Raw genomic sequence first — 288,358 nt, 5'->3', positions numbered from 1 at the left:
TCCTTAACCCACAACACACACACATGGTAAATGTTACTTCAATTATTTCTGGAACTGTTAAAATCCCGAATGCACAGGTTGGTTAAAGTGATTCCAATCCAGAGGTGGAATGTGTTTCAGATTTATAACCTCAGTCACACAGGGACTCTAACATTCCCACACAAAAATGCACAATCACAAGCATAACTCACACACACACTCACACAGAGAGACACACAGAGCAACACACAGAGAGGCACAATCAGACACACAAACATATAGACACATAATCATACACATACACGCATCTGTGCATCCTACACACATCCCTCCAGACACATACACACAGACACAAACTGACACCCCCACACTCATTCACACACTGACAAACTCGCACACATGCTCAAGGGCACAGAGATACACACTCTCACAAACACACACATACAAACCCATACACTTCCACATTCTTACCCACGGACTGACACACACAGAGACTGACAGAGAGAGAAACACAGAGTCTCTCTTAAATACACACAACATGCAGCCATACACCCAGAGAAACACACAGCACAAACCACAAACCCATGCATTACAGCGGTTAATGAATTCTCAGCACCCTGTCGCCAAATGAAATTTAAGTTGGACAAAAGTGATAACATTTCCTCTGAAACCGACATCCCTCGAACGAAAGCAAAAAAGGAACACTGGTGCTGCATTGGACAGGATCGGAGCCTCGGAAATGCAGTTTGCACTTTCCTTGTTCTTGATATCTCACTGAGCAGATGCAGAGCTGCAGCATAGAAAGCTATAATTCACTATTTCATTGTGTCCCTGCGCACTCACCTCAGCTTTATTTAATTTCTGAATGTATGACTTATTTTGGATTATCCCAAAGACCTCAGGAGAGATGCATGATGTCAGATATTACCATTATTTAACAAACTGTTTATTTTACTCTGACAGATATTACCTGGTGTTTGTCAGATTGTTCCTTTTCATCCATCTACAGTTGCAGATGTCGGCGCTGAAAAGTGGGTAGATATTCTATACCATTAAAAGCATGACATTGAATCGGGGAAATTCTTCAAAGACTATGAATTAATCACTTCCAAATTAGTATTATTTCTTCAGAACAAACTATTCATAACATCCATTATTGCAATTTAAACTAACTTTATTGTGTTGTCTGGTCTGTGCTAGTTTTAACTGAATACTGCTCAGTATGTGACATGATCTATGTCATTCGGTCTTGGAAGAGAAAGGGTTAATGCTGCTGCTCTGTAATTGTAATGGATATTCCTAATTTTATCATCTGTATAACTGTAGTCATTTAAAATCAAATGCTATTTGGTTAATTCGTCAAATTTTAATTGGGAGCCATTGAAGTGCTGAAACTAAAGCGTACACAAGCTAATAAAGAGCGGGGGACTAGTGTAAATACTGTAGGTAACAGTGAGCGTGAAACTGAAAAGACCATAAGATACAGGAGCAGAATTCAGCTATTCTGCTCATCGAGCCTACTCCACCATTTATTCACGGCTGATGAATTTCCAACCCCATTCTCCTGTCTTTTCCCCATAACGGTTGATCCCCTTACCAAACAAGAACGTATCTATCTCTGTCTTAAATACACTCAATGAACTGGCCATGCACAGCCTTCTATGGCAATGAATTCCACAGATTCACGAACCTCTGGCTGAAGAAAGTCCTCCTCATCTCGGTGCAAAACGGTTGTCCTTTTATTCTGACGCTGTGCCCTCGGATCATAGTCTCTCCTACAAATCGAAGCATATTCCTCACGTCCACTCTCTCCAGGCCTTTCAGTATTCTGTAAGTTTCATTGAGGACCCCCTCACCTTTCTAAACTCCGAGAACAGACCCAGAGACCTCAAACGCTCCTCCAACGTCCAGCTTTTCATTCCCAGGATCATTCTTGTGAACATCTTCTGGACCAGCACATTCTTTCCTTAATACAGGCCCAAATTTGCTCTCAATACTCCAAAGGTAGTCTGACCAGAGCCTTATAAAGCTTCAGCAGTACATCTCTCATTTTGGTGGCAGAAATTATTATAATTTCTAAATATGGCAAAGACCTGGAGGTTAACACATAAAACTCAGCTGACAAAGTCATTTATTACATGTCAATGTCTCAGATTGGTCTGTCATGGTTGACCGAACAACAGGAGATTCAGATGCAGCTTCCAGTCGCTTTCTCATCTGCTGGGATTTTAATTGATGATATCTTTTGATTTGATTTATTACTGTCACATTGGTTAACATAGAGTGCAAAGTATTGTTTCTTGCACGCAAGACAGGCAGAGCATGACATTCATAGAGAAGGAAAGGAGAGAGTGCAAAATGTAGTGTTACAGTGATAGAGCGGGTGTAGCAATGCACGAGGATGTACTAATGCAAGATTGGGCCATTAAAAAGTCTGACGGCAGCTGGGAAGAAGCTGTTCTTGAGTCTGTTGGAACGTAACCTCAGACGTAGAGCAGGAGCCATAAACTAAGACAGCCAGAAAATGCTTTCAATGGTGCATTTGTAAAAGTTGCTGAGAGTCGTAGTGGGCATGCCAAATTTTCTTTGTCTCTGATCACCTTGGACAAATATTAAATTGGAGAGATGATAATGTTTGAATTGTAATATCTAATGGTTTAAAGTATGTGGGAGCTGAGTGGATTTGATAAAGGCTGGAAGACAGACTGGCGGAATAAGCGGGAAGATGTTGTGCTGAATGAATGGTTCTTGTTGTAGGAGAGGGATGGATGGAGAGAGGGAAGGAGGGTGAGATGGATAGAGGGAGGGTGAGATGGATGCAGGGAGGGTGAGATGGATGCAGGGAGGGTGAGATAGATGCAGGGTGGGTGAGATGGATGCAGGGAGGGTGAGATGGATGGATGGAGAATTTGAGAAGCTGCAGTTTACATTTGAAGAGGTTCCCAGTGCCTCTGAGCAGCTGAACTGGGGAAGCCTTTGGGCAGAGATGGTGCTGTTGCTGTTCCCCTTCCTGGCCGCCAGGGGTCGCTGTAACACTCCCGGCTGCTGCTGCTGCTCCTCCCAGTGTCACCTCCTGCCATCTCCGGCCGAGCCGCTGCTCGTTTGCGGAACACCCGGGGCCTGTGGAGGGGCGGGACCGCCGCCATGTTGGCCCGACGTCACGGCGAGCCCCTCCCCCGCTGCCGTTTGTTTTTAAATAAAAAGGAAAAAAGTGAGTTTTGACTCTTTTTAGGTCAAACCAAATAAACAAACTCAAATTAAATGAGGACAAAGTAAAAAGGGGCGGCTCCCCAAAAGGAGGGGGAACAGTTCGAACAAAACTCAGAGTACAAAGGAAACTTAATCACATTTTAATTTGATGTTTTCATCAGGGTCAATAACGCACCCCAACCCCTGCGGTACCCAACGGGCACGGAAGGCGTCAACCGCGCCCGTGGACACCGCATGCTCCCTCTCCAGGGACACCTGGCCTTGAACATAGCCGCGCGAGAGGGGCAGTCGGTCAGGATGGACGGCCCCCTCGATCACCCGCTGCCTGGACCGGTAAATGGCGCGTTTCGCCAGGCCCAGGAGCAGGTTCACGAGGAGGTCGCCATCCTGACCCTCCCCTCTCCGCACCGACTGTCCGTAGGTCAGGAGCGTGGGATTGAAGTGCAAACAAAACATCAATAAAAGGTTCTTTAGGAAAACAAAAATGGAGTGCAGCCTAAGACACAAGGCCACAGAAGGGGCAGTCTTCGGAGCCCGTGAATCAGTGAATCCTACGGTTGTGCGGCACTGCTGCATGCTTCACCCTCCACCCCAGGTCCCCGATGTAACTGGGGGAGATCCCTCTGTAGAAGGACCTCCAGCGGGGACCTCCGCTGCCCGGCGGCAACAAGGCCCGCCAAGCGGTATCCAGGCGACAGGCGAGGAGGCGATAGTGGAAGGTGTGCAGCAGCAGCCCGCACAGGAAACGCCTCCACGCGGTAGAAAAAGGCACGGAGAACGTTTCTGCGAGGTGGCTCAGGCTGTGGGGCACCTCACCCGAGGAGGGGGGTTGAGGTTTTGGGCCAATGTGGAATTCCGTCCGAACAGGGGAACGTTTGGGCGGGATCCCACCGCACACCTGCGCCGCTTCGAGTTTGCGTGCAGTTTCGGGACTGAGCACGACCGTCCTAAGGTCCAGGATGGCTTTGGCTGCACGCCGGATGGTCGTCCCCGTGCGCTCAGCCAGCACGCGGGGACTCATCCAGCCTCCCCTTCCACCATCGAGCACGTCCCCGATTCTGGTCACCCCGGCGTCCACGGCGTCCACAGCCCTCCTCTCCGCCAGCCACCTGAAGTCAGACGGCTGGAGGAGCGGATTCCTGAGCAGGGGCACTCGCACGGGAGCCGCTACTCCTGACAGGGGGGTGGGGGGGGGCGGGGGGGGGGGGGGCGGGGGAGCTGCATCGCGAGGCGACCATGTTCCAGACAGTGAGGAGGCCTTGGTAAAAGACGGGCAACTCCTGCAGGGAGATCGAAACGCGTCCCAGATTGATATGCAGGTGCTGCACGTCATAATTGAGGCCGTGCCACTGGCAGAAGAAATACGTCGCCATGGCACACCATCGTGGAGGGGGCTCAACGTAAAGGTACCTCTGCAGGGCCTGGAGGCAGAAGGTCGCTATCTGAGTGCGAAGGCACACCAGACCTTGTCCGCCCTCCTCAAGCGGGAGATGCAGAACCGCAGCATGGACCCAGTGCAGTCGATTGTCCCAGAAGAACGGCAGGAGGGTTCTCTGGATATCGGCGACCAAGCCAGGGGGAGGGGTCAAAGGGACCAGCTGGTACCACAGCATGGAGGTGACCAGCTGGATTATGACACAAACTCACGCCCCATAGGACAGCACTCGGAGCAGTCCTGTCCAGCGATTCAGGCGGGCTGAGACTTTGACCTCCAGCTCCCGCCAGTTTGCCAGCCAGAACTCTTCGGCTGGGTAGAGTTGGGCCCCCAAAAAGAGGAGGTTGGTCCTGCTCCAGGCAAAAGGCCTGAGCTCCTCTGGAAGGGGGTCCATCTCCCAAGGACTGACAAGGAGTCCGGAGCACTTGGTCCAGTTGATCCTGGCGGAGGACGCGGTGGTGTACACCACCTGGCATTCTCGCATCCTCCGCAGGCCAGCCGGAACCGTGAACATGAGGAGCATGTCGTCGGCGTAAGCTGACAGGACCACCCCGATGTCCAGTCCGCGTAGGGCCAAACCTGACAACCTCCTCGGCAAGAGGCGCAGGAATGGCTCCACCCATATGTAATGCAGTTGGCCGGACAAGGGGCAGCCCTGCCGTACTCCTCTCCCGAAGCGAAGGGGCGCCGTCAGGGACACGTTAACCTTAATTTGACACTCTGCGGCAGAGTACAGTAATCGGATCCGGGCGACAAAATGCATCCCAAACCCGAATGCCCGCAGAGTCTCAAGTAAATACTTGTGCTCCACCCTGTCGAACGCCTTCTCCTGATCCAATGACAAGAAGGCGTTCGACAGACCAGCCCTCTGGGAATGATGGATTAGGTCCCGGACGAGGTGGAGATTATCATGTATACAACGGCCCGGGTCCGTGTAGGACTGGTCAGGGTGGATCATGTGGTCCAGCATGGATCCAAGGCGTGAAGCCTTGGCAAAGATTTTATAATCCGTACTGAGGGGGGAGACAGGGCGCCAGTTCTTTCGGAGGTGTACCTCCCCCTTCTTGGGCAGCAGGGCAATGATGGCCCTGCGCCACGAAAGGGGCATCTCCCCGGTAGCAATGCTCTCCCCCAGGACCCCCGCGTTTTCATTCCCCAGGACGTCCAAGATCGCCCTCAAGAACTCTAATGTCAGCCTGTCCAGCCTCGGGGCCTTGCCCCGACTGAGGCCATTGAGTGCACCGGTCAGCTTGGCCATGGTGGTGGGGGCGTCAAGCCTGCCGACGCCCGCCGGGCTGACCTGCGGCAGGTCCTCCCACAGACGTCTGCGGGCATCCTCGCTGGGCGTATCCGGAGAGAAGAGGAAGGAGGAATAATCCCAGGCAAAGGCCCGGATGCCCTCCTGATCCATGGGAACCGTCGTCAGCCAGCAGCGTAAGGAGCTGCTGACGGTTAGCCTGCCCTTTTTCCAGCGAGTAGAAGAAGGGGGAGCCACGACCTCACATACGCTTCGAGACCTGGCAAGGTGCAGGTCTCGCAGTGCGCCCTTCTTCTCCCTGTACTCCGACCGCAGGGTCGTGTCCGCGTCGGGCTGACTGAGATGTGCCTCCAGGTTGAGCACTCCCTTCTCCAACTTCTCGAGCCTGGATTTCCGCCTCTTTGTCGACCCCCTCGCATACTCCTGACAGAAGGTACGGACGTGAGTCTTGCCCACATCCCACCAGAGCCTCAATGAGGGCAAGCCTCCCCGCTTCCTTCTCCAGCCGGCCCAGAATCGACGGAACGAGTCCAGGAAGGGCTCGTCCTCCAGCAGCGTGTTGTTAAAGTGCCAGTAGGTGGACCCCCACCAGACACAAGACGGCACAAACTCCGCCGACACCAGGCTGTGGTCCGTGCACGACACCAGCCACATGGAGGCCGAAGGCACGCCGGACACGTTCGCCCTCAAAATGTAAAGGCGGTCGATTCTGGACGCTCCGGCTCCAGGCTTCACGTAAGTTAAAGCTCTGGAGCCAGGATGGAGATGTCTCCAGACGTCCACCAAGTCGTGGGTCCCGAGCAGGTCCCGCAACTTCAGCATCGCCGAGGTACGCTGCCAGAGGCCGGTGCGGTCTCGTGCCTCAAGGGTACAGTTGAAATCCCCCCCCCCCCCCCCCGAGGATAATGTATTCGCCCCCCGCGATGGTGTCAAGATGAGCGGACACTTTCTAATAGAAAGTTGTTTGCTGCGGTCCGACGTTTGGGGCGTAGACGTTCAGCAAGTGAATGACCACGCCCCCCTCATGGACCGTCAAGTGCAGCAACCGGCCTGGCACCGGCTCCTTCATCCCCAAGATCTCCGGCTGCTAATGCGGGGCCAACAAGATAGCCATCCCGCTAGAAGCGAGTGTGAGGTGGCTCATGTAGACCCCCTTCGCCACTCCAGGAGCCATTGGGCTTCATCTCCCGGAACGGTGTGGTTTTCCTGCAGGAAACACACCGCATACTTCCCATCACGGAGGACCGAGAAGTTCTGGAACCTGCGGTGTGGCTCACTGCTGCCGTTGATGTTGAGGCTGGCTGTAGTCACCTTCATGTCAGCAGCTTTGTGCCACCGTCACCACTTATCTCAATGTTTGGGGGAGAGCTGGCGCAATACACGCCAGTCCGCTCCCCCCCCCCCCCCGCCTTTGAGCCCGTGGTGGAACTGCAGTACCCAACGCCACTCTGTTCTCACCAGGCCCAACGCGGCATGGGAGAATGCCCGCATGGATCGCATGAGCAGCGCTATGTCCGGCCAGCGGCCGAGGGCTCGCCGGATGATGTCAGGGCGACCGGAATGTCTTTTGAGAAAGGCCTTGAGTTCCCTGGAGAAATGAGGGACGACTCGCTGGGGGGCACGAGGGAGTCCCCCGTCTCGCTCTGGGCAGACTCCGAAAGTGCCTCCGTGCCCAACACCGAGCCGCTAACCTCCTCAGGGGAGTCGCCCCTCGACTCCGAATCCCCCACCGCAGGACGTACGGCGGGCGGCACGGAGCCGCCAACTAGCCCCAACTCCTCCCCGATCCCACCACCAGGATCGGCGGAGAACGGGTTCCCCCGGGCTCAACTTCCCCGGTTTGTAGGTCCCCGTGCGACGGCGACTCACCCACCCCCCTCCCGCCCCGCCCCCTCTGCCCCAGACGCCTGGACACCAAGTCCGGCAAAACCTCCTGATCAAGGTTGGGGACGCCAGCATCCAAGGCCGGGACGGAGAGGACGAGTGGACCATTTGCTCGCCACCGCCGCACGGGGACACGAACATTGGGGTGCTGCCCCAGTCCTCCGGCATAGCAAAAAAGAACTCTGGGTTGAAATTGGCCGGGTGGAACAGAGCCACCGGGGCCCCGCTGCCACCCGGCCTCGGGGAGTCCTTGCCGGAGGACTGAGGCAGCACTTCTTTTCGCTTACACAGCGCCTTGCCCCCCTTCTGGGGTCAAGGCACAAAGACGGGTCAGGGCACGGCAGGAGATGACTCACAAGGGGGGAGAGGCACGCAGACCACAAACTTCAGGGCACACGAGGGGCCGCGCCTCTTTTGGTTGTCGTGCCCTCGGGCAGGGGAGGCTCCACCCCTTTTCGCCTTGCCACGTCCCCCCTGCCTCCCCGTCACGTCCCCCTGAGGTGTCGGTGTTGCCAGCTGTGCCAGCTCGGGGACGCCAACGCCCCCATGCCCGGACCCGGGATCCCGAGCATCCATGGCACCGGGCCCAGCTCTATGCCCCGGATAGCACACGGGCCCGACAGATGGTGGTGGAGGGGGGTGGGGGGCGGGGTGCGCAGGTGGAATCAGAAGCAATACCCGAGCCAGCTGCCGGGGTGACTAGGGTAGTGGGGGCCGGGGTTCCGGTAACCCCCCTTTTTCTTTTTGAACTGCTCGTACTCAGGGTTGTCTGGTCACGCGGAGGATCCGCTCTCCCCCCGCCGGCAGCTGAGGTGGCAGTTGCTGCCGGCGCGGCCTCCCCTCGCGGGGAGGGGGGGGGGGATAGGTGGTAGTCTGTTTGGGGGAGAGGAGGCTGCGGTGCCAGCTGCGGCCGCCTTGGGTTGGTGGTCGGCGGCTTTGGGAGATGGGGCAGTTCTTCCCAATGTGCCCTGCCTCCTTACAGGCATGGCACCGCACACCGTCTGCGGACCAAAAGACCCGGTACGTGGTCACCTCGGGAGGGATACTAAACCCTACCTCCAGGACCTCTTTCCGCGCCAGGCGGACAAATACCTGGCACCGGAAGGAGTAGATATGGCGGAGGGAGGGGTCCCGAAGGCCGAGCGGGATCGGCTGCAACCTGGACCTGACCTCCCCCAGTTGATGGAGGTGGGGGAGGAAGGGCAAACCGGGTAGGAAAGGCGGGATTTTCGATAACTTGATGACAGAAGGCAGAGGGTGGTTGTAGAGGGTTGTTTTTTTGGTCAAACTGGAGGCGCTCTGCCTCAGGGATCGGTGCTGGGTCCACTGTTATTTGTCATTTATATTAATGATTTGGATGAGAATTTAGGAGGCGCTGTTAGTAAGTTTGCAGATGACAACCAAGATTTGTGGAATAGTGGACAGTGAAGAAGGATATCTAGGGTTGCAATGGGATCTTGATCATTTGGGCCAGTGGGCTGATGAATGGCAGATGGAGTTCAATTTAGATAAATATGAGATGATGCATTTTGGTAGATCGAACCAACACAGGACTTACTCAGTTAATGGTAGGGCGTTGTTGAGAGTTGCAGAACAAAGAGTTCTCGGCGTACAGATTCATAGCTCCTTGAAAGTGGAGTCACTGGTGGATAGAGTGGTGAAGAAGGCATTCCACATGTTTGGTTTCATTGGTCAGAACGTTGAATACAGGAGTTGGGACGTCTTGTTGAAGTTATACAAAACATTGCTAAGATCACATTTGGAATACTCTGTATTGTTCTGGTCACCCTGAAGAAGGGAAAGGGTTAATGTTTTTTGTACTCAATGTATTTTGTCCCAAAAAGGTTGAACTTTGTACCTGGAATTTATCACAAACATAACGTTTCCTTGTGGCGAGTCACCCCTTTGTTTATATTGCTCCTGGTAGTAGCATAAGCCATTTGTTCATGTCTTTCATCTTTTACTTTTAGTTGTATAAGCCATTTGTTCTTGGTTTCATCTTTTACTTTTAGTATAAGCCATTTGTTCATGGTTCCCTCGCTTGTTTATATCATTCTGATAAAACAGACAGTTGAATATAGATGTTAGTCTTTCTTTCCCGGAGGCTTGTCTGTAATTTAAGCAGAGGAAGCAGCGACCAAATGGTAGAGTGCGAGAATGGCCGTTTGAAGGAGGACTCTCACTGGGACAGTTGCACTCAGTCACTTCAAAGGAAATGCTGCGGGAAGAGCAGGGGACCAGAGGTGACACCTTGACTGCAACGACCAGGAGAATTGTGCTTTATGACCCACGGATACCTGATTGTCTCTAACCATGATCCAGAGACTATCAGCAGCTGTTAAAGGAACTATAATTTACGAGCAAAGACTGTTAACTGGACTTTGCTTTATGGCTTGTATTGGGAACCCTGATGTATAAATATCCACGCTTCTTGTGTTCAGAGAGAACTTTGGCTTCCACTTTCAAGGGGTCAAGTTCTCCCATAAGCTTGTGAGAATAAAGCCTGACTGTATTTTGATTCATACCAGCCTATAGAGGTATATTTTCCGTCTTCATTTTGGCGCTGAATCCCGGGAAAAATCCCGGATCTGTTTGCGGGACTCTGTTTGCAGGCCCAGGTTGAATGGCCACAACCTGTGTACTGGAATAGAGTTCTTAACCTAATAGGGTGAGTCAAACTACAGTGGGCTGAGCATATGTGATGAGAGTGTGTGAGTGAGAAAGAAACTGTCTGAGTGATCACCGGAGTAGAAGTAAGCTTCATAGTGTAAACGGTGGTACGGAGGGATTTGATCACCCCTGACAGGTAACACCGGACTCTGATAAGAGCGACCTAGGAGTGGGAGAGCGAGAAGGGAGAATAGAAGGCTCCAAGTGGTGAGTATAAAACTTATCTGTATTATGGTGGGATCACAAGCACAAAGACAGTGGGGACTTCCGGAATCCCTGAAAAATGAGTGTATGACTGAGAGGAACAAATTCATTAAACAGATGAGAAAAGGGGGGTGCGTAGTTAACTGTATAATCTACAACCTAAACCCATACAGACATCGGGAAAATTGTGGACAGAGGTATTGCCCACTATACTGATGAGATTAAGAATTACCACAAACCGGACAACCAGATTAACCCCTTATGAATTAATGACAGAATGGGTGATGATGTAGGTTCACTAATAGATGAATTCAGAAGATATGTTTTGGAACGAAGCACCCAACTTAAAGGGATGCGCAAATTGGAAAAAGACAATTCGGAACAAAGAGACACACAGAGAGAGAGAGCTTGAAATGCTCCCTGACGGGCGGGAAGTTGCGTCCAAGTAAAAGCACTACTTGACAAACCTGGGTTCGCCCCTAAATGGGAGGGCCCCTATAAAGTTAAAATTGTGTAGTGTGCTTAATTCACAGATATGCGAGACGGTTGACCTCCAAGCAAACTGAACGGGTTCGCGGGCAGTGGCGTGCGGGCGGTATAGCCTTTGGACCAATGTATAACGGTTGCGCGGGTTATTAGTTAAGTGATAGGATGTATTTCTTGGTGCTTCTCACGACCTTTGCCCTGCTAGTTACGGAGGGGAAGTATAGATGGAATTGTGTAGACTTGAGGATAGAGCATCGCAAGCATGTAACGATGGCTCTGTCTATTGTAACCTTCCGACACATGGAAAAAGTCCCTGGGAGGTAACCCGTAGGGACCATGTTGCTAGCTCTGTTGGAGGGGCGAGGTGATTGGGATCTCCCATGCATGTAATGTGGTGTAACTGGAATTTTTGGTGTTTAGCTGAGGGACCGGGATGGATCTGTACCCGGCAACAGCAGAGAGCTCGGGAGGATATGTACATCAACACGAGATTTGGTCGATCCAAGCAATCATTGTACCAATCCTCTAAAATCAGGCCCCATCCTGTGAACACTTTCATTTATATGTCTCACTTGTATGTATTGCAGTCAAAATTTTGAGCAAGTGCTGGGTCTGCTGACATATTCCCATGCACGAAGAAAAGGGGGGAAAGTCCTTTACTCCCTGTCCCTTTGTCATCTCCGGGAATAGTAGAGGGGATTTCGAATCAGAATGGAACCCAAGATGGGACAAGGAAAGTGACATTTAAAAACCCCATCAGGCATGTTGTGAAAAACCAACAAGGGGGGAGCTGTCTGCTTGGTAAGAAACGGAACCATACTTATTGGCCGTAGCTACTGTACCCAGCAGGTTAATGTCACCAGTGGTGCCTGGGCTTTGGTGGAACAGATTACAATCCATTGCCCCACTGCTGATGTCCTGGTCAGCCTCTCCTCTACTTATATGAGCAGCATGGCTGCATATAACGGTACCTGTTGTGTCTGTGGAAACAATGCCAACCCATGGCTTCCTTGGGATTGAGTAGGATCGTGTTATTTAGCATATGTGGTACCCGATATTCACCATTACACCGACTTACGGGGCCACCCCGAGATCATAGAAATCATAGAAACCCTACAGTGCGGAAGGAGGCCATTCGGCCCATCGAGTCTGCACCGACCACAATCCCACCCAGGCCCTATCCCCACATATTTACTTGCTAATCCCTCTAACCTACGCATCCCAGGACTCTAAGGGGCAATTTTTTTTTTAATCTGGCCAATCAACCTAACCCGCACATCTTTGGACTGTGGGAGGAAACCGGAGCACCCGGAGGAAACCCACGCAGACACGAGGAGAATGTGCAAACTCCACACAGACAGTGACCCGAGCCGGGAATCGAACCCGGGACCCTGGAGCTGTGAAGCAGCAGTGCTAACCACTGTGCTACCGTGCCGCCCCTGCTTAGGACTAAGCGAGCCATTACTGAGACAGAACGGTTCTTCATGATAGCTTTCCCACTTTACGGGACAGCAAAAGCAGCTGAGGAACTTATACATATGGCCTCGACCTTAGAGAGAGTTGCGAATGAAACTAGAGACGGGTTTGAGGAGCTGAGCACAGCCATCTCTGAAGTATCAGCCGAAGTTGTAGCTATCCGGACTGTGGCTTTATAGAACCGATTAACACTTGATTATGTGTTGGCTTTCCAGGGAGGGACGTGCGCTATAATTGGATCTGAATGCTGCACATATATCACAGATGTTTCGGAAAATATAACTCGTTTGGCAGATCATATCAAACGAGTGGCTATGACAATACAAGGTGAAGGGAGCCAATATCAGAATTATAACACTCCGGGATGGCTGGGGCAATGGTTTGGGTTGTGGGGATCATACTTGATGCATGGGTTAATTGTATTAATTGTCATTCTTATTGCATGTTGCATTTATATGACATTATTGAACAAACAGCCTGAATTATGCCGAGTGCAAGTGTACAGGCAGAAGGGGCAGACTTCCTGATGAAGGAGGTAAGCCCATATGTATTGGTAACATTTGGCTCTGAGTTGGTCATGGGGCCATGTTTGCACTTGGCCTCTGACCAAAAGGGGGGATTGAAGAAGGGAAAGGGTTAATGATTTTTGCACTCAATGTATTTTGTACCAAAAAGGTTGAACTTTGTACCTGGAATTTATCACAAACATAACGTTTCCTTGTGGCGAGTCACCCCTTTGTTTATATTGCTCCTGGTAGTAGCATAAGCCATTTGTTCATGTCTTTCATCTTTTACTTTTAGTTGTATAAGCCATTTGTTCTTGGTTTCATCTTTTACTTTTAGTATAAGCCATTTGTTCATGGTTCCCTCGCTTGATTATATCATTCTGATAAAACAGACAGTTGAATATAGATGTTAGTCTTTCTTTCCCGGAGGCTTGTCTGTGATTTAAGCAGAGGAAGCAGCGACCAAATGGTAGAGTGCGAGAATGGCCGTTTGAAGGAGGACTCCCACTGGGACAGTTGCACTCAGTCACTCAGTCACTTCAAAGGAAACGCTGCGGGAAGAGCAGGGGACCAGAGGTGACACCTTGACTGCAACGACCAGTGGAATTGTGCGTTATGACCCAAGGATACCTGATGGTCTCTAACCATGATCCAGAGACTATCAGAAGCTGTTAAAGGAACTATAATTTACGATCAAGGACTGTTAACTGGACTTTGCTTTATGGCTTGTATTGGGAACCTTGATGTATAAATATCCACGCTTCTTGTGTTCAGAGAGAACTTTGGCTTCCGCTTTCAAGGGGTCAAGTTCTCCCATAAGCTTGTGAGAGTAAAGCCTGACTGTATTTTGACTCATACTAGCCTATAGAGGTATATTTTCCGACTTCAACCCGATTATAGAAAGGATATTATTAAACTAGAAAGTGCGCAGAAAATAATTACTGGGATGCTACAGGGTCTTGATGGTTTGTGTTATAATGAGAGGGTGGATAGTGTGGGACTTTTGTCCCTTGAGTTGGCTTAGGGGTGGTCTTATAGAGGTCTATAAAATAATGAGGGCATGAATTTAGCAGCGTATAGAATCTTAGTTAGGCCGCAGTTAGAATATAGTGTTCAGTTCTGATCGACACACTACCAGAAAGATGTGGAGGCTTTGGAAAAGTTTCAGAATATATTTACCAGGATGTTGCCTGGTATGGAGGGTATTAGCTATGAGGAGAGGTTGGAGAAACATGGTTTGTTCTCACGGGAACGACGGAGGTTAAGTGACGACCTGATAGAAGACTACAAAATTATGAGGGGCATGGACAGAGCGGATAGTCAGAAGCTTTTTCCCAGTGTGGAAGAGTCAATTACTAGGGGGCACAGGTTTGAGGTGCGAGGGGCAAGGTTTAAAGGAGATGTATGAGGCAAGTTTTTTACACAGAGGGTGGTGGGTGCCTGGAACTAACTGCCGGGGGAGGTAGTGGAAGCAGATACGATAGTGAGTTTTATGGAGCGTCTGGACAAATACATGAATAGGATGGGAACAGAGGGAAATGGTCCCCGGAAGGGTAGGCGGTTTTAGTTCAGTCGGGCAGAATGGTCGGTGCACGCTTGGAGGGCCGAAGGGTGTTCCTGTGCTGTAATTTTCTTTGTTCTTTGATATGCTAATCAACATCTTTTCCAAAAGGGAGGGGAGTCTAAAACTAGAGGACATAGACTTAAGGTGAGATGAGAGAGGGTCCAGAGGCAATTCTTTTCACACAGAGGGTGGTGAGGAATTGGAACAAGCTGCCAGAGGTCGTAGTCGTGGCGGGTACAATTTAAACATTTATATTGGTAAGATTTGTATAGAGCGATGTGGGCCAAACGCAGACAATTGGTACTCGCTTAATGGTAAAATCTGGGCATCATGTACAAATTGGGCCAAAGGGCCTGTTTCCATGCTGTAAACCTCTATGACTCTACCCTGCTGAGTACTGTCAGAACTGTCTGAGTTTGAATTAGATCACTTCTCATTCTTCCAAAGTGCACAAAATAAAAGCCCAGTTTATTTAATCTTTCCTCAGGGGACACTCCCTCCATCCCAAGAATTAATGCAGTGAAACGTCATTGAAGTCTCTCGATGAAAATAATATTTTTCGTTATGTCAGAGGATAAAACTGTACAGAACACTCCGTGTGTGGTTTCACCACTAATTCAGCCTCTCCACATCCCCTTGAAAAGTCTACATCCTCCTCACAACTCACACGTCCACCTGCTTTGAAGTCATGTCCAAAATGGGAAATATTGCATTTAATCCCAAACGTCCAAATCAATGATATGGATTGAGAATAGCTGGGCTCCCGCGGACTGATCCTTGTGATAAGCCGCTAGTCACAGCCTGCCACCCTGAAAATGACCCATTTGTACCTAAGCTCTGTTTTCTGTCCGTCAACCATTTCTCAATCCATGCCAGTATATTCCAAAGCTGTGTAGGTTAGGTGGTTTAAGGTAAATGCATGGGGTTACGGGGATAGGGCTGGGGCAAGGGCCTTGGTAAGATACTGTGTCAGAGAGTCAGTGGGACTCGATGGGCCGAATGGTCTCCTTCTGCTCTGCAAGGATTCAGTGACTCTACTATTAAGATCCCCTGGTCATTTCAAGCTTCCAGCTAAAATGCTGACAATGCTGCCTATTTCTGTGCACTTTGGCAAACGTTCTGTCTCATCACCGGACGACACGGTGGCACAGTGTTTAGCACTGCTGACTCACAGCGCCAGGGACCTGGGTTCGATACCCGGCCTTGAGTGATTCTGTGTGGAGCTTGCGTGTTGGCTAAATTGCCCCTTAGTGTCAGGGGGATTCGGGCGTGGGTGGGATTCTTGTCGGGGCAGGCATGTTGGGCTGAATGGCCTCATTCTGCAGTGTAGGAATTCTATGACTCTTGGATCTTAAATGGTTGATAAATAGTGAAACTGAGACACAAACTGGGGCTTTGCAGCAGCAGACAGAATGGGCATCATTGCATCCTGCAGGGATTTTTATTACAGAATCAATTTCAGAAAATTTACAACTCAAAATTCACAACAGCAAAGTGTGGGATTGCAAACTTGGAATGATTAGCCCAGGACGAAAGTTTAAAAGCTACAGATTGACATTCAGAAACAAGAGATGGCCTCACGTCTTCAATTCTGCGATTGTCTGGCATCTCCTGCTCTGAATATTACAACGTCTTTGCCCCCTTCATGCGTCTGGAGACTTTGAAAGTTACTCAGACATTGTTAAAACGTTCCGTTATCTCGGGGCATTTCCTGTGAAATACTCACCTTCTGCAAAGAAACACAATCTAATTGACGCTTTCTGACACAATCTGAATCTCCTTTCAAACAACCTCCCAACCCCACTGTGCAGGATGCAGGAGTGTCACCTTTTGTCACATTCCCCAACACAACTGTTGACACATTTTCGGGACAGGAAAAGTAGATTCAACTGACAGATTCTGTGCCCCAGGTTGAATCTTTAAGATGTAAAAAATGAACTGAAAGCCCAGGTCTCTCTCTGTTCCTGCAACTATTTTAGCATTGACACATTGATTTTAAATTGCTTCTCATGTGTGTAAAATATCATCTATCAACTTCAGGTTTGAACCTTAATATGCGACTGAGCATCAACTGTGAAATATAGAAGGGAGTTCCAATCTAATATCACACCTGATGTGGCCAAATGTTCCTGAATTTCACTCCAAAAAGTCTAAAACCCTAAACATTGTCTAAAATCCAATGTCCCCCAAGTCCTGAGGTCGCCAACCAGCAGGAAAAGTTGTTCTTTATCAGTCCTCTCCATTTCCCTTATTGTAGAATCATAGAATTATCTTGAAATGTTTGTTCAATTCATTCCGTAGCCTAAATTCCAGCGTCTGAGTAAAACTTCAACGGCACTTTTCAAGAAACAATCCCAAACCAAATACAGAATGGGTTCAATATTGAGAAAAGTTCCCTCTGCTGTGTCCAGGGAATTTTAAATTGAAGATTTTCATTTCTGGGAAAACAGAACTCACGTAAAACAGCATCCCAGTGTGGAATTTAAACTCTTGTTAATTTCAGTCATGGGGAGAGAGATGGAGCGAGAGGGAGAGATACAGATAGAGAGGCAGAGAGACACAGAAACAGGATGGGATAGTGCTGTACATGTTTCAGAGCTGACACTGAGACACACACGAGATGTACAGTCACAGACCAGAGTGAATCATTCTCTGTTACCTGCAGTGTCCGGGACATGGACAGAAGATGAGAGGCAAACACATACAACAAAGAAGAAGGGAAAGGGTTAATGTTTGTGTACTCAATGTATTTTGTACCTGGAATGTATCACAAACATATCCCTTCCTTATAGCTAATCTCCCCTTTCTTTATATTGCTCCTGGTAGTAGTATAAGCATTTTTTCATAGTTTCATCTTTAACTTTTAAAAGTATAAGCCGTTTCTTCATGGTTCCCACGCTTGTTTATGTCATTCTGATCAAAACAGACAGTTAAATGTAAATGTTGGGTTGTAAGTCTTACTTTTCCCGTAGGCTTGCGTGTGATTTAAACAAAGGAAGCAGTTACCAAATGGTAGAGTGCGAGAATGGCCGCTTGAAGGAGGACTCCCACTGGGACATCTGTGATCGCACACAGTCACTTCAAAAGAAAAGCCCGAGAAGAGCAGTGGACCGGAGGTTGCATCTTGACTCCAACTACCAGGATAATTGTGCTTTCTGACCCAAGGATACCAGATACACTCTGGTTTATTGTTAGAAACAATCAGAAGCTGTTAAAGGAAGTAAAATGTATGATCAAGGACTGTTAACTGGTCTTTGCTTCACGACTTGTATTGGGAACCCTGATGCATAAATGTCCATGCTTCTTGGGTTCAAGGAGAGCTCTGGCGGTCCGCTTTCAGGAGTCAGATTCTCCCACAAGCTTGTGAGAAAAAAGCCTTGCTGTGTTTTGACTCAAACTAAGTCTCAGAGGTAATTTCTTTTACCTACAACAAATTGGTGCCGAAACCCGGGAAGAGTACCCGGGAGTTGTTTGCAGGCTCAGGTTGATTGGCCACAATTTGGGTAATGTAATAGGATTATGAGTCTGATGGGATGAGTCAAACTACAGTAGGTGATGAGAGTCTGTGATGAGAGTTTGTGATGAGAGTCTGTGAGAGTGAAAGACATGTAAACTGAACACATACGGACAAGGAGGCATCTGTCTCTATACCCTGCCTTAGACTGAATGTTAAGAGGGGAAATCCCCCACGCTGAAGTCAGGATTTTGAAGTGGGTATAGAGACTGGAAAGATGCCTGTGGGGTGATGTTCAGATGTGAGTAAGAGAGAGAGAGGCTGTCTGAGTGATCACCGGAGTAGAAGCCGGCTTAATGGTGTAAGCTTCATAATGTAAGTGGTGGTATGGAGGAATGTGATCACCCCTGACAGGTAACAGCGGACTCTGAGAAGAGCGACCTAGGAGTGGGAGAGCGAGAAGGGGAAATAGAAGGCTCCAGGTGGTGAGTGTAAAAATTATCTGTGTTATGGCGGGATCACAAGGACAGTGGGGACCCCCAGGATCTCTGATGAATGAATATATGACTGAGAGGGATAAACGTATTAAACAGATGATAAAAGTGGGTTGAAACTTATCCTACCCTCTCGGCCAACAGCATAAGTGGTTGGATAAAGAAAAGTGAAACAAGACAAAGAAAATAGGAGTATTGTTAATACGTCAGTTAGCTGGACGAATTGAGCAAGTCGTCACCTCTACTAAGAAGTGGAGTGAGGATAAAGAAAGGATTATGGAGTTAGAATCCAGAGTAAGGGAACTGGAGAAACAAAACCAAGTATTCGGAGAAAAGCAATGCAGAGGGGAAACCGTTCCTCTACCTCCTTATGAGTCCACACAACAGGAACTATACGCTCTTCCAGAGGAGTGGGAAGCGCTAGAACATAACTTAGCGCCCGTAGCCTGAGGGGGAACAGATGCGCAGCAAAAGTAAATCAGAAACCATTCACCCCAGGTGAGAGACTGCAGATAATGGCTTCCCTGGGTAAATGGCAACCTAGAAGCGCAAACACTAAATTCTGGGAAGAATTAGACACAATCTGGGTAGGACACCTATTCCACCTGAGAGACGTACACCAGCTGGTAAGGGCACCTTGTCCAGCGGGTAAGTGGAGACAGGTAGCAGGTGGACCCGCCGCTCCTCCAGCACAGAGAGTGGTCGGGAATGCTCCTATTAACTGGAGCAGAATAACCAGAACGAAACAGCTAAAAGGGGAAGGAGCTTCTGAATATGGGGGATGGTTGTTCCAGGTATATCAGGAGTGCTCCGGACAAGGAAACCCAGGTCGAGGAGATCAATTGTTCAGCCAGGCTTTTAAGGATGAATTCTTTAGCGTTCACCAAAGAATCCTTCAAATGGGAATTCTCAGTACCCCGAACTATGATGAGTTGGTAGAATGGGAGGTGGAGGTGGATAGGAGAAATCTTAGTTTTTGTATTTCAGTGTGTTTGTGTGATCTGGTTGCTAGTCGAATTTAGGTGGTTGTTGTTATATTAGATTGAGTGCAGGAATTGTTGAAGCCTTTGTTTAACATAGAACATAGAACAGTACAGCATAGAACAGGCCCTTCGGCCCACGATGTTGTGCCAAGCTTTGTCTGAAACCCAGATCAAGCTATTTCCTACCAATCATCCTGAAGTGCTCCATGTGCCGATCCAATAGCTTCTTAAATGTTCCGAAAGTTTCTGACTCCACTATCCCTGCAGGCAGTCCATTCCACACCCCAACCACTCTCTGAGTAAAAAACCTACCTCGGAAATCCTTCGTATATCTCCCACCATGAACCCTATAGTTATGCCCCCTAGTTACCACTCCAATCACCCGAGGAAATAGTCTCTGAACGTTCACTCTATCTATCCCCCTCATCATCTTATAAACCTCTATCAAGTCTCCTCTCAACCTCCTCCGCTCCAAAGAGAAAAGCCCAACTTCCCTCAAACTTTCCTCATAAGACCTACTGTTCAAACCAGGCAGCATCCTGGTAAATCTCCTTTGCACTCTTTCCATTGACTCCACATCCTTCTCATAGTGAAGTGACCAGAACCTCACGCAATATTCAAAATGTGGTCTCACCAAGGTCCTATACAATTGCAGCATAACCCCACGGCTCTTAAACTCAAACCCCCGTTAATGAACGCCAACACACTACAGGCCTTCTGCAAGGCTCTATCCACTTGACTGGCAACCTTCAGAGAACTGTGGATATGAACCCCAAGATTTCTCTGTTCCTCCACATTCTTCAGGACCCTACCTTTGACCCTGTAATCCACATTCAAATTTGTCCTATCAAAATGAATCACTTCGCATTCATCAGGGTTCAACTCCATTTGCCATTTTACAGCCCAGCTCTGCATTGTATCTATATCTCTTTGCAGCCTAAAACAACCCTCCATCTCATCCACTACTCCTCTAATTTTGGTGTCCTCAGCAAATGTACTGATCCACGCTTCAGCCCCCTCCTCCATGTCATTTATAGAAATTACAAAGAGAAGAGGACCAAACACTGATCCCTCTGGTACTCCGCTGGTAACCGGTTTCCAGTCTGAAAATTTTCCATCCACCACCACCTTCTGTCGTCTGTTAGATAGCCAGTTATATGCAATCGGACACACTTCCCTCTATCGCACACGTCCTTACTTTCTTCATAAGGCGACCATGGGGGACTTTATCAAACGCCTTACTAAAATCTATGTATATGACATCAACTGCACTGCCTTCATCAACACACTTAGTTACCTCCTCAAAGACTTCTATCAAATTGAGAGGCAAGACTTGCCCTTCACGAATCCGTGCTGACTATCCCGGATTAAGCTGCATCTTTCTAAATGGTCGTAAATCCTATCCCTAAGGACCTTTTCCATCAACTTACCGAACACCGAAGTAAGACTAACCGGCCTATAACTAGCAGGGTCATTTCTATTCCCTTTATGAAACAGAGGAACAACATTCGCCACTCTCCAGTCCTCTGGCACCATCCCCGTGGACAGTGAGGACCCAAAGACCAATGCCAAAGGCTCTGCTATCTCATCCCTTGCCTCCCAAAGAATCCTAGGGTATAATTCATCAGGCACAGGGGACTTATCAACCTACAGTTTATTCAAAATTGCTAGTACATCGTCCCTCTGAACATCTACTTCCTCCAGCCTATAAGCCTGTGACACCCTCTCTTGCTCAAAAACATGACCCCTCTCCTTGGTGAACAACGAAGAAAAGTATTCATTCATCACCTCTCCTGTCTTTTCTGACTCCATGCACAGATACCCACTGCCGTCCTTGACCGGCCCCAACCTCACCCTGGCCATTCTTTTATTCCTCACATAAGAATAAACAGCCTTCGGGTTTTCCTTGATCCGACCCGCCAAGGACTTCTCATGCCCCCTCCTAACTCTCCTAAGCCCCTTTTTCAGCTCATTTCTTGCTAACTTGTAACCCTCCATCGAGCCAACTGAACCTTGTTTTCTCAACCTTACATACGCTTCCTTCTTCCTCTTGACAAGTCATCCAATCTCTTTTGTGAACCATGGTTCCCTCACTTGGCCAATTCCTTCCTGCCTGACAGGGTCATACCTATCAAGGACACGCAGTATTTGTTCCTTGAAAAAGTTCCATTTATCATTAGTGCCTTTCCCTGACAATTTCTGTTACCATCCTATGCTTCCTACTTCCTGTCTAATCGCATCATAATTACCTCTCCCCCAATTGTAAGCTATGCCCCTGTCGGATGGCCCTATCCCTCTCCATTGCAATAATGAAAGAAACCAAATTGTGGTCACTATCTCCAAAGTGCTCTCCCACAACCAAATCCAACACTTGGCCCGAATCATTTCCCATTACCAAATCCAATGTGGCCCCACCTCTTGTCGGAAACCGTCTTGCACAAAGTGCGCAAAAACAGCCCCATCCGAACTATTCGACTTATGAAGGTTCCAATCAATATTCGGAAAGTTAAAGTCCCCCATGACAACTACCTTGTGACCTCCACACCTATCCAAAATCTGCTTCGCAATTTCTTCCTCCACATTTCGATTACTATTTGGAGGCCTATAGTAAACTCCTAACAACGTGACCGCTCCTTTCCTATTCCTAACCTCAGCCCATATTACCTCTGTCGGCAGATCCCCTTCAAAATGCCTTGCTGCAGCCGTTAAACTCTCCTTGATTAACAATGCCACTTCTCCACCTCTTTTACCACCTTCCCTACACTTACTGAAACGTTTATACCCCGGAACTTCCAACAATCATTCCTGTCCTTATTCGACCCATGTCTCCGTAATGGCCACAGCATCATAGTCCCAAGTGCCAATCCACACCCCAAGTTCACCTACCTTATTGCAGATGCTCCTTGCATTGAAGTAGACTCACTTCAACCCACCTTCTTGTCTGCTGGTACCCACCTTTGACCTTGATACCCTTCCCAGTACCTCACTACACCCACTGACCTCCTGACTACAACTCCTTTTCCCATCCCCCTGAGAAATTATTTTAAACCACGCCCTCGCACCCCCCCCCCCCCCCACACACCCGGAGAGCCGGAGCACATTTCCCTTCCAGGATATTGGTGTCCCTGTGGTTCAGGTGCAACCCGTCCTGTTGGTATAGGTCCCACCTTCCCCAGAAAGTGTTCCAATTATCCACATATCTGAAACCCTCCCTCCTACACCATCCCTGCAACCACATGTTTAACTGCACTCTCTCCCTGTTCCTCAACTCGCTATCAAGTGGCACAGGCAACATACCAGAGATGACAACATGGTTTGTCTTGGCTCTCAGCTTCCACCCTAGCTCCCTAAATTCCTGTTTTAAATCCCCGTCTCTTCTCTTGCCTATGTCTTTGGTGCCGATGTGCACCACGACTTGTGACTGTTCACCTTCCCCCTTTAGAATCCTGAAGACACGGTCCGAGATGTCATGGACCCTGCCATCCGGGAGGCAATATACCATCCGTGAGTCTCTCGTGTTGCCACAGAACCTCCTATCTGTCCCTCGAACAAATGAGTCCCCAATAACTGTAGCTCTACCGCTCTCCCCCTTACCCTTCTCAGCCACAGGGACGGACTCAGTGCTGGGGATCTGGTCACTGTGGCTTAACATTGGTAGGTCGTCTCCCTCACCTGTATCCAAAGCAGAATACTTGTTGCTAAGGGAAACGACCACAGGTGATCCCCGCACCAACTGCTTCCTCCCAGCCCCTCTCACTGTCACCCATCTATTTTCATTCCCTGGAGTAACTATATCCCTGAAGCTTGTGTCTATGGCCTTCGCTGCCTCCCTAATGATCCCAACCTCATCCAACTCCAACTCCAGTTCCCTAACTCAGTCTTGGAGGAGCTGCAAATGGGTGCACTTCCCACAGGAGTAATGAGCAGGGACACTGACGGCGTCCCTCCCCTCAAACATTCTGCAGGAGGAACATTGCACTGCCTTCACTTCCATCCCCTCCATACAACATACTGCTACAAAGAAGAAAAATAATTGCTCCAATGGCACACTGAACTTTTTTCCCCCTTCCTCAGAATCCAGTGGGAATGAACTAAGATGTGAAATTGAAGGGTAACAGAATGAATTTAACCTGTCCTGTCTCGCCCGTTTCCGCCTAAGCCCGAGGAGCCAAGACCCTGACAGCTGTCACTCTGTTCCCGCTCACTCCACTGCCCGCTAACGACGCTCCCCGCTGGATACTGCGGCCTGTTTTTTAAACCTCCCGTGCACTTAAAAAAAACTACACGCCTTCCCAGATTGCCCCGCGGGCGGCCTACTTCCGCTTTTCTAAAACGAGCCTAAACTTCTAAAAACCTGAACACTTGAAAACCTGCGAAAAAGTAAGTAAAATATTCACTGTCTTACCCTCTTTAGCTGTACTCGCAAAACGCTCCTCTCTCCCTTGCTCCGGTGGAACAAAGAGTTCGTTTGTTCTTGTGGAGTGTTTATTGCGGGTAATAAATGACCTTAGTTTAGCCTCAGGAGAGCTGGGGAGGTGTGAAGACTATTAAAGAATTAAAGTGATAAGATTTCTTGAATTTACTTCTGTTTTGAGTTTAATTTCTGTTTGGAAGAAAGAAGAATAAAAGTGACTGTCTTAATCCAAGTTCCGTATTCTTTTAAATGTTTTACTTCCATCTCAGTTTAAGATGTTAAGTTTGAATGAGTGTTGGAAGCTTCCATGTGTGTCTATGCGTGTGTTTAACACAGTTGTTTGCTTTGATGTTTTGATGTTCTTCCCTGCTGTGATTTTACAGCAGTGGGTTTGATACAGAGTTTAAATAAGGATTCGAACGTAAATTGAAATTTCAAAATCGAAGTACATAAATTGAAGTTGGAAATAGCCAATTTGAATTTTGATTAAACCTGTGTTTGAATTATGTTAAGAAAGGATTTGAATCTTGGAGGGAACCATGTGCTCTCTCCTTTGTCTTAAATTGAAGATTATGAGAGAGTTAGTTGAGAAATTGGCAGAAGATATTCAGTAATTTTATGGAAAAGTAGATAAGCAAGAACAAAAGAATGAGGTAAATGTACTGTCTATGTGTTAGTTTAAAATATATTAAGTTAGTGAATTTATTTGTAATTCTGCTTATTTCAAGTTCCAGCAGGAGATTAATCAATTAAATCTTAGTTGCCAATGCAAATTGCCCATTTAGGATTCAGTATTAAGATCCGCAGGATATAGTGATTTACGAATGTCTAATAGTTTAAAATTCTGTAACCTGGTTAAAATTATGTACTGCCGTTGGATTTTATGTGCTATCTATTGTTCAAAGTTTGCCAAATATTGAGCACTGTCAAGATTGAAATCTAGCCAGTTAAAATCAAACCAAAATGTCACTGACTAATTAAGTAGTATGTATTGTACCTACTTTGGTTTTGATTTGGCGCCTGTTGTTTTCCTCGAGTACGTGGTTTTTGATCTGAACCTCAGTTTAAAATTGGAAACGGCTAGGATTAAAAGGGTTTGGATATCACAGTCATGATGTATAAAGTGGTATGATATAACTGCCGCTTGATTATTTTTATTATACAGTATAGCACTGCGATATGGACCCGAGAATAAAATCAAATCCTGAAAAGCCTTCACCAATTTTGTATAATACAGTTACATATTATATGTTGTGTATTGATAAAACATAATTCTGTAGGAGCTTCCTGTTTTCCTCGCTATGCAAATGATTAAATTAGATATAGTTTAATAGTACATCATATAAAGATTGGAACTGTATGGCATGTGATTTAATGGGGAATGCGATGTCTTTTGATAAGGTTATATACAAATGAATGGATGTCCCACTGCAGCCAAAAAGCCAGTGAAAAGTATTATTTAATTCACATGAAGCTTTCTATGGAAGGGGTGTGTGTAGTTAACTGTATAATGTACTAGCGAAAGCCATGCAGATATCGGGAAATTGTGGACAGAGATATTGCCCACTATACTGTTGAGGTTAAGAGTTACCACAAGCTGGACAACCGGATTAACCCCCTATGAATTAATGACAGAATGGGCGATGATGTAGGTTCACTAAAAGGTGTATTCAGGAGATACATTTTGGAACTAAGCACCCAACTAAAAGGGATGCGCAAATTGGTAAAAGACATTCCGGAACAAAGAGACACAGAGAGAGAGAGAGAGAGAGCTTGAAATGCTCCCTGATGGGCGGGAAGTTTCGTCCTAGTAAAAGCATTACTTGAAACCTGGGTTTGCCCCTAAATGAAAGGGCCCCTATGAGGTTAAAATTGTGTAGTGTGATTAATTCACAGATATGCGAGATGGTTGACCTCCAAGCAAGCTGTATGGGTTCGCGGGCAGTGGCACGCAGGCGGTATAGCCTTTGGACCATTTTATAACAGTCACGCGGGTTATTAGTGAAGTGATAGGATGATTTTTTTGCTCATTCTCACGACTCTTGCCCTGCTAGTTACGGAGGGGAAATATAGGTGGAATTGTGTAGACTTGGGGGCAGAGCATCGCAAGCATATGTGTAACGATGATTCTGTCTCTTGTAACCTTCCGACACATGGAATAAGTCCCTGGGAGGTAACCCGTAGGGACCGCGGCTTGGGATTCCTTGACCATTCCATGTTGCCAACTCTGTTGGAGGGGCGAGGTGATTGGGGTCTCCCATGCAATATAACGTGGTGAAACTGGAATGTTTGGTGTTTAGCTGAGGAACCGGGATGGACGTGTACCCGGCATCAGCGGAGGGCTCGGGAGGATGTGTACATCAATACGAGATTTGGTCGATCCAATCGCACATTGTCCCAATCCTCTAAAATCCGACCCTATCACATTAACACTTTCGTGTATATGTGTATATTTATTTATTACAGTCAAGTTTTGAGCAGGTGCTGGGTCTGCTTACATATTCCCATGCACAAAGGAAAGGGGGGAAAGTCCTTAATTCCCTGTCCCTTTGTCAACTCCGGGAATGGCAGAGAGGATTTTGAATCAGAATGGAACCCAAGACGGGTCAAGGAAATTGACATTTAAAACCCCGTAAGAAGTTTAACAACACCAGGTTAAAGTCCAACAGGTTTATTTGGTAGCAAAAGCCACACAGGCTTTCGGAGCTTGTTGTCACATAAACCTGTTGGACTTTAACCTGGTGTTGTTAAACTTCTTACTGTGTTTACCCCAGTCCAACACCGGCATCTCCACATCACTTAAAGCTCCATCAGGCATGTTGTGAAAAACTAACAAGGGCGGGATCTATCTGCATCGAAGGAATCGGAACCATACTTGTTGGCTGTAGCTACTGTACCCAGAAGGTTAATGTCACCAGTGGTGCCTGGGCTTTGGTGCAACAGATTACAATCCATTGCCCCACTGCTGATGTCCTGGTCAGCCTCTCCTCTCCTTATTTGAGCAGCATGACTACATATAATGGTACCTGTTTTGTGTGTGGAAACAATGCCTACCCATGGCTTTCTTGGGATTGGGTAGGATTGTGTTATTTGGCACATGTGGTACCCTATATTCACCATTAGTGAGACAGAACGGTTCTTTATGATAGCTTTCCCACTTTACGGGACAGCAAAAGCAGCTGAGGAACTTATACATATGGCCTCGACCTTAGAGAGATTGTAAATTAAAAGAGAGACGGTTCGAAGAGGTGTGCACAGCCTTCTCTGAAGTATCAGCCGAAGTTGTAGCTATCCGGACTGTTGCTTACAGAACGGATTGATACTTGATTATGTGTTGGCTTTCCAGGGAGGAACGTGCGCTATAATTGAATCCGAATGCCGCACTTATATACCAGATGTTTTGGAAAATATAACTCGTTTGACAGATCATATCAAACGAGTGGCTCCCTTCACATTGTATTGTCATCGCCACTCGTTTGACAGATCATATCAAACGAGTGGCGATGACAATACAAGGTGAAGGGAGCCACTATCGCAATTATAACGCTCTGGGATGGCTGGGGCAATGGTTTGGGTCGTGGGGATCATATTTGATGCATGGGTTGATTGTATTAATTGTCATTGTTATTGCTTGTTGACATTATTGAACGAACAGCCCAAATTATGCTGAGTGCAAGTGTACAGGCAGAAGGGGCAGGCTTCCTGACGAAGGAGGTGGGTCCATATATGTTGGTAACCTTTGGTTCTGAATTGGTCATGGGGCCATGCTTGAACTTGTCCCCGACCAAAAGTGGGGATTGAAGAAGGGAAAGGGTTACTGTTTTTTGTACTCAATGTATTTTGTACCTAAAAGGTTAATGTATTTTATAGATAAAAGGTTGAACTTTGTACTTAGAATGTATCACAAGCATAACCCTTCATTATGGCTAATCTCGCCTTTGTTTATATTGCTCCTGGTAGTAGTATAAGCCATTTGTTCATTGTTTCATCTGTAACTTTTAGTCGTATAAGCCATCTGTTCGTGGTTCCCTCACTTGTTTATGTCATTCTGATAAAAGCAGACAGTTAAATGTAAATGTTGGGTTGTAATTCTTACTTTTCCCGTAGGCTTGTGTGTGATTTAAACAAAGGAAGCAGCTGCCAAATGGTAGAGTGCGAGAATGGCCGTTTGAAGGAGGACTCCCACTGGGACAGCTGCGATCGCACACAGTCACTTCAAAGGAAAAGCCGCGGGAAAAGCAGGGGACTGGAGGTTGCATCTTGACTACAACTATCAGGAGAATTATGCTTTATGACCCAAGGATACCAGATACACCCTGGTTTATGGTTAGAGACTATTCAAAGATGTGCGGGTTAGGTTTATTGGCCAGGTGAAAAATTGCCCCTTCGAGTCCTGAGATGCGTAGATTAGCGGGTAAATATGTGGGGGTAGGGCCTGGGTGGGATTATGGTCGGTGCAGACTCGATGGGCCGAATGGCCTCCTTCTGCACTGTAGGGTTTCTCGGATTTCTATGATCAGAAGCTGTTAAAGGAACTATAATTTATGATCAAGGACTGTTAATTGGACTTTGCTTCATGACTTGTATTGGGAACCCTTATGCATAAATGTCCACGCTTCTTGTGTTCAAAGAGAGCTCTGGCGGTCCGCTTTCTGGAGTCAGGTTCTCCCACAAGCTTGTGAGAATAAAGCCTACTCTATTTTGACTCATACCAGCCTCTGAGTTATTTTTTACCTACTACAAGGAGATTATGGTTGGAGAAGATAAAGCCGAGTGTGTGACTTATTAACAGATTGGTCGATGTCAAAACATCTCCTGGGAAATTTGAAGAGTGCATTCGGACGGACACTTGCCTCAAGCAAGGGATATTCAATACAAAGTTGAATAGTCAAACCAAAATATCACAAAACAGCAACGGTACTATATGCAATTCGTCTTAATGTCGAAGAAGACTAAGTATGACTTAAAAAAGGTGTGTTAGAGCCGGTAACACAGTGTCTGTGCAACCTTCATTGCAGCGTCCACGAAACCATTAGTTCAGTTCATATTTGCAGTAACTTTAAAGCATAAACATTTTCACTGTTGTGTGCTGATCAATATCTCTTTCCGTCATTGAAGGTTTGTTTGCTTGGTTATCAGGTGGGAAGGAAATCAACAAGATTGATCTTGATCAAGCATACTTACTGATGAGTGTGGCCACTGAATTTCAACTATTGATTTGCATCATTACTCATCAGTGTCCTTTGCAATATAAATGGTAACCTTTTGGAATAAGTTCCGCAAAATCCCTATTCCAACGAATCATTGTGCCTATTATTCAGGCATTGCATAGTGCACTATGTCACTTGAATCACATTCTAATTACGGGGCCCAGTAAAGAGGGGAATTATAATAATTAAGAACAAATTCGGAAAGTCTTCAAACACATCATCTGCCTATCCAGAAAGACAAATTTAACTTTTCCCTGCCGGCAGTTCTGTACCTGTGTCGTATTATTGATAATAGATCCCTACACAAAACACCTGAAAAGGTGTGTGAAACAGTCATGGCATTGGATAACTGAAAGTGAGATATCGTATAAAGATGTCAAAGATGATTTGCTAAATGCTGACATATTGATTCATCTTTATCCAAAGCTACAATTACTACTTGTTTGCGAGACTTCGACTCGCGCATTAGGGGAGTTGTTTCTGTTCCTGCCCAATTTGGATATATTTCGCCCTCGACGGATTAAGAACTCTCATCTGAGGGCCACTTCTGTCCTAATCTATGGCTACCCGACATCTCATGGAATTATGGTCGTGAAGCACAAAACACTTCCCCACTGAAACACTGATCATCTGGCCTAGCTCATTCTCCAATATTAGGCCACGTATGGCTCCCTCCCTGGTGAGATTGTAAACATACAGTATCAAAAAGCACTCCTGGACACACATAACGAATTGCTCTCTTTCGAGCCCTGGTTCAAAGGGAATGCCGGTGGATATGGGGGAAATTATAGGCATCCACCACAACTATCCTCCTTTTTCACCATTCCATTATATACTACACATCTGCTACCCTGTATTCTGCGGGTTGTTCGAGATTTAACCTTCCTTTTCCTCAGTTCCACACACAACGCCTCACTACAAGATCACTCCAATATGTCCTCCTTTCACAGACATGATGTGCTCCCTCATCAGCATTACAACTTCATCACCCCTTTTGCTTCCCATTCTATCCCGTCCAAAACAACAATATCACAGAATGTTCAGGTGCCAGTCCTGTCACTTGTTTAACCACGTCTCCGTAATGGCAATAACATCATAAATCCATGCAGTAATTCAGACTCTCAGTTGATCTGTTTTGCATGTAAAACTTTGTGCCTTCAAGCAAATGCTCTTCAGAGCTTCAGTCCTGCCATTCCGCGTGATATCCCTCAGCCTGCTCTTATACCATGCCATGTTTATCTCTGTCTCATTATCTTCAACACATTCAACACATTATTGTCCTGCTGTTCCGGTCCCCACCCGTTCCCGCCCAGGTTATTGGTCCCCCCCCCCTCTCCCACAATTCAGGTGCAATCCGTGCTTGTTGTACAGCTCCTACATTCTCCAGAAGACAACCCAGTGACCCATATATCTAAAACCCTCACTCTTACACCAGCTCTTTACTCACGTGTTCAACTCTACTCTCTCTCTGCTCCAAGCCTCACTAGCACGTGGCACGGGGAGCAATCCTGAGATGACTACCCGTGATGTCCTGCTTTTTAGTTCCTTACCTAACTCCCTGAATTATCTTCTCAGAAGCCCTTCGCTCGTCCTGTCTATGTCATTTATGCCATTTCAAAGAACCTTTCTCTGGCTCCTCTTCTATGTGGAAGACGCCAAGAACAATTTCCTTCCTACTGTATACATCTGTGCTGTCAACTCTTCACGGACTGTCCTGTGGTTCTGAAAGCAGGCACGCAGACTTCCATGGAGGGGTTTGGGTCGTCTAACAAATATAGGATTCGCTGAGTAAGATTATTGTTTTACAATCAACATATCAGTTCTCTTGATTTTGGCATTCGAACCCAAATGATACTGGGAAGTGCTTTGCAGCGGAGACCTGCCTTGAATATGCTTTCCAGTGCATAGGTGATTGTCAATTAGCCCCTCTGTTCCGTTTATTTTCTTGCTGCAATGCAGGCGGGGATATGCAGTTAATGGGAGATTTGCGTGGCAAATGCTGAACTGTGACCCACAATATAAAGATTGTGGAATCACAGTGACGTCAGAACATGGGAGGACACAATTTTGCTTTTCGATTGCTCATTCATTCATGTGGTGTGGTCGTCGCCGATTCGGCCAGCGTGAATAGCACATGACCGTTTGTTCCTTTGAGGCCATTTGTAAAATGGGAGGTCTTGATGAGAAAACTGCATAACCGATGCCAGGGAGTGGAGTAGACAGAGAGAGGGAGAGAGTTTGACAGATGCATACAGATTATGAATGGTGGTAGGGATTGAATGAGAATAACTGAAAGGGAAGACACTACAGGAGAATCGGAAGACAGAGATATATTAAAATGGAAAGATGGATCAGAACCAAAGTCGAAAATCAAACAGGCTATGGGAGACACATTTAACGGCAAATAGAGATCGAGTGAGTAAGCATAACTGGATAGAGCACAGACAGATAGAGTGGAGATAAGGAGTGATACGTGCCCGAGAGATTGAGTTAGGAGACCTGGAAGTAACAGCCAAAGAATAAGATTATTTGATTTCATTTGTTTTATTACTTTCAAATGTATTAGTATACGAGTGAAAAGCATTGTTTATTGCGTTTTATACAGGCACAACACACTGTATATAGTGATGGAAAGGGGAGAGTGCAATAGATAAACAGAGAATAGAGAATAGAGCAGTGGATGAAGAGAGTGGTCGGCTGTTGCACTATTTTGGAAATTCCTGCATGCTGTCAGCGCACATTACCATTTGCTAATCATTTGCAAAAATGTTAGCTGTAGATAGCTGTAGATTTCAGAACATGTGTGTTCAATAATATCAAATAAAAACTACATTGTAGCCAAAGAGAAGTCAGCTGACCAGTCGCTTTGAGCCTGCTAGAAAATGGACTCAGTTAAATAGCTTGGGAAAACAGAAGCAGGGATGGCCAGTGATCAGAAAGAAAGACTGGAACAGAGAATCCCAGGAGGTAGATCACTGAAAGGCTTGCGGGCTGGTGGTATGGTAGGGGTGGGGGTGGGGTTGGAGAGACAAAACCTACGCCGAAGCACAACAAACGACTTGGAACATTTTACCATTACCTCCAGAACGCTTCAATTGCAACCTCTATTTGAAAGACAAGTTTGCTTGTCGATTTGAATATTCTTATTTACTTGTCTTTGGAATGATGAAGAAGCGTCGAATTGAAACTCCTTGTTGCCACACCCGGTTTAAAATTGTTACACTCGCTTCATTTTATCAATCCTCTTGTGTCATCACAATTCTATTTTCAATGTACTTTGCATTAAATTACATTTACGTGTACCCAAAATAATTTCATTTATTTCCACTTTTCTTCATAGTGGTATAATTTCCAGAAGCATTAACTTGGGATGCTACAGCGTTCGGCGAATAATTGATACAACACACCCCACAACAGATAAATCAGACAATTGCTTGATTTCGTGCACATGCAAAACCAGGAAAAAATGTTCCAACAACCTCTGCTCTTTCTGCGCTCGTCAATAAAACAAAGTTAAGGGAAAGAAAAGCTGCACAGAGCAAGAAGGAAAGTGGGATTTGTGGATTTTCCTAAGTGCAGAACCAAGGGTCTGATAGGGTATTCCTTCAGAGGGTGTTGACTGACTGTTGCAGGCTGATCAGCCTTCGCAGGCGTGAGAACTTCGACAATATGAAAGGGACTTCGAATTGAATTCGTGTTGCAGAGAAGTGCCGACGTTCCAGTAATTCGCAATTTAGATAAGGCAGAAATTTATTTCTGTTGCGACCGGCTCAATGGTAAGTTTGCAAACAAACACAGGTTGTTTCCTGGAGTTTCTCTTCGCATATCAAACCATGACTGACCATATGCTCCAATCGCTTACCCAATAAATGAATTGACACAGCTCGAGTTTTGTTCATGTGACACACTGGTTTTTGTTGACACATGGTGTCCTGGTTGAACACTACTGTGTCTTGCACCAAATAACTGTTGGCCCATTGCCACCACGCGAATCACAATCATCTGCCTTAGGCCACAGCAGGCTGGGCAGGCAGCGGCCGCTGGAGCTGTACCTTAGTATGGCAAAGTGGTTTGACTCGTCGCAGGAAGGGGCATTGTTGCCATATGAAAAGAAAACTAAAGTTTTTTTTCTGAATGTTCGAAATCAATTCAATATTTCTCCTGCTCTTTAAATAAAGCCTTGTCATTTTTTTAAAGACAAGGATATTAGTTTTATAGTGCCTCAATGTTGTTTGTGTTATACAGCTTCGAGACACACCTCCCCCTTGAAGGAAACGGAGTTAATTTCATTTGATTGTCTTCTTTTAGATAATGGCGTTCTGAAAGGAAGAATACAAAGCATTTTTTTCATTGTTAATTTATTGGATGTGGGCGTCGCTGTCTAGTCCAGCATGAATTGTCCATCCCTGGTTTCCCTTGAGAAAACCGTGGCGGCCTTCTTGAAAATCTATGGGCACAGACAGGTACATACAGTCATGCCACTCCCCGTCAAATCCAACAAATATTCAGGTGAAATTTAACTGAATCTCAGATTGAGTGAAAGATGTTTGAGATTATTAAGGAAACATAAGCTTAGAATCTGTGATCCCTATGTGCAGTTGATCTTAGAATGTAAAAAAAAAACTCCACAGAAGATCTGGAGCTTATTGTTTCTGGGAAAACTGCATTTAACATGAATCATTTTTTTCTCTGATCTGGAGCTCGTGTTAACACCAGAACATGCCTCATGTTTGGTTTGGGTTGTTTTTATTCTGTTCGTAACTACTGCACTTTGGGTCAGATCGTGTTTATTCTGTTTTTGTGAATTGCAGTTCTGTTTGTGTTTTGCTTTTTCTCTTAGTATTTAATAAAGTTTGGTGTGTATTGTGTCAATTTTACGTTTATTATCATGTTTTTTAAATTGTTTTGATAAAATTGTGTAAGGTTTGCTGTTTGCTTAGCACTGCCTAACCTGAAAAAAACATTGCATTCTTCCCTCTAAACCCCTTCTCTCTTTTTGATCACTGGCTTTCCCGTGTAATAATTTCATCTCAGGAATTAGAACCTTGTAATGTGGCACAAACACGTTATCAGATCGTGAGGGACTAGGGTATTGGCGAACAGTGGCAACTGCCAGAGGAAACTAAATTCATATGGAGAAGTTCTCCAGTACTGTAAATAGTATGAATGCTGGGAAATTCAATTATTATAACTGAGGACTATTTCAGCGATATTAAAGAACTAAATTATTTAAAATATTTTGCCAGTTTAAAATGGAATCATCCGCAGTTGTTTTGATGGATACGTCTGATGGATACTTGAAGAAATACTAGTTGCTGAAAATTCACGTGATTAAATATATGATATGATACGGAAACGTTCTGCTGGAAGATTTAACTGAACCTGTGTTTTTTTTTTCTCTGTGACTGTAATTAATTTGAATCCCCATGGAATGGAATAACATCATTGGAGGATTATCCTCCTCTATTAATAAGGATCTTACATTGGTGTGTTAGCACAGAGCGTGAGCGGCATTAACAATGATCACCACCTTGAGAAAGTGGGACCCAGTGGACGAGTGGAGCATACACAATTTCCTCACTAGAGTAGAAAAGATTTACTATCCCCTCCTTGCTCTTGTTGCTGTTCCTGGTAAGCCTGTTTTTTGGTCATTATCATCAAGTTATTACTTGTGCAAATTCTATTTCGCAGGATTACGGTTTGCTGTTATCTACATTGGTCAAACTATTACTTTTATCATTGAGTTACGTCGCTCTGGGTGTCACCTTATTTTGATTTTTTTTATTTGATTAATGTACAGTGTTCAAATAATTGTTCTGAATTAAACAATGTTTTGCAATTTGTTTTCCAAATCTCAATTGCTTTTTAAGTAACTTTGTAATCTTACACTTATGCTGATCTGCAAATCTTTTTCTTTTACACTCCCTCCAGTTAACACAGTGACGATTATTATCCTTTATCGCGGAAAGTGTGGACTTTCTAAATGTGTTTCCCGTTACCTGGTGGCAATGGCAGCAGCTGATCTACTGGTAATTACCTTTGACCTGATATTCCGGCAGATTCCAATTGTATATCGCGTACATTTTCGTTTCCTGCGCAATTTGCTCCCTATCTGTAATATCCACGCGGTGCTGCTTTATGCAGCCACTGACTGCTCCGTCTGGTTTACCGTCTCTTTCACATTTGATCGATTTGTGGCTATTTCTTGCCAGAAGTTGAAATTTAAATATTGCACTGAGAAAATTTCAGCCGTGGTTCTGGGAACAGTCACTGCGCTAAGCTGTCTGAAGAACATTTTTTGGTATTTCATGTTCACGGGGAAGTATTGGCTCGTGAACGACCCTTGGTTTTGTTCTGTGAAAATGGATGTTATGATGTCGCGGGTCTGGTTAACAATCGAATTTCTTCACTACGTTCTAACACCAGGAATCCCATTCATCCTGATTCTTCTGCTCAATGTGCTAACTATCAGACACATTTTAGTGACTAGCAGAGCTCGCCGGCGACTAAGGGCTAACAGCAGTGGCGAGAGTCTTAGAGACCCAGAGATCGAAAGTCGAAGGAAATCCGTTATTTTATTGTTTGTAATCTCGTGGAATTTCATACTGTTATGGACATTGATTATGGTATTTATTATATGGTTACGAATGTACTGGTTTGGGTTTAGGTCTATATATATCCCCGTTTTTATGGTGGAATTGGGATACATGCTGCAACTCCTGAGTTGTTGTACAAACACCTGCATTTATGCCGTTACCCAGACTAAGTTCAGAGAGCAGTTTAAAAATGCATTCAAATATCCTTTTACTCTACTTGCCAAAAGGAGGAAATAGGAGCATATAACAATTGAAAGGTCTTGGCACAAAAATAGACTTTCAGCCCATGACGTTTATGTTGGCAGAAATATAACAAATAAATAAATGAATTAACATATAACCCTGAAAACAAACACATACATGATTGAATGAATGAATGATTCAATCAATCAATCAATAATTAAATAAATGTCCATGTGTCCATGCAAATCCCATCTTCCAGAAACGTCCGCAGACTCACAGAATTCAGCACTTAATGTGCTGATCCAGCTAGTTTGTTAATGAGTTGATAGTTTTTGTCTACACCACCAATCCAGTCAGCGAATTTAAATACCAAACATCCGCTGGGTGAAGCATAATTTCTTTACATCTCCTATATCCTTCTACCAATCACTTCAAATATGCACTCTCTGGCACATGGGCTCTCAGCTGGGGAAATATGCGTTTCTTGCCTCCTCTACTTTGGCTTCTCAGCATATTGTACCACGTTGTATTGAATTAAACCACTTCAGTCTCCTCTGCTCCTAGGAGGATCACCCTTAACCTACCAACCTTTCTCACAGCTGCAGTTTCTAAACTTCGGCATCTTTTAAAAAAGTGCATTTTTTACTTTTAAAAAACAAGTGATTCCATGTCTCCTGTAACTTCAGAAGCATTCCAGATGCTTCTCCTTACCACCGCTTTGCAGTTCCATCATTGCATGATTTAATTTGGAAAGAAACAACCCTCTCCCACGAAATAAAAGCATTCCATACAGTTACGCTTCCATTACATCTAAATATGGCAGCCATAACACAGCTGAAATGTTGCTTATATTGTGGGAAACGCAACGTCCAAGTGAGGTGAAGAAAAATGTGTCCAAAGATTAAAAAAGAGGGGAAAATGCCAAAAGAACGAAAGCTGTTTTAGGAGACACAGTTCATGTGACGACAAATATAATATTCTCTGTGAAGAGATAACCGTGATATAAACAATGTAACCTCCAGGCACTCGCCGGAAAGCGTTCGCCTTTTTCAGAATGCAAAGTTCAATAACTAGCCTTAGCTTTTAATTTGCGAATGGGAGAGGGATGACCTGGAGAAAACCTTTCCTGCCGCAACAGGAGATGTCGTGTGATCTGATTTCATATAAATTAAACGTATATAGAAAGTGTTTCATAAAAGTAGGATTTATTTGTGTGTTTCATTTGTAGATAACTTTTGATAAATGTTTGCAAAACTTTTCTTTAAATGTGCAAATATAATTATTATTTTGTGCATTTGTTTAATTTTCCTTTTCAAAGTAAAGTTTCAATTGATACATTAAAATCGCTATGAGTGATACTGGAAAACAAAAGTGGACTTTAGTACACGTAACTGCTGGTAATAAAATATAAGTTGCAAACTTGTGCAGGATTTATTTTCGGACTAATGGTCAGGCGAGTCCTTGTGCAATATACTCTTGTGATTTCTTCCGATAGCAAAGATGTCATCATTCAGACAGTGGTAGCACACTTCAGCACAAGGCATTTTGCAGGTCACAAATACTTCACCGATTTTTCTCCCCCCAGGAAGAGTTCAAAACATGATCCATTTGGAATGCATCACATTCATATCATCGTGCTGAAAACGTCACTATTAGCGATCCTCATCATACTGCAAAAAAGCAACACAGTGATTCATTCACAACCTGCCGCCCTCACATAGGTTCCAGTTACAAAAAATGTCGACATCGCTGCTCAGTTCTACCTTTATTGTCTATCACTATTTGCCGTTCAGAAATGATGGGGAGCCACCATTTTTTTATTCTGACGCTCGTCTAGTTAAAAATTCCTATAAACTTATATCCTGTTGAAGAAAAAAATAATTATTTGGCTGGCCCACTTCAGTTTCCAGTCAATGGCAAACCCAAGCTTTTAAAAATGTGGGATTTACTGACGGGAAAGTCATTTAATTTCAAAGGATGTGGATGATACGTTCCTTCTTGTTGGACATGCTCGTTGGCAAGCACTTGTTGCCAAAGATGTTCCTTGTACTTAATCAACTTAAACCCGAATGCTGTCAATGTCCTTCTGCACTAACGGACTGTTTAACTGTCTGAGGATTTGCGAATGATGCTGTACATTGCACATTCATCGCCATGTCTGACATTATGATGGAAGGAATGCGATTGATTGAATAGGATATTGAGGTTGATCAAAGCACAAAATCCAGGGAACATCCTGCAGAGATGTATTGGGACTGCAATTGACCTCCAACAGCAACAAGCAACTTCCAATTATGCTGGTATAACTCCAGCCTCTCGAGGTATCACCGCCCGGCACCCTCCAATCCCCCATCACCTTTAAGTTGCCATATGTGCCATTGACGCACTTAATGTAAAGCACTCCGAACTCTATGCTGATACCTCCATATGCCTCTTTTGGAGATGTGAACAACTTTTGCAGTTCTGCAGCTCTTTGTCGCCACACAACTGCCTAAAGGAAATTGTACGTTATAAGTAATGTCACTGCAGTTTTTATTTTGTATTCGCTCAAGACATTTCGACGCATTTAAACCGATGCTACTGCCATGACTACCTTATGTAACAATAGCAGTTCCGACATCTCCTCCTTATCTTTATTTTTCTTATGTTGCTAAGGACACAAACGATGAACGTTTATCTTGAATATAGTTGCATTGTACTTTGAATGTAGACGACAGAAACATCCAGTGCTCACCTCAATAGCTTGCATGACAGACAGGATCACTGCCACTGATCACCCTCCTCATGCAACACTGAAGTGGAGTGTGATGTTTGTTCTTTTTATTGTGACGATACTTTTCCTTTAAGGAATGCATTTTGATCATGCGCCTTTGCTGGATCTTGTCAACGCTATGTGTCTTTTGCAGATGTCTTATGATTGTTATTTTTCCTGAAACACTCTCTCCAAGTGGAAATTTGGAGAAAGGTGTATATCTGTGGGAAGTTGCTAACGTGGGACCACATAGATAGCTAACTATTACGAATTAATCCGTGTTGTGCTTAATTCTTCTAATTGGTAAACGCCATGCTAATTCTTTATGTCATATTTTAACTGTGCTCTTAAACAAAATTCCCTTATAGACCAGTTGAATCATACCTGGAGTAATACATCTTTTCCTCAACTATACCAAATTCAAAGTGTGTTTCCCTTAGCGTCCAGGCTATCTTCAAAAAAACTCCTCAGAGTTGCTGGCCTGGTCTTGACATTATGTTATCAATCTTCAAAGAAGCTTCTGACGCAAACGCAATTTGCCAGCCTGCTGAGTGTGGACCTCCAGGTATGCCAAGGAACAGTTCACCACTGTAAACTTTAATGCTTTGTTTTAGAATGTGGCTCAATTTCAACATTTTTTTAAGCTTTATACGTTCCGAGAACTCTTCAAATATTTCTATGGGTTTGATTCAAAAGTGAAATCATTTTGAAATATCATAGAAATGTGTCCTCGGTAGTCATCATTATTTATATTTGCAGATTTTTATTTCTTCGTGAGCTGGAGTTTCCTTATTTTTCTATCACCAATGTTAAACCTACCAACTGATTCTGAGTCCCTGGACATCTTATTTCCCTCATCGAATGTACAGTTTAATTGTGAGCTGTGCTTCCTTATTCTGAAACGGCATCTATCAGTGTTTCCCATAACTGCTCATATTAGCAGCTCTTCTTCCCTGCGCACTTCAAAACGTGCTTCATCTCATTCAGATTCCTTTTCCTTCAGGTTTATAGTTTTCTTGCTCCCATTGTGTCACGTGTGCTTTTATATTCTACGCTCATTTTAAAATCTGACTTTTTCAATTAATGACATGCCATCTTTCGTCTCAAGTAACCAAATTTGAAAATATCCCCATTTCTTATCTGCATCACTGTTTGCCCTTGATATTAATTATTTTGTGAAATTGTTATGCACATTCACAGAAATTCTCCTCATCCACAGCTTTTCTGTGTGAGTGTGCATGCATGAGCGAGAAAGAGATCTTGAGAGTTTGCGGGATATGACTGTGTGAGCATGGGATTGTTTCCTCTTGTCACATAAGTTTGTGAGTTTGTGTGTGTATGTGTGCGTGTATATTTGTGTGTTTGTGAGTGAGTTTTTTTGTGAGTGTGCGCACGCGCGTGCATGCGCCCAAGTATGTGTGTGAGAAAGAGAAAACGAGTGAGAGAGTGGAGAATAGGTGAGAGAAGAACTAGAGAGAGAAGTAGATGGAGCGACTGAGGAAAAGAGAGGGATAGCTAGAGATTCAAATATATTTCAAAGCAATTGTGGGTGAGAGACTATGAGTGAAAAGAGGGAGAAAGGAACATGAGAATGACCTGTTGAGGGTCAGGGAAAGAAAGAGATTTTGTCGGTGATAACGAGGGATCAAATAATAGGAGGGAGGAAAGAGTGAGTAAAACTTGAGAAAAACAGAAAGACAGAGAAAAAGAGTTGGGAATTACAAAGAATGTTAAATTGAACCCTTGCTTCCTGATACAGTTGAATACGTCCTGTTGTCTAATCAGTGCCTGTGACGTTTATTCTCACTCGCATTTAATCAAAAAAGCCCAAGTTTCAGACACAAGTTGACATTTCATTCTCTAAACATTGATTACTCCGCCCAACCCAATTAAACCCTTCCACTTACGACAATGCAGGTCCCCACCCACGTATATTGATCCCAGTCCCTGATCCCGCTCCCACAGAAACACTTCCCCACTTCCAACCTCGCTCCCCACCCATTGAAACTCATCGTAGCCCTTCATCCCACCCCCACTGACACATACTGATCATACCTCCTGATCCCATTTCCACTGAAACACTTCCCTGATCCCTATACATTTATACTGATCCCCTGTCCAACAATCTCTTCTGAATGATAACCTCTCATTCCCCCGATACTCCACTACCTAATGGACCATTTCCTGAACCCAGTTCCCCTCTAATTTAACTTCCGCTCCCTCTGATACTCTTCCCATCCATGAACCGTTCCCCAAAATCTCCGGCATCTCCATCTCCTCATCCTCTACCCTACTCCCTAATTATCTCTATGTACTCGACTATTGGTTCGATAACTTGGCCCAGCGGATGATCAGAGTGCTGGAACTTTGACATTCCTTTATTATCCCATTCCTTTTCTCAATCGTTCAGTCTGAAACTTCGGAAATTTCCTGCATTCGTGTCCTGTTCCCATTCTTTGCAAACTCCACATCATCTCCCCAGCTGCAGTCTCTCCCGAGCAACTTTTCCCGGAATACACATTGTTCCTGAAGAGAAACAATACACAAATATCATGTTGCGATCAATGCAGTAAGGTCATTGCTGACTGCAGCCCATGATTCAGAAAGAGATTGAATGAATTTGGCGGCACGGTAGCACAGTGGTTAGCACTGCTGCTTCACAGCTCCAGTGTCCCGGGTTCGATTCCCGGCTCGGATCACTGTCTGTGTGGAGTTTGCACATTCTCCTCGTGTCTGCGTGGGTTTCCTCCGGGTGCTCCGGTTTCCTCCCACAGTCTAAAGATGTGCAGGTTAGGTTGATTGGCCAGGTTTAAAAATGCGCCTTAGAGTCCTGGGATGCGTAGGTTAGAGGGATTATGGGTAAAATATGTGGGGATAGGGCCTGGGTGGGATTGTGGTCGGTGCAGACTCGATGGGCCGAATGGCCTCCTTCTGCAGTGCAGGATTTCTATGAATTGGGAATTTTCTCCTCGGAAGGACGGAGGCTGAGGGGCGACCTGATAAAAAAAAAATAATTATAAGGGGTATGAATAGGGTGAACATTTGGAACTTTTTTCCCAGCGCAAAAATGACAAATGCAAGAGCGTGCAGGTTCAAGAAAAAGGGGTAGGAGAGTTCAGTAGAGATGCCAGATTCTTGGCGCTCCATTCTTGTCAATGAATTACTCCCTGCTGCTCCAACCCTCCGTGCAGACCCAGCGTAGAATTAACTCCTCCCTCTCCTTGTTCCTATGTTCCTTGGCATAACTAGCTCCTGCTGCTCCGGCCTCTCAACTGTCTGGCTCCCAGCTCTCCAGGATCATCCCTGTCTGGTTGCACGCTGCTGTGGGCCAGAAATAACAGGCAACCCACTCTTCAGTCCCGATACTGTTTGGCTGAATGCTGTTCCAGCATTCCGTTCTCTTCTCTCGCCCACCAGCCTTCAGCACACAAGTCGTTTCTCCACGAATCAGAGATAGTTTCCCTCCCTCGTTTGTTGTTGGCAGGATGACGTGTCAGTCTTCCACGCGCAGTGGTGAGAAAGCAACCTGTGATTGTCGGATTTTTCATTGAAATTGAAGTTGCTGGCAAGAATTTTGGAAAAGTCTGCGGCGGGACTGTATAGAGGAGTTTGGGAGGCGCATCCCAACCACAGACCAAATCTTGAACAAGGCTGGGACAAACCATTAGAAAATGTAAGTCCATGCAACTGATTTATGCTCGGTCACTCAGTCCTTCATAGCATCACACCAGCCCAGAAAACAAGATGGTTGGTTTGAAAGAGATAAACACAAATTTGTTAATTAAAAGTCTGTAAACTGGCCAGTGAGCGATTGGGAAAACATGCTGATGTTTACCAGCTTGACTTTAAGTAGGAATCGGGCCAGGAGCGCGTGTTGGGGGTGAGTGGGGGGGGTGTGGAGGGGAGGTTGGTGTCAGTATCAGTATTGCAATTAGCAAGAACATGCCTTTCATTATCTTCTGTGTAGGTTTTTAGATTCAGGTAGAAGGTGCGGCCGTCAAAATGTTCTGTATCTATTCCAGAAGTATTTGCTTGTTTAATAACCACCAGGGGACTGACCAGCTGACTGCAACCGGTTACATATTCGGAATAAATGCTGCCTCCACCTTTCGATTGGTTTAACCTTCTGGCACGAGCAACAAAACTGCTAGTTTGCTTAAACCCTGGCCATCAGCTTTTTCTTAGCGTATGTCCCAGTCAGCCTAAATGTTCTAATTGTATACATGGCAAGGAAGATATTTGGTCTGTCGAATGTGCAGTGACTCTCCAAAGGAACTTCTTACAACCACCCTCCACCTCGCCCACTGTAACTATCACAGTTCATAATGTTACACAATGTAAATACACCAGTATAATTTGACGCACTGTAAATACTACAGCCCATAATATAAAACAGTGCAAATAACCCAATACATTCGGTAACACTGTTAAGTCCTCAGTACATCCTGCAACACAATGCAAATAACCGAGTGCATTCTGTAACACACAGATAATAACAGTACGTTATGTAGCGTTATTTAAATAGTCCAGTACATTCAGTATGACACTGGAAATTCTCTAGTACATACGGTAATACACTGTAACTACCCAGTAGTTTATGTAATCCACTGTAAGTACCACTTTACATTATGTAACAAATTGTGAAAATATGTATTGTAATAGAATATAAATGACACAGTGCATGTTGTAACATATTGTGAGTACCGTAGTGCATCATGTAACACACAGGAAATGCAACTATACATTCTGTAATGCAATGCAAATACCCCGTTTGTCATGTTACAGACTAAAAATAGCGCAGTGCATCCTGTTACACACATTGAATAGCACTTAGAGTACAGTGGTGCACAGACATCACTCCTTGGGAAAGATGTTTTGGCCATGTGTGCAGTTCAACACAGATTCACGAAAAGTTTGCCTGGAATTTCAGGATGAGATTACAAGCAGAGATTCGACAAATAAGGACTCTATTCTGTCGAATGCAGAAGGTTGAGGAATGACCTGATAGAAATCCACAAAATATTTACAGGGAAGGACGGTGGGGGCGGGGGGGGGGGGGGGGGGGCGGGGGCGGTTGAAAATCAACTGTTTTCACCAGATGAGAGCTCTGAAACCAGGGACTGTAATTTACAAATTAGGACCAAAACATGCGGGGAACACTTGTACACACAGAGAGCGTTGAAGGTTTGTAACTTTCTTCATCAAATGGTGGTCTGAGCGAATCCTGCGTGTGTTCAAGTGTGCGTGCATGTGTGCTTGCGTGTCTGTGCGTGTGCTGTGTGTGCGCGTGCCTGTGATGTGTTTGTGTGTGTGTGTGTGTGTGTGTGTGTGAGTGTGTGTGTGTATGTGTGCTAATTAACAACATGATACTCTGTGCGATTATGTAACGTGAATCCTTGTTCCACTCATCTCATTGTGACTTTGAGAAGCACATTGGAGACAGAGCAAAACACTGCCTTGGCTGATCGACTTTATAGTACTGGCGCAGCCAATCACTAGCGAGGGAGGTGTGCAGGCGGGGATTGTACTTAAAAGGGAGGTAATTTTTCATTAAATGATATACAGAAACATCAACTTAAACAAGGAAAGATCATTTGCTCGCTGAAATCTGTGTTGTCATTCGTTTTGATCATGGGTTCAATTGTCTTAACTGTGTTCCCCATTTTGCTTCTGTTACCCTTTTGGACCTTTCCTCCAATGTTTGAAACTTGTTGTTGTTAATTTCGTCTGATGTGGCATTCCAAAGCACCGTAATAGTTCCTCCCTCTGTCAATTTTCCATGTTCTTGCCTTACTTCGCTTATCACATCCAGCCCAAAAAGGAATCAAGATGTCTCTGCTCCTCCGTATCTGGCCTCCTGCGCAATCCCAGGTTTGAAATGATGTGGAATTTGCAGCTGCGGCTCTATTTCTCACAGTCCCATGCTGTGGATCCCCCTTCACAATGTTTTCTCCTTTCTCTCGCTTCGCCGTCAGGACAATCTTTTATGGGAAACTGATTCAGATTGGTCACCTGCGGTGAGGATCACTTTATGTCGCACAGTGCCTTTTTGCATCAGATCATGCTCCTCCCTTCAAAGAACAGTACCAGTTCCATCATTGTCACGGTAAACATTTCTTGTGCACGTCAGGCGTTGCTGGGCCACAATTGGAAAGTATGAAAAATGTGTCTTTAATGATGTAACTTGTTGAGAACTGACTGAAATTATATTAAATATTTCGAGATATGGTATTCTGAAGTTAGTCTGCATTGGACGGTTAATCAGATTTCACATACCTGGCTTAGAATAGACATTAAAAAACGCGAAACATTTAAGCTATCGACACGACTCGGTTCGGTCACACTAAGTGCATTGTGCACTGCTCCATTCTTCACATTCTCACACGAAGCAGACCTGGTCCTTCGAAGATACTGAATGGTGGCAGCGATGAGTTATCTCTTGTTCTATTCTTTCCAGGAGGTGACAAGGAAGTTAGAACCGATATACAGACGATGAAGCCGAGATACCTGAAAAATGCTGCAATGTTAAATGAGAAATGCAAATAAAACGTATCCCCTGCAGAACCCATCTGAGAATGAGACTGAATCTGTCCGTCGTCTGTGCAGCTCAAGCTCAGCTATGTTGTATAAGTCCAATGTCACCGGACCGAATGCTTTCTGACTCAGAAAATAAAACTCACTGCTTTGAACATTTTTTTTTCTGTGTTACATTTTTGCATCACATCCCTGTATCACCATTTTGTCACGGATGGAAGGGTGGTTAGAAAGTGTCAGCCTCACTTACATGGTGCAGCACCAGCATATCCACCACAATAAATTTACAGCCAATATCACAGGTTCTCCGAGCACAATTCTTGGGATTATCCTGTGAGACTGGCAGCGCATATCCACAACCAGGTAGTGAACAGTGACATTTCACCGTGCGGGACTGGCACTGGGTCTCCTCCACTTTGACTCCAGACTCTATGATCGTTCAAGGCATCAGGTCAAACGCAAGAAAGGAAAATGCTTACTTGGGGCTCGCTATTATCATTCCAGCTGATTCACATATACCACTTGCATGTTATGTTGAGGTGACTTGGAAGAGATATTGAAAGTAGCAGTACACTAAGCTGATTGCTGCAGTGAGAACGCTTTGCCCATGGAGAAACCCATAAGGCCGCAAAACGTAGCAGTAGATATTATTCATTCTGTCCTTCGAGTTTGTTCCGCTAGTCAATGAGATGGTGATTAATATGATTTGATGAACATTAAAGACACTATCCCACCTTTTCCACGTTTAGTTCGCTTGCTAGTTAAAAAAAATGCCCATCCCATGCTTGAAAATTCTAAGCGATATTGCGAGCAGTGCATTCACTGCGCAGCTTCCACATTTAATATCCCAGGATGCAAAACGTAATGCCAGGGAATTTATTGGCCTGTACTCCATTGTCTCTTTTTCCGAGTACATTTTTTTCACCAGTTATCATTATTGTACTAAATTCCTGCCACATATTTTCTCCTTGAATATTTAATATTTTTGGAATGATATTCCTGCTTTCTTCCGTGACGCCACAGGAAATGTACTTATTTTGGTTCCCTGCAATTTCCTGGTGCCCCGTTATTATTTAACCAGTGTCATTCTCTGTCTGGCCTCTGTTCACCTGGGTAACCACATCCTTTTTGGGGTAAGGTGCGGGAATTTCAGAGGGAATTTGAGGAAACCCTTTTTTAACTCAGAATGTGTTGTGAATGTTGATTGAACTGCCTGGGAAGGTAGGGGAGTCCGGATACATTGCTATCTCCAAAACATATTTGAATGAGCAGATGAAATATAACGTTCAAAAATACGCTACAAGTTCAGGAAAATGACATTAGTGCATATTCAATGGTAGTTATTGTCAGTGCAGACTCAATGAGCTGAAGGGCATTTTTTTGTACTATACGTCTCTATTTCTATATTTCTACATGACAGCCTTCTCTACAGAGGGATTCGTACAGACGGAATAGTCAATAATTCCTCTTACCATTGCCAGGCAACCATTACACGCTTCAATCTCTCCACGAATTAATTTAAGACTTTGATTCCAGTGTCTGTTCTTCTCTGTAAACGGCACATTTAATGTTTACACATAACGGACCATGATACAGAAAGTCGCCTCTGTAGGTGAAATGATTAACGTAGAAAATATGTGCGAAAATTTGAAGAGCCTCTTATTGACAATCATTTCACTGCGACTCTGAACAGATGAGCAAAGAATGAAACAAAGTTCTTCTTTTGCTACTTGGGATGATGTTGCTGATGCCGATGGAGTTGAGCGTGCAAGGTTTTTATTCGTGGGTCATTACCGTTCTCAGTACACAAGCCACAGAAACATGCATTGGAATTGGTGAAGGACGTTCATCCCTTTAATGCCGTTATTCAATCGCATCGTGATATGTGCGTCTGTTAACACACTCATCATGTTTCAGTAACGTTTTGAATGTTTCTGAATGATAAGTTCACAATCTCAGTTTCCAAACTTTCTTTAAAGCATTGCAGATTTTATGCATGTTGCCTCAAACTCCGCCCCAAGTTATAAATTGTTAAAATCTTGTAACATGATTTCAAGATGAATGGCGAAATCATTTTCCAATTTATGTATCCGATCATAGACAAGAACCCACACGTGGCCTTTCGCTCATTCCCGTCCTTCTCCCACATTTCACTTATTTGGAGGATATCAAATGTTGTCCCCTTGTTCAAGAAGGGGAGTAGGGACAACCCTGGTAATTGTAGACCGGTGAGCCTTACTTCTGTTGTGGGCAAAGTATTGGAAAGGATTATAAGAGATAGGATTTATAATCACCGAGAAAGGAATAATTGCATTAGGGATAGTCAGCACTGTTTTGTGAAGGGTAGGTAGTGCCCCACAAACCTTATTGAGTTCTTTGAGAAGGTGACCAAAGAGGTGGATGAGGGTAAAGTGGTTGATGTGGTGTATATGGATTTCAGCAAACCCTTTGATAAGGTTCCCCATGGTAAGCTTTTGCAGAAAATACGGACACATGGGATTGAGGGTAATTTAGTGGTTTGGATCAGGAATTAGCTAGCTGTAAGAAAACAAAGGGTGGTGGTTGATGGGAAATATTCATCCTGGAGTTCAGTTACCGCAAATTGTGATGTACCGCAAGGATCTGTTTAAGGGCCACGGCTGTTTGTCATTTTTATTAATGACCTGGTTGAGGGTGTGGAAGGATGGATTAGTAAATTTGCGGATGACACTAAAGTCGGTGGAGTTGAAGACAGTGCGGAGGGAGGTGGCAGGTTACAGAGCGACATAGATAAACTGCAGAACTGGGCTGAGAGGTGGCAAATGGAGTTTAATGCGGAAAAGTGTGAGGTGATTCACTTTGGAAGGAGTAACAGGAATACAGAGTACTGGGCTAATGGTAAGATACTTGGTAGTGTGGATGAACAGAGGGATCTGGGTGTCCATGTGCATAGATCCCTGAAAGTTGGCACCCAGGTTGATAGGGTTGTTAAGAAGGCGTACGGTGTGTTAGCTTTTATTGGTAGAGGGATTGAGTTTCGGAGCCAGGAGGTCATGCTGCAACTGTACAAAATTCTGGTGCGGCCGCATTTGGAGTACTGCGTACAGTTCTGGTCGCCGTAATATAAGAAAGATGTGGAAGTGTTGGAAAGGGTGCAGAGGAGATTTACCAAAATGTTGCCTGGTCTGGTGGGAAAATCGTATGAGGAAAGGCTGAGGGGCTTGAGGTTGTTTTCGTTAGAGAGAAGAAGGTTAAGGGGCGGCACGGTAGCACAGTGGAGCACTGCTGCTTCACAGCTCCAGGGTCCCAGGTTCGATTCCCGGCTCGGGTCACTGTCTGTGTGGAGTTTGCACATTCTCCTCGTGTCTGCGTGGGTTTCCTCCGGGTGCTCCGGTTTCCTCCCACAGTCCAAAGATGTGCGGGTTAGGTTGATTGGCCAGGTTAAAAATTGCCCCTTAGAGTCCTGAGATGCGTGGATTAGCGGGTAAATATGTGGGGGTAGGGCCTGGGTGGGATTGTGGTCGGTGCAGACTCGATGGGCCGAATGGCCTCCTTCTGCACTGTAGGGTTTCTATGATTTCTATGATTTCTATGAAGAGGTGACTTAATAGAGGCATGCAAGATGATCAGAGGATTAGGTAGGGTGGATAGTGAAAGCCTTTTTCCTCGGATGGTGTCGGCTAGCAGGAGGGGACATAGCTTTAAATTGAGGGGTGAGAGGTATAGGACAGATGTTAGAGGTAGGTTCTTTACTCAGAGAGTAGTAAGGGCGTGGAATGCCCTGCCTGTAACAGTAGTGGACTCGTCAACATTAATAGCGTTCAATTGGTTATTGGATAAACATATGGATGATATTGGAATAGTGTAGATTAGAGGGGCTTTAGATTGGTTCCACTGGTCGGCGCAACATCGAGGGCCGAAGGGCCTGTACTGTGCTGTAATGTTCTATGTTCTATGTTGTATGTTTCCTGGAGGTTTGCAAGGCCACAATAACGTTTTTAAAAGGCGCCAGTCGTTATTTCAGCCAACTGATTTGAAATGTTCGGGAATTTTGCTCAACATGTTTCGATCCATAGTTATGGCATCGTTTGTCATGTTTTAATTTAATGAAAACACAATAATTTGGAGAGGGGGCGAAGAAATTTAGAAGAATGTTGTCAGTGACCAGTAGTTTGGCAAACGAGTTGGGTTTATTCACCCTCATTGGAAAGGGTGAAAGTCACACAAGTTCAGAAAGGTGATTTCTGACTTTTGGCACTCAGCAGCTGATGACACGACCATGGATATTAGTGAGATGAAACAGAGGAACTGGAACAGGCCAGTGACAATGCATTCACCCTATCACATTCAAGTAAATTACGGCCTACCATCCACGCAACTGAGGTAATGCAAGTTGTTGTAGGTAAAAAAAAACCTCTGACACTATTAGTGGTTCAAAATGCAGTGTTTATTTTCACAATTGTGGGAGAAGTGAGGTTCCTAACAGTGGACCCCCAGCCTTCTCATCGAACACAAGTAAGAACAGAGTTTATAGATGTCCCGGGCCCCGCCATCATTACATTGCAATTCTCTAAGATGTCTGTCATTGTTCATGGTGAGATTCTTGTTGTATTAGCAGTATCTTCCTCTGCGTAGTTCGTTCGATCTCCAAGGCCACGATAGTTCGTCATTTATATCCTTGAAACAACATCACAGGTTTTGCACAAACAAGTTAACTAATATACATACAAGTTTGTATCATACTTTATATCAGGATAAGATGAATAACGTATGATGAATATGTATATATAAACCTATGGTTATACAAAGACAGAAGGCACACATGTCAACTCCATCGTGTTAAACAAAGGTACATGAAAATGGAGACTGTTTAGCTTATTTCAAGCTGGGTTAATCGCATTTCTGAATATCAGTGGAGACAGCAAAAAATAGCTGTTCCTCTTATCTGGTATGGACATGAAAAACACCGAACTCTGACGAAAACATGAAATCTGCAGTGTTCTCAACAAAATCACCGAGTTCGGGTCTTAATGCTTAAGTGTGACAAAGTTCATTAACCCATTCCCGACTTCAGAAGTCTTCAGATGTACATATAGAATCTGGGAAAGATCATTTGTATAGTCCAGACAGTGGACATTATATAATTTCTTATGCTGGGGAAGATGGGTCCTGTAAAAGCGGGACTGTCTACGTCTGAACCAGAGCAGGACTAACATCATTGCTGGTGGATTTTGCTCGTGCTGTTAGGAAAAGTTTAAACTAGTTTAGCAGGGCGAGGGGACCCAGACTGTTAGTAGGATAGGGACACAGTTTAACATAGAAAACTCATAAGGTTAGAAGAAGTAAAGCAGTAATAATCTTCAAGGGAATAAGTCAAGTCTGGAGGGCCTCTACTTTAATGCCAGGAGTATTAAACTAAAAACAGATGAGTTAATGGCGAGGGTCGACACATGTAGTTATGATATAATAGCCATTACAGAGACGTGGTAGAGAGAGTGACAGAATTGGCAAATCAATGTCTTGGGATCTAGAATCTTCAGGCGAGACAGAGGAGGGGTAAAAGAAGAGGAGACATTGCATTAATAGTTAAGCAGGTAGTTACTGCTGTAATAAGAGATAATTTCTTGGCGGGGGCATCAAATGAAGCATTGTGGGTAGAGATGAGCAATATAAAAGGGGCACATACGTTGCTAGGTTTTTATTAAAGACTCCCAGATAGTCAGTGGGAAACTGAGAGCAAATATATGAGCAATTCACAGAGGGGCGCAAAAATAATGAGCGTAATTAATAGGCGATTTCAACTTTCCCAATATTGATTCGGATAACCATAATATTAAGGGCTTAGATGCAGTGGAGTTCATAAAATGCATCAAAGAAAAATTATTCGGTCAATATGCAGACGATACAACAAGGGATGGCGCACTCCTGGGCCTACTTCTGGGGAATGAAGCCAGACAGGTGGTTGATATGTTTGTGGGGGAGCATTTTGGTGATAGCGACCACAACATGGTTCAATTCAAATCTGTTATGGGCAAAGAAGTTGACATGTTGCAAACAAAAAATGTATTGCGTGGGGAGGGGGCGGGGGGGGGGGGTGGGGGTGGCGGTGGTGGGGGAGAGGAGGGGAGGGGGGATTAAATTTTAGCAAAATTAGGCGTGATCTGGCCAAGGTAGACTGAAATGAGTTATTTCTAGGGAAATTTGCAGAAGAGCAGTGGGGTCGTTGAAAGATGAAATAGGGTGGGTACAGGCCAAACATGTTCCCTCTCGTTGGAACAAAACAAGAGAACTATCGATTACCAGAAATATTCAGGATACAATGAGAAGGATAAAAAGAGGCTTTTCACAATTATAAGGGAACTAAGACTGGGGAGGCATTAGTGGAGTACAGTAAGTGCAGGATGATGCTTAAGAAATCAATTAGGAGAGCGATGAGGGGCTATGAGAAAGCTCTGGTTGGGAACAGTATGGGAAAATCAGAAGATATTCTTCAAGCATATCAATGGGAAGAGGATAACCATGGAAAGAGAAGGGCCCATTAGGGACCAGGAGGGGAAATTTGTGGGTGGAGACAATGGTCATTGGTAGGGTGTTCAACGAATATTTCGCATCTGTCTTCACCGCTGAGAATAAGGAAATAGTCATGGAACTCGGGAAGAGAGACTGTGAGGCTCTAGAAAAAAATCATAGGGAGTGACAAGGTACTGGAGGTTTTGGCGGTCTTAAAAGTGGACAAATCTGCAGGTGCAGATGAATGGTATTCCATGCAGTTATGGGAGGCAAGGAGGAAATTGCAGGGGCTGTGACCCAAATTTCTAATTCCGTGTCAGGGACTGGAGAACAGCTAATGTGGTCCCACTATTTGAGAAAGTTTGTTGAGACAAGCAAGGGACCACGTCTGTGGTTGGGAAACTACTGCAAAAGACATATGGATGATATTGGAATAGTGTAGATTAGAGGGGCTTTAGATTGGTTCCACTGGTCGGCGCAACATCGAGGGCCGAAGGGCCTGTACTGCGCTGTAATGTTCTATGTTCTATGTTGTATGTTTCCTGGAGATTCTGAAAGATAAAATCTATCTCTATTTGGAGAGGCAAAGTTTGAGCAGGGATAGACAGCATGGTTTTGTCAGAGGGAGGTGATTCTTAACAAATTTGATTGGTCTTTTAGTGTGTGGATGAGGGTAGTGTGGTTGATGTGGTTTTCATGGATTTCAGCAAAGCCTTTGACAAAATCCTACATGGAAGACTTATTAAGGAGTCAAATGCACATGGGATACAGGGTGATCTGGGATGGCGGTAGGAGACAGAGGGTGGTGACAGACGGCTGCTTTAGTGACTGGAGGACAGTGACCAATAGCGCGCCATAGGGATCCATGCTGGGCCCCTCTTGTTCGTCATTTATATAAGTGACATAGATGACTATGTCGGGGGTAGGATCATCAAACTTGCCAATTACACAAAGATTGGCCGGTAGTTAATAGTGAAGTTGAGTGTCTTGTGTTACCGGAAGATTTAGACGAGATGGTAAAATGGGCGGATAAGTGGCCGATGGAACTTTACCCTGAAAAGTCTGAGGTGATGCACTTTGGAAGGAATAATTTAGCTAGGGAGTGTGCTATGAAGTGTCTGACACTCGGAAGTTCCGAAGAACAAAGCGACCTTGCGTGTTTGTTCATAGAACTCTGAAGGTGGGAAGGCAGTTTAGTAGGGTTGTGAAAATGTCATATGGCAACTCGCCTTTATCAATCAGGGTACAGATTTCAAAAGCAGTGAGGTTATGCTGGAGCTGCATGGAACTTTGTTGAGACCACAGTTGGAGTACTCTGCGCAGTTCGGGTCGCCACATTATAGGAAGAACGTGCAGTGTGCAATTTAGTGTTACAGAATTGAGAGGAAGGAATTATATTCTCAATTTACGAGGGAAATTTTGTAAATTAATTGGCAAAATGACAAAATTGATTCGAGAAAATCTGAGGTTCCACTGATATTTGAGTAGGTTTTCTTTGGATTTCAATGTGTTTGTGTGGTCTGGTTGCGTTTTAAATGTCGGTGCTGGTTGTTGCATTAGATTGAGAGCAGGAGTTCTTGTAGAGTATTTATTGCGGACAATAAGTGCAATGGTTTACACTTTGCTTTAACTTCAAAGGGGCAGAGGAAGTATGAAAACTATTAAAATTTCAGGTTAAGATTTCTTGAATTTACATTTGCTTTTCAGTTTGATAACAGTTTGGAAGAAAGAAGAAGGAAGTCCACTTCCTGAAACTATTTTCTTTGTATTTCTTTCAATGTTTTATTTTCATCCCAGTTTAAAATGTTGAGTTTGAATGAAAAGGAAAACGCTGTGGAATGAATGTTGGAAGCTTCCATGTGTGTCTGTGTAATAAGGTATTTGCGTGGATGTTTTTTTTAATGTTGTTTCCTTTAATGTTTTCATGTTCGTCCCCTAATTGCAACCTTACAATAATTGGTTTGACACATAGTTTAAAATCAAATGGGATCGGATTTCATTAAATTGAGTAAGATTTTTGTTTAGATTCTTGAACCTTAAGTATAATCAATGGCCATGATATGTCGGATAAATATGATATAAGATATAAATACGTTTATCAAATATACGTGGGAGGTTACTTTGAACTCATTTTTTGGAAAGTAAATTGAAATTTTAAAATCAAAATAAATTAAATGGAGTTTGAAACAACGAATTTGAATTTTGAATAATCCTGGGTTCAAACTGTGATAAGAAAGGATTTAAAGCTTGGGGGGAATGGTCACACTGGAGAATACCCCAGAACTTTTGCTCGCGTAATAAACGGTCGGACATCAATATTTCCCTCATACTGTCATTGTTGCGCCTTTCTCACTGAATATGCAGATCCAAAATGAGAGAGCGAGAGAGAAAGAAATCCACATTCAGCTCATCGATAAACTGCATTCGAAATGCTTCCTGCACATTCCTCTCAATCCCTCAATTCGCTGCAGTAGCAAGAACTGTCAACGATATCAGAGAAGAGAGACTGAAAATGCGACTTTCAGTTGTCTGGGTAGCTAACAGTGTGATGGATTCTCTTGGGCTACATGAAGACATAGACGGAATGGTCAAATGGTCAGATTTAATTTAGCCCTGCAAAGTGTGAGGTGATATACTGTAGGAGGATTAATTTCACAAGGACCTATTCCATGAACGGCATGACACCAGAAGGATGAGTAGAACAAAGGGAACTTGACATCTTTGTAATGTTGGAGTTGTTCATTACTTTTTTGAGGCCACAGCGAGAGTACTGAGTGCAGTTCTGGCCCTATCATTACAGGAATGATGTGATTGCACTGGAGGTGGTGCAATGGAGAATTACTGGGATGCAACCTGGGATGGAACATTTTAGTTATGAAAAGAGGTTGAAAGGCTTGTGTCGTTTCTGTTGGAGCAGAGAAGACTGAGGGGAGACCAGTTCGAGGTGTACAAGATTATGAGGGACATGGCAGCGTGGATAAGGAGCAGCTGATACCCTTTGTTGAAGGGCCAGTCACGAGGGGACAGGAATTGAAGTTGAGGAGCAGGAGGTTGAAGGGGAATGTGAGGAAAAACTGTATTACCATGGTAACAGTCTGGAAGACGTTGCCTTGGAGGGTTGTAGAGGGCGGTTCTGTCACATATTTTAAAAGTTATCTGGAAGGGTATTGGTATATCCTAAGATTCAGGGCTATGGGCCGCGTCCTGGTAAATGGGACTAAGCACATGCCGGTGCAGACTCGCTAGGCCAAAGAGCCCCGTCTGCACTGTATGAGTCTATGACTCGAGAAGCTAATGTAAGAATCATCCAGTGGCCCTGAGATGAGGCTTTGAATTCACGCCTAGTCACAGAGGCTTCGTTTATACTTAGGGGAAAATAAGTCGTTTATCCACATACCAAAGAAATATATTTCCATCACCGAAAAGTCCCAGTCAGCGCTGAAAGAAGCGAGAGGGAAACGGGAGCCACTGTTCCGCACCCGCTATCTCTTCAAACCTCTCCTCTCACCTCAACTCACTCCTTAAAAAAAAACAAATCACATTGCGAATGACTCTAACATTTATTAGAAAATGCAACATATAATGATTTGTTATATTTATTAGAAAATGCAACACATGTTTTCCGGATTCTGAAGGGGGCGGGGAAACAGTCACAAGTCGTGTTACACATTGGTACCAATGACATAGGTAAGAGAAGGGACGGGGATTTAAAGCAGGGATTTCTGGAGCTGGGCTGGAAGCTGAGAGCCAAGACAAAACATGTGGTCATCTCTGGTGCGTTGCCGGTGCCACGTGATAGCGAGTTGAGGAACAGGGAGAGAGTGCAGTTAAACATGTGGTTGCAGGGATGGTGGAGGAGGGAGGGTTTCAGATACATGGATAATTGGAACACATTCTGGGGAAGGTGGGACCTGTACAAGCAGGACGGGGTGCACCTGAACCAGAGGGGCACCAATATCCTCGGAGGGAAATTTGTTACGGCTCTTCAGGGGGGTTTAAACTAATTTGTCAGGTGAGTGGGAAAAGGAGTTGTAGTCCAGAAGTCAGTGAGGATGGTGAGGTATTGGGGAAGGTATCAGGGTCAAGGCTGGGTACTGGTAGACAGGAAGGTGGGTTGAAGTGTGTCTGCTTCAATGCAAGGAGCATCCGGAACAAGGGAGATGAACGTGGGGCGTGGATTGGTACTTGGGACTACGATGTTGTGGCCATTACGGAGACGTGGGTAGAACAAGGACAGGAATGGTTGTTGGACGTTCCGGGGTATAGATGTTTCACTAAGTGTAGGGAAGCTGGTAAAAGAGGTGGAGGAGTGGCATTGTTAATCAAGGATAGTTTAACGGCTGCGGAAAGGCACTTCGATGGGGATCTGCACACTGAGGTAATATGGGCTGAGGTGAGAAATAGGAAAGGAGCGGTCATGTTGTTAGGAGTTTACTATAGGCCCCCAAATAGTAATAGAGATGTGGAGGAAGAAATTGCTAAGCAGATTATGGATATGTGTGGGGGTCACAGGGTAGTTGTCACGGGGGACTTTAACTTTCCAAATATTGATTGGAACCTTTGTAGGTCAAATAGTTCGGATGGGGCAGTTTTTGTGCAGTGTGTGCAGGAGGGTTTCCTGACATAATATGTGAATAGGCCGACATGAGGTGAGGCCACATTGGATTTGGTACTGGGAAATGAACCGGGCCAAGTGTTAGATTTGGTCGTGGGAGCGCACTTTGGAGATAGTGACCACAATTCGGTGTCTTTTGTTATTGCAATGGAGAGGGATAGGGCCGTACGGCAGGGCAAGGTTTACAATTGCGGGAGAGGTAATTATGATGCGATTAGGCAAGAATTAGGGGGCATAAGTTGGGAACAGAAACTGTCAGAGAAAGGAACTAATGAAAAGTGGAACTTTTTCAAGCAACAAATACTGGATGTCCTTGATAGGTCTGTTCCTGTCAGGCAGGGAGGAAATGGCCGAGTGAGGGAACCATGGTTCACGAAAGAGGTGGACTGTCTTGTGAAAAGGAAGAGGGAAGCTTATGTAGGGATGAGGAAACAAGGTTCAGATGGCTCGATTGAGGGTTACAAGTTAGCAAGGAATGAGCTGAAAAAGGGGCTTCGGAGAGCTAGGAGGGGACACGAGAAGTCCTTGGCGGGTCGGATCAAGGAAAACCCCAAGGCTTTTTATTCTGATGTGAGGAATAAAAGAATGACCAGGGTGAGGTTAGGGCCGGTCAAGAACAGTAGTGGGAACTTCTGTATGGAGTCAGGAGAGATAGGCGAGGTGATGAATGAATACTTTTCTTCAGTGTTCACCAAGGAGAGGGGCCATGTTTTTGAGGAAGAGAAGGTGTTACAGGCTAATAGGCTGGAGGAGATAGATGTTCGGAGGGAGGATGTGCTGGCAGTTTTGAATAAACTGAAGGTCGATAAGTCCCCTGGGCCTGATGAAATGTATCCTAGGATTCTTTGGGAGGCAAGTGATGAGATTGCAGAGCCTTTGGCTTTGATCTTTGGGTCCTCGCTGTCCACGGGGAGGGTGCCAGAGGACTGCAGAATGGCGAATGTTGTTCCTCTGTTTAAGAAAGGGAATTGAAATGACCCTGGTAATTATAGACCGGTTAGTCTTACTTCGGTGGTTGGTAAATTGATGGAAAAGTTCCTTAGAGATGGGATTTACGACCATTTAGAAAGATGCGGATTAATCCGGGATAGTCAGCACGGATTCGTGAAGGGCAAGTCGTGCCTCACAAATTTGATAGAATATTACTGGATCAGTAAATTTCCTGATGACACCAAGATTGGTGAAGTAGTGGATGAGGTGGAGGGCTGTTGTAGGCTGCAAAGAGACATAGATAGGATGCAAAGTTGGGCTGAAAAATGGCAAATGGAGTTTAACCCTGATAAATGTGAGGTGATTCCTTTTGGTAGGCCTAATTTAAATGTGGATTACAGGGTCAAAGGCAGGGTTCTGAAGACTGTGGAGGAACAGAGAGATCTTGGGGTTCATATCCACAGATCTCTGAAGGTTGCCACTCAAGTGGATAGAGCTGTGAAGAAGGCCTATAGTGTGTTAGCTTCTATTAACAGGGGGTTGGAGTTTAAGAGCCATGGGGTTTTGCTGCAACTGTACAGGACCTTGGTGAGACCACATTTGGAATATTGTGTGCAGTTCTGGTCACCTCACTATAAGAAGGATGGGGAAGCGCTGGAAAGAGTGCAGAGGAGATTTACCAGGATGCTGCCTGGTTTGGAGTGTAGGTCTTATGAGGAAAGGTTGAGGGAGCTAGGGCTGTTCTTTCTGGAGCGGAGGAGGCTGAGGGGAGACTTAATAGAGGTTTATAAAATGATGAAGGGGATAGATAGAGTGAACGTTCAAAGACTATTTCCTCGTGTGGATGGAGCTATTACAAGGGGGCATGGCTATAGGGTTTGTGGTGGGAGATACAGGAAGGATATCAGAGTTAGGTTATTTACGCAGAGAGTGGTTGGGATGTGGAATGGACTGCCTGCAGTGATAGTGGAGTCAGACACTTTAGGAACATTTAAGCGGTTATTGGATAGGCACATGGAGCACACCAGGATGATAGGGAGTTGGATAGCTTGATCTTGGTTTCAGATAAAGCTCGGCACAACATCGTGGGCCGAAGGGCCTGTTCTGTGCTGTACTGTTCTATGTTCTATGTTCTATAAACAATGGATGGAGAGACAAAAAGCTGGAGTGACAGAAGTCGGGACAGTGAATCCCTCTGCCCAGCCCAGAAATGTTCGAAATCACACCGCCCTGTGTAAAAACACAAACGGGCCTCTGGGTTTGAGAACAAGGCTACACCAAGGCCAGGAACTTTTCATTTTATCCCTCCCCCTTCCCTCCCAATTGATGTACAATCGTTGAGATAGTTTGATTTTTAAGTTGTGTGGTTACAAGTTGCAGTTGGGGAAAGGTTACTGGCCATTGATGCACAGCAGGATACCATGGACAGCAATGTGACCATGTACGGAGTGGACACTGGGGATTCTTCCTTTGGAAGAGTTTTGAAATCAGTCTGCCAGTATCCATTCGTTCATTCAATTCTGTGATTCAGATGAGTCGAGCGCCATATCCTATTCTTATGAGGGCATCTTTCAGCGTCTGGAGGTATCTCTTGCGATCCTCCTCATCCGAGCAGATCCTTTGTATACGCAGGGCTTGTCCGTAGTGGATGGCTTCTTTGACGTGTTTAGGGTGGAAGCTGGAGAAGTGGAGCATTGTGAGATTATCCGTGGGCTTGCGGTACAGTGAGGTGCTGAAGTGACCGTCCTTAATGGAGATGCATGTTTCCAAGAATGCAACCGATTCCGGAGAGTTGTCCATGGTGAGTCTGATGGTGGGATGGAACTTGTTGATGTCATCATATAGTTGTTTCAGTGATTGTTTACCATGAGTACAAAGGAAGAAAATGTCATCGATGTATATAGTGTATAGCATCGGTTGAAGGTCCTGTGTGGTGAAGAAGTCTTGTTCGAACCTGTGCATAAACATGGTGGCATATTGATGTGCGAATTTGGTGCCCACATTCATCCAGACACATGCTGTTCCATGTGTCTGGATGAAAAACTGGTTGTTGAAGGTGAAGACATTGTTTTCCAGTGTGAAGCGAATGAGTTTTCAAATTGCAATTATACTCCACACAAAAAACACAGTTATTCATTCGCAACCTGCCGGCCTCACATAGATTCCAGTTACTGTGAATGTTGATATCGCTGGCTTTTTCTGCCTAAATTGCCCATCACTCCTTGAGAAGGTGATGGGAGCCGCCATTTTTTAAATTCTGCTGTTGCTCGGGTGTTCTGAATTCCAGCCAACTGAAGTGTTACTGATGACCAAGTCATTCTTTGGTTGGCCCTTTTGAGTTGCCAGCCAATGGCAACCCCAAGATTTGGAAAATACGGCACTCACTGATGGGAAAACTATTTAATTTCAAGGGGGCAGTTCGTGCTGCTTTTTCTTTTATTGGATATGCTCACTGTCTGGCACTTGTGTATCACCAATATTCCCTGTGCTCGATCAACCCAAACATGTGTGCTGCCAATGTCCTCCTGCATTAACGGACTGCTTAAGTCGCGAATGAGTCTGAACAGTGCACATTCATCACATTCATCTTTGTGATGGAAGGCTGAGCAGTTTATCGTGGTTGATTTGAGTAGACAATCCTGAAAACATCCTGCAGAGATGTATTAGGACTAAAATTGGCCTGCAACAGCAACATAAAACTTCCTATTTGCTGGTATAACTCCAGTCAATGGAGGTATTACCGCCCCCCGCGCCTCCAACCCCCCCCCCCCCACCCCCTCCCCCTCCATCCTCCCCCCACCCCGCCATTACTATTGAGTTGTCATTTATACCATTCACATAATTCAAGAATAGCCACAAATCTCTACGCAGGTTCCTGCATACGTGCTGCTTTTTTGAAGATGACTGCACATTTTCTAATTCTGGAGTCCTTCTGCGCCACACCAGTGCCTAGGAAAACTGGACGATTATAATTAATGCCATTGCAGTTTTCACTTTCTATTCCCTCAGTACATTTCGACGCACCTCCACTGATGCTGGTGCCACAACTATCCCGTTTAACGATAGCATTTCTGATATCTAATCTTCCTCATTTCTAAACTCTTCAAGTCACCAGTTACCTTATTTCTCACCTCGACCTGAGTTGCATCCTTTTACTGTGTCATATGAATATGCATACTCTTGCAGCTATTAGCGTTCAATTATGATGCATTTACTTGGCTCCATATGACTGTAATTAATAAATGAAGGAATTAATACAACACATTTCATGATGAGCAGAAGTCGCAACTCATGTCAACACCATGCAATACATTTGATGTGGTCATGTTGCACAGCAGACAATTTGGTCACAGCAAGCTTCCTCATGAAATCGTTTCAATGAGGAAATTCTATGTTTATTTTTCTTATGTAGTGAGGCCACGATGAATCGTACACCTTCAAGATAGTTGCATTGTACTTTGCATGTCCATATCAGAAAACATCCAGTATTCAACGAAATAGCACGTCGGACATGAGAAACGCTGCCAGCGATGACACTCCCCATGCAACACTGAGGTGGAGTGTAACGCATCGGCTTTTCATTATGATGACATTGTGCCTTTTGGAAATGTGTTTAATCATGTGATTTTGCAGGATTTATTTGGCACCACGTTGTCCACAACCGGTTTCCACTAATTGTTATTGTTTCTGAAGTATTATAATGGATATCATGCTGATTTTAATCTGGCCGAATGCAGTTTTCTGGGGTTTGATGGTCCTTTGAAGATTGCTGAGTGGAAGTTTGATTATGGATGAATGACAGGTGAGGTGATATGCCTGGGAGCAGCTATTCTTTGGAGAAAATTCCAATTTTCAGTTTTGTTTATCTGTTGCTACCAGACGTTGGTGGAAGAAGGCAATGTCGCAGCCTTTCTCTCTCTTTGCCTCCCCAGATGCGTTTTGGAAAGTCCCAGGTTTGGGAACCCTCAGAGAATTGACTTAAATTTCCAATTCATAACAGGTGTTAAACAGCTGCAAATCCAGCATCACGTGAGCATACTTGATGCTGTGTCAGTCCTCAAGAAGGGTGTGTGTCAGTGGCATGGTGTTTAACTTGGAACAACTGAGGTAGTTAGCTGTTAGGAATTATAGTGTTTTCTGCTTAGCTCGTGTAATTTGTAACAGTTATGCTAATTAGTTCTGTTATATTTTAACTCTGAGAACAAAGAACAAAGAAAATTAGAGCACAGTAACAGGCCCATCAGCCCTCCAAGCCTGCACCGACCATGCTGCCCGACAGAACTAAACCCCCCTACCATTCCGGGGACCATATCCCTCTATTCCCATCCTATTCATGCATTTGTCCAGACGCTCCTTAGAACTCACTATCGTATCTGCTTCCTCTACCTTCTCTGGCAGTGAGTTCCAGGCACCCACCACCCTCAGTGTAAAAAACGTGCCTCGCACATCTTTAAACGCTGCCCCTCGCACCTTCAAACTATGCGCCCTAGCAGTCGACACTTCCACGCTTGGAGAAAGTTTCTGACTATCCACTCTGTCCATGCCACTTATAATCGTGTAGACTTCTATCAGGTCGCCCCTCAACCTTCGGCGTTCCAGTGAGAACAAACCACGTTTCTGCAATCTCTCGTCATAGCTAATGCCCACCATACCAGGCAACATTCTGGTAAATCTTTTCCAGCTGTGCTTAAATAAACGTTGTTCCATTAATGCTTCCCAGTGGGTCACTTGAATCATGCATTGATTGAAGCACCTTATGCTCACCCATGCCAAAATCAAATGCAAGACTTGGCATCTAGGCTAACTTCGTAAAACACTTTGGACTTTCTGGCCTGGGTCTTAACATTTTGTTCACTAGTCTTCAAAGAATCTTCTGACACAGTGGCAATTGGCCTACCTGCTGAGCCTGGGCCGCCAGGTATGCAAAGGACCTGTTCACTCTTGTCGTCTGATAATCTCGATTTTAGAATGTAGCACGTTTACAACTTTGTTTTTTACCTTTATATTTTCCAATAATTCTTCAAAGAATTTAATGGGTTTGATTAAAAGGGGAAACCATTTTCAAATATGTCCTTGTTAATTGTTATCACATATATTTGCAGATCTTTTTCAATCTGTGCTGGAATTTTCTAATTTCTCTATCACCAATGTTAAGCGAACAACTGATTCTGAGTCCCTGCACAATTTATGTCTCTCATCAAATGCATGGTTTCATTGTAAGCTGCCCATCCTTATTCTGACATTGTATTCTTCGCTGTGGAAATAATAACCATCCGTAAATATGCGTCCGTATCTTTTTCAGTACGTGAAAAAACACCATTCTGACCGGGACTGCATCACCTGAGTTTGATTGCTTCAGAAAAAAATGTTTTTTCTGAAATGTCCTTCAATAAGTCTGGATCTGAACTACGAAAGTCATGCCAACCAAGTTTTATCTCATTTAAAAATTGAGGGAATGTATACATTCTATATTTATTTCATTTATTAGTGTCACATATAGGCTTGTATCAACACAACAATGAAATTCCAGTGAAAATCTTCCAGTCGCCACATTCTGGCACCAGTTCCGGTGCACTGAGGGGTAATTTAGCGTGGCCAATGCACCTAACTAGCACATCTTTCAGACTGTGGGAGGAAACGGGGGCAGCCGGAATAAAACCACGCAGAACGTGCAGGCGATGAATATACAGAGACCCGAGCCAGGAATTGAACCAGGGTCCCTGACACTGTGCGGCAGCGGCGCTAACCACTATGCGTTCTGCCGCGCTATTTCCGTTATTGCACTGTGATTGACTGTGGTTTCACATTGTGTTTTCCGAAAATGCAGTTTTTCTTTCATTCAGACGTTCTCCTTGTACTTACGTGCATATGCAATATTATACTCTATTCATCAATGTTTCTTCTCTATTATATTTAATTGTCTTCCGCGGGCAACATAACTATTTTGCTGTTTCTCACACCTATTATTATTGTTGTTTTTCCTCCTGACTGTGCCCTTCAACCCGCGCTTTGCCGCATTGCCATTACCTTTCCTTCGTGTTTGCATTTTTTGTATTCTTATTGTGCCATGTGTGTTTTTATATACCATGTTTATTTTAAAATCTGGCATGTTGGATTAGGGGAATATTTCAGCTCAACTGAGCACAATTTAAATGATCTCAATTTATTATGTACATCACTGTATTCCCTTGATATTCATTAATTTCTGCAATTGTTATTCGCAGTCACAGAAATCCTTCTCATCCAAATCTTCTGTGTGCGGGTGTGTGTGCATGAGAAAGTAGACAGTTTGAGAGTCAGAGTGAGTGTTTGAGCGTCGGCCTGTTTCCTCTTGTTAGAGAATTTAGAACTAGTTTTCAGCAGTTCCGTAGGTGTCATTGCATATTTACAGAATAAATAATGAGAATCTTTTTTTTTCTGAGTCTGTGGAGCTCACTTCCCCAAAAGGCGATGGAAGTAGAATCCTTCAATATTTTTTTTTAAGGAAGAGATAGATGGATTAACAAGGAGGCGAACTGTTATCAGGGATAAGTGGGAATATAAGATTGATGTTACAGTCCAATCAGACAATACGTTACTGAGCAGTGGCGCAGGTTTGAGGGGCCGAATGGCCTCCTGCTGCTCTTGATTATTATGTTCAGTTGTTCATACATTACCTGAATCCTTTATGTAATCTAACGAATTTCGGTTACATTTTTTCCTAATTCTGTTTTTATTACTAATCATTGTAAATTTCCAATGGGAGATTGAATAGCGATCCATTCTTGCTGTCTTTTCATTGAATCATAGAATCATGGAATCCCTACAGTGTAGAAGGAGATCATTCGGTCAATATAGTCTGCACCAACCACAATCCGACCTGACCCTATTCCCATAACTCCGTATATTTACTCTTCTAATCCCTCTGATACTAGCGTCAATTTAGCATGGTCAATCAAGCTAACCAGTACATCTTTCAGACGAGATACTGGATGAGAAATGAATCATGGATGTTTGCTCAGTGCTCCTACCCCTATTTCTTTCCTCATATACTCATGCCTGTTTATGAGCGGCAGTAAGCATTTGCTGGAGGTGGAGGGTGTGTGTAAATTAAATCTCCATTGTCTATCTGGCCGAGTTTCTTTATCAGTTCAAAACTTTACGGGTGAGGGCATATGTTCTTCTGAAGCCATGAGATGTTGCAGGCGCATCACACCTCTCCCTCCCATAGGTTACATAAATAATTCCTCTCGAATCCCGATTTATATATTACTCAGAACAGTTTTGCTTTGCTTCCGATATCAAAGCTCTGTTCCTGTGCACCAACGATATCAATCAGTCACTACTGGTATATACACATAGCAACATAAGGCATTTTAGAAAGAGAAGGTCATTTTCCCTCGTGACTTCGCTGCAATTAATCCACACGAGTCAAGCTCTCGCATGAAAGGGACAGCAGGGAGTTTGGTGCAGAGTAAAGTTCAATAAACACTGTCCATGTCAAACTGTCTGAAGGCATTTGCAGGGCCGGCTTAGATACACAATAAACATTCATTGAAACTCCCATTCATTTCTCCCAGCAGATATACCACGTGATTTTGTGCAAATATCCCTCTGCACTGCTCAGGTAAACACTCTGGCGACAGTTGCAGTACACCTCAGATGAAGAGTCAAGGTCCGATTGCACAGTACCAATCCAACGCGCCCGGGGCAGGTACATTACACGTTACAATGCAGCGAAAGGCTACCTCTAAGCTGACCCATGAATTATTTCCAGAGAATTAACTGCATGGGCTCACACAGAGTGCAGTACTTCCTCCAATGCGAGCCCAAAAATGAGGCATCAGTCTCTGACATGGGAGGGCAGCTTCGTATTTTCCAACTACGCTCATGTACAGTTCTATCATCACCAAGTACTTTTGGTATACATGATATATGAAAAACTCTGCCATTGAAACTCATGATTTTCCGTTTCCCTGGTGTGCATGCTAAAATGTAGTAGACATTGACCTGCTGTATCAAAAAGAGGTATGCAACTTCAGTTAACCAGCTCTTTCGCATCGTAACATTTGATTTACCTGATATAAAGCGCTGATCTTACGTCGAATTTATGTTGTGAATACACTTTTGTCACTGTCCGAAGTATATCATTTCAGCTGCCGTAGTATTTGATGTGGCTGTTTAGCTCATTACCCACCAATTACTTCATCCACTACATTATGAATCAGGGATGGACATTGAAGCTTCAGGAGAGAGGGAATTTATGTCCAGTAAGTGTCTCTTTCTTAATTATCTCAAATGTGGCAACATTGTAACGAGCATAAGAACGGACTGTCCAGATATGTTTTATGTATTACGCAATTCCCCCAGTGTAGATTGAAAACCACCAAATTCTCCATGTTGTCTGGTATAAACCCCATTCACCTGTTTACCATACATCACCCCTTTCCATGGTCGATGTATATGGTGTACATGGTCAATCGCCACTTTCCTGCATGTAAGGTATGTCTGGCGATTTCCCCAGTGCACCGGCTGTGTCGACTCACTTTTCCAGCGTACAAGCTGGAATTTCCTTCGAGGTTTCCCATTCTTATTATCTATCTGGTCTACTTCCCACTCCGGATGTATCAGTTTTCTATCGCCATTTGCCACGTGTACCGAGTAACCTTGAATCACCCATGACTTTTGATATATCAGTCCTTCCCCTCGATTTCTTTGGACATAGCATCTCAATCCTGTTTTTTTTGGATTTTTCTTGGATATTCGTTTTTATTGATCGAGGGTGAATTTCATTCTCTCTGCTTTGGTTTAGTCAAAGTTATAATCATAGAATCATAAATACCCTACAGAGCAGAAGGAGACCATTCAGCCGATCGAGTCTGCACCGACAACAATCTCACTTAGGCCCTATCCACGAAACCCTACATATTTACCCCAATAATCGCTCGAGCCTACGCATCCCGTGACACTAAAGGACAATATAACATGGCAAATGAACCTAATCCACAAATTTTTAGACTGTAGTAGGAAACCGGAGCAGCCGCAGATACCCATGCAGACACGGAGAGAACCAACACACTCCACACAGAGAGTGACTCAAGCTGGGAACCGAACACAGGTCGCTGTGAATCAGCAGTGCTAACCACTGTGCCAACGTACCGGTTGAACAGTTTAAAATAACTGAAAGTGTCATGATTGTGTCAGGTTTTGTTAAAAGATTTGAATATAGAGGCACTTCTGATGTGTGCACTCCATCTGCAGCTCAGAGTCCACTGCCACATGTTCCCAATGATATTTGTCAATTTGTATTTTGCCTGCCAAGCGCGCCAACATTCGTTTCCTCTTACCAATTCATTTTCTCCAGGAAGCGGCTTTATTAGATTGTTCTGCTTCAGGGGTTTTTATCTTCTCATTGAACCATTTTTTTCTCTCTATTTCCTTGCAGGCGTGCCCTAATATGATGGAATCTGAGTGGAACAGTCGCTGCGAATGCCTGTCCTGTTCCGGCATACACATGTCATGGTCTACCAGCGCAGTTCAATCTCAGTGATTAGCTCTTGGTGGTTCAGGGCGACGTGACAGGAGAAAGTAATGTGATGTTGGATTTTCTTTCGTCTTCAACATTTGAAGTATTATGCATAAATACTTCATGTTATCTGGTATAAACCCCATTCGCCTGTTTACCATATATCACCCCTCGAGGATGCTATTTCTGCACTACCTTAAGCTGACTGTCTTGAATATCCACGGTATAAGAAGAAAATTAGACCTGGAGCTGCCGATTGAACTATTAAGTGGACCTCCAGTTTCAGATCCCGCGCTTCCAGATCTTCCTCACTAGGTCGAGGATGGACGAGGCACACTGCAGACGATTATGAGATCCGTCGCCTGCATTCTGCATCATGGAGTGGAAGTTCCAACACTGTGGAGTTGATCAACAAAACTGATGGGATGCGAAGGAACTTATATCCCTAACCACTCCAGCCTCCGTTTTACAGCCTCAGTGCTCATTTGCACCTCATTTGATTAAACATGAGAAACTCAAAGTAAAGTTACTGTTGCCGGCTTCTGTAAAGCAAGTGGAATTCGGGGGGAAAAATTAATTAACTAGCTATCACTGCTGAAAAAAACAATACATTTGCATCGATCAGCTACAAATTCCAGGAAACAAAGAACGATTTTCTGTATGTTTTAAGACTCCTCTCCAATTGTACCTTAAATGGCAAACCGTCTCCAACTTTGTGCCTGCTATTACATGCCCTCCTAAGTGTAAACTCCTCATCAGCTACTCTGACGTGTGAATCATAGAATCATAGAATCCCTACATTGCAGAAGGAGGCCATTCAGCCCATTGAATCGGTACCGGCAACAATCCCACCCAGACCCTATCCCCGTAACCTCACATATTTACCCCGCTAATCTCTCCAGCCAACGCATCCCGGGACACTAAGGAACAATTTTCCATGGCCAATCAACGTAGCCCGCACATCTTTGGACTGTGGGAGGAAACCTGAACACACAGAAGAAACACACGCAGACACGGGAGAACGTGCAAGCTCCATACAGACAATGACCCAAGCCGGAATCGAACCCAGATTCCTGCAGCAGTGAGGCAGCAGTGCTAACCTTTGTGCCATCGTGCCGCACCGATGAGAGTAGTGTGTTTCTCCACCTATCCATTCTAACCCTTCCCTCTCGCCCAATTGCAGGATATGCCTTCCCTCAGCTTCCCTCAGTGATGTGGCACACCACTCAATCAGTTCACCTGACATATGCCCACATTCCCCAACGTGTATTCCACACGTTAGCAACACGTACGATGCTATTTATGCAGCAACTCTCCTCGCCCCTTGTGTACCTCCTATGTTTTCCCTCCATTAAACAATTTGCCTGGAATATTTCGTCCACTCCTCCCCAATTGGGGAAGCACGATGAAACAATGGTTAGCACTGCTACCTCACATCGCCAGGAACCCGAGTTCGATACCCGGCTTGGGATACTGTCCGGGCTGAGTCTGCACGTTCTCCGTGTCCTCTGGTTTCCTGCCAAGTATGAAAGACGTGCTGGTTAAATGCATTGGCCATGTTAAGTTCTTCCTTAGTGTAACCGAACAGCCGCCGGATTGTGGCGACTGAGGGATTCTCACAGTAAATGCATTTCAGTGTCAATGTTTGCCTACTTGTGGCACAATTAATCATATTTTTCAATATGTAGCAAGTAATATCACAATAGACAGTGCACATGGAACATCTGCCCAATTCCCCGTTGCATATGCTATACCACACTGGCGTCATGCAACATCAGCATCCCCATGCTATAATTGGCCATAACCAATAGTGCACCACCCATTATCAATCACGCCATAATTTTACCTGTAACTTCACCTCGTCTCACTCCAAATCCCTGCACCACAAAACCAATTGGATCAAAACGACATAACAAGGTACCTGATGCATTTACCTGCTCTTCCTGGTTATCTGATAGACCCTTAACTTCCTATATTATTATTGGACTTGTTTTATGCCCACTCAGCGATTACCAGATCACAAGTACTTCATGATAAACATAGTTCCTCACAATTCCTTGAGAACATAAGAACATAAGACATAGGAGCAGGAGTAGGCCATCTGGCCCTTCGAGCCTGCGCCGCCATTCAACAAGATCATGGCTGATCTGAAGCGAATCAGTTCCACTTACCCGCCTGCTCCCCATATCCCCTAATTCCCTTATCGATCAGAAAACTAACTACCCGTGATTTAAACATATTCAACGAGGAAGCCTCCACCACTTCAATGGGCAGAGAATTCCAGAGATTCACTACCCTCTGAGAGAAGGAGTTCCCCCTCAAATCTGTTCTGAACCGCCCCCCCCCCCCTTATTTTGAGGCTGTGCCCTCTAGTTCTGGTTTCCCTTCTAAGTGGAAAGAATCTCTCCACCTCTACCCTATCCAGCCCCTTCATTATCTTATATGTCTCCATAAGATCACCCCTCATCCTTCTAAACTCCAACGAGGACAGACCCAATCTGTTTAATCTCTCCTCATAAGCTACACCCCTCATCTCCGGTATCAACCTGGTGATCCTTCTCTGCACTCCCTCCAACGCCAATATATCCTTTCGCAAATAAGGGGACCAAAACTGCACACAGTACTCCAGTTGCGGCCTCACCAGTGCCTTGTACAGTTGCAGCAAGACCTCCCTGCTTTTATATTCTATCCCCCTCGCGATAAAGGCCAACATTCCATTCGCCTTCTTGATCACCTGCTGCACCTGCAGACTGAGTTTTTGTGATTCGTGCACAAGGAACCCCAGGTCCCTCTGCACAGTCACACGATGTAATTTTTCTCCATTTAAATAATATTCCAATTTACTATTATTTCTTCCAAAGTGGATAACCTCACATTTGCTAACGTTATATTCCATTTGCCAGATCCTCGCCCACTCGCTCAGCCTATCCAAATCTCTCTGCAGACTTTCTGCGTCCTCCACGCAATTCGCTTTCCCACTCACGTTCGTGTCATCAGCAAACTTGAATACCCTACATTCAGTCCCCTCCTCCAGATCATCTATGTAAATGGTAAACAATTGAGGCCCCAACACCGATCCCTGCGGCACGCCACTGGTCAACAACTGCCAACCAGAAAAGCACCCATTTATCCCAACTCTCTGCATCCTGTTAGATAGCCAATCCCCAATCCACGCCAACACCTTACCCCTAACTCCGTGCACCCCAATCGTATGCAGCAACCTTTTGTGAGGCACCTTATCGAAAGCCTTCTGGAAATCTAAAAACACCACATCCACCGGTTCCCCTCTGTCAACCGCACTAGTGACATCTTCATAAAAGTCCAGTAGATTCGTCAAACACGACTTTCCCTTCATGAATCCATGCTGCGTCTGCTTGATCGAACCATTCTTATTCAGGTGCTCTGTTATTTCCTCTTTAATAATGGATTCTAGCATCTTCCCAACTACGGAGGTTAAGCTAACCCGCCTGTAGTTACCCACCTTTTGTCTACTTCCTTTTTTAAACAGCGGCGTAACAGTAGCTGTTTTCCAGTCAGCCGGCACTACCCTAGAGTCCAGCGAATTTTGATAAATTACTACTAACGCATCTGCTATTACCTCAGCCATTTCTTTCAGTACCCTGGGATGCATTCCATCCGGGCCCGGGGACTTGTCTACCTTCAGTCCTATTAGTCTACCAAGCACCACCTCCTTAGTAACAGTAATTGTATTAAGGACCTCCCCTCCCACCAACTCTCGATCTCTAATATTCGGCAAACTATTTGTGTCTTCCACCGTGAAGACCGACACAAAGAACTTATTTAAAGTCTCAGCCATTTCCTCGTTTTCCAATATTAAATCCCCCCTCTCATCTTCCAAGGGTGCAACATTCACTCTAGCCACTCTATTCCTTTTTATATACTTGTAAAAACTTTTACTATCATTTTTTATAGTTTGATCTAGTTTAGTTTCATAATCTATCTTTCCTTTCTTAATCGCTTTCTTAGTCGTTCTTTGTTTTTCTTTAAAGCTTTCCCAATCCACTAATTCTCCACTATTTTTGGCCACTCTGTACGCATCTGATTTTATTTTAATACTTTCCTTTATTTCCTTCGTTATCCACGTCCGGTTATCCTTTTTCTTACAGTCCTTCTTTATCACCGGAATATATTTTTGCTGAGTACTTAAAAAAATCTCCTTAAAAATCCTCCACTGTTCCTCAGCTGTCCTACCTACCAGTCTGCTCGCCCAGTCTACATTCGCCAATTCCACCCTCATCCTATCGTACTCCCCTCTGTTCAAGCAGAGGACACTGTTTTGGGACCATACTTTCTCACCCTCCATCTGTATCAGAAATTCCACCATATTATGATCACTCATCCCAAGAGGATCCTTCACAAAAGATCCTTAATCCTACCTGTCTCATTGCACAGAACCAGATCCAAGATAGCTCGCTCTCGCGTAGGTTCTGTAACATACTGTTCAATGAAACAATCCCGACAGCATTCCAAGAACTCTTCCTCAAGCCCTCCACGTCCAATTTGAGTCGACCAATCAATATGTAGGTTAAAATCCCCCATGATTATTGCCGTTCCACTTTTGCACGCATCCATTATTTGCTTGTTTATAGCCCTCCCCATCTCTAAGTTATTATTTGGGGGCCTATAGACCACGCCTACCAGTGTCTTTCTCCCCCTACTATTCCTTATCTGCACCCACAACGATTCCACGTTTTGCTCCTTAAAGCCTATGTCGTCTCTCACTACCGTCCTGATATGATCCTTTCTTAACAAAGCTACCCCACTTCCTTTTTCTACCTGACTATCCTTCCTAAATGCCTGATAACCCTGTATATTCAGTTCCCAGTCCCGGTCACCCTGCAACCACGTTTCTGTGATGGACACTCGATCATATTCATTTGTATGGATTTGTGCCATCAACTCATTTACTTTGTTTCGAATGCTTCGTGCATTCAGGCAAAGTGTCTATATGCCAGCCATTATCTGGACCCGGTTTGTTGAAGGGCTACTAACATCTCCAAAGCCCTCTCCTCCTTTAGCTAGTTGTTTATTCACTATACTCCTGGCATTAGAGTAGACACCTCTCAATCCTGTTGTCTGACCTCTCCCCTTCTCTGTTCCCAGTCCACCTGCCCTCTTGCACTGCCTATAACCCTTCTCTGTTTGCGAGTTACCTACCTCACTCTCAGTCACGTCGCTTTGATCCCCTCCCCCCTAGATAAACCTATCTAGTTTAAATTCTCCCCAGTAGCCTTAGCCAACCTTCCTGCCAGGATATTGGTCCCCCTGGGATTCAAGTGCCACCCGTTTTTAGTAGACAGGTCACACCTGCCCCAAAAAGAGGTCCCAATGGTCCAGGAACCTGAATCCCTGCACCCTGCACCATTCCCTCAGCCACACATTCATCCTCCACCTAACTCCATTCCTTTCCTCACCTTCTCGTGGCACAGGCAGCAATCCCGAGATTACTACCTTTGCTTTCCTCCTTCTCAGCTGTCTCCCTAATTCACCATACTCTTTTTTCATGTTCCCTTCCCCCTTCCTACCCACATCAGCGGTACCAATATGTACCGCTACCTCTGGCTCCTCTCCCTCCCACCTCAGGATTTCTGGGACTCGCCCCGCGACATCCTGGATCCCAGCCCCAGGGAGGCAGACCACCATGCGAGACTCCCGCCTGCCTCCGCAAATCCGCCTGTCCGTCCACCTGACGGTCGAGACACCGATTAATACCGCCTTCCTCCTCCTTTCCTTAGCCCTCTGAGTTACAGGGCCGGACTCCACCCCGGAGACACGGCCACTGCTGCTTCCCCCAGATGGGCTGTCCCCCCCAACAGTACTCAGACAGGAGTACTTGTTATGTAGGGGCACTTCCACCGGGGTGCTCTCAATCACCCGTGTTTTACCCTTCCTGGCTGTCACCACTTGGCCTACTCCCGTGGCCCTGGTGTGACCACCCGATGATAGCTCTTGTCTATCACCTCCTCATTCTCCCTCACCTGCCTAAGATCGTCAAGCTGCAGTTCCAGCTCCCTAACACGGGCCCTCAGGAACCGCAGCTCGACACACCCCTCACAGATGTGGATGTCCGGGAGGCCAGGTGCCTCCAGGACCTCCCACATACTGCACTGCGAGCACCACACTGGCTTTACACTCATATTTCACCCTTTCTTCCAAGGTACACAGAGAAAAGTAAATTATAAATCAGAAAAAAAAGAAACTCACCCCTGCTCGCCCTTTCTGCCTAAGCCCGATGATCCAAAGCCCCTCAGTTCTCACTCAGCTCCCTCTCACTCCGCAGCCCGCTCCCAACACTGCCCGTTAGATAGTGGGGCCTGCCTTTTAAACCTCCCGTGCACTAAAAAAAACCTCAAAAGACCCTTCCCAGTAAACCCCGCGGCCACTGCCGGTTTCGCGCCAAAAATTAAAAGTAATTAAATAAATAACGAACACCCGCGAAAAAGTACTTTAAATTAAATCTTACCCCAAAAATCCTGTCACCACTCACACCTCGGCCTTTCTCCAAAGCAACAAAGAGGACTATCCCCCCAACTAACTGACTTTTATATAACTTTTGACCCTTCCTAGTAAACCCCGCGGTCACTGCCGGTTTCGCGCCAAAATTTAAAAATAATTAAATAAATAACTAACACCCGCGAAAAAGTACTTTAAATTAAATCTTACCCCAAAAATCCTGTCACCAGTCACACCTCTGCGTTTCTCCAAAGCAACAGAGAGGACTATCCCCCCAACTAACTGACTTTTATATAACTTTTGACCCTTCCTAGTAAACCCCGCGGCCACTGCCGGTTTTGAGCATCGAGATAAGGCCCCGAGCCAACCATCAGAACAGCAGCACGTACCCATCACGAGATTTAAAGCAACATTTCCAAATGCTTTACTCAGTTATACACGTCATTGAATGATAGCGACAAGGGTTTTTTCAAGATATTTTTCAACTGCTGTGTGAATTCCGTCTGTGTGACTGCCTAAATGCAAGCATTTTTGCAAAAACTCAGGAGCTGCAGCATGAATCCCAATTCCTGTACCAATGTAGATACATGGATTCATAACCCAAACAATACATCCGGCTCCATATCGATAAAAGCATAAACACCGACCATAATATAATGAAATTGGCCGAAATAACAAACAGTAAAATGATTGATTTCCTTCGAACCTCCATCTCTGCATCCCTGGGACTCTCCCGACCTTTGTGAGCCCGAATTCTCCTGTGGGCTCTGCTGGACAGTCGAATGTGTCTGATGGTGAAAACATTAAGCAGCAAAATCAGGACAAAAGGGACTGCTGGAGTTAGAATATAATGAAATAACTCAATTGATCCACAGAGCAAAGAAAACATATCCTTGATGGGTAAGTCAGAAAACCAGGGTTGGTTTCCCTGCTCATACTTGCTTGCCAACATAAAGTACCAGGAAATGTCCTTCAAATTGTTCAATGCAGTCACTGTTCCTAAAACGACTGCTGCCGTTTTCTGGGTGCAATATTTTGTTTTCAGCTGCTTGCAGCAAATGGCTACAAAACGGTCAACAGTGAAAGTGACAGTGAACCAAGCAGAACAATCGGTGGCTGCATAAAGAAGGTCGGCGTGGATATTACACATGGGGATGGACAACAAGAAATAAAATTGCTCCCGATAAACAATTGGAATTTGTCTCAATTTGCGGTCGAGTATAACAACCAATAGATCCGCCGCTGCCAGGGCGATGAGGTAGCGAGTGACACATTTGGAAATACCACATTTTCCTCGGGACAGGATCACAGTGGTCAGTGTATTAACTGTGGGGAGGTGAAAGAAACATAGTTACCGGTAATGCGGTTCGGAACAATGTTGCCATTTTGATTGAGTATTAATGGCCTCGTCAAATATGTGAATATATGTTGGGGTGGATTTGAAATTTTAAAAATCATACCGGAATTAAAAAACAGAAAGGCTTGTCAGGAACAGAACTATTTGGCACATTAAATGAAAAATGTTTATACTACCGGAAATAGTGACTAAATATTGATCATAACCCATCCTGCGTGCTTGGCTCCCTTGTTTAAAAGTTGCTCCATCTTTAACATTCACAGTGTTCATAAAGATTCCTGGATAGTGGGTATTTCACGCCACCTGATTCCTCTATGCTCTACCTCTGTTACCTCCCTGACGACAACCATGTCAGCGGTACTTGTACCTCCCTACTCACCACCGTTTTGCACTACACGATCCCAGCTTATCCCCCCAGCTGTTGATTTGCGGCTTTCCATTTGTCCAAATACGACCTATTTATGTGCATGGTTCCGCAGCACTCAGCTGTTCCACGTGTCACTCAGATTTCCTGTTACAGCCCGTGGATTTTCACGTCACGGGATGCTGTGAACTTCAGTTCTTCTCACTCGTCTCCTCTGGAGGCCTGTCTGCTCTTCAAACCCTGATTGCTCCAACCACTGGAATTCTGCCTGTTCGCACTTTCATTCTTCCAATGACTCCTCTCCATAAACACCCAGATCCTGCTTGCATCTGCATCCATTCTGTGGTTGACAGTGGACGTTTCGTATTTTGGAAGGAGGGTGAAAATTATGCCATCCCGTAAAAGGAGTGCAGGGGGTGGGAGCATAAAGAAGAGCACCTGTGTATCCTCAATGAAAACAACGGCCAGGAAGGTCCTTGAACACAATGTTACAAGGCATGGATGGTGCGGGATGATGGGGAGAGGGTGGCACGGTGGCACAGTCGATAGCATTGCTGCCTCATAGCGCCAAGGACCTGGGTTCATTCCCGGCTTGGCCCACTGTCTGTGTGGAGTTTGCATATTCTACCTGTGTCTGCGTGGGTTTCTTCCGGATGGTCCGATTTACTCCCACAGTGCTAAGATGTGCAGGTTAGATGGATTGACCAAGCTAAATTGCCCCTTAGTGTCAGGGGGATTTGGGGTTACAGGAAGAGGGCCTAGTGGGATTGTGGTCGGTGGAGACGCGATGGGCAGGATGTCCTCTTTCTGCACTGTAGTATTCGATGAGAAGCAGGAGTACTGTCGTGTCTGTTGTGGGAAGTAGCATGAGAAACACCTCATGGGGTGCTGGTGAAGTCAGCCAGCCTCAGTGATGCTGAAACCACTTAGATGTGTCTGTGAGACAGGAAGAAAAGATGAGGGCGGAAGGAATGGGGTTCAGGAATTGAATCAGAAGAGGTATGATTTGGAGGACATGCCTGTGGCGTGTGTGGGGAGAGTAGCTTGGGATCCAATGGATGAAACACAGAAGGCGTTTTGTAATGAAGAGAAGTCGTTGGTAAAATGGGCAGGAGTCAGCTCGAGGTACGTTGAATGGTAAGGGAGAGGAGCTGATTAAGTCCAGTGCAGGGCAGGTGAAGATCAAAACAGATTCTAGTGTACTCAACAAACTGTGAACTTTGTCGCAGTGGTGAAGAGGGATATATTGGCACGGGGGTACAATAAAATGGGGCGGTACGGTAGCATAGTGGTTAGCACTGCTGCTTCACAGCGCGAGGGACTTGGTTTCGATTCCCAGCTTGCGTCACTATCTGTGTGGAGTTTGCACGTTCTCCCCGTGTCTGCGTGGGTTTCCTCCGGGTGCTCCGGTTTCCTCCCACATTCGGAAAGATGTACTGGTTAGGGGGATTGACCCGAACAGGCGCCGGACTGTGGCGACTCGGGGAATTTCATAGTAACTTCATTGCAGTGTTAATGTAAGCCTTGCTTGTGACACTAATAAATAAATCAACTTTAAATGCCTGCAGTTGCGCTGGTGGACCACAGAAGGAGATGATTGTAGGGAGGGTGGTGAGGACGGTAGAGAGAAACTAGAGGGGGGAGGAAAATGTTCGCGGCATTGGGTGAGGTGACCGGAGCCGGGGCAGAGATCCATGAGAATCGGGATATCAGGGCAGGAAAGGCACAGAAGATTTCTGAGGAGTTGCACGACGGGGTTCATTGGGAAGAGATGATATAGAGTTACATAGAGCAGTGCAACTGGTACAAGAATAGAGTTTGAATTACAGAGAGAAGGAAAATGAGCTGGCTGTATGTGTATGTGGGAGGACAGCCTGGCAGGGAATTGAGAATAGGCTATCAGAGCAAAGGAAAGTAGCGGCGAGTGATTACAGATCTCAGCTTGTCCTAATTTATGGTCCTTTGGGCAGCCTTGGCACCTGCCAGGAGTTACTCTGACAAATGAGGTGGACAAGAGAAAATAAATTCGAGTCACAGGCAATTAGCGTAAATTTCTGATTGACGGATCCTGCCAGAAACAATAGCGTGCAAAGAACTACGTCTGGACTTTTGTCGCTGTGGGATTCGAGATGGTATGGCGAAATTATCCGGACACCGGGATTATTATGTGCATAACGTCCAGGCCAATATTTGTCTTGATATCTTCCCGTTTCTACCAGAGCTGCCGTATTTCACCAACGACGCCTTTAGCTTATGTTTACATACCGGCTTTGAAGGTTATAAAACAAATTATGACACTTTTTCACAGAATGCGATATTTGAGCAGCTGCTCTGTGACTTGGTCACTGCCGTACTTTTAGCAAACATATTTAATAAGAGAAGCGAGATGGAAAGCAAAGATTCACTGAAGGATTCACTGATGTGAAATGGTGCTTGACAAATCAGCTGGATTTTTCTGAGGATGTGACCAGCAGAGTGGACAAGGATGAACGGGTGGACTCTCAGAGGTTTTTTCCCAGAATGGAAATGGCTGCTACGAGAGGACACAGGTTTAAGATGCTGGGGTGGGGGGGGGGGGGGCGGTGGGGGGGGGGGGGGGGGTAGGTCCAGGGAAATGTTAGGGGGACGTTTTCCACACAGAGGGTGGTGGGCGAGTGTAATCAGCTGCCGTCAGTGGTGGTGGAGGCAAACTCAATAGGGTCGTTTAAGAGACTCCTGGATGAGTACATGGGACTTAATAGGATGGAGGGTTATAGGTAGGCCTTTAAGGTCGGGATATGTTTGGCACAACATGTGGGGCCGAAGGGCCTGTTTTGTGTTGCAGTTTTTCTATGTTTCTATGAAACACTAGATGATTTGTATCTGGACGTTCAAAAGGCTTGTGACAATGTCTGAAACAGGAGATTCATGAGCAAAGAAAACTCATGGTATTGGGGCTAATGTATTGACTTGGATAGAGGACTGTTTGTGAGACAGGAGGTAAAGAATGGCAATAAACCGTTTTTGAGAATGGCTTGCAATGACCAGTGGCGTTCCGCAGGGTTCTGTGCTGGGCCCCCAGCTGTTCACAATGTACATTAATGATTTAGACAAAGGAATTAAATTCAATATCTCCAAATTTGAAGGCGACACTGAGCTGTGTGGCACTGTGTGCAGTGACGTGGATAGTAAGCATCATAGAAATCATAGAAACCCTATAGTGCAGAAAGAAGCCATTTGGCCCATCGAGTCTGCACCGACCACAATCCCACCCAGGCCCTACCCCCATATCCCTACACATTTTACCCGCTAATCCCTCTAATCTATGCATCTCAGGACATGAAGGGACAATTTTTTTAGCATGGCCAATCAACCTAACCCTCACATCTTTGGACTGTAAGAGGCTGTAGGGTAGCTTGGAGAGGCTGATCAACTGGGCAAATACTTCGCAGATGTAATATAATGTGGATGAATATGAAGTTATCAACCTTAGTGGCAAAAACATGAAGGAAGATTATTATCTGAATGGTGGCAGTTCAGGAAAAGGGGAAATGCAACGTGACCTGGGTGTCATGGTGGAACAGTCACTGAAGGTTGGCTTGCAGGTACAGCAGGCGGTGAGGAAAGCTAATTGTAATCTTCATAGCAAGATGATTTGGGGAGAGGAGTGGGGATGCCTCGCTGCAGTTAGATAGGGCCTCAGTGACGCCACAGCTTGAGTACTGTGTGTCATTTTGAACTCCAAGTCAGAGGAAAGATATTCTTGCTATTGCGGAAGTCCAGTGAATATTCACCAGCCTGATTCTTGAAATGGTTGGACTCACAAATGACGAAAGACTGGATCGAATGTGTTTATAATCATTCGAATTTTAAAGAATAAGAGGGGATTTCACAAAAACGTATACATTTCTGATGGGACTGGACAGGCCAGAGGCACAAAAGTTGTTCCCGGTGTTAGGAAAGTCCAGAACTACGGGTCACAATCAAAGAATAAGTCTCTGGACTGAGACGTGGAAAAACGTCTTCACTCAGAGAGTTGTGAACTTGTAGAATTCTCTACCACAGAAAGCTGATGGGGACAGACCGTTAGTTATGTTCTGGAGGGAGTTGGACGTGGCCCTTGCAGCCAAAGGGATCTATTGAAGGCAAGGTCATTATTGGAAGTTCATGAGGTCCTATTTGGAGGATCAAAGACATATTGGAGCCCTGTGGGTTGAAACGATTATTCTGACAGGAGGTCAGTGTGGATATTGAACAAATGATGTGAACTTAATGATAATATTATTAAGTATGGCATTCTCATCGGGAGATCGGATCTAACAAATGTGATTGATATTTTCCAGCAGCTGTTTAGGTGTATTTATCAGGGCACAGCAGTTGATTTGATTTGATTCGATTTATTATTTAATTTGATTCATTATTGTCGCATGTATTAGCATACAGTGAAAAGTATTGTTCCTTGAGCGCTATACCGACAGAGCATACCGTTCATAGAGAATGAAACGAGAGTGCAGAATGTAGTGTTGCAGTCATAGTTCGGGTGTCGAGAAAGATCAAATTAATGCAAGATAGGTCCATTGAAAGGTCTGACGGCAGCAGGTAAAAAGTTGTTCTTGAGTCGGCTGGCACGTGACTTCAGACTTTTGTATCTTTTTCCCGATGGAAGAAGTTGTCAGAGAGAACATCCTGGGTGCGTGTGGTCCTTAATTATGCTGGCTGCTTTGCCGAAGCAGCGGGAAGTGCAGACAGAGTCAGTGGATGGGAGACTGGTTACGTGATGGATTGGGCGACATTCAGGCCTTTTTGTAGTTTCTTGCGGTCTTGCGCATACCATGCTGTGATACAACCAGAAAAAAAATGCTTTCTATGGTGTATCTGTAAAATTTGGTAAGAGTCGTAGCTGACTTGTCAAATTTCCTTAGTTTTCTGAGAAAGTGGAGGCATTGATGGGCTTTTTTAACTGTAGTGTCGGCATGGGGTGACAGGATGCTTGTGATCTGGACACCTAAAAACCTAAAGCTCTCGACACTTTCTACTTCATCCCCGTTGACATAGACAGGGGCATGCTCTCCACTATGCTTCCTGAAGTCGATAACAATCTCCCTCGTTTTGTTGACATTGAGGGAGAGATTATTGTCGCCAAACCAGTTCACCAGATTCTCTATCTCATTCCTGTACTTTGCATCGTCATTGTTTGTGATCAAATGCACGACGGTGGTGTCGTCAGCAAACTCGAAAATTGAGCTGGAGTGGAATTTGGCACACAGTGATCGGTGTATAAGGAGTATAGTCGGGGTCCGAAAACACCAACTTGTGGGGCACGACAACTCTAACTGGATTTCAGTAATCAATGGTGCAAAATGCCACGTGGAAAATTGACCAGAAAGTTTTGAAAACATGAGATCTCGGCCATTAGGCAAATTAGTTACAAGTGTGGCTCACTTCATGAGGCAGGAGGTCATATCTGAAGCTTGATTTGTGCCAGAACCCTGCGTCCAGTAGTGTAAAGCAGTGAGGGTTGCTGGTTGCTTGTAGTGAACATTAATCACATACACATAAACATTGAAAATATGATCAGTAAGTTCACGGATAACATGAACATGCGTAATGTGGTCAAGAGCGAGGAAGTATGTCTTAGATTGCAGAACCAAACAGACGGGTTGTTCAGATTGATAAACAGAGACAAATGTACTTTAAATTTGAGAATTTCGAGCCAATTCATTTCAAACGTTATTTATTATTGCACCAAATAGGCTCACATTAACACTGCAATTAAGTTACTGAGGAAATACCCAAGTCACCACACTCTGGCACCTGTTCGTGTACACAGAGGGAAAATTTAGTATGGACATTGCATCTAACCAGCACGTCTTTCAGAATGTTGGAGGAAACCGAAGCATCCCAAGCAGACACGGGGAGAATGAGCAAACTCCACACAGAGAGCGACCCAAGCTGGGAATTGAACCTGGTCCCGTGGCGCATTGAGGCAGCAATGCTAACCACTGTGCCACCGTTCCGCTGCACACCCTAACAAGACGAGGAAATATGCAATGAACGACAGGAGGCTAGAATATATAAAGGGCCAGAAAGAAGGTAGGGTGCATTTCCAAAGGCCCATAAGGCGGCAGGACATGTCGATGAAAAGGTGAGCAATGTATATGAGTTATTGGCCTTCATTAGCCGTGGCACAGTATTAAAATGCAGGGAGGATGTGATGGCTGGAAAATAAGATTTAGAACACAGTTGGGGAACTGTGTGCAGTTCTCTACGCCACCGTACACAGGAACCATGTGATTGCACTCCAAAGAGTGCAGAAGAGACTTTCCAGCAGGTTGCCTGTGTTGCGCCATTTCACATATGAAGAGAGATTCGTCAGGCTGGCATAGATTTCCTTGAATCAAAAAAGGCTGAGGGGATACCTCAACGACGTGCACAAAATAATGAGAGACATCGGCATTATTGATAGGAGGGAAATGCACCCCCCCCCACCCCCCCCCCCCTCCCCACTCCCCCCACACACACACACTAGAAGTGGGTTCAGTTAGCTGGCAGCATAGACTAGAGGAATGTGGCAGGATTGTTAGAGGATTTGCTGTACAGCTTTTTCACTGAGTGGGCGGTGAGAATTCGGAACATGCCACCTGTATGTGTGATAGAGGCAGAAACCATCAGAACATTTATGAAACATTTAGGTGAGCACTTGAAAGACTAAACACGGATGTGGGCCAAGTGAACGGAGGTGTGCTTCGAATATATACTTGCTTGAAGGCTGGCGCATACACCATATGCCAAAGGGCCTCTTTTTTTCCTATACAACCTAATACTTTACCAAAGGTGCCAAACTATATAAACAAGATCTTGGGTGATAGGTGATATGGGTGAGCTGGACACGGGCAGCAACACTGTGATATTTTGTAGATAAGAGTGCGGGTGTATCGGCAGGAATGTTTTCGTATATCCAAATATATGTGTAAAAATACCACGGGTCTGTTTCATGAAACAAATGAGCTGGAGGAAATGAGATAGAGGAAACAAATGAGATAGAGGAAAGGGAACGTTCAGCGAGGCTCTAGAGGTGGACATTGGCGGCCATGGTAATGGCACACATATGAGTTGGAAGCTCAATGTGGACCAGAAAGTTCAAATGCGTAATGCATCCTCAGCGCGTTTTCAGGGAGAGGTATGGAATTGATATCTGCGGAACAGGCTTCCTGACAGTGGCCTTTATATTTTCCAGAACCTAATACACATGTATCCAAAACGTGACAGCTGCATTGAAAAGGTATCTGAAAAGTATCTGGAAAAAAATGTTCTGCGGCATACACATCATAGTTTGGTGAAATGCTTGCAGTGAACAGGGGTTATGCAGATACATGTGCAGAATGGTGAAGGTGGGAACGTTCTCTCCACAGAGAAGATGGACGGCGCATTTTGGAGAAGGTTGCATTTTCATGCACCTTGATATTACCGAGTTGCTTTTAATTGGCATTGAGGATTGAGAGGATTTGTGATTTCAACTCATTTCAGGGTCAAAGTTACCATCTTAAATGTTGCCAAGCGAGAGGACTGGAATCAATAGAAGTCTAACGGAATTTGGCATGTCAACTACGACACTCACAAACTTTTGGAGAAGCAAGAAAGAAAGCATCCTTTCCGGTTGCATCACAAATTGGCATGGCTCCTGCTCCGCGCAAGACCTCAAGAAATGTCATAAGGTCGTGCATCCAGCCTAATCCGTCTTGCAAACCAGCCTTCCATCCTTTGAGCCTGTGTACACTTCCCGCTGCCTCGGCAAAGCACCCAGCATTATGAAGGACCCCATGCACCCGGACATTCTCTCTTCCACCTTGTTCCGTCGGGAAAAGATATACAACAATCTGAGGTCATGTACCAACCGACTCAAAAACAGCTTCTTCCCGGCAGCGTTTTGAATAGACCTACCTCCATTTAAGTTGATCTTTCTCTGCACCCAAGCGATGACTGAAACGCTACATTGTGCACTCTCCCTTTTCTTTCTTTATGAATGGCATGCTTTGTCTGTATAGTGCGCAGGAAACAACAGTTTTAACTGCATACTAATACCTGTGACAAAAATAAATCAAATCAAATCAACTGAATGAGAATGAGAACACTAATTTCGAGGACAACTGACGGCAACGGATACAGTGCTTCCAAAATCTAAGTAACAATTAATCAACATGATATGAGAACAGAATACTCCGGATGCTGGAATCTGAAACAGGAACTGAAAATGCAGGAAAACCTCAGCACTTCTGGGGTGTCTGTAGAGACAGGATAGAGCCAGTTTTGTGAGTCTGGATGACCCTTCGTCAGTAAACACTGAATCGATGTAATTCAGCACTGTTCATAGACATAACAACTGGTTATAACTACTTACTTAGCACACCAATGAGAGCTAGAAGCGGATAGTAACCAGCTTGAATAACTTTAAGTATGCATTCCAGACACCATAACGCTGACATATTTTCGTAAAATGTAAAAAGACAGAAGAGCCAGGGATTAAGCTCTGTCCATTGCTGCAACATTCTAAGCCGTTGTGTTCAGATTCTCATCCATTTTGTTTAAATTGCCAATCAGTTGTTCTCCGATTCTGATCCGCTGATGTAACATTCAATCCACTATTCTCAGATTCTGACCCGATGTTGTAAATACCAGTCTGTTGTTTTCAGATTCTGAACCATCTCTCATTCGGTGAGCTATTAATAGATGTCGGAATCTCTCCAGTTGGGTTCCAGGGAGACTGACATTAATTACAGTACTGAACAAACTGGTTCAGTTACCCTCTTATAACCCATCTGTACCGCAATAAAGTGGAAGAATTAGACTGCCCTGGTGGGTTAACATAGGATAACTGAGGGAAAGAATGTGGAAAATGAAGTATGCACTGACAAACCTCTCGACCCTAATAGTTTATGTGAGTTTTTCAGGCTGATTTCCAGGATGTGAATGATTGTTTTTTTTAATGGAGAGATTAAAGGGATAAACCTTGTGAATTCAGCCTCTTCGCCTGATGTTAACGACGGTGAAAGCGAAAGGCCATAGTTACAGACAACAGGATTGTTTCATTGTAAAATGTGTCAATAAATGGCAATTGTCACAAATGCGTGAATGGACAAATATGTCTAAAAACAATAATTGATGTAATATCTGAAACGGTTGATAGAGCTGTTCATGTTATGTGCATGGTTTTCAAAAAGGTGGGCAATGAGGATCACTGTTACAGAGTTGCTCTGAAACTGCAATGTATCCATCCACGGGCACAGTCTATGTCGATGTGACTTTGCCAATGAAACAGAAAACACAGGGAATGGGGAAAGGCCTTTTTTCATGTAACATCAATATTGCATGAATGATAATCTTTGAGTGGGTTTGAGGCAGGATATTGAGGGCACAGATTGCTGAGACAGGTATGGTAGTTGGAACTGTGCATAAAGGAGTGCGAAAGGAAAAATAACGTACATTGGAGAAAAGGGGAGAGAAATGGTAAAAATGTATCAGATTAAAATATTATTGATGACTTGTTAGGTCTTGACTGGAGTGATGTGTATCATTCTGAACACAGCAATTCAAGAAGTTAATGCCGGCCCTGAATACGTTCTTTCATTTATGAGATATTATACGGGGAAAGAGCTGAACTATCTTCACTTATTGCATCTTTGCTGGTGCCTGTCAAGACCAATGCTTGAGAGGCAGATTCTCTGCGAACGTGATGCTGTCATGTGACATTGTTGCTTGTAATATTCGACTTTGCCGCCTTTTCTCAAGATCCCTAATTTTCATGGTGGACGCCAGCTCACATGAGGTGTCGCTATTTCACTCTTTCTCCGGCTCCACTCTGCATTTGTCAATGTTTAGAGCCTTAACCTTTTTCCAGCATCCTTAAGTTGAACCTTTGATGTCTGCTGTGGCTATTCTTGCCATACAGGGGGCCAATATGTGTGCGAAAGTACTCCATCCTGTGGCCGTGTCTGATCCTCCAAAGTTGTCTCTTTCTGATAATTCCGATCACACGTCCTAGTTCTCGATTTGTTGGAGTTTTGAACTCTGATTGACTTTCTATCAGGCTAGGCCCATGGCGAGTCAGCAAAGAAAAAATGTCAAAACAAAATTACAGCACAGGGACAGGCCCTTCGAACCTCAAAGCCTGCGCCGACCATGCTGCCCACCTGAACTAAAACATCCCGTTAATACCGCTCTTTTCCCATCCTAATCCTATATTTGTCAAGACATCCCTTGAAAGTCACTATCGCATCTTATTCCACTAGCTTCCCCAGCAGCGAGTTACAGGCGCCCACAAACCTTTGTGTAAAAAACCTTGCCTTGTACATCTCCTTTAAACCTTGCCCCTCACAACTTAAACCTGTGCTGCCTGGTAATTGACCCTTCCACCCTGGGAAAAAGCTTCTGACAATCCACTCTGACAGTTCCTCATAATCTTGTAGACTTCTTAACAGGTCACCCCTCAACCTCTGTCTTTCCAGTGAGAGCAAACATCCTGGCAAATCTTTTCTGTACCTTCTACAAAGTCTCTAAATCCTTCTGGTAGTTTGGCGACGAGAATTGAACACGATATTCTCAGTGTGGCCGAATTAAGGTTCTATAAATCTGCAACATGGCTTGCCATTTTTTAAACTTAATGCCACGGCCAATGAAGGCAATCGTGCCGTATGCCTCTTTGACGACCGTCTCCACCTGTGTTGCAACTTTCAGTGACCTGTGTACCTGTACACACAGACCTCTCAGTCTATGAATCCTCTGAAGGGTTCTGCCATTTACTGCATATTTCCCATTCATATTCGACCTTCCAAAATGCATTAACTCACATTTGACGGGATTGAACTCCATCTGCTACCCTTCTGCCCTAGTTTCTAACCAATCCCTATCCTGCCGAATCCTCCAATGGTCCACAGTGCTATCCACAATTCCACCAACCTTCATGTCGTCCACAAGTTACTGATCAAACCAGTTGCATTATTGTGCAGATCGTCTGTATGTATATGACAAACAGCAAAGGTTCCAGCACTGATCCCTGAGGAACGCCACGAGTCACAGAACTCTATTCAGAAAAAGGATCCTTCCACTGTTATCCTTTGTCTACTATGATAGAGCCAGTTCTGCATTCATCTTGCCAGCTCACCTCTAATCCAGTGCGATTTCAACTTCTGTACCAGTCTGCCATGAGCGACCTTGTCAAAGGCGTTACTGAAGTCCATGTAGGCAACATCCACTGACCAACCCACATCAATAATGTTCATCACGTCCTCGACAAAACAGAATAATTTAGTGAGATACGTCCTCCCGCCACAAAACCATGTTGCCTCACACTAATTTGTCCACTTATTTCCAAGTGGAAGAAAATCCTTTCAGGAAGAATCCTCTCTAATAATTTCCCTCCCACTGAGTTAAAGCTCGCCAGCCTGTAATTATCTGGACTTTCCTTGCTACCCTTCTTAAACAAAGGAACAACAGTGGATATTCTCCAATCTTCTGTGACTTCCCCTGCCGCCAGTGAGGATAGAAAGAATACTCTCAAGGCCTCAGCAATTTCCTCCCTTGCCTCTCTCTCAGTTTTCTGGGCTATATCCCGTCAGGCCCTGGGGACTTGCCTCCCTTAATGTTTCTCAAGAACACCGATACCCCCTTCATTTTGATCTCAACATGACACAAACCATCTGCACACCTTTATCCAGACTCATCATCCAACAAGCCCTGCACTTTGGTGAAAACTGACACAAAATACTCATTTAAATACTCGCCCTCCTGATCCACGCATAGCTTCCATCTCCTGTCCTTGAGTGTGCCAACCCTCTCCCTGGCTACCCTCTTGTTCTTTATATATGTATAAAAAGTCTTGGGATATTCCTTAACCCTGCTCGGTAATACATTTCTGTGACCCCTTTGATCCCTATTTACTCCGTGCTTAAGTTTATTTCTATTGTCCTTGTATTCCACACATGCTTCGTGTGTTCCCAGTCTCCGAACCTTGACAAATGCTTCCTTTTTCTCTTTGACTAGGCTCACAATATCTCTCATTATCCATGGTTCCTGAAAATTGCCATTATTATTTGAGCGGCATTATGTTGGTGTTCGAACCCGCTTCCCACAAGCATTGCCCAGGGTCACTGGTTACCTCTTCCAGTGACATTATCACAGCACCACATTAACATTATTCGCTTCTGTCCTTCATTTCTCCCTTGCAACCCCTAATTTTGTAATCGAAAGAAAGGGGATATTTCTCAGGAGGCAGAGGTTCGAATCCGACCACAGCAGGTGGTGGAATTTTAATTATCTTATAAAAACAATTTGAAATTAAAGGTCTAATCACAAGAAGCATCGGAACTAGGAGCAGGAGTAGGCAATTCATCATCTTGAGCCTGCTCTCTCAATCAATACGATCATGGCTCATCTCATCCCAGCCCCAACTTCTGCACGATCACCATAACTGTTCCAATGTGGTTTTAAATCGGCTTCGACTTATCCTCAAAATATGCCTCCTCGTGATTCATCCTAAACCAAGGGGAACAGATGTTTCTTATTCACCCTGTCCTTACCGCTCATAATTTATAATCCTCATTCAAGCACCCCCCCCCCCCCTCATCTTCTCTGCTCTAGAAACAGCAATCAAAGCCTAGCCATTCTTTCCTTAAATCTCAAATGCTTTATCTCAGGCTAACACTCTGGTGAATCTCCTGCATACCTCCACATCCTTCCTATAGTGCGGCGAATAGAACTACACATAAGGATTTCAGCGATGGCCTATCTGATGCTCTGTACAAATCCAACAATAGCTCCTTGCTCTTATATGCTATATCACGACTGATAAAGTCAAGTGTCCCATATGCCTTCTCAACTATCCTATTCACATGCTCTGAAGCTATTTGCGATCTGTGAATAAGTACCCTGAGATCCATATTTTTTCTCTGAGCTTAGAAGGACTTGCTGCTGAACTAGTTAAATATGTCCAAGCTTTGCTAAGTTTTGATGAGAATGATGCAGAAGTCTTTTTCAGGTCATTTAAGGAAGTAGCGAAATGAAATGGGCGCAGAACATGTCTGAATTACTGACTCAAACAAAGTTGCACGCGTGCCCCCTTGTGATTGTCATTGCTGCCCTGGGGAAAAAAAGCTTCCAGCTGTTCACCTTATCCGTGCTCCTCAAAAATTTTAGTAATGTCTTTCAGTCTCCGTCTTTCCAGGGAGAAAAATCCCAGTTCATTCAATCTCTCCTCATAGCTAATATCCACATCCGACAGAATCCTAGTAAAATCTTTTATGTGCTCCCTCCAAAGGCACCACGTCCTTCTGGTAGTGTTGGAACCAGAATTGGACACTGTATTCCAAAGGTGGCCTCACCAACTTTTTATATAACTGTAACAGAATTTGCCAACTTTTATACTCGGTGCCCCGGCCGGAGAAGGAACACATGCCGTATGCTTTCTTCACCAGTTTTTATAACTGTGCTGCCACTTTTAAGGATTTGTGGTCCTTTACTCCCAGGTCTGTCTGTGCATCTATGCTCCTGATTGTCCTCCTCTTTAATTTGTAGCTCCCACCTGAATTTGACATCCAAAATGCATCATCTTGAATTTGTCCGGTTTGATTTCCATCTGCCATTTCATCACCAAATTTCCCGCCTATCTATATCCTGCTGTATTCCCTATGAATGTTGATCACTATCCACACCTCCAGCAATCGTAATCTCATCCACAACCTTTCTCATCAGACCAGTTACCTTTTCTTTGAAGGAAGTTATAAATATAAGGTCCCAGCATTTGTCCCTACGGAACACCATTCTGAAAAAAAGCGTTCCACCACTGCCCTCTGTCCTGTATGGCCAAGCCAGTTCTGAATCCATCTAGCTATTGCACCCGTGATCTAGTGTGATTTACCCTTTTGTGTCAACCGACCATGATGGGTAAAATTCAAAGTAAACAACATCCATAGCCCTCCCCTCATTAATCATTTTAGTCATTTCCTCAAAAAAGGAAGTAGTGTGAAACTGAATTCGTTTGAAAAATGGAACCAGCTCAGAGTGTTGATGGTTCATTATTTTTGAGGGGGAGGTGTGATGATAGTGCACATTTAAGAAAAGTATTTTTGATCATGTTCTCTGCAGCTTTAAGCTGTCTGCTTCAAAGTCATTTTAGTGCTGTTTAAATGGGTTTAATGGGGTTTTGTTTAATTTAACTCTGGACCTCATGTACTTCCTGGATTTTTTTATGATCCTGAATTGTTGGAGAAATAATGTCTGACAGGAGTTATTTGAGTTTGTGTTTTGGGCTGCTGGGTGCAGTTTTAGTTTAGAAGGTGTTTGGACATCCGACTGAGAAGTAATGTTTATGTGCTTCTCTGCCTGGTATTGTAAATTTTGCTGGCCTGCTGGAAGCAGGTTTTCTTGCATCCCTGGAGCGAAAATTTTGCGATTGGTGGTTCGCTCGTTCTAACTAAAGTGTCTGCCTTTTGAAGTGGTTTGCTGTGAAAACTAATGGCCATCAGTGGCATTATCTCTACCTCGGGGGCTACTGCAGGTTACAAGGCTGAGAAGTCATAGTTTCAATTCTACAATAAAAGGACTATTTTCCGGAATCACGGGAGCCATCTTATTCTTCGTATTAATCCTGTGGCAGGATGTTTAGAAGGAGGTGTGTTTGTTTCGAATATTCCATATTTGTGGGCGGTACAGTAGCACGGTGTTTAGCACTGCTGCTTCGCAGCTCCAGGGAACTCTGTTCGATTCCCAGCTTGGGTCACTGTCTGTGTGGAGTTTGCACATTCTCCTCGTGTCCGCGTGGGTTTCCTCCGGGTGCTCCAGTTTCCTCCCACAGTCCAAAGATGTGCGGATAGGGTTCATTGGCAATGCTAAAATTGCCCCTTAGTGTCCTGAGATGTGAAGGTTAGAGGGGTTAGCGGGTAAATGTGTAGGGGTATGGGGGTAGGGCCTGGGTGGGATTGTGGTCGGTGCAGACTCGATGGGCCAAATGGCCTCTTTCTGCACTGTAGTGTTTCAATGATATATAGTTGCTAAGTTTTATACAATGTCATGGTCGTTTTATTCTTGGACTTGGTAAAAGTGATTGCAATATATTAACTGTATATTTAAATAAACACTGTTTGATAAAATCTCCGTTGTGAACAATTTGAATCATACATGACGTGGAAGACCTCACGCATACCCGAGCCAAGTTCAGATTCCAGAAATCCAGGCAGACGTCACAAAACATTTTGGCGTTTCTGACCTTATTTTAATTGTGTGTGTGTCTGCGTACGTGTGTGTGTATGTGTGTCTGTGTGTGCGTGTGCGTGAGTGTGCTGTGGCTGTGTCTCTGTGTGATTCTCTTTGTGTGTGGGTGTGGTTGTGTGTGTGTGTGTGTGCTTGTTTATTTGTCTGTGTGTGAGGGATTGATTTTGTATTCAGAGAAGTTGGAGAGGCGAGCTTATTCTGACAGCCTTGTACTGATCACAATGAGATAAAACAAAGCTAAACTCTGGGCACACACTGAAACCAAAACATATCTTAATTCTTATCTCGTTATTGGAAAATATAAGAGGAATTTTCTGAAGGGTGTTCGCCTTGGGGTGCCCCGTATTTGTTGAATCTCACTCAACCAATACATAGGCTGTGAAAGACAACATATATTTAAAGAACGGAAAGGAATTTGTTTGCTGATGCATGCATCAGGAGAGAGACACAAACATCGAAGTTTGACTGTGTTCTCTGACCTAATATTGCCCGGTAAAATTATTATATTATTCTGAACATTTCAATATCCCACCTAGTCTCGTCAATCAGACTGGACGGCCCAATCACAACATCACACATTATTACCTCAGCCAATAACGTTCCACCTGTCAACAGGAATGGGAGATTATTAGCCTATTGCCCGTGGAGCTTCCTGTTCCTTAACTGAGGAAACTGAACCAACGTCATTACCAAGGCCATAAATAACACCTGTGATTTTTAATTGGTGAAATTAGTCACTCTTTTGCTGGAACCTGGGCCTCCTTTATCAGCTTGAGGGACTGCTCCAGCCTCGCTACTCATGAACGAATCCAGTCCCTTACATACCAGGCCTGTGATTAAACTTGCCTTTCGCATATCTAAAAACAGATAACAGAAGCTGCTTTTCTGTGTTCCATTGTATTCACAGAATTGGGCCTGTCTGCCATTGTATTTCCCATCATGCTGCATTCAGAACGAAGATGGCCAAGGCGCACAATGCAGGGTTGAAAATACAGTTTAAGCTTAAATAACTTGGTTAATTTATGGATATGTAGTTTATAATACCTTTGCATATATTGTTCCAGGCACATTGTGAATTCTTATTATACATATATATAGGGCACTTTATAATTCCCTTAACCGAGTCTACTTATTATGGTAAAACTAAAATGAAGGGCCTGATACTAGAATTCTATACTACCCTCCACTCCACCCCGCTCCCACCCCCCCCCCCCCCCCCCGCCCCATCAGAAATGTTTTCTACAAGTTGTCTCTGTCTAGAGAAAACACGTTTAGCAGCTCTGTTTTCTGGGCTTGTTTTACTTGCCGTGGACTTTTCAGGAATAAGTTCATTTTTTTAGCTAACCCCCAGCATGCCTTCCGATTTTTAAAATGTGATTAAGTTTCAGTTCAGTTTTTGATCTTCGCTGAGTTAGTTACATAGCTAAAAACATCTTAAAATTAAGTATTTGCATAAAGGAGGTAAACAGAGCCAAGCATACATAAGATCCCTCATAATGTCAATTTGAATCAATCGGAAACTGAATTTGAATAGATCTAAATATGAAAATGATTCAATTTGATTGTAATGCTTAATGGATATGAATTTGAATGAATCTGTAAAATAATCGGAATCAATCGAACAGAATGTAAACCAATCTAAATGTGAATTAGAATGAATGGACGGATGTATCTGTATCAGTATTCACGCGAATCTCTATCAATGTACGGGACAAATGTGAGGTAATGCATTTTGGAAGGTCTAAGACAGGTAGGAAATATACAGTAAATGGCAGAACCTTTCAGAGTATTGATAGGCAGAGGAATCTGGGTGTACAGGTACACAGGCCACTGAAAGTGACAATGCAGCTGGAGAAGGTCGTCAAGAATGCATACGGCATGCCTGCCTTCATTGGCTGGGGTATTGAGTTTAAAAATTAGCAAGTCATGTTGCAGCTTTATAGAACCTTACTTAGGCCGCACTTGGTATGTAATGTTCATTTCTGGTCGCCACACTATCAGAAGGATGTGGCGGCTTTTAGGAGGGTACAGAAAAGATTGCCTGGTATGGAGGGCATTAGCTATGAGGAGAGGTTGGAGCAACTTGTTTTTTTCTCACTGAAACGACGGAGGTTGAGGGGCGACCTGATTAAAGTCTACACGATTATGAGAGTCATGGACAGAGTGGCTAGTCAGAAGCTTTTTCCCAGGGTGGAAGAGTCAATTACTAGGGGACACAGGTTTCAGGTGCGAAGGGAGATGTACGAGGCAGATTTTTTAAACAGTGAGTAGTGGGTGCCTGGAACCTGTTGCCGGGGGAGGTCGTGGAAGCAGATACGGTAGTGACTTTTAACGGGCGTCTTGACAAATGCATGAATAGGATGGGAACAGAGGAATATGGTCCCCAGAAGAGTAGGGGGTTTTAGTTATGTTGGGCAGCATGGTCGGTGCAGGCTTTAATGGCCGAAGGGCCTGTTCCTGTGCTGTATTCTTTTTTGTTCTTTGTTCTTTGTAAATGTGACTGTGTATCAATCAGACAGAGAATTCGAATGATTCTGACTCTGAATTCGAATAACCTGATTTAGAATCTGAAACAACCTGATGTTTGTTTATTCATTGGTGGGTTATTGGGGTCGCTGGCTGGCCAATAGTTATTTCTCACACTTAGTTCCCTTGAGATGGTGATGATGAGCTGCCTTGTTCAATCGCTGCAGTCAACGTGCTATGGGAGGACCTACAGTGCCATTACGGTGGGCATTCCAGGATTTTGACGCAGGGACTGCGAAGGAATGGCAATATATTTACAAGTCAGGAGTGTGAGTGGCTTGGAAGGGAACCTGCAGAAGATGGTGCTCCCATGGATCTGTTGCCATTGTCTTTCCAAACGGAAGTGGTCGTAGGTTTGGAAGGTGCTGCCGAAGGATCTTTGGTAAAATGCTGCAGTGCATCTTGTAGATAGTACACTGCTGCTCCTGAGCATCGATGGTGGAGGGAGTGGATGTTAGTGGATGTGGTACCAACCAAGTGGACTTCTTTGTCCTAGATGGCATCAAGCTTCTTAAGTGTTCGGAGCTCCACGTATCCAGGCAAGTGGGGAGTATTCCATCACACTCTTGACTTGTGCCTTGTAGATGGTGACAGCTTTTGAGGAGTCAGGAGGTGAGTTTCTCGCTACAGCATTCGTAGCCTTTGACCTGTCCTTATAGCCAATGTGTGTAGGTGGCGATTCCAGTTGAGTTTCTGGTCAATAGTCACCCTAAGGATGTTGACAGTGGAGGACACAATGATGGTAACACCATTGAATGTCAAGGGGGCGTGGTTAGCATGTCTTCTATTTGTCATGGTTATTTCCTCACATTTGAATGGCGCAAATATCACTTATCACTTGTCAGCCCAAGTCTGGATATTAGAGAACATAGAACATAGAACAGTACAGCACAGAACAGGCCCTTCGGCCCACGATGTTGTGCCGACCTTCATCTGAAACCAAGATCAAGCTATCCCACTCCCTACCATCCTGGTGTGCTCCATGTGCCTATCCAATAACCGCTTAAATGTTCCTAAAGTGTCTGACTCCACTATCACTGCAGGCAGTCCATTCAACACCCCAACCACTCTCTGCGTGAAGAACCTACCTCTGATATCCTTCCTATATCTCCCACCATGAACCCTATAGTTATGCCCCCTTGTAATAGCTCCATCCACCCGAGGAAATAGTCTTTGAACGTTCACTCGATCTATCCCCTTCATCATTTTATAAACCTCTATTAAGTCTCCCCTCAATCTCCTCCGCTCCAGAGAGAACAGCCCCAGCTCCCTCAACCTTTCCTCATAAGACCTACCCTCCAAACCAGGCAGCATCCTGGTAAATCTCCTCTGCACTCTTTCCAGCGCTTCCACATCCTTCTTATAGTGAGGTGACCAGAACTGCACGCAATATTCCAAATGCGGTCTCACCAAGGTCCTGTACAGTTGCAGCATAACCCCACGGCTCTTAAACTCCAACCCCCTGTTAATAAAAGCGAACACACTATATGCCTTCTTCACAGCTCTATCCACTTGAGTGGTAACCTTTAGAGATCTGTGGATATGGACCCCAAGATCTCTCTGTTCCTCCACAGTCTTCAGAACCCTACCTTTGACCCTGTAATCCACATTTAAATTAGTCCTACCAAAATGAATCACCTCACATTTATCAGGGTTAAACTCCATTTGCCATTTTTCAGCCCAGCTTTGCATCCTATCTATGTCTCTTTGCAGCCTACAACACCCCTCCACCTCATCCACTACTCCACCAATCTTGGTGTCATCAGCAAATTTACTGATCCACCCTTCAGCCCCCTCCTCTAAGTCATTAATAAAAATCACAAAGAGCAGGGGACCAAGCACCGATCCCTGCGGCACTCCGCTAGCAACCTGCCTCCAGTCCGAAAATTTTCCATCCACCACCACCCTCTGTCTTCGATCAGATAGCCAGTTACCTATCCAATCGGCCAACTTTCCCTCTATCCCACACCTCCTTACTTTCATCATAAGCCGACCATGGGGGACCTTATCAAACGTCTTACTAAAATCCATGTATATGACATCAACAGCCCTACCTTCATCAACACACCTAGTTACCTCCTCAAAAAATTCTATCAAATTTGTGAGGCACGATTTGCCCTTCACAAATCCGTGCTGACTATCCCGGATTAATCCGCATCTTTCTAAATGGTCGTAAATCCCATCCCTAAGGACCTTTTCCATCAACATTGTTCAGATCTTGTTGCATTTCAGTATCTGCGGGCCCGCCATGCCTTCTCTTCTACTTGTCCATTTTCCTCAATATCTCGACGGAAAACCCACCCCATAGTCCGGCCACTTTTATTTCTGTGATGTCCTCACTGTGGTAATGTATTGCGTTATAAACAAGAAAAAAGTACGTTGGTTTCACAAGAAGATCCTAACTAACACCAATCTATTGAGGAATTTTTACTTGTACAGAATACAATCTGAAAGTAAACAGCAGCCTGTGAAACAGCAACATGAAATCATCATGAAATTATGTGATTGACTCTTAAAACATTTATGCACAGATAACATTTGTGCTATGCACGTGTCAATGTTCTGCTACTGTTTCCATTACAATGACGATAACGTTTTCCCATTTACAAAAGATAGGTCCGACACTTAATCTTTTTTGATCTCACGCATTTATTGCCTAAATGGGTTAAATTGGCAGTTTCGCGATTCTCGCTCATTCTTCCTAAATTTAATGCTTCCTGGAACATTACTACCAGTGCATCTATCTCTGTTTCTACACTCTGCAATATCTTAACATCCAAGCCATTCGTTTCAGGAGATTTATCGAACTTTTGCCCCATTTGGTTCCCTAGTATTTTTGCTGTCATTATTTTTATCACACTGATTTCCTCCCACCCTTTAGCCATTTTGCCATGATATTTTTGGAATGTTATTCGTGTCTTCCCTGTCCCGTGTGAAATATCTGCATAAAGTATTCAGTATTTCTCAATTTTAAGCCGTTATTCTGGTGTTATATATTTCTTTTCAGAAGCGGAACTCCCCTGACACTCATCACCACTCTGCTTGACCGACGTTGTGCCTGAAGCTAAGCTGGATGTTTCGAGTACAGGAAGGAGTGGAGGCTATTTTAGTCTTTGGAATTCTGTTTACATATTTATCTTCTTGAAGCTGATTGATATTCAACATGTTTATCTTGTTATTCTTCAGAGCTGTTGCACACTATTTCACATTTGGGATGAAATATCTGTTAATATACTACAAAAAGGAATAATTCAGTGTGATCCAGTTTAGCAAGGTTTGAACAAGGAATTTTGACTTTAAGTGCAACACCGGCTCACTTCTCTGTTCAGGAGGAAAATGTAGGTCTTCAGTCCTTTTAACTGAAGCTTCGTTTCAACAGCTTGATACTGTGTCTTAGCATCACATAGAGACACTCGTATTCACCAAACATTGTCATCTGTGATGCTGAGGGGCACAGGGATGTCTGACATGACATACAATCCTGGACTCTTCATTGGATCAGCATTGATCACCCGCCATGATGGTGATGGTGGAGGAGAGACTTTACCACATGGTGGAAGATGCCATCTTATCCATGTCAACGTAATATGCCAAGTTTTAGGATGCTGGATCGCTTCTGTATGTATCCAATTTCGCACGATGGTCTTTCTACACATGACGGCATGTGTCCTCATTTGGAGACAGGAATTGTTTTTACAGGCACTGGGCATTTTGATGCTGAGTGCGCCGCTAAGTCCTTTACCTTAACCTCCAGTCCAACTCTAAACTCTGTGCACACTTTCCTTTGGTACGATAAACATCCGTCTCAGGTGTGTTGGGCTCAGCATACGGACTTCCCGCGTGGGCATTATTTTTACTTGTAGCAAACCAAATAACCAATTCAAATAAAACAAATGAACTGAGTAACACAATGAAGGGTAATGTATTGAATAAGCAAATACATGCAATTGAACAACTGTTTTTCTCCGGGCAACATTCAATTGATGGGAATCAGAAAATTTTGACCACCCCTTTTGCAGAATCGGTCACTCTAACTCTGAACTCCAATACGTCGTGTTTATCGTTTTTGAAAACCTGACATATAAAGAACAAAGAACAAAGAATAATACAGCACAGGAACAGGCCCTTCGGCCCTCCAAGCCCGCGCCGCTCCCCGGTCCAGGATTGAATCCTGAATCCAGGATCCCCGCCCAATTTTCCAGCCTATCTACATACCAATATCCTATCCACCGAGCTGTCCCTCACAGCTACGATGCTTTGTTCATTACAACCTATTAACTCACCCCCACCCCCCTATTCCAGACCATGTGATCCCCAGGGAGAGGCGAAAACCCAGAGTGAAAAACCCCACGGCCAATATGGGGAAAAAAAAAATCTGGGAAATTCCTCTCCGACCCCCTGAGGCGATCGAAACGAGTCCAGGAGATCACAATGGCCCTGATCGGAAAATGCTTCCCAACCCTAGTCATTTCCACTTCCATGAACACCATATGAATTCCCTGCCCCCGAGACAGGTTCCCAACTATCCGCAGTCTCGCTCTGTACTGGCACCAGCAAGATGATCATAGAATGAAGCCTTGAAACGAGAAACAAGGAACAATTAGCCCGCGCCCCTCCCTGGTCCAAACTAGACCACTCTTTTGTATCCCTCCATTCCCACTCCGGTCATATAGCTGTCTAGATAAGAATTTTAACAGGGCAATTCGTTCGGGGGTGGAGTGAAAACAGTGGTAAGTCTGTGCACTGTACATGGAGGTCAGATGTTCCATCCCCTCTGGGGCTGATTCACTCTTGCCAATCTTTATACCATGTGCATTGCTGTCACACAGGATGGAAATTGGTGAGCAGTCAGTTTCGAGTTGTAGGCACACAAATAACCAAATATAAAACAGAGCAAAATTACCAATATTTTAACAACTCAGATGATTTCTGTGGAGCTCGAAACAAACGTTACATTCCGTGCACCTCCAAACTTACGTCTTTCGCATGCATACATAAATTTGGTTTAGTTTCTGCAAATTTCCCACTGCTTGTATGATGCCGTTAGATTGATGGATACATTTCAACAGAAAGATGATTCTGCCCATCGTGAATATGCTGCTAGTAAACTGTGCTGCATTAATGGGGAACTGGCCGCTTGGGGGAAGAGGATGGAGAGATGGTGATTCTGGAAATTGAGAGGTACTTTAAGGGTAGAAGGAATTGAATGGGTACCCCGAAGAAAATGGAGTGGGGGGTTTTCGGGTGGTGCATTCTGTATCGCCGGGTGATTCAGTCACCGCACAGGAAAAAAAACACATTGTCAGTTGGTGCAATGAATGAAACACTGATTGTACAAACAAAACAATTTCTGATAGGCCTTGTGAATTCTCTCTGGGTATCATAATACATTCAATTATGTTTACCCCCGTCACGCAGCTGTGGAATTGGACCAGAAAGTTAAAAAGTAGCAAATGAGTTTAACATCTTGTCTCGATAGAAAATGTTTCTTCTATTGTTGTCATTAGTTATTTCGTAAAACAAACGAGGCATTAGTTTGGACTGCAAATTAAATTTACATTGCTTTGAGCTGCAGTACAATTTTTGCTTAAAATAAATTAAAACTTTTCCAGAATTCAGGAGGATTGCGTTAGAATTTTGAACTAAGCTCTACGCATGTCGAAATTTTAGGCCAGCCTGGTCCCAAAGCAAAGGCAAACCTGCTATCTGGCAGTGATTCAATCTGAACTTTCCATTAAAAACATGAAGCATCAAGAGTTGCTTCAATCTTGATTAAGTAGCAAACATCAGATAAAGAAGATTGCTCTCAAAAAAAAAAGATAGCCGTAACAGATGACCTGTTAGCCTCTGCATAGGTAGATCTTTGATCGAACACATGCGACGAGCGGCAGAATTATGATCACAGTTGAAAAGCTTATATCTCAAAGTTTTCTTCTATCTACAGTAAAACAACGTGTGGCCCACTGAAATAATATGTTTCAGACAAATTCTCCAGATTGCTGCTGCTCGAACAGCCTAACATGGAAGCTGGTCTCTTCCTCTGTAATTCCTGAAATGTGAAGTTAAAAGAAGCATTGGTTAACAGCAGCATAAGTAGCGAAATTTGGAGGAGGCAACTTCTTTTTAAGTAAGCTGACACATTAGCTGATTGTGTGCCTGAACAAAACATAAAACAATCTGCTATTCCAAAGCCCACTTAGCCACAAGAGAGATTAAGATGATTTGGAGAAAGTAAGTCACAACGTTCATAGCCCACATTATATTTCAGACGCTGTATGGTAAGTCATGAAAAAAGACAAGCAAATAACTTTTGTATTTTGCTGCAACACAAATATTTTCCTTCCTGAGTGTGAATCCTTGGGCGTCTATAAGTACTATTTGTGTCAGTAAGTGATGGTTTGTTAGCACACTTGAGTCTGGAATTTATTTATTTTTTCTTCTTGCTAGCTTAATGCGCATATCACATATTTGTAGGGGTGTGGAAATTCTGCAACTATTAATGTGAATACTGCATGCGCCCTTTTTTTAACAGGCGATTCTGAATTTGCAATGTTGCGTCTTTAAGAAAATTGAGCTGTGAGAAAACGCTGGCAATGAAATGTTTGAAATTTACACCTCTGAGAATCTGTGCATTGCCTTTGTTTTATGTGGATGGCATGAGTTTGCTTGATTATTCGTTTTCGCAAACAAAACAAGATGACCTTAATTAACTTGACTGAGGAAGGCTGGAGTCCTCCCTGAATCTTAGATGAGCAAAGCGCATGCGGTGCTAAACAATTGAATGGAAAATAGAATATGGAAATATCGATTTTCTCTAAATGTCACCTTGGGGCGGCACGGTAGCACAGTGGTTAGCACTGCTGCTTCACAGCTCCAGGGTCCCGGGTTCGATTCCCGGCTCGGGTCACTGTCTGTGTGGAGTTTGCACATTCTCCTCGTGTCTGCGTGGGTTTCCTCCGGGTGCTCCGGTTTCCTCCCACAGTCCAAAGATGTGCGGGTTAGGTTGATTGGCCAGGTTAAAAAATTGCCCCTTAGAGTCCTGGGATGTGTAGGTTAGAGGGATTAGCGGGTAAAATATGTGGGGGTAGGGCCGGGTGGGATTGTGGTCGGTGCAGACTCGATGGGCCGAATGGCCTCCTTCTGCACTGTAGGGTTTCTATGATTTCTATGATATGTGTCAGTCTCGGGAAATTAGAGTTAAGGCTGCTGACGCATCGGAAGTAACAAGAGGCATTTTGAATCAGCCTTGCCCACAGTAGAAAAAAATCCTGATTGCAGCTTGAACTTTTAGATTGATGAATTTTTCGATTCAATTCCATGAGTAATATGACCTTTACACTTCATTTAAAGAAACATTGGAAGTTGCAGAAGGCCATAGTTGAGGCAATTTTAAAATAGAAACATAGGTCAGACATATTAACTAACTGGGTTAACTTTGGAAGAAAAAAACGGTCTTCAGGGGGATGAAGGCAAATGATCAGAAGGTGTTAATTCCTGGAAATAAGTTGGACTTTCTGTTTTGAAGAAATTATGAAAATACTTAATTGGGCTATAACGTCCCTCCAGCGGAATTGTGTAAGAGAAGGCTGTAATTAATGCAGATTATGAATGTCATGCGGAAAAAGAAGCCGAATGGCTTCCTTCTGCACTGTAGGAATTCTATGATGTCCTCTGTTCACTTCTAAAATTCTGTATGATATACTACACTCTGCCAGAATTAGACTTAGGTATAACAGCTAATAGGATTACGATTAGTACAATACCGATTATCAGATTGCACTTTCAATAATGCATTCAACCTTAGTTACGTATGCATGCGTTGGAATCATCAGCTGTCACCCAATTATTCTATGGTCCTTGTGTCATGAAACATTAATTGATGTGTTATTGTTCCCCATGATGAAACATCCAATAGTAATTGGCCTCATTTTTTCCAGTGTCTGTTCAAGTACCCATGATCAACTCATTGTGCTGAAGTAATTCCAGAATTTTAAATCATATCTTAATCAATTCAGGAATCGTCTCTGCATGGCTTTCGGACATGACAGACATTCTGAATCAACGGTGTCAGACTTTGACCGTTGTTTCATTGCATGTTTTAGAATTTGGCTACCGTGTTCGAAAGCCACGGAAAGATAATTGCAAAGTAATAGATGTAATCCACGAAATCGTAGAATCCCTACAGTGCAGAAGGCCATTCAACCCATCGAATGTGCACCAACTGTCTGACAAATTACCTTATCCAAGGCAAAACCATAACTATCACATTGCCAATCCATCTAAACTACAGATTTTGGGACACTAAGGGGCAATTTAGCATGGCCAATCAAACTAATCCGCACATGCCTTGGACTTTGGGAGGATGCCCAATTCGACACGGAGAGAACGTGCAAACTCCCAATGTGCAATCAATGAACCAAGGTCATAATCCCTTAACATAACTTATCTGGATACCTGGCCAATATCGATTGTGGATGGTAGTAAAAGAAACAGTCAGTACCTGTGAGTTGACTACTTTGGGATAGGCCAAGGGCCATTGTATTAGGTAAATAACGAACATGATTTATTAGTGTATTCAAGTGATTAATGTCTCTAGGTAAGTCTGTAAAGGAATACTCAGGGGATTTGTTAGCGAAGTTAAGTAAAATTCAACAATCGGGCTAAACGATCATGTTGGTGTGGCAAAGACTTCTAACGTCGTTAGGCAGCCAGCAAGTGCTAGTAGATTGAAAACATGTTGTTATTTGTACTGTCTCAAAGCTGGAAGTTTGAGACCAATTCTGCTAGCAGCAAAAGGCTCAGAACCCAGACAATCCCTGGAGGATAGCGATACCTTACCTTGTGGGGTCCGTGGAAACGTTTAAAGTGATTTTGAAATAGGCAATGGTGTACTTTGATAGAATATACTGCGTTAATGATTTTTCACTGAGTAAATGTATCAGAGATTGACAGTGGGGTAGATTCTGATTCAGAGGCCTTTCCCTGAGGTGGTGCTCTCCCAACGCTTTAGGGTATGATACAGTCATTCTTCACCTGAGTGCTCCTGAAATTATGTTGTACAATAGTCTACTAACCACCCACCCACCTTTCTATACTGATACAGAAACTGAGTCAACATTTAGTGCCTAATTCTCTTTCATTTTTAAAAAGTTTACATTTTTTCTCCGTGTCTACTTGAATTGATTAGTTGATTTGGAATTCAAATTGCCACTGTTGGATTTTAGTGTCAAGCAATTGTGCCAAATATTACGGTAATCATTTTACGTTACTCAGCGCACCTTCATGAGGACAATTCATTTTGCAGGCACTGAGCTGTCGTATGTTCACGGGGAAGTAATAACATGGGGACATACAATCTTAAGTGACGTGTTTTCCTTTTGGATTTCGAGCACAGGTGAATTGATTTTCCGTGATGAAATGTCCAGCTGCATCATATTAATTTTATAGGGAACTACCATCAAATCATCAGAAGAAAAATACGCACAGTGCTGTGAGTGTCCTGTTATTCCAGAGAACTGTTGAACACACGGACACTACTCTAAGGCTATTAATACTGCACTAAATTTTCATAATTTGTGAGGTTTAAATTTTCTGAAATATGCAGCTGCATGTCAGCAGCGAACACACCACACCTTTGCTGTTGCATTGAACCACAGGTTAAATATCAATACTCAGATTGCTAGTGAATGTCCTTCGGTGCATTGTTTCTCTTTAATATTCGAGAAGAGTGTTCACATTTCCTCAAATGGTTGACAAGTTGTCGGAAAACTGTATGCACGCTATATATTGTAATTTTTCCACGGCATTCTGAGAGACAGAACTGAGAAAATATGGGCTTCAAAACCGGCGAATAAAGCGAAAATCTGCATGAAGCAGTGATTTCACTATTTGCCTGGTGAGTTACTCATCGTAATTGAGATGACGGTGAATTTGAACGAGTCTAACATCAAGGAGACCGATTTCAGAGATCAAGGTTTGTGAACGGGAGTTCATTATATTAGTGGGAGTTAGAGGTACAATTCTGCAATTAATACATGTGCTCAGGACGACTTGGGGACTGTGGTATCCTCAATGTGCAGCATAATATACAATGTGACGGAATGCAACAAGATAATTAAAGAATCAGAAAATGACTCCCTCCTTTGTCACAAATGTTTACAGCGCTGATTCATCTCCAACAGCTGGAGGGAGACATAGCATTGGGAGGTGTTGCGTGGTTTGATGTTCAGCCTTTTAATTTGTACACTTCAAACAACCAGACTAATTCAAGGAGGTCTCTGAAACAGTTCATTCAAATTAGATAGCGAGGACACTGGGGAGTCATAGGTCACAGTCGGTAACTAGCCAGAGTATAGAATTCAGGAACACAAGCATTTATTGTTTCAAATGCGATGAGAATTAACTAGCATATATCGATCAAGGGAGAGGAGTTATCTCTATTATTGCTGTTGATTGCGGTTAGATCTTGCCTAAGATACACGTATTAAAACCAATCACAATCATTGAGCACCAGGTTAATTATAATATTCAATCAGTGTGAAGGCTTGATCATTTTACATGGCCTAACTCATCACTGTTCCACGTTATCATTGAGGTACTCGTTTGTTTGTCTCTGTGAATATCGTTCCTCCTACCATGTCCAAATATCTAGCTGAATGAATTCTCTGAGACTAAGAGCCTTGGAACTTATCTGTTCAGACTTTTTAGACAAAATCTCTGGCTTTTCTCATAGCATCTTATTTGATTTTGAAATCTGTGTGCTTATAAGTTCTTTCAGTCCCCACTTTGGTCATTGGGTGATCACAGAAAGAGACCAAAACAATGTTGTCAATACATCTTTGAAACCTTTGGGTTGCCAGTCATCCAGATGTCAATATGTATCCTAGACTATCCTGCTGTAAATGTCAGGTTCAAGCTTTTCCACTTTGTGCTACATGGTTCTATGGGAACACTACCTCTTTCTTTATGATCAGCTTTGTCCTGATTAATTCCCACAGGCTGGTTAGGATTTCCCCTGGCATTCCGAGAATTAACAAATCTTATCAATGGTGTGTTGATTGTTTCAAGCTTGTGGCAGTCTGGGTGGCCAGGTCCGCGCCCATTGTCTCGTCAATGAACAATGAACAAACCATTTCAACAGGCAGCAAATAAGTATCCCGGTTTCTCCAGGCAAACGGAACTTGCCACAAAAAACAAGTCTGCCATATGCAGGCTAAAATGAGTACTTTCACAAAATTAACTTCCGGAGATTATCTCTGTCCTCGGGCTGATTAGGCACCATGGCCTAGGGCCCACATGCACTGATTTAAATATCTCGTTGAATGGCAAAATCCCAACATTTATCATGTTGATGTTCCCGTGAGACTTGAGGATCTGACAAGCGCACACTATGTCGTGTTGTTATTCTGACCATTAGTCAATCTCACATATACCTTTCTTATGAATGATAAATCCTTTCGACCTGGCTCAATGAATCCAACCCCCTCTTCTGAATCTCCTACCATTCCAGTGATCACTAATTCTTTTTTGTTCTGTGACTGGTGAGACAGGTTATTATTTACATGGAGACAAATAAATGTCGAGGAATTGTCCCAAGTCTCAAATCTTGAATGTCAGATGTAAACTCACCAATCACACTCCCGCCCGTTGAGTTGAACAGCAGTGGTTATAAATATCCTTTCACTTACTTGACTAAATGTTTTTCGGAGTCCCTCAACCTGTAGGTCAATGGCGTGAGAGCATACACAGTTCCATTGTCTCCATTCTGCGGTCCATTTCTAAATGCCATGGCATCCCAGCAGCAATAACCATTCAAATCAGACAGTTGTACTCAATGAAGTCCCCAGTTTGCATTCCTGAACAATTCCTCACTCTCTTGCAGTATGCTCCTTGTGTCTCGTATCCGTGCTTCAGGAGCTATTATGTGAGGATAGTCATCAATGATTTTCTGAAGATGGACTTCTGCCGTTTTAATGGCAATAGGATGATCATGGCATGTGGGAAGTAATATTGTTACCAATGCCAAAACATTGTCGGTTATTGCGAGAGATACCATTGTCACGTCATGTAGTATTGGCTTAGCTTTCCCAATCCCATCTAACCAATCTGGGGGACTTTCCACCATTTTTGGAGATGGGGTCGGTTTTTGATTTCCACTGGTATTAAGTGGGAAACATCTAATTTTTCGACAATCAAGTCTTCTCTATTACATATATATACAGTTCTTCTGGTTCTTATATAATTCTTGACGATACTGTCCCTCAAGGCTGGGTCCAGTGGCATTGCATAAACATCTCCACAAACCCAGTAATTGAATCGGATAGCCCTTTAAAGCCTAAATTACTTTCTGAGTCATTTTCATATCTGAATCCAATTTTAGACAATCTGCAACGTGGATCAGCGATTCGGATTGATACTCCTGGCCTTTCTAGGGGCACAAAATCATTGCGCTCGGTTTCAGTTTAATTTCATTATGGCACAATTACAAAGGAGAAAATGCTGAAAAAACTCATTTTAAAGGAGAAATCGGACTTGAAAAATCAACCTGTATGTGCTTCCAAGGTTCTCTGGGATAAGGTTGGTGATGTAGTTTTATTTTTTATTGCCTTTCTAGATTTATACTGGGCACGCTCAGTGCATTGCAATCAAAATTGTGCAGTTGATCTCCCCATTCCCTTCCACCACCAGCAACAGCTCATTAAATCTGGCATATTGTTCTGTTGTGTACCGTTGTAAATCCCCAGTAAGTGCCTTCTGATGATTTGGGCGACCAATTCCCTTCTTTCCTCCAAACCCCTTCACCGGCTGGGGATACCCCCATTCTTTCCACTCGGGTGTAATTTTTTTCTCAATCACTTCTTCACCTTTTCTAGCCCCTGAGAAGGAAAATCTGTGCAACAAGAAAAAAATATTTTCTTCGATTATTTGTGTTACATTCTATTAATATTAACTTGAATGTGCTTACTTGCATCAGTTGATTGAGGCTCCTCTCACCCTGACACTCCCCACCTGAGGATCAACTTATTCAGTTTTATTCAAAATAACATCATGCGTGGAACTAAGGTAGCACCAAATTCCCCATTTATACATTTATGAATGTTCCTCACCAGGTTTTTTTTTGCCACTAAGCCCTTAATAGAACCCATCCAAATTATTTACACTTTTCCTGCAATTTGCACATTTTTGGGATGTGCCAGGTTGTTTAATTCTGCTCAAGTCATCAGGAGTATAGAAACACAGAGGACCTAGGTGTGCAAGTCCACAAATCCTTGAAGGTGGCAACACAGGTGGAGAAGGTGGTGAAGAAGGCATATGGTATGCTTGCCTTTATAGGACGGGGTACAGAGTATAAAAGCTGGAGTCTGATGATGCAGCTGTATAGAACGCTGGTTAGGCCGCATTTGGGGTACTGCGTCCAGTTCTGGTCGCTGCACTACCAGAAGGACGTGGAGGCATTGGAGAGAGTGCAGAGAAGGTTTACCAGGATGTTGCCTGGTATGGAGGGTCTTAGCTATGAGGAGAGATTGGGTAGACTGGGGTTGTTCTCCTTGGAAAGACGGAGAATGAGGGGAGATCTGATAGAGGTATACAAGATTATGAAGGGTATAGATAGGGTGAACAGTGGGAAGCTTTTTCCCAGGTCGGAGGTGACGATCACGAGGGGTCACGGGCTCAAGCTGAGAGGGGCGAAGTATAACTCAGACATCAGAGGGACGTTTTTTACACAGAGGGTGGTGGGGGCCTGGAATGCGCTGCCAAGTAGGGTGGTGGAGGCAGGCACGCTGACATCGTTTAAGACTTACCTGGATAGTCACATGAGCAGCCTGGGAATAGAGGGATACAAACGATTGGTCCAGTTGGACCAAGGAGCGGCACAGGCTTGGGGGTTCGAAGGGCCTGTTTCCTGTGCTGTACTGTTCTTTGTTCTTTTGTTTTTTGTTCAACATTTGGAAATCGGTTTCTCGATGGAGAATGCTGTGCCCCATGGTAAATACCAGTATCAGCACCTTGATTATTTATGGAGCTAGGTGAGTCTACTGGCCCCATTAATCATGTAATGCCATGTTGCTTGTCAAGTATTGTGCATATCTTACAGCTGGTCATCAATGGATTATTGCAAGTACCTTCAAACACTTGGATGGCTCTAGTTTTGCCTGGCTTTCAGCATTTTAGTTAGGTTGGAAGTCGATCATCTGCACAGTTTTGCAGTATTTCAATATTATGCCAACACCTTCCTGAAATTCACGCAATCATATCGAAAGGTTTCGAAGACTTTGCTCATCTCTCCACGTATGGCCCAGGAGCCACAGGTGGCAGCCGAATATCAGATTATGTTCTCTTAAAAAAACATAGTCAAGACCAGAAATATCATCAAGTGGAAGTTATCAATTTGCTAGGCACATCTATGCATTCCTTTCGCTAGAATATATATCAGTGTCAGATTGAAATATTGCATTGAATTGAATAGTAATCAATATCTCGGATTTGTTGATTGCTTTCCAGTCCCTATCTTCTTAGCTCAGTTACTTATTCCTCTTTGTTTGCTTTATGACAGCTGTAAAACAGTGATCATTTTTTAAATTTGGTTCCAGGCAGTAACGTATTTTTATTGTTTGGTCATTCTCTTAAATTGTATCGTTGTTTAAGGTAAATTGTTATCAGTGCATTGTCCCTGTGTCAGAATTTCTCAAATTCAGACAACAGTGTTGTTGGCTTTCAGATGTCCATGGCTCATATCTCCCGAAAAGGAAAAGTGATCAGATAGAGTTGTTGAGTGAGATAGCTCAGAAAAGACACTTCGACCTTTTCAAATATGCACGGACAATAACTTCCCCCAAAGTTGTATTATTCCCAATTCAACAGTGGCTCCATATCGTTGAGTGCTATGACCATTTAAATACGTTTCAACGGTTGCAAATTTAGAAGGCTGCACGACAGCTGCAGGCAGTAAAGTCCAGATTCCAACCACCCTCAGAGCAAAATAAATCTTTCCGCAAATCCACTCTGATCCTCCTGTCCCTTTTCACATGTATCCTCGTGATTGAACCATCAACTAAGGAGAAAAGCTGCTCCAACTCATGCTGTCTATAACCCGCATAATCTTGCACACATAAATCATGTCTTCACTCAGCCTTCCCGGCTCTAAAGAAAGGAACGTAAGAAGTCTTACAACACCAGGTTAAAGTCCAACAGGTTTATTTGGTAACAAAAGCCACAAGCTTTCGGAACAGGCTTTTCGTTCGTTAGGTGGGTGGGAGTTCTGATCACAAACAGGGCACAAAGACACAAACTCAATTTACATGAATAATGATTGGAACGTGAGTCTTTACAGCTAACCACGTCTTAAAGGTAGAGACAATGTGAGTGGAGAGAGCATTCAGAACAGGTTAAAGAGATGTGCATTGTCTCCAGACAGGCCATCTCCACACGCCGGCATCTCCACATCAATAGAAAAGAATCCAAACCTATCTCGGCTCTCCTTATAACTCAAATGATCGATCCCAGGAAAAGTCCTGGAGAATATCCTCTGTTACCTATCCAGCACTGTAACAATATTACTATATGGAGGTGACCAGCTGTGCACATAATACTCCAGCTGTGGCCTAACCAACGTTCTCTGCAGCTTTAACATTACCTCCTTACTCGTTTAAACAATACGACGGCAGATAAAAACAACTCCCCCATATGTCTTCTTTCATATCCTATTCACCTGTTTTCCTGCCTTTAAGGATCTGTACCCAACATCCACGTTTTCACCTGGGCTTCCTCGAGCCCTTCAATTGATTAAACTCCCTTGTCTGATGACATCTTTCAAGGCGCATCACGTCGCACTTATCATGATTAAATCACATCAGCCACTGGCTTGTCCATACGGTCAACCGATCTTTAATTCCCTCGAACATCCGTCCTCTTTTTTCACTATTAACCACATGGATCAATTGAAAATCACAATTTAAGACAGAAGACAATACAACTTGAAACATGCAAGCCGCAATTATCCTGCAGAGACAAGCAGAGAAACATAGCACACGCCTGCATACAACAATAACCAAAAGTATTCCCCTAAGTGTTTTCTGGTTCCGTTTTTAACCTTCCAATCTCCCATACTTAAAAGTCCAGACGAGGTTAATTTTCCCATAAGTAAAATCGTTAACAAATATAGCCCTCAAGACAGGGCAAAGGTGCGACCTTCCAGATAAACCAAGCAGAACACACGGGTTCTCACAGCTCGTTAATTTCAAATAAATTCATTTTCTTTTAATTTCTGAAAGTGACAGAACACTGCAAAATAAGGAACAAAATCTACCCGTATTCATTATTATAACTTAACCTTTTGAACATAAGTTTTCAGTCGCTTTCCAATGTTCGATTTATATCATTGGCATAAAATGCTCCCACATATTCGAAATTTCTCCCGCCTACTCTTACAACTTCCGCATTTAACTGATTCCTATGATTTACAATTATAAACGGGAAAATTCAGATTGAATCGCTGCGAAACTGCAAGCTTTCTTCACCCTTAAAACTTCTCTAACTATATTTCAAGCCTCGAACTCAATCTGTTGAATTTTAAAACAATCCGAATTGCTTTCAGTTAAATGCTCATTTGCAATGATTTAGCTTCAAGCGATTCAATAATCAAAACTTTATAGCCATGACATAAATTATTCCTGGGTCAGCTGTGGTGACGTGCACTGCAGCTTGGGGAGTTCCATGTCCCATGTAGTTGAAAATGAGCTAAGTTAAAGCTTGAATTAAGCTATCTCAGATTTGTTTAAAAGGCAAGGTGCTTCCGGCATTTTTACTGCGCAGCAGGCTGTCTGTTGGAGTCAACCGCTGTTTTTGTTTGCATCTCTCCTAATTTAAATACAATCTTTCTGGATGGGTTTGATGGATTATTGCATCTCCTTCCTATTCCACGTGTTTCGCCTGCACAGCTTCGTTCTCCTCAGCTTTCACCTTCTTGGTTTACTATATTTTTGGCATTTGCCATGGCACCTGTCTTGTTGACCACTCTGTGCTCGCAGATGTTTTACGACTGACCCTGCGGCGTCCGACGACACTCTCTTCTTCTGGTCTACCGTGAAGAAGGGAAAGGGTTCATGTTTTTTTTGTGCTCAATGTATTTTGTACCTTAAAGGTTGAAATTTGTACCTGGAATGTATCACAAACATTCCTGATGGCTAGTCTCCCCTTTGTTTATATTGCTCCTGGTAGTAGTGTAAGCCGTTTGTTCATGGTTTCATCTTTTACTTTTAGTGGTATAAGCCATTTGTTCACGGTTCCCTCGCTTGTTTATATCATTCTGATAAAACAGACAGTTAAATGTAAATTTTGGGTTGTAACTCTTACTTTTCCCGTAGGCTTGTGTATGATTTAAACAAAGGAAGCAGCTACCAAATGGTAGAGGGCGAGAATGGCCGTTTGAAGGAGGACTCTCACTGGGACAGCTGCAATCGCACACAGTCACTTCAAAGGAAAAGCCGCGGGAAGAGCAGGGGGACCAGAGGTTGCATCTTGACTACAATTACCAGGAGAATTGTGCTTTATGACCCAAGGATACCAGATAGTCTCTAACCATAAACCAAAGTGTATCAGAAGCTGTTAATGGAAGTATAATTCATCATCAAGGACTGTTAACTGGACTTTGCTTCATGACTTGTATTGGCAACCTTGATGTATAAAGGTCCACGCTTCTTGTGTTCAGTGAGAACTTTGGCTTCCACCTTCAAGGGGTCAGGTTCTCCCGCAAGCTTGTGAGAATAAAGCCTTACTCTATTATGACTCATACCAGCCTCAGAGGTATTTTTACCTACTTCATTTGGTGCCAAAACCCGGGAGACCTCCGGGATCTGTTTGCGGGACTCTGTTTGCGGGCTCAGGTTGAATGGCCACAACCTGGGTACTGGAATAGAGTTCTGAACCTAATAGGGTGAGTCAAACTACAGTGAGGTGTTCATATGGGATTAAGAGAGTATGAGAATCAAAGACGTCTGAACTGAACATATACAGACGAGGAGGCATGTATCTTTAATACTCAAGTGGTTAAAAAGACTGGAGAAAAGGTGTCTCAGGTGTGATGTTCAGACGTGAGTGAGAAAAAGAAACTGTCTGAGTGATCACCGGAGTAGAAGTCAGCTTAATGTAAGCTTAATAGTGTAAGCGGTGGTACGGAGGGATTTGATCACTCCTGACAGGTAACACCGGACTCTGAGAAGAGCGACCTAGGAGTGGGAGAGTGAGAAGGGAGAATAGAAGGCTCGAGGTGGTGAGGATAAAACTTATCTGTATTATGGCGGGATCACAAAGACAGTGGGGACCTCCAGAATCCCTGATAAATGAGTGGATGACTCGGAGGAACAGATTCATGTAACAGATGAGAAAAGGGGGTTGGAACTTATCCTGCCCTCTGGGCCAACAGCATAAGTGGTTGGACAAAGAAAAGCGAAACATGACAAAGAAAACAGGAGTATTGTTAATACATCAGTTAGCTGGACTAATTGAGCAAGTAGTCGCCTCTACTAAGAAGTCGAGTTAGGATAAAGAAAGGATTAGGGAGTTAGAATGCAGAGTAAGGGAACTGGAGAAACAAAACCAAGTATTAGAAGAAAAGCTATGGAGAGGGGAAAGCGTTCCTCTACCTCCTTATGAGTCCACACAACAGGGACTAAACGCTCTTCCAGAGGAATGGGAAGCGCTAGAACACAACTTTGTGCCAGTAAACCAAGGGGGAACAGATGCACAGCCAAAAGTTAATTATGAACCATTCACCCCAGGTGAGAGGCAGCAGATAATGGCTTCCCTGGGTAAATTAGAACCTAGAAGCGCCAGCACTAAATTCTGGGAAGAATTAGACATAATATGGGTCGAACGCCATTGACACCTGAGAGACGTACAACAGCTGGTAAGGGCAACCTGTCCAGCGGGTAAGTGGAGGCAGGTAGCAGGTGGACCCGCCGCTCCTCAAGCACAGGATTATAGTGGGGGACGGTGGACACATGTAGTCGCCCTAACATCAGAGATAGATGCCCAACAGACACCCTTCGCCCAGTTTAAGGTCGAAATTCAGAGAGTGGTCGGGAATGCTCCTACTAACTGGAGTAGAATGACCACAACGAAACAGCCAGATGGGGAAGGAGCTTCTGAATGTGGGGGGTGGTTGTTCCAGGTACATCAGGAGTGTTCAGGACAAGGAAACCAAGGTCAAGGAGATCGAGCGTTCATCAAGGCTTTTAAGGATGAATTCTTTAGTGTTCACCAAAAAATCCTTAAAATAGGAATTCTCAGTACCCCGAACCTTGATGATTTGGTAGAATGGGCTAATGGCATACCTGGAGGTGGATAGGAGAGATCTTAGTTTTCGTATTTCAGTGTCTTTGTGTGATCTGGTTTCTAGTCGAATGTAGGTGGTTGTTGTGGTATTAAATTGAGAGCAGAAATTGTTGAAGCCTTTGTTTGTTCTTGTCGAGTGTTTGGTGCGGGTAATAAATGACCTTCGTTTAGCCTCAGGAGAGCTGGGGAGGTCTTAAGACTGTTAAAGATTAAAGTGATAAGATTTCTTGAATTTACTTCTGTTTTGAGTTTTAATTACTGTTTGGAAGAAAGAAGAATAATAGTGACTGTCTTAATCCAAGTTCTATATTCTTTTAAATATTTTACTTACATCTCAGTTTAAGATGTTAAGTTTGAATGAGTGTTGGAAACTTTCATGTGTGTCTATGTGTGTTTCCAAACTTGTTTGCTTTGTTGTGATTTTACAACAGTGGGTTCGATACAGAGTTTAAATAAAATTAGAAGGTAAATTAAAATTTCAAAATCAAAGTACATAAATTGAAGTTGGAAATAGCATATTTGAATTTTGATTAAACCTGTGTTTGAATTTTGATTAGAAAGGATTTGAACCGTGGAGGGAACCATGTGCTCTCTCCTTTGTCTTGAAGTGAAGATTATGAGTGAGTTAGTTGAGAAATTGGGAGAAGAAATTAAGTAATTTTATGGAAAAGTAGATAAACAAGGACAAAAGAATGAGGTAAATGTACTGTCTATGAGTCAGTTTAAAATATTTTAAGTTCGTGGAATGAATCGTAATTCTGCTTATTTCAAGTTCCAGCAGGGGATTAATCAATTAAACCTCAGTTGCCAATGCAAATTGCCCTTACAAATGTCTGATAGTTTAATATTCTGTAACCTGATTAAAATTATGTACTGCCGTTGGAATTTTATGTGCTATCTATTGGAAAGTTTGCCAAATATAAAACACTGCAAAGCTTAATATCTAGCCAGTTAAAATCGAACCAAAATGTTTCTGATTACTTAACTAATATGTATTGTACCTTCTTTGGTTTTCATGTGGCGCCTATTGTTTTCCTCGAGTGCAGGGGGACTTAAAATTGGAAACGGATTGGGTTAAAAGGGTTTGGATATCACAGTTATGATGTGTAAAGTGGTATGATATAACTGCTGCTTGATTATTTTTATTATACAGTACAGCACTGCTATATAGACCCGAAAATAACATCAAATCGTGAAAAGCCTTCACCAATTTTGTATAATATAGTTATATGTTATATGTTGTGTATTGATAAAACATAATTCTGTAGGAGCTTCCTGTTTTCCTCGCTATGCAAACGATTAAATTAGATATAATGTAAGAGTACATTATACAATGATTGGAGCTGTATGATATGTGATTTTAATGGGGAATGCGATGTCTTTTGATGAGATTATATACAAATGAATGGATGTCCAACTGCAGTCAAAAAAACAGTGTAAAGTGTTATTTAATTCACACTAAGCTTTCCATGGAAGTTAAATGTATAATGTACTCGCTAAAGCCATACAGACATCGGGAAAATTGAGGACAGAGGTATTGCCCACTGCACTGATGAGGCTAATTGTTACCACAAACTGGACAACCGGATTAACCCCTTATGAAATTAATGACAGAATGAGCGATGATGTCGATTCACTAACAGATGAATTCGGGAGATATGTTTCGGAAATAAGCACCCAACTTAAAGGGATGCGCAAATTGGTAAAAGACAATCCGGAACAAAGAGACACAAGGAGGGAGAGCTTGAAATGCTCCCTGACGGGCGGCAAGTTGCGTCCTCGTAAAAGCACTACTTGAAACCTGGGTTCGCCCCTCAATGGAAGGGCCCTATGAGGTTAAATTTGTGTAGTGTGTTTAATTCACAGATATGTGAGACGGTTGACCTCCAAGAAAGGGGTTTAATCTGTAGGAGCTTCCTGTTTTCCTCGCTATGCAAATGATTAAATTTGATATAATGTAAGAGTACATTATATAAAGATTGGAGCTGTATGGTATGTGATTTTAATGGGGAATGCGAAGTCTTTTGATGAGATTATATACAAATGAATGGATGTCCAACTGCAGCCAAAAGAACAGTGTGTAAAGTGTTATTTAATTCATACTAAGCTTTCTATGGAAGGGGGGGGGGTGTAGTTAAATGTATGTGGTATGATATAACGCGTTCGCAGGCAGTGGTGCGTGGGTGGTATAGCCTTTGGAACATTGTATAACAGTCGCGCGCGGATTATTAGTTAAGTGATAGGATGATTTTCTTGCGGCTTCTCACGACCCTTGCCCTGCTAGTTACGGAGGGGAGGTCTAGATGGAATTGTTTAGACTTGAGGATAGAGCATCGCAAGCATGTCTGTAACGATGGCTCTGTCCATTGAACCTTCGGACACATGGAATACATCCCTGGGAGGTAACCCGTAGGGACCGCTGCTTGGGATTCCTTAACCATGCCATGTTGCCAACTTTGTTGGAGGGGCGAGGTGATTGGGGTCTCCCATGCAATGTAACGTGGTGTAACTGGAATTTTTGGTGTTTAGCTGAGGGACCGGGATGGATCTGTACCCGGCATCAGCGGAGTGCTCGGAAGGATGTATACATCAACACGAGATTTGGTCGATCCAAGCGATCATTGTACCAATCCTTAAAATCCGACCCGATCACATGAACACTTTCATATATATGTCTCACTTGTATGTATTGCAGTCAAAATTTTGAGCAAGTGCTGGGTCTGCTTACATATTCCCATGCATGAAGGAAAGGAGTGGGGGGGGAGGGAGGGGGGAGTCCTTTATTCCCTTTGTCAACTCCGAAAATGGTAGAGGGGGTTTCGAATCAGAATGGAACCCAAGATGGGACAAGGAAAGTGACATTTAAAACCCCATCAGGCATGTTGTGAAAAATCAACAAGGGCGGGATATATCTGCTTGGTAAGAAACGGAACCATACTTGTTGGCCGTAGCTACTGTACCCAGCAGGTTACTGTCACCAGTGGTGCCTGGGCTTTTGTGCAACAGAGTACAATCCATTGCCCCAATGCTCATATCCTGGTCAGCCTCTCCTCTACTTATATGAGCAGCATGACTGCATATAATGGTACCTGTTGTGTCTGTGGAAACAATGCCTACCCATGGTTTCCTTGGGATTGGGTAGGATCGTGTCATTTAGCATATGTGGTACCCTATATTCACCATTAGTGAGACAGAACGGTTCTTTATGATAGCTTTCCAGCTTTATGGGACAGCAAAAGCAGTGCAGGAACATATACATATGGCCTCGACCTTGGAGAGAATTGCGAATAAAACTAGAGACAGGTTCGAGGAGGTGACCACAGCCTTCTCTGAAGTATCAGCCGAGGTTGTAGCTATCCGGACTGTTGCTTTACCGAACCGATTGACACTTGATTATGTGTTGGCTTTCCAGGGAGTAACGTGTGCTATAATTGAATTCGAATGCTGCACGTATATCCCAGATGTTTCGGAAAATAAAATTTGTTTGGCAGATCTTCTCAAACGAGTGACGATGACAATACAACGTGAAGGGAACCAATATCATAACTATAACCCTCCGGAATGGCTGGGGCAATGGTTCGCGTCGTGGGGATCATACCTGATGCACGGGTTTATTGTATTAATTTTCATTGTTATCGCATGTCGTATTTGTATCGCATCACTGAACGCTTGTTGTAAAACGGTAACAGCCCGGATTATGCCAAGTGCAAGTGTTCAGGCAGAAAGGGCAGACTTCCTGACAAAGGGGGGTAGGCCCATATGCTGGAACATTTCGCTCTAAATTTGTCATGGGGCCATGTTTGTACTTGGCCTCTGAACAAAAGAGGGAATTGAAGAAGGGAAAGGGTTAATGTTTTTTTGTACTCAATGTATTTTGTACCTAAAAGGTTGAACTTTGTACCTGGAATGTATCACAAACATAACCCTTCCTTATTGCTAGTCTCCCCTTTGTTTATATTGCTCCTGTTAGTAGTATAAGCCATTTGTTCAGGTTTTCATCTTTTACTTTTAGTAGTATAAGAGATTTCTTCATGGTTCCCTCGCTTGTTTATATCATTCTGATAAAACAGACAGTTAAATGTAAATGTTGGGTTGTAAGTCCCACTTTTCCCGGAGGCATGTGTATGATTTAACAAAGGCAGCAGCTACCAAATGGTAGAGTGCGAGAGTGGCCGTTTGGGGGAGGACTCCCACTGGGACAGCTGCAATCGCACACAGTCACTTCAAAGGAAATGCCGCGGGAAGAGCAGGGGGACCAGAGTATGCATCTTGACTACCACTAGCAGGAGAATTGTGCTTTATGACCCAAGGATACCAGGTACACTCTGGTTTATGGTTAGAGACTATCAGAAGCTGTGAAAGGAACTATAATTTAAGATCAAAGACTGTTACTGGACTTTGCTTCATGGCTTGTATTGGGACCCCTGACGTATAAAGGTCCACGCTTCTTGAGTTCAGGGAGAACTTTGGCTTCCTCTTTCACGGGGTCAGGTTCTCCCGCAAGCTTGTGAGAATAATGCCTTACTCTATTTTGATTCATACCAGCCTCAGAGGTATTTTGACCGACTTCAACTGTGTGCTCGTTTTACGCTCTTTAAATCGGCTGCTGGTTTTCAACAGTACCCAGTTGATTGAATAATAATCGGAAAACACTGACCAAAATGATGCTCTGTCCCAGTTAGCGAGAGCGAGTACCATGCCTGTTGTCAATCAGCTGACAATGTTCAGCTTTTTGCCTTGTCACAGGCATTGTTTCCTTCAAGTAGTCAGGATTAAATGATTAAAAGATTAAAATCTGCTATTTTATTTGTTAAGCTATAGCAAGCGCCATTGAATGCCAGCTGGTGAACAAACAGAGAACTGGTACGAAATTTAGACAGACACATACACTTTCACATTCGATTACAATGAATTAGTTTATACCAGTCAGCGATGTACATTTGTATCGAAGTTCGCTATGTCAATTTACAAGTTGTGATCAGGTTTAGGGTATATTTGTCAAATCGCTACTTGTGACTTCTACTTAATCATAATGGCCCGGAGTCTCCAGGTTTTTTGGGGCGTACTTAGTTTTGGGAATCACCAGCGCCCTGTGCTCGACGGGGTATCTCAGAAGGATTCTGGTCGTAAATGAGGGGCGGGGCCTCTTCCAGCTGGAGAGGCTGGAATCATCATGCTAAGCAGGCCGCTTTGCATGCAACGATCTGTCAGTGTGGAGATCAGCATATGCTCGCTGGCCCTCCATCATCATGCTGGCCTGCCGATCATTTCCCAATCCTGCTCCACAAATAGGAGGTAAACCGGAAACCTCTCCCAATTGCAGGCACCCCTCCCCCCACCATGGCCAATCCCAATCTCCTCCCGAGGTGCAGCACCCATAACCCACCAAATATACATCCTTGATCACCTCTTCCCTCCCTCTCCTACCGAACTAATTGCAGAGTATGTAGCACATCCCCCCACCATCACCGATCGGCCACGCACACAGTAGGCCACAGCACTCTATTTCCACCACCCCTCCCACCCCACTCTCCGCCCCCCACCCCTGGACTGCTTGGTGCATGACGGGCAGTAACATCGTGCCTGGTGGGAAGTGCCAGTATTCCAGGCTGGCAATGTCTGGTTGCCAGGTTGGCAGTGCGAGCCAGGTGCTTTCTAAGTTGCACATCCTGACCTCAATGGCCTTTGTTTCCACCATCCTGGTGATCACCCTGTTGATAGGGTGATTTGCAATCCCCATTGGTGGCAACATCTCCCAGCCGGGGGAGAGGGCGAAGGGGGTGTCTTTGATGGGAGGCTATGCTAGCAAGCCCGGAGACGACCGTCCTATACTCGCCAATGGTATTGGAACAGTGTTTTCAATATTATAGTTGTTCGCACATGAATTTCTGGCATAGCGCTGATTACATGAGGAAGCATTGCCTGGGAGACTCGCTATCGTCGTCATGCTGGTCCTGAATGGCTCTAAGGGCCCCCTGCTGATATCTCCCAGCCCTCTGGTCTACTCGAGCAGCAACGTGCACCTGGATATTCGACCCCAAAATCATTAATAAATGATAACTATGGCCAGGATTCTCCAATCATTGTGGCAGTGTGATCCTCCAGTCCTGCCGTCAACGCACTCCTGACCGCATTTTCCCGGCAGTATGAGGAGATATCCAAAGGAATTTCCAGTGATCGTGGCGGGGGCAGAGAATCCCTTTCCTCAGAAACCTCCTGCCGATGGCAAACACGAGGCTGGGAGGCAAGAGAACAGTGCCCATCATGTCTGACTAATTGGACAGCAATCTACAATGTGTTCCCATTTCCAATGTTCCTTGTACTAATGGACACACACGAACTGCAGCTGCACATCATTCATTTTTTTTACGTGCAAACTATGTGACTAATGTCTCTCTTGTAACTGGGAACGATAGGGTCCTTGAGACGTATCTGGGTCTGCTTCAGTCATGGCCTGCGGCTTTTCACACAGCAGCTTGTGTCATTTTTAATCTTATGTGATTACGGACCCCTTCGTGGTCATGGCGATATGCTGCTACCTTACTCCCTTTCACTGAAAGTTGTTAACATGCATTGCCATTCGTTATTGTGGCCAGACGCTGGAATCACATAGGGCATATGTGCCTGACTCCAGGTTATGACTGATCACCACAGAGCCGTGAAAGGAGAATACTTTCGTTCACAACTGACTTCAACTGTTTGGCAACCCTTCTCTCATTTTATTTATTCAGTGCCTCGGCGGGCTATGAAACACATGATTTCATTGTGACATATCAATTAACTAAATGTTAAATACTTCCACCAAGTTGTTTACACGTTCCTCAGTCATAAAGAACGCGTGTATTAGTGAGCCCTAAATCAATGGCCGAATGCTGCATTTCCTCCGCACAGATGTCTCTCTCGCGTTGGACAAACTCCATTGTGTCACTCATCTGTCAATAGTCTGTGAATGTGGCCACTGATCTGCTTGGGGTTAACAATTGGCTAATAAGTCAGCAGATCACGTCGTCGTGCTCCATGGTTTGCTGAGCTGGCAGTTACACACTGAATGAACATATTTGAATGACTGAAGGTTAACATATTGATGGGAAGAAGCCTGCTGCTGGGGGAAAGTGGATGATGGCGAGCGTATGAAAATGTTCATCCACTGATTCAACTATCAGTCATCGGGCAAATTTCCCCAGTCCGCTAAGTCTCTGTAGAATTGCTTTGAGAGGATATGTCAACATCGAATACATTTGCTCTCTGAACTGGGAAAGAGTGACCACGTAAATAAATGTATTCGTGCAGCAATTTAAGTTGAGCATTGTACCTCCTACAGCTTGTAATGCATATGCAGAATCACCAATGGAAAATAATCCTATCACCTTAACATATACGAATTGTAGAACATTGACAGACCACAGAAGAATGAATGTGCCGGATATTGTGAAGAGTAAAACCATAGATTTCCTTCTGTTTTCCATCTCTGGATCACTGTTATTTCCATCCAGGCGCTGAGCCTTCAGTACCTTACGAACTCTGCTTGTTATTATAATATGTCGGACTGTCAGAGCATTAATCAATAGAATTAAACCGAATGGGAGCAATGGAGTTACAACCTTATCAAACCATTGAAATCCAACCCAAACGGGATCAGTAAAAGAACTAAGCTTTGTTTGACAGCCCCATGGTACATTTTTGTATATGAATATAGGTTCCTCTTTAAAGTAGAAGGGGATATTTTTTAAGAGGAAAAGAATGCCAGTTGTTGCAAGAACCAAATTCGCAGTTTTCCCAGTGCAGTATTTTGTTTTCAACTTCTGGAAACGAATGGCCACAAATCGATCGAAAGAAAACATTATGGTGAACCAAACAGAACATTCTGTGGTTGCACCCATTAGCACAGTCTTAACACTACACACAGGTGTGATGTACAGGAAGCTAACAGGGAAATAATATTCATTGATGATGGTAAGTATAACCACAATGATAATGACGAGTAGATCTGCTGTTGCCATTGCGAGGAGGTAGCGAGTTGTACAAATTGAGAGACCACAATTTCTTCGGGACAAAACCAGAATGCCCATTAAATTAGCTGTAAGACAGAAAGGGTGAAATAATGTACAGTATGTCTGACTCAGGCTCTAAGGAAAGCGATATTGCGCTAAACATTTGACAAATTAGGCCTCAGTCAGCATTTATAACGTGAAAATCTCAACCTCGACCCAATGTACATCTATTCCAAACCAACAAAAGGATTAATAGAGTTTTTGTGGGGATCAAGCTGACAGGAGTAGGCTGATTGAAAATTCAATGCTTTTGGTGAGGTTGAATATCTGATTTTTTTTTTTTCTGAAGTTTTAAGTGACCTGTCACGTTTCTATTCTGGACACCATGTTTGGTATTGAGACACATTTTCCATAGAAGTTGAGTTGTGAAGGGCTGCAACAGTGTTAGGTGTGTGCGTGCGTGTTTTTCAGTTCAAAACAGGAGATAAAATTTACATCAACACATTCAGCAGAATGCCATAATAATACAAACGCAGGTATAAGGATTAACAATTCTTCGAGAAGGAGAAATCGTGCTGGACAAGCTATTTTGAAGTGGTAATGTGCAGACTCGATAAGGAAAATAAATAAATGTTATTTATTTGGATGTCTAATATATGCAGACATTTGATAACGTGCTGCACAATGCGCAATGTAATAAGAGAGAAGCGCATGTTGTTGGGATCAGCATATTAGCATGGATAACTGACAGGCTCTCTCATAATAGTGAGAGCTCTGTGATTAGAGGTACATTTTAAGGATGTCATCACGTAAAGTGTTGCTTGCCACATGGATCCGTGCTATGGTCATAGTTATTTGCAATATATAGCAATCACTTGGAGGAGTTATTTGAATGTTCCATTGCCAAGATTGAAGAGGACACAAAAGGGTGGTCAGTACAGTACTTAGCATTACATAAATATCTGGCGCATTAGTATAGACAGGCTAAGTTAACTTGGCCGATGGGATGTAATGTCGGAAACTGTTTAGCTACGCACTCTGATAGGAAACTTAAAGCAGCTAAATGTTATTTAATGGAGAAAGGCTGCCGAAAGCGAGATCATAGAAGGTGTTGGGCGTCCTTGTGCATAAGTCACTAAAATACAGCATGTACATTCAGCCGATAATTGTGGAGGGCAACTGAACTTTAATCTTCATTTCCAAAATAACTTTGTAAAAAATAGTGAATTATTGCTAAATCTAAGCAAGGTGCTAGTGAGATCGCAATGGCAAGAATGTGAACAGTTTTGGTCCCAGTGTCTGAGGAAATGTGAAATGGTGGTAATAATAATCATATTAAGGCTTAATAGATTGATTCCAGGTATGGAGAGAAATTCATATGAAGAAAAGATGAGTCGGTTGAAACTGCATCCCTGAGATTTTAGAAGAATGAAAGGGAACCCCATGGAGATAAATGTGATTCACAGAGTGCTGGTCAAGATAGATGCCCACAAGTGTTCCCACTTATGAGATAGTCTAGGAATAGAGCGATGCAATCTTAGAATAATATGTCGCCAAGTTAAGACATAGAAATACAGAATTTATTTTCGCAGACACTAGTCAAACTCAGGAATTATTTTCCACAATGTTGTAGAGATGGGATTAAATATGCTCAATGCCGAGACAGACCGTTTTTTTTTTCATGAAAAAGAGAAACATTGATTATGGGGGCAAAGTGGAAAAGTGGAGTGGTGTTTTTTTTATATCGGTCATGATCTCATTGGCTGGTGGGGCTAACGTGATGGCCAGATTGATCGATATCTGGTACTACCTGTTATGGCCTGACAGTCTTACGAATGCATCCAGGAGATCAGGAAGTTTAGAATAAAAGAATGGGGTACACCTCCTGCCTAAAGGCAGCACAGCTCACACACATAATGTATTATGAGCCAATGAAGAATCGGAACATGCATTGTTCCGCACGTCATGTTAAGCATATGGTTCATAAATACATGTCTTCTGCATAGCTACAGCACAGCTTGCGCTGGTGCCCGATTTTGCAGCATGGAAATCTGAATGTGAAATTTCCCAAAGTTTACACCCGTACACGCTTTACAGCACAACAGGAACAGAATGTGACGAATTTGCAAAGATGCATATTCCCATATCAGCACTGGTGAGCATGAAACGAATTCCGAAGAGAATCAATAGTCAACAAAACAAAACGAAACATTGCCTTCTTTGAATGTCTCAGTAGGAGCTTGTGGAGGTACACTGCCTTCGAGGCGGCCCCCCTGTTGTCGGTCAGGCAAGTCCCACACAACTGCATATGGGCGCACTCTATTCTGGATCTGTTAGATAGAGTGACATGGAGAAAATTGATTTTTGTTTCTCCTGGGGCATAGCTCTGATCACAGGACAAACTCATTTGACAGGACACTCCAGGCAGGCTGAACCAGTGGATAAGGATTCAGAACATATAGAAAGGAAAAACATCCGGATGGGTAGCATTCTATTCTCAAATAGCAATATGAGAATTCATATAGTAACACGTTTTCACCAAACATTTAATAAATTAATCAAGAAGAAGGTAAACCTCTAGTTTCGATGGAATGCATCCAAATAACCTAATATAAACAACGGGGAGTGACAACACAGACAGACAGTGTCTATCCAAAATATTTTATCATCATCGATTGCTTGGAATGCGTGTTCCTTTTACTGGAAGAGAGAAAGTAATGAAGGAGCTATAGAACCAGTCAACACGAGGTGAGCATTAAGAAGAACAATGCGTGCAAACGATTTGCAAACACAGAATACTAAAAGTGTCCATAAAAACAAGGCTATGCTTTATTAAGTTCTGCTAAAAGTTAACACGAATTGATGATTTAAAGAGTCCAATTGGTGCCAACAATGCTGATTTTCTTAATGATTCAGTAAGTTACAACAAAGTATGTCTAATCTCAGAAAATGTGTTGTCAGGCGACTATCAGCAGAATGGAACACAACCTGGTTCCAAAACAGAAACAAAAGCGCAGGGAATTAAAAGATTTGGAGACTGTCGTCAGTGAATTATGCAAGGAACTGCACTGGGATCACTGAACTTCAGAAGTTACGAAAGAAACTGTAATCAGCAAGAAGAAAGACAATTTGAATCAAAAAAAGAGAGTTGATAGAATTGAAAAGGATAATGCAACACAATATCTGCACACAATAATCGTAATAATAATTAATAGACTTGCACAATAGACTAATATATTGTGACATCATTTCACGAGAACGAAGCTTTGGGAGCTTCATTTTGATCGAAACACAAGGTCCCAATACTCCTCGGAAACAAACGAGTCTGAATGGGCCCTTCATAGGACAGCATCGTTAATAATTTAAACCAGCAACGGTTTTTGCCAGAAACGATAAACATCCAAACAAAGCATCTGAGCTGTTTTTTTCAGAGGAATCTATGTAAAGAATCAGCCCGGATTGTATAGTGCTAGACCCCTGTCAGTTGTTCTAAGTATCAGGAACATGTTGAAGTCTGATTCTGTTGGGTTAGTTTGTTATAAAGCATAGAAATGTACATACCCATGAGCGGCTATTAAAACCAATCGCCAAAGTGCTTCATTTTTTCCATCAAATTCTTTGGTAAACAGCAATGCAACTCTGGGAAATACGGAGGTCATTCACCAATAATAACAAATTACACAATCGTAAACAAACATTACCTCATTCCATTGGTTTATCCACACTCAATACAATTCTAATTTTACAGAAATTCCACTGAAATACAGTGACAGTGGTTCGACATTTCACTGTGATTATTGACCCATTCTTAGTGCAATTCTACTCAAGTCGACTCCACAGAACACATGGCGATTTGATAATTTATTGCAGCCTGGTTATTGACTGAGCTAAGCGCAATTCCATGCACAAACACGCCTGGAATAGATGGCTACTTGGATGCGATATCCCACTCTTTTTAATGACCTGTTTTCACTGTGTTTTCTTCTCCCACTGACACTTTCCTGCAGAGAATTTCCCTCATCTGAGGTCAAATTTAGCAATGAAAAGTATTCCACAACTTAAATTAAATTGATAATTAAGAAACGGACATCACATATAGCGGTATACTACAGAATATGGGAATAATGTTAAACCACAGCACTAATTCAAGAAAATAAAGAAAAACATAACTTGACTACGTGCATTTCTTGTAACTAAGACAAATGATTTGATAAGACCAGATCAGAGCACACACAGGGATTTTCACAGATTTTAGGAACACCAATGGAAGCAGGGGATATGTAGACTTTTTTCCACGCCATTTCAATTGCTCTATTATTTTTCATATGGTGATGTGCCCTTTCTGCTGCAGTTAATCTCTGTTAAAATCTGACGTAACGCATTCCCAAAGCCATTCATCACACCTGAATTCACTTATTTCATATTACAGTTTCAGTAATGTACATTGTTTCCAATTTATTGAAAAAAATGACGATATTGAGTTCAACCATAGAAGGTGTTTGTTTCAGAGAGCGAACACGCACCTCGAAAATGTTGGATTGTACAGACCACGACTTACAATTAAAAACAGGATCTGCATTCAGCCAGGGACTGATTTTGCCACGTTGACAACATCCAACACGGTTTGTAGATAGGTGAATACATATATTAAGTAATGGCCTTCACTCGACTGTTTTACTGTACTGTCGGATTCAGTTGCCATCTTTAAATACAGACCTTCAGCTAAGGGATTAAAGTCGGCCTTTACTGGTTTTAATTGCAGAATTTACCCAATCAAGTTTTATAAACTAATTCAACATCACAGCTTGATTTAACATCACCATTTAAAAAATATACCTGAAGCTAATGAATCACTTTGAAAGTGAGAGTCGGGGCTCGGAGACGCTGATGCTGTTCTGAATAATGCAAGTGATTCTGCCGTCAGGTCCACTGGTGTTGGTTCGACTGGTGCCGTTGCCGTTGGTGCCCCTGTTGCTGGTGCCTGTGCTGCCTCTGCTACTGGTGTGACTGATCCCAGTGTGACTAATGCCACTCGTGCCAGTGCACGTTCGCTGGTGCCCTTGTGATTGGTGTGTGAATGTGTGCTGCTGGTGCCTGCAATGCTGCTGCGATTATCAATGAAATACCACCATTTGGTGTTGCAAACCTGCCAGATTGATACCTAGAAGCATGTCTCTTTTATAGGCGTGGTCCCTTCATACATCAGGAGGATACATTGGAAGAGTGTGGGTATGCCAACCAGATAGTCAGAAAAGTAAATTCGTTCAGTGAAGGCTCCTCTTGAATACATCACACTCTCCAAGTATTAATCAGCTCTAAGCGCTAATGGGATCACGGTTTCCATGCGGAACACACAAATAGCCAATGGTCACTCAGCTGCTCAGGATCTCCGAGGTATACAAGGAAATTCGGAATAGTAAACTTGATAGTTTATCTCACCGATAGCCCTTTCTGCAGCCGAAAACAGGAATCCTGAATGATATGTTGCTTCTCTTTTATCTGAGTCAGTAATGTTAGTCAGCAGCTGCAGGGCACACTGAGGTGCGATGGTGAACGGTCAAGAGGCGTTGTCAACATCAGAACCATTCAAGGATACAGAACGTGGGATGAGCTGTTGCCGTAATTAAAAAAGCAAAAATCGAGAGTCGGCTGTGAAATGTACAAGCGGAAACTGACAAGTCCCAGTGTCTGGATTATTACTCGTGCAACATGGGACTGAATGGAAAAACTGGAAGACATGTGGCTGAAAAGACGGAGAAGGAATGAATCAAAATAATTCATTGAATAACTGCAGTGCAGAAGGAGACTAGTCGACTCATCGAATACGCTGCAACTCTCTGATAAATATATGATCCTGTCCTACTCGCCACCTTATTCCCATAAACCATGGCAATCCTTTTATTTGGACATTGAGGGGATATTTAACATGGTGAAACTGAGGGACAATTTAGCATGGCCAGTCCACATAGATTGCACATCCTTGTAAACCGGAGCACACAGAGGAAACAAATGCAGGCATAGGGAGAACGTGAAAAGTTTACAGAGACATCACCAAAGGCCGGAATTGTACAAGGGACCCTGCGCTGGGAGATACCTTTACTGACAAATATGGCACCGTTTCACATACAGCCTTTTGATTTTTGGAATGTTGTGACTGGATCCCTGGAAGCAGTGATTCTGCCGTTCAGATAGACTGCACTGTAACAGATCCAGGCCGGAGTTTCTGGCAGGCAGTTTTGCTGAGGATATTATGAAATAACTCAACAGGGGATAATATCACCAGAAAACCAAGAGAGAAACAGTCTGAATTGCAGAATCAGGGGGAGACTAAAATAATGTTGTCTGCTTTAGTACTTGGCTTTCCAGGACGGGAGACATTGACCGAGGCTAGATCCGACTTCCAGTGCGCACAGGCGAATATATGGAGTTGTGTTAATCAGATTGATGAAACATAGGCGCAGTTGTCTGGGTGGAATTAAGTTGTCGTGGATATCACTCAGACCTGGCTGAAAGAAGGGCTACTTTTTGCTTTCTTCTTGGTGGAGCAGTACAGCGAGCTGAATTAGATTTCTGCTGCTCTGTGCTTGTATGTTCGTATGAAGCATTCCCATTTACAAAGCAAGGGGTAAATACTGAATTTGAAAAAAACCCTGAAAATTCTGGGAAAAACTCAGCAGGATTAAGAGTGTCGTTGGAGAGAGAATAGAGCCAATTTTTCTCCACAGAGTTTTTCCCAGAATTTCTGGTGTTTGTCCCTTCTGCAAGGTGTTGAGGACCGATACAAAAGTTTGTGTGCATCACCATGCATGCGTGTCTGTTCGTGTATGGGTGTGGGTGTGTGTGTCTGTTTGTGCGTGTGTGTCTGTTTGTGTGTGTGTGTATCTGTGTATGTGCACGTGCTTGTTCGTGCGTGGAAGGGTGGGACATGGAAGGGAGGTTGCATTGATGAAGAAGAGCATTCGAGTGCTGGGGAGCCTTTTGTCCGGAGAGACGATAGAGAGGATTTGATTTGCTGGCAACATGGAACAATGCAGGAACTATTGTATTCATTGTTCTGGTGAACATATGAACAACCAGACGTTCGGGAGAGGAATGCAATGGGCGTCATGATATAGCATCAGTGGAAGAGTGCAGGAGGTCCAGAACACAGAGTTCACACCGCAGTGGAGTACAGAACAGAAGTGACAAACGACTGGAAACACAGGATGACGCTGGCAAAATGGTAACACATCTGGGCATGACATTCTCCCAGTGTACAGCAGACTTCATTGTTGCTGCGAATACATTGAAAGAATTTTATGAACTACAATAAAATCATTTTTTAATCTGAAATGTATGCTTGTCATTTAAAAACGTGGAATATGTGAAAGCTAATTGACATGTTTACATTTCCTGTACTTGAACGGGAAGATTACAAGTGGACTTATTTCATGTTTGGGTGACGCACGTAAGCAAGACGGTTGCATGAATTATTTTAGTATTATTTAGTAGATTGTATGGCATATGAACATTATATAACATTTTAACTGCAGTCACCTGATCAAATAAATCTGCCATTTTCTCCTAACGTTGAACTAGAAAAGAAAATGTCTGCTGCCAATTGAATATCTCAACAGCTCGCAAATTAAATTCGTTCCTATTGTATTTCAAAGAGGATGACCGAGAGATATTATTGCTAGAATATTAAATCAGAAACGTAACTAATGTTCTGGGGACCCCGGTTCGTGTCCTGCCATGGCAAATGGTGGAGTTTAGAATTCAATAAAACAAATGTGGATCGAAGACTCTACTGATGACCATGTCAACATTGCAGATTGTCACAAGCCCCCACCTGCTTCACTGCTGTCCTTTCGGGAAGGAAACCTGCCGTTCTTAACCATTCTGGCCTACAACTGATTCCAGAGCCACAGCAATGTGGTTTACTCTCAACTACCCTCTGAATTGGCATAGCAAGCCATTTGTTTGGAAGGCGTCTCGGGATGGGCAATAAATGTTGGTCAGCCAGTGACACCCATGTACCACGAATGAATGAAACAAAATAGGCTAGTATTCCTCGGGCTTTAGATGAAGTAATAAGATGAGTTGAACCAAAATTATACAAACCTTGAAGAACTCATAATTAGTTGATTACATTAAATGATGGATGTTCGTGTGACATTTATCCGTTTGAAAAATTTGCTGCGAGATTACATTTAAACATTTTGCCAGTTTAATGAATTCGTCACATCTTGAAATCTAACACAATGTTAAAAATCAGAAAGCGGCCAAGGCCGAGGCAAGGGTGGCAAAGCGTGAGATTGGGAGCATGCATGTTGTGTGGTGACCGAAGGTGGACGTGGAAGAAAGGCGGAAAGTATGTGTTGAATGCAGAGTATGGTAGCGTGGAATGAATTAGGTAAGTTAATGATTTCCACTCCCGGAAGAGATGAGACTAGTTATAAGAAAGCTGGCTTGGACGCGATAGAGAGACGCGTGTGCAAATGAGGGGAACCTGGACTCAGGAATAATGCAGAAATATCAGAAACACTTGCTCGTAGGCAGCATTGTCGTAAATTACGGGACAGAGCTTTAGACACTGGGGCATACGGACACAGAGTTTCTCCAGGAAGCTTTTGGGGGCGGAGGGCCCGGTGGTACATGTGTGAGTGGGGAATTCGTTGCGTTATGATGAACAGTGCTGCGGGAGTAGGAAAATCTTTTTAAAAATTACATTTGGTGCACATCCAAATTTGTTGAGTGGAGTTTGATGCATCGATTACTTGAAGGGCATTGTCGGAGAGGGACCTTCCAAAGTGAATGTCGGGTGCAAATTCAAGGCACACGAATTCATAAATTTAGTTCAAAGCAAAGCAGTGTACAATAATGTTTGAAGGATGAGAATAGCAAATGCCCACAGAAGGCTACAAAACACATCTAGCAGACCGGCATTTCTCCGAAGCAAAGTCCGCATAGCTAGCACACATACAGACTCTGTCAGAGGGAGAAATTGGGCATGGATTATCCCTATGTTTGCACGTGGACTACGCACAGCTCTCCTGAAGTTAGGGGCCCTGTATCAAATTCACATTGAGGAATCTGAATGTGTATGCATTTCGAGAGTGCTGATGGTTGGGATGGCAATAGTCCAAATGGTTATCGAAAGTGAATAAATCTAAACAAGAGAATCTGTCCTCACACTATCCGAGCTGGAAATGATGGAAGGGAACTGGCGAGGAAACTGCCTCATGGTGTCTTTGAGGCACGTCCCATCCTTTGTGAGGTAACTGAAAGCTCGCATTGACAGGACCCTGGAGCAAAGAGGGAGAGAGATGACAGAAATAGAAATTGAATGATGGAGGACAGTTTCGCGCACAGAATGATGGAGGTGACACAAGTTTTGAGATTGCCATTGCAGAATGAACCATTTCATTATCATTCATGGCTTGAAGAAGAAAGAAAGCTCTCTGAGGGGAAGAACTATAATAGCAACTAGAAAAAAAATGAATTCAAACCAATAACTCAAAGAAATGTAAGATGAAAATTTGATAAATTAATCGAAAACAAGGGGAAAGTTCCAGTTGTGGATTCCAGCGAAGGCATTAAAGCAAATGGGGAGGCAGGAGGTTTATTATTACTTGTTCAGTCATAATAATTATAACAATATGAATGGACTGATTGGCACCGAATGGTATTCCTGATTTTTCAAACAGAAGAGGGTACAACTCGAAAGAATTATAGGCAAGTTAAAACAATGTGAGTACTAGGGAAAATAATAGCAGTAAAACTGAATAGAACACAAAACACCTGAAAACATCGATTATGATAAGCATTACTCAGCGCAATTTCGAAAAAAAGTCCAGACTTCAATGAATTATTGGATACAATTTCAGAAATTAAAGTTTAGGTTGATATTATAGATCACAACACTTTAATTGAATAGAGGAATTCAGTATATCAGAAGGCAGCATACTCATGGCTAATTTCAACAATATTGTGTTAGGGAACAAAGGAGCGTAAGGGACAACAGGGAACCAAGTAATTTGCGGTCAAAGGGATTTAATCAGATCCATGAACAGTGATGAGTGATATTTCACAGGCCCATCTCTGGGATCACTGTCTTTCAACATTTACAGAAAATATCTGGAATTAGAAAGAAGAAACCTCATTCGAAAATCGAATTGGAACATTCAAATTGAGGGTGGAACGATAAAGGAAGAAGCATCCAACGTATTTCCTGAAGCAATTAAATATCAACTGATATGCCTCAACAGTAGACATTTCAATTATGAATTATTTTCACTACAGCAAGTCGCTGCAAATCAGGTAAAGAAGACCACTTAAAATCAAAACAAATCAGTGAAGTTCATTACCGGAAGAAAGGAAGTGAGATAAAAGTACCATGCGATAGTTGATGCACATTTGTTTTTGGGAGAAGTTCATATAAAAGCGAGTCATAATTAAACATTTCACTTTATAGTCACTGTAACTCTTTAGATCCTCTAAAAGTAAAACTTACCTCTGTCAGTCGAATCCGTTACTAAAACGCAAAGGTAGATTGATGGAATGTTGGTAACACTCGCCAATTTACATGGCAAATTGCATTTTAAGATATAACCTGCTCATTTTAAAGTGAGTACATTTATCCACATAGATATCACATAAGTACATAGTCACTGGTGTTAGGTGATCCAGTGCGGTTTCTGACCCATCTCAATTGAAATCCCACAGTAATGCATTTTTTTTCTAATAATAGCCAATCAGTGGTGTCAATTATTTCATTCTGCTTGTGGCCCTTATAAGATACAGTCGGACAGAGACAGATACTCCCAGTAATACATGCGAACGAGTGCCAGATATTCCGCTAATTTTAGCGACTGAAAGACAGCAGAATGCTGCACTGATTGTCCCTGTAAGACCTGATCAATGGCGTCAGATATATCATTTTTATTTGTGATTGACCATATGTTTAATTCCGCAAACAGATTCTATCAGTTATATATAATTGTTAGCGTTAGGTTTCTACTTTGTTTCGTTTTGCACATTTCGTGCCATGTTGCTACTACCCTCAGGGATATTTTCTTTCGGAGTGTTTCCATTCACTGCCATCGATTTCATCTGGCATGCGTTTCTCCTAAGGATAAGAATTTCATGTTTCGGAGAAACTCTGAGTGATAAACTAGGTTTTTATCAGTCTTGGAAACATAACGAAGCCGCAGACCTACTTCAGCACATTTGATTTAATCAGCCGGTATCACTGTTAATGGGTCTGCTGAGCGCTTTCCATTGAGTTATTATGAAGCTTATGAGCGACAGAGAAAAAATCGGAGGCAGCTCACAAACATATTTAAACACATACAATGGTCATAGTCACTTACCAGGAACACCAACAACAGCAAGTGCTGGGTAGAATATTTTCTTGAACATTCGTAGAAACATGTTGAATGAAGTGATGTGACACTTTGTGCTGCAGGTAATCAATGTGTATTAAACCCTCATTGCAAAAAACTGTAATTTATAATATTTGATGCACCTTTGGGACATTGATGTGGCAACGTCTTTCTAATTGGTGTTTCTTCTTCTTTCATGAAAAATACATTACACCACCCGGTTCAGAAATACTTATTTTTGGATTGCATTCCCATAATTCCAAAACTGGACAACACAGCTCAAATTAGCTAACTAATATGACACAGCTGCTTGATACAATTCCTAGAGTGCAGAAGGAGGCCTTTCCATCCAAAGAGTCTGCACCGACGACAACCCCAACGACGCCCTATCCCCAAACCCACATATTTCTCCCGCTAGTCCCTCTAACATTAAGAGGCAATTTAGCGTGGCCAATGCACCTAACCCGCACATCTTTAGACTGCGGGTGGAAACAGAGCACCCAGGGGAAAGACATGCAGACACGCAGCGAATGTGCAAACTACACATCGACAGAGACCCAAGCCGGGGATCAAATCTGGATCCCTGGCGCTGTGAGGCAGCAGTGGTTAATATGAATGAAGTGCACTTGTGCATGCAAAAAAAGAAGCTCAATAATTGACAAGTGTTGTGAAATATGAGGATGATATTGATATAATTCGAGATAACGTGGACAAGCGGATACAATGGGGCGTGCCATCATCAAATGCAATTTTATTCAGTAAACCGTGGAGTGTTATACTTTTATATGAAGTATGTGGAGAGATTCAGGGTTTCTGTAATTTCTATGATGATAAAGATGCTGCAGACAAACACGTCCCGATGTGTCTCCTCGATGATCCTGATGTTAATAATAACAGGTATTTATGACAGAGAGCAGTTACATTTATATGTGCACCTGTCGAAACTCTAGTTCAGTCTCAACAGGATTGTTGCGAGCATTTTTTGATATCACACATTTGCACGGATTGTAAATTAACAGGATCACAGGTATGGTTCAGGAGAATGGTTCGGGTGATATGAAACTCCTTATGTAGATGAATTGGAGAAGTTCAAACTATTTTCGTGAAGAAGAGAAGGTGAGATGAGACTGGGTAAATATATTGAAAATAATGCGAGATCTGGGCGCTGTGGAAACAGAGAAGCTCTTCCTGTTGGCAGCATTGTGAGGGAAAATAACACAAATTCAAATCCTCAACAAAGGAAAGAGAGATGCCAGAAGGAATTATTTTTCGTTAAACAAATTGTATGACTGAAATGTAAATAAGACGGCTGGCGTTGTGGCGCTCTCTGACCCTCTCTTCCAGGGTCAGATCCATGTCAGGATGGGCAAAATGTCTTCCTTTAGAATGGAAACCATTTGATACATGTTGGATTATCTCATTGTGATTGTGATGTTAATGTGATGAAATTAGTAGAGTTCATCGCGGTCCTCTGCAACCTGGCGTGTTCCAATAGCAGAATTAACTCGATTTCTATTGCACTTGTTCTCCGCCACTCCCCTCTTCTCTCCACCAACAGAAAAAAAACAGTTCCTATTCCACCACTAACACAGGCCGGGTTATTTCGGCGGGTGTCACTGAAGCCTGGTCCTGCCGATTTCTCAAGGATGCTGGACGCCAGGACGGTGAGGAGCTCAACACCGAGTTGCGAGTGATGTATATCGGGAAAACAACGCGAATGCACCGGAGGAAAATAAAACCTATCTCGGCCAGGATTGGGGTTTAGTCTGCATTGATTGTTAGAGTGTGCATATCACTGTTATAGTCACAGTAAAATACTTTGAAATGAATTTTAAAATGTCAACTTGCATGTCTTAAAATCATAGTAAATTGATTTAATGTTCTTTCCGTATTGACCTGTGGGTAATTATCATTGTTCTCCCCACTGTTAGCTTCTGTCAGTGTCTGTGTACTTTCTAAACGAAGAGAAATCCAAAATAACCGTTTTCGTGGGCTTATGAACAGAAACAAAACACCAATTCCAAAAATATGAAAGAGAACAAACACATTATTAGTTCTCCCACTTAGCTATTGCAGAAACATAATAAACCATTGAACATGGAGGAAGTCAAACTGACAACGTGTGCTCCATGAACTTTAATACAAAATGCAGAATGCAGGAGTTTCTCGTTTGTAATCTGTGCATTTTGCAGCAGATCTTAATATTCTGCAAACAAATGAGTCCACATTTGTGCAATATAGATGTTTGTCTTTAAGATTTCTTATATCTGTGTGTGACAATGAGGCATTTCATTTCCATGTTGATCATCAATATTTATTACGTGTCGGATTCGACTCGAATTTTCATTTGCATTCCACTGTAACACTGTTGCGGGCTTTCTTTGATGTTTCACCGATTGGAGTGTTTATTGCTTTTTTTCCCTTTAAGTAGCCAGATAATGTCACAGAGTGTTTCCCAATGGTGATTGATCCAATAACTATACGATTCTGGAAGTTCATCACGGTCAGCCAGAGAACAGAATTGAGGAGTAGACAAGCAGATATAGATCCAGATTTGATTAGAAACTATTAAAATATTCCCATCAAGATATAAGTTATCTCTACCGACTGACAGCGAATGATTAAGGCGCTATCAATCATAAGATGCAAACGTTAAATGCCAAACACGACCATCTCGAACTTACTGAACTATAACAATCAATCAAAGCGAAGAGCCATGTTAGCGGAAGTAAGGCATTATTGTTACAAATTATCCTTGATGTCCCAGCCTCTGCCAGGGTTTGAGAAAATCAATTCCTCCTATCAGGCCCAGAATTCTGACTTCATGAATTATTTCAGACTAATGGCCTTAACGCTCATATGTGTTGACTTTTACAAGGACCAATGGATTCTCTCACAGAAGCTTGTGTGATTATTGACCCTTTCAGACGCCTCTCCATGTTGACACGGAAACCAGAACCAATTCGTGCGAAACTTGAGCTCAGCGGGAGGCTGCACCAGCGCAGGCGATGAGGAGCTGGAGACTGCGCCTGCGCGGGATGCCAAGAGCTGGAGACTGCGCCTGCGCAGGCTACCAGAAGCTGGAGACTGCGTCTGCGCTGGCTGCCAAGAGCAAAGAACGACACCTGTGCAGACTGCCAGCTGCCGGGGACTGCCCCGAAGGGGGGCAGCCCACGGCGCCACCTCTTCTCTTATACACCAACAGCAGTTGTATTTCTTGCCTAGTTTTCCATTTGCCAAGATAAGTCACGGCGAGGAAAGCAGCCTCGGTGGAAACAACAGACAAAGAAACAAGATAACTAAATAACGAAGAATGTTCTGCTCATATGAATTTTAAAAAGGGAAGAAAGCAGTTCGTTTTTTTTCAGCTCAACGTCTCCACGAGATGGATAATCAATCGCTTTGATGGTCCGGGGGTAAAACAAAGCCATTGAGAATGCGTTTCTTTCCATCAATGCGGCGGTGGTTTGGGGTGGGGGTATATGGATATGTTGATGGTAAAGGTATTCGTGCTGACACTTGGCGTTTGTCCAGTGGGTGACATAAGGCAGAGATGTGAACAATGCCTGTGATGCAACATGTTGATTTCCATGTCAAATGCCATTAGGAAGGGAGCGATGTCGGGAAAGGGAGAACGAACAGGGTGATGGGAAAGTGGAGCTGCTAGTGGGAGGGAACACAGCTTGGGTGTGGGGGGTTCTCGAGCTCTCTGTCCTGTCCTTGTGCGAGACAAGTTGAACTGCCAAATGAGAAGGGAGTGTCACCATTGGGGACATGTGGAACTCAATATTTTATTCGTTGAAAGGGAGCAGAATATGGATAGGGAGCCCCGATAAATCACTGAACACCTTCAAACAATGACAGCTGTCCAGTGTCATTATCTAATGACAGTGGACCGCTCTCATGGTTTGAAGGAGTTCAGTGTTCTATCGGGGCTAGGAGTGCGCTGAATTGCAGGTTGGCTGGCTAATTCGCTGTCGTTATCATGAAGCGGGATATTCGACTGTAAAATCGGTGCCATGATGTTTGACAATGCGACAGGGGAACCGGACAGTTGAAGGGGAAAGTTGTTTTTGGTGATGGGGGAGATCAGTTCCTCCTCTATTATTTGCGTGCATATTGGCTGTTTGACAGGTCGCCCTTCGAATGGGAATGGTAATGATGGGAATGCACCTGATTTGGTGAGGTTGCAGGAGGATGCGGAGGTTAATTGATCAATGGGAAGATATGCTGCCTGTTGTGGTTGTTCTCCTGGTCAGGATATGAGGGCGGGAAGTGGGATAATGATAGTCATGTCGGCCAATGGGTGCGTGTTGATGCGATGGCTGAGGGGAAGCTTAGAATAATGAGCCACTCAAAACAATCACGAAATTATCCACTTTTATGTGAAGGATTTTAAATTTCTGAAGGTCAATTGTTAAATCAAAATGTTCAGACAGTGTAATCGCTGTTCTATTTCCATCTCAACAGTCTTGCGGCTCTTCCTGTTACCCTGGTGAGAGGCAGCAACTTTTGTTTTAAGCAGGAGACCGAGTCTGCAGCTGTTTTATTAATATACTATCAGAGCAGCAGGAATGTGCCCTGCCCTGCACTGATATTAAAAAACCACGCCTAACTTCCATTAAGAGAGTGATACCACTTCCGTCATCTGTTAAGGCAGTTTTAACCCTTTTCACACGATGCCACCATCGTGACAAACCAAAGCCTCCTCTGTTAGCATGAGAAAATGAACTGCTTGTACTCAAATGACTAACTTTTGCAAATTGCCATTGACTCAGTACTCTTCATCGAAATAATTGAAGAAGCGAAGCAAATGGATAACTGAAAACATTCTTGAACTGCTCTCTGAACTTCGTTTTGGGTCACGGCATGAATCGCAGTGGCTGTGCAGCACTTCAGCAGCCGCAGCATGAATCCCAGTTCCCGAAAAACCCAATCATTGTTCTTTCCGCCAATTTCAAGTTTTTATGGTCAATTTTAATGGTTTATTTAAGAGGCAATAGAATTGCACTTGTGGGATATTAGTAAACAGAGGCCAATACCCCACGAGTGCAATTCTATTGCCTGTTAAATAAACCATTAAAATTGACCATAAAAACTTGAAACTGGCGGAAAGAACAATTAGGAAAATTGTAGATTTTCTTCGATTCTCCACCTCTGGATTCCTGGGATTCTCATCACTGCTGTTATCCCGGAGTTTCCTCCATGCTCGGCTGCTCACTAACCTGCGTCGGACAATGAAAAGACTGAGCCACAGGATCAGCACAAATGGGATGCCAGGAGTTAATATTGCAAATAGGAATTCAATTCCAATCCAGTCAAGAGAATCCAGACCAGCTCTCATTCCATCAAAAAACCAGGGCATATTCCCAAGCAGGTACCAACGTGTTCACATAAAATAGTAAGTAATGTTCTTCAAAAAAGCTCAGCGCAGTCACTGTTCCAAGAACGCCAGCCGCCGTTTGTTCAGTACAATATTATTTTTTTTCAGCTTCTGACAGCAAATGGGTACAAATTGATAAAACCTGAAAATGATGGTGAACCAGATGGAACAATCAGTGGCTGGATAAAGCAGTATGGCATGGATATTACACTCGGGGATTTAATATATGAAAATAATGTTTTTGTAATAAAAACTGGGAATGTGTCTCAACAGCAGGTCGAGGATAACAACAAATAGATCCACATCTGCTACCAAGTAATGAGTGGGACATTTGGAAAGACCACATTGTTCACGTGTTAGGTTCTAAATTGCCGGTAAGTTAAATGTAAGGAAGAACACTGGACAATTGTGATTATCCATCTGGCTGGGGACACATATTAGATTAATAGAAATGAGATCTAACTCAGAATTCACCACGTATAAGTAACTACAGTGTTTTATTCCAGATGAAAGAACATATGGGATGTGCAATGATGAGGGTAAAGGCAAGAATATTTATGACAAAAGAGAGATGTTCGAAGGAACAGGAATCTGGTATAATGCCGGGACGGATGCGCTGTGGGAGCCAGTGTTGAATACGGAGGCGGAGCCTGATGTGGTCAGTATTTGTTCAGTGGGAAACAGAGATGACTTTAAATATCAGGGAGGAAGATGGGATGGATTTAGAGGGGAGTTGACCTGGAGGAGCCAGGGCTAAGGCAGGAGCCACTGTGACTGGGAAAGATGAGCATGAAAGGGGAGTTTGGGATGGCCAGGATCTAAAGCTGATGAAGATATTTAAGTTTTTGGGAATCAGTGGATTGCGGCCGGAGGCAAACGTGATGAGGTAGCCAACGGGTGATGGCCTGGATCCGGCTGGCAGGGAATCTCACGGTTTTGAGTCGAGTTCGGCCGCGTAGTCAGTCCAGGGATCAGAATGGGGAACGATAACTTATCAGGAAGACACGGTTGTGTGTGAGCCTCGTGGTTAATGTGTCCCAACGTGACGGCTAACCAGGGTGGTGGGACACGTAATTATGGGAGAGACACACTGTATCTTCATGCGCTGGCGGGGTTGTGCGAGAACCAAAGTAGTTGGGACAGTCTCCATACTGCTTTTAGTTTGAAGAGCTGTAATCCAGATGAGTCAATCTGCATGGTTTGAGCAGCCCTCATTACTACAACGTACAGCACACTACCTCCACTTTGGCGTAAGCTTCTGACAAAGAATGCTTTTTGCAGAAGAACGATTCATTCTGAACCAAACAGTCTGCAATCCACAAGATGTTGTCAGTTAACATCCCTGATTGACACTGAACTTCTCAGGTCCCTTCACCTCTTGGACCGCAAGGCCCTGAAATGAAACCGCCAAAATTCCAATCGCTCCCTGCAAGCGCTGCTGAATACTTTAACAACGATGATTTAAGATTTGCATAGCGGTTTAAATTCACAAACACAATTTGAGGACATTTGCTGAAACAGTTAAAGACAGGCACTGCAGTGATGGTGATATGTAGATATTAGATTGGATGAGCAATAATTTGGAAAGGTTGCAGGTAGGACAGGCATAGATAGGTTGTTAACTGGGGAAGTGAAATATAACGATGCTTGTAGAGACAAATACACAGCTTAAGGCATAGATAGGTCCATGGTCATGATGTGGAGATGCGGGCGTTGGACTGGGTGGGCACATTCGGAAGTCCCACAACACCAGGTTAAAATCCAATAGGTTTACTTGATAGCACGAGCTTTCGGAGCGCTGTTCCTTTATCAGGAGAGTGGAGAGTTGGCTTCACAGACAGGGCATATATAGACACAGACTCATTTGCAAGGGAATCTTGGAATGCGAGTCTTTGCAAGTAAATGGTATTGATAGGTAAATGGTTGGCAGACAATGGTGGAGAGATTAAAATTGGGGATGTCCAAGAATTCTGACTTTATTTTCAGAAACATGTGAATGTTCTGAGCATCGTGGTGAGATGGTGAGATCGGGGTTGGGATGCAATTGTTGCCAATACACATAGGCAGTGGAAAACACAGAGTTAGGAACACAACCCTCCCACCCTTTCCTCCTTTTTGTTTCTAATCAAGGTCAAGTACCCCTGAGTATTCAGTTCACAGTTTTAATCTCCTTGAAACCACGTCTGTGTCCTGGATGTACATGATGAGGAGATGCCGGCGTTGGACTGGGGTAAACACAGTAAAAAGTCTTACAACACCAGTAAAACCATGGCAGTGTCATCAGTACTTTGCTCTACTTCATATCAACATAGGACTGCCTGTTTGCTGATGGCACCACTGTAATGGGTCGGATCTCAAACAACGATGGACATGGAATACAAGAAAGAGATAGAGAATCGGTGAAATTGTAGAGCGACAAAAATTTCTCTCCCAATGTCAGTAAAACTAAAGAGCTAGTCATAGACATCAGGAAGCGTAGTGGAGGACATGCCTTTGTCTAAGTCAACAGTGATGAAGTGGAAATTTTCGAGAGCTTCAAGTTTCTGGGTTTTCAGATCACCAACAATCTGACCTGGTCCCTCGAGACTAATCCTACAAGCCCACCAACACCTCTACTTTTTCAGATAGCAAAGGAAATTCGGTTTTTCCACTGTGATTCGCACCAATATTTACAGGTATGAAGCATCCTATCCGGGTGTATCACAGCTTGGTATGCCTCCTGCTCTGACCAAGATCTCAAGAAACTACAAAGGGTTGTGAATGTAGCCGAGTCCATCACGGAAACCAACTTCCCATCTATTGATTCCATGTACACTTCCGTTTGCCTCGGAAAAGTAGCCAATATAATCACGGATCCCACGCACCCCAGAAATGCTCTATTTTACCTTCTTCTATCGGGAAAACTATACAATATTCTGAAAGTACGTACCAACTCAAGAGCATATTTTGTCCTACTGTTATCAGACGTTTGAATGGCCCTTTCATCTATTAAGCTGATCTTTCTCTTCACCCGACCTGAATCTGCAAAACTATTACACCTCAATTTCTACCGTTAATTCATCTCTTTACCGAATGCTACGGGCATTTAAGTGAGGATTGCCTTGTTACAATTTCGTTCCATTTTTGACCCAATTGCTTCATTTTATGTCTGTGCACTACGTCCCTTCCTAGCACCATCTGAGTACCATAACCGAAATGCCTGTCTTATAGACTGCCATATACTTTGTATTGTGAGCCTACATATCTTCTCTACCAGACAAACCCATCCACGTGCTCCACCTACATGAGAAATCGACGGGGGAATGTGATTAATCCGAGCATTGATATCATGGAGGCATCCAATGGCATCACTTGTAACATAGAAATGAAGGGTTTAATATAGCAGGAACCAATTTAGATAAGAGGAAACAAGGGAGATGGATGCAAACGACTTGTCATGAGTCAGATTACAGACAGGATTTATTCAGCTGCCTCGTGGTATTTGGCCGTTTCTAAATTGAGTAAGAACCAATATATCGTTGCAATAGTCGATTGTGCATTCACCAAAGGCACTGCTGATGTGTTTTAAGGAGATGAGGTGAGGCAGAAATGTGCATGTGTGATGTGATGGCGCTGCGAGTGGGCAACTTTGTTATTGAAGAGAAGAAAGTGTTTCAAATTCACACAGGGTAAATGAGCAGCCTGCAGATTGTGAACTGGGAATCCATGTGGGCCACTGAGCACAGCGATTGTAAATAAATGCGGCCTTGTTTGATTTAAGATGTAGGCAGCGATTTTAGTGGTGGTAATGTGATTTGAAATTGGTAGGTTGTCAATGTTAGAAATTTTATTTTTATACTTTTCCAATTCAATCAAATCAAATCCAAGTCAGAGTCTCAACAAGTTGAGACATTTCAGATCAAGGCTGACAAGACAGGGCGAGCGACCAAATCGCCCTGTCCTGGGCCTGATCTCCATGAGCCAAGTTGATTGGAGGAGCAAAGCAACACGTCCTCCAAGACTTGAGCTCATTTGCATCTTAGCCAAAAGGCCGGGATGCAGCTTTTAAAAATTGCTTCATTTGAAACATATGAAGCTTCAATGTAACCCAATGACCTCAACCAAGTGCAGCATCCAATCCATACTACACTTGATCTTAGCCAAAAGGCCGAGAATTTTTTTTTTTCAAAAATATACTTTATTCACAAAAAAACTCTCCAATAAAACATTGCAAAATGACAGATCCAAAAGTCATAAACAGTGCAAAAAAGAATCATTTTTACAGTACAATACAGTGCTTATTTACAAAAATATTACATTTCGTTACATTCCATTTCTTAAAACTATATACATGTGTCAGAGTTTACTGTGTGCCGTTATTTATCAGGTTGGCACACAGTTACGCAGGCCGAGGGTATTCTGCAGTTACCCGGCCCTCGGTCTGCCTCAGTGGAGACGCTTTACACGGTGGTCTTTCCCCATTGTGCTTTGGCGGCGGCTGCCCCAAGCTTGAGCGCATCCCTGAGCACGTAGTCCTGGACCTTGGAATGTGCCAGTCTGCAACACTCGGTCGAGGACAATTCTTTCAGCTGGAAGAGCAGCAAGTTTCGCGCGGACCAAAACGCGTCCTTCAGTTGATGACCCTCCAGCAGCAGTTGATATTTGTCTCGGTGTGCATCCCTGGAAACAGCCCGTAGAGCACAGAGTCATGCGTCACCGAGCTGCCTGGGACGGACCGCGACAAATACCACTGCATCTCGTTCCAGACCTTCTTTGCAAAGGCACATTCCACAAGCAATGTGCGACCGTCTCATCAGCCCCGCAGCCGCTTCGAGGGCAGCGTGCGGTGAGGTTGAGACCTCGGGCATGCATAAAGGATATGACGGGGAGTGCCCTTCTCACCACCAGCCAAGCCAGGTCTTCGTGCTTGTTTGTGAGTTCTGGTGATGAGGCATTCTGCCAAATGACATTGACAGTCCGCTCAGGGAACCACCCGACAGGATCTGCCGTCTCCTTTTCTCTCAGGGCCTCAAGGACATTACATGCTGACCACTGCTTGATAGCCATGTGGTCAAAGGTGTGTTTCCGGAAGAATTTCTCTACGAAGGACAGGTGCTGCGGTACGGTCCAACTGCTTCGAACGTTCCGCGGCAATGTGGCCAGACCCATCTCCGCAACACTTGGGACAGGTAGAACCTCAAAAAATAGTGGCACTTGCTGTTACTGTACCGAGGATCTGCCCACAGCTTGATGCAGCCGCACACAAAGGTGGCCATCAGGATGAGGGCGGCGTTGGGAACGTTTTTCCCTCCGTTCTCTGGAGATTTGTGCATTGCCTCCCTGCGGACACGATCCATCTTTGATCTCCAGATGAACTTGAAGATGGCCCGGGTCACTGCTGCTGCGCAGGACTTGGGGAGAGGCCACACCTGCGCCACGTACAACAACACGGACAGAACCTCACATCGGATCACAAGGTTCTTCCCAGTAATGGAGAGGGAGCGTTGCTCCCAAAATCCCAATTTTTGTCTGGCTTTGGCGATGCGCTCCTCCCAGTTTTTGGCGCATGCCCCTGCCGCTCCGAACCATATCCCCAGCACCTTGAGGTCGTCTGCCCTAATGGTGATTGGGACAAAGGATGTGTCAGGCCAGTTCCCAAAGAACATGGCCTCACTCTTACCCTGGTTGACTTTGGCTCCCGAGGCCAGCTCGAACTTCTCACAGACTCCAAGAAGCCTGCAACAGACGAGGGGTCCGAGCAGAAAACAGCCACGTCACCCATGTAGAGGGAGGCTTTGACTTGCATCCCTCCGCTGCCTGGGATTGTAACCCCTTTGATGCCTGGGTCACTTCTGAGGGCCTCAATGCAACAGACAAAAAGGACGGAGGAGAGAGGGCAGCCCTGCCTGACTCCAGACCTGATTTGAAACATATCTGATTCCCACCCATTAATTGAAACTGCGCTACTGATGTCTGCGTAGAGCAGTTGGATCCAATTGCAGATTCCCTCCCCAAAGCCCATTTTGGACAGCACATCCATCATGTAGCTGTGCGATATTCTGTCAAACACCTTTTCCTGGTCTAGACTGATGAGGCAGGTGTCCACTTGCCTGTCCTGCACGTAGGCGATCGTATCCCTGAGTAGCGCGAGGCTATCAGAGATCTTCCTGCCGGGTACAGAACAGGTTTGATCAGGATGGATCACTGACCCCAGAGCAAACTTGACCCGGTTGGCGATGACCTTGGCCAGAATCTTGTAATCCACATTCAATAGTGAAATAGGTCTCCAATTTCTAATTTCTTCCCTTTCCCCCTTCTGCTTGTAGATGAGGGTAATGATGCCTTTCTTCATGGATTCTGACATGCTGCCTTCCAGAAGCATACTCTTGTATACTTCCAGGAGGTCCGGGCCCGTCAAGTCCCACAATGCCAAGTAAAACTCAGCCAGTAAGCCGTCGCTACCGGGAGTTTTACCCTTCTGAAGGGACTCGACTGCCTTTGTCAGCTCATCCAGAGCTACTGGTCTGTCCAGGCTCTCCCGCTCGCCGTCGTCCTCGACTTGCGTGATAGACGACAGGAAAGATTGGGAGGCCGTGCTGTCTGTTGGCTTCAGGTCATACAGTCCGGCATAGAAGGATTTGCAAATCCTCAGGATGTCAGACTGCGATGACCTTACAGAGCCATCTTCTTCCTTCAGGCTTGTGATCACAGAGGTTTCTCTGTGCACCTTCTGGAAGAAGAAGCGCGAGCACGTTTCGTCCTGCTCCACGGAGTGGACCCTGGACCGGAAGATAACCTTGGAGGCCTCTGAGGCAAAGCGCGAGGCTTGCTGGCTCTTCACCTCCCGGAGGTCCTCCTTGACATCCACCCCCATCGACTGCAGTTGGAGTACCTCCTGCATGCTTTTCTGGAGTCGGGACATTTCCCCCCGTCTCTCCCTGGCCTTCTGAACCCCTTTTCGGATAAAGAACCTCTTGATGTTGCCCTTGATGGTTTCCCACCAGATCGATGTAGACTCAAAGAAGGGTTTCACGGTTCTCCAACCGTGGTAAACCCTCTTGAGTTCCCCGAGGTTCTCTGGGGTCAACAGTTCTACATTAAGCTTCCAGGACCCCCTGCCCACCTTCTGGTTTTCCTCCAGCTGACAGTCTGCCAGCAGGAGGCAGTGGTCAGAGAAGAACACCGGCTTGACGTCGGTGGACCTGACCGTGAGCGCGCGGGATGCAAACATGAAGTCGATCCTGGAGCGGACAGACCCATCTGGCGGCGACCATGTGTATCTACGCTGCCCTCCATCTGCTGGATCGCTGAAGACGTTGAGCAGCTTGGCATCTTTGACTGTTTCCAGCAGGGCTCTGGACGTAGCGTCCAGTTTACTTTCGGCCCTGTTGGATCGGCCGGCCTTGTCAATGATACAGTTAAAGTCCCCACCCAGTATGATTGGCCTAGAGGTGGTGAGTAGCAGTGGCAGCTGTTCAAAAAGTGCCAGCCGCTCGGTCTTGACGGCAGGGGCATACACATTAATCAGCCTGAGTGGGCAGTTTTTGTACGTGACATCTGCTACGAGGAGGCGTCCTCCCACCACCTCCTTAACTTCGGAGACGGTGAAGTTGCCCCCCGGCAGCAGAATGCCTAGGCCGGATGAACGGCAGTCGTTCCCACCTGACCAGATGGACGGTCCGTGAGACCACACACTCGACCAGCGCCTGTAGTTGCTGAGGTGTGGTATTCCACACTCCTGCAGGAACAGCAGGTCGGCCTTGATCTTGGCCAGGTAGGACAAGCTGGCCGCACATCTCAGACTGTCTTTAACACTGTGAACATTTAAAGATGCAAACTTTAAAGACATTTTAATGTTTAAAAGGTTTGTCAGTTCTTACGTGTCCTTCAGTCAGCCTCCTCCAGGTGCTGCATTCCTGTGGCGCTGACGAAATTCTGCAGGGCTGCAGGGCTGAGGTAGCAGTCCGACCCTGCGTCAGGGCCCCGACCACGACTGGGTGACATGGTCGGTGTTGTGTAGCCCTCGGTTGGTGCTGGGCTTGCGGGCCGATCTCCACCTTGGGCGTTGTCGGTGTCCTCGTTCCTGCTGTCCGGGGTTTCGGGGGCCTCGGCTGCACTGCTGCATCCATCGGCTGGATGGTCCCCGCTGCTTTGTGGTCGTTGGTCCGAGTCCGTTGTGGTTCCCGTGCCGCTTTTCTAATGCGCCGTTTGATGCTTTGTCGGTTGCCCGCTTTCTTTTCCTCGTCTGAGGATACGTCACCACTGGAGACCCTGGCTGCGCAGGATTTCCTTTTCTGGGTTCTTTTCTTTTTCTTTACCACCTGCCAGGGGCCCTCGGGATCTCCGATCTCGTGCTCCATGTCCTCTGCGCCCTCTGCTGCACTGGGGGGTCCACCTTTGCTTCAGAAGCTTTCTCCGTGCCAGCTTCTTTTGTGGTGGGCTTCTTGTTCCCTGAGGTGGCAGGAGCACTCGTCTTCCTCGCTCCGCCTCCGGTGATCTGGGCGTACGTGACCTTCCGCTTGGGGCAGACTCTGTAAACATGGCCAGTCTCCCCACACAGGTTGCAACATTTGCTTTCTTTGCACTTGTCGGTCGAGTGCCCCTCCTTCAGGCAGTTTCAGCATACGGTGATGCTGCAGCTCGCGGCAAAATGGCCGGTTTTGCCACAGTTGCAGCAGAGTCGTGGCTGGCCCGTGTAGTACAGGAAGCCTCGATTCCCTCCGATGGCAAAATTGGAGGGCGGGTGCAGAAGGCTTCCCTTCGGGTCGGTCTTCAGGGTGACTCTCACCTGCCTATTACAGGTCCATATTCCATACTGGTCCATGACGTCCACGCTCTCTCCCTTCACCTCCACGTACCTGGAGAGGAACGTCAGCACATCAGCCGCAGGGACGTAGTGGTTATACATATGGAATGTGATAACCCGGTTCCGCTGGGACGGCATGGTGAACAGGGGCTCCGCCGTCATTATAGAGAGGGGCCCGTCTTTGCCTTTCTCCTTCACTGCTGTCAGGAGCTTGACGCATCCTGACAGGCTTCTGAAGCTGATATCCACGTGCGACGGCTTGCTGTACTCAGCCACACCGTCGATATCTGCTGCTTGGAATCCGCAGCACTCGAACAATACCTTCTTCACGAGGTAATCGCGTCCCAGAGGCGAGCCTCCTCCCGAAGGCTTCACCCGGATGGTGTTGGGCAGCCTATGGCCTGTCGCTTTCAGAGCAGCTGCAGCCATAGCTCGAAAACACTGAGTCTTACTGTACCGGCGTTAGGTCCAAGCCAGAGGCTTGAAACCAGCATAAATATCCACCAGTAGCAGCAGAGCTCAAGTGTTGCAGACGGTCGTCTGCCGGTCGTCTGACGCCTGCTTCTTCAATCCACAATCCCCATCGAAACTCGATAGCTCCTTGCGAAATCCGAGCCCTTGGCTTTGATCATACACTTGATCTTAGCCAAAAGGCCGAGAAATTGTTTTAAATACTTTTCCAATTCAATCAAATCAAACCCATTTCAGAGTCTCAACAAGTTGAGACATTTCAGCTCCAGGCTGACAAGAAAGGACGGGAGACCAAAACCACCCTGTCCTGGGCCTGATCTACATGAGTCAAGCTGATTGGAGAAGGGGGAGGATCCTCCTCCAAGACTTGAGCTCATTTGCATCTTAGCCAAAAGGCCGAGATGCCGCTTTTAAAAATTGCTTCATATGAAACATATGAAGCCTCAGCGTAACCCAATGACCTCAACCAAGTGCAGGCAATCCATACTACACTTGATCTTAGCCAAAAGGCCGAGAAATACAATAATCGAATGTGGATTTTGCAGCGTCACAGATGACGTCTCATGCAGGCGGTGGGCTTTTTCAGAGATTCAGATTCGCTTTATTATGGAGGTAGTTATGGCCAGAATTGAGGGTCGCGAGGGCATGGGTACAGAAATAGAAAACAAATTTGTCGACAGAATTAAAGAATGTACCTCCTAATCAGCTCAATTTAAATGATAAAGATATCAGTGCAGTTAATCATGTTGCATTTAATTAGTATATTTAAATGAAGTCTTACCAAGGATACCAATAATAACGAAATTGGGATAGAAAACCTCTTGGATAACCAGAAGAACATCATGGATTCGCCATGACAAGGACGTCACTTTATAAAATGTAGAAAGCACATAGAAACTAAATGACAACTCCCTGAATATTGTTCTACAAATCTCATCAGTTGCTCCCAGATTCTGACCCGTTGTAATATTCCAATCTATTCTTCTCGAGTTGTGATCTATTGTTCCAGCATTGCTATTCATTCTTCTGAGATTGCCGTGGTTCCCCGTGGACGGCAAGAAGAATTCATCAATCAGAATAGAGAGTCTGAGTCTTGATCTTCCAGGCAGCAAGGCTTTATTAGCTAGTACATTTCAATAAAGCCGGGATTCCCAGGCAAATCCAAAAAACCAGTGCTCTCACAGTCCTTTTTATCCACATTTAGCTTCATTCGTATCTTACAGTCAAGGTTTTTTTGTTGCAGACCCCAAGGCCACTTTTCGTTAGCCACCATGATTTACTAGACCTTCGTTATCTGCCTTCTTTCTGTTTTTTCACTAATGAATGTGCTATGATATCACTGTGGTTACATCCTGCCTTCTTATCTGAAGTTTATTGTCTAATCTATGCCAAGTCTTTTTTTCCCGTTGTCTGACTTTCTCACATTTATTTAAGAAATTACTTTCAGCTTCTATGTTCATTTATGCGAGTATCCATGTGTATGCTTAATAAGATATGTGATATATATGAGAACTTCTTATGTAGTGATTATCTCTTCTATGTTAATTATTATCTCCTACTTGTCCTAATAATTATTCCTTCCAATATATGTTGTCTTAATGATTATTCCTTACATATCCCCTCTTTGAGACATCATTGTCTCACTAAACTATTTCTTGATATATTTTCCCAATATATGTCTTAGTTATGTTTGGTTTCACGAAATGTGGAGGAGCTTAAGTGTAGGATCAATATCCCTTTTTGTTTATTAATAGCCTAATTGCGAACTGCTCCTCCAGATTTCCTTTACCTGATAGTTCATTAAAATACATTTTTGCATTAATACATTTCATACACTTTGTACGAACACATCTCTCCCTCCTTGATTTTGCTTGATCATTTAAGTATTCCCCTCTATGCGTATGGTATCTAGGGTCATATTATCTCCTCTTATTTTCAAACTATTGATAATGGTACATGCTGTCCATTGCCCTGTTAATTACACATCGACATAAGCATCCTGCTAACGCTATCCCTACTATTATAAGCAGCAGTAACATAAATGATTTAAAAATCCAATCAAACATCCCATTTCCTACCCATCCTAACCATCCAGGTGGGTTATAATCATGGAATTCGTGACCTATCTTTTGGAGTTGGTCTGCTTGTGCCTCGATATGCTTTGCAAGGTTAGTTATATTCTCAGATTTATCTGGTATGTAAGTACAGCATTCTTGTTAAATTATGGCACATGTTCCTCCCTGCGAGGCCAATAGATAGTCCAAAGCCAGTCTATTTTGAAGGGCTACTGTGCCGACTGCCAAGGCTTGCCCTGTTTATCGAGCTTCAGCTGCAGTGATATTAGCCAGTTGTTCCAGGGCTGTGGCCATCAGAATTAACTCGTTTGCCGTTCTTCCTGTCCCATGTAATGGAAAGGCCATCATAAAGAACCAGTCAGTCTTACTGATTGTTCGTTTTGCTCGCGAAGGGTAGCTTCGTAGGGAAGGCATGTGGTGCATATAGGGCACTACATATCCCAGATAACAGGAGCCTGTCCAGTTCGCAGGAAGCCAGGGATATGCCTTTGTACCGCATATAAAGTAAGTTCCATTGTAGGCCGTAAAGTTATCAGCCAACGTCATCCAAGGTTGTACAGCTTTTCCTTCCCACACGTTGCTTGATGTGATGTTGCATATTTCAGTCCAGTCTATTTTGAACATACCAGCTGTACTTAAATCTTTCACAGGTGGTTGCCATTCTACAGTTTGCTGACATTTACTTTCTCCAACTCTTGCTCCATCCACATTTTTCTTTAAACAGAAGGATCCTGGTCCATTTGATTTTAGGACCGTCGGTACAGGTGGGAACTGGGAATGGTCGTAGGTTGGTTGGTACCATGTAGCAAACCTGGTCATTCTATACCCAGCTGACTCCCACATTGTCATGTTTCCTCCTTCCCCTGTCTTATTTTGTCTCAAGATCCATTCTATAGTTTCTGAAATCTGAAAAGGGAGAGACTGGAGTGGTAGGCCTTCTTGGGAATGGCTTGGGACATGAGTGCAGACCCAACATTTGCTTATGTTCAATCTTTCTGCATACATATATGACATATATAGGTAAGTATTTATATGCGATCTGTCTTCTTCCTGTTCATTTTTACTCTTGCCACCCCCCATACTAAGTACTAGTATTATCCCCATCCATCCTACCTCTACTTTTCCCATGCTATCACAAGGAGGGAGAGTACAATTTATCACAGTTTACACAATTCTTTTCCCGCGCTTAGTCGCCGCTACTACTATTTAGTTTATACAGTCTTTCAGCTTCAATTTCAGTGATTTATCTTGTTTTGTCAGTTCAGTTGATAGCTCAGTTTCCTGGGTCGAATTCGGTGAACCATGAACTTGAGCGGTAGAGTTTGTGTCAACAGTCCTTGTTCCTGAGGAAGGAAAATACTGATCACTGGTATACAAATCAAATTTCCATCTTCTTTTAACGCATTGAAACAGATCTTCCCCTCTTTTGCAGTCTTTAGTGCTACATTGCAAAACAAGGAGCGTCAGTCTCAATCAAAGTTATCATGAGTCTATTTGGTGGGGGTAATTCAACTTGACCCCATTCCTGGACTTCTTGTTCGGGGATTTGTTCATTCTCCATTCGCACTACCATTTGTCGCTTCATTAGTCTGGTAATAAAAGATCTCAAAGCAGGCAGTAAACAACAAAAGATTAGTCCAATTATGGTTATTACTACTACCATTATAACCCCTGCCTTTGCAAACCATGCTCCCCATTGTCCGAATACATTATCAAGCCAATTCCAAATATTATGGTCAAATCTTTTGGGCCCATCATAGCTTGTATTAAGGCTTTTATTTGACTTTCATGCTGTATTGGTCCCCCACTACTTTTCATAAAGCCTCTCTGTTTCCAGATTGATCCAAACAGATGACACACTCCATGTGCATAAGCCGAATCTGTATACACTTCTACTGCCTCCCCTTTTGCCAATTCACATGCTCTGGTTAGTGCCTTAAGTTCTGCTAGTTGGGCCGAACAGGGCTGTTCACATTTTTCTGCTTCTATAACTTCAAGTCCTCCTGGTCTTTGTTCAACTATGGCATAGCCTGCGTGGTTTCCCAAGTGATCCCTGTAACATGAGCCATCTACATACAGTGTCCTCTTCTCTTCTGTCACTAGTCCCTCTGCTCTTAAGTCTTCTCTCAGTTTCATAAACGTTTTTGCTTCTCTTAAGCATTCATGTTCTTCTCCTTCATGAGGTAATGGCATGTAATCAACTGGATTTACTCTGTTGCACTTTATTATCGTGATATCTGGAAATGTGGTTAGCATTCGATAATGATGGATCCTAGCAGGTGTCAGCACAAATTTTCCTTGCTCAATCAATTCAGCTACTTTGTGGTGTGCATGTATGTTTATTAAGTATCCCATTGTGATGGTAGCTGCTTTTTCGTAAGCCCACCAAGCAGCTGCCAAACCCTGATAACATGGAGGGTACCCCAGGGCCACATCATCTAACTTGGTGCTATAATAAGCTATTGCTTGTTTCTTTCTTCCTTTACAGCTGTCCTGCATTAACTCAGCAGTTGCGAATCCTGTTGCCCTGTTGCGAACAAAAAGGTCAAAGGGTTTATCATACGAAGGCAGCATCAGTGCTGGTGCTTGCACCATCTCTTGTTTCACGTTATCAAATGCTTCTGAGGCCTCCCTGTCCCATATCAAGATCGCTTTTAACTCCTCACATCCGGCCTCTTTCATTATTTTCCTTAACGCTTGTGTTTTTTCTGCATAGTTTTCTATCCATTCTGAACTAAATCCTGTCATTCCTAAGAATGTCATCATCTGTCTCACTGTCTGTGGTTTTGGGATTTTCAATACTGCTTCTATCTGCTGGTGAGCTTTTCTTTTTTGTCCAACAGTTATTTCCCTTCCAAGGTATTCTACTTTTCTTTGACAGAACTGTAATTTCTTTCTTGACACATTATGTCCTCCTTTCGCCAGCTTTCCCAGCAGTTTTAAACTTTCTTCCCTACACCGTTCCTTTGTTTCTGTACACAACAACAAGTCATCCACATATTGTATCAGTGTTCCTTCTAGTTGTATCCCTGCCAAATCTGCTCTCAACACTTGGTTGAATACATGTGGGGAGTGTTTGAATCCTTGTGGCATTCTATTGTATGTGTACTGCTTTCCCTCGTACTTGAAAGCAAATAAGTACTGACTCGCTTGTGCCAAGGGCACACTGAAAAATGCTGAGCATAAGTCTATTACTGTAAACCATCTGCTTTCAGACGGTATGTTAGTCAATAAGGTGTAGGGGTTAGGGACTTCTACTGGCATATTTTCAACTACTTCATTAACTGCTCTCAGGTCGTGTACTAACCTCCACTTTTCCCCATCTGCCTTTTTAACTGGTAATAAGGGTGTGTTACATTTACTTCGGGTTTCTCTTAACACCCCTGCGTCTACTAATCCTCTGATTGTTTCTCTTATGCCTTTTACTGCTTCTGCCTTGATTGGATATTGTGGTTTATAAGGTCCTTGACATCCTGGCTTCAATTTTACTTCGACTAGGGTAGCTGTTTTAACTTTGCCTACATCTGTGTCGTTCTTTGACCACAATTCCTCAGGGAGAGAATCTAAATCTTTTTCTAACTTTGCTCTCCATTCTTGCTCTACTTCTTTATCTTTTAACTCTATTTTTACCTCTTTTGGTCTTCCAGTCATCCTTGCATTAACAGATATTTTCCTCATTTGTCCGTCAGTCGACATCCAAATATTCTCATTGTTTGCTTTAATAAATTCCAGTTCCTGTGCCCTAAACGTCATAAGTCCCAAATCCTTTGGTCTGTAATCAGGATTCACCTTTAGCGTAACATGTGGTTCTGTCTCAGGCACTGAGAACCATTTTCTGACCCATTCATTCTTTCTAATTGTGAGGGCTGCTCCCTCTGGTCCGATTAAAATGCTGTCTGAATTTATTTCCTGTTCTTGTCCTGCCTCTTTATTCCACTTCTCCTGTATCTCTGACTGTTGCATTTTATCAAAAATCATTGTGCTATGTAGTTCAGTTTTTGGCCATTCGGCGTCTGGAATCTGTGCCTCTACAAATGTCCCCCAAATTTCCCATACCTGCTTTTTAATTTGTTCTTCTATGTCCCATAGCCAATATACATTGGCCCACTCTTCTCCCCTTACCCTAATTACGTACATGCCCGTCAGATTAATTCCTTGAGATGTACACTCTAATTTTAACCCTAACCCTAAGATTGCATCCCGGCCTAACAAATTCAGTGGTGTTTTATTGCATACTAACACAGGCACATGAGTGGTTTTGTTTCCAACGGTGATAGGCACCGGCATCGTCATTTGAGTCAATACTGCTTTCCCCGAGAACCCCATAGTTTTTACAAACTGACCTGACAATGGTAGGTGTCCTGCATATTTTTCTTGTATGCACGTACAAGTAGCTCCTGTATCTATCATCATGGGGATCTCAACCCCCCCTATTCTAACATTGATTACAGGTTCTTGATTTGCTGTGTCCATTATTTGTACATACTGGCCTACCATTTCGGGGTTCTCTGGGCCTCCCTATAGGAAACTCTGGTGATTTACTGGCCCCTGACTCATTGGGCAGTCACTGGTTGGCACTTGCATCATTTGCTGACTCATTTGTTGTTGACCTCCTTGTCTATAGCTGTTTTGGGGACAATTCCTTTTTATGTGTCCTGTTTCCCCACATCCCCAGCATACCCCTGGAGGGCCACGTGGTCCTCCCTGCCGGGGGCCTTGATTATATCCTTGGTTTTGTCCCCTCTGGTTCTGATAGGGTGCTTTTCCCTGTCCCTGTCCTTTTCCGTTCCAATTATTCTGATTTTGAGGTAGATATGTGGTCTGATAATTTGGATTGTATCCCCCTTGGTTCATGGGCATCGGGAAACCAGAGATGTTATAGGTTATAATAGGCTGACATCCCTCTCCCCCCCTCTCTGGTGTTGGGTTGGGGGTTTCTTCAGTAATCATTTCAGTTATTATGGGTGCCATTTTCTTGGGGGTGGGGTCCTCTTTTGACTTTTGTTTAGCTTTTATTTCTTCTAACTGCGCCTGCAGGAGCTTACGGTGTACTTCTTTTAATTGTTTATCTGCATTCTCCTCTTTACGGTGTCTCTCTACTGCGTGGATAACATAGTCCAGAAATTCCCTGTAAGTTTTTGATTCCAGGCCTACTACTTCATCCAATCTGGACTTCGCTGAAGCCGGTAGGCCTTCCAAGATGGCTGCTCGGAACATGGCATTAGTTAGGGGGTCTGTCAGGATGTCTCTTTCCGTGTCCCTTCTCCACCTTTTTAACTGATTTTCAACATATGTTGCAGCATTTTCCTCCTCTCCCAGTGGGTCTCCTTTTAGTGATTTCAGATCTACACGGTTAGGGTACAATCCCCTTAGTGCTCGCCAAATTAGTGGGCGGTATTCATCTATGAGCACTCCATCCACACTTGGATCGAGTGCTGCAGTAGGAATTCCAGCAAGTCTCATGACTTCAGCCATTTGATTCATCCCCAGTACTTTTGTTAGGAGAGCTTTGATATCTCCTAGGGCCATTCTTTTTCCTACCATTCCTGCCTCCAGCTGTCCAATCCACCTCCCAGCCCCATCCATGATATTTGGTAATTCACTAATTAAATTGGGTAGGTCCTGTCCTGCCCACGGAATGTATTGTGTCCTATTTCCTTTTACAACTACGGGGAATGCTTTTGGGTCTTCCCATTCTATTTCTCCAAACTTGGTAGGTGGTCTCCTTCTTCGATTTGACTTTCTTAACTTTCTTAACTTTCTTACCTTTTCTTCGTCCTCCTCACTCAAACTGGTGGAGTCTTTCTCGTCCAATTCTTCACATATAAGTTTCATCGGGGGTACCCATTGTATCCCTGTCTTGCTTCCTTTTCTTCTTGCACTTCCCTTGCTATATTTACATTTTTCATCCCATTCTTCCTTACCCTCCTCCTCTTCACACCTTGCCTCACTGTCCACTGCCTCCTCACCTTTTTTACTCTGTTCTTCCTCCATTTTTCTATTTGCCCATTTTAACACCCTTACCCGAACCAACTCTTCCTCTAACTCTTGCCTCATACGGCGTATGTTATCCAGTTCTCCTTCCACTTTAGCACCTTCTTCTTCCCTTTTTACCTTTCTTTCCACCTCCTGCTTTGCCCATTGTTCGCGGGTCATGTCCCTTTCTTCATATTCCCCCTCAAAATTCACTGTCCCCTTTATTACTGGATACAGCCAGCAAAATCTTGGTTTTCCTTATAAGGGGGCGGGGCTATATGGGGGTCTTTCAATTTTTCCTTTTCCTGAATCTGAACTGGCATTTGCATTTTCCATATGCGCTTTTTCTCTTTTCCTTCCTTTTCAAATAATGTTAGTATCTCCAATTCTTTTTTTCTTTTCTGATTTCTCTTTTGTGATTTATCCCTTAGTTTATAGTTCTTTACCAGTCCTTTCTGATCCTCACATCTTTCTGTACACCAGGTGCCTCCCTCTGGCCACTGTGTGTTTAATTTACTTGTTCTTTTGGTCCATTTTTGGGAGATATGGGCGATGTCTCCTTTCAGGGCTGGGTACTTTTCTCCCAGAATTTCCACCGGTGTCTTAGTTTGATATGGCATGTTCTGTTTCTTTGCACTGCCTTGCGGCTTAATATTTTCTGATATGTTGGTATTTGGCACTATTGTTATTTTTATGCGATATACTGTTTTCCCTTTTTCTGTCCTTGGACTATCTTCCCACTGCACTTCCCTGACTGACACCTGTATTTCCAACCGAGGTCTCAGAATTTGCTTCCCTGTTCTTCCCTCTCCTGGTGATAATCCTTTTTCTTCTGCTAGTGGATAATATGCCTCCACTTGCTCACTGATTTCCAACAGAGCCTTACTTGGTCTGATTTCTTCTATTAATTCTGTCAATGTTTCTTCTACTGCTTCACTCGTCCAATTTTTGTATATTATTTCGTCCCAATTTACGTATGGCCACTCCTTATTCACTTCCTCCAAATTAACTACTTCAGTTATTCTTCTTAGCAGGGCATTTCTCTCACCCTCATACCACTCCCTCAAACCTCCTCCAACTATTTTTACTAGATCTTCTCTAAAAAAATGTGTGTTAACACCACTACTTAAGAAATCTATTACTGCAATATTCCTACGTGATTCATCACTGTCGTGATCCTGCTTTACACTCCACATTTACCAACAGCTGCTTTCACCGCTATTCCAGATCAACCTTTTCAGGCTTCTCCTTGTAGCCCCTTTACTTTATTTCACTACCTATCCCCTCTCTTCTTCCGGCGATCAACGTAGGTCCTTAATTACTATATCAGGTAGGAGACCAATCTCTCCTAGATCTCTCCTTCCTCTCGGCTGACGTCTCTCTCTCCGAGGTCCTGGGTAGGTTTGGACTGGCAGGCTTGCCTACACTTACTCTCCTTGGGCAAGTCGTAACCTGGAAGCCCGCTCCAAACCGCTCGACTAACCTAATTGCATCAATTAGCGTTCGGTTTTTGTAGCGTCTCACTTTTTACCCATTCGTGGACAATACAGTACATAAAACTAAAGCATGCTTTTTACATGCAAAATTTATCCTTCCGATCAGACTCAGTCTCTCAATATTTTACACAATTTTAACTTTACCAATGCAGGTTATCTTTTGGGCAGGTGAGATCCAGGACCAGTGGAGAACCGGGTGCGCCAGGCCTGGAAAACCCCTTTCTGACAACAAGGATTTACATGCATGCAAGTCTGCTTACCTTGTTGACAGAAGGCCGGCTGGGGACTTCTCGGTTCCGGTCGGACCACCGTCTCCCTCGATCCCTCCGGGGTTGAGTCACCGGACGACCTCAACTGTACCCTGCTCGCAGCGCCAGATTTGCCGTGGTTCCCTGTGGACGGCAAGAAGAGTTCATCAATCAGAATAGAGAGTCTGAGTCTTGATCTTCCAGGCAGAAAGGCATTATTAGCTAATACATTCCAATAAAGCCGGGATTTCCAGATGAATCCAAAAAAACAGTGCTCTCACAGTCTTATTTATACACATTTAGCTTCATATTTCATCATTCTTATCTTACAGTCAAGGTTTTTTTGTTGCAGACCCCAAGGCCACTTTTCGTGAGCCACCATGGTTTACGAGACCTACGTTATCTGCCTTCTTTCTGATTGGTCACTAATGAATGTGCTATGATATCACTGTGGTTACATCTTGCCTTCTTATCTGAAGTTTATTGTCGATTCAGCCAAGGTTGTTGCTTGTTCAACCATTGTAGGGCATCCTGCTATGCCAAGTCTTTTTCCCCGTTGTCTGACTTTCTCACGTTTATTTAAGAAATTTATTTCAGCTTTTGTGTGTTTGCTTGACTTCTTTCAGCCTTTATGTCCATTTATGTGAGTATCCATGTGTACTGACCTGGTAAGGTATTGTGCACTTAAAAGGGTACAGGTGTATGCTTAATAAGATATGTGATATATATGAGAGCTGCTCAAGTAGTGATTATCTCTTCTATGTTAATTATTATCTCCTACTTGTCCTAACAATTATTCCTTCCAACATATGTTGTCTGAATGATTATTCCTTCCACGTGTAGGAAACTCCCAACATTGAAACTACACTCTTCCTATTCCTGAGCTCTTCCCACATTGTTTCGCTGTCTGAGCACTCCGAGTTGTCCTCCTGCACTACAGCTGCGATATTCCCCTTAAAAAGTAGTGCAACTCCACCACCCCTTTTACATGCCCCTCTGTCCAGCCTTAAGCATCTGTATCCGCGAATGTTAAACTGTCAATCCTGTCCTTCCCTTAACCAAGTCTCTGGAATGGCAACAACATCAAAGTTCCAAATTATAATCCAAGCTCTAAGTTCATCTGTCTTACCTGCAAAACTTTTCGCATTGAAGCAAATGCACTTCAGTCCACCAGGCGCTCTTTGATCTGAAACCATTCCCTGACAGGTACAGCATGGGGATAGGTATAGAGCAAAGCTCCCTCTACATTGTCCCCCATCAAACACTCCCAGGACAGCTACAGCATTGGGTTAAATACAGAGTAATTATTCCTCTACACTGTCCCCCATCAAGTACTCCCAGGACAGGTGCAGCACGGAGTTAGATACAGAGTAAGGCTCCCTCTACACTGTCCCCATCAAAAACTCCCAGGACAGGTACAGCACGGGGTTAGATACAGAGTAAAGCTCCCTCTACACTGTCCCCATCAAACACTCCCTGGACAGGTACAGCAAAGGGTTAGATACAAAGTAAAGTTCCCTCCACATTGTCCCCATCAAAAGCTTTTGGCAATTTCCCTTCATAATATTTGCCTGCAGCACAGTTTGAGCGTGAGTCTGTGGCTGTGAGTGTGATTGTGTGCCTATCTTGTGCTGTGTGGGAGATTTCAGAATCTAACAGAAGCTTCCCTTCCTTGCCTTCTCCTGTCCTATATTCTCCTTGACATCCAAAGCGCACCTCATGTTGAAAGCTCGAATCATTGAAACAGACTGTATTCATGTTTTTGTCAGTGAGGAAATTGCAGAACCACAGACCAATAGCAGGTGCATTCAGACAGTGCAAAGCCCAATGTAGTTTATTTTGGAATGCTACAATATTGTTCCACTCAGTACACTGCGTGCCTGAATGCTGCAGAAAGATTTTACCATCTCTATTCTGATCACATTGGCAACATTTCACTGGGTCAATGTTCCCAACAATTCCTAAATCTTTCCACACAGCAATCTCTCAGTTTCAACATGTGTTTCCTTGTTTGTTTCTCCCTGGTTTGTGTGGATTCTCTGATAGATTCCTCGTCGTTATCCTCCACATGTGCAGATGTCCACACCCCATGTCCCTGTCCTGCTCCCAAACGCGGCATCCCATTGCAATAAGGCAGGTGATACAGGAGCGTTTCAGTGAGTGCAGAAGGTGAGTTCTGATTCTGACCCAGCTGTGTGGATTTGCTGGGTTAACCCCACCATCCAGTGACAGTTTAATCAGGGCATTTATTGTTAGAAATCTAAGTGTGAATCAGTCACTCTTTGTGTCTCTGCCTACATGTTTGCATGCCTGTGTCTGTGTGTGCCTCTCTGTGTCTGAGTGTTTTCTTTGTGTTCATGTTTTAATAAGTGCCAATTTGCCGTAATGTTCCAGCTTAATATACTTGTTTCTGAATCTCAAACAGCCTGCGGTCCATTGCAAATCCACAATAATGTTTAAATTGGTGAATATCTCCCCGTCTCTCTGTGACTCTCTCTGTTACTCACTTGCTCAATTTGTCCATCTCCGTCCCAGCGAGAAACATGAAATACTGCAGAACTCTCACCCACTCTCTGAGTCTCTCTCAATCTCTCCCTCTCTCTTTCTCTCTCTCTCTAAATCTCTCAAACTCTCTCTGTCTCACACACTGTTGGTTGTGTTCCTCGATTACAGAAATTCTGAAAGCCATGCAAACCAGTAAAATACTTGCAGCGAGTCCCCACAACATGAGGGAGTGGAGAGAGAAAAGGGATGTGTTACCAATCTCACTGTGGACTGTATATCGATTGTGACTGTCTTCAAAACTGCCCATAAGTCTGCTAACACTTCATTGATTCAGATTAAATTAAAACTGACCTGTATTCTCCCCAGTTGCGTTCTGTTAACTCCCCTGGATTCCACAAACACCTGTCTCCACAACTGTCAATCCCTCTCCCCAGCTCTCCCTCTCTCCCTCCCTCATCCCTTGGGAAATAAGGAAAAGCAGGTGACAGAAGTGTTAGTGAGGGATCACTTTGGGACCAGTGACCATAATTCCATTAGTTTTAAGATAGCTATGGGGAATGATAGGTCTGTCCCAAAGTTTAAAATTCTAAATTGGGGCAAGGCCAATTTTGATGGTATCAGGCAGGAACTTTCAACAGTTAATTGGGGGAGTCTGTGGGAAGGCAAAGGGATGCCTGATAAGTGGCAGGCTTTCAAAAGTGTTTTAACCAGGGTTCAGGGTAAGCACATTCCTCTTAGAGTGAAGGGCAAGGCTGGCAGAAGTAGGGAACCCTGGATGACTGGGGTTCTTGAGGTCCTGGTCAAGAAGAAGAAGGAGACCATGACATGCATAGGCAGCTTGATCGAGTGAATCCCTTGAAGAGTACAAAGAACAAAGAACAAAGAACAGTACAGCACAGGAAACAGGCCCTTCGGCCCTCCAAGCCTGTGCCGCTCCTTGGTCCAACTAGACCAATCGTTTGTATCCCTCCATTCCCAGGCTGCTCATGTGACTATCCAGGTAAGTCTTAAACGATGTCAGCGTGCCTGCCTCCACCACCCTACTTGGCAGCGCATTCCAGGCCCCCACCACCCTCTGTGTAAAAAACGTCCCTCTGAGGTCTGAGTTATACTTCGCCCCTCTCAGCTTGAGCCCGTGGCCCCTCGTGATCGTCACCTCCGACCTGGGAAAAAGCTTCCCACTGTTCACCCTATCTATACCCTTCATAATCTTGTATACCTCTATTAGATCTCCCCTCATTCTCCGTCTTTCCAAGGAGAACAACCCCAGTCTACCCAATCTCTCCTCATCGCTAAGACCCTCCATACCAGGCAACATCCTGGAAAACCTTCTCTGCACTCTCTCCAATGCCTCCACGTCCTTCTGGTAGTGCGGCGACCAGAACTGGACGCAGTACTCCAAATGTGGCCTAACCAGCGTTCTATACAGCTGCATCATCAGACTCCAGCTTTTATACTCTATACCCCGTCCTATAAAGGCAAGCATACCATATGCCTTCTTCACCACCTTCTCCACCTGTGTTGCCACCTTCAAGGATTTGTGGACTTGCACACCTAGGTCCCTCTGTGTTTCTATACTCCTGATGACTCTGCCATTTATTGCATAACTCCTCCCTACATTATTTCTTCCAAAATGCATCACTTCGCATTTATCCGGATTAAATTCCATCTGCCACCTCTCCGCCCAATTTTCCAGCCTATCTATATCCTGCTGTATTGCCCGACAATGCTCTTCGCTATCCGCAATTCCAGCCATCTTTGTGTCATCCGCAAACTTGCTGATTACACCAGTTACACCTTCTTCCAAATCATTTATATATATCACAAATAGCAGAGGTCCCAGTACAGAGCCCTGCGGAACACCACTAGTCACAGACCTCCAGCCGGAAAAAGACCCTTCGACCACTACCCTCTGTCTCCTATGGCCAAGCCAGTTCTCCACCCATCGAGCCACTTCTCCTTGTATCCCATGAGCCTTAACCTTCTTAACCAACCTGCCATGTGGGACTTTGTCAAATGCCTTACTGAAATCCATATAGACGACATCCACGGCCCTTCCTTCATCAACCCTTTTTGTCACTTCCTCAAAAAACTCCACCAAATTTGTAAGGCACGACCTCCCTCTTACAAAACCATGCTGTCTGTCACTAATGAGATTGTTCCGTTCTAAGTGCACATACAACCTGTCTCTAAGGATCCTCTCCAACAACTTCCCTACCACGGACGTCAAGCTCACCGGCCTATAATTTCCTGGGTTATCCCTGCTACCCTTCTTAAACAACGGGACCACATTCGCTATCCTCCAATCCTCAGGGACCTCACCCGTGTCCAAAGAAGCGACAAAGATTTCCGTCAGAGGCCCAGCAATTTCCTCTCTCGTCTCGCTGAGCAGTCGAGGATAGATGCCATCAGGCCCTGGGGCTTTGTCAGTTTTAATGTTCCCTAAAAAACCTAACACTTCCTCTCTTGTAATGGAGATTTTCTCTAACGGGTCAACACCTCCCTCCGAGACACTCCCGGTTAACACGCCCCTCTCCTTCGTGAATACCGATGCAAAGTATTCATTTAGGATCTCCCCTGTTCCCTTGGGTTCTCAGCATAATTCCCCTCCTTTGTCCCTGAGAGGTCCGATTTTCTCCCTGACAACTCTTTTGTTCCTAACGTATGAATAGAATGCCTTAGGATTCTCCTTAATCCTGCCTGCCAAGAACATCTCGTGCCCTCTTTTTGCCCTTCTAACTCCCCGTTTGAGATCTTTCCTACTCTCTCTGTATTCCTCCAGAGCTCCATCTGTTTTCAGTTGCCTGGACTTAACGTACGCCTCCCTTTTCATTTTAATCAGATCCTCAATTTCCCTGGTTATCCACGGCTCTCGAATCCTACCTTTCCTATCTTTCCTTTTTACAGGCACATGCCTATCCTGCAGCCTTATCAATAGTTCCTTAAAAGACTCCCACATGCCAGACGCGGACTTACCCTCGAACATCCTCTCCCAATCAACATCCACCAATTCCTGCCTAATCCGGCTATAGTCAGCCTTCCCCCAATTTAGCACCCTGCCCGTAGGACAGCACTCATCCTTGTCCATTACTATCCTAAAGTTAACAGAGTTGTGGTCACTATTTGCCACATGTTCCCCTACCGAAACTTTGACGACCTGACCGGGCTCATTTCCCAGAACTAGGTCCAGTATAGCCCCCTCTCTAGTCGGGCTATCTACATACTGTTCTAAAGAACCTTCCAGTACGCATTTTACAAATTCCTCCCCGTCCGGTCCCCCAGCTCTAAGCACTTTCCAGTCTGTGCCAGGGAAATTAAAGTCTCCCACTACAACAACCCTATTTTTTCTGCACCTATCCAGAATCTCCTGACATATCCTTTCCTCCACTTCCCGTGGGCTGTTGGGTGGTCTGTCGTACACCCCCAACATAGTGACTGCACCCTTCCTGTTTCTGAGTTCCACCCACAGCGACTCAGTACATGACCCCTCTAAGTTGTCTACCCTCTGCACCGCGGTAATATGCTCCGTAACTAATATCGCTACTCCCCCACCTTTTTTAGCCCCTCCTCTGTCTCGCCAAAAACACCGAAAGCCCGGAATATTCAGCTGCCAGTCCTGTCCTTCATTTAACCAAGTTTCCGTCACCGCAACCACATCCAAATTCCGCACAAGCATTAAGGCCCTAAGTTCGTCTGTTTTACCCGTTACACTCCTCGCATTGAAGCAGATGCACTCCAGACCTCCAGGCCCAGTCAGGTCCTCCTCCTCCAGAGTGCTCCTCTTCTTATCTAGCCTTGCCCTGGCCCCCAGCTCGACCCCAGCCTCAGTATTTACTGACCTCCTGTTTTGTTCCCCACCCCCCTGCCACACTAGTTTAAATCCTGCCGAAACACTCTAGCAAAACTCCCAGCCAGGATATTTGCTCCCTTCCAGTTAAGGTGTAACCCACCCAGTATAGGGGGTAAGGAGTAGAGTTGAGAGAAATCAGGGGGGCAAAAAAGGTACACAAGATTGTTTTGGCAGACAAGTCAAAGGAGAATCCAAAGAGCTTCTACAAATACATAAAGACCAAAAGAGTAACTAGGGAGAGAGTTGTGTCTCACTAAGATCAACTGGTGCGGATCCACAAGAGTTGGGGAGATCCTAAATGAATATTCCTCATCATTATTCACTGTTGAGAAAATTATGGATGTGAGGGAACTTGGGGAAATAAATAGTGATGTCTTGAGGAGTGTACCTATAACGGAGAAGGAGGTGCTGGAAGTCTTAAAGCACAACAAGGTAGATAAATTCCCTGATGAGGTGTATCCCAGGACGTTGTGGGAGGCTAGGGAGGAAATTGCGGTTCCCCGAGCAGAGACATTTGAATCATTGATAATCACATGTGAGATGCCTGAAGATTGGAGGGTGGCAAATGTTGTGCCTTTGTTTAAAAAGGGCTGCAGGGAAAAGCCTGGGTGCTACAGGCCGGTGAGCCTCACATCTGTGGTGGGTCAGTTTTTGGAAGGTATTTTGAGAGACAGGATCTATAGGCATTTAGAGACGCAGGGACTGATTAGGTACAGTCAGCATGGCTTTGTGAGTGGAAAATCATGTCTCACAAATTTGATTGAGTTTTTTGAAAGGGTAACCAAGGAGGAAGATGAGGGCAGTGCAGTTGATGTTGTCTACATGGACTTTAGCAAGGCCTTTGACAAGGTACCTCATGGTAAGTTGTTGAGTAAGGTTAAATCTCACGGGATCCAGTCTGAGGGAGCTGAATGGAAACAAAATTGGCTTGATGACAGAAGACAGAGGGTGGCTGTAAAGGTTTGGTTTTCAAACTGGAGGCCTGTGACCAGCGGAGTGCCTCAGGGATTGGTGCTGGGTCCACTGTTATTTGTCATTTATATTAACGATTTAGATGAGAAGATAGGGAGGCATGGTTGGTAAGTTTGCAGATGACACCAAGATTGGTGGCATAGTGGACAGTGAAGAAGGTTACCTCGGATTGCAACGGGGTCTTGGTCAATTGGGCCAGTGAGCTGACAAATCGCAGATGGAGTTGAATTTAGATCAATGTAAGGTGATGCATTTTGGTAGATTGTACCAGGGCAGGACTTATTCAGTTAATGGCAGAGCGTTGGGGAGAGTTACAGAACAAAGAGATCTCGGGGTTTAAAAAGAAGGGCGGCATGGACAAGTTGGTCCGAAAGGCCTGTTTCCATGCTGTAAACCTCTTCAACTCTGTGACTCTCCTTTCGTCGCCCCCGCTCTCCCAGCATTGCCCTTTATCTTCCCTCATCGCCCCCTCTCTCCCTCCCTCGCGCCCTCTCTCCCTCCCTGGCACCCTCCCTCCCTCCCTCATCCCCTCTCTCCCACTAAGAGGTGATGTGTTTGGATCTGCTGCAGGGTCTGAATTTTCTGAGAAGTCCCATTGTTGTTGAGCTGCAGTAGATTGAGGGATGGAATATTATTTTGGAAATTAAGTAGTTCCAGATTTTTGATTCATGGAATTTTGCAATTTATGCTCATCCATTTTAATCGTTTTCATGAATCGAAATACTTAGAACATAGAACATAGAACATAGAACATTACAGCGCAGAACAGGCCCTTCGGCCCACGATGTTGCACCGACCAGTTAAAAAAAAAACTGTGACCCTCCAACCTAAACCAATTTCTTTTCGTCCATGAACCTATCTACGGATCTCTTAAACGCCCCCAAACTAGGCGCATTTACTACTGATGCTGGCAGGGCATTCCAATCCCTCACCACCCTCTGGGTAAAGAACCTACCCCTGACATCGGTTCTATAACTACCCCCCCTCAATTTAAAGCCATGCCCCCTCGTGCTGGATTTCTCCATCAGAGGAAAAAGGCTATCACTATCCACCCTATCTAAACCTCTAATCATCTTATATGTTTCAATAAGATCCCCTCTTAGCCGCCGCCTTTCCAGCGAAAACAATCCCAAATCCCTCAGCCTCTCCTCATAGGATCTCCCCTCCATACCAGGCAACATCCTGGTAAACCTCCTCTGCACCCTCTCCAAAGCCTCCACATCCTTCCTGTAATGTGGGGACCAGAACTGCACACAGTACTCCAAGTGCGGCCGCACCAGAGTTGTGTACAGTTGCAACATAACGCTACGACTCCTAAATTCAATCCCCCTACCAATAAACGCCAAGACACCATTTGCCTTCTTAACAACCTTATCTACTTGATTCCCAACTTTCAGGGATCTATGCACACATACACCTAGATCCCTCTGCTCCTCCACACTATTCAAAGTCCTCCCGTTAGCCCTATACTCAACACATCTGTTATTCCTACCAAAGTGAATTACCTCACACTTCTCCGCATTAAACTCCATCCGCCACCTCTCGGCCCAACTTTGCAACCTGTCTAAGTCTTCCTGCAAACTACGACACCCTTCCTCACTGTCTACCACACCACCGACTTTGGTGTCATCAGCAAATTTGCTAATCCACCCAACTATACCCTCATCCAGATCATTAATAAATATTACAAACAGCAGTGGCCCCAAAACAGATCCCTGAGGTACACCACTTGTAACCGCACTCCATGATGAATATTTACTATCAACCACCACCCTCTGTTTCCTATCCGCTAGCCAATTCCTGATCCAATTTCCTAGATCACCCCCAATCCCATACATCTGCATTTTCTGCAGAAGCCTACCATGGTGAACCTTATCAAACGCCTTACTAAAATCCATATATACTTCCATAAGGAACTCAAGGGCACACTGATCAATGAAACTATTGGGTTGTGTGAAATCTTGTACATTGTGAGTGAAATCTCCATCTCATGGAGCTGCCTCCATCTTTGATTTTGGAAGAGTTTAAAAACAGGAGAAGTTTGATTTAGTTTTAGTTTTTAATGTTTCTTTGTCAGTGAATGATGTGAAATGTCTCGATAGCTCTGTCTTCTATTGAAAAAGAACAAGCGTCAGCTAATTCCTGACATTTAAACAACACAAAAACCCAGCAGAATTCTCTGCTTTTTCCAAAAACAATTGTAAGTTGTCCACATTTGTATGAATCTAGAAATGAACTCCACTGATTTTCTTTCCTGATTGATATGGTTCCTTTGAAGCTGTGTTGCTGCCTCAAACTTTGTGTCAATTTGATCCCTGAATCCTTAAACTCCTGGAAATAATTCAGACACTTTTGATTTCTCTGCGGTTCGGAAACATAATGTTCTGATGACTGAGTTTCATGGAATTTATTTCCAATTCGAATATTCAATTTACATGCTTATAATTTATTGTTGTTGTGTTATTGTATTTAGTTGCATTCTTCCACGATGGTTATTCTCATTCTCAATTTGGATTATTTCATAAATATTGAAGTTATAATTGTGTTTCCTGATCCCATATTGTTGATGTAAATGGTGAAAGACATTGATCCCAGCGCTGATCCTTGTGGAAAACCACTTCTCACCTTCCAGTGTTGTCCAAACCTGTGTGTTTTACCCTCTGTCGCGAATAAAGACATAAAGTCGACTTTAAATACTTAAACACAATGTCCTTTATTCTATAGCTACTTAAACAACAGCAAATACTTGCAATACATAAACCAAATTCTCATTATCTGTTACTTAACCTAACTTAAGGTTGATTTCCACTTGGAATTAAAACCTGGTCAGGATTTTGTTGTTAAATAGAATCAGTCACTTGTTCTCTGCTCCTTCCAGACGTTGTCTCTCCTTGTGAGCTTGGTTCCCGGGTTCTTCACACTGCCTTTCTGAACAAGCTATTCCAAAGAATCCTAGGATATATTTCATCAGGCCCAGGGGACTTATCAACTTTCAGTTTATTCAAAATTGCTAGTACATCTTCCCTCCGAACATCTACTTCCTCCAGCCTATCAGCCTGTGACACCCTCTCTTCCTCAAAAACATGGCCCCTCTCCTTGGTGAACACCGAAGAAAAGTATTCATTCATCACCTCTCTTATCTCTTCTGACTCCATGCACAAATTCCCACGACCGTCCTTGACCGGCCCCAACCTCACCCTGGTAATTATTTTATTCCTCACATAAGAGTAAAAAGCCTTGGGGTTTTCCTTGATCCGACCCACCACGGACTTCTCATGCCCCCTCCTAGCTCTCCTAAGCCCCTTTTTCAGCTCATTTCTTGCTAACTTGTAACCCTCCATCGAGCCAACTGAACCTTGTTTTCTCAACCTAACATACGCTTCCTTCTTCCTCTTGACAAGACATTCCACCTCTTTTGTGAACCATGGTTTCCTCACTCGGCCATTTCCTCTCTGCCTGGCAGGGACATACCTATCAAGGACACGCAGTATTTGTTCCTTGAAAAAGTTCCACTTATCATTAGTGCCTTTGCCTGACAATTTTTGTTCCCATCCTATGCTTCCTAATTCCCGCCTGATTGCATCATAATTACCTCTCCCCCAATTGTAAACAATGCCCTTCCGTACGGCCCTCACCATCTCCATTGCAATAACAAAAGACACGGAATTGTGGTCACGATATCCAAAGTGCTCTCCCACAACCAAACCAACACTTGTCCCGGTTCATTACCCAGTACCAAATCCAATGTGGCCCCACCGCTTGTCGGCCTATCCACATATTGTGTCAGGAACCCCTCCTGCACACACTGCACAAAAACTGCCCCATCCGAACTATTCGACCTAAAAATGTTCCAATCAATATTTGGAAAGTTAAAGTCCCCCATGACAACTACCCTGTGACCTCCACACCTATCCATAATCTGCTTCGCAATTTCTTGCTCCACATCTCTATTACTATTGGGGGCCTATAGTAAACTCCTAACAACGTGACCACTCCTTTCCTATTCCTAACCTCAGCCCATATTACCTCTGTAGGCAGATCCCCTTCAAAATGCATTTCTGCAGCCGTTACACTCTCCTTGATTAACAGTGCCACTCCTCCACCTCTTTTACCAGCTACCCTACACTTACTCAAACATCTATACCCCGGAACTTCCAACAACCATTCCTGTCCTTGTTCTACCCATGTCTCCGTAATGGCCACAACATCGTAGTCCCAAGTACCAATCCACGCCCCAAGTTCACCTACCTTATTTCGGATGCTCCTTGCATTGAAGTGGACACACTTCAACCCACCTTCTTGTCTGCTGGGACCCACCTTTGACCATGATACCCTTCCCAGTACCTCATTGCACTCACTGACCTCTGGACTACAACTCCTTTTCCCATCCCCCTGAAAAATTAGTTTAAACCCCCCCCGAAGAGCCGTCGCAAATTTCCCTCCCAGGATATTGGTGCCCCTCTGGTTCAGGTGCACCCCGTCCTGTTGGTACAGGTCCCACCTTCCCCAGAAAGTGTTCCAATTATCCACATAACTGAAACCTTCCCTCCTCCACCATCCCTGCATCCATGTGTTTAACTGCACTCTCTCCCTGTTCCTCAACTCGCTATCTCGTGGCACCGGCAACATACCAGAGATGACAACCTGTTTTGTCCTGGCTCTCAGCTTCCACCCAAGCTCCCTGAATTCCTGTTTTAAGTCCCCGTCCCCTCTCTTCCCGATGTCTTTGGTGTCGACGTGCACCACGACTTGTGACTGTTCCCCCTCCCCCTTTGGAATCCTGAAGACACGGTCGGAGATGTCACGGACCCTGGCATCCGGGAGGCAACATACCATCCGTGATTCACTCTTGTTGCCACAGAACCTCCTATCTATCCCTCGAACAAACGAGGCCCCAATAACTATAGCTCTACCGCTCTCCCCTTTTCCCTTCTGAGCCACAGGGACGGACTCAGCGCTGGCGATCTGGTCACTGCGGCTTACCACTGGTAGGTCGCCCCCCTCATCTGTATCCAAAGTGGAATACTTTTTGCTAAGGGGAACGAACACAGGGGATCACCGCACCGACTGCTTCCTCCCAGCCCCTCTCACTGTCACCAATCTATTTTCATTCCCTGGAGCAACTATATCCCTGAAGCTTGTGTCTATGGCCCTCTCTGCCTCCCTGATGACCCTAAGCTCATCCAACTCCAGCTCCCTAACGCGGTCTTGGAGGAGCTGCAGATGGGTGCACCTCCCACAGGTGTAATCAGCAGGGACACGACGGTGTCCCTCACCTCAAACATTCTCCAGGAGGAACATTGCACTGCCTTCACTTCCATCCCCTCCATATAACTTACTGCTACAAAGAAAAAGAATTGCTCCAATGGAACACTGAACCCTTTTTCCCCTTCCTCAGAGTGCACTGGGAAAGAACAAGGATTCAAAATTGAAGGGTAACAGAATGAATTTTAACCTGTCCTGTGTCGCCCGCTTCCGCCTAAGCCCTGCGAGCCAAAGCCCTTCCAGCTCTCACTCTGCTTCCCACTCAGTCCACTGCCCGCTCCCGACGCTGCCCGCTTTCGAGTGCGGCCGGCTTTTTATGTTCCAGTCGAACAAAGAGGTCGAACCCCCCCAGTGAACGGACTTTTATACGAAGAACTCAACCTCCCAGTGAATATGTGCTGAGCTCTCTTTATCACAGCCTGTGTTACTTGATTTGTTTGACTCTTTTGGAGTTGTTTCAATTCTTCATGTTCAGACTGTTGATGTTGAGACTGGACCATTGATCTTTGGAATGTTGTTTCTTTCCTGATTTAAACACAATAATAACAGAAACCATCTGCTGCTTTCCAATCCTGTGGTTAACCTCTGATGCAGTGATGGTTAAGAAGGCAGACATGACAGTTGTCTTTATTAGCCGAGGTGTAGGAGATAGGAGCAGGGAGGTTGTGATGGAGCTGTATAAAACCCTCATTGAGCCTCAGCTGGAGGACAGTGAGGAGTTCCAGTGGCCTCACTAGAAGAAGGATGTGATTTCCCAGCGAGGGACGGAAGAGGGATTCACCGGGATGTTTCCTGGGCTGGAGTGTTTCTGCAGTGAAGACAGGATGGTGAGGCTGGGGTTGTTTTCTTCAGAACAGTGAACGTGGAGCGTGGACCTCATTGTGGTTACAAAATAATGAGGGACAAAGATAGGAGAGTTAAGAAGAAACTTTTTCCTCTTAGCAGAGGGGTCAATATCCAGGAGCAGTGGATTTAGGGTGGATTTGAGGGGAACATTAACGTTCCAGAGTCATGTCAGAAATCCTGCTGGCCATCCTGCACAGCAGGATCCCACAGACACGCCAAACGCAACGTGTTAGCAGCCAGATAGAAAACAAAAGAGTAGATGTGAATTGATGAAAGGGTAAAACACAACAGGACAGATTCACCCCCAGTTACAGAGTCGCTGTTTATAAATCCAACCTATGGGAGGATGTGATTGAGGTTCCTTATCCAAATTCAAGAAAGGCATTGATTAAGAAGGGAAAAAAATCAGAGTATGAAAATAAAGTGGTGTGGAAGGTTAAAATGGGCAGGATGGAGAGATGCTTCAGCGTGATTTGGAGAGGATGTGTGTGTGGGCATCTGCATGGAAGATGCAGTTTCATGTGACTCAGTGTGAGGTGATCCACATTGGCAGCAATAATAAGAACACAGGTTATTACTTGAACGGATGTAAATTGAGAGCTGGATATTCAGCGAGACCTTGGTGTCCTCATGCATCAGTCACTGAAAGTAAGCAAACAGGCACAGCAGGCAGTAACAAAGGCAAATGGGATGTTGGCCTTCACAGCGAGAGGATTTGAGGAGAGAAATAGGGATGTTTTGCTGCATTTGTCGAGGGCATTGGAGTTTTATAGGACATAGAACAGTACAGCACAGAACAGGCCCTTCGGCCCACGATGTTGTGCCGAGCTTTATGTGAAACCAAGATCAAGCTATCCCATTCCCTATCATCCTGGTGTGCTCCATGTGCCTATCCAATAACCGCTTAAATGTTCCAAAAGTGTCTGACTCCACTATCACTGCAGGCAGTCCATTCCACACCCCAACCACTCTCTGCGTAAAGAACCTATCTCTGATTTCCTTCCTATATCTCCCACCACGAACCCAAGAGTTATGCCCCCTTGTAATAGCTCCATCCACTCGAGGAAATAGTCTTTGAACGTTCACCCTATCTATCCCCTTCATCATTTTATAAACCTCTATTAAGTCTCCCCTCAGCCTCCGCCGCTCCAGAGAGATTAGCCCTCGCTCCCTCAACCTTTCCTCTTAAGACCTACCCTCCAAACCAGGCAGCATCCTGGTAAATCTCCTCTGCACTCGTTCCAGCGCTTCCACATCCTTTTATAGTGAGGTGACCAGAACTGCACACAATATTCCAAATGTGGTCTCACCGAGGTCCTGTACAGTTGCAGCATAACCCCACGGCTCTTAAACTCCAACCCCCTGTTAATAAAAGCTAACACACTTTCGGCCTTCTTCACGGCTCAATTCAATTGAGTGGCAACGTTTAGAAATCTGTGGATATGGACCGCAAGATCTCTCTGTTCCTCTACAATCTTCAGAACCCTACCATCCTCAAGGATGACTCTAAATAGTGACACAATCCCCAAGGATCTCTCTAAATAGTGACACAATCCCCAAGGATCACTCTAAATAGTGACACAATCCCCAAGGATCACTCTAAATAATGACACAATCCCCAAGGATCACTCTAAATAGTGACACAATCCCCAAGGATCACTCTAAATACGGACACAATCCCCAAGGGTCACTCCAAATAGTGACACAATCCCCAAGGGTCACTCCAAATAGTGACACAATCCCCAAGGATCACTCTAAATAGTGACACAATCCACAAGGATGACTCTAAATAGTGATACAATCCCCAAGGATCACGCTAAATAGTGACACAATCCCCAAGGATCACTATAAATAGTGACAAAGGCCAAAGGATCTCTCTAAATAGTGACACAATCCCCAAGGATCACTCTAAATCGTGACACAATCCCCAAGGATCACTCTAAATAGTTACACAATCCCCAAGAATGACTCTAAATAGTGACACAATCCCCAAGGATCACTCTAAATAGTGACACAGACCCCAAGGATCACTCTAAATAGTGACACAATCCCCAAGGATCACTCTAAATAGTGACACAATCCCCAAGGATCACTCTAAATAGAGACACAATCCCCAAGGATCACTCCAAATAGTGACACAATCCACAAGGATCACTCTAAATAATGACACAATTCCCGAGGATCACTACAAATAGTGACACAATCCCCAAGGATCACTCTCAACAGTGACACAATCCCCAAGGATCACTCTAATTAGTGACACAATCCGCAAGGATAACTCAAAATAGTGACACAATCCCCAAGGATCACTCTAAATATTGAAAGAATAGCCAAGGATCACACAAACAAGTGACACAATACCCAAGGAACACTCGAAATAGTGACACAATCCTCAAGGATCACTCTAAATAATGACACAATCCCCAGGGATCACTCTAAATACTGACACAATCCCCAAGGATCTCTCTAAATAGTGACACAATCCCCAAGGATCACTCTAAATAGTGACACAATCCCCAAGGATCTTCTCTAAATAGTGACACAATCCCCAAGGATCACTCTAAATAGTGACACAATCCCCAAGGACCACTCAAAATAGTGACACAATCCCCAAGGATTACTCAAAATCGTGACACAATCCCCAAGGATCACTCTAAATAGTGACACAATCCCCAAGGATCACTCAAAATAGTGACACAATCCACAAGGATCACTCCAAATAGTGACACAATCTCCAAGGATCACCCTAAATATTGACACAATGCCCAAGGATCACTCCAAATCATGACAGAATCCTCGAGGATCATTCAAAATAGTGACACAATGCCCAAGGATCACTCCAAATAGTGACACAATCCCCAAGGATCACACTAAATACTGACACAATCCCCAAGGATCTACCTAAACAGTGACACAATCCCCAAGGATAAGTCCAAATAGTGGCACAATCCCCAAGGATCACTCTAAATATTAACACAATCCCCAAGGATCTTCTCTAAATAGTGACACAATTCCCAAGGAACACTCTAAATAGTTACACAATCCCCAACGATCACTCTAAATGGTGAGACAATCCCCAAGGATAACACTAAAAAGTGACACAGTTCCCAAGGATCACTTTAAATAGTGACACAAACTCCAAGGATCACTACAAATAGTGACACAATCCCCAAGGATCACTCTCAATAGTGACACAATCCCCAAGGATCACTCTAATTAGTGACACAATCCGCAAGGATCACTCAAAATAGTGACACAATCCCCAAGGATCACTCTAAATAGTGACACAATCCCCAAGGATCTTCTCTAAATAGTGACACAATCCCCAAGGATCACTCTAAATAGTGACACAATCCCCAAGGATCACTCAAAATAGTGACACATTCCCCAAGGATTACTCAAAATAGTGACACATTCCCCAAGGATCACTCAAAATAGTGACACAATCCCCAAGGTCACTCTTAATAGTGACTCAATGCACAAGGATCACTCTAAATAGTGACACAATCCCCAAGGATCACTCTAAATAGTGACACAATCCCCAAGGATCACTCAAAATAGAGACACAATCCCGAAGGATCACAGTAAATATTGACACAATCCACAAGGAACTCTCTAAATAGTGACACAATCCCCAAGGATCACTCTAAATAGTGACACAACCCACAAGGATCACTCTAAATAGGGACACAATCCCCAAGGATCACTCTAAATACTGACACAATCCCCAAGGATCTCTCTAAATAGTGACACCATCCCCAAGGATCACTCTAAATAGTGACACAATCCCCAAGGTCACTCTTAATAGTGACTCAATGCACACGGATCACTCGAAATAGAGACACAATCCCCAAGGATCACTCTAAATAGTGACACAATCCCCAAGGATCACTCCAAATAGTGACACAATCCCCAAGGATCACCCTAAGTATAGACACAATGCCCAATGATCACTCTACATAGTGACACAATCCCCAAGGATAACTCCAAATAGTGACACAATCCCCAAGGATCACTCTAAATATTGACACAATCCCCAAGGATCACACTAAAAGGTGACACAATCCCCAAGGATCACTCTAAATAGTGTCACAATCCCCAAGAATCACCCTAAATAGTGACACAATCCCCAAGGATCACTCTCAATAGTGACTCAATCCCCAAGAATCCCTCTAAATAGTGATACAATCGCCAAGGATCACTCTAAATAGTGACACAATCCCCATGGATCACTCTAAATAGTGACACAATCCCCAATGATCACTCTAAATAGTTACACAATCCCCAAGGATCTCTCTAAATAGTGACACAATCCCCAAGGATCACTCTAAATAGTGACACAATCCCCAAGGATCACACTAAACAGTGACACAATACCCAAGGATCACTCTAAATAGTGACACAATCCCCATGGATCACTCTAAATAGTGACACAGTCCCCAAGGATCACTCTAAATAGTGACACAATCCCCAAGGATCACTCTAAATAGTGACACAATCCCCAAGGATCACTCGAAATAGTGACACAATCCCCAAGGATCACTCTAAATACTGACACAATCCCCAAGAATCTCTCGAAATACTGACACAATCTCCAAGAATCACTCTAAATAGTGACACAATCCCCATGGATCACTCGAAATAGTGACACAATCCCCACGGATCACTCTAAATAGTGACACAATCCCCAAGGATCACTCTAAACAGTGACACAATCCCCATGGATCTCTCAAAATACTGACACAATCCCCAAGCATCACTCTAAATAGTGACACAATCCCCAAGGATCTCTCTAAATAGTGACACAATCCCCAAGGATCACTCTAAATAGTGACACAATCCCCAAGGATCTCTCTAAATAGTGACACAATCCACAAGGATCTCTCTAAATAGTTACACAATCCCCAAGGATCACTCTAAATAGTGAGACAATCCCCAAGGATCACTCTAAATAGTGACACAATCCCCAAGGGTCACTCCAAATAGTGACAATCCCCAAGGATCACTCTAAATAGTGACACAATCCACAAGGATGAATCTAAATAGTGACACAATCCCCAAGGACCACTATAGATAGTGACACAGGTGCAAGGATCTCTCTAAATAGTGACATAATCCACAAGGATCACTCTAAATCGTGACACAATCCCCAAGGATCACTCTAAATAGTTACACAATCCCCAAGGATCACTCTAAATAGTTACACAATCCCCAAGGATCACTCTAAATAGTTACACAATCCCCAAGGATCTCTCTAAATAGTGACACAATCCCCAAGGCTCACTCTAAATACTGACACAATCCCCAAGAATCTCTCTAAATACTGACACAATCCCCAAGAATCACTCTAAACAGTGACACAATCCCCATGGATCATTCTAAATACTGACACAATCCCCACGGATCACTCGAAATAGTGACACAATCCCCAAGGATCACACAAAATAGTGACACAATCCCAAAGGATCACTCTAAATAGTGACATAATCCCCAAGGATCTCTCTAAATAGTGACACAATCCCCAAGGATCACTCTAAATGCTGCCACATTCCCCAAGGAACACTTTAAATAGTGACACATTCCCCAAGGATCACTCAAAATAGTGACACAATCCCCAAGGGTCACTCTAAATAGTGTCACAATCCCCAAGGGTCACTCTAAATAGTGACACAAACCCCAATGATCACTCGAAATAGTGACGCAAAACCCAAGGTCACTCTAAATACTGACAAATCCCCAAGGATCACTCTGAATAGTGACACAATCACCAAGAATCACTCTAAACAGTGACACAATACCCAAGGATCACTCTAAATAGTGACACAATCCCCATGGATCACTCTAAATAGTGACACAATCCCCAAGGTTCACTGAAAATAATGACACAATCCCCAAGGTCACTCTAAATAGTGACTCAATGCACAAGGATCACTCGAAATAGTGACACAATCCCCAAGGATCACTCTAAACAGTGACACAATACCCAAGGATCAGTCTAAATTGTGACACAATCCCCAAAAATCACTCTAAAGAGTGACATAATACCCAAGGATCACTCGAAATAGTGACAATCCCCAAGGATCACTATAATTAGTGACACAATCCCCAAGGATCACTCTAAATAGTGACACAATCCCCAAGAATCACTCTAAACAGTGACACAATACCTAAGGATCACTCTAAATAGTGACACAATCCCCATGGATCACTCTAAATAGTGACACAATCCCCAAGGATCACTTAAAATAGTGAAACAATGCCCAAAAATCACTCTAAACAGTGACACAATATCCAAGGATCACTCTAAATAGTGACACAATCCCCAAGGATCACTCTAAATAGTGACACAATCCCCAAGGATCACTCTAAATAGTGACACGATCCCCAAGGATCTCTCTAAATAGTGACACAATCCCCAAGGATCACTCTAAATAGTGACTCAATCCCCAAGGATCACTCTAAATGCTGCCACATTCCCCAAGGAACACTTTAAATAGTGACACATTCCCCAAGGATCACTCAAAATAGTGACAGAATCCCCAAGGTCACTCTAAATAGTGACTCAATGCACAAGGATCACTCTAAATAGTGTCACAATCCCCAAGGGTCACTCTAAATAGTGTCACAATCCCCAAGGATCACTCTAAATAGTGACACAAACCCCAATGATCACTCGAAATAGTGACGCAAAACCCAAGGATCACTCTTAATAGTGACATAATCCCCAAGGATCACTCGAAATAGTGACACAATCCCCAAGGTCACTCTAAATACTGACACAATCCCCAAGGATCACTCTGAATAGTGACACAATCACCAAGAATCACTCTGAACAGTGACACAATACCCAAGGATCACTCTAAATAGTGACACAATCTCAATGGATCACTCTAAATAGTGACACAATCCCCAAGGTCACTCTAAATAGTGACTCAATGCACAAGGATCACTCGAAATAGTGACACAATCCCCAAGGATCACTCTAAATAGTGACACAATCCCCAAGGATCACTTAAAATAGTGAAACAATCCCCAAAAATCACTCTAAACAGTGACACAATATCCAAGGATCACTCTAAATAGTGACACAATCCCCAAGGATCACTCTAAATAGTGACACAATCCCCAAGGATCACTCAAAATAGTGACACAATCCCCAAGAATCACCCTAAATAGTGACACAATCCCCAAAGATCACTCTAAATAGTGACTCAATCCCCAAGAATCCCTCTAAATAGTGATACAATCCCCAAGGATCACTCAAAATAGTGACACAATCCCCAAGGTCACCCTAAATAATGTCGCAATGCCCAAGGATCACTCTAAATAGTGACACAATCCCCATGGATCAGTCTAAATAGTGACACAATCCCCAAGGCTCACTCTAAATAGTGACACAATCCCCAAGGATCTCTCTAAATAGTGACACAATCCCCAAGGATAACTCTAAATAGTGACACAGTCCCCAAGGATCACTCTAAACAGTGACACAATACCCAAGGATCACTCTAAATAGTGACACAATCCCCATGGATCACTCTAAATAGTGACACAGTCCCCAAGGATCACTCTAAATAGTGACACAATCCCCAAGGATCACTCTAAATAGTGACACAATCCCCAAGGACACTCGAAATAGTGACACAATCCCCAAGGATCACTCAAAATAGTGACACAATCCCCAAGAATCACCCTAAATAGTGACACAATCCCCATGGATCACTCGAAATAGTGACACAATCCCCACGGATCACTCTAAATAGTGACACAATCCCCAAGGATCACTCTAAACAGTGACACAATCCCCATGGATCTCTCAAAATACTGACACAATCCCCAAGGATCACTCTAAATAGTGACACAATCCCCAAGGATCTCTCCAAATAGTGACACAATCGCCAAGGATCACTCTAAATAGTGACACAATCCCCAAGGATCTCTCTAAATAGTGACACAATCCACAAGGATCTATCTAAATAGTTACACAATCCCCAAGGATCACTCTAAATAGTGAGACAATCCCCAAGGATCACTCTAAATAGTGACACAATCCCCAAGGGTCACTCCAAATAGTGACAATCCCCAAGGATCACTCAAAATAGTGACACAATCCACAAGGATGAATCTAAATAGTGACACAATCCCCAAGGACCACTATAGATAGTGACACAGGTGCAAGGATCTCTCTAAATAGTGACACAATCCACAAGGATCACTCTAAATCGTGACACAATCCCCAAGGATCACTCTAAATAGTTACACAATCCCCAAGGATCACTCTAAATAGTTACACAATCCCCAAGGATCACTCTAAATAGTTACACAATCCCCATGGATCTCTCTAAATAGTGACACAATCCCCAAGGATCACTCTAAATACTGACACAATCCCCAAGAATCTCTCTAAATACTGACACAATCCCCAAGAATCACGCTAAACATTGACACAATCCCCATGGATCATTCTAAATACTGACACAATCCCCACGGATCACTCTAAATAGTGACACAATCCCCAAGGATCACTCAAAATAGTGACACAATCCCCAAGGATCACTCTAAATAGTGACACAATCCCCAAGGATCTCTCTAAATAGTGACACAATCCCCAAGGATCACTCTAAATAGTGACTCAATCCCCAAGGATCACTCTAAATGCTGCCACATTCCCCAAGGAACACTTTAAATAGTGATACATTCCCCAAGGATCACTCAAAATAGTGACACAATCCCCAAGGTCACTCTACATAGTGACTCAATGCACAAGGATCACTCTAAATAGTGTCACAATCCCCAAGGGTCACTCTAAATAGTGTCACAATCCCCAAGGATCACTCTAAATAGTGACACAAACCCTAATGATCACTCGAAATAGTGACGCAAAACCCAAGGATCACTCTAAATAGTGACACAATCCCCAAGGATCACTCGAAATAGTGACACAATACCCAAGGATCACTCTGAATAGTGACACAATCACCAAGAATCACTCTAAACAGTGACACAATACCCAAGGATCACTCTAAATAGTGACACAATCCCCATGGATCACTCTAAATAGTGACACAATCCCCAAGGTTCACTCAAAATAATGACGCAATCCCCAAGGTCACTCTAAATAGTGACTCAATGCACAAGGATCACTCGAAATAGTGACACAATCCCCAAGGATCACTATAAATAGTGACACAATCCCCAAGAATCACTCTAAACAGTGACACAATACCCAAGGATCAGTATAAATAGTGACACAATCCCCAAAAATCACTCGAAACAGTGACATAATACCCAAGGATCACTCGAAATAGTGACAATCCCCAAGGATCACTATAAATAGTGACACAATCCCAAAGGATCACTCTAAATAGTGACACAATCCCCAAGAATCACTCTAAACAGTGACACAATACCCAAGGATCACTCTAAATAGTGACACAATCCCCATGGAACACTCTAAATAGTGACACAATCCCCAAGGATCACTTAAAATAGTGAAACAATGCCCAAAAATCACTCTAAACAGTGACACAATATCCAAGGATCACTCTAAATAGTGACACAATCCCCAAGGATCACTCTAAATAGTGACACAATCCCCAAGGATCTCTCTAAATAGTGACACAATCCCCAAGGATCACTCTAAATAGTGACTCAATCCCCAAGCATCACTCTAAATGCTGCCACATTCCCCAAGGAACACTTCAAATAGTGATACATTCCCCAAGGATCACTCAAAATAGTGACACAATCCCCAAGGTCACTCTACATAGTGACTCAATGCACAAGGATCACTCTAAATAGTGTCACAATCCCCAAGGGTCACTCTAAATAGTGTCACAATCCCCAAGGATCACTCTAAATAGTGACACAAACCCTAATGATCACTCGAAATTGTGACGCAAAACCCAAGGATCACTCTAAATAGTGACACAATCCCCAAGGATCACTCGAAATAGTGACACAATACCCAAGGATCACTCTGAATAGTGACACAATCACCAAGAATCACTCTAAACAGTGACACAATACCCAAGGATCACTCTAAATAGTGACACAATCCCCATGGATCACTCTAAATAGTGACACAATCCCCAAGGTTCACTCAAAATAATGACGCAATCCCCAAGGTCACTCTAAATAGTGACTCAATGCACAAGGATCACTCGAAATAGTGACACAATCCCCAAGGATCACTATAAATAGTGACACAATCCCCAAGAATCACTCTAAACAGTGACACAATACCCAAGGATCAGTATAAATAGTGACACAATCCCCAAAAATTACTCGAAACAGTGACATAATACCCAAGGATCACTCGAAATAGTGACAATCCCCAAGGATCACTATAAATAGTGACACAATCCCCATGGATCACTCTAAATAGTGACACAATCCCCAAGGATCACTTAAAATAGTGAAACAATGCCCAAAAATCACTCTAAACAGTGACACAATATCCAAGGATCACTCTAAATAGTGACACAATCCCCAAGGATCACTCTAAATAGTGACACAATCCCCAAGGATCACTCTAAATAGTGACACGATCCCCAAGGATCTCTCTAAATAGTGACACAATCCCCAAGGATCACTCTAAATAGTGACTCAATCCCCAAGGATCACTCTAAATGCTGCCACATTCCCCAAGGAACACTTTAAATAGTGACACATTCCCCAAGGATCACTCAAAATAGTGACAGAATCCCCAAGGTCACTCTAAATAGTGACTCAATGCACAAGGATCACTCTAAATAGTGTCACAATCCCCAAGGGTCACTCTAAATAGTGTCACAATCCCCAAGGATCACTCTAAATAGTGACACAAACCCCAATGATCACTCGAAATAGTGACGCAAAACCCAAGGATCACTCTTAATAGTGACATAATCCCCAAGGATCACTCGAAATAGTGACACAATCCCCAAGGTCACTCTAAATACTGACACAATCCCCAAGGATCACTCTGAATAGTGACACAATCACCAAGAATCACTCTGAACAGTGACACAATACCCAAGGATCACTCTAAATAGTGACACAATCTCAATGGATCACTCTAAATAGTGACACAATCCCCAAGGTCACTCTAAATAGTGACTCAATGCACAAGGATCACTCGAAATAGTGACACAATCCCCAAGGATCACTCTAAATAGTGACACAATCCCCAAGGATCACTTAAAATAGTGAAACAATCCCCAAAAATCACTCTAAACAGTGACACAATATCCAAGGATCACTCTAAATAGTGACACAATCCCCAAGGATCACTCTAAATAGTGACACAATCCCCAAGGATCACTCAAAATAGTGACACAATCCCCAAGAATCACCCTAAATAGTGACACAATCCCCAAAGATCACTCTAAATAGTGACTCAATCCCCAAGAATCCCTCTAAATAGTGATACAATCCCCAAGGATCACTCAAAATAGTGACACAATCCCCAAGGTCACCCTAAATAATGTCGCAATGCCCAAGGATCACTCTAAATAGTGACACAATCCCCATGGATCAGTCTAAATAGTGACACAATCCCCAAGGCTCACTCTAAATAGTGACACAATCCCCAAGGATCTCTCTAAATAGTGACACAATCCCCAAGGATAACTCTAAATAGTGACACAGTCCCCAAGGATCACTCTAAACAGTGACACAATACCCAAGGATCACTCTAAATAGTGACACAATCCCCATGGATCACTCTAAATAGTGACACAGTCCCCAAGGATCACTCTAAATAGTGACACAATCCCCAAGGATCACTCTAAATAGTGACACAATCCCCAAGGACACTCGAAATAGTGACACAATCCCCAAGGATCACTCAAAATAGTGACACAATCCCCAAGAATCACCCTAAATAGTGACACAATCCCCATGGATCACTCGAAATAGTGACACAATCCCCACGGATCACTCTAAATAGTGACACAATCCCCAAGGATCACTCTAAACAGTGACACAATCCCCATGGATCTCTCAAAATACTGACACAATCCCCAAGGATCACTCTAAATAGTGACACAATCCCCAAGGATCTCTCCAAATAGTGACACAATCGCCAAGGATCACTCTAAATAGTGACACAATCCCCAAGGATCTCTCTAAATAGTGACACAATCCACAAGGATCTATCTAAATAGTTACACAATCCCCAAGGATCACTCTAAATAGTGAGACAATCCCCAAGGATCACTCTAAATAGTGACACAATCCCCAAGGGTCACTCCAAATAGTGACAATCCCCAAGGATCACTCAAAATAGTGACACAATCCACAAGGATGAATCTAAATAGTGACACAATCCCCAAGGACCACTATAGATAGTGACACAGGTGCAAGGATCTCTCTAAATAGTGACACAATCCACAAGGATCACTCTAAATCGTGACACAATCCCCAAGGATCACTCTAAATAGTTACACAATCCCCAAGGATCACTCTAAATAGTTACACAATCCCCAAGGATCACTCTAAATAGTTACACAATCCCCATGGATCTCTCTAAATAGTGACACAATCCCCAAGGATCACTCTAAATACTGACACAATCCCCAAGAATCTCTCTAAATACTGACACAATCCCCAAGAATCACGCTAAACATTGACACAATCCCCATGGATCATTCTAAATACTGACACAATCCCCACGGATCACTCTAAATAGTGACACAATCCCCAAGGATCACTCAAAATAGTGACACAATCCCCAAGGATCACTCTAAATAGTGACACAATCCCCAAGGATCTCTCTAAATAGTGACACAATCCCCAAGGATCACTCTAAATAGTGACTCAATCCCCAAGGATCACTCTAAATGCTGCCACATTCCCCAAGGAACACTTTAAATAGTGATACATTCCCCAAGGATCACTCAAAATAGTGACACAATCCCCAAGGTCACTCTACATAGTGACTCAATGCACAAGGATCACTCTAAATAGTGTCACAATCCCCAAGGGTCACTCTAAATAGTGTCACAATCCCCAAGGATCACTCTAAATAGTGACACAAACCCTAATGATCACTCGAAATAGTGACGCAAAACCCAAGGATCACTCTAAATAGTGACACAATCCCCAAGGATCACTCGAAATAGTGACACAATACCCAAGGATCACTCTGAATAGTGACACAATCACCAAGAATCACTCTAAACAGTGACACAATACCCAAGGATCACTCTAAATAGTGACACAATCCCCATGGATCACTCTAAATAGTGACACAATCCCCAAGGTTCACTCAAAATAATGACGCAATCCCCAAGGTCACTCTAAATAGTGACTCAATGCACAAGGATCACTCGAAATAGTGACACAATCCCCAAGGATCACTATAAATAGTGACACAATCCCCAAGAATCACTCTAAACAGTGACACAATACCCAAGGATCAGTATAAATAGTGACACAATCCCCAAAAATCACTCGAAACAGTGACATAATACCCAAGGATCACTCGAAATAGTGACAATCCCCAAGGATCACTATAAATAGTGACACAATCCCAAAGGATCACTCTAAATAGTGACACAATCCCCAAGAATCACTCTAAACAGTGACACAATACCCAAGGATCACTCTAAATAGTGACACAATCCCCATGGAACACTCTAAATAGTGACACAATCCCCAAGGATCACTTAAAATAGTGAAACAATGCCCAAAAATCACTCTAAACAGTGACACAATATCCAAGGATCACTCTAAATAGTGACACAATTCCCAAGGATCACTCTCAATAGTGACACAATCCCCAAGGATCACTCTAAATAGTGACACAATCCCCAAGGATCTCTCTAAATAGTGACACAATCCCCAAGGATCACTCTAAATAGTGACTCAATCCCCAAGCATCACTCTAAATGCTGCCACATTCCCCAAGGAACACTTCAAATAGTGATACATTCCCCAAGGATCACTCAAAATAGTGACACAATCCCCAAGGTCACTCTACATAGTGACTCAATGCACAAGGATCACTCTAAATAGTGTCACAATCCCCAAGGGTCACTCTAAATAGTGTCACAATCCCCAAGGATCACTCTAAATAGTGACACAAACCCTAATGATCACTCGAAATTGTGACGCAAAACCCAAGGATCACTCTAAATAGTGACACAATCCCCAAGGATCACTCGAAATAGTGACACAATACCCAAGGATCACTCTGAATAGTGACACAATCACCAAGAATCACTCTAAACAGTGACACAATACCCAAGGATCACTCTAAATAGTGACACAATCCCCATGGATCACTCTAAATAGTGACACAATCCCCAAGGTTCACTCAAAATAATGACGCAATCCCCAAGGTCACTCTAAATAGTGACTCAATGCACAAGGATCACTCGAAATAGTGACACAATCCCCAAGGATCACTATAAATAGTGACACAATCCCCAAGAATCACTCTAAACAGTGACACAATACCCAAGGATCAGTATAAATAGTGACACAATCCCCAAAAATTACTCGAAACAGTGACATAATACCCAAGGATCACTCGAAATAGTGACAATCCCCAAGGATCACTATAAATAGTGACACAATCCCCAAGGATCACTCTAAATAGTGACACAATCCCCAAGAATCACTCTAAACAGTGACACAATACCCAAGGATCACTCTAAATAGTGACACAATCCCCATGGAACACTCTAAATAGTGACACAATCCCCAAGGATCACTTAAAATAGTGAAACAATGCCCAAAAATCACTCTAAACAGTGACACAATATCCAAGGATCACTCTAAATAGTGACACAATCCCCAAGGATCACTCTCAATAGTGACACAATCCCCAAGGATCACTCTAAATAGTGACACAATCCCCAAGGATCTCTCTAAATAGTGACACAATCCCCAAGGATCACTCTAAATAGTGACTCAATCCCCAAGGATCACTCTAAATGCTGCCACATTCCCCAAGGAACACTTTAAATAGTGACACATTCCCCAAGGATCACTCAAAATAGTGACACAATCCCCAAGGTCACTCTACATAGTGACTCAATGCACAAGGATCATTCTAAATAGTGTCACAATCCCCAAGGGTCACTCGAAATAGTGTCACAATCCCCAAGGATCACTCTAAATAGTGACACAAACCCTAATGATCACTCGAAATTGTGACGCAAAACCCAAGGATCACTCTAAATAGTGACACAATCCCCAAGGATCACTCGAAATAGTGACACAATACCCAAGGATCACTCTGAATAGTGACACAATCACCAAGAATCACTCTAAACAGTGACACAATACCCAAGGATCACTCTAAATAGTGACACAATCCCCATGGATCACTCTAAATAGTGACACAATCCCCAAGGTTCACTCAAAATAATGACACAATCCCCAAGGTCACTCTAAATAGTGACTCAATGCACAAGGATCACTCGAAATAGTAACACAATCCCCAAGGATCACTATAAATAGTGACACAATCCCCAAGAATCACTCTAAACAGTGACACAATACCCAAGGATCAGTCTAAATAGTGACACAATCCCCAAAAATCACTCTAAACAGTGACATAATACCCAAGGATCACTCGAAATAGTGACAATCCCCAAGGATCACTATAAATAGTGACACAATCCCCAAGGATCACTCTAAATAGTGACACAATCCCCAAGAATCACTCTAAACAGAGACACAATACCCAAGGATCACTCTAAATAGTGACACAATCCCCATGGAACACTCTAAATAGTGACACAATCCCCAAGGATCACTTAAAATAGTGAAACAATGCCCCAAAATCACTCTAAACAGTGACACAATATCCAAGGATCACTCTAAATAGTGACACAATCCCCAAGGATCACTCTAAATAGTGACACAATCCCCAAGGATCACTCTAAATAGTGACACAATCCCCAGGGATCTCTCTAAATAGTGACACAATCCCCAAGGATCACTCTAAATAGTGACTCAATCCCCAAGGATCACTCTAAATGCTGCCACATTCCCCAAGGAACACTTTAAATAGTGACACATTCCCCAAGGATCACTCAAAATAGTGACACAATCCCCAAGGTCACTCTGAATAGTGACGCAAAACACAAGGATCACTCTAAATAGTGACACATTCCCCAAGGATCACTCTAAATAGTGACACAATCCCCATGGATCACTCTAAATAGTGACACAATCCCCAATGTCACTCTAAATAGTGACTCAATGCACAAGGATCACTCGAAATAGTGACACAATCCCCAAGGATCACTCTAAATAGTGACACAATCCCCAAGGATCACTTAAAATAGTGAAACAATCCCCAAAAATCAGTCTAAACAGTGACACAATATCCAAGGATCACTCAAAACAGTGACACAATCCCCAAGGATCACTCTAAATAGTGACACAATCCCCAAGGATCACTCAAAATAGTGACACAATCCCCAATGATCACTCTAAATAGTGACACAATCCCCAAGGATCACTCCAAATAGTGACTCAATCCCCAAGGATCACTCTAAATGTTGCCACATTCCTCAAGGAACACTTTAAATAGTGACACATTCCCCAAGGATCACTCAAAATAGTGACACAATCCCCAAGGTCACTCAAAATAGTGTCACAATCCCCAAGGATCACTCTAAATAGTGACTCAATGCACAAGGATCACTCTAAATAGTGTCACAATCCCCAAGGATCACTCTAAATAGTGTCATATTCCCCAAGGATCACTCGAAATAGTGACACAAACCCCAATGATCACTCTAAATAGTGACGCAATACCCAAGGATCACTCTAAATAGTGACACAATCCCCAAGGATCACTGTAAATAGTGACACAATCCCCAAGAATGACTCTAAATAGTGACACAATCCCCCAGGATCACTCTAAATGTCGACACAACCCCAAGGTCCCTCTAAATAATGACACAATCCCCAAGGATCACTCTAAATAGTGACACAATCCCCAAGGGTCACTCCAAATAGTGACACAATCCCCAGGGATCACTCGAAATACTGACACAATCCCCAAGGATCAATCTAAATAGTGACACATTCCCAAAAGATCTCTCCAATGGTGACACAATCCGCAAGGGTCACTCTAAATAGTGCCACAATACCCAAGGATCACTCTAAATAGTGACACAAACCGCAAGGATCACTCTAAATAGTGGCACAATCCCCAAGGATCACTCTAAATAGTGACACAAACCCCAAGGATCATTCTAAATAGTGACACAATCCCCAAGGATCACTCTAAATAGTGACACAATCCCCAAGGATCACTCTAAATAGTGACACAATCCCCAAGGGTCACTATAAATAGTGCCACAATACCCAAGGATCACTCTAAATAGTGACACAAACCCCAAGGATCACTCTAAATAGTGACACAATCCCCAAGGATCACTCTAAATGCTGCCACATTCCCCAAGGATCACTCTCAATAGTGACACAATCCCCAAGGATCACTCTAAATAGTGACACAATCCCCAAGGATCACTCTAAATAGTGACACTTTCCCCAATGATCACTCTAAATAGTGACACAATCCCCAAGGTCACACTGAATAGTGACACAATCCCCAAGGATCACTCTAAATAGTGACACAATCCCCAAGGATCACTCTGATTAGTGACACAATCACCAAGAATCACTCTAAATAGTGTCACAATCCCCAAGGGTCACTCTAAATAGTGTCACAATCCCCAAGGATCACTCTAAATAGTGACACAAACCCTAATGATCACTCGAAATAGTGACGCAAAACCCAAGGATCACTCGAAATAGTGACACAATACCCAAGGATCACTCTGAATAGTGACACAATCACCAAGAATCACTCTAAACAGTGACACAATACCCAAGGATCACTCTAAATAGTGACACAATCCCCATGGATCACTCTAAATAGTGACACAATCCCCAAGGATCACTCTAAATAGTGACACAATCCCCAAGAATCACTCTAAACAGTGACACAATACCCAAGGATCACTCTAAATAGTGACACAATCCCCATGGAACACTCTAAATAGTGACACAATCCCCAAGGATCACTTAAAATAGTGAAACAATGCCCAAAAATCACTCTAAACAGTGACACAATATCCAAGGATCACTCTAAATAGTGACACAATCCCCAAGGATCACTCTAAATAGTGACACAATCCCCACGGATCACTCTAAATAGTGACACAATCCCCAAGGATCTCTCTAAATAGTGACACAATCCCCAAGGATCACTCTAAATAGTGACTCAATCCCCAAGGATCACTCTAAATGCTGCCACATCCCCAAGGAACACTTTAAATAGTGACACATTCCCCAAGGATCACTCAAAATAGTGACACAATCCCCAAGGTCACTCTACATAGTGACTCAATGCACAAGGATCACTCTAAATAGTGTCACAATCCCCAAGGGTCACTCGAAATAGTGTCACAATCCCCAAGGATCACTCTAAATAGTGACACAAACCCTAATGATCACTCGAAATAGTGACGCAAAACCCAAGGATCACTCTAAATAGTGACACAATCCCCAAGGATCACTCGAAATAGTGACACAATACCCAAGGATCACTCTGAATAGTGACACAATCACCAAGAATATCTCTAAACAGTGACACAATACCCAAGGATCACTCTAATTGGTGACACAATCCCCATGGATCACTCTAAATAGTGACACAATCCCCAAGGTTCACTCAAAATAATGACACAATCCCCAAGGTCACTCTAAATAGTGACTCAATGCACAAGGATCACTCGAAATAGTGACACAATCCCCAAGGATCACTCTAAATAGTGACACAATCCCCAAGAATCACTCTAAACAGTGACACAATACCCAAGGATCAGTCTAAATAGTGACACAATCCCCAAAAATCACTCTAAACAGTGACATAATACCCAAGGATCACTCAAAATAGTGACAATCCCCAAGGATCACTATAAATAGTGACACAATCCCCAAGGATCACTCTAAATAGTGACACAATCCCCAAGAATCACTCTAAACAGTGACACAATACCCAAGGATCACTCTAAATAGTGACACAATCCCCATGGAACACTCTAAATAGTGACACAATCCCCAAGGATCACTTAAAATAGTGAAACAATGCCCAAAAATCACTCTAAACAGTGACACAATATCCAAGGATCACTCTAAATAGTGACACAATCCCCAAGGATCACTCTAAATAGTGACACAATCCCCACGGATCACTCTAAATAGTGACACAATCCCCAAGGATCTCTCTAAATAGTGACACAATCCCCAAGGATCACTCTAAATAGTGACTCAATCCCCAAGGATCACTCTAAATGCTGCCACATCCCCAAGGAACACTTTAAATAGTGACACATTCCCCAAGGATCACTCAAAATAGTGACACAATCCCCAAGGTCACTCTACATAGTGACTCAATGCACAAGGATCACTCTAAATAGTGTCACAATCCCCAAGGGTCACTCGAAATAGTGTCACAATCCCCAAGGATCACTCTAAATAGTGACACAAACCCTAATGATCACTCGAAATAGTGACGCAAAACCCAAGGATCACTCTAAATAGTGACACAATCCCCAAGGATCACTCGAAATAGTGACACAATACCCAAAGATCACTCTGAATAGTGACACAATCACCAAGAATATCTCTAAACAGTGACACAATACCCAAGGATCACTCTAATTGGTGACACAATCCCCATGGATCACTCTAAATAGTGACACAATCCCCAAGGTTCACTCAAAATAATGACACAATCCCCAAGGTCACTCTAAATAGTGACTCAATGCACAAGGATCACTCGAAATAGTGACACAATCCCCAAGGATCACTCTAAATAGTGACACAATCCCCAAGAATCACTCTAAACAGTGACACAATACCCAAGGATCAGTCTAAATAGTGACACAATCCCCAAAAATCACTCTAAACAGTGACATAATACCCAAGGATCACTCAAAATAGTGACAATCCCCAAGGATCACTATAAATAGTGACACAATCCCCAAGGATCACTCTAAATAGTGACACAATCCCCAAGAATCACTCTAAACAGTGACACAATACCCAAGGATCACTCTAAATAGTGACACAATCCCCATGGAACACTCAAAATAGAGACACAATCCCCAAGGATCACTTAAAATAGTGAAACAATGCCCAAAAATCACTCTAAACAGTGACACAATATCCAAGGATCACTCTAAATAGTGACACAATCCCCAAGGATCACTCTAAATAGTGACACAATCCCCAAGGATCACTCTAAATAGTGACACAATCCCCAGGGATCTCTCTAAATAGTGACACAATCCCCAAGGATCACTCTAAATAGTGACTCAATCCCCAAGGATCACTCTAAATGCTGCCACATTCCCCAAGGAACACTTCAAATAGTGATACATTCCCCAAGGATCACTCAAAATAGTGACACAATCCCCAAGGTCACTCTACATAGTGACTCAATGCACAAGGATCACTCTAAATAGTGTCACAATCCCCAAGGGTCACTCTAAATAGTGTCACAATCCCCAAGGATCACTCTAAATAGTGACACAAACCCTAATGATCACTCGAAATTGTGACGCAAAACCCAAGGATCACTCTAAATAGTGACACAATCCCCAAGGATCACTCGAAATAGTGACACAATACCCAAGGATCACTCTGAATAGTGACACAATCACCAAGAATCACTCTAAACAGTGACACAATACCCAAGGATCACTCTAAATAGTGACACAATCCCCATGGATCACTCTAAATAGTGACACAATCCCCAAGGTTCACTCAAAATAATGACGCAATCCCCAAGGTCACTCTAAATAGTGACTCAATGCACAAGGATCACTCGAAATAGTGACACAATCCCCAAGGATCACTATAAATAGTGACACAATCCCCAGGAATCACTCTAAACAGTGACACAATACCCAAGGATCAGTATAAATAGTGACACAATCCCCAAAAATCACTCGAAACAGTGACATAATACCCAAGGATCACTCGAAATAGTGACAATCCCCAAGGATCACTATAAATAGTGACACAATCCCCAAGGATCACTCTAAATAGTGACACAATCCCCAAGAATCACTCTAAACAGTGACACAATACCCAAGGATCACTCTAAATAGTGACACAATCCCCATGGAACACTCTAAATAGTGACACAATCCCCAAGGATCACTTAAAATAGTGAAACAATGCCCAAAAATCACTCTAAACAGTGACACAATATCCAAGGATCACTCTAAATAGTGACACAATCCCCAAGGATCACTCTCAATAGTGACACAATCCCCAAGGATCACTCTAAATAGTGACACAATCCCCAAGGATCTCTCTAAATAGTGACACAATCCCCAAGGATCACTCTAAATAGTGACTCAATCCCCAAGGATCACTCTAAATGCTGCCACATTCCCCAAGGAACACTTTAAATAGTGACACATTCCCCAAGGATCACTCTAAATAGTGACACAATCCCCAAGGTCACTCTACATAGTGACTCAATGCACAAGGATCATTCTAAATAGTGTCACAATCCCCAAGGGTCACTCGAAATAGTGTCACAATCCCCAAGGATCACTCTAAATAGTGACACAAACCCTAATGATCACTCGAAATAGTGACGCAAAACCCAAGGATCACTCTAAATAGTGACACAATCCCCAAGGATCACTCGAAATAGTGACACAATACCCAAGGATCACTCTGAATAGTGACACAATCACCAAGAATCACTCTAAACAGTGACACAATACCCAAGGATCACTCTAAATAGTGACACAATCCCCATGGATCACTCTAAATAGTGACACAATCCCCAAGGTTCACTCAAAATAATGACACAATCCCCAAGGTCACTCTAAATAGTGACTCAATGCACAAGGATCACTCGAAATAGTAACACAATCCCCAAGGATCACTATAAATAGTGACACAATCCCCAAGAATCACTCTAAACAGTGACACAATACCCAAGGATCAGTCTAAATAGTGACACAATCCCCAAAAATCACTCTAAACAGTGACATAATACCCAAGGATCACTCGAAATAGTGACAATCCCCAAGGATCACTATAAATAGTGACACAATCCCCAAGGATCACTCTAAATAGTGACACAATCCCCAAGAATCACTCTAAACAGAGACACAATACCCAAGGATCACTCTAAATAGTGACACAATCCCCATGGAACACTCTAAATAGTGACACAATCCCCAAGGATCACTTAAAATAGTGAAACAATGCCCCAAAATCACTCTAAACAGTGACACAATATCCAAGGATCACTCTAAATAGTGACACAATCCCCAAGGATCACTCTAAATAGTGACACAATCCCCAAGGATCACTCTAAATAGTGACACAATCCCCAGGGATCTCTCTAAATAGTGACACAATCCCCAAGGATCACTCTAAATAGTGACTCAATCCCCAAGGATCACTCTAAATGCTGCCACATTCCCCAAGGAACACTTTAAATAGTGACACATTCCCCAAGGATCACTCAAAATAGTGACACAATCCCCAAGGTCACTCTGAATAGTGACGCAAAACCCAAGGATCACTCTAAATAGTGACACATTCCCCAAGGATCACTCTAAATAGTGACACAATCCCCATGGATCACTCTAAATAGTGACACAATCCCCAATGTCACTCTAAATAGTGACTCAATGCACAAGGATCACTCGAAATAGTGACACAATCCCCAAGGATCACTCTAAATAGTGACACAATCCCCAAGGATCACTTAAAATAGTGAAACAATCCCCAAAAATCAGTCTAAACAGTGACACAATATCCAAGGATCACTCAAAACAGTGACACAATCCCCAAGGATCACTCTAAATAGTGACACAATCCCCAAGGATCACTCAAAATAGTGACACAATCCCCAATGATCACTCTAAATAGTGACACAATCCCCAAGGATCACTCCAAATAGTGACTCAATCCCCAAGGATCACTCTAAATGCTGCCACATTCCCCAAGGAACACTTTAAATAGTGACACATTCCCCAAGGATCACTCAAAATAGTGACACAATCCCCAAGGTCACTCAAAATAGTGTCACAATCCCCAAGGATCACTCTAAATAGTGACTCAATGCACAAGGATCACTCTAAATAGTGTCACAATCCCCAAGGATCACTCTAAATAGTGTCATATTCCCCAAGGATCACTCGAAATAGTGACACAAACCCCAATGATCACTCTAAATAGTGACGCAATACCCAAGGATCACTCTAAATAGTGACACAATCCCCAAGGATCACTGTAAATAGTGACACAATCCCCAAGAATGACTCTAAATAGTGACACAATCCCCCAGGATCACTCTAAATGTCGACACAACCCCAAGGTCCCTCTAAATAATGACACAATCCCCAAGGATCACTCTAAATAGTGACACAATCCCCAAGGGTCACTCCAAATAGTGACACAATCCCCAGGGATCACTCGAAATACTGACACAATCCCCAAGGATCAATCTAAATAGTGACACATTCCCAAAAGATCTCTCCAATGGTGACACAGTCCCCAAGGGTCACTCTAAATAGTGCCACAATACCCAAGGATCACTCTAAATAGTGACACAAACCGCAAGGATCACTCTAAATAGTGGCACAATCCCCAAGGATCACTCTAAATAGTGACACAAACCCCAAGGATCATTCTAAATAGTGACACAATCCCCAAGGATCACTCTAAATAGTGACACAATCCCCAAGGATCACTCTAAATAGTGACACAATCCCCAAGGGTCACTATAAATAGTGCCACAATACCCAAGGATCACTCTAAATAGTGACACAAACCCCAAGGATCACTCTAAATAGTGACACAATCCCCAAGGATCACTCTAAATGCTGCCACATTCCCCAAGGATCACTCTCAATAGTGACACAATCCCCAAGGATCACTCTAAATAGTGACACAATCCCCAAGGATCACTCTAAATAGTGACACTTTCCCCAATGATCACTCTAAATAGTGACACAATCCCCAAGGTCACTCTGAATAGTGACACAATCCCCAAGGATCACTCTAAATAGTGACACAATCCCCAAGGATCACTCTGATTAGTGACACAATCACCAAGAATCACTCTAAATAGTGTCACAATCCCCAAGGGTCACTCTAAATAGTGTCACAATCCCCAAGGATCACTCTAAATAGTGACACCAGCCCTAATGATCACTCGAAATAGTGACGCAAAACCCAAGGATCACTCGAAATAGTGACACAATACCCAAGGATCACTCTGAATAGTGACACAATCACCAAGAATCACTCTAAACAGTGACACAATACCCAAGGATCACTCTAAATAGTGACACAATCCCCATGGATCACTCTAAATAGTGACACAATCCCCAAGGTTCACTCAAAATAATGACGCAATCCCCAAGGTCACTCTAAATAGTGACTCAATGCACAAGGATCACTCGAAATAGTGACACAATCCCCAAGGATCACGATAAATAGTGACACAATCCCCAAGAATCACTCTAAACAGTGACACAATACCCAAGGATCAGTCTAAATAGTGACACAATCCCCAAAAATCACTCTAAACAGTGACATAATACCCAAGGATCACTCGAAATAGTGACAATCCCCAAGGATCAGTATAAATAGTGACACAATCCCCAAGGATCACTCTAAATAGTGACACAATCCCCAAGAATCACTCTAAACAGTGACACAATACCCAAGGATCACTCTAAATAGTGACACAATCCCCATGGAACACTCAAAATAGTGACACAATCCCCAAGGATCACTTAAAATAGTGAAACAATGCCCAAAAATCACTCTAAACAGTGACACAATATCCAAGGATCACTCTAAATAGTGACACAATCCCCAAGGATCACTCTAAATAGTGACACAATCCCCACGGATCACTCTAAATAGTGACACAATCCCCAAGGATCTCTCTAAATAGTGACACAATCCCCAAGGATCACTCTAAATAGTGACTCAATCCCCAAGGATCACTCTAAATGCTGCCACATCCCCAAGGAACACTTTAAATAGTGACACATTCCCCAAGGATCACTCAAAATAGTGACACAATCCCCAAGGTCACTCTACATAGTGACTCAATGCACAAGGATCACTCTAAATAGTGTCACAATCCCCAAGGGTCACTCGAAATAGTGTCACAATCACCAAGGATCACTCTAAATAGTGACACAAACCCTAATGATCACTCGAAATAGTGACGCAAAACCCAAGGATCACTCTAAATAGTGACACAATCCCCAAGGATCACTCGAAATAGTGACACAATACCCAAGGATCACTCTGAATAGTGACACAATCACCAAGAATATCTCTAAACAGTGACACAATACCCAAGGATCACTCTAATTTGTGACACAATCCCCATGGATCACTCTAAATAGTGACACAATCCCCAAGGTTCACTCAAAATAATGACACAATCCCCAAGGTCACTCTAAATAGTGACTCAATGCACAAGGATCACTCGAAATAGTGACACAATCCCCAAGGATCACTCTAAATAGTGACACAATCCCCAAGAATCACTCTAAACAGTGACACAATACCCAAGGATCAGTCTAAATAGTGACACAATCCCCAAAAATCACTCTAAACAGTGACATAATACCCAAGGATCACTCAAAATAGTGACAATCCCCAAGGATCACTATAAATAGTGACACAATCCCCAAGGATCACTCTAAATAGTGACACAATCCCCAAGAATCACTCTAAACAGTGACACAATACCCAAGGATCACTCTAAATAGTGACACAATCCCCATGGAACACTCAAAATAGTGACACAATCCCCAAGGATCACTTAAAATAGTGAAACAATGCCCAAAAATCACTCTAAACAGTGACACAATATCCAAGGATCACTCTAAATAGTGACACAATCCCCAAGGATCACTCTAAATAGTGACACAATCCCCAAGGATCACTCTAAATAGTGACACAATCCCCAGGGATCTCTCTAAATAGTGACACAATCCCCAAGGATCACTCTAAATAGTGACACAATCCCCAAGGATCACTCTAAATGCTGCCACATTCCCCAAGGAACACTTTAAATAGTGACACATTCCCCAAGGATCACTCAAAATAGTGACACAATCCCCAAGGTCACTCTGAATAGTGACGCAAAACCCAAGGATCACTCTAAATAGTGACACAATCCCCAAGGATCACTCGAAATAGTGACACAATCCCCAAGGTCACTCTAAATACTGACACAATCCCCAAGGATCACTCTGAATAGTGACACAATCACCAAGAATCACTCTAAACAGTGACACAATACCCAAGGATCACTCTAAATAGTGACACAATCCCCATGGATCACTCTAAATAGTGACACAATCCCCAAGGTCACTCTAAATAGTGACTCAATGCACAAGGATCTCTCGAAATAGTGACACAATCCCCAAGGATCACTCTAAATAGTGACACAATCCCCAAGGATCACTTAAAATAGTGAAACAATCCCCAAAAATCAGTCTAAACAGTGACACAATATCCAAGGATCACTCTAAATACTGACACAATCCCCAAGGATCACTCTAAATAGTGACACAATCCCCAAGGATCACTCAAAATAGTGACACAATCCCCAAGGTCACTCTAAATACTGACACAATCCCCAAGGATCACTCTGAATAGTGACACAATCACCAAGAATCACTCTAAACAGTGACACAATACCCAAGGATCACTCTAAATAGTGACACAATCCCCATGGATCACTCTAAATAGTGACACAATCCCCAAGGTCACTCTAAATAGTGACTCAATGCACAAGGATCACTCGAAATAGTGACACAATCCCCAAGGATCACTCTAAATAGTGACACAATCCCCAAGAATCACTCTAAACAGTGACACAATACCCAAGGATCAGTCTAAATAGTGACACAATCCCCAAAAATCACTCTAAACAGTGACATAATACCCAAGGATCACTCAAAATAGTGACAATCCCCAAGGATCACTATAAATAGTGACACAATCCCCAAGGATCACTCTAAATAGTGACACAATCCCCAAGAATCACTCTAAACAGTGACACAATACCCAAGGATCACTCTAAATAGTGACACAATCCCCATGGAACACTCAAAATAGTGACACAATCCCCAAGGATCACTTAAAATAGTGAAACAATGCCCAAAAATCACTCTAAACAGTGACACAATATCCAAGGATCACTCTAAAGAGTGACACAATCCCCAAGGATCACTCTAAATAGTGACACAATCCCCAAGGATCACTCTAAATAGTGACACAATCCCCAGGGATCTCTCTAAATAGTGACACAATCCCCAAGGATCACTCTAAATAGTGACACAATCCCCAAGGATCACTCTAAATGCTGCCACATTCCCCAAGGAACACTTTAAATAGTGACACATTCCCCAAGGATCACTCAAAATAGTGACACAATCCCCAAGGTCACTCTGAATAGTGACGCAAAACCCAAGGATCACTCTAAATAGTGACACAATCCCCAAGGATCACTCGAAATAGTGACACAATCCCCAAGGTCACTCTAAATACTGACACAATCCCCAAGGATCACTCTGAATAGTGACACAATCACCAAGAATCACTCTAAACAGTGACACAATACCCAAGGATCACTCTAAATAGTGACACAATCCCCATGGATCACTCTAAATAGTGACACAATCCCCAAGGTCACTCTAAATAGTGACTCAATGCACAAGGATCTCTCGAAATAGTGACACAATCCCCAAGGATCACTCTAAATAGTGACACAATCCCCAAGGATCACTTAAAATAGTGAAACAATCCCCAAAAATCAGTCTAAACAGTGACACAATATCCAAGGATCACTCTAAATACTGACACAATCCCCAAGGATCACTCTAAATAGTGACACAATCCCCAAGGATCACTCAAAATAGTGACACAATCCCCAAGGTCACTCTAAATACTGACACAATCCCCAAGGATCACTCTGAATAGTGACACAATCACCAAGAATCACTCTAAACAGTGACACAATACCCAAGGATCACTCTAAATAGTGACACAATCCCCATGGATCACTCTAAATAGTGACACAATCCCCAAGGTCACTCTAAATAGTGACTCAATGCACAAGGATCTCTCGAAATAGTGACACAATCCCCAAGGATCACTCTAAATAGTGACACAATCCCCAAGGATCACTTAAAATAGTGAAACAATGCCCAAAAATCACTCTAAACAGTGACACAATATCCAAGGATCACTCTAAATAGTGACACAATCCCCAAGGATCACTCTAAATAGTGACACAATCCCCAAGGATCACTCTAAATGCTGCCACATTCCCCAAGGAACACTTTAAATAGTGACACATTCCCCAAGGATCACTCAAAATAGTGACACAATCCCCAAGGTCACTCTAAATAGTGTCACAATCCCCAAGGATCACTCTAAATAGTGACTCAATGCACAAGGATCACTCTAAATAGTATCACAATCCCCAAGGATCACTCTAAATAGTGTCATATTCCCCAAGGATCACTCGAAATAGTGACACAAACCCCAATGATCACTCTAAATAGTGACGCAATACCCAAGGATCACTCTAAATAGTGACACAATCCCCAAGGATCACTATAAATAGTGACACAATCCCCAAGAATCACTCTAAAAAGTGACACAATACCCAAGGATCACTCTGAATAGTGACACAGTCCCCAAGGATCACTCTAAATAGTGTCACAATCCCCAAGGATCACTCTAAATAATGTCACAATCCCCATGGATCACTCTAAATAGTGACACAATCCCCAAGGATCACTCTAAATAGTGACACAATCCCCAAGGATCACTCTAAATAGTGACATAAACCCCAAGGATCACTCTAAATAGTGACACAATCCCCGAGAATGACTCTAAATAGTGACACAATCCCCCAGGATCACTCTAAATGTCGACACAACACCAAGGCCACTCTAAATAATGACACAATCCCCAAGGATCACTCTAAATAGTGACACAATCCCCAAGGGTCACTCCAAATAGTGACACAATCCCCAGGGATCACTCGAAATACTGACACAATCCCCAAGGATCAATCTAAATAGTGACACATTCCCAAAAAATCTCTCCAATGGTGACACAATCCCCAAGGGTCACTCTAAATAGTGCCACAATACCCAAGGATCACTCTAAATAGTGACACAAACCGCAAGGATCACTCTAAATAGTGACACAATCCCCAAGGATCACTCTAAATAGTGACACAAACCCCAAGGATCATTCTAAATAGTGACACAATCCCCAAGGATCACTCTAAATAGTGACACAATCCCCAATGATCACTCTAAATAGTGACACAATCCCCAAGGGTCACTCTAAATAGTGCCACAATACCCAAGGATCACGCTAAATAGTGACACAAACCCCAAGGATCACTCTAAATAGTGACACAATCCCCAAGGATCACTCTAAATGCTGCCACATTCCCCAAGGATCACTCTCAATAGTGACACAATCCCCAAGGATCACTCTAAATAGTGACACAATCCCCAAGGATCACTCTAAATAGTGACACTTTCCCCAATGATCACTATAAATAGTGACACAATCCCCAAGGTCACTCTGAATAGTGACACAATCCCCAAGGATCACTCTAAATAGTGACACAATCCTCAAGGATCACTCTGAATAGTGACACAATCACCAAGAATCACTCTAAACAGTGACACAATACCCAAGGATCACTCTAAATAGTGACACAATCCCCATGGATCACTCTAAATAGTGACACAATCCCCAAGGTCACTCTAAATAGTGACTCAATGCACAAGGATCAATCGAAATAGTGACACAATCCCCAAGGATCACTCTAAATAGTGACACAATCCTCAAGGATCACTTAAAATAGTGAAATAATCCCCAAAAATCACTCTAAACAGTGACACAATATCCAAGGATCACTCTAAATAGTGACACAATCCCCAAGGATCACTCTAAATAGTGACACAATCCCCAAGGATCACTCAAAATAGTGCCACAATCCCCAATGATCACTCTAAATAGTGACACAATCCCCAAGGATCACTCCAAATAGTGACTCAATCCCCAAGGATCACTCTAAATGCTGCCACATTCCGCAAGGAACACTTTAAATAGTGACACATCCCCAAGGATCACTCAAAATAGTGACACAATCCCCAAGGTCACTCTAAATCCAGAACTGGCTTGCCTGCAGAAGGCAGAGAGTGGCTGTGGAGGGGTCTTTCTCTGCATGGAGGTCAGTGACCAGTGGAGTGCCCCAGGGATCTGTTCTGGGACCCTTGCTGTTTGTCATTTTCATAAATGACCTGGATGAGGAAGTGGAGGGATGGGTTGGTAAGTTTGCTGACGACACCAAGGTAGGTGGTGTTGTGGATAGTTTGGAGGGATGTCAGAAGTTGCAGCGAGACATAGATAGAATGCAAGACTGGGCGGAGAAGTGGCAGATGGACTTCAACCCGGATAAGTGTGTAGTGATCCATTTTGGCAGATCCAATGGGATGGAGCAGCAGTATAAAATGAAGGGTACCATTCTTAGCAGTGTAGAGGATCAGAAGGACCTTGGGGTCCGGGTCCATAGGACTCTTAAATCGGCCTCGCAGGTGGAGGATGCGGTCAAGAAGGCGTATGGCGTACTAGCCTTCATTAATCGAGGGATTGAGTTTAGGAGTCGGGAGATAATGCTGCAGCTTTATAGGACCCTGGTTAGACCCCACTTGGAGTACTGCGCGCAGTTCTGGTCACCTCATTACAGGAAAGATGTTGAAGCCATTGAAAGGGTGCAGAGGAGATTTACAAGGATGTTGCCTGGATTGGGGGTAATGCCTTATGAGGATAGGTTGAGGGAGCTTGGTCTCTTCTCCCTGGAGAGACGAAGGATGAGAGGTGACCTGATAGAGGTTTACAAGATGTTGAGGGGTCTGGATAGGGTGGACTCTCAGAGGCTATTTCCAAGGGCTGAAATGGTTGCTACGAGAGGACACAGGTTTAAGGTGCTGGGGGGTAGGTACAGGGGGGATGTCAGGGGTAAGTTTTTCACTCAGAGGGTGGTGGGTGAGTGGAATCGGCTGACGTCGGTGGTGGTGGAGGCAAACTCGTTGGGGTCTTTTAAGAGACTTCTGGATGAGTACATGGGATTTAATGGGATTGAGGGCTATAGATAGGCCTAGAGGTGGGGATGTGATCGGCGCAACTTGTGGGCCGAAGGGCCTGTTTGTGCTGTGGCTTTCTATGTTCTATGTTCTATGTAAATAGTGTCACAATCCCCAAGGATCACTCTAAATAGTGACTCAATGCACAAGGATCACTCTAAATAGTGTCACAATCCCCAAGGATCACTCTAAATAGTGTCATATTCCCCAAGGATCACTCTAAATAGTGACACAAACCCCAATGATCACTCTAAATAGTGACGCAATACCCAAGGATCACTCTAAATAGTGGCACAATCCCCAAGGATCACTATAAATAGTGACACAATCCCCAAGAATCACTCTAAAAAGTGACACAATACCCAAGGATCACTCTGAATAGTGACACAGTCCCCAAGGATCACTCTAAATAGTGTCACAATCCCCAAGGATCACTCTAAATAATGTCACAATCCCCATGGATCACTCTAAATAGTGACACAATCCCCAAGGATCACTCTAAATAGTGACACAATCCCCAAGGATCACTCTAAATAGTGACACAAACCCCAAGGATCACTCTAAATAGTGACACAATCCCCAAGAATGACTCTCAATAGTGACACAATCCCCCAGGATCACTCTAAATGTCGACACAACCCCAATGTCACTCTAAATAATGAAACAATCCCCAAGGATCACTCTAAATAGTGACACAATCCCCAAGGGTCACTCCAAATAGTGACACAATCCCCAGGGATCACTCGAAATACTGACACAATCCCCAAGGATCAATCTAAATAGTGACACATTCCCCAAAGATCTCTCCAATGGTGACACAATCCCCAAGGGTCACTCTAAATAGTGCCACAATACCCAAGGATCACTCTAAATAGTGACACAAACCGCAAGGATCACTCTAAATAGTGACACAATCCCCAAGGATCACTCTAAATAGTGACACAAACCCCAAGGATCATTCTAAATAGTGACACAATCCCCAAGGATCACTCTAAATAGTGACACAATCCCCAAGGGTCACTCTAAATAGTGCCACAATACCCAAGGATCACTCTAAATAGTGACACAAACCCCAAGGATCACTCTAAATAGTGACACAATCCCCAAGGATCACTCTAAATAGTGACACAAACCCCAAGGATCACTCTAAATAGTGACACAATCCCTAAGGATCACTCTAAATAGTGACACAATCCCCAAGGATCACTCTAAATAGTGACACTTTCCCCAATGATCACTCTAAATAGTGACACAATCCCCAAGGTCACTCTGAATAGTGACACAATCCCCAAGGATCACTCTAAATAGTGACACAATCCCCAAGGATCACTCTGAATAGTGACACAATCCCCAAGGATCACTCTAAATAGTGACACAATCCCCAAGAATCACCCCAGATAGTGACACAATCCTCAAGGTTCACTCGAAACAGTCACCAACTCACGTACACACACCCTCACCAACTCGCGTACACTCACACACCCCCTCACCAACTCACGTACACTCACACACACCCTCACCAACTCACGTACACTCACAAACACACCCTCACCAACTCATGTACACTCACACACTCACCCTCACCAACTCACGTACACTCACTCACACACCCTCACCAACTCACGTACACTCACACACACACCCTCACCTACTCACGTACACTCACACACACCCTCACCAACTCATGTACACTCACACACACACCCTCACCAACTCATGTACACTCACACACACACCCTCACCAACTCACTTACACACACACACACCCTCATCAACTCACGTACACTCACACACACCCTCACCAACTCACGTACAATCACACACACCCTCACCAACTCACGTACACTCACACACACACACCCTCACCACCTCACGTACACTCACACACACGCTCACCAATTTACGTACACTCACACACCCTCACCAACTCACGTACACTCACGCACACCCTCACCAACTCACGTACACTCACACACACACACCCTCACCAACTCACGTACACTCACGCACACACCCTCACCAACTCACGTACACTCACACCCTCACCAACTCACGTACACTCACACACGCACACTCAACAGCTCACGTACACTCACACACACACCCTCACCAACTCGCGTACACTCACACACACCCTCACCAACTCACGTACACTCACACCCTCACCAACTCACGTACACTCACACCCTCACCAACTCACGTACACTCACACACGCACACTCAACAGCTCACGTACACTCACACACACACCCTCACCAACTCGCGTACACTCACACACACCCTCACCAACTCGCGTACACTCACACACACCCTCACCAACTCACGTACACTCACACACACACCCTCACCAACTCACGTACACTCTCCCACACACACATTTACACAATATTACACACTCACACACTCTCTCACACACACTTACACAAACTCACACTCTCACATGACTCATACACCCTCTCAAATGCACATTCAGGAATTTGTATATCCTCACTGTCCTAAACACACTCTCTCACACACTCTCACACAAACACACACTCACATTCTCTGGTACACACACTAACATACATGTGCACAATCACAAGCTGTCTCTCGTGGACCCGCTCACAGACAGACACACTCTAATCTTCAATCTTCCATGACAAAACACCCACAAACACAGACACTATCAAGCACTCTCAGACCTGACACAATCCGCACGCCCTCTGCCTCCCTGTGTCACCCTCACACACTCCCACACTCTCGCTCCCTCTGTCACACTCCCTCTCTTTATATACTGCATGCACCCACACACACAAAAACACACATGCAATCTCACACACTTGCACGCTCACACGCTTGCACACTCACACTTCTCACACACTCTTTCACACAATCCCTCTGTAACATTCACTCCCTCACTCACACTTTCCTCTCACAAACTCCCACTCCCACTCACTCCCTCCCTCTGCCCCACAACACAGCTTCTCTCAGGCCACTTCATATCACTGATCCTTCTCTCCCCAACTCTCACCCCTTCTCTTTATCTGACCCCACTTCTGTCTCTCTCACCCCACCCAATTCTCCCCCTCAGCCCATCTCTATTCTGTGTCTCTCACTCTCTCAGTCCACACGCACACCTCTCTCTCTCATTCGCACTGCATCTCCCACTCACCTCATTTGTCTTCCTCGACCTCTTACCCACTCTGTATCCATCACTCTCTCTGCCCATTTTTCTCCCTCTCTCTCACCACAGTTCCCTCTTTCATGTTGGACCTTCTCCTCCATTTCTCTTGCCAATGTCATCACATCTTGTCTAAAGTGTGTGACCCAGAACAGGACACAATACTCCAGCTGATCTATTTAATGTGAACACAGCACCAGGTCCATTACGATGGAGCTGTCTTCCTCTGAGTTTCAGTTACTATTATGAACACCATTCCTCTCACAATATCTGCTTCCACACAATCCCTTCCACATTCGCAGGTCCTGTCTCTCTCTCTCTGTCTCTGTCTCCACATCTGGACCCATTTCTCTCCCCCCATAAGGTTGTGTATCAGATGTGGGGCCTGTATCAGATGGTGTCTGTGCATTACTTGTCACAGTTAAATCTGCATATTTACTGCTCTAAGAGATGATGTGTTTGTATCTGCTGCAGGCTTTGAGGGTCTGAGGTTAAACAGTTCCAGATTATTGATTAACATCATTTTACAATCTATGTTCACCCAGAACCCACTTAATTCACATCACTGAATGTCCACAGTTAAATACCACACAGAGAGAGACACGGTGACATTTGAAACTTCATTACTGAAACGTCACAGCCCAGTGACAGATATCACTGAAACAATGTGAGATCCAGAGATGGGACTGATGGTGTTTGAGTGGACAGCATCTTTCCACTTGTTATTAGATGATAAATGTGATCAACAGAATCCAGTGTTTGGAAAGATTTAATATTATCTAAAGATAATTATCCATCACTGAACTCAATGTCGCAATCTGTTTGTTCAAATATTTTTTTTCAATCTTGTTGCTCCCTCAGTGTCCCTGAGGTGATTCTGCAGTGTATATATTAAAGGCTTTGGGAATAGGTAACCTCAGAGTTTGAGACAGAGAGACTGCCAGCAGCTCGAAGGGACACTTCACTTCACACTGAAGATGCTGGATCCAATCGACATGGCTGAGAAAATATTCTACCCAATCATTGCCATTATTGGTGTCCCTGGTGAGTGACTCTAACCATTGAGGTTGTGTAAACCTGTGTGTGAGCGGCTCTCTGATTTTAAACTCTGAATGAAAATGCTCCATGCTGATCTCATTGTCACTGTTATCCAGAGACCAGGTGAAAGATGTAACTCACTTAAATCAAGTTACTTGAAATATCTCTGTGGCTTTAATCCCTTTCATCAACTGACACAACCAACTCTGCACGTAATTCATAGGCTGAGGAATCAATGAAGTTATTGTATTTAGTGGAATCTTGTGTCATGTTAGATTGGATTTCAGTTACAGCGATCAACCTGAAATAAAATTTAGTGGGAGTAAGAATAAAATTACCCTTTGATTGTGGATCAGTAACCAGAGCGGAATACCTGACACAAGTTAACAAGTATTGCAGGATGTAGTTGTCAGTGTAGAATTATACTCATTGTGTCTTGTTGGTCACCAGAGTGGTATACCTGATTGAAGTATCCATCTATTTCTGGCACTATCTATCCGAGTCGAATTGTATTGTGATTGTACAAAAGTACTGGAATGAAATAAGTTGGTTTAATTTCAATGATATGTATTTTTTGTTGGGTGAGTGAGATCTCCATTCCATGGAGCTGTCTCTGTGTTTAATCTTTGGAATCGCTCGGAAATAGGAAGCGATTGGTTTTGTTCTAATGATGTTTTGTGGTCAGTGTGTGATGTGAGATGCCTCGGTAACTCGGTTATGGATTGAAAAGAAACAGGTTTCAGCTAGTTCCTGATATTTAAACAACCCAATAACAGAGGGGCAATATTCTGTGATTTGTATTTCAAAAATGTTGTGATTTTCTCACATTTCCATTAATCTATAAATGAACTCCAATGTTTTATTTTCCGGATTGTTATGGTTATATCTGAACTGTGTTGCTTCTGAAAGCCATTTGTGAATCTGATCACCTGAAGCCCTGAACTCCTCGAAAACATTCAGATACTTGATTTCTACAGAGTGATTGGGAAACATATTGTTCTGATCAGAATGAAGAACCTGACACTGAGCTGTGGTGAAATTAATTTCCAATTCCAATACCCAATTTGCAAGTTTATAATTTATTATTAATGTGTTATTGTGTTGAGTTGTATTCTTCCACTCTGCTCATTCTCATTCTCAGTTTGGATTGGTTGGTAAATTTTGGAACTATAATTTTGCTTCCCTATTCCATATTGTTGATGTAAATGGTGAAGGAAAGTGATCCCAGCGCTGATCCTTGTGGAAAACCACTTCCCACCTTCCAGCAATCAGAGTAAATCCCTTTAACTCCCACTGCCTGTGTTGTGTCTTTGTAACCAGCTTCTAGTCATTCTGCTGCTGGTCCTCTAACTCCACTTGCTCTGAGTTTACTGAAGTCTGTTAACTTACTGAAGGTATCTAGAAACGCCATGTGTCCACTTTGGGTCTAATTGGGAAACCCGTCCAGTCCGAATTAATCCTGGAAAACACATCAGATGAGAAATCACCACCACACCCCCCTTTCCCTCTCCCCCCCCCCCACCCCCATTTCCCTCTTCCCCCCACACCCCCCTTTCCCTCTCCCCCCACACCCCTCCTTCCCTCTACCCCCACACCCCCCTTTCCCTCTCCCCCCACCCACACCCCCTTTCCCTCTCCCCCCCACACCCCCTTCCCTTTCCCCCCACACGCCCTTTCCCCTCCCCCCCCACACCCCCTTCCCTCTTCCCCCACACCCCCTTTCCCTCTCCCCCCCACACCCCCTTTCCCTCTCCCCCCACACCCCCCTTTCCCTCTCCCCCCCACACTCCCCTTTCCCTCTCACCCCACACCCCCCTTTCCCTCTTCCCCCCACACCCCCCCTTCCCTCCCCCCCCACATCCCCTTTCCCTCTCACCCCCACACCCCCCTTTCCCTCTCCCCCCAAACCCCCTTTCCCTCTCCCCCCACACCCCCCTTTCCCTCTCCCCCACAACCCCCTTTCCCTCTCCCCCCACACACCCTTTCCCTCTCCCCCCACACCCCCTTTCCCTTTCCCCCCACACCCCCCTTTCGCTCGCTCCCCACACCCCCTTTACCTCCCCCCCCACTCCTTTCCCTCTCACCACACCCCACTTTCCCTCTCCCCCACACCCCCCTTTCCCTCTCCCCCCACACCCCCCTTTCCCTCTCCCCCACACCCCCCTTTCCCTCTCACCCCACCCACACACCCCGATCCCTCTCACCCCCACACCCACTTTCCTTCACACCCCACACCCCCCTTTCCCTCTCACCCCCACACCCCCATTTCCCTCTCACCCCCACACCCCCCCTTTCCCTCTTCCCCCCACACCCCCCTTTCCCTCTCACCCCCACACCCCCCTTTCCCTCTCCCCCCACACCCCTCCTTCCCTCTCCCCCCACACCCCCCTTTCCCTCTCCCCCCACCCACACCCCCCTTTCCCTCTCACTCCCACACCCCCTTTCCCTCTCCCCCCCACACCCCCTTCCCTTTCCCCCCACACGCCCTTTCCCCTCCCCCCCACACCCCCTTCCCTCTTCCCCCACACCCCCCTTTCCCTCTCCCCCCCACACCCCCCTTTCCCTCTCCCCCCACACCCCCCTTTCCCTCTCCCCCCACACCCCCCTTTCCCTCTCACCCCACACCCCCCTTTCCCTCTTCCACCCACACCCCCCTTTCCCTCCCCCCCACATCCCCTTTCCCTCTCACCCCCACACCCCCCTTTCCCTCTCCCCCCAAACCCCCTTTCCCTCTCCCCCCACACCCCCCTTTCCCTCTCCCCCCACAACCCCCTTTCCCTCTCCCCCCACACCCCCTTTCCCTCTCCCCCCACACCCCCTTTCCCTTTCCCCCCACACCCCCCTTTCCCTCGCCCCCCCCCACACCCCCTTTCCCTCTCCCCCCCACACCCCCCTTTCCCTCCCCCCCACATCCCCTTTCCCTCTCACCCCCACACCCCCCTTTCCCTCTCCCCCCACACCCCCCTTTCCCTCTCCCCCCACACCCCCCTTTCCCTCTCCCCCCACACCCCCCTTTCCCTCTCCCCCCACACCCCCTTTCCTTCTCCCCCCACACCCCCTTTCCCTTTCCCCCCACACCCCCCTTTCCCTCGCCCCCCCACACCCCCTTTCCCTCTCCCCCCCACACCCCCCTTTCCCTCTCCCCCCACTCCCCCCTTTCCCTCTCCCCCCCACACGCCCATTTCCCTCTCACCCCCACACCCCCATTTCCCTCTCACCCTCACACCCCCTTTCCCTCTCCCCCCCAAAACCCCCTTTCCCTCCCTCCCACACCCCCCTTTCCCTCTCCCCCCACACCACCCTTTCCCTCTCCCCCCCGCACCCCCCTTTCCCTCTCCCCCCACAACCCCCTTTCACTCTCTCCACCACACCCCCCTTTCCCTCCCTCCCCCACACCCCCCTTTCCCTCTCCCCCCACGCCCCCTATCCCTCTCCCCCCCACACCCCCTTTCCCTCTCCCCCCACACCCCCCTTTCCCTCTACCCCCACACCCCCCTTTCCCTCTCCCCCCCACACCACACTTTCCCCCTCCCCCCCCACACCCCCCTTTCCGTCTCCCCCACACCCCCCTTTCCCTCTCTCCACCACACCCCCCTTTCCCTCTCACCCCCACACCCCCCTTTCCCTCTCCCCCTACACCCCCCTATCCCTCTCCCCCCCACACCCCTCTTTCCCTCTCCCCCCACACCCCCCTTTCCCTCTACCCCCACACCCCCCTTTCCCTCTCTCCACCACACCCCCCTTTCCCTCTCACCCCCACACCCCCCTTTCCCTCTACCCCCACATCCCCCTTTCCCTCTCCCCCCCACACCCCCCTTTCCCTCTCCCCCCCACACCCCCCATTCCCTCTCTCCAGTACATGCTCATTGTTCATCCACAGCGAGGTAACGAGGAGTGACTTGTTGCAGGAGTCTGCGGGGCGAGGTCGACTTTTTTACATTACTTTATTTGCGGGCTTTATTTTATTAAAAACCTTTAAACTTCACACGGGAAGTATCCGCGGGGTCTTGTGGGAAGTGTGTGGGGTTTTGTTTTCAGCGTGGGAGGGTTAAGAGCAGGCCGCACTACCCAGCGGGCAGCGTGGTTAGCGGGCAGCGGAGTGAGCAGGGAGTAGAGTGAGGGCTGAAGGGCTTTGGCTCAACGGGATTAGTCGGAAACGGGCGAAGCATGTTAGGTTCATCTGGTAGTTTTACCAGTGTACTTGAAGAAAGGGCGATTATGAGTGCAAGTCCAGTTTGTTGTTCTCGGTGTCGGATGTGGGAGCTCCTGGAGTCAGCTCGCCTCCCGGACGCCCATTTCTGCGCCGGTTGCATCAAACTGCAGCTCCTCAGGGACCGGGTTACGGTACGGGAGCTGCAGCTCGATGATCTTCGTCTGGTCAGGGAAAATGTGGAACTGATAGATAGGAGTTACAGTCAGGTGGTGACACCGGGGCCACAGGAGAAAGACACGTGGGTCACAGTTTGGAAGGGGAAAGGTCAGGAACGAGAGAGCACCCCGGTGGCTGTGCCCCTTCAAAATAAGTACTCCTGTTTGAGTGCTGTTGGGGGGAGCAGCCTACCTGAGGGAAACAACAGTGGCCATACCTTTGGCGCAGAGTCCGGCCCGGCAGGTCAGAAGGGTAGGGAAAGGGACGATGAGCAAACTGACCACAGCACCAGGGTACAGGGAGCCGTTCAAGTGGGGGGAGAAAAAAGAAATGCAGTAGAAATTGGGGATAGTACATTTTTGGATGCTGTTGCGGGGTGGGGGGGGGACTTAGCATGGGTAAGCCATGGGGTACAGGTCGCTGCCTCAGAGTCTGTCCTTGGTGCTAAGACGGGAAGGGGGGAGAGGAGTAGAGGCTTAGTCAAAGAACAAAGAACAAAACAGCTCAGGAACAGGCCCTTCGGCCCTCCAAGCCCGCACCGCTCCCTGGTCCAAACCAGACCATTCTTTTGTATATCCTCCATTCCCACTCTGTTCATGTGGCTATCTCGATAAGTCTTAAACGTTCCCAGTTTGTCCGCCTCCACCACCTGGCCTGGTAGCGCATTCCAGGCCCCCACTACACTCTGTGTAAAATACGTCCTTCTGATATCCGTGTTGAACATCCCCGCCTTCCCCCACTCCGGCGCCCCCCTCACCTTGAACCTATCGCCCCTCGTGAACGTCACCACCGATCTGGGAAAAAGCTTCCCACCGTCCACCCTATCTATGCCTTTCATAATTTTATTCACCTCTATTAGGTCACCCCTCATCCTCCGTCTTTCCAGTGAGAACAACCCCAGTTTACCCAATCTCTCCTCATAACTAAGCCCCTCCATACCAGGCAACATCCTGGCAAACCTCCTCTGCACTTTCTGTAAAGCCTCCACGTCCTTCTGGTAGTGTGGCGACCAGAACTGGATGCAGTATTCCAAATGCGGCCGAACCAACGTTCTATACATCTGCAACATCAGACCCCAACTTTTATACTCGATGCCCCGTCCTAGAAAGGCAAGCATGCCATATGCCTTCTTCACCAGCTTCTCCACCTGTGACGTCACCTTCAAGGATCTGTGGACATGCACACCCAGGTCCCACTGCGTATCTACACCCTGTATGGTTCTGCCATTTATCGTATTGCTCCACCACCACCCCCGCCCCCACGTTAGTTCTTCCAAAATGCATCACTTCGCATTGATCTGGATTGAACTCCATCTGCCATTTCTTTGCCCAAATTTCCAGACTATCTATATCCTTCTGCAGCCTCTGACAATGTTCCTGACTGTCTGCAAGTCCAGCCATTTACGTGTCGTCCGCAAACGTACTGATCACACCAGTTACACCTTCTTCCAGATCGTTTAGATAAATCACAAACAGCGGAGGTCCCAATACAGAGCCCTGCGGAATGCCACTATTCACAGGCATCCAGCCTGAAAAAGACCCTTCCGCTACCACCCTCTGTCTTCTGTGACCAAGCCAGTTCTCCACCCATCTTGTCACCTCCCCCTTTATCCCATGAGATCCAACCATTTGCACCAATCTACCGTGAGGGACTTTGTCAAACGCTTTACTAAAGTCCATGGAGACGACATCCATGGCCCTTCCCTCGTCAACCATTCTGCTCACTTCTTCAGAAAACTCCACCAGGTTAGTGAGGCATGAAGTCCCTCTCACAAAACCATGCTGACTATCGTTAATGAGTTTATTCCTTTCTAAATGCGCATACATTCTATCTCTAAGAATCCTCTCCAACAACTTCCCGACCACGGACGTCAAGCTCACCGGCCTATAATTTCCCGGGTTATCCTTCCTACCCTTCTTAAATAACGGGACCACATTAGCTATCCTCCAATCCTCTGGGAGCTCACCTGTGTCCAGTGACGAGACAAAGATTTGCGTCAGAGGCCCAGCGATTTCATCTCTCGTCTCCCTGAGCAGCCTTGGATAGATTCCATCAGGCCCTGGGGATTTGTCAGTCTTTCTATTCCCTAAAAAACCTAACACTTCCTCCCTTGTAATGGAGATTTTCGCTGACGGGTCAACACTCCCCTCCGAGACACTCCCAGTCAACACATCCCTCTCCTTTGTGAATACCGACGCAAAGTATTCATTTGGGATCTCCCCTACTTCTTTGGGCTCTCAGCATAATTCCCCACTTTTGTCCCTGAGAGGTCCGATTTTTTCCCTGACAACCCTTTTGTTCCCAACGTATGAATAAAATTCTCCTTGAGATTCTCCTTAATCCTGTCTGCCAAGGACATTTCGTGACCCCTTTTTGCCCTTCTAATTCCTCGTTTGAGTTCTTTCCTACTTTCTTTGTATTCCTCCAGAGCTACCTACGTTTTTAGCTGCCTGGGGACATTGGTCATTGGGGACTCCATTGTTAAAGGGACGGATAGGAGATTCTGCGGGAATGAGAGAGACTCGCGGTCGGTGTGTTGCCTCCCAGGAGCCAGAGTCCATGATGTCTCGGATCGTGTTTTCGAAATCCTTAAGAGGGAGAGGGACCAGCCCCAAGTTGTGGTTCACATAGGCACTCAAGACATCGGTAGGAAAAGGGATGGGGATAAGGCAGAAATTCAGGGAGTTAGGGTGGAAGCTTCGGGCTAGAACAAACAAAGTTGTTATCTCTGGTTTGTTACCCATGCCACGTGATAGTGAGGAGAGGAATAGGGAGAGAGAGCAGTTGAACACGTGGTTACAGGGATGGTGCAGGAGGGAGGGTTTCAGATACCTGGACCTCTTTCTGGGGTGGGTGGGACCTCTACAAACAGGATGGTCTGCACCTGAACCAGAGGGGTACCAATACCTTCGGGGGGGGGGGGGGAATTTGCTAATGCTCTTCGGGAGGGGTTAAACTAATTCAGCAGTGGGGTGGGTACCTGAACTGTAGCTCCGGTGGACAGGAGGTTGAGAGTAGTGAGGTCATGGATGAGGTTTCAGGGTCGCAGGAGTGCACTGGCAGGCAGGCAGGCGGTTTGAAGTGTGTATACTTCAACGCCAGGAGCACCCAGAATAAGGTGGATGAGCTTGCAGCATGGGTTGGTACCTGGGATTTCGATGTTGTGGCCATCTCGGAGACATGGATAGAGCAGGGACAGGAATGGTTGTTGCAGGTTCCAGGGTTTAGATGTTTCAGTAAGTGCAGGGAAGGTGGTAAAAGAGGGAGAGGTGTGGCATTGTTAGTCAAGGACAGTATTACGGTGGCAGAAAGGACGTTTGATGAGGACTTGTCTACTGAGGTAGTTTGGGCTGAGGTTAGAAACAGGAAAGGAGAGGTCACCCTGTTGGGAGTTTTTAATAGACCTCCGTAAAGTTCCAGAGATGGAGAGGAAAGGATTGCAAAGATGATTCTGGATAGGAGTGAAAGTAACAGGGTAGTTGTACTGGGGGACTTTAACTTTACAAATATTGACTGGAAAAGCTAAAGTTCGAGTGCTTTCGAGGGGTCAGTTTTTGTCCAGTGTGTGCAGGAGAGTTTCCTGACACTGGATGTCGATAGGCCAACAAGAGGCGAGGCCGCATTGGATTTGGTACTGGGTAATGAACCAGACCAGGTGTTAGATTTGGAGGTAGGTGAGCACTTTGGTGATAGTGACCACAATTCGACTACGTTTAACTTAGCAATGGCAAAGGATAGGTATATATCGAACGAGAAGAGTTATAGCTGGGGGAAAGGAAATTATGATGCGATTCAGAGAGATTTAGGATGCATAGGTTGGGGAAGGAAACTGCAGGGGATGGGCACAATTGTAATGTGGAGCTTGTTCAAGGAACAGCTACTACGCGTCCTTGATAAATATGTACCTGTCAGGCAGGGAGGAAGCAGACGTGTGAGGGAACTGTGGTTTACTAAAGAGGTTGAACCTCCTGTGAAGAGGAAGAAGGAGACTTATGTTAAGTTGAGACATGAAGGCTCAGTTAGGGCGCTTGAGAGTTACAAGTTAGAACATAGAACATAGAAAGCCACAGCACAAACAGGCCCTTCGGCCCACAAGTTGCGCCGATCACATCCCCACCTCTAGGCCTATCTATAGCCCTCAATCCCATTAAATCCCATGTACTCATCCAGAAGTCTCTTAAAAGACCCCAACGAGTTTGCCTCCACCACCACCGACGTCAGCCGATTCCACTCACCCACCACCCTCTGAGTGAAAAACTTACCCCTGACATCCCCCCTGTACCTACCCCCCAGCACCTTAAACCTGTGTCCTCTCGTAGCAACCATTTCAGCCCTTGGAAATAGCCTCTGAGAGTCCACCCTATCCAGACCCCTCAACATCTTGTAAACCTCTATCAGGTCACCTCTCATCCTTCGTCTCTCCAGGGAGAAGAGACCAAGCTCCCTCAACCTATCCTCATAAGGCATGCCCCCCAATCCAGGCAACATCCTTGTAAATCTCCTCTGCACCCTTTCAATGGCTTCAACATCTTTCCTGTAATGAGGTGACCAGAACTGCGCGCAGTACTCCAAGTGGGGTCTAACCAGGGTCCTATAAAGCTGCAGCATTATCTCCCGACTCCTAAACTCAATCCCTCGATTAATGAAGGCTAGTACGCCATACGCCTTCTTGACCGCATCCTCCACCTGCGAGGCCGATTTAAGAGTCCTATGGACCCGGACCCCAAGGTCCTTCTGATCCTCTACACTGCTAAGAATGGTACCCTTCATTTTATACTGCTGCTCCATCCCATTGGATCTGCCAAAATGGATCACTACACACTTATCCGGGTTGAAGTCCATCTGCCACTTCTCCGCCCAGTCTTGCATTCTATCTATGTCTCGCTGCAACTTCTGACATCCCTCCAAACTATCCACAACACCACCTACCTTGGTGTCGTCAGCAAACTTACCAACCCATCCCTCCACTTCCTCATCCAGGTCATTTATGAAAATGACAAACAGCAAGGGTCCCAGAACAGATCCCTGGGGCACTCCACTGGTCACTGACCTCCATGCAGAGAAAGACCCCTCCACAGCCACTCTCTGCCTTCTGCAGGCAAGCCAGTTCTGGATCCACAAGGCAACAGCCCCTTGGATCCCATGCCCTCTCACTTTCTCAAGAAGTCTTGCATGGGGGACCTTATCGAACGCTTTGCTGAAGTCCATATAGACCACATCCACCGCTCTTCCTTCGTCAATGTGCTTGGTCACATTTTCAAAGAACTCAACCAGGCTCGTAAGGCACGACCTGCCCCTGACAAAGCCGTGCTGACTACTTTTGATCATAATAAACTTCTCTAGATGATCATAAATCCTGTCTCTCAGGATCCTCTCCATCAACTTACCAACCACTGAGGTTAGACTCACCGGTCGGTAATTTCCCGGGCTGTCCCTGTTCCCTTTCTTGAATATAGGGACCACATCCGCAATCCTCCAATCCTCCGGAACCTCTCCCGTCTCCATCGACGATGCAAAGATCATCGCCAAAGGCTCCGCAATCTCCTCCCTCGCCTCCCACAGTAACCTGGGGTACATCCCATCCGGTCCTGGCGACTTACCAACCTTGATGCCATTCAATAGTTCCAACACATCCTCTTTCTTTATGTCCACATGCTCGATCCAGGAAGCCAGGAAGGACCTAAAGAAAGAGTTAAGAAGAGCCAGGAGGGGACATGAGAAGTCTTTGGCAGGTAGGATCAAGGAAAACCTTAAAGCTTTCTATAGGTATGTCAGGAGTAAAAAAATGACTAGGGTAAGGTTAGGGCCAGTCAAGGACAGGAGTGGGAAGTTGTGCGTGGAGTCTGAAGAGATAGGAGAGGCACGAAATGAATATTTTTCATCGGTATTCACACTGGAGAGGGACAGTGTTGTCGAGGGGAGAACTGAGATGCAGGCTGTTGGACTGGACAGGATTGAGGTCCATAAGGAGGAGGTGTTAGCAATTTGGAAAGGGTAAAAATAGATAAGTCCCCTGGGCCGGATGGGATTTATCCTATGATTCTCTGGGAGGCTAGAGAGGAGATTGCAGAGCCTTTAGCTTTGATCTTTGTGTTGCCATTGTCGACAGGAACAGTGCCAGAAGACTGGAGGACAGCAAATGTTATTCCCTTGTTCAAATGGGGAGTAGGGACAACCCTGGTAATTATAGAGCGGTGAGCCTTACTTCTGTTGTTGGCAAAGTTTTGGAAAGGTTGAAAAGAGATAGGATTTATAATCATCGAGAAAGGAATAATTTGATTAGGGGATAGTCAGCATGGTTTTGCAAAGGGTAGGTCGTGCCTCACAAACCTTATTGAGTTCTTTCAGAAGATGACCAAAGAGGTGGATGAGGGTAAAGCGGTTGATGTGGTGTATATGGATTTCAGCAAAGCGTTTGATAAGGTTCCCCATGGTAAGCTATTGCAGAAAATACGAAGGCATGGGATTGACGGGGGATTTAGTGGTTTGGATCAGGAATTGGCGAGCTGTAAGAAAACAGAGGGTCGTGGTTGATGGGAAATGTTCATCCTGGAGTTCAGTTACTAGTGGTGTACCGCAAGGATCTGTTTTGGGGCCACTGCTGTTTTTCATTTTTAGTAATGACCTGGATGAGGGCGTAGAAGGATGGTTTAGTAAATTTGCAGATGACACTAAAGTCTGTGGAGTTGAAGACAGTGTGGAGGGAAGTGGCTGGTGACAGAGGGACATAGATAAGCTGCTGAGCAGGGCTGAGAGGTGGCAAATGGAGTTTAAAGCGGAAAAGTGTGAGGTGATTCACTTTGGAAGGAGTAACAGGAATACAGAAGACTGGGCTAATGGTAAGATACTTGGTAGTGTCGATGAACAGAGGGATCTGGGTGTCCATGTGCATAGATCCCTGAAAGTTGGTACCCAGGTTGAGAGGGTTGTTTAGAAGGTGTACGGTGTGTTAGCTTTTATTGGTAAAGGGATTGAGTTTCGGAGCCATGAGGTCATGTTGCAGCTGCACAAAACTCCGGTGCGGCCGCATTTGGAGTATTGCGTATAGTTCTGGTCGCCGCATTATAGGAAAGATGTGGAAGTGTTGGAAAGGGTGCAGAGGAGATTTCCCAGGATGTTGCCTGGTATGGTGGGAAAATCGTCTGAGGAAAGGCTGAGGAACTTGAGGTTGTTTTCATTAGAGAGAAGAAGGTTCAGAGGTGACTTACTAGAGGCATACAAGGTGATCAGAGGATTAAATAGGGTGGATAGTGAGAGCCTTTTTCCTCGGATGGTGATGGCGAACACGAGGGGACATAGCTTTAAATTGAGGGGTGAGAGATATAGGACAGATGTTAGAGGTAGGTTCTTCACTCACAGAGTAGGAAGAACGTGGAATGCCCTGCCTGCAGCAGTAGTGGACTCATCAACATTAATAGCATTTAAATGGTTATTGGATAAACATATGGATGATATTGGAATAGTGTAGATTAGAGGGGCTTTAGATTGGTTCCACTGGTCGGCGCAACATCGAGGACCGAAGGGCCTGTACTGCGCTGTAATGTTCTATGCTGTCGCCCCCCCACACCCCCCTTTCCTTCTCCCCCCAAACCCTCCTTTCCCTCTCCCCCCACAGCCCCCTTTCCCTCTCCCCCCCACACCCCCTTTCCCTCTCCCCCACACACTCCCCTTTCCCTCTGCCACCCACACCCACCTTTCCCTCTCACCCCCACACCCCCCTTTCCCTCTCCCCCCCCCCACACCCCCCTTTCCTACCCCCCCCACATCCCCCTTTCTTTCTCCCCCCCACATCCCCCTTTCCCTCTCCCCGCACACGCCCCTTTCCCTCTTCCCTCCCACACCTCTCTTTCCCTCTCCCCCCCACACCCCCCTTTCCCTCCCCCCCCCACATCCCCCTTTCCCTCTCCCCCCCCCACCCCCCCTCCCTCCCCCCCCACATCCCCCTTTCCCTCTCCCCCCCACACCCACCTTTCCCCCCCCCCCCGACACCCCCTTGCCTCTCCCCCCACACCCACCTTTCCCTCTCCCCCCCACACCCCCTTTCCCTCTCTCCCCCGACACCCCCTTTCCCTCTCCCCCCCACACCCCCCTTTCCCTCTCCCCCCCACTCCCCCTTTCCCTCTCCCCCCACACCCCCCTTTCCCTCTCCCCCCACACTCCCCTTTCCCTCTCACCCCCACACCCCCCTTTCCCTCTCCCCCCACACCCCCTTTCCCTCTCCCCCCACACCCCCCTTTCCCTGTCCCCCACACACTCCTTTCCCTCTCACCCCCACACCACTATTTCCCTCTCTCCCCCACACACCCCTTTCCCTCTCACCCCCACACCCCCCTTTCCCTCTCCCCCCCACACCCCCTTTCCCTCTCGCCCCCAGACCCCCCTTTCCCTCTCCCCCCACACTCCCTTTCCCTCTCCCCCCCACTACCCCCTTTCCCTCTCACCCCCACACCCCCCTTTCCCTCTCCCCCCCCACACCCCCCTTTCCCTCTCCCCCCCACACCCCCCTTTCCCTCTCCCCCACACCCCCCTTTCCCTCTCCCCCCACACCCCCTTTCCCTCTCCCCCCACACCCCCCTTTCCCTCTCCCCCCACACCCCCTTTCCCTCTCCCCCCCACACCCCCCTTTCCCTCTCACCCCACACCCCCCTTTCCCTCTCCCCCCACACCCCCTTTCCCACTCACCCCCACACCCCCCTTTCCCTCTCACCCCCACACCCCCCTTTCCCTCTCCCCCCACACCCCCCCTTTCCCTCTCCCCCCCACACCCCTCTTTCCCTCTCACTCCCCATACCCCCCTTTCCCTCTCCCCCCCACACCCCCCTTTTCCTCTCCCCCCACACCCCCCTTTCCCTCTCCCGCCACACCCCCTTTCCCTCTCAACCCCACTCCCCCTTTCCCTATCACCCCCACACCCCCCTTTTCCTCTCCCCCCCACACCCCCCTTTCCCTCTCACCCCCCTTTCCCTCTCCCCCCACACCCACCTTTCGCTCTCACCCCCACATCCCCCATTCCCTCTCACCCCCACACCCCCCCTTTCCCTCTCCCCCCCACACCCCCCTTTCCCTCTCCCCCCCACACCCCCCTTTCCCTCTCATGTCAACATCCTTCTTTCCCTTCACATAACGACTCCAACTTGACACCCCCCTGTCACACTGCAACCCCTACACACCTCCCGCTCGAGGAAATGATGCAGTGTGAAGGGACATGGGGACAATGGACACATTTGCAAAGGAGTGGATCGCTAGTATCTGAAATGTAGAGACTGATCATCAGCCGGAAGCAGATTCAATCCAGAATTTCAAGGGGAAATGGGAAGCTGAACGGTAAATATGTTCAGGGTTACGAGATGAGAGACACATCAAATGAGCCATGATCTTATGGACTGGATGACCAGTCTCGAGGGGCTGAATGATCTCCTGCAGGGACGGACGCTTGTCCGCCCCTCCCCCCCTTCGCCCACCCACACGACTGTCCTTCCAAGTGAATGTTGGATGGATGAGTGCAGGGGTAGAATCCTGTGTCCAATTGGTGCTGTATCTGACCTGAGAGAGATGTATAAACACAGTGTAGAGTGAGGTGCATTCTGTATGCAATCGCTCATTCCACACAACCCCTCACTCCCAGCCCCCAAACCTCAACACCAATCTTCTTATCACTACCCACACAATTACATCACTAAATTCATTTTATTATCAATATATATCCAGGTAGATGTCTGACCTCAGTCCCACTGTCATTACCCACCAGGTGCATCACCGACTTCATTCTTAATATCCACAGACAAACCAATGCACCACTCACCTCACTCTCGCTGCTTAGTCCTTGTAACCTCCACATTACAACATCGATTAAGGACAACACAGCAAAAGAGTTACACAAACTGTCTCAAACACTGACTGACACACATCTACTATCTTTATTTTAAATCCCGTCGGGTACTTGTCATCATATGACACAGGTTTAAGGTGTGTGGGGGAAAGTTTAGAGAAGATGTGCGATGCAGGTTTTTTACACAGAAGGTGGTGAATGTCTGGAACGCGCTGCCCGGGGAGGGGGTGGGAGCAGGTACAAAAGCGGCATTTAAGGGGCAACTAGACAAGTACATGGATAGGATGGGAATGGAAGGATACGGACTCTGTATTGAACCGGTTGAAATAGCAGAGGTACTCAATCAATACTTTGCTTCAGTATTCACAGTTTAAAAGGATCTTGGTAGTTGCAGTGCAGACTTGCAGTGGACTGAGAAGATTGAGCATGTGGGCATTAGGAAAGAGGATGTGTTGGAGCTGTTGAAAAGCACCAAGTTCGATAAATCGCCGGGACCGGATGGGAGGTACCCCAGGTTACTGTGGGATGCGAGGTAAGAGATTGCTGATCCTCTGGCGATTCTCTTTGCGTCGTCAATGGAGACAGGAGAGTTTCCGGAGGATTGGAGGATGGCGGATGTGGTTCCGTTCTTCCTGAAAGGGAAAAGAGATAGCCCAAGGAAATTATAGACCCGAGAGTCCAACCTCAGTGGTAGGTAAGTTGATGGAGAAGATCCTGAGAGGCAGGATTTATGAACATTTGGAAAGGAATAGTATGATCAGAAGTAGCCAGCACGGCTTTGTCCGAGGCAGATCATGCCTTATGAGTCTGATTGAGTTTTTTGAAGATGTGACTAGGCTCTTAGACGGGGAAGAGGGGTAGATGTGGTTTATGTGGATTTCAGTCAGGCGTTTGATAAGGTGCCCCATGCAAGGGTTACGGAGAAAGTGAAGGGGCATGGGATACAATGGGACATTGCTTTGTGGATTCAGAACTGGCTTGCCCACAGAAGGCAAAGAGTGGTTGTAGTTGGGTCTTTTTCAGAGTGGAGGTCGCTCATCAGTGGGGTGCCCCAGGGATCTGTTCTGGGACCCTTGCTCTTTGTGATTTTTAGAAATGACCTGGATGAGGAAGTGGAAGGATGGGTTGGCAAGTTTGCTGATGACACAAAATTTGGAGGTATTGTGGATAGTGTAGAGGGATGTCAGCAGTTGCAACGAGACATAGATAAGATGCAAGAGTGAGTGGAGAAGTGGCAGATGGACCTCAACCCAGATAAGTGTGTGATGGTTCATTTTGGCAGGTCGAAGAGGATGGAAGAATATAATATTGGGGGTAAGACGCTTGGCAGTGTGGAAGAACAGAGGGATCTTGGGTTCCGGGTTCATAGGATGCTCAAAGCAGCTTCGCAGGTAGAGGCTGTGGTTAAAAAGGCGTATGGAATACTGGCCTTCATCAATCGACTGCTCAGGGAGACGACAGATGAAATTGCTGGACCTCTGACGGAAATCTTTGTCGCTTCTTTGGACACGGGTGAGGTCCCTGAGGATTGGAGGATAGCGAATGTGGTCCCGTTGTTTAAGAAGGGTAGCACGGATAACCCAGGAAAAAATAGGCCGGTGAGCTTGACGTCCGTGGTAGGGAAGTTGTTGGAGAGGATTCTAAGAGACAGGATGTGTGTGCATTTAGAACGGAAAAATCCCATTAGTGACAGACAGCATGGTTTTGTCAGAGAGAGGTCGTGCCTTACAAATTTGGTGGAGTTTTTTGAGGAAGTGACAAAAACGGTTGATGAAGGAAGGGCCGTGGATGTCGTCTACATGGATTTCAGTAAGGCATTTGACAAAATCCCACATGACAGGTTGGTTAAGAAGGTTAAGGCTCATGGGATACAAGGAGAAGTGGCTAGATGGGTGGAAAACTGGCTTGGCCATAGGAGACAGAGGGTAGTGGTCGAAGGGTCTTTTTCCGGCTGGAGGTCTGTGACCAGTGGTGTTCCGCAGGGCTCTGTACTGGGGCCTCTGCGATTTGTGATATATATAAATGATTTGGAAGAAGGTGTAACTGGTGTAATCAGCAAGTTTGCGGATGACACGAAGATGGCTGGACTTGTGGATAGCGAAGAGCATTGTCGGGCAGTACAGCAGGATACAGATAGGCTGGAAAATTGGGCGGAGAAGTGGCAGATGGAGTTTAATCCGGATCAATGCGAAGTGATGCATTTTGGAAGAAATAATGTAGGGAGGAGTTATACAATAAATGGCAGAGTCATCAGGAGTATAGAAACACCGAGGGACCTAGGTGTGCAAGTCCTCAAATCCTTGAAGGTGGCAACACAGGTGGAGAAGGTGGTGAAGAAGGCATATGGTATGCTTGCCTTTATAGGACGGGGTATAGAATATAAAAGCTGGAGCCTGATGATGCAGCTGTATAGAACGCTGGTTAGGCCACATTTGGAGTACTGCGTCCAGTTCTGGTCGCCGCACTACCAGAAGGACGTGGAGGCGTTAGAGAGAGTGCAGAGAAGGTTTACCAGGATGTTGCCTGGTATGGAGGGTCTTAGCTATGAGGAGAGATTGGGTAAACTGGGGTTGTTCTCCCTGGAAAGACGGAGAATGAGGGGAGATCTATTCGAGGTGTACAAGATTATGAAGGGTATAGAGAGGGTGAACGGTGGGAAGCTTTTACCCAGGTCGGAGGTGACGATCACGAGGGGTCACGGGCTCAAGTTGAGAGGGGCGAAGTATAACTCAGATATCAGAGGGATGTTTTTTACACAGAGGGCGGTGGGGGCCTGGACTGCGCTGCCAAGTAGGGTGGTGGAGGCAGGCACGCTGACATCGTTTAAGACTTACCTGGATAGTCACATGAGCAGCCTGGGAATGGAGGGATACAAACGATTGGTCTAGTTGGACCAAGGAGCGGCACAGCCTTGGAGGGCCGAAGGGCCTGTTTCCTGTGCTGTACTGTTCATTGTTCTTTGTTCTTTGAGTTCAGAAATCGGGAGATAATGCTGCAGCTGTAGAGGATCCAGGTCAGACCCCACCTGGAGTACTGTGCCCAGTTCTGGTCGCCTCATTACAGAAAGGACGTGGAAGCCATAGAACGGGGTAAGGGGTAAGTTTTTCACTCAGAGGGTGGTGGGTGCGTGGAATCGGCTGCCGGTAGTGGTGGTGGAAGCGGATTCGATTGATTCTTTTAAGAGACTTTTGGATAGGTTCATGGAGGTGAGTAAGATAGAGGGTTATAGATGAGCCTAGAAGGTAAGGAAATTGTTCGGCGCAACTTGTGGGCCGAAGGGCCTGTTTGTGCTGTAGCTTTTCTATGTTCTAAGGAAACGTAAGAGTGCAGAATGTAGTGTCAATGCTAGGGTGCCGAGAAAGATCAACTTGATGCAAGTTCAGTCCATTCAAAAGTCTGATGGCAGCACGGAAGAAGCTGTTCTTGTGTCGGTTGGTACGTGAGATCAGAATTTTGTATATTTTTCCTGATGAAGAAGGTGGAAGAGAGAATGTCCGGGGTGCGTGGGGCCCTGAATTATGTTGGCTGCTTTGCCGAGGCAGCGGGAAGTGTAGACAGAGTCAATGGATGGGTGGCTAGTTTGAGTGATGGATTGGGCTACATTCATGACCTTTTGTAGTTTCTTGCAGTCTTGGGCAGAGCAGGAGTCATACCAAGCTGAGATACAGCCTGAAAGAATGCTTTCTATGGTTCATCTGTAAACGTTGGTGAGAATCGGAGCTGACATTCCAAATGTCCTTAGTCTTCTGAGAATGTAGAGGCGTTGGTGGGCTTTCCTAACAATATTGTTGGCACGGGGGGACCAGGACATGTCTGATAGTGATCTGGACACCTAAAAACATGAAGCTCTCGACCCTTTCCCCTTCGATGGATGGATGTCAAAGCCAGCAGAACGTCACCATTAAGGCACGCTGCTTGGTTTTTCTTTGGTACTGGGATGATGGTCGTCTTCTTGAAGCAGATAGGGAACTCCGATTGTTGTAAAGAAAGCTGAAGATGATTGTAAATACCCCCGCCAGCTGATCCGCGCAGTGTGTGAGTGTTCATCCGTGTACCTCATCCGGGCCAGTCGCTGTCCATGGGTTGACTTTCGAGTCGGCTGTTCTGACATCTGCAATTGTGAGCTCAGATACAGCTGCATCCGAGGCTTCTGGGGTGGAGGGCATGCTCATGCTGACCTCATGCTCAACACGGACATAGTGTGCATTGAACTGATTAGAAATGGGTTTGGTGAAGCCAGCGATTTTACACACCTTCATCTTGTAGCCTGCTATGTCTTGCAGACCTTGGCATAGTCGGTGGGGGTCCGTCTGGCTATCATGGGGCACTAGGTTGGTCTGAAACTGTTTTTTTGCATCTTTCATGGATCTGTGCAGATCATATCTGGCTGTCTTGTAGAGGTCAGGGTCGTCTAACTTGAATGCCTCAGACCTGGACTTCAGAAAGCAGTGGATATCCCTGATCATCCATGGTTTCCGGTTGGGAAACACACACAATATCTTCTTGGGCACGCATTCTCCTACACACTTCCTAATGATGTCAGTTACTGTAGTGGCGTACTCGCTCAGGTTGTTCGTAGAGTTTTTAAATACTGACCAGTCCACTGACTCTAAGCAGTCACGTAGGAGATCTTTCGATTCCTCAGACCAACATTGCATGACATTATTGAATGGATCATCCCGCTTTAGCCTTTGTGTGACAGCCTGTCGCAGGAGCACAGTCTTGTGGTCTGATTTGTCTCACTCTCTCTTACCCCAGTTGTGTCTTTTCTGATGCAGACGCTCAACGAACAAAGGCAAAGAAATGGACAGCACAGGAATAGGCCCTTCGACCCTCTCCAAACCTGTGCTGATCATGGTGCCCTATTTTAAAATAAAACCTGCTGCGCTTACTCGGTCAGTATCCCTCTTACCTCCTATGAATACATCAATCCAGATGCCTCTTAAAAGTTGCTAATGTGCCTGATTCCACCACCTCCCCTGTCAGCGCATTCCAGGCACCGACACTCTCTGTGTGGAAAACATCCCCCGCACATCTCCCTTAATATTTCATCCTGCCAACTTGAACCTGTGCCTCCTTGTAACTGAACCTTCCACCCTCGGAGAAAACCCTCTGACGATCCACCCTGTCTGTGCCTCCCACAATTTTGTAGACCTCTATCAGGTCTCCCCTCAGCCTTCGTCTTTCCAGTGAAAACAATCCTGATTTATTCAACCTCTCCTCATAGCCAGCGGAGCTGACTTCTCTCTCAGTTAGGTTACTGTTATAAACACCATTCCTCTCACAATAACTGCTTCCCCCATCATCACGCCCTCACTCCCGCCCCATATATTCTTCTGTCTTCCTCTGTTTCACATTCACTCGCTCAGAGTCTTCCTCTCTCACTCTTATCCATTCATTTTCCCAGCCTCGCACCCTTTCTAGATTCAGCCCATCCCACAAGCCGTCCCTCTCTCTCCTGACCATCTCTCTCCTTCCACATCTGGGCACGTTTCTGCACACTGTATCAGATGTGGGTCCAGTGTCATTTGGAGCCTGTACATTGCTGGTCACAGTTAAATCTGTTATTTTACTGCTCTAAGAGGTGATGTGATTGTATCTGCTGCAGGGCCTGAATTTTCTGAGATGTCCCATTGCTTCTGAATGTTTTCTCAGTTTGAGAAGCTGCAGTAGATTTCGGGATAAAAACAAAATTCTTTGCAGACTAAATAGTTCCAAATTATTGATCAACAGAATTTTGCAATTGATGCTAAACTCTAACCTACTTAAATCACATCACAGAATGTCCACAGTTAAAGATCACACCGAGAGACACGGTAACAATTGGGACTCAATTACTGAAATGTCACAGTCCAGTAACAGATATCACTGAAACTATCTGAGATCTAGAGGTGGGACTGATGGTGTTTGAGTGGACAGCATCTTTCCACTTGTTATTAGTTGATAAATGTGATCAACAGAATCCAGTGTTTGGAAAGAAGTCAAGACTAAAAATAAATATTTTCCATCACTGAACTCAATGTCGTAATCTGTTTGTTCATATATTTAAAAAAAACTTCAAACCAGGTTTCTGCCACAATGTCCCGAAGGTGACTTTACAGTGTATAAATTAAAGGCTTTGGGAATATATAACATCAGATGTTAAAGTCAGAGAGACTGCCAAGAGCTCGAAGGGACACATCACTTCACACTGAAGATGCTGTATCCAGTTGAGAAAGCTGAGAAAATATTCTACCCAATCATCGCCATTATTGGTGTTCCCGGTGAGTGACTCTAACCATTGAGGTTGTGTAAATCTGTGTGTGAACGGCTCTCTGATTCTAAACTCTGACTGAAAATGCTCCAAGCTGATCTCGTGGTCACTGTTATAAAGACACCACGTCAACGATGTAATTTACTGAAATCAAATGGCTTGAAGTCTCTCTGTGTTTTTAATCCTTTTCATCAACTGACAATGAGCCTCTGTATGTTATTCACGGGCTCACTGCTCAATGAAGTTAATGTATTGAGGAGTGAACTACTCAATCTTATCTATTGTAAGATTGGACCTCAGTGAAGGTGATCTCTCTGAAATAATGTCCAGTGGGATTAAGAATATAATGGAAATTTGAGTGTGGGTCACTAACCGGAGTGGAATACCTGACACCAGTGAACAAGTATTGCAGGGTATATTTGTCAGTGTAAAATTGTACTGATTGTGGTTCTTTCACCTGAGTGGAATATCTGATCGAAGTCTCCATTAATATCTGGCACCACCTGTCCAATTAGAATTGTATTGTGTTTCGGAAAAGAATTGCAATGAAATAAGTTGTTTCAATGCTAAATATATCCTATTTTAATTTGGTGAGTGAGATGTCCATTCTGTGGAGCTGCCTCAGTCTTTTATCTTTGGAATATGTTGAAAACAGGAAGAGTTTGGCTTTGTTTGGTGGTCAGTGGATGATGTGAAATTTATCCATACCTCGGCTTTGTATTGAAAAGAAAGAGGTTTCAGCGACTTCCTGATAGTTAAACAAACCAATTACAAACCGTGCAGTATTCAGGGATTGTCAAACATTTTGTGAATTGTTCACATTTCCATTGATCTATAAATGAACTCCAATGGTTTTTTTTTTCTGGGTTGTTGTGGTTCTGTCTCAACTGTGTTGCTTCTGAGAGCGATTTGTGAATCTGATCACCTGAAGCGCTGAACTCCTCGAAAATATTCAGATACTTGATTTCTACAGTGATTGGGAAACATATTGTTCTGATCAGAATGAAGAACCTGACACTGAGCTGTGGTGAAATTAATTTCCAATTCCAATACCCAATTTGCAAGTTTATAATTAATTATTAATATGTTATTGTGTTGAGTTGTATTCTTCCACTCTGCTCATTCTCATTCTCAGTTTGGATTGGTTGGTAAATTTTGAAACTATAATTTTGCTTCCCTATTCCATTTTGTTGATGTAAATGGTGAAGGAAAGTGATCCCAGCGCTGATCCTCGTGGAAAACCACTTCCCACCTTCCAGCAATCAGAGTAAATCCCTTTAACTCCCACTGCCTGTGTTGTGTCTTTGTAATCAGCTTCTGTGCCATTCTGCTCCTGGGCCTCTATCTCCACTTGCTCTGAGTTTACTGAAGTCTGTTAACTTACTGAAGGTATCTGGAAACACCGTGTGTCGGACATCGACCATATCATTCCTGATAATTGTGAAAATTATTCAATGAAATCTGTCAAGAATGATCTTAATTTTGGAACATGTTCTGAATGCTCTTTATCACAGCCTGTGTTACTTGATGTATTTTTTTACTCTTTTGAAGTTAGTTCATTTATTTTTTTATGTTGAGGTTGTGACTGGACAACTGCTCTTTGGATTTTTAAAAAATTAATTTCTGTTTAAACTCAAGAAAGAACATAAACCTTCTATTGTTTTCCATTCCAGTGGGTAACTTCTGATGATCAGCTGCTTAAGAAGGCAGACATGACAATTTTCTTTATTAGCTGATGTGGAGAGGATAGGAGCAGGGAGGTGATGATGGAGATGTATGAAACAAAAATTTGTCTTCAGCTCGAGGACTGTGAGGAGGTCTGGTGACCTCACTAGAAGGAGGATGTGATTGCTCTGGAAGGAACGCAAAGGAGATTCACCAGGATGTTGCCTGGGCAGCAGTGTTTCTGCAGTGAGGACAGGCTGGTTAGGCTGGGGTTGCTTTCCACAGAACAGTGAAGGCGGAGTGCGGACATCATTGAGATGTTCAAAATTATGAGGGACAAAGATAGGATAGTTAAGAAGAAACTTCTTCCCCTGAGCAGAGGGGTCAATGTCCAAGGTGTGCAGAGTAAGGTCAGCAGCAGGAGGGTTAGAGGGTTTCTGAGGAAAATAAAATGTTCCTGTGTCATTTCAGAAATGCTGCTGGTCATCCTGCACAGCAAAATCCCACAATCACACTGTAATGTGGGAGCAGCCAGATTTAAAACACTATTGTAGGTGTGAATTGGTGAAAAGCCAAAACACATCATCACAGATTCACCCTCAGTAACACAATCACTGTTTACCAATCCAACCTTTTGGGAGGAGAAAGGGATTGATTAAGGGAAGAAAAATAGAATATGAAAGTAATCTACCATGGAACATGACAACTGACTTCAAAAAATATCTATCGGTATGTAAAGAGAAACAGATTGACAAACTAGGACCTTTGCAGTCAGAAATGGGAGATCCCATAACGGGGAACAAAGTAATAGCTGAGGAATTAAATTGAAGATTGCTTCGATCTTCTGAAAGGAAGACATGAATAATGTGCCAAAAGTTCTGAGAGGAACAAGTTTTAGAGAGAAGCTGAAGGAAATTTGAATTTGCAGAGAAATGCTTTTGGGGAAAATGATGGGATTGAAGGTGGATAAATCTCCAGGTCCTGATAATCTTCATCCCAGAGTACTTAAGGAAGTCTTCCTGGGAATAGCAGATCCAATGGTGGTTCTTTTGCAATTTTATTGGACTCTGGGCTGGTTCCTACAGATTGGAGGGTAGCTAATGCAAGCCCGGTATTCAGACAGGACTGGAGAGAGAAAACAGTGAACTATAGACCAGTGAGCCTAACGTCGGTGCTGGGGAAGTTGCAAGAGTCAAATTTCAAGGATTTGATAACTCGGCATTTGGAAGGCAGCGCCATAATCAGACAAAGTCAGCATGGATTTACTAAAGGGAAATCATGATTGGAATATATTGGAATTGTTTGAGGGTGGAACCGGTAGAGTTGACCGAGGGGAACCAGTGGATGGGGTTTATTTAGTCTTCCAGAAGGGTTACTGTGATGGTACAAAGCTGGGTGGGAGGGTGAACTGTGAGGAGGATGCAGAGAATATTCAGTGTGATTTGGACAGGCTGAGGGTGTGGTCATACACATGGCAGATGCAGTTTAATGTGGATCACTGTGAGGATATCGACTCTGGTAGGAATATTAGGAAGACAAGTTATTATTGAATGGGTGTAAATTGAGTGAAGTGGATACTCATCAAAACCTTGGTGTCATCATGCATCATTCACTGCACGGAACCAGGCAGGTACAGCAGGCAGTAATGAAGCCAAATGGTCTGCTGGTTTTCATAGCGAGAGGTTTTCTTTATCGGGATAAGGATTACTTGCTGCAGTTGGAAAAAGTATTGGAGAGGCCACTCCTGAAGTTTATTTTCTACAGTTTTGATGTCCTTACCAGAGGAAGGATGTCCTTGCCTATAGAAGATGTCCAGTAACGGTTTTCCAGGCCGATTCCTGGGATGACAGGTCTGTCATATGAGGAGAGACTAAGTCGGTTAGGATTATATTCACTGGAGTTCAGAATAATGAGGGGATCTCATAGAAACTTATAACATTCTAACAAGATTAGACAAGGTCGATTCAGAAAGAATCTCACCGATGGTGGGGTGCCCTGAACTGGCTGTCATACTTTGAGGATAAGGGGCAAATCTTTTTAGAACTGAGGTGAGGAGAAATTTCTTCAGTCAGAGGGTGGTGAATGTGTGGAATTCACAGGCGTTTTGTGAATTCAAGAAGAAATTAGATATAGCTCTCGGGGCTAAAGTGATCATGGAATTGGTGGGGGGGGGGGAGGGGGAAATCAAGTAATTACATTTGATAATTAGCCATGATAAAAATGAATGGTGGGGATGAGGACCCCATAAACACATTCCCCTCCAACACCCCCAGAGCGGCAATTTATCTTCTCACATCTCCCTGCCTCTCGGGCTTCTTTCTCTCTCTCTGTTTTGCACCCTCCCTATTTTCCACCTCTCTCCCTCACTGTAATAAAATCTAATGAGAACGTTGGGTGAGAGAGTTGGAAAAGCGATAATTACATCCTGAGTGAAATGAATTAAATTGCCTGCTGCAGGTTTATTTAACCAGTGATATCATCCAATTAAACACAGAAACATTTCGGAATGAAGCGAATGGAAAAGGCATCCTGAGGGCCCTGAGATTAGGCCTTGAATTGAGGCCTAGTCACAGAGGATGCATTAACCCTTGGGGACAAAACAGAATTCTCCCCATCCCAGGGAAACATAACTGTCCTTTCCAGCCCCAAAACGCCCCACACACGGATGGAAGGGACGAAAGGAAAAGGGAACCACTGTTCCCCACCCTCTGTCCCGCCCGCACACCCCTCATACACCCCACTGTTCCCCACCCTCTGTCCCGCCCGCACTCCCCTCACACACCCCACTGTTCCCCACCCTCTGTCCCGCCCGCACTCCCCTCACACACCCCACTGTTCCCCACCCTCTGTCCCGCCCGCACTCCCCTCACACACCCCACTGTTCCCCACCCTCTGTCCCGCCCGCACTCCCCTCACACACCCCACTGTTCCCCACCCTCTGTCCCGCCCGCACTCCCCTCACACACCCCACTGTTCCCCACCCTCTGTCCCGCCCGCACAGCCCTCATACACCCCACGGCATTAAAAAGACCACAAATCACAATGGGATTTGATTTTAGATTCATTACAAGATGCAACATTGAAGCGAATGGATGGACAGAGAGAGGAAGGGTTGTAATGACAGAGACCGAGATATTCAACCACCTTCCCTCCCCACTCCGCCCAAAAATTAATAATCCTCCAAACCCCACCACCCTGCTAAAAACACAAACAGGACACAGGGATTGAGAACAAGTCTTTACCAAGGCCAGGGGTTTGTTTTTTATCCCCTCCACCCTCCCATGTGCTTTATCATCACTGAGCTAATTTGCCTTTTAAGTTGTGTGGTTACCATTTGCAGTTCTGGCTATGCTGCAGGTCATTGATGCACAGCACGATCCCACGGGCAGCAATGTTTCCACACTGCCCAGCCCAGTCAGTAAGTGGCTAAAACCTCAACTGGGAAGAAGCTGTTCATTTCCTCAGGATACATTTCAAAACAGACTGTCTCAGGACTGGAGTGTTTGAACATCACGCTTTCTGGAAAGATGTGACAGGGACATCAGCAGTTACTGCACACAGGAAACTCTCTACCCCCAAATCCTGTGACATTTTCCCTCCATCCCAACTCCACAATGTTCAGCTATCTCTCCCCCTTTTTAACCTGATCCTCCCGTTTCTCTCTCACTCCGTAACATCGGCCCTTCCTCAGCCTGTCCCCCAACTCTCTCACTTCCTCCCTCACAAGCCACAGAATGGAGAGACAGAGACACAGATAGAGAGACAGTGAAATGAGACAGAGGTTGATGCCCTTTTAACAAGCCACGCCAAAATCCCCAAAGAGGAATACCTTGCTTTGTGATATGTGAAAGGTGTGTGGGAAGGTCTGAACTATTCTTCATTAACATTCAGTGGTTAACGAACAGAAATACCTGATACTCACTTTAAATGAACAATGAACAATTTAATCATTTAACCAACAGGGAACTACAGTAAAAGAAGTAACATTGTGATTAAAATAAGATTCTACTGGAATGTTGTTCTAATAAACACCAGGACATGCATTGACAGAAACAAAAAACATAATTTATTCACTCGCAAAAATGTATGCAACGAGATTTTGTGGCTTGGAAAACCTTTAGCGATCGTTGAGGTGTGGGATAGAAGGAAATTTAGCCGATTGGATAAGTAACTGGCTATCACATAGAAGACAGAGGGTGGTGGTAGATGGAAAATTTTCAGACTGGAGACCAGTTACCAGCGGTGTACCACAGGGATCAGTGCTGGGTCCTCTGCTATTTGTGATTTTTATCAATGACTTGGAGGAGGGGGCTGAAGGTTGGATCAGTATATTTGCTGATGACACCAAGATTGCTGGAGTAGTGGATGAGGTGGAGGGCTGTTGTAGGCTGCAAAGAGACATTGATAGGATACAGAGATGGGCCGAAAAATGGCAGATGGAATTTCACATGGATAAGTGCGAGGTGATTCATTTTGGGGCGACAAATTTGAATGCGGATTATAGGGTCAAAGGTAGGGTTCTGAGGAATGTGGAGGAACAGAGAGATCTTGGGGTTCATATCCACAGATCTCTGAAGGTTGCCACTCAAGTGGATAGAGCTGTGAAGAAGGCCTGTTGTGTGTTAGCGTTTATTAACAGGGGGTTTGAGTTTAAGAGCCATGGGGTTATGCTGCAACTATACAGGACCTTGGTGAGACCATATTTGGAATATTGTGTGCAGTTCTGGTCGCCTCAATATGGGAAGGATATGGAAGCATTGGAGGGAGTGCAGAGGAGATTTACCAGGATGCTGCCTGGTTTGGAAGGAAGGTCTTATGAGGAGAGGTTGAGGGTGCTGGGGCTTTTCTCTTTGGAGCGAAGGAGGATCAGGGGTGACTTAATAGAGTTTTATAAGATGATGAAGGTGATAGATAGAGTGGACGTTCAGAGACTATTTCCTCGGCCGAATGTAACTGTTACTCTGGGGCATAACTATAGGGTTCTTGGTGGGAGATATAGGAGGGATGTCCGAGGTAGATTTCTTACTCAGAGAGTGGTTGGGGTGTGGAATGGACTGCCTGCAGTGATAGTGGAGTCGGACACTTGGAACTTTCAAGCGGTTATTGGATAGGCACGTGGAGCACAGCAGGATGATAGCGAGTGGGATAGCTTGATCTTGGTTTCAGATAAAGCTCGGCACAGCATCGAGGACCGAAGGGCCTGTACTGTGCTGTACTGTTCTATGTTCGATGTCTTTCTATTCCGCTGCCTGCAAGTTATTTCTGATTCAGATCGATAGATGGAGAGGTCTATTAAGTGATAATCAAAGCTGGAGAGAGCTGCTCTTTCCCTCTCTGGGCTTTGAGAGGTGGCAGCCCTTCAGTTGAACTGCAGGTAGGCAGTTGATCTCCTGTTTTTATACTGTGATGACCTCTGAATTTTCCTGCACCAGGATTGATCTGATCTTGTCCACAACAATAAATTAACATTTGATAGCTTCCTGATAGCTGAGTGCCTTCTTTGAACTGATAGGCTGAACTCAAAATTCAAAAACCTGCAAAGCCTGTTACCATGGTGACGCTAATACTTGGTCCTTGCTGCAAATGTTGCAGTCTGTGTACTCTGTCTGTACCTGCATTTGAAGCCTCCAAGCATTGACACAAGTCCAACTTTAAAGGGACACAAAACCAGCTTATAAAGTAACCACACTTCACAAACTCAGCTTCCCAACACCAGACATAGAGCGAGAGCTCCGACAATCACCACCACAGCAAACTGCATTCAAATAGAACCCTGTGCATTTCATTTCACCCTCACATTTATCTCTCTGCTTCAGACACATTTTTTATTCCACAATTACACCCGCTTCTAGTTAAAGAACTTTCATTCCAGGCCATCAAGAATTATTTACAGTGATGAGATTAATTGTTAATCTGACCTCACTGCTGTTAATTTAGAGATTTCTGATGCAACTTGTGCACAGGAAGATCCAAAGCACAGAGGCAGTTTCAAAATTCAGTTCAGAGTTTATGATAATAGTTTTCTGTGTGTGTGTTTCTTGTTTTAATGTAAAAACTGAGGCTGCAATATTGGTCGCACAGTAAGATCCCACAGGCAGCAATGTGATATTGGCTGAATGTCTCCTCACTCCTCTGCAGGAAGTGATCATGAACTCCCTCAGTCCCATTGTTCAAGTTAAAGCTTTTTTATATTCAAGGCCTTGGAGCCTTCTTTGCAGTCAGTGAGCTATTTTCAAAGAGGATGATCATTGTTACAAGGCAGGCAAAGGGCCCAGGACAGTGCATTTACATCATGATCCCACAGCAGCTGCTCTGTGAAGCGAATCAAATGAGACACAGCCCTACCGCTGCCTCCATCCTCACACCTGCTGTGAGCCCCTTCCCCCAAAACACCCAACAAAAATCCCACACACCTTCCACTCTGTGTGTGTGCATTGTCCCAAGTCTGGAGAATTCCCTTCACTTCCCTGGAAAGATGAAACTCTCTCTTAACACTGAGACAACTTTTAAAGCAAGTTCGGCAGCAAAATCGCACAAGGTGCAGTTCGCAGTGTGGAGTGTGTTTTGCACCGTTTAATGGAATGTAACCCTGAAAAGTGTGAGCTGATACACTTTGGAAGGAGTAATTTGACAAGGAAGTACTCAATGAATGTTCGGACTATAGGAAGATCTATGGTAGAATGTGACCTTGGCGTATTTGACCACAGATCTTTGAAAGCAGAAGGGCATGTTAGTAAGGTCGTGAAAATGGCATATGGGACACTTGCCTTTATCAATCGAGGCATAGATGACAAAAGCAGGGAAGTAATGTTGGAATTGTCTTGATCTTTGGTGAGGCCCCAGCTGGAGTACTGTGTGCAGTTCTGATCGCCACATGGGAGGAAGGATGTGTTTGCGCTGGATGGGGGTACAGAGGAGATTCACCAAGATGCTGCCTTGGATGGAAGATCACCGTTATGAAAAGATGTTGCGTGGGCTTGGGTTATTAACGTTTTAGCAGAGAAGACTGAGGGGCGACCTGATCGTGGTAGACAAGATTATGAGGGCCATGGACAGAGTGGATAAGGAGCAACTGTTCCCATATCTGAAGGGTCAGTCACGAGGGGACAGAGATTCATGGTGAGGGTCAGGAGGTTTCGGGGGGGGGGGAGGTGTGAGGAAATATGTTTTTCCCCAGAGTGTGTTGACGGTCTGGGATGCGCTGCCAGGGAGGGTGGTGGAGGTGGATTGCCTCACATCCTTTAAAAGGTATCTGTATGAGCACTTGGCACAACATAACATTCAGGGCTCTGGGCCAATTGCTGACAGATGGGGTTAGGTGGGATTTCAGGTATTTCTAATGTGACAATGCAGACTCGATGGGCTGAAGGGCCTCTTCTGCTCTGTATGATTCTATTATTCTATAACCTCTCATTCTTGGTTCTCCTCATTCTCTCTCACTCTTTCCTTCCCTCCATTTCTTCCAATCAGACAGAAACATTGAAATGGAGAGAGAGAGAGTTCCACAGAGAGAATCTTCTAAACCTGAATTAAAATGCCAGCCCTGCTCCATCCTGCCCACCCCCTGTCCCCTCTCAGTCCCTAGAAGCCGCTCAACTCCCTCTTTCAGTTTGGGAAGCGGCTGCTGATTCCTTCAGGACACTTTTTAAATCCTCCCAGACTATCTGACAGGGTTTGAGTGGAGCTGCAGCGAGTGACCACACACTGGAGACTCTCACATCCTGTCTCTCTTTCTCAAATGCTCTCCCTCCATCACCACCTCTGCTTTGACCTTCCACTCCCCTCGGGCCTCCCTCTGTCTCTGCTCCACTCCCTCCTTCTCTTTTCTCCTCCTGCCACTATCTCTCTCTCTCATTGTAAAGATGGATGTTCTTATCTAGGGCCAGGTCTTTGCAACCACACCCACCACCTCTTACTCCATCCCTCCTTCTAACTTCCTATTTCTGTCCATATCTCTGCTTCTTTCCCTCTCTCTCATGTGCACTGTGTTGAAAGGAGCGATGCAATATTTCTGAGCCACACTGCCAATAACCACAAACCATATTGCTGTGAGGGGGTGGGAAGAACCACCTTATCTGGGGGTCTCCAGTTAGGAGTCAGTGCCCAGCTTCCTGTCTCTGGAGAATAGCCTCAGTCAGAGCCCTGAGATTCCTTATTTACACAAATCAATCAATAGATAGATTCATTTATTCATAAATAACGACTGGGAGGCTCATTTTAAAAAGTCTACCAAAGGAATGGACACAGCTTGTTCCCAGTTTAAAGAGGGGAGTTTATCTCTTTCTGTCACTGAGGGGATATGTATCCAAACTCAGAATTCACATGGAGCTGGGTGGAGGATTACACCAAGCGCGAGGCTGGGGGAATGACATGTCTCCCCCCACCCCCACTTTGTCCTCTCTGGATACGGTCACAGTGCTGCCCATGGGATCATGCTGTGCTTAAAATCCCCACAAAGAAAGCTGGAAAGGGAGAGGGAGAGATTCTGGAGGGAGGTGAACAGGAATGGGGAGAAAGCGAGATGGAGAGAGCAATACTGGGGTGAGATAGAGAGATATGGGGAGAAACAGGAGGAGAGAGAGAACAATTGGAGAGAGCGATAGGGAGATATGGGGTAAAGTTACAATGAGAATGAAGAATGGAAACGCACTGGATAAGAGAGAAATCCAGATAGAGGGAATAAAGCTGGTCGGAGAGAAGAAGAGTTTAGGAAGAGATAGATAGGGAAGCAAAGGAGAAGGCAAAGAGAGAGGGAGAGAAGAAAGGAAAAAAGAGACGGACAGAGGATATAATCTGTAAATTAGAAGCAGAAAAGCTGCGGGGGAGAGTCAGAATGGGGAGGAAATTTGGAAAGGGGAAGTTAAATAGAAAAATCCTGAATTGACTTCCAACTCCACCAGCTGTCCAGTCCAGAGAGGTGTTCAATCCGGGCTGGACTCTGATAATTGGGTGCAGGAAGGGATTGCAGATTCTATCTCTGTCCACTTTGGGTCTAATTGGGAAACCCGTCCAGTCTGAATTAATCCTGGAAAACACATCAGATGAGAAATGCAATCTCTCTGAAACATTTGAAAGATCAGAATTTTCAGATTTGCTCCATCAAAGTGAGAGATGTGTAATTCACAGCTTCCTGTCCCCCAGTCCCTACTTAACCAGCGGGGTTACATTGGCTACTTTCCAATCTGCAATGTTAATCTCTAACACAACTCCTGCAACAACACCGCCACCCCGGGAACCCCATTGGATTGATGCTGAAATCCTCTCCTTACTGTGGCTTCACACATGGGGAATGTTCACTCACTCATTTCCCGCCTCTTGTCCCTTTTTCACTGACAGTTAATTTAGTGGGAATTGTGATCCTGAGTCGGGGAAAGTGTGGCCTCTCCACCTGCACCACTCGCTATCTGGTGGCCATGGCAGCGGCGGATCTGCTCTTCATCATCTTTACCCCCATTCTCAACAAGATAAATTATTATTATTTCCCACTGAGTTTCCTGGAGTTCACCTCTGTGTGTCGTGTTCACTCTGTCCTGGTGCCTGCAGCCACAGACTGTTCAGTCTGGTTCACCATCACTTTCTCCTTTGATCGATTTGTGGCCATTCGCTGCCAGAAACTGAAAACTAAATATTGCACCGGGAAAACTGCGGCCGTGGTTCTGGCAACAACCGGCCTCCTGATCTCTGTGAAAAACATCCCCCGGTACTTTACACAGGAACCTGGGGGGATAATGGACAATGTCCAGTGGGGCTGTAGGACAAAGACAAGCTATTGGACTGATCCCGGCTGGGTTGGATTTACCTGGTTTGATCAGGTTTGAACCCCATTGCTCCCATTCGGTTTAATCCTGGTGATTAACGCTCTGACAGTCAGACACATTTTGGTGACCAGTCGAGTCCGGAAGGGACTGAGGGCTCAGAGTCAGGGAGAGAATCGCAGAGACCCCGAGATGGAGAGCAGAAGGAAGTCAATGATTTTACTCTTCAGCATTTCCGGGGCTTTCATTCTCCTCTGGGCCGTGTCTGTTATATTTTTTATCTATTTGAAAGTGAAAGGATCAATTTACCTCACTCTTCCTGAATTCACATTTCAACAAGTCGGATTTATGCTGCAGGATGTAAATTGCTGCACAAACACATTTATTTACGCGGTGACTCAATCCAAGTTCAGGGAGCAGATCAGGATCGCGGTGAAATATCCGCTGACATCAATTATTCAATTAATGAGGAAACAAAACTGACTGACAGCCAATCACAGAGCGGGATCACTAAATCACCGCCTCAGCCAATCACAGAGCGGGATCACTAAATCACCGCCTCAGCCAATCACAGAGCGGGATCACTAAATCATCGCCTCAGCCAATCACAGAGCGGGATCACTAAATCACCAACTCAGCCAATCACAGAGCGGGATCACTAAATCACCACCTCAGCCAATCACAGAGCGGGATCACGAAATCACCGCCTCAGCCAATCACAGAGCGGGATCACGAAATCTCCGCCTCAGCCAATCACAGAGCGGGATCACTAAATCACCGCCTCAGCCAATCACAGAGCGGGATCACTAAATCACTGCCTCAGCCAATCACAGAGCGGGATCACTAAATCACCACCTCAGCCAATCACAGAGCGGGATCACGAAATCACCGCCTCAGCCAATCACAGAGCGGGATCACTGAACCACCGACCAGCCAATCACAGAACGGGATCACTAAATCACCGCCTCAGCCAATCACAGAGCGGGATCACTAAATCACCGACTCAGCCAATCACAGAACGGGATCACTAAATCACCGCCTCAGCCAATCACAGAGTGGGATCATTAAATCACCGCCTCAGCCAATCACAGAGAGGGATCACTAAATCACCGCCTCAGCCAATGACAGAGCGGGATCACTAAATCACCGCCTCAGCCAATCACAGAGCGGGATCACTAAATCACTGCCTCAGCCAATCACAGAGCGGGATCACTAGATCACCGCCTCAGCCAATCACAGAGCGGGATCACTCAATCACCACCTCAGCAAATCACAGATCGGGATCACTAAATCAAAACCTCAGCCAGTCACAGAGCGGGATCACTTAATGACCACCTCAGCCAATCACAGAGCGGGATCACTAAATCACTGCCTCAGCCAATCAGAGACTGGATTGCGAACTGACAGCGGATGAGCCAATCGGACCCCAGATCGACTACTGCACGAATCAGCCAATCAGAATTGCCGCTCACATCCTGACAGCCAAATCCACCAATGACTGGTCTCCGCACTTTGACTGACAGCGGATGAGCCAATCAGAGGCTGAGCTTTCTGACTGACAGCCGTGTCAGCCAATCAGAACACCAGCAGCTAACTGCCCCGCCCCCAGAGCAAATCCGGGAGTGACAAACACTTCAACCAATCAGGAAGCGGGTGTCAGTGTGTGAGGGTCAGTGTCCATGTGTGTGTCACTGTGTGTGTGTCACTGTGAGTGAGGGTCAGTGTGTATTACTGTGTGTGTGGGTCAGTGTGTGTCACTGTGTGTGTCAGTGTGCATCACTGTGTGTGTGTGTGTGAGTCAGTGTGTGTCACTGTGTGTGTGTCACTGTGCGTGTGGGTGGGTCAGTGTGTATCACTGTGTGTGTGAGTCAGTGTGTGTCACTGTGTGTGTGTGTGTCAGTCTGTGTGTGTGTCAGTGTGTCTCACTGTGTGTGTGCGTGTCAGTGTGTGTCACTGTGTGTGTGTCAGTGTGTCTCACTGTGTGTGTGCGTGTCAGTGTGTGTCACTGTCTGTGTGTCAGTGCGTCTCACTGTGTGTGTGCGTGTCGGTATGTATCATTGTGTGTGTGTGTGCGTCAGTATGTATCACTGTGTGTGTGTGTGTCAGTGTGTATCACTGTCTGTGTGTCACGGTGTGTGTGTGTGTGTGTGTCAATGTGTATCACTGGGTGTGTGTGTGTCAGTGTGTATCGCTGTGTGTGTGTGTCAGTGTGTATCACTGCGTGTGTAAGCGACAGTGTCACTGTGTGTGAGTGTGTGTGTCAGTGTGCATCACTGTGTGTGTGTGTGTGTGGGTCAGTGTGCATCACTGTGTGTGTGTGGGTCAGTGTGTGTCACTGTGTGTGTCGGTATGTATCACTGTGTGTGTCAGTGTGTATCACTGTGTGTGTGTCACTGTGTGTGTGTGTGTCAGTGTGTATCACTGTGTGTGTGTCAGTGTGTATCACTGTGTGTGTGTAAGTGCGTATCACTGTGCGTGTCAGTGTGTATCACTGTGTGTGTGTGTCAGTGTGTATCACTGCGTGTGTGAGGGACAGTGTCACTGTGTGTGTGTGTGTGTGTGTGTGTGAGTCAGTGTGTATCACTGTGTGTGTGTCAGTGCGTGTCACTGTGTGTGTGTGTCAGTGTTGGTCACTGTGTGTGTGTCAGTGTGTATCACTGTGTGTGCGTGTGTGTCAGTGTGTATCACTGTTTGTGTGTGTCAGTGTGTGTCACTGTGTGTGTGGCAGTGTGTATCACTGTGTGTGTGCGTCAGTGTGTATCACTGTGTCTGTGTGTGTCAGTGTGTGTGTGGGTCAGTGTGTATCACTGTGTGTGTCAGTGTGTATCACTGTGTGTGTGTGTGTGAGTCAGTGTGTGTCACTGTGTGTGTGTCACTGTGTGTGTGGGTGGGTCAGTGTGTATCACTGTGTGTGTGAGTCAGTGTGTGTCACTGTGTGTGTGTGTCAGTGTGTGTGTGTGTCAGTGTGTCTCACTGTGTGTGTGCGTGTCAGTGTGTGTCACTGTGTGTGTGTCAGTGTGTCTCGCTGTGTGTGTGCGTGTCAGTGTGTGTCACTGTCTGTGTGTCAGTGCGTCTCACTGTGTGTGTGCGTGTCAGTGTGTATCACTGTGTGTGTGTGTGCGTCAGTATGTATCACTGTGTGTGTGTCAGTGTGTATCACTGTGTGTCTTTGTCAGTGTGTGTCACTGTGTGTGTGTGTCAGTGTGTGTGTGTGTCAGTGTGTCTCACTGTGTGTGTGCGTGTCAGTGTGTGTCACTGTGTGTGTGTCAGTGTGTCTCGCTGTGTGTGTGCGTGTCAGTGTGTGTCACTGTCTGTGTGTCAGTGCGTCTCACTGTGTGTGTGCGTGTCAGTGTGTATCACTGTGTGTGTGTGTGCGTCAGTATGTATCACTGTGTGTGTGTGTGTGTGTCAGTGTGTATCACTGTGTGTCTTTGTCAGTGTGTGTCACTGTGTGTGTGTGTATCAGTGCGTGTGAGGGTCAGTGCCGATGTGTGTGTCAGTGTGCATCACTGTGTGTGTGTGTGTGTGTGTGTGGGTGTCAGTGTGTATCACTGTCTGTGTGTCACTGTGTGTGTGTGTGTGTGTGTCAATGTGTATCACTGGGTGTGTGTGTGTCAGTGTGTATCGCTGTGTGTGTGTGTCAGTGCGTGTCATTGTGTGTGTGTCAGTGTGTATCACTGTGTGTGTGTGTCAGTGTGTATCACTGCGTGTGTGAGCGACAGTGTCACTGTGTGTGAGTGTGTGTGGCAGTGTGCATCACAGTGTGTGTGTGTGTGTGTGTGGGTCAGTGTGCATCACTGTGTGTGTGTGGGTCAGTGTGTGTCACTGTGTGTGTCGGTATGTATCACTGTGTGTGTGTGTCAGTGTGTATCACTGTGTGTGTGTCACTGTGTGTGTGTGTGTCAGTGTGTATCACTGTGTGTGTGTCAGTGTGTCTCACTGTGTGTGTGTGTCAGTGTGTATCACTGTGTGTGTGTCAGTGCGTATCACTGTGCGTGTCAGTGTGTATCACTGTGTGTGTGTGTCAGTGTGTATCACTGCGTGTGTGAGGGACAGTGTCACTGTGTGTGTGTGTGTTTGTGTGTGTGTGTGTGTGTGAGAGTCAGTGTGTATCACTGTGTGTGTGTCAGTGTGTGTCACTGTGTGTGTGGGTCAGTGTTGGTCACTGTGTGTGTGTCAGTGTGTATCACTGTGTGTATGTGTGTGTCAGTGTGTATCACTGTTTGTGTGTGTCAGTGTGTGTCACTGTGTGTGTGGCAGTGTGTATCACTGTGTGTGTGTGTGTCAGTGTGTATCACAGTGTCTGTGTGTGTCAGTGTGTGTCAGTGTGTGTGTGGGCCAGTGTGTATCACTGTGTGTGTGTGTCAGTGTGTATCACTGTGTGTGTGTGTCAGTGTGTGTCACTGTGTGTGTGTCAGTTTGTCTCACTGTGTGTGTGCGTGTCAGTGTGTGTCACTGTGTGTGTGTCAGTGTTTCTCACTGTGTGTGTGCGTGTCAGTATGTGTCACTGTGTGTGTCAGTGTGTATCACTGTGTGAGTGTGTGTGTGTCAGTGTGTCTCACTGTGTGCGTGCATGTCAGTGTGTGTCACTGTGTCTGTGTCAGTGTGTATCACTGTGTGTATGTGTGTGTGTCAGTGTGTATCACTGTGTGTGTGTCAGTGTGTATCACTGCGTGTGTGAGGGACAGTGTCACTGTGTGTGTGTCAGTGTGTGTCACTGTGTGTGTGTCAGTGTTTGTCACTGTGTGTGTGTCAGTGTGTATCACTGTGTGTGTGTGTGTCAGTGTGTATCACTGTGTGTGTGTGTCAGTGTGTGTCACTGTGTGTGTGTCAGTGTGTATAACTGTGTGTGTGTGTCAGTGTGTATCAATGTGTGTGTGTGTGTCAGTGTGTGTCAATGTGTGTGTGTGGGCCAGTGTGTATCACTGTGTGTGTGTGTCAGTGTGTGTCACTGTGTGTGTGTGTCAGTGTGTGTCAATGTGTGTGTGTGGGCCAGTGTGTATCACTGTGTGTGTGTGTCAGTGTGTGTCACTGGGTGTGTGTGTCAGTGTGTCTCACTGTGTGTGTGCGTGTCAGTGTGTGTCACTGTGTGTGTGCATGTCAGTGTGTGTCACTGTGTGTGTCAGTGTGTATCACTGTGTGAGTGTGTGTGTGTGTCAGTGTGTCTCACTGTGTGTGTGCATGTCAGTGTGTGTCACTGTGTGTGTGTGTGTGCGTCAGTGTGTATCACTGTGTGTATGTGTGTGTGTCAGTGTGTATCACTGTGTTTTTGTCAGTGTGTGTCACTGTGTGTGTGTAGCAGTGTGTGTGAGGGTCAGTGCCGATGTGTGTGTCAGTGTGTGTCACTGTGCGTGTGTGTGTGGGTCAGTGTGTATCACTGTGTGTGGGTGTCAGTCGGTATCACTGTCTGTGTGTCACTGCGTGGGTGCGTGTGTGTGTGTGTGTCAATGTGTATCACTGTGGGTGTGTGGGTCAGTGTGTATCACTGTGTGTGTGTCGGTGTGTGTCATTGCGTGTGTGTGACAGTGTGTTTCACTGTGTGTGTGTGGGTCAGTGTGTATCACTGTGGGTGTGTGCGTCAGTGTGTATCACTGTGTGTGTGTCAATGTGTGTCAATGCGTGTGTTTGACAGTGTGTTTCAATGTGTGTGTGTCAGTGTGTATCACTGTGTGTCTTTGTCAGTGTGTGTCACTGTGTGTGTGTGTCAGTGTGTGTGTGTGACAGTGTGTCTCACTGTGTGTGTGCGTGTCAGTGTGTGTCACTGTGTGTGTGTCAGTGTGTCTCGCTGTGTGTGTGCGTGTCAGTGTGTGTCACTGTCTGTGTGTCAGTGCGTCTCACTGTGTGTGTGCGTGTCAGTGTGTATCACTGTGTGTGTGTGTCAGTGTGTATCACTGTGTGTCTTTGTCAGTGTGTGTCACTGTGTGTGTGTGTATCAGTGCGTGTGAGGGTCAGTGCCGATGTGTGTGTCAGTGTGCATCACTGTGTGTGTGTGTGTGTGGGTGTCAGTGTGTATCACTGTCTGTGTGTCACTGTGTGTGTGTGTGTGTCAATGTGTATCACTGGGTGTGTGTGTGTCAGTGTGTATCACTGCGTGTGTGAGCGACAGTGTCACTGTGTGTGAGTGTGTGTGGCAGTGTGCATCACAGTGTGTGTGTGTGTGTGGGTCAGTGTGCATCACTGTGTGTGTGTGGGTCTGTGTGTGTCACTGTGTGTGTCGGTATGTATCACTGTGTGTGTGTGTCAGTGTGTATCACTGTGTGTGTGTCACTGTGTGTGTGTGTGTCAGTGTGTATCACTGTGTGTGTGTCAGTGTGTATCACTGTGTGTGTGTGTCAGTGTGTATCACTGTGTGTGTGTCAGTGCGTATCACTGTGCGTGTCAGTGTGTATCACTGTGTGTGTGTGTCAGTGTGTATCACTGCGTGTTTTGAGGGACAGTGTCACTGTGTGTGTGTGTGTGTGTGTGTGTGTGTGTGAGAGTCAGTGTGTATCACTGTGTGTGTGTCAGTGTGTGTCACTGTGTGTGTGGGTCAGTGTTGGTCACTGTGTGTGTGTCAGTGTGTATCACTGTGTGTGTGGCAGTGTGTATCACTGTGTGTGTGTGTGTCAGTGTGTATCACTGTGTCTGTGTGTGTCAGTGTGTGTCAGTGTGTGTGTGGGGCAGTGTGTATCACTGTGTGTGTGTGTCAGTGTGTATCACTGTGTGTGTGTGGGCCAGTGTGTGTCACTGTGTGTGTGTGTCAGTGTGTGTCACTGTGTGTGTGTCAGTTTGTCTCACTGTGTGTGTGCGTGTCAGTGTGTGTCACTGTGTGTGTGTCAGTGTTTCTCACTGTGTGTGTGCGTGTCAGTGTGTGTCACTGTGTGTGTCAGTGTGTATCACTGTGTGAGTGTGTGTGTGTCAGTGTGTCTCACTGTGTGCGTGCATGTCAGTGTGTGTCACTGTGTGTGTGTCAGTGTGTATCACTGTGTGTATGTGTGTGTGTCAGTGTGTATCACTGTGTGTGTGTCAGTGTGTATCACTGCGTGTGTGAGGGACAGTGTCACTGTGTGTGTGTCAGTGTGTGTCACTGTGTGTGTCTGTCAGTGGTTGTCACTGTGTGTGTGTCAGTGTGTATCACTGTGTGTGTGTGTGTGTGTCAGTGTGTATCACTGTGTGTGTGTGTCAGTGTGTGTCACTGTGTGTGTGTCAGTGTGTATGACTGTGTGTGTGTGTCAGTGTGTATCAATGTGTGTGTGTGTGTCAGTGTGTGTCAATGTGTGTGTGTGGGCCAGTGTGTATCACTGTGTGTGTGTGTCAGTGTGTGTCACTGTGTGTGTGTGTCAGTGTGTCTCACTGTGTGTGTGCGTGTCAGTGTGTGTCACTGTGTGTGTGTCAGTGTGTATCACTGTGTGTATGTGTGTGTGTCAGTGTGTATCACTGTGTGTGTGTCAGTGTGTATCACTGCGTGTGTGAGGGACAGTGTCACTGTGTGTGTGTCAGTGTGTATCACTGTGTGTGTGTCAGTGTGTATCACTGTGTGTGTGTGTCAGTGTGTATCACTGTGTGTGTGTCAGTGCGTATCACTGTGCGTGTCAGTGTGTATCACTGTGTGTGTGTGTCAGTGTGTATCACTGCGTGTGTGAGGGACAGTGTCACTGTGTGTGTGTGTGTGTGTGTGTGTGAGAGTCAGTGTGTATCACTGTGTGTGTGTCAGTGTGTGTCACTGTGTGTGTGGGTCAGTGTTGGTCACTGTGTGTGTGTCAGTGTGTATCACTGTGTGTGTGGCAGTGTGTATCACTGTGTGTGTGTGTGTCAGTGTGTATCACTGTGTCTGTGTGTGTCAGTGTGTGTCAGTGTGTGTGTGGGGCAGTGTGTATCACTGTGTGTGTGTGTCAGTGTGTATCACTGTGTGTGTGTGGGCCAGTGTGTGTCACTGTGTGTGTGTGTCAGTGTGTGTCACTGTGTGTGTGTCAGTTTGTCTCACTGTGTGTGTGCGTGTCAGTGTGTGTCACTGTGTGTGTGTCAGTGTTTCTCACTGTGTGTGTGCGTGTCAGTGTGTGTCACTGTGTGTGTCAGTGTGTATCACTGTGTGAGTGTGTGTGTGTCAGTGTGTCTCACTGTGTGCGTGCATGTCAGTGTGTGTCACTGTGTGTGTGTCAGTGTGTATCACTGTGTGTATGTGTGTGTGTCAGTGTGTGTCACTGTGTGTGTGTCAGTGTTTCTCACTGTGTGTGTGCGTGTCAGTGTGTGTCACTGTGTGTGTCAGTGTGTATCACTGTGTGAGTGTGTGTGTGTCAGTGTGTCTCACTGTGTGCGTGCATGTCAGTGTGTGTCACTGTGTGTGTGTCAGTGTGTATCACTGTGTGTATGTGTGTGTGTCAGTGTGTATCACTGTGTGTGTGTCAGTGTGTATCACTGCGTGTGTGAGGGACAGTGTCACTGTGTGTGTGTCAGTGTGTGTCACTGTGTGTGTGTGTCAGTGTTTGTCACTGTGTGTGTGTCAGTGTGTATCACTGTGTGTGTGTGTGTGTGTCAGTGTGTATCACTGTGTGTGTGTGTCAGTGTGTGTCACTGTGTGTGTGTCAGTGTGTATGACTGTGTGTGTGTGTCAGTGTGTATCAATGTGTGTGTGTGTGTCAGTGTGTGTCAATGTGTGTGTGTGGGCCAGTGTGTATCACTGTGTGTGTGTGTCAGTGTGTGTCACTGTGTGTCTGTGTCAGTGTGTCTCACTGTGTGTGTGCGTGTCAGTGTGTGTCACTGTGTGTGTGTCAGTGTGTATCACTGTGTGTGTGTGTGTGTGTGTCAGTGTGTATCACTGTGTGTGTGTGTCAGTGTGTGTCACTGTGTGTGTGTCAGTGTGTATGACTGTGTGTGTGTGTCAGTGTGTATCAATGTGTGTGTGTGTGTCAGTGTGTGTCAATGTGTGTGTGGGCCAGTGTGTATCACTGTGTGTGTGTGTCAGTGTGTGTCACTGTGCGTGCGTGTCAGTGTGTGTCACTGTGTGTGTGTCAGTGTGTCTCACTGTGTGTGTGCGTGTCAGTGTGTGTCACTGTGTGTGTCAGTGTGTATCACTGTGTGAGTGTGTGTGTGTGTCAGTGTGTCTCACTGTGTGTGTGCATGTCAGTGTGTGTCACTGTGTGTGTGTGTGCGTCAGTGTGTATCACTGTGTGTATGTGTGTGTGTCAGTGTGTATCACTGTGTTTTTGTCAGTGTGTGTCACTGTGTGTGTAGCAGTGTGTGTGAGGGTCAGTGCCGATGTGTGTGTCAGTGTGTGTCACTGTGCGTGTGTGTGTGGGTCAGTGTGTATCACTGTGTGTGGGTGTCAGTCTGTATCACTGTCTGTGTGTCACTGCGTGGGTGCGTGTGTGTGTGTGTGTCAATGTGTATCACTGTGGGTGTGTGGGTCAGTGTGTATCACTGTGTGTGTGTCGGTGTGTGTCATTGCGTGTGTGTGACAGTGTGTTTTACTGTGCGTGTGTGGGTCAGTGTGTATCACTGTGGGTGTGTGGGTCAGTGTGTATCACTGTGTGTGTGTCAATGTGTGTCAATGCGTGTGTTTGACAGTGTGTTTCAATGTGTGTGTGTCAGTGTGTATCACTGTGTGAGCGTATGTCAGTGTGTATCACTGTGTTAGTGTGGGTCAGTGTGTGTCACTGTGTGTGTGTGGGTCAGTGTATGTCACTGTGTGTTTGTGTGGGTCAGCGTGCATCACTGTTTGTGTGTGTCTGTGTGTCTGTGTGTGTGTGTATCAGTGTGTGTTTGTGTGTGTCTGTGAGTATCACTGTGTGTGTGTGTCAGTGTGTGTCATTGCGTGTGTGTGACAGTGTGTTTCACTGTGTGTGAGTCAGTGTGTATCACTGTGTGAGGGGGGGTCAGTATGTATCACTGTGTGTGTGTGGGTCAGTGTGTATCACTGTGGGTGTGTGTGTGTGTGTGTGTCAGTGTGTATCACTGTGTGTCTTTCAGTGTGTATCACTGTGTGTGTGTCAGCGCGTGGGTAAGTGTGTATCACTATTTGTGTGGGTCAGTGTGTATCACTGTGTGTGTGTGTGTGTCAGTGTGCATCACTGTGTGTGTGTGTGTCAGTGTGTATCACTGTGTGTGTGTCAGTGTGTATCGTTGTGTGTGTGTATGTGTGTCAGTGTGTATCAATGTGTTTGTGGGGTTCATTGTGTATCACTGTGTGTGTGCGTCAGTGTGTATTACTGTGTGTGTGTGTGCGACAGTGTGTATCACTGTGTGTGTGTGTGGGTCAGTGTGTATCACTGTGTGTGTGTGTGTGTGTGTGTGACAGTGTGTATCAGTGTGTGTCTGGGTCAGTGTGCATCACTGTGTGTGTGTGGGTCAGTGCGTATCACTTTGTGTGGGACAGTGCGTATCACTGTATGTGTGGGTCAGTGTGCATCACTGTGTGTGTGTCAGTGTGTATCGCTGTGTGTGTATGTGTGTCAGTGTGTATCACTGTGTGTGTGTCAGTGTGTATCACTGTGTGTGTATGTGTGTCAGTGTGTATCAATGTGTTTGTGGGGGTCATTGTGTATCACTGTGTGTGGGGGTCAGTGTGTATTACTGTGTGTGTGTGACAGTGTGTATCACTGTGTGTGTGTGTGGGTCTGTGTGTATCACTGTGTGTGTGTGTGGGTCTGTGTGTATCACTGTGTGTGTGTGTGTGTGTGTGTGTGTGTGACAGTGTGTATCAGTGTGTGTCTGGGTCAGTGTGCATCACTGTGTGTGTGTGGTTCAGTGCGTATCACTGTGTGTGGGTCAGTGCGTATCACTGTGTGTGTGGGTCAGTGTGTATCACTGTGTGTGTGTGTGTGTCAGCGTGTATCACTGTGTGTGTGTGTGTGTCAGCGTGTATCACTGTGTGTCTTTCAGTGTTCATCACTGTGTGTGCGTGTGTGTGTGTGGGTCAGTGTGCATCACTGTGTGTGTGTGTGGGTCAGTTTTTATCACTGTGTGTGTGGGTCAGTGTGCATCACTGTGTGTGTGTGGGTCAGTTTTTATCACTGTGTGTGTGTGGGTCAGTGTGTATCACTTTGTGTGTGTGTGTGGTTAAGTGTGTATCACTATTTGTGTGGGTCAGTGTGTATCACTGTGTGTGTGTGTGTCAGTGTGTATCACTGTGTGTGTGTGTGTGTGGGTCAGTGTGCATCACTGTTTGTGTGGGTCAGTGTGTATCACTGTGTGTGTGTGTGTCAGTGTGTATCGCTGTGTGTGTGTGTGTGTGTGTCAGTGTGTATCAATGTGTTTGTGGGGGTCATTGTGTATCACTGTGTGTGGGGGTCAGTGTGTATCACTGTGCGTTTGTGTGTGTGTGTGTCACTGTGTGTGTGCGTGTGACAGTGTGTATCACTGTGTGTGTGTGTTGGTCAGTGTGTATTACGGTGTGTGTGTGTGAGTGTGTGACAGTGTGTTTCACTGTGTGTTTGTGTCAGAGTGCATCACTGTGTGTATGTGTGTGTGTCAGTGTGTGTCACTGTGTGTGTGTCAGTGTTTCTCACTGTGTGTGTGCGTGTCAGTGTGTGTCACTGTGTGTGTCAGTGTGTATCACTGTGTGAGTGTGTGTGTGTCAGTGTGTCTCACTGTGTGCGTGCATGTCAGTGTGTGTCACTGTGTGTGTGTCAGTGTGTATCACTGTGTGTATGTGTGTGTGTCAGTGTGTATCACTGTGTGTGTGTCAGTGTGTATCACTGCGTGTGTGAGGGACAGTGTCACTGTGTGTGTTGGTCAGTGTGTATTACGGTGTGTGTGTGTGAGTGTGTGACAGTGTGTTTCACTGTGTGTTTGTGTCAGAGTGCATCACTGTGTGTGTGTGTCAGCGTGCATCACTGTGTGTGTTTCAGTGTGTATCACTGTGTATGTGTGGGTCAGTGTTTATCACTGTGTGTGTGTGGGTCAGTGTTTATCACTGTGTGTGTGTGTGTGTGTGTGTGTGGGTCAGTGTGCGTCACTGTGTGTGTGTGGGTCAGTGTGTATCACTGTGTGTGTGTGTCAGGGTGTATCACTGTGTGTGTCAGTGTGCATCGCTGGGTATGTGTGTGTCAGTTTGTATCACTGAGTGTGTGGGTTAGTGTGTATCACTGTGTGTGTGTGTCAGTGTGTATCACTGTGTGTGTGTCAGTGTGTATCACTGTGTGTGTGTCAGTGTGTGTCAGTGTGTATCACTGTGTGTGTGTCAGTGTGTATCACTGTGTGTGTGTGTGCATCACTGTGTGTGTGTAGGTCAGTGTGTCTCACTGTGTGTGTGTGTAGGTCAGTGTGTATCACTGTGTGTGTGTGTGGGTCAGTGTGTATCACTGTGTGTGTGTCAGTGTGTGTCAGTGTGTATCACTGTGTGTGTGTGCATCACTGTGTGTGTGTTGGTCAGTGTGTATCACTGTGTGAGCGTGTGTCAGTGTGTATCACTGTGTGTGGGTGGGTCAGTGTGTATCACTGTGTGTGTGTGTGTGTGTGTGGGTCAGTGTGTATCACTGTGTATGTGTGTGTAGGTCAGTGTGTGTCACTGTGTGTGTGTGTGTGTGTGTCAGGGTGTATCACTGTGTGTGTCAGTGTGCATCGCTGGGTATGTGTGTGTCAGTTTGTATCACTGTGTGTGTGGGTTAGTGTGTATCACTGTGTGTGTGTGTTTCAGTGTGCATCGCTGGGTGTATGTGTGCCAGTGTGTATCACTGTGTGTGTGTCAGTGTGTATCACTGTGTGTGTGTGTGCATCACTGTGTGTGTGTAGGTCAGTGTGTCTCACTGTGTGTGTGTGTGTAGGTCAGTGTGTATCACTGTGTGTGTGTGTGGGTCAGTGTGTATCACTGTGTGTGTGTCAGTGTGTGTCAGTGTGTATCACTGTGTGTGTGTGCATCACTGTGTGTGTGTTGGTCAGTGTGTATCACTGTGTGAGCGTGTGTCAGTGTGTATCACTGTGTGTGGGTGGGTCAGTGTGTATCACTGTGTGTGTGTGTGTGTGTGTGACAGTGTGTATCAGTGTGTGTCTGGGTCAGTGTGCATCACTGTGTGTGTGTGGGTCAGTGCGTATCACTTTGTGTGGGACAGTGCGTATCACTGTATGTGTGGGTCAGTGTGCATCACTGTGTGTGTGTCAGTGTGTATCGCTGTGTGTGTATGTGTGTCAGTGTGTATCGCTGTGTGTGTGTCAGTGTGTATCACTGTGTGTGTATGTGTGTCAGTGTGTATCAATGTGTTTGTGGGGGTCATTGTGTATCACTGTGTGTGGGGGTCAGTGTGTATTACTGTGTGTGTGTGACAGTGTGTATCACTGTGTGTGTGTGTGGGTCTGTGTGTATCACTGTGTGTGTGTGTGGGTCTGTGTGTATCACTGTGTGTGTGTGTGTGTGTGTGTGTGACAGTGTGTATCAGTGTGTGTCTGGGTCAGTGTGCATCACTGTGTGTGTGTGGTTCAGTGCGTATCACTGTGTGTGGGTCAGTGCGTATCACTGTGTGTGTGGGTCAGTGTGTATCACTGTGTGTGTGTGTGTGTCAGCGTGTATCACTGTGTGTGTGTGTGTCAGCGTGTATCACTGTGTGTCTTTCAGTGTTCATCACTGTGTGTGTGTGTGTGTGTGTGTGGGTCAGTGTGCATCACTGTGTGTGTGTGTGGGTCAGTTTTTATCACTGTGTGTGTGGGTCAGTGTGCATCACTGTGTGTGTGTGGGTCAGTTTTTATCACTGTGTGTGTGTGGGTCAGTGTGTATCACTTTGTGTGTGTGTGTGGTTAAGTGTGTATCACTATTTGTGTGGGTCAGTGTGTATCACTGTGTGTGTGTGTGTCAGTGTGTATCACTGTGTGTGTGTGTGTGTGTGGGTCAGTGTGCATCACTGTTTGTGTGGGTCAGTGTGTATCACTGTGTGTGTGTGTGTCAGTGTGTATCGCTGTGTGTGTGTGTGTGTGTCAGTGTGTATCAATGTGTTTGTGGGGGTCATTGTGTATCACTGTGTGTGGGGGTCAGTGTGTATCACTGTGCGTTTGTGTGTGTGTGTGTCACTGTGTGTGTGCGTGTGACAGTGTGTATCACTGTGTGTGTGTGTTGGTCAGTGTGTATTACGGTGTGTGTGTGTGAGTGTGTGACAGTGTGTTTCACTGTGTGTTTGTGTCAGAGTGCATCACTGTGTGTGTGTGTCAGCGTGCATCACTGTGTGTGTTTCAGTGTGTATCACTGTGTATGTGTGGGTCAGTGTTTATCACTGTGTGTGTGTGGGTCAGTGTTTATCACTGTGTGTGTGTGTGTGTGTGTGGGTCAGTGTGCGTCACTGTGTGTGTGTGGGTCAGTGTGTATCACTGTGTGTGTGTGTCAGGGTGTATCACTGTGTGTGTCAGTGTGCATCGCTGGGTATGTGTGTGTCAGTTTGTATCACTGAGTGTGTGGGTTAGTGTGTATCACTGTGTGTGTGTGTCAGTGTGTATCACTGTGTGTGTGTCAGTGTGTATCACTGTGTGTGTGTCAGTGTGTGTCAGTGTGTATCACTGTGTGTGTGTCAGTGTGTATCACTGTGTGTGTGTGTGCATCACTGTGTGTGTGTAGGTCAGTGTGTCTCACTGTGTGTGTGTGTAGGTCAGTGTGTATCACTGTGTGTGTGTGTGGGTCAGTGTGTATCACTGTGTGTGTGTCAGTGTGTGTCAGTGTGTATCACTGTGTGTGTGTGCATCACTGTGTGTGTGTTGGTCAGTGTGTATCACTGTGTGAGCGTGTGTCAGTGTGTATCACTGTGTGTGGGTGGGTCAGTGTGTATCACTGTGTGTGTGTGTGTGTGTGTGGGTCAGTGTGTATCACTGTGTATGTGTGTGTAGGTCAGTGTGTGTCACTGTGTGTGTGTGTGTGTGTGTGTCAGGGTGTATCACTGTGTGTGTCAGTGTGCATCGCTGGGTATGTGTGTGTCAGTTTGTATCACTGTGTGTGTGGGTTAGTGTGTATCACTGTGTGTGTGTGTTTCAGTGTGCATCGCTGGGTGTATGTGTGCCAGTGTGTATCACTGTGTGTGTGTCAGTGTGTATCACTGTGTGTGTGTGTGCATCACTGTGTGTGTGTAGGTCAGTGTGTCTCACTGTGTGTGTGTGTAGGTCAGTGTGTATCACTGTGTGTGTGTGTGGGTCAGTGTGTATCACTGTGTGTGTGTCAGTGTGTGTCAGTGTGTATCACTGTGTGTGTGTGCATCACTGTGTGTGTGTTGGTCAGTGTGTATCACTGTGTGAGCGTGTGTCAGTGTGTATCACTGTGTGTGGGTGGGTCAGTGTGTATCACTGTGTGTGTGTGTGTGTGTGTGTGTGTGGGTCAGTGTGTATCACAGTGTATGTGTGTGTAGGTCAGTGTGTGTCACTGTGTGTGTGTGTGTGTGTGTCAGGGTGTATCACTGTGTGTGTCAGTGTGCATCGCTGGGTATGTGTGTGTCAAATTGTATCACTGTGTGTGTGGGTTAGTGTGTATCACTGTGTGTGTGTGTTTCAGTGTGCATCGCTGGGTGTATGTGTGCCAGTGTGTATCACTGTGTGTGTGTCACTGTGTGTGTGTGTGTGTGTGTGTGACAGTGTGTATCACTGTGTGTGGGGCTCAGGTTGCATCACTGTGTGAGTGTGTGTGTGTGTGTGCCAGCGTGTATCACTGTGTGTGTGTGGGTCAGTGTGTATCACTTTGCGTTTGTGGGTCAATGTGTACCACTGTGTGTGTGTGGGTCAGTGTGTATCACTGTGTGTGGGTCAGTGTGTATCACTGTGTGTGTGTGTGTGTGTGTGTGTGTGTGGGTATGTGTCAGTGTGCATCACTGTGTCTGTGTGGGTTAGTGTGCATCACTGTGTGTGTGTGGGTGAGTGTGTATCACTGTGTGTGTGTGTGTGTGTGTGTGTGTGTGTGTGTGTGTGTGTGTGTGTCAGTGTGTATCACTGTGTGTCTTTCAGTGTTTATCACTGTGCGTGTGTGGGTCAGTGTGTATCACTGTGTGTGTGTGGGTTAGTGTGCATCACTGTGTCTGTGTGGGTGAGTGTGTATGACTGTGTGTGTATCAGTGTGTGTCAGTGTGTATCACTGTGTGTGTGTGCATCACTGTGTGTGTGTAGGTCAGTTTGTATCACTGTGTGTGTGTGGGTTAATGTGCATCACTGTGTGTGTGTCACTGAGTGTGCGTGTGTGTGTGTGTCAGTGTGTATCACTGTATGTTTGTGGGTCAATGTGTACCACTGTGTGTGTGTCGGTCAGTGTGTATCACTTTGTGTGTGTCAGTGTGCATCACTGTGTGTGTGTCGGTCAGTATGTATCACTTTGTGTGTGTCAGTGTGCATCACTGTGTGTGTGTCGGTCATTATGTATCACTTTGTGTGTGTCAGTGTGCATCACTGTGTGTGTGCGTGTCAGTGTGTATCACTGTGTGTGTGTGTGTGTCAGCGTGTATCACTGTGTGTCCTTCAGTGTGTATCACTGTGTATGTGTGAGTCAGTGTTTATCACTGTGTGTGTGTGTCAGTGTGTATCACTGTGTGTGTGTGGGTCAGTGTGTATCACTGTGTTTGTGTGTGTGTGTGTGTGTGTGTGTGTCAGTGTGTATCACTGTGTGTATTTCAGTGTGTATCACTGTGTGTGTGTCAGCGCGTGGGTAAGTGTGTATCACTATTTGTGTGGGTCAGTGTGTATCACTGTGTGTGTGTGTGTCAGTGTGCATCACTGTGTGTGTGTGTGTGTGTGTGTGTCAGTGTGTATCGCTGTGTATGTACCAGTGTGTATCACTGTGTATGTGTGAGTCAGTGTTTATCACTGTGTGTGTGTGTCAGTGTGTATCACTGTGTGTGTGTGGGTCAGTGTGTATCACTGTGTCTGTGTGTGTGTGTGTGTGTGTGTGTGTCAGTGTGTATCACTGTGTGTCTTTCAGTGTGTATCACTGTGTGTGTGTCAGCGCGTGGGTAAGTGTGTATCACTATTTGTGTGGGTCAGTGTGTATCACTGTGTGTGTGTGTGTCAGTGTGCATCACTGTGTGTGTGTGTGTGTCAGTGTGCATCGCTGGGTATGTGTGTGTCAGTTTGTATCACTGGGTGCGTGGGTTAGTGTGTATCACTGTGTGTGTGTGTGTGTCAGTGTGTATCACTGTGTGTGTGTCAGTGTGTATCACTGTGTGTGTGTCAGTGTGTGTCAGTGTGTATCACTGTGTGTGTGTCAGTGTGTTTCAGTGTGTATCACTGTGTGTGTGTGTGCATCACTGTGTGTGTGTAGGTCAGTGTGTCTCACTGTGTGTGTGTGTTGGTCAGTGTGTATCACTGTGTGTGTGTGTGGGTCAGTGTGTATCACTGTGTGTGTGTCAGTGTGTGTCAGTGTGTATCACTGTGTGTGTGTGCATCACTGTGTGTGTGTTGGTCAGTGTGTCTCACTGTGTGTGTCTGTAGGTCAGTGTGTATCACTGAGTGAGCGTGTGTCAGTGTGTATCACTGTGTGTGGGTGGGTCAGTGTGTATCACTGTGTGTGTGTGTGTGTGTGTGGGTCAGTGTGTATCACTGTGTGTGTGTGTGTGTAGGTCAGTGTGTGTCACTGTGTGTGTGTGTGTGTGTCAGGGTGTATCACTGTGTGTGTCAGTGTGCATCGCTGGGTATGTGTGTGTCAGTTTGTATCACTGTGTGTGTGGGTTAGTGTGTATCACTGTGTGTGTGTGTTTCAGTGTGCATCGCTGGGTGTGTGTGTGCCAGTGTGTATCACTGTGTCTGTGTCACTGTGTGTGTGTGTGTGTGACAGTGTGTATCACTGTGTGTGGGGCTCAGGTTGCATCACTGTGTGTATGTGTGTGTGTGTGTGTGTGTGTGTGTGCCAGCGTGTATCACTGTGTGTGTGTGTGGGTCAGTGTGTATCACTTTGCGTTTGTGGGTCAATGTGTACCACTGTGTGTGTGTGGGTCAGTGTGTATCACTGTGTGTGGGTCAGTGTGTATCACTGTGTGTGTGTGTGTGTGTGTGTGGGGGGGTATGTGTCAGTGTGCATCACTGTGTCTGTGTGGGTTAGTGTGCATCACTGTGTGTGTGTGGGTGAGTGTGTATCACTGTGTGTGGGTCAGTGTGTATCACTGTGTGTGTGTGTGTGTGTGTGTGTGTGTGTGTGGGTATGTGTCAGTGTGCATCACTGTGTCTGTGTGGGTTAGTGTGCATCACTGTGTGTGTGTGTGTGTGTGTGTGTGTCAGTGTGTATCACTGTGTGTCTTTCAGTGTTTATCACTGTGCGTGTGTGGGTCAGTGTGTATCACTGTGTGTGTGTGGGTTAGTGTGCATCACTGTGACTGTGTGGGTGAGTGTTTATGACTGTGTGTGTGTCTGGGTCAGTATGTATCACTGTGAATGTGTGTGGGTCAGTGTGTATCACTGTGTGTGTGTATGTCAGTGTGTATCACTGTGTGTGTGTGGGTCAGTGTGTATCACTGTGTGTCTTTCAGTGTGTATCACTGTGTGTGTGTCAGCGCGTGGGTAAGTGTGTATCACTATTTGTGTGGGTCAGTGTGTATCACTGTGTGTGTGTGTGTGTGTGTGTCAGTGTGCATCACTGTGTGTGTGTGTGTGTCAGTGTGTATCGCTGTGTATGTATCAGTGTATATCACTGTGTGTGTGTCAGTGTGTATCGTTGTGTGTGTATGTGTGTCAGTGTGTATCAATGTGTTTGTGGGATTCAGTGTGTATCACTGTGTGTGTGTGTCAGCGTGTATCACTGTGTGTGTGTGTGTCAGCGTGTATCACTGTGTGTCTTTCAGTGTTCATCACTGTGTGTGCGTGTGTGTGTGTGGGTCAGTGTGCATCACTGTGTGTGTGTGTGGGTCAGTTTTTATCACTGTGTGTGTGGGTCAGTGTGCATCACTGTGTGTGTGTGGGTCAGTTTTTATCACTGTGTGTGTGTGGGTCAGTGTGTATCACTTTGTGTGTGTGTGGTTAAGTGTGTATCACTATTTGTGTGGGTCAGTGTGTATCACTGTGTGTGTGTGTGTCAGTGTGTATCACTGTGTGTGTGTGTGTGTGGGTCAGTGTGCATCACTGTTTGTGTGGGTCAGTGTGTATCACTGTGTGTGTGTGTGTCAGTGTGTATCGCTGTGTGTGTGTGTGTGTGTGTCAGTGTGTATCAATGTGTTTGTGGGGGTCATTGTGTATCACTGTGTGTGGGGGTCAGTGTGTATCACTGTGCGTTTGTGTGTGTGTGTGTCACTGTGTGTGTGCGTGTGACAGTGTGTATCACTGTGTGTGTGTGTTGGTCAGTGTGTATTACGGTGTGTGTGTGTGAGTGTGTGACAGTGTGTTTCACTGTGTGTTTGTGTCAGAGTGCATCACTGTGTGTGTGTGTCAGCGTGCATCACTGTGTGTGTTTCAGTGTGTATCACTGTGTATGTGTGGGTCAGTGTTTATCACTGTGTGTGTGTGGGTCAGTGTTTATCACTGTGTGTGTGTGTGTGTGTGTGTGTGGGTCAGTGTGCGTCACTGTGTGTGTGTGGGTCAGTGTGTATCACTGTGTGTGTGTGTCAGGGTGTATCACTGTGTGTGTCAGTGTGCATCGCTGGGTATGTGTGTGTCAGTTTGTATCACTGAGTGTGTGGGTTAGTGTGTATCACTGTGTGTGTGTGTCAGTGTGTATCACTGTGTGTGTGTCAGTGTGTATCACTGTGTGTGTGTCAGTGTGTGTCAGTGTGTATCACTGTGTGTGTGTCAGTGTGTATCACTGTGTGTGTGTGTGCATCACTGTGTGTGTGTAGGTCAGTGTGTCTCACTGTGTGTGTGTGTAGGTCAGTGTGTATCACTGTGTGTGTGTGTGGGTCAGTGTGTATCACTGTGTGTGTGTCAGTGTGTGTCAGTGTGTATCACTGTGTGTGTGTGCATCACTGTGTGTGTGTTGGTCAGTGTGTATCACTGTGTGAGCGTGTGTCAGTGTGTATCACTGTGTGTGGGTGGGTCAGTGTGTATCACTGTGTGTGTGTGTGTGTGTGTGGGTCAGTGTGTATCACTGTGTATGTGTGTGTAGGTCAGTGTGTGTCACTGTGTGTGTGTGTGTGTGTGTGTCAGGGTGTATCACTGTGTGTGTCAGTGTGCATCGCTGGGTATGTGTGTGTCAGTTTGTATCACTGTGTGTGTGGGTTAGTGTGTATCACTGTGTGTGTGTGTTTCAGTGTGCATCGCTGGGTGTATGTGTGCCAGTGTGTATCACTGTGTGTGTGTCAGTGTGTATCACTGTGTGTGTGTGTGCATCACTGTGTGTGTGTAGGTCAGTGTGTCTCACTGTGTGTGTGTGTAGGTCAGTGTGTATCACTGTGTGTGTGTGTGGGTCAGTGTGTATCACTGTGTGTGTGTCAGTGTGTGTCAGTGTGTATCACTGTGTGTGTGTGCATCACTGTGTGTGTGTTGGTCAGTGTGTATCACTGTGTGAGCGTGTGTCAGTGTGTATCACTGTGTGTGGGTGGGTCAGTGTGTATCACTGTGTGTGTGTGTGTGTGTGTGTGTGTGGGTCAGTGTGTATCACAGTGTATGTGTGTGTAGGTCAGTGTGTGTCACTGTGTGTGTGTGTGTGTGTGTCAGGGTGTATCACTGTGTGTGTCAGTGTGCATCGCTGGGTATGTGTGTGTCAAATTGTATCACTGTGTGTGTGGGTTAGTGTGTATCACTGTGTGTGTGTGTTTCAGTGTGCATCGCTGGGTGTATGTGTGCCAGTGTGTATCACTGTGTGTGTGTCACTGTGTGTGTGTGTGTGTGTGTGTGACAGTGTGTATCACTGTGTGTGGGGCTCAGGTTGCATCACTGTGTGAGTGTGTGTGTGTGTGTGCCAGCGTGTATCACTGTGTGTGTGTGGGTCAGTGTGTATCACTTTGCGTTTGTGGGTCAATGTGTACCACTGTGTGTGTGTGGGTCAGTGTGTATCACTGTGTGTGGGTCAGTGTGTATCACTGTGTGTGTGTGTGTGTGTGTGTGTGTGTGGGTATGTGTCAGTGTGCATCACTGTGTCTGTGTGGGTTAGTGTGCATCACTGTGTGTGTGTGGGTGAGTGTGTATCACTGTGTGTGTGTGTGTGTGTGTGTGTGTGTGTGTGTGTGTGTGTGTGTGTCAGTGTGTATCACTGTGTGTCTTTCAGTGTTTATCACTGTGCGTGTGTGGGTCAGTGTGTATCACTGTGTGTGTGTGGGTTAGTGTGCATCACTGTGTCTGTGTGGGTGAGTGTGTATGACTGTGTGTGTATCAGTGTGTGTCAGTGTGTATCACTGTGTGTGTGTGCATCACTGTGTGTGTGTAGGTCAGTTTGTATCACTGTGTGTGTGTGGGTTAATGTGCATCACTGTGTGTGTGTCACTGAGTGTGCGTGTGTGTGTGTGTCAGTGTGTATCACTGTATGTTTGTGGGTCAATGTGTACCACTGTGTGTGTGTCGGTCAGTGTGTATCACTTTGTGTGTGTCAGTGTGCATCACTGTGTGTGTGTCGGTCAGTATGTATCACTTTGTGTGTGTCAGTGTGCATCACTGTGTGTGTGTCGGTCATTATGTATCACTTTGTGTGTGTCAGTGTGCATCACTGTGTGTGTGCGTGTCAGTGTGTATCACTGTGTGTGTGTGTGTGTGTGTGTCAGCGTGTATCACTGTGTGTCCTTCAGTGTGTATCACTGTGTATGTGTGAGTCAGTGTTTATCACTGTGTGTGTGTGTCAGTGTGTATCACTGTGTGTGTGTGGGTCAGTGTGTATCACTGTGTTTGTGTGTGTGTGTGTGTGTGTGTGTGTCAGTGTGTATCACTGTGTGTATTTCAGTGTGTATCACTGTGTGTGTGTCAGCGCGTGGGTAAGTGTGTATCACTATTTGTGTGGGTCAGTGTGTATCACTGTGTGTGTGTGTGTCAGTGTGCATCACTGTGTGTGTGTGTGTGTGTGTGTGTCAGTGTGTATCGCTGTGTATGTACCAGTGTGTATCACTGTGTATGTGTGAGTCAGTGTTTATCACTGTGTGTGTGTGTCAGTGTGTATCACTGTGTGTGTGTGGGTCAGTGTGTATCACTGTGTCTGTGTGTGTGTGTGTGTGTGTGTGTCAGTGTGTATCACTGTGTGTCTTTCAGTGTGTATCACTGTGTGTGTGTCAGCGCGTGGGTAAGTGTGTATCACTATTTGTGTGGGTCAGTGTGTATCACTGTGTGTGTGTGTGTCAGTGTGCATCACTGTGTGTGTGTGTGTGTCAGTGTGCATCGCTGGGTATGTGTGTGTCAGTTTGTATCACTGGGTGCGTGGGTTAGTGTGTATCACTGTGTGTGTGTGTGTGTCAGTGTGTATCACTGTGTGTGTGTCAGTGTGTATCACTGTGTGTGTGTCAGTGTGTGTCAGTGTGTATCACTGTGTGTGTGTCAGTGTGTTTCAGTGTGTATCACTGTGTGTGTGTGTGCATCACTGTGTGTGTGTAGGTCAGTGTGTCTCACTGTGTGTGTGTGTTGGTCAGTGTGTATCACTGTGTGTGTGTGTGGGTCAGTGTGTATCACTGTGTGTGTGTCAGTGTGTGTCAGTGTGTATCACTGTGTGTGTGTGCATCACTGTGTGTGTGTTGGTCAGTGTGTCTCACTGTGTGTGTCTGTAGGTCAGTGTGTATCACTGAGTGAGCGTGTGTCAGTGTGTATCACTGTGTGTGGGTGGGTCAGTGTGTATCACTGTGTGTGTGTGTGTGTGTGTGGGTCAGTGTGTATCACTGTGTGTGTGTGTGTGTGTAGGTCAGTGTGTGTCACTGTGTGTGTGTGTGTGTGTCAGGGTGTATCACTGTGTGTGTCAGTGTGCATCGCTGGGTATGTGTGTGTCAGTTTGTATCACTGTGTGTGTGGGTTAGTGTGTATCACTGTGTGTGTGTGTTTCAGTGTGCATCGCTGGGTGTGTGTGTGCCAGTGTGTATCACTGTGTCTGTGTCACTGTGTGTGTGTGTGTGTGACAGTGTGTATCACTGTGTGTGGGGCTCAGGTTGCATCACTGTGTGTATGTGTGTGTGTGTGTGTGTGTGTGTGTGCCAGCGTGTATCACTGTGTGTGTGTGTGGGTCAGTGTGTATCACTTTGCGTTTGTGGGTCAATGTGTACCACTGTGTGTGTGTGGGTCAGTGTGTATCACTGTGTGTGGGTCAGTGTGTATCACTGTGTGTGTGTGTGTGTGTGTGTGGGGGGGTATGTGTCAGTGTGCATCACTGTGTCTGTGTGGGTTAGTGTGCATCACTGTGTGTGTGTGGGTGAGTGTGTATCACTGTGTGTGGGTCAGTGTGTATCACTGTGTGTGTGTGTGTGTGTGTGTGTGTGTGTGTGGGTATGTGTCAGTGTGCATCACTGTGTCTGTGTGGGTTAGTGTGCATCACTGTGTGTGTGTGTGTGTGTGTGTGTGTCAGTGTGTATCACTGTGTGTCTTTCAGTGTTTATCACTGTGCGTGTGTGGGTCAGTGTGTATCACTGTGTGTGTGTGGGTTAGTGTGCATCACTGTGACTGTGTGGGTGAGTGTTTATGACTGTGTGTGTGTCTGGGTCAGTATGTATCACTGTGAATGTGTGTGGGTCAGTGTGTATCACTGTGTGTGTGTATGTCAGTGTGTATCACTGTGTGTGTGTGGGTCAGTGTGTATCACTGTGTGTCTTTCAGTGTGTATCACTGTGTGTGTGTCAGCGCGTGGGTAAGTGTGTATCACTATTTGTGTGGGTCAGTGTGTATCACTGTGTGTGTGTGTGTGTGTGTGTCAGTGTGCATCACTGTGTGTGTGTGTGTGTCAGTGTGTATCGCTGTGTATGTATCAGTGTACATCACTGTGTGTGTGTCAGTGTGTATCGTTGTGTGTGTATGTGTGTCAGTGTGTATCAATGTGTTTGTGGGATTCAGTGTGTATCACTGTGTGTGTGTGTCAGCGTGTATCACTGTGTGTGTGTGTGTCAGCGTGTATCACTGTGTGTCTTTCAGTGTTCATCACTGTGTGTGCGTGTGTGTGTGTGGGTCAGTGTGCATCACTGTGTGTGTGTGTGGGTCAGTTTTTATCACTGTGTGTGTGGGTCAGTGTGCATCACTGTGTGTGTGTGGGTCAGTTTTTATCACTGTGTGTGTGTGGGTCAGTGTGTATCACTTTGTGTGTGTGTGGTTAAGTGTGTATCACTATTTGTGTGGGTCAGTGTGTATCACTGTGTGTGTGTGTGTCAGTGTGTATCACTGTGTGTGTGTGTGTGTGGGTCAGTGTGCATCACTGTTTGTGTGGGTCAGTGTGTATCACTGTGTGTGTGTGTGTCAGTGTGTATCGCTGTGTGTGTGTGTGTGTGTGTCAGTGTGTATCAATGTGTTTGTGGGGGTCATTGTGTATCACTGTGTGTGGGGGTCAGTGTGTATCACTGTGCGTTTGTGTGTGTGTGTGTCACTGTGTGTGTGCGTGTGACAGTGTGTATCACTGTGTGTGTGTGTTGGTCAGTGTGTATTACGGTGTGTGTGTGTGAGTGTGTGACAGTGTGTTTCACTGTGTGTTTGTGTCAGAGTGCATCACTGTGTGTGTGTGTCAGCGTGCATCACTGTGTGTGTTTCAGTGTGTATCACTGTGTATGTGTGGGTCAGTGTTTATCACTGTGTGTGTGTGGGTCAGTGTTTATCACTGTGTGTGTGTGTGTGTGTGTGTGTGGGTCAGTGTGCGTCACTGTGTGTGTGTGGGTCAGTGTGTATCACTGTGTGTGTGTGTCAGGGTGTATCACTGTGTGTGTCAGTGTGCATCGCTGGGTATGTGTGTGTCAGTTTGTATCACTGAGTGTGTGGGTTAGTGTGTATCACTGTGTGTGTGTGTCAGTGTGTATCACTGTGTGTGTGTCAGTGTGTATCACTGTGTGTGTGTCAGTGTGTGTCAGTGTGTATCACTGTGTGTGTGTCAGTGTGTATCACTGTGTGTGTGTGTGCATCACTGTGTGTGTGTAGGTCAGTCTGTCTCACTGTGTGTGTGTGTAGGTCAGTGTGTATCACTGTGTGTGTGTGTGGGTCAGTGTGTATCACTGTGTGTGTGTCAGTGTGTGTCAGTGTGTATCACTGTGTGTGTGTGCATCACTGTGTGTGTGTTGGTCAGTGTGTATCACTGTGTGAGCGTGTGTCAGTGTGTATCACTGTGTGTGGGTGGGTCAGTGTGTATCACTGTGTGTGTGTGTGTGTGTGTGGGTCAGTGTGTATCACTGTGTATGTGTGTGTAGGTCAGTGTGTGTCACTGTGTGTGTGTGTGTGTGTGTCAGGGTGTATCACTGTGTGTGTCAGTGTGCATCGCTGGGTATGTGTGTGTCAGTTTGTATCACTGTGTGTGTGGGTTAGTGTGTATCACTGTGTGTGTGTGTTTCAGTGTGCATCGCTGGGTGTATGTGTGCCAGTGTGTATCACTGTGTGTGTGTCAGTGTGTATCACTGTGTGTGTGTGTGCATCACTGTGTGTGTGTAGGTCAGTGTGTCTCACTGTGTGTGTGTGTGTAGGTCAGTGTGTATCACTGTGTGTGTGTGTGGGTCAGTGTGTATCACTGTGTGTGTGTCAGTGTGTGTCAGTGTGTATCACTGTGTGTGTGTGCATCACTGTGTGTGTGTTGGTCAGTGTGTATCACTGTGTGAGCGTGTGTCAGTGTGTATCACTGTGTGTGTGTGGGTCAGTGTGTATCACTGTGTGTGTGTGTGTGTGTGACAGTGTGTATCAGTGTGTGTCTGGGTCAGTGTGCATCACTGTGTGTGTGTGGGTCAGTGCGTATCACTTTGTGTGGGACAGTGCGTATCACTGTATGTGTGGGTCAGTGTGCATCACTGTGTGTGTGTCAGTGTGTATCGCTGTGTGTGTATGTGTGTCAGTGTGTATCGCTGTGTGTGTGTCAGTGTGTATCACTGTGTGTGTATGTGTGTCAGTGTGTATCAATGTGTTTGTGGGGGTCATTGTGTATCACTGTGTGTGGGGGTCAGTGTGTATTACTGTGTGTGTGTGACAGTGTGTATCACTGTGTGTGTGTGTGGGTCTGTGTGTATCACTGTGTGTGTGTGTGGGTCTGTGTGTATCACTGTGTGTGTGTGTGTGTGTGTGTGTGACAGTGTGTATCAGTGTGTGTCTGGGTCAGTGTGCATCACTGTGTGTGTGTGGTTCAGTGCGTATCACTGTGTGTGGGTCAGTGCGTATCACTGTGTGTGTGGGTCAGTGTGTATCACTGTGTGTGTGTGTGTGTCAGCGTGTATCACTGTGTGTGTGTGTGTCAGCGTGTATCACTGTGTGTCTTTCAGTGTTCATCACTGTGTGTGTGTGTGTGTGTGTGTGGGTCAGTGTGCATCACTGTGTGTGTGTGTGGGTCAGTTTTTATCACTGTGTGTGTGGGTCAGTGTGCATCACTGTGTGTGTGTGGGTCAGTTTTTATCACTGTGTGTGTGTGGGTCAGTGTGTATCACTTTGTGTGTGTGTGTGGTTAAGTGTGTATCACTATTTGTGTGGGTCAGTGTGTATCACTGTGTGTGTGTGTGTCAGTGTGTATCACTGTGTGTGTGTGTGTGTGTGGGTCAGTGTGCATCACTGTTTGTGTGGGTCAGTGTGTATCACTGTGTGTGTGTGTGTGTCAGTGTGTATCGCTGTGTGTGTGTGTGTGTGTCAGTGTGTATCAATGTGTTTGTGGGGGTCATTGTGTATCACTGTGTGTGGGGGTCAGTGTGTATCACTGTGCGTTTGTGTGTGTGTGTGTCACTGTGTGTGTGCGTGTGACAGTGTGTATCACTGTGTGTGTGTGTTGGTCAGTGTGTATTACGGTGTGTGTGTGTGAGTGTGTGACAGTGTGTTTCACTGTGTGTTTGTGTCAGAGTGCATCACTGTGTGTGTGTGTCAGCGTGCATCACTGTGTGTGTTTCAGTGTGTATCACTGTGTATGTGTGGGTCAGTGTTTATCACTGTGTGTGTGTGGGTCAGTGTTTATCACTGTGTGTGTGTGTGTGTGTGTGGGTCAGTGTGCGTCACTGTGTGTGTGTGGGTCAGTGTGTATCACTGTGTGTGTGTGTCAGGGTGTATCACTGTGTGTGTCAGTGTGCATCGCTGGGTATGTGTGTGTCAGTTTGTATCACTGAGTGTGTGGGTTAGTGTGTATCACTGTGTGTGTGTGTCAGTGTGTATCACTGTGTGTGTGTCAGTGTGTATCACTGTGTGTGTGTCAGTGTGTGTCAGTGTGTATCACTGTGTGTGTGTCAGTGTGTATCACTGTGTGTGTGTGTGCATCACTGTGTGTGTGTAGGTCAGTGTGTCTCACTGTGTGTGTGTGTAGGTCAGTGTGTATCACTGTGTGTGTGTGTGGGTCAGTGTGTATCACTGTGTGTGTGTCAGTGTGTGTCAGTGTGTATCACTGTGTGTGTGTGCATCACTGTGTGTGTGTTGGTCAGTGTGTATCACTGTGTGAGCGTGTGTCAGTGTGTATCACTGTGTGTGGGTGGGTCAGTGTGTATCACTGTGTGTGTGTGTGTGTGTGTGTGGGTCAGTGTGTATCACTGTGTATGTGTGTGTAGGTCAGTGTGTGTCACTGTGTGTGTGTGTGTGTGTGTGTCAGGGTGTATCACTGTGTGTGTCAGTGTGCATCGCTGGGTATGTGTGTGTCAGTTTGTATCACTGTGTGTGTGGGTTAGTGTGTATCACTGTGTGTGTGTGTTTCAGTGTGCATCGCTGGGTGTATGTGTGCCAGTGTGTATCACTGTGTGTGTGTCAGTGTGTATCACTGTGTGTGTGTGTGCATCACTGTGTGTGTGTAGGTCAGTGTGTCTCACTGTGTGTGTGTGTAGGTCAGTGTGTATCACTGTGTGTGTGTGTGGGTCAGTGTGTATCACTGTGTGTGTGTCAGTGTGTGTCAGTGTGTATCACTGTGTGTGTGTGCATCACTGTGTGTGTGTTGGTCAGTGTGTATCACTGTGTGAGCGTGTGTCAGTGTGTATCACTGTGTGTGGGTGGGTCAGTGTGTATCACTGTGTGTGTGTGTGTGTGTGTGTGTGTGGGTCAGTGTGTATCACAGTGTATGTGTGTGTAGGTCAGTGTGTGTCACTGTGTGTGTGTGTGTGTGTGTCAGGGTGTATCACTGTGTGTGTCAGTGTGCATCGCTGGGTATGTGTGTGTCAAATTGTATCACTGTGTGTGTGGGTTAGTGTGTATCACTGTGTGTGTGTGTTTCAGTGTGCATCGCTGGGTGTATGTGTGCCAGTGTGTATCACTGTGTGTGTGTCACTGTGTGTGTGTGTGTGTGTGTGTGACAGTGTGTATCACTGTGTGTGGGGCTCAGGTTGCATCACTGTGTGAGTGTGTGTGTGTGTGTGCCAGCGTGTATCACTGTGTGTGTGTGGGTCAGTGTGTATCACTTTGCGTTTGTGGGTCAATGTGTACCACTGTGTGTGTGTGGGTCAGTGTGTATCACTGTGTGTGGGTCAGTGTGTATCACTGTGTGTGTGTGTGTGTGTGTGTGTGTGTGGGTATGTGTCAGTGTGCATCACTGTGTCTGTGTGGGTTAGTGTGCATCACTGTGTGTGTGTGGGTGAGTGTGTATCACTGTGTGTGTGTGTGTGTGTGTGTGTGTGTGTGTGTGTGTGTGTGTGTCAGTGTGTATCACTGTGTGTCTTTCAGTGTTTATCACTGTGCGTGTGTGGGTCAGTGTGTATCACTGTGTGTGTGTGGGTTAGTGTGCATCACTGTGTCTGTGTGGGTGAGTGTGTATGACTGTGTGTGTATCAGTGTGTGTCAGTGTGTATCACTGTGTGTGTGTGCATCACTGTGTGTGTGTAGGTCAGTTTGTATCACTGTGTGTGTGTGGGTTAATGTGCATCACTGTGTGTGTGTCACTGAGTGTGCGTGTGTGTGTGTGTCAGTGTGTATCACTGTATGTTTGTGGGTCAATGTGTACCACTGTGTGTGTGTCGGTCAGTGTGTATCACTTTGTGTGTGTCAGTGTGCATCACTGTGTGTGTGTCGGTCAGTATGTATCACTTTGTGTGTGTCAGTGTGCATCACTGTGTGTGTGTCGGTCATTATGTATCACTTTGTGTGTGTCAGTGTGCATCACTGTGTGTGTGCGTGTCAGTGTGTATCACTGTGTGTGTGTGTGTGTCAGCGTGTATCACTGTGTGTCCTTCAGTGTGTATCACTGTGTATGTGTGAGTCAGTGTTTATCACTGTGTGTGTGTGTCAGTGTGTATCACTGTGTGTGTGTGGGTCAGTGTGTATCACTGTGTTTGTGTGTGTGTGTGTGTGTGTGTGTGTCAGTGTGTATCACTGTGTGTATTTCAGTGTGTATCACTGTGTGTGTGTCAGCGCGTGGGTAAGTGTGTATCACTATTTGTGTGGGTCAGTGTGTATCACTGTGTGTGTGTGTGTCAGTGTGCATCACTGTGTGTGTGTGTGTGTGTGTCAGTGTGTATCGCTGTGTATGTACCAGTGTGTATCACTGTGTATGTGTGAGTCAGTGTTTATCACTGTGTGTGTGTGTCAGTGTGTATCACTGTGTGTGTGTGGGTCAGTGTGTATCACTGTGTCTGTGTGTGTGTGTGTGTGTGTGTGTCAGTGTGTATCACTGTGTGTCTTTCAGTGTGTATCACTGTGTGTGTGTCAGCGCGTGGGTAAGTGTGTATCACTATTTGTGTGGGTCAGTGTGTATCACTGTGTGTGTGTGTGTCAGTGTGCATCACTGTGTGTGTGTGTGTGTCAGTGTGCATCGCTGGGTATGTGTGTGTCAGTTTGTATCACTGGGTGCGTGGGTTAGTGTGTATCACTGTGTGTGTGTGTGTGTCAGTGTGTATCACTGTGTGTGTGTCAGTGTGTATCACTGTGTGTGTGTCAGTGTGTGTCAGTGTGTATCACTGTGTGTGTGTCAGTGTGTTTCAGTGTGTATCACTGTGTGTGTGTGTGCATCACTGTGTGTGTGTAGGTCAGTGTGTCTCACTGTGTGTGTGTGTTGGTCAGTGTGTATCACTGTGTGTGTGTGTGGGTCAGTGTGTATCACTGTGTGTGTGTCAGTGTGTGTCAGTGTGTATCACTGTGTGTGTGTGCATCACTGTGTGTGTGTTGGTCAGTGTGTCTCACTGTGTGTGTCTGTAGGTCAGTGTGTATCACTGAGTGAGCGTGTGTCAGTGTGTATCACTGTGTGTGGGTGGGTCAGTGTGTATCACTGTGTGTGTGTGTGTGTGTGTGGGTCAGTGTGTATCACTGTGTGTGTGTGTGTGTAGGTCAGTGTGTGTCACTGTGTGTGTGTGTGTGTGTCAGGGTGTATCACTGTGTGTGTCAGTGTGCATCGCTGGGTATGTGTGTGTCAGTTTGTATCACTGTGTGTGTGGGTTAGTGTGTATCACTGTGTGTGTGTGTTTCAGTGTGCATCGCTGGGTGTGTGTGTGCCAGTGTGTATCACTGTGTCTGTGTCACTGTGTGTGTGTGTGTGTGACAGTGTGTATCACTGTGTGTGGGGCTCAGGTTGCATCACTGTGTGTATGTGTGTGTGTGTGTGTGTGTGTGTGTGCCAGCGTGTATCACTGTGTGTGTGTGGGTCAGTGTGTATCACTTTGCGTTTGTGGGTCAATGTGTACCACTGTGTGTGTGTGGGTCAGTGTGTATCACTGTGTGTGGGTCAGTGTGTATCACTGTGTGTGTGTGTGTGTGTGTGTGTGGGGGTATGTGTCAGTGTGCATCACTGTGTCTGTGTGGGTTAGTGTGCATCACTGTGTGTGTGTGGGTGAGTGTGTATCACTGTGTGTGGGTCAGTGTGTATCACTGTGTGTGTGTGTGTGTGTGTGTGTGTGTGTGGGTATGTGTCAGTGTGCATCACTGTGTCTGTGTGGGTTAGTGTGCATCACTGTGTGTGTGTGTGTGTGTGTGTGTCAGTGTGTATCACTGTGTGTCTTTCAGTGTTTATCACTGTGCGTGTGTGGGTCAGTGTGTATCACTGTGTGTGTGTGGGTTAGTGTGCATCACTGTGACTGTGTGGGTGAGTGTTTATGACTGTGTGTGTGTCTGGGTCAGTATGTATCACTGTGAATGTGTGTGGGTCAGTGTGTATCACTGTGTGTGTGTATGTCAGTGTGTATCACTGTGTGTGTGTGGGTCAGTGTGTATCACTGTGTCTGTGTGTGTGTGTGTGTGTGTCAGTGTGTATCACTGTGTGTCTTTCAGTGTGTATCACTGTGTGTGTGTCAGCGCGTGGGTAAGTGTGTATCACTATTTGTGTGGGTCAGTGTGTATCACTGTGTGTGTGTGTGTGTGTGTGTCAGTGTGCATCACTGTGTGTGTGTGTGTGTCAGTGTGTATCGCTGTGTATGTATCAGTGTATATCACTGTGTGTGTGTCAGTGTGTATCGTTGTGTGTGTATGTGTGTCAGTGTGTATCAATGTGTTTGTGGGATTCATTGTGTATCACTGTGTGTGTGCGTCAGTGTGTATTACTGTGTGTGTGTGTGCGACAGTGTGTATCACTGTGTGTGTGTGTGGGTCAGTGTGTATCACTGTGTGTGTGTGTGTGTGTGACAGTGTGTATCAGTGTGTGTCTGGGTCAGTGTGCATCACTGTGTGTGTGTGGGTCAGTGCGTATCACTTTGTGTGGGTCAGTGCGTATCACTGTATGTGTGGGTCAGTGTGCATCACTGTGTGTGTGTCAGTGTGTATCGCTGTGCGTGTATGTGTGTCAGTGTGTATCACTGTGTGTGTGTCAGTGTGTATCACTGTGTGTGTATGTGTGTCAGTGTGTATCAATGTGTTTGTGGGGGTCATTGTGTATCACTGTGTGTGGGGGTCAGTGTGTATTACTGTGTGTGTGTGACAGTGTGTATCACTGTGTGTGTGTGTGGGTCTGTGTGTATCACTGTGTGTGTGTGTGTGTGTGTGTGTGTGACAGTGTGTATCAGTGTGTGTCTGGGTCAGTGTGCATCACTGTGTGTGTGTGTGGTTCAGTGCGTATCACTGTGTGTGGGTCAGTGCGTATCACTGTGTGTGTGGGTCAGTGTGTATCACTGTGTGTGTGTGTGTGTGTCAGCGTGTATCACTGTGTGTGTGTGTGTCAGCGTGTATCACTGTGTGTCTTTCAGTGTTCATCACTGTGTGTGTGTGTGTGTGTGTGTGGGTCAGTGTGCATCACTGTGTGTGTGTGTGGGTCAGTTTTTATCACTGTGTGTGTGGGTCAGTGTGCATCACTGTGTGTGTGTGGGTCAGTGTGTATCACTTTGTGTGTGTGTGTGGTTAAGTGTGTATCACTATTTGTGTGGGTCAGTGTGTATCACTGTGTGTGTGTGTGTGTCAGTGTGTATCACTGTGTGTGTGTGTGTGGGTCAGTGTGCATCACTGTTTGTGTGGGTCAGTGTGTATCACTGTGTGTGTGTGTCAGTGTGTATCGCTGTGTGTGTGTGTGTGTCAGTGTGTATCAATGTGTTTGTGGGGGTCATTGTGTATCACTGTGTGTGGGGGTCAGTGTGTATCACTGTGTGTTTGTGTGTGTGTGTGTCACTGTGTGTGTGCGTGTGACAGTGTGTATCACTGTGTGTGTGTGTGTTGGTCAGTGTGTATTACGGTGTGTGTGTGTGAGTGTGTGACAGTGTGTTTCACTGTGTGTTTGTGTCAGAGTGCATCACTGTGTGTGTGTGTCAGCGTGTATCACTGTGTGTGTTTCAGTGTGTATCACTGTGTATGTGTGGGTCAGTGTTTATCACTGTGTGTGTGTGGGTCAGTGTTTATCACTGTGTGTGTGTGTGTGTGTGTGGGTCAGTGTGCGTCACTGTGTGTGTGTGGGTCAGTGTGTATCACTGTGTGTGTGTGTCAGGGTGTATCACTGTGTGTGTCAGTGTGCATCGCTGGATATGTGTGTGTCAGTTTGTATCACTGAGTGTGTGGGTTAGTGTGTATCACTGTGTGTGTGTGTCAGTGTGTATCACTGTGTGTGTGTCAGTGTGTATCACGGTGTGTGTGTCAGTGTGTGTCAGTGTGTATCACTGTGTGTGTGTCAGTGTGTATCACTGTGTGTGTGTGTGCATCACTGTGTGTGTGTAGGTCAGTGTGTCTCACTGTGTGTGTGTGTAGGTCAGTGTGTATCACTGTGTGTGTGTGTGTGGGTCAGTGTGTATCACTGTGTGTGTGTCACTGTGTGTCAGTGTGTATCACTGTGTGTGTGTGCATCACTGTGTGTGTGTTGGTCAGTGTGTATCACTGTGTGAGCGTGTGTCAGTGTGTATCACTGTGTGTGGGTGGGTCAGTGTGTATCACTGTGTGTGTGTGTGTGTGTGGGTCAGTGTGTATCACTGTGTATGTGTGTGTAGGTCAGTGTGTGTCACTGTGTGTGTGTGTGTGTGTGTGTCAGGGTGTATCACTGTGTGTGTCAGTGTGCATCGCTGGATATGTGTGTGTCAGTTTGTATCACTGTGTGTGTGGGTTAGTGTGTATCACTGTGTGTGTGTGTTTCAGTGTGCATCGCTGGGTGTGTGTGTGCCAGTGTGTATCACTGTGTGTGTGTCACTGTGTGTGTGTGTGTGTGTGACAGTGTGTATCACTGTGTGTGGGGCTCAGGTTGCATTACTGTGTGTGTGTGTGTGTGTGTGTGTGTGTGCCAGCGTGTATCACTGTGTGTGTGTGGGTCAGTGTGTCTCACTGTGTGTGTGCATGTCAGTGTGTGTCACTGTGTGTGTGTGTGCGTCAGTGTGTATCACTGTGTGTATGTGTGTGTGTCAGTGTGTATCACTGTGTTTTTATCAGTGTGTGTCACTGTGTGTGTAGCAGTGTGTGTGAGGGTCAGTGCCGATGTGTGTGTCAGTGTGTGTCACTGTGCGTGTGTGTGTGGGTCAGTGTGTATCACTGTGTGTGGGTGTCAGTCTGTATCACTGTCTGTGTGTCACTGCGTGGGTGCGTGTGTGTGTGTGTGTCAATGTGTATCACTGTGGGTGTGTGGGTCAGTGTGTATCACTGTGTGTGTGTCGGTGTGTGTCATTGCGTGTGTGTGACAGTGTGTTTTACTGTGTGTGTGTGGGTCAGTGTGTATCACTGTGGGTGTGTGGGTCAGTGTGTATTACTGTGTGTGTGTCAATGTGTGTCAATGCGTGTGTTTGACAGTGTGTTTCAATGTGTGTGTGTCAGTGTGTATCACTGTGTGAGCGTGTGTCAGTGTGTATCACTGTGTTAGTGTGGGTCAGTGTGTGTCACTGTGTGTGTGTGGGTCAGTGTATGTCACTGTGTGTTTGTGAGGGTCAGTGTGCATCACTGTTTGTGTGTGTCTGTGTGTCTGTGTGTGTGTGTATCAGTGTGTGTTTGTGTGTGTCTGTGAGTATCACTGTGTGTGTGTGTCAGTGTGTGTCATTGCGTGTGTGGGGGTCAGGATGTATCACTGTGTGTGTGTGGGTCAGTGTGTATCACTGTGGGTGTGTGTGTGTGTGTGTGTCAGTGTGTATCACTGTGTGTCTTTCAGTGTGTTTCACTGTGTGTGAGTCAGTGTGTATCACTGTGTGAGGGGGGGTCAGTATGTATCACTGTGTGTGTGTGGGTCAGTGTGTATCACTGTGGGTGTGTGTGTGTGTGTGTGTGTGTCAGTGTGTATCACTGTGTGTCTTTCAGTGTGTATCACTGTGTGTGTGTCAGCGCGTGGGTAAGTGTGTATCAATATTTGTGTGGGTCAGTGTGTATCACTGTGGGTGTGTTTGTGTGTGTGTGTGTCAGTGTGTATCACTGTGTGTCTTTCAGTGTGTATCACTGTGTGTGTCAGCGCGTGGGTAAGTGTGTATCAATATTTGTGTGGGTCAGTGTGTATCACTGTGTGTGTGTGTGTGTCAGTGTGCATCACTGTGTGTGTGTGTGTCAGTGTGTATCACTGTGTGTGTGTCAGTGTGTATCGTTGTGTGTGTATGTGTGTCAGTGTGTATCAATGTGTTTGTGGGGTTCATTGTGTATCACTGTGTGTGTGCGTCAGTGTGTATTACTGTGTGTGTGTGTGCGACAGTGTGTATCATTGTGTGTGTGTGTGGGTCAGTGTGTATCACTGTGTGTGTGTGTGTGTGTGTGTGACAGTGTGTATCAGTGTGTGTCTGGGTCAGTGTGCATCACTGTGTGTGTGTGGGTCAGTGCGTATCACTTTGTGTGGGTCAGTGCGTATCACTGTATGTGTGGGTCAGTGTGCATCACTGTGTGTGTGTCAGTGTGTATCGCTGTGTGTGTATGTGTGTCAGTGTGTATCACTGTGTGTGTGTCAGTGTGTATCACTGTGTGTGTATGTGTGTCAGTGTGTATCAATGTGTTTGTGGGGGTCATTGTGTATCACTGTGTGTGGGGGTCAGTGTGTATTACTGTGTGTGTGTGACAGTGTGTATCACTGTGTGTGTGTGTGGGTCTGTGTGTATCACTGTGTGTGTGTGTGGGTCTGTGTGTATCACTGTGTGTGTGTGTGTGTGTGTGTGTGTGTGACAGTGTGTATCAGTGTGTGTCTGGGTCAGTGTGCATCACTGTGTGTGTGTGGTTCAGTGCGTATCACTGTGTGTGGGTCAGTGCGTATCACTGTGTGTGTGGGTCAGTGTGTATCACTGTGTGTGTGTGTGTGTGTCAGCGTGTATCACTGTGTGTGTGTGTGTCAGCGTGTATCACTGTGTGTCTTTCAGTGTTCATCACTGTGTGTGTGTGTGTGTGTGTGGGTCAGTGTGCATCACTGTGTGTGTGTGTGGGTCAGTTTTTATCACTGTGTGTGTGGGTCAGTGTGCATCACTCTGTGTGTGTGGGTCAGTTTTTATCACTGTGTGTGTGTGGGTCAGTGTGTATCACTTTGTGTGTGTGTGTGGTTATGTGTGTATCACTATTTGTGTGGGTCAGTGTGTATCACTGTGTGTGTGTGTGTCAGTGTGTATCACTGTGTGTGTGTGGGTCAGTGTGCATCACTGTTTGTGTGGGTCAGTATGTATCACTGTGTGTGTGTGTCAGTGTGTATCGCTGTGTGTGTGTGTGTGTGTGTCAGTGTGTATCAATGTGTTTGTGGGGGTCATTGTGTATCACTGTGTGTGGGGGTCAGTGTGTATCACTGTGCGTTTGTGTGTGTGTGTGTCACTGTGTGTGTGCGTGTGACAGTGTGTATCACTGTGTGTGTGTGTTGGTCAGTGTGTATTACGGTGTGTGTGTGTGAGTGTGTGACAGTGTGTTTCACTGTGTGTTTGTGTCAGAGTGCATCACTGTGTGTGTGTGTCAGCGTGCATCACTGTGTGTGTTTCAGTGTGTATCACTGTGTATGTGTGGGTCAGTGTTTATCACTGTGTGTGTGTGGGTCAGTGTTTATCACTGTGTGTGTGTGTGTGTGGGTCAGTGTGCGTCACTGTGTGTGTGTGGGTCAGTGTGTATCACTGTGTGTGTGTGTCAGGGTGTATCACTGTGTGTGTCAGTGTGCATCGCTGGGTATGTGTGTGTCAGTTTGTATCACTGAGTGTGTGGGTTAGTGTGTATCACTGTGTGTGTGTGTCAGTGTGTATCACTGTGTGTGTGTCAGTGTGTATCACTGTGTGTGTGTCAGTGTGTGTCAGTGTGTATCACTGTGTGTGTGTCAGTGTGTATCACTGTGTGTGTGTGTGCATCACTGTGTGTGTGTAGGTCAGTGTGTCTCACTGTGTGTGTGTGTAGGTCAGTGTGTATCACTGTGTGTGTGTGTGGGTCAGTGTGTATCACTGTGTGTGTGTCAGTGTGTGTCAGTGTGTATCACTGTGTGTGTGTGCATCACTGTGTGTGTGTTGGTCAGTGTGTATCACTGTGTGAGCGTGTGTCAGTGTGTATCACTGTGTGTGGGTGGGTCAGTGTGTATCACTGTGTGTGTGTGTGTGTGTGGGTCAGTGTGTATCACTGTGTATGTGTGTGTAGGTCAGTGTGTGTCACTGTGTGTGTGTGTGTGTGTGTCAGGGTGTATCACTGTGTGTGTCAGTGTGCATCGCTGGGTATGTGTGTGTCAGTTTGTATCACTGTGTGTGTGGGTTAGTGTGTATCACTGTGTGTGTGTGTTTCAGTGTGCATCGCTGGGTGTGTGTGTGCCAGTGTGTATCACTGTGTGTGTGTCACTGTGTGTGTATGTGTGTGTGACAGTGTGTATCACTGTGTGTGGCGCTCAGGTTGCATCACTGTGTGTGTGTGTGTGTGTGCCAGCGTGTATCACTGTGTGTGTGTGGGTCAGTGTGTATCACTTTGCGTTTGTGGGTCAATGTGTACCACTGTGTGTGTGTGGGTCAGTGTGTATCACTGTGTGTGGGTCAGTGTGTATCACTGTGTGTGTGTGTGTGTGTGTGTGGGTATGTGTCAGTGTGCATCACTGTGTCTGTGTGGGTTAGTGTGCATCACTGTGTGTGTGTGGGTGAGTGTGTATCACTGTGTGTGTGTGTGTGTGTGTGTGTGTGTGTGTGTGTGTGTGTGTGTGTCAGTGTGTATCACTGTGTGTCTTTCAGTGTTTATCACTGTGCGTGCGTGGGTCAGTGTGTATCACTGTGTGTGTGTTGGTTAGTGTGCATCACTGTGTCTGTGTGGGTGAGTGTGTATGACTGTGTGTGTATCAGTGTGTGTCAGTGTGTATCACTGTGTGTGTGTGCATCACTGTGTGTGTGTAGGTCAGTTTGTATCACTGTGTGTGTGTGGGTTAATGTGCATCACTGTGTGTGTGTCACTGAGTGTGTGTGTGTGTGTATGTCAGTGTGTATCACTGTATGTTTGTGGGTCAATGTGTACCACTGTGTGTGTGTCGGTCAGTGTGTATCACTTTGTGTGTGTCAGTGTGCATCACTGTGTGTGTATCGGTCAGTATGTATCACTTTGTGTGTGTCAGTGTGCATCACTGTGTGTGTGTCGGTCATTATGTATCACTTTGTGTGTGTCAGTGTGCATCACTGTGTGTGTGCGTGTCAGTGTGTATCACTGTGTGTGTGTGTGTCAGCGTGTATCACTGTGTGTCCTTCAGTGTGTATCACTGTGTATGTGTGAGTCAGTGTTTATCACTGTGTGTGTGTGTCAGTGTGTATCACTGTGTGTGTGTGGGTCAGTGTGTATCACTGTGTCTGTGTGTGTGTGTGTGTGTGTGTGTGTGTGTCAGTGTGTATCACTGTGTGTCTTTCAGTGTGTATCACAGTGTGTGTGTCAGCGCGTGGGTAAGTGTGTATCACTATTTGTGTGGGTCAGTGTGTATCACTGTGTGTGTGTGTGCGTCAGTGTGCATCACTGTGTGTGTGTGTGTGTCAGTGTGTATCGCTGTGTATGTATCAGTGTGTATCACTGTGTGTGTGTCAGTGTGTATCGTTGTGTGTGTATGTGTGTCAGTGTGTATCAATGTGTTTGTGGGGTTCATTGTGTATCACTGTGTGTGTGCGTCAGTGTGTATTACTGCGTGTGTGTGTGTGACAGTGTGTATCACTGTGTATGTGTGGGTCAGTGTGTATCACTGTGTGTGTGTGTGTGTGTGTGACAGTGTGTATCAGTGTGTGTCTGGGTCAGTGTGCATCACTATGTGTGTGTGGGTCAGTGCGTATCACTTTGTGTGGGTCAGTGCGTATCACTGTATGTGTGGGTCAGTGTGCATCACTGTGTGTGTGTCAGTGTGTATCGCTGTGTGTGTATGTGTGTCAGTGTGTATCACTGTGTGTGTGTCAGTGTGTATCACTGTGTGTGTATGTGTGTCAGTGTGTATCAATGTGTTTGTGGGGGTCATTGTGTATCACTGTGTGTGGGGGTCAGTGTGTATTACTGTGTGTGTGTGACAGTGTGTATCACTGTGTGTGTGTGTGGGTCAGTGTGTATCACTGTGTGTGTGTGTGTGTGTGTGTGTGTGTGTGTGACAGTGTGTATCAGTGTGTGTCTGGGTCAGTGTGCATCACTGTGTGTGTGTGGTTCAGTGCGTATCACTTTGTGTGGGTCAGTGCGTATCACTGTGTGTGTGGGTCAATGTGTATCACTGTGTGTGTGTGTGTCAGCGTGTATCACTGTGTGTGTGTGTGTCAGCGTGTATCACTGTGTGTCTTTCAGTGTGTATCACTGTGTGTCTTTCAGTGTTCATCACTGTGTGTGTGTGTGTGTGGGGGTCAGTGTGCATCACTGTGTGTGTGTGTGGGTCAGTTTTTATCACTGTGTGTGTGGGTCAGTGTGCATCACTGTGTGTGTGTGGGTCAGTTTTTTTCACTGTATGTGTGTGGGTCAGTGTGTATCAATGTGTGTCTTTCAGTGTGTATCACTGTGTGTGTGTGGGTCAGTGTTTATCACTGTGTGTGTGTGGGTCAGTGTGTATCACTTTGTGTGTGTGTGTGGTTAAGTGTGTATCACTATTTGTGTGGGTCAGTGTGTATCACTGTGTGTGTGTGTGTCAGTGTGTATCACTGTGTGTGTGTGTGTGTGTGGGTCAGTGTGCATCACTGTTTGTGTGGGTCAGTGTGTATCACTGTGTGTGTGTGTCAGTGTGTATCGCTGTGTGTGTGTGTGTCAGTGTGTATCAATGTGTTTGTGGGGGTCATTGTGTATCACTGTGTGTGGGGGTCAGTGTGTATCACTGTGTGTTTGTGTGTGTGTGTGTCACTGTGTGTCTGCGTGTGACAGTGTGTATCACTGTGTATGTGTGTTGGTCAGTGTGTATTACGGTGTGTGTGTGTGAGTGTGTGACAGTGTGTTTCACTGTGTGTTTGTGTCAGAGTGCATCACTGTGTGTGTGTGTCAGCGTGTATCACTGTGTGTGTTTCAGTGTGTATCACTGTGTATGTGTGGGTCAGTGTTTATCACTGTGTGTGTGTGTGTGTGTGTGGGTCAGTGTGCGTCACTGTGTGTGTGTGGGTCAGTGTGTATCACTGTGTGTGTGTGTCAGGGTGTATCACTGTGTGTGTCAGTGTGCATCGCTGGGTATGTGTGTGTCAGTTTGTATCACTGAGTGTGTGGGTTAGTGTGTATCACTGTGTGTGTGTGTCAGTGTGTATCACTGTGTGTGTGTCAGTGTGTATCACTGTGTGTGTGTCAGTGTGTGTCAGTGTGTATCACTGTGTGTGTGTCAGTGTGTGTCAGTGTGTATCACTGTGTGTGTGTGTGCATCACTGTGTGTGTGTAGGTCAGTGTGTCTCACTGTGTGTGTGTGTGTGGGTCAGTGTGTATCACTGTGTGTGTGTCAGTGTGTGTCAGTGTGTATCACTGTGTGTGTGTGCATCACTGTGTGTGTGTTGGTCAGTGTGTATCACTTTGTGAGCGTGTGTCAGTGTGTATCACTGTGTGTGGGTGGGTCAGTGTGTATCACTGTGTGTGTGTGTGTGGGTCAGTGTGTATCACTGTGTGTGTGTGTGTAGGTCAGTGTGTGTCACTGTGTGTGTGTGTGTGTGTCAGGGTGTATCACTGTGTGTGTCAGTGTGCATCGCTGGGTATGTGTGTGTCAGTTTGTATCACTGTGTGTGTGGGTTAGTGTGTATCACTGTGTGTGTGTGTTTCAGTGTGCATCGCTGGGTGTGTGTGTGCCAGTGTGTATCACTGTGTGTGTGTCACTGTGTGTGTATGTGTGTGTGACAGTGTGTATCACTGTGTGTGGGGCTCAGGTTGCATCACTGTGTGTGTGTGTGTGTGTGCCAGCGTGTATCACTGTGTGTGTGTGGGTCAGTGTGTATCACTGTGGGTGTGTGGGTCAGTGTGTATCACTGTGTGTGTGTCAATGTGTGTCAATGCGTGTGTTTGACAGTGTGTTTCAATGTGTGTGTGTCAGTGTGTATCACTGTGTGAGCGTGTGTCAGTGTGTATCACTGTGTTAGTGTGGGTCAGTGTGTGTCACTGTGTGTGTGTGGGTCAGTGTATGTCACTGTGTGTTTGTGTGGGTCAGTGTGCATCACTGTTTGTGTGTGTCTGTGTGTGTGTGTATCAGTGTGTGTTTGTGTGTGTCTGTGAGTATCACTGTGTGTGTGTGTCAGTGTGTGTCATTGCGTGTGTGGGGGTCAGTATGTATCACTGTGTGTGTGTGGGTCAGTGTGTATCACTGTGGGTGTGTGTGTGTGTGTGTGTGTGTCAGTGTGTATCACTGTGTGTCTTTCAGTGTGTTTCACTGTGTGTGAGTCAGTGTGTATCACTGTGTGAGGGGGGGTCAGTATGTATCACTGTGTGTGTGTGGGTCAGTGTGTATCACTGTGGGTGTGTGTGTGTGTGTGTGTCAGTGTGTATCACTGTGTGTCTTTCAGTGTGTATCACTGTGTGTGTGTCAGCGCGTGGGTAAGTGTGTATCAATATTTGTGTGGGTCAGTGTGTATCACTGTGGGTGTGTGTGTTTGTCAGTGTGTATCACTGTGTGTCTTTCAGTGTGTATCACTGTGTGTGTGTCAGCGCGTGGGTGAGTGTGTATCAATATTTGTGTGGGTCAGTGTGTATCACTGTGTGTCAGTGTGCATCACTGTGTGTGTGTGTGTCAGTGTGTATCACTGTGTGTGTGTCAGTGTGTATCGTTGTGTGTATGTGTGTATGTGTGTCAGTGTGTATCAATGTGTTTGTGGGGTTCATTGTGTATCACTGTGTGTGTGCGTCAGTGTGTATTACTGTGTGTGTGTGTGCGACAGTGTGTATCACTGTGTGTGTGTGTGGGTCAGTGTGTATCACTGTGTGTGTGTGTGTGTGTGTGACAGTGTGTATCAGTGTGTGTCTGGGTCAGTGTGCATCACTGTGTGTGTGTGGGTCAGTGCGTATCACTTTGTGTGGGTCAGTGCGTATCACTGTATGTGTGGGTCAGTGTGCATCACTGTGTGTGTGTCAGTGTGTATCGCTGTGTGTGTATGTGTGGCAGTGTGTATCACTGTGTGTGTGTCAGTGTGTATCACTGTGTGTGTATGTGTGTCAGTGTGTATCAATGTGTTTGTGGGGGTCATTGTGTATCACTGTGTGTGGGGGTCAGTGTGTATTACTGTGTGTGTGTGACAGTGTGTATCACTGTGTGTGTGTGTGGGTCTGTGTGTATCACTGTGTGTGTGTGTGGGTCTGTGTGTATCACTGTGTGTGTGTGTGTGTGTGTGTGTGTGTGTGACAGTGTGTATCAGTGTGTGTCTGGGTCAGTGTGCATCACTGTGTGTGTGTGGTTCAGTGCGTATCACTGTGTGTGGGTCAGTGCGTATCACTGTGTGTGTGGGTCAGTGTGTATCACTGTGTGTGTGTGTGTGTCAGCGTGTATCACTGTGTGTCTTTCAGTGTTCATCACTGTGTGTGTGTGTGTGTGTGTGTGGGTCAGTGTGCATCACTGTGTGTGTGTGTGGGTCAGTTTTTATCACTGTGTGTGTGGGTCAGTGTGCATCACTCTGTGTGTGTGGGTCAGTTTTTATCACTGTGTGTGTGTGGGTCAGTGTGTATCACTTTGTGTGTGTGTGTGGTTATGTGTGTATCACTATTTGTGTGGGTCAGTGTGTATCACTGTGTGTGTGTGTGCCAGTGTGTATCACTGTGTGTGTGTGGGTCAGTGTGCATCACTGTTTGTGTGGGTCAGTATGTATCACTGTGTGTGTGTGTCAGTGTGTATCGCTGTGTGTGTGTGTGTGTGTCAGTGTGTATCAATGTGTTTGTGGGGGTCATTGTGTATCACTGTGTGTGGGGGTCAGTGTGTATCACTGTGCGTTTGTGTGTGTGTGTGTGTCACTGTGTGTGTGCGTGTGACAGTGTGTATCACTGTGTGTGTGTGTTGGTCAGTGTGTATTACGGTGTGTGTGTGTGAGTGTGTGACAGTGTGTTTCACTGTGTGTTTGTGTCAGAGTGCATCACTGTGTGTGTGTGTCAGCGTGCATCACTGTGTGTGTTTCAGTGTGTATCACTGTGTATGTGTGGGTCAGTGTTTATCACTGTGTGTGTGTGGGTCAGTGTTTATCACTGTGTGTGTGTGTGTGTGGGTCAGTGTGCGTCACTGTGTGTGTGTGGGTCAGTGTGTATCACTGTGTGTGTGTGTCAGGGTGTATCACTGTGTGTGTCAGTGTGCATCGCTGGGTATGTGTGTGTCAGTTTGTATCACTGAGTGTGTGGGTTAGTGTGTATCACTGTGTGTGTGTGTCAGTGTGTATCACTGTGTGTGTGTCAGTGTGTATCACTGTGTGTGTGTCAGTGTGTGTCAGTGTGTATCACTGTGTGTGTGTCAGTGTGTATCACTGTGTGTGTGTGTGCATCACTGTGTGTGTGTAGGTCAGTGTGTCTCACTGTGTGTGTGTGTAGGTCAGTGTGTATCACTGTGTGTGTGTGTGGGTCAGTGTGTATCACTGTGTGTGTGTCAGTGTGTGTCAGTGTGTATCACTGTGTGTGTGTGCATCACTGTGTGTGTGTTGGTCAGTGTGTATCACTGTGTGAGCGTGTGTCAGTGTGTATCACTGTGTGTGGGTGGGTCAGTGTGTATCACTGTGTGTGTGTGTGTGTGTGGGTCAGTGTGTATCACTGTGTATGTGTGTGTAGGTCAGTGTGTGTCACTGTGTGTGTGTGTGTGTGTGTCAGGGTGTATCACTGTGTGTGTCAGTGTGCATCGCTGGGTATGTGTGTGTCAGTTTGTATCACTGTGTGTGTGGGTTAGTGTGTATCACTGTGTGTGTGTGTTTCAGTGTGCATCGCTGGGTGTGTGTGTGCCAGTGTGTATCACTGTGTGTGTGTCACTGTGTGTGTATGTGTGTGTGACAGTGTGTATCACTGTGTGTGGCGCTCAGGTTGCATCACTGTGTTTGTGTGTGTGTGTGCCAGCGTGTATCACTGTGTGTGTGTGGGTCAGTGTGTATCACTTTGCGTTTGTGGGTCAATGTGTACCACTGTGTGTGTGTGGGTCAGTGTGTATCACTGTGTGTGGGTCAGTGTGTATCACTGTGTGTGTGTGTGTGTGTGTGTGGGTATGTGTCAGTGTGCATCACTGTGTCTGTGTGGGTTAGTGTGCATCACTGTGTGTGTGTGAGTGTGTATCACTGTGTGTGTGTGTGTGTGTGTGTGTCAGTGTGTATCACTGTGTGTCTTTCAGTGTTTATCACTGTGCGTGTGTGGGTCAGTGTGTATCACTGTGTGTGTGTTGGTTAGTGTGCATCACTGTGTCTGTGTGGGTGAGTGTGTATGACTGTGTGTGTATCAGTGTGTGTCAGTGTGTATCACTGTGTGTGTGTGCATCACTGTGTGTGTGTAGGTCAGTTTGTATCACTGTGTGTGTGTGGGTTAATGTGCATCACTGTGTGTGTGTCACTGAGTGTGTGTGTGTGTGTATGTCAGTGTGTATCACTGTATGTTTGTGGGTCAATGTGTACCACTGTGTGTGTGTCGGTCAGTGTGTATCACTTTGTGTGTGTCAGTGTGCATCACTGTGTGTGTATCGGTCAGTATGTATCACTTTGTGTGTGTCAGTGTGCATCACTGTGTGTGTGTCGGTCATTATGTATCACTTTGTGTGTGTCAGTGTGCATCACTGTGTGTGTGCGTGTCAGTGTGTATCACTGTGTGTGTGTGTGTCAGCGTGTATCACTGTGTGTCCTTCAGTGTGTATCACTGTGTATGTGTGAGTCAGTGTTTATCACTGTGTGTGTGTGTCAGTGTGTATCACTGTGTGTGTGTGGGTCAGTGTGTATCACTGTGTCTGTGTGTGTGTGTGTGTGTGTGTGTGTGTCAGTGTGTATCACTGTGTGTCTTTCAGTGTGTATCACAGTGTGTGTGTCAGCGCGTGGGTAAGTGTGTATCACTATTTGTGTGGGTCAGTGTGTATCACTGTGTGTGTGTGTGCGTCAGTGTGCATCACTGTGTGTGTGTGTGTGTCAGTGTGTATCGCTGTGTATGTATCAGTGTGTATCACTGTGTGTGTGTCAGTGTGTATCGTTGTGTGTGTATGTGTGTCAGTGTGTATCAATGTGTTTGTGGGGTTCATTGTGTATCACTGTGTGTGTGCGTCAGTGTGTATTACTGCGTGTGTGTGTGTGACAGTGTGTATCACTGTGTATGTGTGGGTCAGTGTGTATCACTGTGTGTGTGTGTGTGTGTGTGTGACAGTGTGTATCAGTGTGTGTCTGGGTCAGTGTGCATCACTGTGTGTGTGTGGGTCAGTGCGTATCACTTTGTGTGGGTCAGTGCGTATCACTGTATGTGTGGGTCAGTGTGCATCACTGTGTGTGTGTCAGTGTGTATCGCTGTGTGTGTATGTGTGTCAGTGTGTATCACTGTGTGTGTGTCAGTGTGTATCACTGTGTGTGTATGTGTGTCAGTGTGTATCAATGTGTTTGTGGGGTCATTGTGTATCACTGTGTGTGGGGGTCAGTGTGTATTACTGTGTGTGTGTGACAGTGTGTATCACTGTGTGTGTGTGTGTGGGTCAGTGTGTATCACTGTGTGTGTGTGTGTGTGTGTGTGTGTGTGTGACAGTGTGTATCAGTGTGTGTCTGGGTCAGTGTGCATCACTGTGTGTGTGTGGTTCAGTGCGTATCACTTTGTGTGGGTCAGTGCGTATCACTGTGTGTGTGGGTCAATGTGTATCACTGTGTGTGTGTGTGTCAGCGTGTATCACTGTGTGTGTGTGTGTCAGCGTGTATCACTGTGTGTCTTTCAGTGTGTATCACTGTGTGTCTTTCAGTGTTCATCACTGTGTGTGTGTGTGTGTGTGGGTCAGTGTGCATCACTGTGTGTGTGTGTGGGTCAGTTTTTATCACTGTGTGTGTGGGTCAGTGTGCATCACTGTGTGTGTGTGGGTCAGTTTTTTTCACTGTATGTGTGTGGGTCAGTGTGTATCAATGTGTGTCTTTCAGTGTGTATCACTGTGTGTGTGTGGGTCAGTGTTTATCACTGTGTGTGTGTGGGTCAGTGTGTATCACTTTGTGTGTGTGTGTGTGGTTAAGTGTGTATCACTATTTGTGTGGGTCAGTGTGTATCACTGTGTGTGTGTGTGTCAGTGTGTATCACTGTGTGTGTGTGTGTGTGTGGGTCAGTGTGCATCACTGTTTGTGTGGGTCAGTGTGTATCACTGTGTGTGTGTGTCAGTGTGTATCGCTGTGTGTGTGTGTGTCAGTGTGTATCAATGTGTTTGTGGGGGTCATTGTGTATCACTGTGTGTGGGGGTCAGTGTGTATCACTGTGTGTTTGTGTGTGTGTGTGTCACTGTGTGTCTGCGTGTGACAGTGTGTATCACTGTGTGTGTGTGTTGGTCAGTGTGTATTACGGTGTGTGTGTGTGAGTGTGTGACAGTGTGTTTCACTGTGTGTTTGTGTCAGAGTGCATCACTGTGTGTGTGTGTCAGCGTGTATCACTGTGTGTGTTTCAGTGTGTATCACTGTGTATGTGTGGGTCAGTGTTAATCACTGTGTGTGTGTGTGTGTGTGGGTCAGTGTGCGTCACTGTGTGTGTGTGGGTCAGTGTGTATCACTGTGTGTGTGTGTCAGGGTGTATCACTGTGTGTGTCAGTGTGCATCGCTGGGTATGTGTGTGTCAGTTTGTATCACTGAGTGTGTGGGTTAGTGTGTATCACTGTGTGTGTGTGTCAGTGTGTATCACTGTGTGTGTGTCAGTGTGTATCACTGTGTGTGTGTCAGTGTGTGTCAGTGTGTATCACTGTGTGTGTGTCAGTGTGTGTCAGTGTGTATCACTGTGTGTGTGTGTGCATCACTGTGTGTGTGTAGGTCAGTGTGTCTCACTGTGTGTGTAGGTCAGTGTGTATCACTGTGTGTGTGTGTGTGGGTCAGTGTGTATCACTGTGTGTGTGTCAGTGTGTGTCAGTGTGTATCACTGTGTGTGTGTGCATCACTGTGTGTGTGTTGGTCAGTGTGTATCACTTTGTGAGCGTGTGTCAGTGTGTATCACTGTGTGTGGGTGGGTCAGTGTGTATCACTGTGTGTGTGTGTGTGTGGGTCAGTGTGTATCACTGTGTGTGTGTGTGTAGGTCAGTGTGTGTCACTGTGTGTGTGTGTGTGTGTCAGGGTGTATCACTGTGTGTGTCAGTGTGCATCGCTGGGTATGTGTGTGTCAGTTTGTATCACTGTGTGTGTGGGTTAGTGTGTATCACTGTGTGTGTGTGTTTCAGTGTGCATCGCTGGGTGTGTGTGTGCCAGTGTGTATCACTGTGTGTGTGTCACTGTGTGTGTGTGTGTGTGACAGTGTGTATCACTGTGTGTGGGGCTCAGGTTGCATCACTGTGTGTGTGTGTGTGTGTGCCAGCGTGTATCACTGTGTGTGTGTGGGTCAGTGTGTATCACTTTGCGTTTGTGGGTCAATGTGTACCACTGTGTGTGTGTGGGTCAGTGTGTATCACTGTGTGTGGGTCAGTGTGTATCACTGTGTGTGTGTGTGTGTGTGGGTATGTGTCAGTGTGCATCACTGTGTCTGTGTGGGTTAGTGTGCATCACTGTGTGTGTGTGGGTGAGTGTGTATCACTGTGTGTGTGTGTGTGTGTGTGTGTGTGTGTGTGTGTGTGTGTCATTGTGTATCACTGTGTGTCTTTCAGTGTTTATCACTGTGCGTGTGTGGGTCAGTGTGTATCACTGTGTGTGTGTGGGTTAGTGTGCATCACTGTGTCTGTGTGGGTGAGTGTGTATGACTGTGTGTGTGTCTGGGTCAGTATGTATCACTGTGAATGTGTGTGGGTCAGTGTGTATCACTATGTGTGTGTGGGTCAGTGTGTATCACTGTGCGTGTGTGGGGCAGTGTGGATCACTGTGTGTGTGGGTCAATGTGTATCACTGTGTGTGTGTGAATGTGTATCACTGTGTGTGTGTGTGTGTGTGTGTGTGTGTCAGTGTGTGTGTGTCAGTGTGTATCACTGTGTGTGTGTGTGTGTCAGTGTGCATCACTGTGTGTGTGTGGGTCAGTGTGTATCACTGTGTGTGTGTGTGGGTCAGTGTGTATCACTGTGTGTGTGTGGGTCAGTGTGTATCACAGTGTGTGTGTGTCAGTGTGTATCAATGTGTGTGTGTGTGTGTGTGTCAGTGTGTGTGTGTCAGTGTGTATTACTGCGTGTGTGTGTGTGTGTATGTGTCAGTGTGCATCACTGTGTGTGTGTGTGTGGTTTAGTGTGCATCACTGTGTGTGTGTGGGTGAGTGTGTATCACTGTGTGTGTGCGTGTGTCAGTGTGCATCACTTTATGTGTGTGTGTGTCAGTGTGTATCACTGTGTGTGTGTGGGGGGGGGTCAGAGTGTATCACTGTGCGTGTGTGGGTCAGTGTGTTTCACTGTCTGAGCGTGTCAGTGTGTTTCACTGTGCGCGTGTGGGTCAGTGTGTGTCAGTGTGTATCACTGTGTGTGTGTGTCAGTGTGTATCACTGTGTGTGTGTGTGTCATTGTGTGTGTGTCAGTGTTTATCACTGTGTGGGTCAGTGTGTATCACTGTGTGTGTGTGAGTGTCAGTGTGTATCACTGTGTGTGTGTGTGTCAGTGTGCGTCACTGTGTGTGTGTGGGTCAGTGTGTATCACTGTGTGTGTGTGTGTCAGGGTGTATCACTGTGTGTGTCAGTGTGCATCGCTGGGTATGTGTGTGTCAGTTTGTATCACTGTGTGTGTGGGTTAGTGTGTATCACTGTGTGTGTGTGTGTCAGTGTGTATCACTGTGTGTGTGTCAGTGTGTGTCAGTGTGTATCACTGTGTGTGTGTCAGTGTGTGTCAGTGTGTATCACTGTGTGTGTGTCAGTGTGTGTCAGTGTGTATCACTGTGTGTGTGTGCATCAATGTGTGTGTGTAGGTCAGTTTGTATCACTGTGTGTGTGTGGGTTAATGTGCATCACTGTGTGTGTGTCACTGAGTGTGTGTGTGTGTCAGTGTGTATCACTGTATGTTTGTGGGTCAATGTGTACCACTGTGTGTGTGTCGGTCAGTGTGTATCACTTTGTGTGTGTCAGTGTGCATCACTGTGTGTGTGTCGGTCAGTATGTATCACTTTGTGTGTGTCAGTGTGCATCACTGTGTGTGTGTCGGTCATTATGTATCACTTTGTGTGTGTCAGTGTGCATCACTGTGTGTGTGCGTGTCAGTGTGTATCACTGTGTGTGTGTGTGTGTGTCAGCGTGTATCACTGTGTGTCCTTCAGTGTGTATCACTGTGTATGTGTGAGTCAGTGTTTATCACTGTGTGTGTGTGACAGTGTGTATCACTGTGTGTGTGTGGGTCAGTGTGTATCACTGTGTCTGTGTGTGTGTGTGTGTGTGTGTGTCAGTGTGTATCGCTGTGTATGTGTCAGTGTGTATCACTGTGTGTGTGTCAGTGTGTATCGTTGTGTGTGTGTATGTGTGTCAGTGTGTATCAATGTGTTTGTGGGGTTCATTGTGTATCACTGTGTGTGTGGGTCAGTGTGTATTACTGTGTGTGTGTGTGTGACAGTGTGTATCACTGTGTGTGTGTGTGGGTCAGTGTGTATCACTGTGTGTGTGTGTGTGTGACAGTGTGTATCAGTGTGTGTCTGGGTCAGTGTGCATCACTGTGTGTGTGTGGGTCAGTGCGTATCACTTTGTGTGGGTCAGTGCGTATCACTGTATGTGTGGGTCAGTGTGTATCACTGTGTGTGTGTGTGTCAGCGTGTATCACTGTGTGTGTGTGTCAGCGTGTATCACTGTGTGTCTTTCAGTGTTCATCACTGTGTGTGTGTGTGTGTGTGTGTGGGTCAGTGTGCATCACTGTGTGTGTGTGGGTCAGTTTTTATCACTGTGTGTGTGGGTCAGTGTGCATCACTGTGTGTGTGTGGGTCCGTTTTTATCACTGTGTGTGTGTGGGTCAGTGTGTATCGCTGTGTATGTGTCAGTGTGTATCACTGTGTGTGTGTCAGTGTGTATCGCTGTGTGTGTATGTGTGTCAGTGTGTATCAATGTGTTTGTGGGGTTCATTGTGTATCACTGTGTGTGGGGGTCAGTGTGTATTACTGTGTGTGTGTGTGACAGTGTGTATCACTGTGTGTGTGGGTCAGTGTGTATCACTGTGTGTGTGTGCGTGTGTGTGTGACAGTGTGTATCAGTGTGTGTCTGGGTCAGTGTGCATCACTGTGTGTGTGTGGGTCAGTGCGTATCACTGTGTGTGGGTCAGTGCGTATCACTGTATGTGTGGGTCAGTGTGTATCACTGTGTGTGTGTGTGTCAGCGTGTATCACTGTGTGTGTGTGTGTCAGCGTGTATCACTGTGTGTCTTTCAGTGTTCATCACTGTGTGTGTGTGTGTGTGTGGGTCAGTGTGCATCACTGTGTGTGTGTGGGTCAGTTTTTATCACTGTGTGTGTGGGTCAGTGTGCATCACTGTGTGTGTGTGGGTCAGTTTTTATCACTGTGTGTGTGTGGGTCAGTGTGTATCAATGTGTGTCTTTCAGTGTGTATCACTGTGTATCTGTGGGTCAGTGTTTATCACTGTGTGTGTGTGGGTCAGTGTGTATCACTGTGTGTGTGTGTGTAGGTCAGTGTGTGTCACTGTGTGTGTGTGTGTGTGTCAGGGTGTATCACTATGTGTGTCAGTGTGCATCGCTGGGTATGTGTGTGTCAGTTTGTATCACTGTGTGTGTGGGTTAGTGTGTATCACTGTGTGTGTGTGTTTCAGTGTGCATCGCTGGGTGTGTGTGTGCCAGCGTGTTTCACTGTGTGTGTGTCACTGTGTGTGTGTGTGTGTGTGACAGTGTGTATCACTGTGTGTGGGGCTCAGGTTGCATCACTGTGTGTGTGTGTGTGTGTGTGTGTGTGTGTGTGTGTGTGTGTGTGTGTGTGTGTGTGTGCGAGCGTGTATACTGTGTGTGTGTGGGTCAGTGTGTATCACTGTGTGTGGGTCAGTGTGTGTGTGTGTGGGTATGTGTCAGTGTGCATCACTGTGTCTGTGTGGGTTAGTGTGCATCACTGTGTGTGTGTGGGTGAGTGTTTATCACTGTGTGTGTGTGTGTGTCAGTGTGTATCACTGTGTGTCTTTCAGTGTGTATCACTGTGCGTGTGTGGGTCAGTGTGTATCACTGTGTGTGTGTGGGTTAGTGTGCATCACTGTGTCTGTGTGGGTGAGCGTGTATGACTGTGTGTGTGTCTGGGTCAGTATGTATCACTGTGAATGTGTGTGGGTCAGTGTGTATCACTATGTGTGTGTGGGTCAGTGTGTATCACTGTGCGTGTGTGGGGCAGTGTGTATCACTGTGTGTGTGGGTCAATGTGTATCACTGTGTGTGTGTGAATGTGTATCACTGTGTGTGTGTGTGTGTGTGTGTGTGTCAGTGTGTGTGTGTCAGTGTGTATCACTGTGTGTGTGTGTGTCAGTGTGCATCACTGTGTGTGTGTGGGTCAGTGTGTATCACTGTGTGTGTGTGTGGGTCAGTGTGTATCACTGTGTGTGTGTGGGTCAGTGTGTATCACTGTGTGTGTGTGTGTGTGTCAGTGTGTATCACTGTGTGTGTGTGTGTGTGTCAGTGTGTGTGTGTCAGTGTGTATTACTGTGTGTGTGTGTGTGTATGTGTCAGTGTGCATCACTGTGTGTGTGTGTGTGTGGTTTAGTGTGCATCACTGTGTGTGTGTGGGTGAGTGTGTATCACTGTGTGTGTGCGTCTGTCAGTGTGCATCACTTTATGTGTGTGTGTGTCAGTGTGTATCACTGTGTGTGTGTGGGTCAGTGTGTATCACTGTCTGAGCGTGTCAGTGTGTTTCACTGTGGGCGTGTGGGTCAGTGTGTATCACTGTGTGTGTGTGTCAGTGTGTATCACTGTGTGTGTGTGTCAGTGTGTATCATTGTGTGTGTGTGTGTGTCAGTGGGTGTGTCAGTGTGTATCACTGTGTGGGTCAGTGTGTATCACTGTGTGTGTGTGTGTCAGTGTGTATCACTGTGTGTGTGTGTGTGTCAGTGTGCGTCACTGTGTGTGTGTGGGTCAGTGTGTATCACTGTGTGTGTGTGTGTCAGGGTGTATCACTGTGTGTGTCAGTGTGCATCGCTGGGTATGTGTGTGT

General features: G+C 45.3%; 1 non-coding gene across 1 annotated transcript; it reads right to left on the bottom strand.

Annotated features, from left to right (window-relative positions):
- Positions 1-140,835: 140,835 nt before the first annotated feature.
- On the bottom strand, positions 140,836-141,023 carry LOC144486351 (U2 spliceosomal RNA). Its single transcript, XR_013496251.1, has one exon. It is a non-coding gene; the product is annotated as a U2 spliceosomal RNA (small nuclear RNA).
- Positions 141,024-288,358: the final 147,335 nt, after the last annotated feature.

This window comes from Mustelus asterias, unplaced genomic scaffold, assembly GCF_964213995.1.
Source record: "Mustelus asterias unplaced genomic scaffold, sMusAst1.hap1.1 HAP1_SCAFFOLD_320, whole genome shotgun sequence".
Lineage (NCBI taxonomy): Eukaryota > Metazoa > Chordata > Chondrichthyes > Carcharhiniformes > Triakidae > Mustelus > Mustelus asterias.
This window is presented reverse-complemented; position numbering and strand designations above follow the sequence as displayed.